General features: G+C 45.3%; 3 protein-coding genes and 1 long non-coding RNA gene across 4 annotated transcripts; 1 reads left to right on the top strand and 3 right to left on the bottom strand.

Annotated features, from left to right (window-relative positions):
• Positions 1-702: 702 nt before the first annotated feature.
• LOC143989910 (uncharacterized) lies at positions 703-200724 on the bottom strand. The gene is given in 13 exon segments (XM_077490184.1): positions 703-1456; positions 1458-2454; positions 43236-44243; positions 93688-94663; positions 97975-98298; positions 100875-101016; positions 101136-101333; positions 101414-101641; positions 101731-101828; positions 168348-168471; positions 168560-168694; positions 168968-169075; positions 200623-200724. Coding segments are annotated over 13 exon segments (4455 nt in total). The 5' UTR covers positions 200710-200724; the 3' UTR covers positions 703-1426.
• LOC143989904 (uncharacterized) lies at positions 52607-55558 on the bottom strand. Its single transcript, XR_013277096.1, has 3 exons — positions 54555-55558; positions 52822-52919; positions 52607-52742 (listed from the first exon to the last, which is right to left on the bottom strand). It is a non-coding gene; the product is annotated as an uncharacterized LOC143989904 (long non-coding RNA).
• LOC143989690 (uncharacterized) lies at positions 114520-126417 on the top strand. Its single transcript, XM_077489959.1, has 8 exons — positions 114520-114566; positions 120572-120700; positions 121378-121512; positions 121601-121724; positions 121841-121938; positions 122028-122252; positions 122350-122491; positions 123590-126417. The coding sequence occupies exons 2-8, from the start codon at positions 120605-120607 to the stop codon at positions 124249-124251; spliced, it is 1482 nt and encodes a 493-aa protein (XP_077346085.1). The 5' UTR covers positions 114520-114566; positions 120572-120604; the 3' UTR covers positions 124252-126417.
• LOC143989750 (uncharacterized) lies at positions 126648-138870 on the bottom strand. The gene has a single exon (XM_077490022.1). The coding sequence runs from the start codon at positions 138841-138843 to the stop codon at positions 137647-137649; it is 1197 nt and encodes a 398-aa protein (XP_077346148.1). The 5' UTR covers positions 138844-138870; the 3' UTR covers positions 126648-137646.
• Positions 200725-213633: the final 12909 nt, after the last annotated feature.

Raw genomic sequence — 213633 nt, 5'->3', positions numbered from 1 at the left:
CCCAACCAAATACCAAACTCACACAGCTACTATTAGACAAATACATTTTCTTCACACTAGAGGGTGCTACATATTCAAAGTATTTTTTTTCTTTTGTGTATGTGTATCATCAATATTGTAATTATGGACTGAAATGTATAAAACTCCTCCTCTCTCTAGTTAAAATGTTTCCATTTAAATGATGCTACCACAAATTAGAAAGCTTACAGACCCTCAAAGGCATTTTATGTTTTCAGGCCAACTAACATAGTTGAATCCATTATAAAAAAAATGATTAATTTATCAAATAAAAGATGAGTTAATATAAGGATGAGGTGTTGTAGGGAATTCAATCTGAGTATGAAGTATTTCTAGTGTCAGAGTGCCACCCTGTGGCTAAGGGAGCCAATGCTTGCATAAACACATAATTGAATAGTAACCTGGTCCACCAAACAGAAAAAAGGTTACACCTTCTGGAGGCTTTTATGAGGGTATTGTCTTCACTGGATAAAAATAGCAAGTCAGGTGAAAAGGGGGGGGATGAGATGCCCATCATCTACAGATAGATACATCGGATCACACCTCATCATCAAGAGGGAGACTCGTCATCTGACACACTTCACTGAAGCCAGGACACACAGCTCCAACATAGCTAGACGCCATTTTGGGAAGGCAACACCACTCATTGGTTGTCAGGCATCCTAAGGCAATCCATTTACAGCATTCCACTCTATTTTTTTATTCAACATACAGGGATATACAATGTAATACTGACATATAATCACACACATAGGTTGGACTTGATGTCTTTTTTCGACCTCACCTACTATGTAACTATTGCTTCTGAGGGTAAATATAACAAATTATTCTCCTGTGATTTTTGTTTAGGACAATTTCAGTAATTCTTAGTAAGTATTTCTCCCATAATAACATAACCACTAGAGTTATGCCCTGTACACACGGTTGGACATTCTGATGACAAAATCTGTTGGATTTTTTCCCGACGGATTTTGGCCCAAACTTGTCTTGCATACACACGGTCGCACAAAGTTTTTGGAAAATCCGATCATCCAGAATGCAGTGACGTAGAACATGTACAACGGGACTATAAAGGGGGCAGTAGCCAATAGCTTTCATCTCGTAATTTATTCTGAGCATGCGTGGCACTTTGTCTTTCGGAAATGTCTACACACGATCGGAATTTAAACGATAGGATTTTGTTTCGGAAAATTTTACATCCTGCTCTCAAACTTTGTGTGTCGGAAATTCCGACGGAAAAAGTCAGATGGAGCCCACACACGATCGGATTTTCCGACAACAAGATCCGATCACACATTTTCCGTCGGAAAGTCAGACATTTCCCACATTCAAGGCACTAATACACCTTGAGGGTTGTGTGGGATCCCTGATGTACAGGAAGACAGGACTTCAGTGAGGAACAATTCCCTCATTCAGGACAGGAATACGGCTTCTCCCCCCGTGTGAGATTTCTGATGTCTGGAAAGATTGGACTTCACTGAAAAACATTTCCCGCACTCAGGACAGGAATACGGCTTCTCCCCTCTGTGAGATCTCTGATGTGCGTTAAGATTGGACTTCACTGAAAAACATTTTCCACACTCAGAACAGGAAAATGGCTTCTCTCTCGTGTGCAATCTCTGATGTGTATCAAGATGTGACTTCACTGAAAAACATTTCCCGCACTCAGGACAGGAATACGGCTTCTCCCCCGTGTGAGATCTCTGATGTGTGTCGAGATTGGACTTACGTGAAAAACTTTTCCCGCACTCAGGACAGCAATATGCCTTTTGACCCGTGTGAGATCTCTGATGTGAGTAAAGATTGGACTTCACTGAAAAACATTTGTTGCACTCAGAACAGATATATGGCTTCTCTCCTGTGTGCAATCTCTGATGTTTATCAAGACTGGACTTTTCTGAAAAGCATTTCCTGCACTCAGGACAGGAATACGGCTTTTCACCCGTGTGAGATCTTTGATGTTTGCAAAGATTGGATTTCTCTGAAAAACATTTCCCACACTCAGGACAAGAATATGGCTTTTCAACAGCATGGGACCTCTGATGTCTGACAAGTTTTGATTTTTCTACAAAACATTTTCCACACTCAGAACAGGAATACGGCTTCTCTCCCATGTGCATTCTCTTGTGATGATAAAGATTGGACATGTCTGAAAATAATTTCCCACACTCAGAACAGGAATATGGCTTTTCCCCCGTGTGAGATCTCTGGTGTATGTAAAGATTAGACTTCCCTAAAAAACATTTCCCACACTCAGGACAGGAATACGGCTTCTTCCCTGTGTGAGACTTCTGATGTTTGTAAAGATTGGACTTCTGTGAAAAACATTTTCCGCACTCAGGACAGGAATACGGCTTCTCTCCAGTGTGAGATCTTTTATGCACATTAAGTTTGGATTTAAAATGGAAACACTTCCCGCACTCAGTACAGGAAAAGCTCTTCTCTGTTGGAAGGACGGCCCCGTCCCTCACAGTCTGAGGTTCCTCAGGATAAGAGGAATACGATGGTCCATCTACACTGTGTGGTGCCGGATGGACATTTGAGGTAGTCGGGTTTTCTCCTGGACTATACTGTGTGATGTCCTCATCTTCTACTTTACAGTCTGGAGACAAAGTGAGACAATCCTCTGAGGTTTTCCTCATCTCCCGTCCATCTACTAAAATAGAAATACAAAGATTATTACTAGACATGAGCTGATTGGTTCCCCTAAACCAGGACTCCGCCCACATCAGGCAGCTTTGTCTCTGAGGATCTTACAATTTCCCCCTCAAGGTAACTAGTAAATGGGTCCTCTGATCTCCTACCAGATCATTTCTTTATTCATGGACCTTAGTCAGAGAGTGAGGAAACAACGAGAACTGTCTTTTATAGGAGTGACAGTGATGAGGGGATTATAGGACGAGTGTCCCCTCCCCCTCTATCACTCATTGCCATCTTCCCAACACATGTCGGAGGGGGGGAGAACAACCAAGATTAAGACTGGACTGATCCTGAAGACCCCATCATTGGGTTATTGACTCCTCCCTCATTATCACTTTCTCTTTAAGGTTCCAAAGTCTGAGGATGTTATCACATGATTATCACCATGGAAAAGTCTGTGCTCCAATCACATCATCAGATATAAAATGTCCAGCTGGTAGGAAATGGGTGTAAAAGAGTCTTATGCAATGTACAAATTATTATATAGGATACAAAGGTTAGGATTGTACGGTTCAAGATGATGTAATGTTCAATATAGAGTATATAATACAGGGGGGCCAAGGGTATTTAATGTACAATATAGAGCAGTGGTCATCAACCCTGTCCTCAGGGCCCACTAACAGGCCAGGTTTTATGTATTACCTTGGTGGAGATGCAGACTAGAATACTGCAATCACTGAGCAGCAAATTATATCACCTGTGATGTATTTCAGTTATCTTGCAAACCTGGCCTGTTGGTGGGCCCTGAGGACAGGGTTGATGACCACTGATATAGAGTATATAGTGCAGGGGTCAGGAGTATGTAATGTAGAATATAAAGTATACAGTGTAAGGGTCAGTACTCATAATATTGATATTCAGTAATCAGTGGAAGATGAAATGATTACATGAGACAAGTTGCAGAGGTCCCACACCGCTGCCTCCCATCTCTTGAGACTGCACTCAGTGACTTGGGTCTGAGACTATACAGACATATCCCTCCACCCGGCACAGCCAGCAGACAACAGAGCAAGTAATCCTGGGGGGATTGTTCTGTCAGACATCTTACTAGACTCCCATTAACGTCTATGGTGAAAATGAACATTTTGCTGCCAGCTGATCCCCTGAATCTCCATAAATCCAGTCTAGATACATAAATTGTGTCTGCAGCACAGAGAAAGAGGATTATCACCCAGCCCCCGCCCTACTCTGGACCAATCAGTGAGCAGTATGGGCGGAGGAATGTATTTAGTGTTAATGACCCACCTGTGCTGATCTCTGTAGGAGTGTCCTCTTCCTTCACATACATCTCTTGTTCTTCAGATTTAACCTCAAATTCTATATCGATTGGATTTCCGTGCTAAATAAAGAAAATGAGAGAGAATATCATCTGTAAAATATAATCGTTATTATTGTGACATCACATAAAAAAATCCACACATTGTCTAAATGAGTCTTTGTTTGATAATCTCCATCCCACCAACCTTGTAACAGTGGGGGATGGTGTGACCTTCCTGTGTGGAATCCCGGGAATACAGAGGACGGGGACATCTCTCTGGTGGGTTCCTGGTATTTGGTGGCTCCATCATATCCTTATGTCCTCCTGGAAACTCCTCCATCACTCCATACTCCTTATCCTCCTCTTTATACTCTTCTTTAACATTCGTATTATTATCCCCGAAGTTTCCACTCTGAATATATAATAAAACATTCATTGTAACAATCATGCTGTGTATAAATCAGAACTACCAATAATTGTCACTCATCTACCTGATGATGGTGGGGGATGGTGTGATCTTCCTGTGTGGAATCCCAGGAATACAGAGGACGGGGACATCTCTCTGGTGGGTTTCTGTAGCTGGATGACTCCACCATTGTGTCCTGGTACAGATCTTTGTGTTCTTTTAGAGACTCCTCCATCACCTCATTCTCCTCTTTTATCTCTTCTTTAACTTCAACTTTAGGATCTCTCAGGTTTTCACTCTGAATATATAATAAAAATGACATCAATGGTAACAATGCAGATAATGTACAGATCCTAATGATACTATCAGTGATTGTTCCTCATCTACCTGATGATGGTGGGGGATGGTGTGATCTTCCTGTGTGGAATCCCGGGAATACAGAGGACGGGGACATCTCTCTGGTGGGTTCCCATTACTGGATCCATCTGTAGGAAACACACACACTGACTGAATACATTGTTTCTATGTGTTTATCAGATGATGGGGGATCTAGGTGGAGCCTCCGTACTGCTCTCTCCTTTACAATAAAGTCTCCTCTTACCCGGTGATGTGAGGGGCGGCTGATTGTCCATCATGATGTCCTTGTAGAGATCCTTGTGTCCTTCTAAATACTCCCACTCCTCCATGGATAAATAGACAGTGACATCCTGACACCTTATAGGAACCTGACACACACAATGATACAGTCACCATCCAGACACATCCCTTGTCTGTTACTGGATAATGTCCCAGAATTCCCAGAATCCTCCTCACCTCTCCTCCATCATCTCTCTGGTGACTTCTAGAATCTTCTTTGTATTTCTCTATTCTATCAGGGAGGGAGGTGGAGGCAATGTGATGGTCATATGATCTCCAGACTTCACAGGAGGAAAACTCTAGATCTGAACACAAACAGTAAAATCAAATGATATTCCCAGAATTCTCCTCACCTCATCATTCAGGTTTCCATTTTATTAAAGCCCCACTTCAGTCTGATGTATAATTTACCCACACAGGACCCCCACACTATGCAGGTTAAAAACATGTTGCTGACATTCTGATGTCATTACATACAGAGAAGGACCAACAGTCCCACTTTGCTAGTGAGGATGCAAAGGGTCCGCCCACATCCTAAGAGTATCAGAAAAAAAAGTAAATTGAGTGACATTTGTAGGAGGAGCTGTGAGGTCAGTGTGATGTCATAGGACATATAGACTCTGGGTGGAGGGACATGGGAGGAGCTGTGAGGTCAGTGTGATGTCATAGGACATATAGACTCAGGATGGAGGGACATTTGGATGGGGAGATTTGAGGGGCCCTCTATATGAGGCTCCTGTACAAACCAAATCATTGTTCCTGGGTGCGTCCTTCCTCTCCTAAACTGAAGAGTGAACTTTGACCTTTACCATACAGAAATGTGTCAGGAATGTGTGAAAGTAAGCTCTCATGTGATCAGGTGACGTGCGGAGGAACGGAGTGTAAATAGCAGACAATTTTCTCCAGAGCTCCTAATGGTGGGGATGGATTTTGCTGAGTTCTGGTGCCAAGTTTCCACCCCCCAGGATCACTGCAGGTGTGGAGAAAAGCTGTGTAAGAGGATATGGAGGAGAGATGAGGAGGAGATCCAGGAATCAGGATAAAGGTCAGGACAAGCAACAGACGAGCGCATCCAAGAGATGAAGCCGGGGTCACTACACAGAAAATCAATCCAAGGAAACAACAGGCAGGACGAGGAATAGCAAGAAGGAGCTCAGAGACCAATGAGAATATTGCTCAGCCAATGGGAGATGATCTCAGCATGACTTACATAATGAAGGAGATGAGGGGGGAGGGGAGGAAGTCACTTATGGTGACCATAGAGACATGGAAATTCAGCTGGTTCAGCAGGGATCGGTCACATTTCCATCCATGTGTGGTCACTGCCGGATAAAAGTCACTCCATCAGCGGCTGCAGCCAAATGCTTCATCACTGATCTGTGTATTCTGAGAGCGGAGGAGCGCCCCCCATTGTCAGAATACAATAGTGCAGCGGGGAGGATTCCCCCATCCCCCTCCAATGTGTGGATGGGGGAATCACTTCTGTTTTTTCCTCTCATCCCGCTGGATGAACGATAAAACTGAACCATGTATGGCCAGATTTGGAAGGAAGTTATATTCATCATCAACTGATCCCCCTGAAGGGGTTAATCTACATATTACCTCCTCTGCCGCCAGATCCAGCAGTGTCTTCTCTCCAATTAATTCCATGTGGAATTTCCTGTCTTTGCATGACATCACTTCCTGTCTGCATTCCATAGAGTCTCCTTGTCTGGGTAGTGAAGATCACCATCTTGTGGCGTTTAGAGGAACTGCAGTCACAAGAAACATCTCATAGTGTGAACACGGCCTTGTGCTGTGTGTGTATGTACTGTATATCCTTATAGATGGGTCATCTCCACTCCCACCAAGGGGGATAGAAATATATTACTGCTCGGGGGGGAGACATTTTGGCCCCTTTGATTTTGCAGTAAAATTGATGTCAGATTTAGTCATGTAGAACATCTGTTATATGGATACAAAGAGCCCCAGCCGAGAGTAAAGGGTGGAAATGGCTCCTGATCCCCAGATTTGGGCAATTATGTCACCAATATAAATAGAATAAAACCCGCGCTATGTGTAACAACTCAAATACCTACAGAAATAACTTATACCGGACTGCTGCTGTAACAAAGGTAAGTGTTCCCTTTATCAACTAGAAGAGCATTATGTGTCACAGCGCTGTCCTATTGTGTGTGCACATAAATCATCACAAATACACTACAATATGTGGAGACATTCATATATAAAGTGCTAGGGGCTCAAATAATATTCTCTGCAGATCTACTGCTTCCACTTTACACCTACTTCACTGATCTTATGGTGTTTATCAATAAATGAAGTAAACTGATCCATGTGCAAATTCATATACAACATAAAGTGCTTTGTGCTCCAGATGCTGTTCCCTGCAGATCCACTGCTTCCACTTTACACCTACTTCTTTAATATTATAATATCTGCTGCTATAATAAATAAACTAAAATCTGTGCAAATTCATGCAAACATACAATATTTTGTGCTCAATATAGTGTTCTCTGCAAGTCTACTGCTTCCACTTTGCATCTACTTCAACAAAATTATTTTGCCCAAAACAAACCCAAAAATCAGTGAAAAGTTGATAAGGTGTAAAGTTCTCGGTGCTCCAAACTGTGGCAGCTGTAGTGTAGCCACGCCTTCTTCCCCCTCTTACACACGTGATGGTGAGGGCGCCCCCTTAGTGATGCTTCCCCACTCACCAGAGCAATATGACTCCCAGCTTTTCATCTACCAGAGTCACCAACATCCTTCACACTCTCCTCACCTCCGATGGCAAAGGAACCGGATCCTCCTCGCTCACTCCTGCAAGTCTGCTGCGCTTTCTGTCATCTCCCTCCTACACTCCTCCTCCTCCGACCGATGATCCAGCAGGAGCTCCACCTCTTCATACACAGAGCTCCGACCTCTTCATACACACTCAGGGCTCCACCTCTTCATACACACTCAGAGCCCTGCCTCTTCATACACACTCAGAGCTCCGCCTCTTCATACGCACTCAGAGCTCCGCCTCTTCATACGCACTCAGAGCTCCGCCTCTTCACACGCACTCAGAGCTCTGCCTCTTCATACACACTCAGAGCTCCGCCTCTTCATACACACTCAGAGCTCCTCCTCTTCATACACACTCAGGGAGGAGAGAAAGGGGAAGGATATACAGTACATACACACAGCACAAGGCCGTGTTAACGCTACAAGATGTTTCGCTGGGCTGCAGTTCCTCTGAGTTCCACAAGGTGGTGATCTAATTTCTCCCCAGACAGGAAGTCTCTATGGAATACAGACAGGAAGTTCCATTTGATAGGACGTAGCAAGAAGACAATGCAGGAACTGGAAGCAGAGGAGGCAAAATGTAGATTAACCCCTTCAGGGGGATTAGTTGAACCCCCTTTCTTGTGCATCATTTTTCAGAAGAGGCTTCCTTCTGGGACGACAGCCATGCAGACCAATTTGATGCATTTTGTGGCGTATGGTCTGAGCACTGACAGGCTTGACCCCCCCACCCTTCAACCTCTGCAGCAATGCTGGCAGAACTCATATATCTATTTCCCAAAGACAACCTCTGGATATGACGCTGAGCACATGCACTCAACTTCTTTGGTCGACCATGGGGAGGCCTGTTCTGAGTGGAACCTGTCCTGTTAAACCGCTGTATGGTCTTGGCCACTGTGCTGCAGCTCAGTTTCAGGGTCTTGGCAATCTTCTTATAGACTAGGCCAGTGATGACGAACCTTGGCACCCCAGATGTTTTGGAACGACATTTCCCATGATGCTACAATGCAGAATGCAATAGCATCATGGGAAATGTAGTTCCAAAACATCTGGGGTGCCAAGGTTCACCATCACTGACCTAGGCCATCTTTATGTAGAGCAACAGTTTTTTTTTTTCAGATCCTCAGAGAGTTATTTGCCATGAGGTGCCATATTGAACTTCTAGTGACCAGTATGAGAGAGTGAGAGCGATAACACCAAATTTAACACACCTGCTCCTCATTCACACCTGAGACCTTGTAACACTAACGAGTCACATGACACACCGGGGAGTAAAAATGGCTAATTGGGCCCAATTTGGACATTTTCACTTAGGGGTGTACTCACTTTTGTTGCCGGCGGGTTAGACATTGATGGCTGTGTGTTGAGTTATTTTGAGGGGGCAGCAAATTTACACTGTTATACAAGCTGTACACTCACTACTTTACATTGTAGACAAGTGTAATTTCTTCAGTGTTGTCACATGAAAAGATAGAAGAAAAGATTTATAAAAATGTGAGGGGTGTACCAGGGGCGGACTGACAACTCATGGGGCCCCCGGGCAACAGGAGATTATGGGGCCACACAGTATACAGAAACACACACACAGTATAAAATCACACAGTATACACATACATGTACACACAGTATACATGTTTATGTTGACTGAGAAGGTACTGGAGAGGTGGGGCAGCTATAATCTCTGGCTTTTTAGACCAAAAGGATGTCGGTAAGGGACATTTCAGAGACAGATGTAAAAAAAAAAACACAGATTTTTGCATACTGTCCCTGGTTTTACTGAGGCTGGAAACCCTGGTGGGGCCCCCTAGTGGCCTGGGGCCCTCGGGCAGTGCCCGAGTGTCCGAATGGTCAGTCTGCCCCTGGGGTGTACTCACTTTTGTGAGATACTGTGTATGAATGTTGCTGGACATCAGGGCTCTCATGTGGGGAAGAAGCACACCCTGATATACACCTCAGATATACTCCATGGCTGATCTCCATCATGTAAGAAACAGTCTCAGGGGTGTGGACTACTTGTCCAAGGGACTAAATCAGGGTCCCAATCTACTTGTCCCTTATTAACGGCGCAGTGTTGTAGTGGTTAGCACTCTTACCTAGCAGTAAGAAGGGTCGCTGGTTCGCATCCCAACCACGACACTACCTGCCTGGAGTTTGCATGTTCTCCCTGAGCCTGACCACGGACCATCCTACCAAATCCGCACCCTGGCCACTTTACCTGTATGCACTCAGCCCCCCCCCCCCCCCTCAATCCTGTACATATGTTATCCCCCCCCTCACACACACACACACCTCTATATATGTCATCCCCCCCCACACACACACCTGTATATATGTCACCCCCCCCCCACACACACACCTGTATATATGTCATCACCCCCACACACACACACCCCCCCACACACACCTGTATATATGTCAGCCCCCCCCCCACACACCTGTATGTATGTCACCCCCCCCACACACACACACACACACACACACACCTGTATATATCAGCCCCTCACATACACACAGTGCTGTGTTTTGGCCTAGGCCGAGCAAGGGACCTCGCACACCCACCAGGGACCCGGGACCCTGTACAACCACCATGGACCTCGCACAGCCACCAGGGACTTCACACAACCACCTAGAGTTGCCACCTCATCCCTTTAAACCCGAACACATATGAATTACATGGGTTCTGAGGCTAATTTCATGCAGATAAGGCACCAAGTGAGTTTAATTACCACCTTAATCAGCCACAGAAACTGTGCAATTAATATGTGTTCGGTTTTAAAGGGATGAGCTGGCAACCCTACAACCACCAGGGACCCTACACAACCACCCAGGACCCCGCGCAGCCACCAGGGACCTCGCACACCCACCAGTGACCCGGGACCCTGCACAACCACCCAGGAACCCGCACAGCCATCAGGGACCTCGCACAGCCACCAGGGACCTCGCACAACCACCAGGGACCCCGCACAACCACCAGGGACCCCGCACAACCACGAGGGACCCCGCACAACCACGAGGGACCCCGCACAACCACCAGGGACCCCACACAACCACCAGGGACCCTGCACAACCACCAGGGACCCTGCACAACCACCAGGGACCCTACACAACCACCCAGGACCCTGCACAGCCACCAGGGACCTCACACAGCCACCAGGGACTTCACACAACCACCTAGAGTTGTCACCTCATCCCTTTAAACCCGAATACATATGAAATACACGGGTTCTGAGGCTAATTTCATGCAGATAAGGCACCAAGTGAGTTTAATTACCACCTTAATCAGCCACAGAAACTGTGCAATTAATATGTGTTCGGTTTTAAAGGGATGAGCTGGCAACCCTAAAACCACCAGGGACCCTATACAACCACTCAGGACCTTGCACAGCCACCAGGGACCTCACACACCCACCAGGGACCCAGGACCCTGCACAACCACCAGGGACCTCGCACAGCCACCAGGGACCCTGCACAGCCACCAAGGACCCCGCACATCCACCTGGGACCCCGCACAGACACCCTGGACCCTACACAACCACTTGGGACCCCGCACAGCTACCAGGGACCCCACACAACCACCCGGGACCCTGCACAACCACCCAGGATCCCGCACAGCCACCAGGGACCTCAAACGGTCACCAGGGACCCCGCGCAACCACCAGGGACCCAACACAACCACCAGGGACCCCGCATAGCCACCAGGGACCCCGCACAGCCACCAGGGACCCCGCTCAGCCACCAGGGGCCCCAAATAGCCATTTGAGAAGGAAGGGGTGGGACAATTTTAGATGGAGGTTAGAACCCCATTGAAGTCTATGGGACTCGAATGTTCGAAATGGAAAGTGCTAATTTTAACGGCTAATATGCAAGATACTGTCCTAAAAAGGGTTTGGGGACCTGACTCCTGCCTCAGGGGACATGGGTCAATGCAAAAAAAAGTTTTAAAAACGGCCGTTTTGGCGGGAGCACTGATTTTAATGACGATTAAAGTGAAAAAAAAAGTGAAATATTCCTTTAAATATGGTGCCTGGGGGGTGTCTGTAGTATGCCTGTGAAGTGCCATGTGTTTCCCGTGTTTAGAACAGTCCCTGCACAAAATGACATTAAACGGAAATAACACCATTTAAAACTGCTTGCGGTTTTAATGTTATATCTGGTTCCTGCAATATGGTTGAAAATCATTCAGAAAAATGGCATGGGTAGCCCTCCGTGCCCATTACCAGCCTATTTGGGTCTTGTACGCATATTAAGGGGAACCCTGTACCCATATTAAAAAAAGGAAATGCGTGTGGCCCCCAGGCCCTATATACTCAGAACAGCAGTATACAGGCGGTGTAAACAAGACAGGGACTGTGTAGGTTTGTTGTGTTAAGTTGAATCTGTTTGTAATTTTCAACTGGTAAATTTTTAAAGTGTAGCTCCAGTCAAAAAAAATATTTCTAAGCTTTTTGGAAAACATAGGGAAGGGTTATCACCCCTGTATAATTTGTTTTGTCGTCCATCTTTTTTCATCTCACTTGCTGCTGTCTCCTTGCGTTTGCAAGTAGGAGATGTTTGTAAGTTGGATGTTTGAAAGTAGGGGCCTGCCCTATATGCTCTGCAGAAATGGTGGAACAAGGTGTTGGTTTTGCCACAACATTGTAAGCCCTCAAAGTGACTCTTGGTGGGCGCTGGAGCGCCCTGCTGTGAACGATTATATCAAGAATTGTAATTACATGCCATTGTTGAACAGTGGTAGAAAAAATGACCTTTGGTGGTTGTGGTGCTGGTGCCACAACACTATAAGTCCTCACCGTTACTCTGGGTGGGCACAGGAAGGGGCCCTCCTGTGAAATATTATATCAAGAATTGTAATTACATGTCCCTGTTAAACAGGGGCAGAAAAATTTGGCCTTAGGCACTGCTGCTGGTGCAACCACACTGCAACCTCTTCCATATACTCTAGTTTTTTTGCTGGAATTAGCCCTGCTGCAAAGCATTGCATCAAAAATTGTACTTAAACGCCCCTGTTAAACAGGGGCAGAAAAATTGGGCCTTAGGCACTGGTGCTGGTGCCACCACACTGCAACCTCTGCCATATACTCTAGTTTTATTGCAGGAATTAGCCCTGCTGCAAAGCATTGCATCAAAAATTGTAATTAAACGCCCCTGTTAAACAGGGGCAGAAAAATTGGGCTGCTGGCATCACCCAGAACCAAAAATGTTCTTCCAACATATCAGCGGAGGAGGAAGAGGATAGACAATCAACATAACAGGACAGTCACTCAGCATCAGCATAGGCAGTCTTGAAGGGATGTGGTATTTAAATAAAAATTATTCGGTTACATCAGCTTCAGGTGCTTGGTAGCTGTGGGTGATCCAAGACTGATTCATCTTGATGAAGGTCAGTCGATCAACTGATTCGGTGGACAGGCGCACCCTGTGATCGGTAACAAAGCCACCAGCAGCACTGAAGGTGCGTTCCGAAAGAACGCTGGATGCAGGACAGGCCAGTAGCTCAATTGCATACTGTGCAAGCTCTGGCCAGTGATCCATCCTCAAGACCCAGTAAGCCAGAGGATTTTCGGTGGGAAAGGTGTCCAAGTCTGACCTTGCCCCTAGGTATTCCTGCACCATGTAAATTAGACGCTGGCGATGGGTGCTGGAACCAATCATACCTTGGGGCTGCGGACTAAAAAATTGTCTGAAAGCATCAGTCAGATGGCCACCTTCTCCACCGCTCCTTCTGACCGATGCCTCAGCAACACGTTGTCCATGACCAGGAGTTTGTAACCTCCCAGTCTCTGGGTACGCGTTGCACAGAGCTTTTTGCAAGGCCTCCCGGAGATGTCTCATCCTCTGCTCCCTCTGCGATGGCAAGATAAGGTAACCTTACCCTTGTACCGTGGATCAAGGAGAGTGGCCAGCCAGTAATGGTCCCTCTCCTTGATCCGAAGAATACGAGGATCCTTCCGCAGGCTTTGCAGGATCAGGGAGGCCATGCAGCGTAGGTTAGCTGAGGCATTCGGTCCGGAGTCCTCTGGGTCACTAAGGACAACATGATCCGCAGCTACCTCCTCCCAGCCACGTACAAGTCCACGTGTTTCTTGGGACTGTAAATCATCCCTATAAGACTGCTGCTGCTGCTGCTGCTGCTGATGCTGAGTGCCAGCCTCCACCTCCATGCTGACACAATCATCCTCCTCCTCCTCTTCCTCCTCCTCATCCTCTTCCTGTGTGATGGGTGGCACAGCAGGAACACTGTCTGGATAAAGTGGGCCTTGAGAGGCAAGGAAGTCCTCCTCTTCCTGCCTCTGTTCTGCCTCAAGTGCCCTGTCCATTATTCCACGCAGCGTATGCTCCAAGAGGTGGACAAGAGGTACAGTGTCACTGATGCATGCACTGTCACTGCTCACCATCCTTGTGGCCTCCTCAAACGGTGACAGGACAGTGCATGCATCCCTGATCATGCCCCACTGGGGTGGTGAGAAAAAACCAAGCTCCCCTGACCCTGTCCTGGTGCCGTAGTCGCACAGGTACTCATTGATGGCCCTCTGCTGCGTGTGCAGCCGCTGCAGCATGGCCAATGTTGAGTTCCATCTGGTGGGCATGTCACATATAAGGCGGTTCTTGGGCAGGTTCAACTCCTTTTGGAGCTCAGCCAGCCGAGCACAGGCATTAAATGATCGGCGGAAATGCACACAGACTTTCCTGGCCTGCTTCAGGACATCATGTAAGCCGGGGTACTGGCCCAAGAACCGCTGCACCACCAGGTTAAGGACGTGAGCTACACAGGGCACATGGGTCAGTTGTCCCTGTCGGAGGGCGGAGAGGAGGTTGGTGCCATTGTCGCAAACCACCATTCCTGGCTTAAGCTGGCGTGGCGTCAACCACCTCTCGGCCTGCCCCTGCAGAGCTGACAAAACATCCGCCCCAGTGTGGCTCCTGTCCCCCAAACAAACCAGCGCAAGCACGGCATGGCATCGTTTTGCCTGCGTACTTGCGTAGCCCCTGGAACGCCTACGGAGCACCGCTGGTTCTGAGGACAGAGCACTGGAAGAGGCCATGGAGGAAGAAGAAGAGGAGGGGGTGGAGGAGAGAGGTGTGTCACAACCAATAGTAGCATTTTGGAGGCGTGGTGGCGGAACAACCTCCAACACTACTGAACCTTGTCCTGCATCCTTCCCAGCAGCCAGAAGAGTGACCCAATGGGCCGTGAAAGACAGGTAACGTCCCTGTCCATGCCTGCTGGACCATGAGTCAGCGGTAATATGCACCTTACCGCTGACTGCCCTGTCCAGCGAGGCAAGGACATTGCCTTCCACATGCCGGTAGAGAGCCGGAATCGCCTTCCGTGAGAAAAAGTGGCGTTTGGGGACCTGCCACTGAGGAACCGCACATTGTACAAACTCACGGAAGGGGGCCGAGTCTACCAACTGAAAAGGCAGCAGTTGAAGTGCTAGCAATTTAGCCAAGCTAGCATTCAACCGCTGGGCATGTGGATGGCTGGGAGTAAACTTCTTCCGCCGGTCCAGCAGCTGGGGCAGGGACATTTGCCTGCTATAATCGGACGTGGGTGTACCACTAGCAGAGTTCCCGGAAGCACTTGGCTGTGACACACCTAATTCTACACCTTCATTCCTCTCAGAGCAGGTTTCAGAGAGGACTGAAGGTCTAGTGGGGTTGGAGATGCCAGCTGATGAGGAGCAAGGAGAGGTCCGCTTTGTTCTTTGGTGTGGGTCTTTGAGGTACGCTTGCCAACGAGCTGCATGGCAGGTCAACATATGTCTGGTCAAGCATGTGGTGCCCAAGCGGCTGATGTTTTGGCCACGTGAGATACGCTTGAGACATGTGTTGCAAATAGCAGCGGTGCGATCTGATGCACTCGTCTCAAAAAAGGCCCACACCAAAGAACTTTTAGAATAACGCGCAGAGGCAGCGCTCTGCACAGGCGGAGCTCTGCGGTGTGATTCAGTCGGTGTGCTGCCCCTAAGCTGGCCCCCGGAGGGCATCCTGCCTCGTTGGACATGTGCCTCCTCCTCCTCCTCCTCCTCTCTCCTTCCAGACACCCACGTGGAGTCAGTGCCCTCATCATCCCCTCCCTCTTCATCGCTGTAGCAAACCTGGCAGTATGCTACAGCTTGTGGAACATGACTGCCAGATTGCTGTCCTTCTTGAGCATCCCCTCTCTCTGCGCTCACGCTACTGCCTTCCTCTAGCTGAGTGTCATCATCAGAGCCCACCAAACACTGGGCATCCTCCTGGAGCATGTACCCAACACTGTGCTCAAAGAGTTCAGGAGACTCCTCAGGAGGACGTGGTGGGTCTAGGGAAGGAGTCACTGATGATGACATTGAGAGGAGGGAAGACGATGCGTTGGCAGCTGCTTTGCTACTACCCTGAGACTGGGTGAGAGAGGATGAGGAGGATGAAGAGGGCTTGGTCATCCACTCTACCAAGTCGTTGGCATGTTGCGGTTCAACATATCCAGCTGCAGAAAAGAAGGACAAGCATGTCCCATGGCCACGTGCTGATGACAATGCACCGCGTCCACGACCAGCACTGTTGTCTCTAGACACAGAGCCTGCTTGCCCTCTTTTATCGGCTCGCGCCTGTCTGCCTCTCCTTGCTGGCCTTCCAGACATGGTAATGGCCTGAAGGGAGTTGGGTAAAACAGTAGTTGGGTAGTTTATATTGTGCTGGAGGCACACAACACCCACTAACTCCTGCAGATGCCTTTTTTATAGAACAGCAGAGATAAAGGGGTATATACAGATGTATACTGTGCTGTGCTAGAGGCACACACAACTTCCAATAACTCCTGCAGATGGCAATTGGGCTCAAATAGAGAACAGCTATGTAGGTGGATTATAGCGGTATGTACTGGGTACAGAGCACGCAGACAGCACGCACTATCTCCTAACACTACTGACTGCAAGCTCTATTATTAAAGATAGATCACTAGCTATATAGGTGAGGTGAATATAGTGGTGTATACTGCGGTCAGGGCACGCAGACAATAATCAGAAAACAGCAGAGATAAATGGGTATATACAGATGTATACTGTGCTGTGCTGGAGGCACACACAACTTCCAATAACTCCTGCAGATGGCAATTGGGCTCAAATAGAGAACAGCTATGCAGGTGGATTATAGCGGTATGTACTGGGTACAGAGCACGCAGACAGCACGCACTATCTCCTAACACTACTGACTGCAAGCTCTATTATTAAAGATAGATCACTAGCTATATAGGTGAGGTGAATATAGTGGTGTATACTGCAGTCAGGGCACAGACAATAACCACTACACAACAGCAAGATAGGAAATCAGCCAAAAACGATCGGTGTGTACTGTGTCAGATGCCAACACACTACACGAGGCCGCCTCAATGGCGGCCTTATATAGTGTGGGCGTGCACTACACAGCCTGAGCTATGATTGGCCACAGGCAGGATGCCTGTGGCCAATCATGGCTCTCCTCGCTGCTGGCGCTGCGATTGGCCAAGCATGCGGGGTCACAGTGCATGCTTGGCCAATCATGAGCCAGCAATGCACTGCGCCATCGCAGTGCATTGTGGGCCGTGCGCGCCACACGAATTTTGACGCGAACGGACCAAGTGTTCGGATTTCGCCGAACGGACGAACAGCCAATGTTCGAGTCGAACGTACGTTCGACTCGAACACGAAGCTCATCCCTACTGATGGACTGTGACAGGTACTCGGGTAGTCTGACGGACTGTGACAGGTAATGAACAGCACGGCTCCCCTCCACCCGCCCCTCCTGCCTTCTTCTGGCCCAGGCGGGCCCCTCAGGCTCCTCGGGCCCCTTACACTTGTGATGGCTGTACCCCCCTGATGGTGGCCCTGCCCCCTTCCTGCCCAGACCAATTTTCAGCTTTCAGCACTCTTACAGTTTGAATGACAATTACTCAGTCATGCAACACTGTACCCATATGAAACTTGCGTCCTTTTTTTCACACAAATAGAGCTTTCTTTTGGTGGTATTTAATCACTAGTGTTTATTTTTATTTTTTGTGCTATAAATAAAGAAAGACCGTACATTTTGTAACATTTATACTGCTATATATCTTTGGTAAAAATAACCCAAATTAGTGTATATTATTTGGACTTTGTGAAATTTATAGAATCTAAAAACTATGGTGCCAATCACTGAAAATTGATCACACCTGATGTACTGAAGACCTATCTAATTTCTTGAGACACTAACAAGTCAGGAAAGTACAAATACCCCCCCAAATGACCCGTTTCAGAGAGTAGGGATTCCAAGGTATTAAGTAAATAGCATGGTGAGTTTTTTTAAGTTGTCATTTTTTCCCACAATCCTTTTCAAAATGAAGATTTTTTTTGTTAGTTTCTTTAGAAAATTGTCATATTATTAGGTTATTTCTCACACACAGCATATGCATACAACAAATTACACCCCAAAATACATTCTGCTACTCTTCCCGAGTATGGTAATACCACATGTGTGAGACTTTTACACAGCCTGACCACATACCGAGGCCCAACATTGAAGTAGTACCTTCAGGCATTCTAGGTGCATAAATTACACATCTCATTTCTCAACCGCCTATTACATTTTTGAAGGCCCTAGAGCATCAGGAAAATGGAATTTCCTATGAAATGACCCAATTTTGGAAAGCAAACACCCCAACGTATAATCTATGAGGCATAATGAGTCTTTTGAATGGTTCATTTTTTTCCAGAAGATTTTCGAAAGGGTGGAAAAAAAAAAGAAAATGCATTTTTTTTTAGACAAAGTTGTCAATTTATAATATATCTCCAACACATAGCATGTATATAGCAAAAATTACACCCCAAAATACATTCTGCTACTACTCCCGAGTATGGCGATACCACATGTGTGATACTTTTACACAGCCTGTTCACATACAGAGGACCAACATTGAAGGTAGTACCTTCAGGCGTTCTAGGAGCATAAATTACACATCTCATTTCATTCCTACCTTTCACACTTTTGAAGGTCCTTGAGCACCAGGACAATTGAATTACCCACAAAATGACCCCATTTTGGAAAGAAAACACCCCAACATATAATCTATGAGGCATGGACTGCAAATAGGTACTCAGGTACTCTGATGGGCTGGTGACAAGTACTCAAGGTACTCTGATGGCCTGGTGACAGGTACTCGTGTACTCTGATGGCCTGGTGACAGGTACTCTGTTACTCTGATGGCCCGGTGTCAGGTACTCGGTTACTCTGGTGGGCTGGTGACAGGTACTCGGGTGGGCTGGTGACAAGTACTGGGTTACTCTGATGGGCTGGTGACAGGTACTCGGGTACTCTGATGGCCTGGTGACAGGTTCTCTGGTACTCTGATGGCCTGGTGACAGGTACTCGGGTACTCTGATGGCCTGGTGACAGGTACTCGTGTACTCTGAGGGCCTGGTGACAGGTACTCGGGTACACTGATGGCCTGGTGACCGGTACTCGGGTACTCAGATGGACTGTGACAGGTACTCGGGTACTCTGATGGACTGTGATAGGTACTCGGGTACTATGATGGACTGTGACAGGTACTCATATGGACTGTGACAGGTACTCGGGTACTCAGATGGACTGTGACAGGTACTTGGGTACTATGATGGACTGCGAAAGGTACTCGGGTACTCTGATGGATTTTGACAGATACTCGGGTACTCTGATGGACTGGGACAGGTACTCAGATGAACTGTGACAGATACTTTCATGGGTGGTAACAGGTCCTCTTTATTGGGGGGGCTATCAGTGTGATTTGTGTACACTGTAAGTTGTAACAAGATGTTACTGCAATCTCCTCCTCACACACGATCGGTGTGTGAGGAGGATAACCCAGGAACATCTCGTTACCACAGTTTATTTACATTTAGTGATCGGCTGTGATATTTTCAGCCAATGGCTGTTTACCACCGTTGGTGACAAGCAGTGTTCCCGGGAACACGCCGCCACTGACGTGCACACGCAGCAAGCTCCCGATCGCGCACATGTGCCGTGCAAAGTGGGGTGGTACCACCTGTGATCGGCCATGATGACTGTGATCATGTGGTAAACAGCCATGCCCAATGGCGGTTCACCCCCCTCGGTGGCACCGAAGGAACAGGGATGCGCGCGCACAATCGCGCGCAATCCCTGTTTAAATGGGAGGTAGTCATATGATGCCCTCCCAGAATGAGAGCTGCTCCGCCTGGACGTCAAATGACAGGCGGCGGGCGGCAGGCGGTTAAATATCGTACCTAGGGGGTGTCGATAGTATGCCTGTAAAGTGGCGCATTTTTCCTGTGTTTAGAACAGTCCCTGCGCAAAATTACATTTCTAAAGGAAAAAAAAGTTATTTAACCACTTCCCTACCCACCCATAGTCATATAACGCCCACAGATGAGGTCTCCCATTATGGGTGGGCGTCATATGACGTCCTCCCATTCCCGGCCGCCTAGGGGCGGCTTTGCTCGGGACCCGGTGCGAGTGCCAGGCGGCAGCGATGTCCGCCGGGCTCCCGCGATTGCCCGGGAACATAGCAGGACCGTGGATCTGTGTATGTAAACACACAGTTCCACGTCCTGTCAGTGGAGAGGAGCCCGATGGTGTAATCCCAGTACAGAGGAACACCGATCGGTCTCCTCCCCTTGTGAGTCCCCTCCCCCCACAGTTGGAATCACTCCCATAGGGAACATATTAACCCCTGCAGCCCCCCTAGTGTTAACCCCTTCCCTGCCAGTCACATTTACACAGTAATCAGTGCAATTTTATAGAACCGATCGCTGTGTAAATGTGAATGGGCCCAAAAATGTGTCAAAAGTGTCCGATATGTCCGTCACAATGTCGCAGTCATGAAAAAAAATGCAGATCGCCACCATTACTAGTAAAAAAAAAAAATGCCATAAATATATCCCCTATTTTGTAGACGCTATAACATTTGCGCAAACCAATCTATATAAGCTTATTGCAAATTTTTTTACCAAAAATATGTAGAAGAATATGTATCGGCCTAAACTGAGGGAAATTTTTTTTTTTTTTTTTATTGGATATTTATCATAGCAAAAAGTAAAAAATATTGTGTTTTTTTCAAAATTGTCGCTTTTCTTTTGTTTACATTGTCCATAGGTTTACATTGTATGAACATTGCATTAGTAGGCAAAAATGTCAGTGCTACATACTCCCCCTACTTTGACTCTTTGGTCCCCAAAGATATTCAAAATCTTAGCTCTATTCTGTATTTTTGCCTCTATGAGGTTGCATAACCCAGACAGAGGAGCTCTCCACCAATTGTCATGTGATGGGGAGCTGTCCTGTGCACTCACAGCTAGCACTACAGTGTCTGGTACAGATGTGTCAAGGGGTGAGATGGGGTTATCCTTCTCCAAATCTGTGGTGAGAAGGTCAGGCTCTCTTGACAACCCTTGAGGGGTGAGAATAACTTCTGTGGAACTCTCATCCAGTACATCACAAGTTGGTCTCTTGAATCTGGAAATGACTTCGTTTCCTCTGATTCACTGACTCAGGCACGGTAGGCTCACTAGCCTTCTCTTTCCGTGGGACTACTTCTACCTCTTTCAGGTCTGTTTCTTCCACTTCTGTTTTGGATACTTCTCCATCCAATGTGGCAAAAAAGACACTCCCGACCCTTCTTCTGGCTTTAAGGGTAGAGAGTCACATCTGGAGGCAGCAGGGGCTAACAGCCACTTCATCAGATCTGTGTTGGTCCCAACGATTAACAAACTTCTTGAGGATCCTGGCAGCCAGGGGCAAACAATGGCCAGGGTTTCAAAATTCTGGGGCTCCCCGGTCCTCCACGGATCACACAACAACTTGACCCACAGATATCAATCACAAGGGTGGTCCACTGCTTGGATACCCTGGATCTCTAGGTCCTCCAGTTGCTTCAAGGGCAGGTATGACAAGTACCTCTTGTAAAAGTCTCTTGTCAGCAGGGCATCTTGGGCACCTGAATCAAGGATGGCTCTGGTGTAGATCCCTTCAACCAGAACAGGCATTATAGGCAGAGGACCTACCAACTGGGTAGGAGGCCTGTTGGAAACACCTGGAATAGTAGGTTTGTGCGACTGGACTTGTGTTTTCTTCAGTTTTTGTCGCTGAGAATGCTGTTTCTGGCGCCGCTTTGGAGGCTGACAGGCACTTCTCACTGAGGCAGTATAAACTGCTGAATTTTCCAATTGTTCTCTTGCAGGTTCAGATCTTCTCCCCATCCTTGGGTCACTTCTCTGGGATCCATGCCTCTCTTCTGCCTCCCTTTGTGGGCTAGGACATACTCGCTGGTAGTGACCTACACCTCTACAGTTTTGGCAGACATCTTGATTCGGGTGCTTCTAGCCAGACAACCCAGTACCTTCTGCCATTAATTGGTCCATCATCTTGGCCATCTGGGCTACTTGCATCTTGAATGCGGCCATCTCAGACGCAAGATCCAATGACCTGGTCATCATCTCCATCATTTTGGACATCTGAGCCTGCAGAACTCCAAAATCTGTGTCGCTATCTGCTGTACTGGCCACTCTGACTCCGACAACAGGTTCAGACTTTTGACTCCTTCCTTTGTCCTCCAGCATGGCCTCTTCCTCTCTCATCAATTTAATGAGCTCAGGGTACTTCATGAATCTGGTATCAGCTGAAATCTGTAGCCGGATCCAAACTGGATCAGAGCGTGAAGCACCTCTCAGTATTTGCTGTATTCTAGCTTGATCCACAGCAGAAGGTAGCACCCCCTTCTTTAATACGATCTGATGCAACATCTTATTCAAGCATCTGAGGTACTCATACAAGCGTTCACCTTGCTGTTGGAGAGTGTGCTCAAATCGGTGAACTAAGTCTGTGGCTGTCTCCAGCATCCCAAACTCCTCCTGCAGGATATTTAGGTATTCTTGAGCTGCGCAATCCTTTTTACTGAACTTCAGATTGTGGATGGCTTTTGCGGCGGGGGCCCCTTAGAATCTCGGTGATCCTCTGCTTCTTGAGGGTCTCTGGGATACTCCATTCAAGGCTTGTGTGGCCTGGTCCAGCCACTCTTCAAAGTTGTCTTCCCCAATAGGTACTGGGTGTTTTCCATAAAAGGTCTGGAGCTTCTGGTACCCACTTCCAGAACACAGTGGAGTATTCCTCTGACACTTTGCCATGAAGTCTCCCATAGCCGTGAAAAATTCTGGCCCAATCATGGCCGAAGGTGTTGTGGATGGGACTTCTTCCTTACCGGTCTTAACTTGACTGCTACTTGTCTGACACCTGTCGGGTGTTTGGATTAGATGAAACTCCGTCTAGTCGGCTGACTGCACACTGGATCCTCGGAAACGGTCAGGAATCCCCTTCTTACATTCCAGTAGCACATGGGTGCATGAGGTCTCATGACGAGGTCTGACATCGATCACCCATATTTTCTTGTCAAATGACAATGTCTACACTACCTGGCTGACTTGCCCATCAGTCCAGGTCTTCCCAGGGAGCTCAATCACTACGCTTGACTCTGGGTTGGCTCCTTCTACTTCGCACCACTGAATCGCAGCGTCGAGGTCCATCCTGGTGCCAAGGAGGTGGGCTTGCTTGCAGAGTGGCAGGATCCCGGACGAGCCCCCACGTGTAGCACTGATCCTCGAAGGAGCTGCTGAATTTGTTTGGGCCTGTACTCTGCTAGTGAACCCCCACTGACTTGGCTCAGTCCCCTTGACACAGCTCTGGTGCAATATTGGTGTGGAGCTAATGGTGACAACTCCACAATATACAATATAATAACAGTATACCTCTGTTTTCACCTGGGTATCCAATGGCTCCACCTGCTGGGGAAAAAGGAACAACACTCCACACCAAAGTACTTAACCAGAAACGTATATTTAATGGAACTTGTATTGAGTAAAGTAAAATGGTAACTACAATATTTGCACTGTCACATAAACATAATGTAACAGCACAGTAGGTATACACAACAGATTATACCTGTACAGTTGTCTTAAATGACCCCTTAGAATGTGGCTCCAATTGGGACTAGTGCTCAGAGGGACTACACCTTACTCTGGGGACCTTCCCACTTCCAGCACACCCCAGTAGCTATAGAAATGCAGGATCAATAATGAATTACAACACAATCCCTAGGGAGCTCCCCCTACTATAATAAACTGCAAGGCCTTGCAATAAAGGATGCAGTCTTTGATCTTCTTTTCTTCTGCTAGCTATAGTTGTTGAAACAATTGTGTTAGAATATTATTCCAAATTCATAATTCGGCACTTATAGGCGTTATAATATATTTATGGCAAGCTTGCAAAACATATTTGGTTTTATGATTAATCATAGTAAATAGTATGTGTGAATGACCTTGATCAAGTGTTCAGTGAAACATATTCTCATCTGAAGCTGAGTTAGTAATACGTTTCTGAATGTAGCCAGTTTGAGCATGACATATATGGTATCTTGGTACAGAATGTCATGAGAAGACAAAAATAGACATGTGTCTACGTAGCTAAAGCAATGATACATTGTGGATTATATCTTGTTAAAATAAGTTTAGAGTAGTCTCAGTCATGGTAATACATATTAGTATATAGTTACTTAATGTAAAGTTGCTAATATGTGTTCATATTATGTAAAATGTATGGTTATGACATTATATGAACAGCACATTATGTCACGTATGGAGTGTTACATGTGAGCTTGTCAATCAAGCTCCATATGACTCTCTGAGTATCTTGTGCCATACAAGGTACTAAGTTTGTGAGGTTATGACGTTCGCATGTAATATTTAAGCCTATGTTTTCAGAGCTCTTGGGAGACACTCACACGGGCACTCACACTCAGACACCCACACATGATACTGACATATTCACACAGAGACTGATGACTTGGGACAGCTGAATTCTGCCAGAAGTCTAAGAACGTAATTTCCTGCTTCTTCTTGAAGGACACTCAAGACAGCAAGACAGCAGCCATTAAAGCACACATGCTTCCATAAGCTCATTACAGCTTGACAACTATTCAATTTTATATATTTTTATCTAAACTGAACTGAACTATTATACTTTTTACATTGTATTTATGATGCCAACTGTGTGACAAATAAACGCACACTTTCTTTTAAGTCAGTTTGACTATCAATGCTATTGATTCGGAAACGCCTCTGAGATATAGAATATTAGACAATATTAATATTCTTCAATTTGGCGAGCCAGACAGTGCCGTCATTTCTCAATTTTTACGGAAATCTCGATCCTTGCTGAGGGGGGAGATATTAGCGCAGTCTTGCGGAGATTCAAGGCTCGAGAATAAAGACGGTTCAGAACCTATCAACCAAGAGGCGTTTGTGTTGCATCAGATGTGGTCAACAGTCCAGTATCAGACGGTTGAAGACAAGAAATTCTTCAAAATACGGTGAGTAAAAGTTATGGAATTTATTGATGATATAGCTAGAGAAAGCAAACTAGAGTTTAAAGATGTGTCTTTTTATCCAAATGACAGTGACTTATGGGCATATATGTACAATGAATGTTTACAAGCCAATTTGCAGATAGAGAAAAATAAATGTACTGTTATGAAAGAGCGTAAAAAGATATCGAACATTTTGAACCTAGTGAGAATATTTAATAAGATGATTATTAATATTTTACCTGCCAAAAATGTGTGTACACTAAAGCAGACAGAAACTAACAATGTACAGAACACAGGAATACATGAAAATGTGTCCCACGATTCTCTTAGTTGTCCAAACTGTGAGATTTTTTGTAATTACATAGAGAATCTTGAAGAACAATTAGAATCTAAAAAAATGAATTTGCTAGAGTTACAAAATGACAGTAGACAGGTTGCTGTAATAACTATAGATGACAAAAAGATTGTATCCAAGTCTAAGCTACCTTCTTATATTCCGGAAAATTCGGATATGGAGAATGTTGATGCTACTAATGAAGTAGAAATGAAACATAAAAACGTATTATGTAGAACTGAAAAACTAAAGTTGCAAATACATGACCAACTTATGAAAGTTTTAAAAGATTTTCCAATGTATGACATTGAGGCAACTGTATTTTCCAATTGGGATTTATTTGAAATGTTTGCGGATCGTTTTAATCTGTCAAATGATCAACGCAATTACATATTTCAGTTGTGGGTTCCTGTTAATTTTGCTAAACGAATTAATTCTACTGTTATTGATGACGAAGGTCAGGAAAAACAAAATGACGCGACAGATAGACTACGACAATTATTGCTATGTGCAACTGGTGAGCAAATACCGACCATAGAAATGTTAGATCTATTACAGACTACTGTAGAAGAAGATCCATTTGGGTTTAAAATAAAATTTTGCAAGGTTTATGAAATGATTTTTGGAGTAGATAATGACAATGACCCAGGTTTAAAAATAGCTTTCATTAAAAAATGTAAATACCTTGACCCAACTTCAATAGCCATAGCACAGGAACGTCAAAATTTAAATGATGTAGTAAGTTTCATTGATAAAATTAGGAGACAATTGAATCAAAGCAATCTCACACACGAGGTAGCTATAATTCAATGTGACAAAAATAGTCAGGCTGCAGACATGTTAGAAACGACAGGTCATAGCAGGAATGACAAGGACAGGTGCAGGCAAGTGAGGCAAGGAGAGCCTATCACGTGTCTTTACTGTCATAGATCTGACCATATGAGAAAACATTGCTGTAAATTTAAGAGAGATTCACAAATAAAAACTAAAGATATGGAGAATGAAAAATCTGCTTTTGTACAACCTGTTTTTTCATGTCAAGATAAAATTTTGACTGAATTGCCTTATGCCACAGAGGTCAAACAGATCAGTAATTTGACTGTTAACAGCAGTTCAGACAATGCTGTCACTGAACAAAAGGGTTTATTGCCATTGCCAAAAATAGAATCACATCGGGATTAAATTTCTCTGCCATTACAATATGTAGCACCAATTATATTGGATGAGAATGGTAGACCATATTTACAATGTTTGCTGAATGGTAAAAATATAAATTGTCTCATTGACAGTGGATCTGAGATTAGCCTTACCAGAGAAAACATATCTGTGAAACCTAATTCTCCTATGTGCAATATAGTGGGTTTTAATAATACAGGTAATTCCACTGCTAGACAGGTATCTAATGTAACATTTGAGGTACCTGGATTAGTGAAAACTAAAATTAACATTTGGGTTTGTCACAAAGCAGAGAATATACTTGGCATTGATGTAATCAATGAACAAAAGTGGGTGATTGATTTGACAAATAAAAGTATTTGGAAAGATCCATCTAGGCCCAAATCAGTGCTTATTGATCTCTCTGTATATAGTAATGTTGGTTCCCTTACCAATATGTCTACAGAACAAAAGTGGCCTGATGTTGATGGTAATTGTGCTTTAAAGGAAGTGGTACAAAGTTTTCCAAGTTTGTGGTCAAAGTTTAAAAATGATATTGGAACTTTGAAAAATACAGAATTGAATATTGAGGGAAAAGATCCAGAACCTCTTAGTCAGTATGAGTTACCACTAGAATCAATTGGTCCACTTTCTGCCATTATTCAAGAGTTTGTACAACTTGGAATTGTAAAGAAAGCTAAATCAGTGGTAAATAACTGTATTTGGCCTATCAAAAATACTGATAATTTATATTCTTTATCAGTTGACTTAAGGACATTGAATAAACACATCACAAATAACCCAGTTCTTCCTGATAAATCTAATATCAAGTTAAATTTGAATGCTGAGGACAAAGTATTCTCTGTACTAGAAATCGCTAATAGCCATTTTTCCATTCCTTTAACGAATAGTTGTCAGTACAAACTTGCATTTACATTCAGAAAAGAGACTTATACGTTCACTCGATTAATACCTGGTCTAGGTATTGGTGATGGTATAGTTCATGAAACTATAGCAAAAATACTTTCAAAATTTTCTAGACCAGACTGCATTTGTCAGCATGTGCATACGATTTTGCTTAGTACTCAGAATATCGATGAACATATTGCTCTTTTGTCTGAGTTGTTTATGATGTTACAAACTGAAGGTTTAAAATTAAACACAACGAAAGTTCAGCTGATGAAAAGTCAAGTGAAATTCCTTCACATGCAAATTAGTCAAGGAAAGAGACAACTGTTGCAAGAAACAGTTAGAGATATCACTGCAATTCCAACTCCAACAACTCATAAGGCATTGCATAAATTTTTGCATAAAATAAATCTTTGCAAAGAGTTTGTATACTGTTTCGCAGAAAAAGTTAATCCACTCTATATTCTTTTGAGAAATAAAGGTAATATAATTGACCAATGGGGTCCAAATGAGAAAAATGCCTTTGAAATGTTGAAAAAAGATTTGCGTAATGCTCCTGCATTAAATATAGTAGAGGTTTGTTCTGAAATATCTTTTGTTTTGAAAACTCATGTATCTGAGAATGCCATCTCAGTAATATTGTCTCGATTACTAAAAGGTAAGGAGAAAATAATTGCCTATTTCTCCAGAGTTTTATCATTTTTGGAAAAGACTTTTGAGCCAGGTGTAAAGCAACTGCTAAGTGTTTACTATGCAATTAAAGCTACAGAGAGCATAGTAAAATCAAACAAAATCATTGTACAGACACCTGACTGCTCACTAAAAGATATTTTTGAGGAAGATAGTTTTAAAGAATGTCGTAAAAGATATCCTCTATGGTTCAGAGCTTTATCAGGCAAACACATTCATTTAGATGTAGAAGGAAGACATCTTCAGAAATGTACACCAGCACATGTTTATACAGCTGTATCTGAGAAGTCTTCATCTCAGGTTTCCAGCATAAGAACAGAGAAGCACATAGAATCAGTACTTGTTACTGAAGAACATTCTAACACTAGAATAAAAGCTTCAACACAGAATACAGTTACGCATATTTTTAATCTTTTCGAAATGAGAACAAAGGCATAGTCCTTTGTTGTCTCTGGGTGATATAACATTTTTGTTTGTGCAAATATGGATTTGTATCATGACTAAAGAGAAATGTTGCATTCTATCATACCTAAACTTCACAGACATATGTTTTATAGTTGAGGTCATTTTAGACAGGATAAGGACAGTACATTGTCATATAGAAGTTATTTTTGAAGGAAATACAAGATAGTATTATTTTACATATAGTTTAATGAATTCACAAAGTTATGTCCTACAATGTTTTAACATTTGTTGAAAAAATAAAGAATAAGTTACAAGAATTGAATGTAAATATTTTATGCATAATTAATGATACTGCATCTCTTTTACAGATATGGCATCTAAAATCAAATAAATATGGAGGATAGCAAGCTCCTATGAAGAGCAAAGAGAATATAAGGAAATTCAAACTTAAAGAAGAGATCCTCTCAGAAAGAATATTGGACAAAAGATTTATACTTCATATTTATGACTGGTTTATCTTATTCAACAAGGTTTTTCTAACCTAACAGAACTTGAAGAAGAAATTTTAAAGACATTTCATGAAGAAAAAATGAATCAGAAGAAACTTTATCTACTATAGATAAACAATTTAGGACTGAAACATTTATCCACATATACATTTTTTTGATAATCCAATTATTCTGATATTAATGTTCATATTAAGTTAGGGTTATCATTATTATTTTTATTTATTTTTCCTTATTCATATATTGAATATTTTTAGGTAACAAAGGTACAAACATTCTAGTTAGTAGAACATCTTTTGTTCATAATTTAGGAAACATATCACTATTAATCGAACTATGGAAAGTTATCACAAGTTTTAGAGTGTAAAGTATATTTCTAAAGAGCTAAAATATTATTTGAGCACAAATATGGAAATATATTATTGCATCATTTATTAATTTTATTATAATTATTATTATTATTATTAACCACTACAGATCCGCGCTATTGCCAAATGACGGCATCAGCGCGGACCTACATTTCCGGGACGTCTATTGACGTCGTCCCGGATACGAGCGGCCTGCGCGCCCCCTGAGGGGCGCGCGCGGCGCGCTCTGTGATCCGCGAGTCCGTGAGACTCGCCTGATCACCGATCCGTGCAAGGGGTCGATCCCGACCCCTTATCACGTGATCAGCTGTCAGCCAATGACAGCTGATCGTGTGATAGAACGGAGCCGGTAATCGGCTATTATTCCTCCTCGCGCTGACAGCGCGAGGAGAGAAAAAAAAAGCCGATCACCGGCGGCCGTGATCGGGACATCAGTCCCGATCACGGCCAGCAATACAGCTGACCACCTGCCCCCTGCCAGTGCCCACCTGCCCACCGCCGTGCCATCCTGAATAAAAGTAAGTGCCCCCATCAGTGCCCCCCATCAGTGCCCATAGTGCCCACAGTGCCACCTACAGTGCCACCCACAATGCCACCCACAGTGCCATCCAGCAGTGCCACCAACAGTGCCATCCACAGTGCCCACAATCTGCCTCAAAGGTGCTGCGACCCAGTGCCACCCATCAGTGCCCAGCAGTGCCGCCCATCAGTGCCCAGCAGTGCCGCCCATCAGTGCCCAGCAGTGCCACCTATCAGAGCCACCTATCAGTGCCACCTATCAGTGCCCATCAGTCCCATCTATCAGTGGTACCTATCAGTGCCCATCCGTGCCACCCATCCGTGCCACTTATCCGTGCCACCCATCCATGCCATCTTATCTGTGCCCATCTTTGCCCATCAGTGCCGCCTTATCTGTGCCCATCGGTGCCGCCTTATCTGTGCCTATTAGTGCCGCCTTAACTATGCCTATCAGTGCCCACCAGTGCAGCCCATCAGTGCCCACCAATGCAGCCCATCAGTGCCCACCAATGCAGCCCATCAGTGCCCACCAATGCAGCCATCAGTGCCGCCTAATCAGCGCACTTCAATGAAGGAGAAAAATGACCCGTTTGCAAAATTTTATAACAAACTATTAAAACATGATTTTTTTTTTTTTTTTTTTTTGCATCTTTTTTTGTTTGTTTAGCAAAAAATAAAACTCCGAGCTGTAACTAAATACCACCAAAAGAAAGCTCTATTTGTGGGAAAAAAATGATAAAAATTTCATTTGGGTACAGTGTTGTATGCCCGCGCAATTGTCATTCAAAGTGCATCAGCGCTGAAAGCTGAAAATTGGTCTGGGACTGAGGGGGGTTTAAGTGCCCAGTAAGCAAGTGGTTAATAATAATAATCATTGATATGAGTCATGATTATGTTATACTTTAAAAAAAAAAAAACGATACAATTATTTTAAGATTTTAAATAGATACATCTTAGAGGAGTTAAAAGCAAAGAGAATATCATTTAGAATGAGAGTTATTTCTAGCTGCTTCAGTTCTGAGGAATATTGTGTCCGATCATTTGATACAAGGATGAGTGAATGTGATATAAATGATGTTATGAATGTATTTGATCAATTTGATATGATTAATCATAATTCAGGGGGGATTGTTAGAATATTATTCCAAATTCATAATTCAGCACTTATAGGCGTTATAATATATTTATGGCAAGCTTGCAAAACATATTTGGTTTTATGATTAATCATAGTAAATAGTATGTGTGAATGACCTTGATCAAGTGTTCAGTGAAACATATTCTCATCTGAAGCTGAGTTAGTAATAAGTTTCTGAATGTAGCCAGTTTGAGTATGACATATATGGTATCTTGGTACAGAATGTCATGAGAAGACAAAAATAGACATGTGTCTACGTAGGTAAAGCAATGATACATTGTGGATTATATCTTGTTAAAATAAGTTTAGAGTAGTCTCAGTCATGTTAATACATATTAGTATATAGTTACTTAATGTAAAGTTGCTAATATGTGTTCATATTATGTAAAATGTATGGTTATGACATTATATGAACAGCACATTATGTCACGTATGGAGTGTTACATGTGAGCTTGTCAATCAAGCTCCATATGACTCTCTGAGTATCTTGTGCCATACATGGTACTAAGTTTGTGAGGTTATGACGTTCGCATGTAATATTTAAGCCTATGTTTTCAGAGCTCTTGGGAGACACTCACATGGGCACTCACACTCAGACACCCACACATGATACTGACATATTCACACAGAGACTGATGACTTGGGACAGCTGAATTCTGCCAGAAGTCTAAGAACGTCATTTCCTGCTTCTTCTTGAAGGACACTCAAGACAGCAAGACAGCAGCCATTAAAGCACACATGCTTCCATAAGCTCATTACAGCTTGACAACTATTCAATTTTATATATTTTTATCTACACTGAACTGAACTATTATACTTTTTACATTGTATTTATGATGCCAACTGTGTGACAAATAAACGCACACTTTCTTTTAAGTCAGTTTGACTATCAATGCTATTGATTCGGAAACGCCTCTGAGATATAGAATATTAGACAATATTAATATTCTTCAAATTGTAATCCAACAGTAATCCCACAGTGGAACAACAAAGGTTAACTTGAGATGAATATTAGAACTGTTCCTGTAGCATGATACACTTGTAATTGCCTCTGGTGTAACACAGTGCTAATAGTATTATGATGAATAGGCTTGAGGCCTGCTTAAACTCAGTCTGTCTATTAGATTCTCCTCCGTGGGACTACAAGTCCCAGCAACACTGTGTTAAAGTCTAGGTGTATGCAAGTGCGTAAGAAACTGTGGGAAACAGCCCTCTCACCAAACTGGGCCTGAAGAATAAGTCAGCTCCACTTCGCTGGTCTCAGTCCATTTGCTGTGGCCCCGCCGTCATGCTGTTCAGCTTCTGTCATGGCGGTCCTGATGATCCGATCGCTCGTGGGAGATCTGCCCGCAGCATTCCTTTGCTGAGAACTTGTCGGTATCCTTGGGTGCGCGTTAACGCGAACGGACGCATGCGGGTGTGCGTTGGTACGAACGGGCGCATGCGGGTGCGCGGGGTCACGAATGGGCGCACGGTTACTCGCGGGGGCACGCAGACTCGCCGTACGACCGCTTTGGCGCCCTAAGGGCTATTTAAGGACTCTGCCTCTGTTCCTCCTTGCTGTCCAGTCTACAGCGTGTCCGGTGATTCTGTTACCTGCTATCTGCTGCCTTGATTCCTGTTACCCGACCTGTTCCTGACTACGTTTGTTTGCTGCCTGCCACCGACCTCTTGCCTGTCTGACTACGTCTCCGTCTCTTCCTGTGTACCGTTGTTGCCCACCTGTTACCGACCCGGCTTGTACCTGACCCTGCTGACTACCATCTGCTGTTCCGGTCTGATCGCCAGTGCCTGCTGCCACCAGCTGACTACTATCTGCTGTTTACGGTCTGATAGCCAGTACCTGCTGCCATCTGCTGACCTCCATCTGCTGTTCCGGTCTGATTGCCAGTGCCCGGCTGCCATCCGCTGACTACCTTCTGCTATCCCGGTCCGACAGCCAGTGCTTGCTGCTACCTGCTGACTGCCACCTGTCGTTCCAGTCTTCTACCTGTGCCTGCAGCTGTCGATCTGGATCTGCCTTACATCAGCCAGGCACTTGTGCCCTCTGAACTCTTGAATCCCTGTTCCCACCTTCAGGGGTTCTCGAGCCAGAGGCTTACGAGAAGCCGCTCCCTGCATTCTGGGCTCTCCTACCAGGTACGTGACAGTACTGGACAGCCATGTCCGAGCCCACGCAGGGAGCCTCCCCTATGGACGAGCTCTGCCGCCATCTTGCTGGCCTTACCCTTACCCAGGCGGTGAAGAACCTGCAGGAAGGACTGGAGGAACAAGTCCAAGCCCTATCTGCTACTACGCCAGCCGTCTCCGGATCCTCTGCCCCACCATCGGTGGTGATGATGCCGCCCGAACCTAGGGTCCCTACTCCAGAACGATTCTCTGGCAACCGGAATAAATTCAGAGCTTTTCGTAAATTCCTGCAAACTCTTTTTTGCCTTGCAACCAAGGACCTTCTCCCTCGAGGCAACCAAAGAAGGATTCGTCATTTCCCTGTTGACAGACGAACCTCAGGCCTGGGCCCACCGCCTCTTGGAACGGAAGGATCCATCTCTGGATACCCTGAACACCTTTTTCCTGGCGATGTCACGGTTATATGAGGACCCTCAGCTTGCTGCTACCGCAGAGGCAGCTTTACACGCTCTACAACAAGGTCATAGGCCTGTGGAGGATTATGTGTCAGAGTTTAGACGCTGGAGTTCCGACACGGACTGGAATAACGCAGCTCTACGATACCAGTTTCGTATGGGCCTTTCAGAGTCTTTGAAAGACGAACTGGCCCGAGTGGGTACCCCCGAGACTCTGGAAGCCCTCATAGACCTTTCTGTTCAAATCGACAGACGCCTAAGAGAACGTCGCCAGGAGCGTTCCTCCACAACCTCTCGCCCCGTCTGGATGATGCCACGCGTGCCAAGCTCCGCCCATTCGGCCCCTTCTGCTCCTGCTACGGCCGCACCAGACTCTTCGGAACCCATGCAGCTGGGCTTACTCCGACCATCTCTGACACCTGAGGAACGCCAACGCCGCCGGGCCAGCAACCTTTGTCTTTACTGCGGAGAACCGGGACATTTTGTTCGCACTTGCCCTGCTAAAATGTGTAAGTGCCTTTTCATCCCTCCTGCTCCCTCACCCGTTTTGTCTAATAACACCTCTCATCTGGCTGTTCCTGTTCTTTTGCAGCTTCCAGGAAGGACTATCCAAACCCACGCAATTATTGATTCCGGGGCTTGTAGTGGCTTTGTGGATTTGTCCTTTGCCCTAAAGAATAACATTCCTCTTCGGCCTAGGGTGAAAGGACTTTCAGTATATCTGGCCGATGGATCGACCCTTAAGTCTGGACCAGTGACTCAGGAGACTTCCCCACTGTTCGCTATCATTGCCGGGACCCACCAGGAGCTTTTGTGCCTAGACGTCATCAAGTCTCCTTTGTTCCCTGTCATACTAGGCATGCCTTGGTTGAGGGCTCACAACCCACGCATCAATTGGACCACAGGAAGAATTGAGTTCCCTTCAGCCTACTGTCTTCAGCATTGTTTTCCGGTTGGCAACAAGGGCTCTTCTTCCCTACTCTGCTTGGAAACAGACGCTGAGATCCGACAAACTGTACCCAAGGACTATCATGACTTTTTGGACGTGTTTAGTAAGAAGGGCGCTGAAACTTTACCTCCTCATAGGCCATACGACTGTCCAATAGAATTGCTTCCTGGGGCAGAGATTCCTTTCGGAAGAATTTTTCCTTTATCTGAGACAGAGTTGGGTACCCTGAGATCCTATCTGGACGAGAATCTGGAGAAGGGATTTATCCGACCTTCCACCTCCCCGGCGGGTGCAGGGATCTTCTTTGTTAAAAAAAAAGACCATTCCCTACGCCCATGTGTGGACTATCGGGCACTTAACAAGATCACTATTAAGAACCGTTACCCCCTGCCATTAGTGCCCGAACTATTTCAGAGACTAGGATCTGCTAAAGTATTCACCAAGTTGGATCTTCGGGGTGCCTACAACCTCGTCCGTATTCGGAGGGGTGACGAATGGAAGACTGCCTTCCACACTCGTTTCGGGCACTTTGAATATTTAGTTATGCCTTTTGGTTTGTGCAATGCCCCTGCCACATTCCAACACTTTGTAAACGATATTTTTAGAGACTACCTTGACCTGTTTGTAATAATCTATCTTGATGATATCCTGATTTTTTCCTCCACTTTAGCTGATCACCGAGAACATGTAAAGAATGTCTTAGCTCGTCTCCGTCTTCACGGTCTGTATGCCAAGCCTGAAAAGTGCGTCTTCGAGCAACAAAGCATCCAGTTCCTCGGTCTAATCATCTCAGTAAAAGGGATTGAGATGGACCCTCAGAAAATTTCTGCTATCCAGGACTGGCCTGCCCCTTCTGACAAAAAGGGGGTCCAACGATTTGTGGGATTCGCTAATTTCTACAGGAAATTCATTAAGGGGTTTTCCTCTATCATTTCCCCCATCACCGGACTGACCAAACAAGGTCAAAGGTTCCAATGGACCTCCAAGGCGCAGGAGGCCTTTAAAACCCTAAAAGACTTGTTTGTATCAGCTTCAGTCCTAAAGCACCCCAACTCAACTCTGCCATATATCTTAGAGGTGGATGCTTCAGAAATAGCGGTCGGGGCGGTGCTTTCCCAGAGACAGGGGCCTAAGTCTCTTCTGCACCCGGTCGCCTTCTTCTCTCGCAAGCTATCTGAGGCGGAAAAGAATTACGACGTTGGTGATCGTGAGCTACTGGCAATTAAGGCGGCACTCGAGGAATGGCGCTATCTTCTTGAGGGCGCCACCCACCCAATCCTGGTTTATACAGACCATAAGAATTTAGAATATCTTAAGTCTGCTAAGAGACTGAAACCACGACAGGCCAGGTGGGCGCTTTTCTTCTCTAGATTTTCGTTCCATATTACCTACTGTCCAGGATCTAAGAACACCAAACCTGACGCCCTGTCTCGCATGTATAGTGAACCAGAAAGTCCTTCGTCTCCAGATACCATCCTCTCCGCAGGGAACTTCCTCTTGCTCCAGGGAGACTTACTGTCTCAAATTAAGCAGGCCTCCATAGGCACTGCCCCTCTACCTGACATTCCACTATTATCCAGAGATGATCTCCTTTGATACAAGGATAAGATCTTTATTCCTCAGGAAGTGCGAATCTTGGTTCTGAGCTCCTGTCACGACCATTTGTTGGCCGGCCATTTTGGGGTACATAAGACCATGGAGTTGCTTCAACGTACGTTCTGGTGGCCACAGATGAAGAAAGATTGCAGGAAATATGTGGAGGCATGTACCACTTGCATTCGGAGCAAAGGCAGTAAGTCGAGAGCCTGGGGTCTGCTGAAGCCGTTACCCGTCCCCGATAGACCATGGAGGATGATCTCCATGGACTTTATCGTCGAGTTACCGCCTTCAGAGGATTATTCTACAATCTTCGTGGTGGTGGATAGGCTCTCCAAAATGGCTCACTTTTTGCCCATGAGGGGCACTCCTTCGGCCACAGAGACTGCCAAGACTTTCATTAGGGAGATTGTGAGGCTCCACGGCATCCCCGCTAATATCACATCGGATAGGGGGGTGCAGTTCACCTCTAGGTTCAGGAGAGCGCTTTGCGGGGCCCTGAAAATTGAACTCTGCTTCTCCTCGGCCTATCATCCCCAGACCAATGGCCAGACTGAAAGGATGAACCAGACGTTGGAGCAGTATCTGCGTTGCTTTTCTTCATTTTCTCAAAATGACTGGGCCTCGCTTCTGCCCTTGGCTGAATTTGCTTACAACAACTCTATTCATTCTGCCACCAAGCAATCCCTGTTTTTTTGCAAATTTCGGCTTTCACCCCCTATTTCTATCAAACAATCTCCCTGAATGTCCGGTACCGGCTGTGCAGGAGAACCTCAACTTCTTCAAGACAAACAATAAGCTTCTGCAAGAGACTTTGATCAAAACACAGGAATACAATAAGGAAGTGTTTGATAGGAAGAGAAGGGGGGAATTGGATCTCAAGGTTGGGGATCAGGTTTGGTTGTCCACCTTGAACCTAAAGCTGGCCTGCCCGTCTAAGAAACTGGGCCCAAAATTTGTGGGTCCCTTTCTGATTGTGAGGAAGTTGAATAGCGTGGCATTCGAACTGAAGCTTCCAGAGTCATTTCGGATCCACCCAGTTTTCCATGTATCTCTACTCAAGCCTGCAGTTCTGGATTCTTTTGCAAACCGAAATGCCAGAACCTGTGATTATCGATGGAGAAATCGAATACGAGGTTGAATCCATTCTAGACTGTAGGAAGAGACGTAACCAGACTCAATTTCTGGTTAAATGGAAGGGATATGGGCCTGAGGAAAATTCCTGGGAACCGGAATCCAACATCCATGCGAGAAGACTAATCCTTGCCTTTAAAAGGTCCCATCCGGGTAAGATGGCACAGTTGGGCATCCGGAGGCTGCCCCTTGGGGGGGGCAATGTCATGGCCGTCCTGGTGATCCGATCGCACATGGGAGATCTGCCCGCAGGATTCCTTTGCTGAGAACTTGTCGGTATCCTTGGGTGCGCGTTAACGCGAACGGACGCATGCGGGTGCGCGTTGGTACGAACGGGCGCACGCGGGTGTGCGATGGTACGAACGGGCGCACGCGGGTGCGCGGGGTCACGAACGGACGCACGGTTACTCGCGGGGGCACGCAGACTTGCCGTACGACCGCTCTGGCGCCCTAAGGGCTATTTAAGGACTCTGTTCCTCCTTGCTGTCCAGTCTACAGCGTGTCCGGTGATTCTGTTACCTGCTATCTGCTGCCTTGATTCCTGTTATCCGACCTGTTCCTGACTACGTTTGTTTGCTGCCTGCCACCGACCTCTTGCCTGTCTGACTACGTCTCCGTCTCTTCCTGTGTACCGTTGTTGCCCGCCTGTTACCGACCCGGCTTGTACCCGACCCTGCTGACTACCATCTGCTGTTCCGGTCTGATCGCCAGTGCCTGCTGCCACCAGCTGACTACTATCTGCTGTTCCGGTCTGATAGCCAGTACCTGCTGCCATCTGCTGACCTCCATCTGTTGTTCCGGTCCGATTGCCAGTGCCCGGCTGCCATCCGCTGACTACCTTCTGCTATCCCGGTCCGACTGCCAGTGCTTGCTGCTACCTGCTGACTGCCACCTGTCGTTCCAGTCTTCTACCTGTGCCTGCAGCTGTCGATCTGGATCTGCCTTACATCAGCCAGGCACTTTTGCCCTCTGAACTCTTGAATCCCTGGACCCACCTTCAGGGGTTCTCGAGCCAGAGGCTTACGAGAAGCCGCTCCCTGCATTCTGGGCTCTCCTACCAGGTACGTGACAGCTTCACAAGGCTCTCAGTTACCTCCATCAGGGTGCCTCTGGATCCTTTCCAATCCTACCACACTGCTGTCCCAGCACGCTGTGGTGTGAAGTCCTCCTCTGGCTTTAGATTGCTGCTCTGCAGGCTGCAGTTCTCTGGAGACCCCCTCACAGGTCATCACAGGAAAGCCATGTGTCCAGAAGAGAAAGAAAATGGCCGCACTGGCCCTTTTATAGCCTACCCAGCATGCAGTTCAGTAGAGGGTGATCATGGGTAGGTCACCTGGCATTCTGGGTAGATAAGGTCAAATAACAAAAGTAAACACAGTCACTTCCTGTTATCTTTCCAACACCATGAAAAGGAAAATAACTAAAGTCAATTTCCAGTTTTGATCACTAGATAGCACCAAATACTAACGAATAACATTGTCCATAGGTTTACATTGTATTCACATTTACATAGGCAAAAATGTCAGTGCTACATAGGCTTGGCTAGACTGGAATGCAGTGGATATATATATGTAGGAGACTGTATATATATATATATATATATATATATATATATATATATATATATTTAATGCACTGCAGATCACTAAATCACTTGCCTGCCTGCCTGCCTGCCTGCCTGAAAGTGTATTTGAAAACGTACACCAGCAATGGCCTGCAGTCAGATATAGGCTTGTCTAGACTGGAATGCAGTGGATATATATATATGTTGGAGACTTTATATATATTTTATGCACTGCAGCTCACTGAATCACCTGCCTCCCTGAAAGTATATTAGAAACCGTACACCAGGAATGGACTGCAGTGAGATCTAGCTAAACTGGATACAGTGTGTGTATATATATATATATATATATATATATATATATATATATATATATATATATTAAATACACTGCAGCTAACTGAATCACCTGCCTGCCTGAAGTAGATTAGAAACAGTACACAAGGAACGAACTTCCTGCTCAATCTAAATGAAATGACGCTCTCTCTCTGTCAACGCCAGCAACACACTACACATGGCCGACGTGCAGGCGGCCTTATATAGTGTGGAGCGTGGATTTAACCCCCTAAGCCATAATTGGCCAAAGGCACCCTGCCAAAGCATGCGGGTCATAGTGCATGCTTGGCCAATCATCAGAGAGCAATGCTCCCGCAGTGCATTATGGGCCATTACGCACCACTTGAATTTGGCACGAATGGCCCATAATGTTTGTTTTTCGACGAACGGGTGAACAGCCAATGTTCGAGTCCAACTCTTGTTCGACCCAAACAGAAAGCTCATCCCTAGCTATTTGGAGAGTGCATTCACAATAGGAGCACAGATAAGATCACCAACACCGTTATCACCTAATTAAGAAGATAACAAAGAGCTTTTCTGCAAATCAATGGACACTTTTTAATGAGCACAAGTCACTTTGTTATTGCACTTTATGTGAAAAACATTATTATTTCTTATTTTTGATGATATATTTATATCTTTCCTCTCCTTTTTATGCTGTTATTAATACTACTAGCATCTGTCATATAAATCAATAGGGCGTCAAACCCCTTCATATTTATCTACTGCAGAAAGATTAGCAGGAGCAGGAACATTTAGAGGTTATAATTATTATATACTTCATCAGCACATACCATTCCTAATCCCAAAGGTATTTACACCTGTAGCACTAACCCCCGAAGGAGCTGCTGATTATTTTTGGGCTTACCATTACCTGCCGCTTCTCCTTGTTGCACGTCTAGGGGATGTCCCGTGGTAGATGACCCAGTAACTTGAGACTGACAATAGATTCACTTGAATGGATTTTATTTGCAAACTTCAACCATTGAACAGTCTTTAACTTGGGATCAGAGGGTTGGGAAGGAATTCAGGCACTCTCAATGTCAAAGTCTATAAACGTTAAGGAACTTGCTTACTTTGACTGCATCCAGAGAATAGCCATTCGCAGGTGGATGAACACTCAGGTTGGACAGTCCCTCTCTCACAAGATCTAGCAACCAACAAGGTGTTTACTCAGGAACAAAGACTTTAACACCGACATTGTTGCAGAACACGTAGGAAACTGAGCTATAGAACACTTGTAGGATACCTGGATCTTTCAGCCTACTTGGCGATATCCACAAGACCGGATTCTCAAGGTTACTTCGGACCTCCCATGCTCTTGTTAAGAAAGCCCCAGTATGTGGTGTTCTTCTAAAGAGTCCTCCACTGGAATGCTCGAAGTTCAATTGGTCTCTTCCGAACCGGAGACGGCACCCATCCACCTCAGAATCCTCCTCTAGTTTGCATGGCTTGGGCTAGCCAGCCCTGAGGCATTAAAGTCGGGTAGAACCGCACCCCAGGCCATAGCCTTTCTGGGTGCAGGTCAGGAGGACCAGGACCATGTAATCAGCACTTCATACTGGACCGGAACTCCAAACCACTGGCTAGCCCGAGGCAAAGAAACTAAAGAAAGGATTCTGAGGTGGTCCAGTGCCGTCTCCGGTTGTGGAGAGGCCCAGCAACTTCGTAGCTATCCGGGGGGGGGACTCTTCAGAAGAGGGCCACGTACGGGTTGGCTTTTTAGCAGGAGCCCAGTGAGGCTGAGGCACCTAAGTGAATCCTATCTCGTGGGTATCGCCAAACCGGCTGAAAGATCCAGGTATTACACAAGTGTTCTACAAGTTCTAGTTTCCTACATGTTCTACAACAACATCTGTGGCAGAGACTTATTCCTACATGTTCTACAACAACGTGGCAGAGACTTGTTCCTGAATTAAGCACCTTGTTGGCTGCTAGGCCTTGTGAGAGAGGGACTATCCAACTTGAGTAAACATCCAGTTGTGAATGGCTATTCTCTGGATTTAGTCAAAGTAAGCAAGTCCTTCATTATTGACTTTGACACTAATGCCATGTACACACGATCGGACTATCCGGCGGACCAGAGTCCGCTGGACAATCTGCCGTGTGTGGTCTCCGGCTGACTTTTTGTTCCCAAAAGTCCAGCAGACTTAGAAAGAAGTTTTGAATCAAAATTGTCCACCGGACTCGGCAGTCTGGCGAACAATCCGCCCATCTGTGCGCTAGTCCGCCAGACTTTTGAAATGAATGGACTTGCCCACACACGGAGAAAAGTCTGTTCATTTTGAACGTGACTCCAGGTAGCCGGGACTAGCAAAGGAAGTCAATTTCGCCGCCTTCATCGGCGAGATTTACACCTCACTGGCCCCTTCACCTGGTATGGACTTAAAGGGGAAGCCCTACGCTGACAAAATGGCGTGGGGGTCCCCCCAAAGTCCATATCAGATCCTTATCTGAGCACGTCGCCTGGCCGGTCAGGAAAGGGGGTGGGGACAAGCGAGTGCCCCCCTCCTGAGCCATACCAGGCCGCGTGCCCTCAACATGGGGGGGTGTTGGGGAAGGGGGGGCCGCAGGGCTTGTCGGGGGCTGCGGACGGGGGCTTATCGGAATCTGGGAGCCCCCTTTAATAAGTATCATACCAACATGGTATCTTTGGTGAACTCTGATCCCCTCCCCTATGAACTCAGGGGTGAACACTTTCTATGGAACGTGAAATGCTATTCTGGGTGCCGGGCAGGCAATTTTTAAAACATTTTTTGTATAATCTTTATTTAGAACAGATTCACGTGTCATAACAAACAACATTTTCTGAATTTCTATAACATCAGTTTAAGGTTAACATGTCAATTCTATATACTTGGCAAAAAAACAGAACACAAAGGAAATACAGAAGATTAAGCGGTTATACATCATACATAGCTCAGATGTTCATCTCTCGGGGTGACTTCTGCCATGTTATCACCAACTAGTATGGATAAACTTCTCAGCAACAGGACCATTTACCAGTCCTAGACTAGTCCATTATTTTATTCTCTATGGTGTCTGCTTTCAGAAAATATATCATATTTTGGGGGTTTTATATAAACTTCAGGCCTAAAATGATTTTTTTAAACATGTGTGCAAAAAACGCAAAACCAGCTCTGGCAGTGAAAAGGTTTAAAGGATAAGTTCATCTTCGGGAAGATGTTGCATGTTCCTGTTTCTGAAGCGGCTCAGCGATCTGAGTCCTCTGTGTGACAGCAGTGTGGGGAGAAGTTCCCTGTACCGGCTGTCCCTTTATGAAAAGAGTGCGGCCGTGCCATTCATTCACAGAGTTCTGTCCTTTGCCGGTTTGTAGTTTTCAATCAACTCCCACACCTCTGCTGAGCTCTCTGGTAGATGAGGAATAAGGAGATTGTCATAAGAGACAAGGAGATCGGCATAAGGGGCAAGGAGATTGGGACTCTAATTTAGTCCCTTGGACAAGTCTTTTTTTTTTTAAATGTCCACATCCCTGGAACTGTTTCTTACATGGTGAAGATCAGCCATGGAGTATATCTGAGGTGTATATCAGGGTGTGCTTCTTCCCCACATGAGAGCTGTGATGTCCAGCAACATTCATATAGAAGACATTTCCCACACTGAAGGCACTAATACACCTCGAGGGTTGTGTGGGGTCCCTGATGTACAGGAAGACAGGACTTCAGTGAGGAAAAATTCCCTCACTCAGGACAGGAAAGTGGCTTCTCCCCCGTGTGAGATCTCTGATGTTTGTTAAGACTGGACTTATCTGAGAAACATTTTCCACACTCAGGGCAGGAATACAGCTTTTCCCCCGTGCAATCTTTGATGTGTGTAAAGATGGTACTTCCGTGAAAAACATTTCCCACACTCAGTACAGGAATACGGTTTCTCCCCTGTGTGAACTCTCTGATGTGCGTAAAGATTGGACTTCACTGAAAAACATTTCCTGCACTCAGGACAGGAAAACGGTTTCTCCCCTGTGTGAGATCTCTGATGTCTGAAAAGAAGGGATTTCCGTGAAAAAGATTTGCCGCACTCAGTACAGGAATACGGCTTCTCCCCCGTGTGCAATCTCTGATGTGTGTAAAGATTGGCCTTCTGTGAAAAACATTTCCCACACTCAGAACAGCAAAACAGCTTTTCCCCTGTATGCAATCTTTGGTGTGTGTAAAGATAAGACTCCCTTGAAAAACATTTCCCACACTCAGGACAGGAATATGGCTTCTCCCCTGTGTGAGATCTCTGATGTCTGCAAAGATGGGACTTCCGTGAAAAACATTTTCCACACTCAGGACAGGAATACGGCTTCTCCCCTGTGTGAGATCTCTGATGTATGTAAAGTTTGGACTTCACTGAAAAACATTTCCCGCACTCAGGACAAGAATATGGCTTCTGCCCTGTGTGAGATCTCTGATGTGTGAAAAGAAGGGACTTCTGTGAAAAACATTTACTACACTCAGGACAGGAATACGGCTTCTCCCCTGTGTGAGATCTCTGATGTCTACAAAGATGGTGCTGCTGTGAAAAACATTTTCTGCACACAGTACATGAATATGGCTTCTCCCCTGTGTGAGATCTCTGATGTTTGTAAAGATTGGCCTTCTGTGAAAAACATTTCCCACACTCAATACAGGAATACGGTTTCTCCCCTGTGTGAGATCTCTGATGTGTGGAAAGATGCGACTTCACTAAAAAACATTTCCCACACTCAGGACAAGAATACGGCTTCTCCCCAGCATGAGATCTCTGATGTGTGGAAAGATTGGACTTCCGTGAAAAACATTTCCCACATTCAGGACAGGAATGTGGCTTCTCACCTGTGTGAGATCTTTTATGCATATTAAGACGGGATTTATAATGGAAACACTTCCCGCACTCAGTACAGGAAAAGCTCTTCTCTGTTGGAAGGACGGCACCGTCCCTCACAGTCTGAGGTTCCTCAGGATAAGAGGAATATGATGGTCCATCTACACTGTGTGGTGCCGGATGGACATTTGAGGTAGTCGGGTTTTCTCCTGGGCTATACTGTGTGATGTCCTCATCTTCTACTTTACAGTCTGGAGACAAAGTGAGACAATCCTCTGAGGTTTTCCTCATCTCCCGTCCATCTACTAAAATAGAAATACAAAGATTATTACTAGACATGAGCTGATTGGTTCCCCTAAACCAGGACTCTGCCCACATTAGGCAGCTTTGTCTCTGAGGATCTTACAATTCCCCCCTCAAGGTAACTAGTAAATGGGTCCTCTGATCTTCTACCAGTTCATTTCTTTATTCATGGACCTTAGTCAGAGAGTGAGGAAACAACGAGAACTGTCTTTTATAGGAGTGACAGTGATGAGGGGATTATAGGACGAGTGTGCCCTCCCCCTCTATCACTCATTGCCATCTTCCCAACACAAGAAGTCCTGCACTTCCTTATTTAGTCCATGATTTAGTCATGAATAACAGCGGGGCTGAGCCCCACCAGAGGTCAGAGAGTGAGGATGGGGGGAGAACAACCAAGATGAAGACTGGACTGATCCTGAAGACCCCCATCATTGGGTTATTGACTCCTCCCTCATTATCACTTTCTGTTTAAGGTTCCAAAGTTTGAGGATGTTATCACATTATTATCAATATGTAAAATTCTGTGCTCCAATCAAATCATCAGAAAATGTCCAGCTGGTAGAAAATGGGTGTAACAAAAGAGAATACATATTATGTGTATATATAGCAGTGGGGGGAGGGGAGAGAGCAGAAGTCAGGACTACATAAATGTACAACATATTGTATAAGATACAACAGATAGGACTATATAGTATCAGAATAATGTAATGTACAACAGAGTATATAGTGCAGGGGTCAGGACTCATAATATTGGTATTCAGTGGAAGCTTACATGAGACAAGTTGCAGAGGTCCCACACCGCTGCCTCCCATCTCCTCAGACTGCACTCAGTGACTTGGGTCTGAGACTATACACACATATCCCTCCACCCGGCACAGCCAGCAAACAGAGCAAGTATCCCTGGGAGAAGAATTGCTCTGTTAGAGATCATGCTAGACCCGGGCAGCAGACCCAAAGCACATGCCCAAGGTGCCTAGTATGGATGAGCCAAACGCCCCCGGTTCGGTTTGCACCAGAACTTTCGAACAGACCGAAAATTCGTACGAACTTTAGAACCCCATTGAAGTCTATGGGACTCGAAGGTTCAAAATAAAAGGTGCTAATTTTAATGGCTAATATGCAAGATATTGTCCTAAAAAGGGTTTGGGGATCCAGCTCCGGCCCCAGGGGACATGGATCAATGGCAACATTTTGTTTTAAAACTGACATTTTTCTGAGAGCACTGATTTTAATGACAATTAAAGTGAAAAAAAATATCGTGCCTGGGGGGTGTCTATAGTATGCCTGTGAAGTGGCACGTGTTTCCCGTGTTTAGAACAGTCCCTGCACAAAATGACATTTAACGGAAAAAAGTAATTTAAAATCTCTTGTGGTTTTAATGTAATGTCTGGTTCCGGCAATACGGATGAAAATCATTGAGAAAAAAAATGGCATGGGTAGCCCCCCCTGCCCATTTGGGTCTTGTATGGATATCAAGGGGAACCCCATACCCAAATTAAAAAAAGGAAAGGCGTGGGGCCCCCAGAGCCTATATACTCAGAACAGCAGTATACAGGCGGTGCAAACAAGACAGGGACTATGTAGATTTGTTGTGTTAAGTAGAATCTGTTTGTAATTTTGAACTGGTACATTTTTAAAGTGTAGCTCCAGTCAAAAAATCTATTTTTAAGCTTTTTGGAAAACATACGGAAGGGTTAACACCCCTGTATAATTTTTTGGGCCGTCCGTCTTTTTTCATCTCACTTCCTGTTGTCGCCTTCTGTTTGCAAGTAGGAGACATTTGTACGTTGGATGTTTGAAAGTAGGGGCCTGCCCTATATGCTCTGCAGAAATGGGGGCCTAAGGTGTTGGTGTTGCCACAACACTGTAAGCCCTCAAAGTGACCCTGCTGTGAACGATTATATCAAGAATTGCAATAACATGCCATTGTTGAACAGTGGTAGAAAAATTGGGTCTTTGGTGGTTGTGGTGCCACAACACTATAAGTCCTCACAGTTACTCTCGGTGGGCGCAGGAACGGGCCCTGCTGTGAAATATTATATCAAGAATTGTAATTACATACCCCTGTTATAGGGGCTGAAAAATTGGGCCTTAGGCACTGGTGCTGGTGCCACGACACTGCAACCTCTCCCAGATACTCTAGTTGGAGTGCAGGAATCAGCCCTGCTGCAAAGCATTGCATCAAAAATTTTAATTACACGCCCCTGTTAAACAGGGGCTGAAAAATTGGGTGTTAGCCACTGGTGGCGTCACCCAGAACCAAAAATGTTCTTCCAAGCTATCAGCAGGATCATTGAGGAGGAAGAGGATAGTCAGTTAACATAACAGGACAGTCACTCAGCATCAACATAGGTAGTCTTGAAGGGATGTGGCATTTAAAAAAAAAAAATTATTCAGTTAGATCAGCTTCAGGTGCTTGGTAGCTGGTGGTGATCCAAGACTGATTCGTCTTTATGAAGGTCAGTCGATCAACCGAGTCGGTAGACAGGTGCACCCTGTGATCGGTTACAAAGCCTCCAGCATACTGTGCAAGCTCTGGCCAGTGATCCATCCTCAAGACCCAGTAAGCCAGAGGATTTTCGGTGGGAAAGGTGTCCAAGTCTGACCTTACCCCTAGGTATTCCTGCACCATTTAACTCAGACGCTGGCGATGGTTGCTGGAACCGATCATACCTTGGGGCTGCGGACTAAAAAATTGTCTGAACGCATCAGTCAGTTGGCCACCTTCTCCACCGCTCCTTCTGACCGAAGCCTCAGCAACACGTTGTCCAGGACCAGGAGTTTGTAACCTCCCAGTCTCTGAAAACGCATTGCACAGACCTTTCTGCAAGGCCTCCCGGAGATGTCTCATCCTCTGCTCCCTCTGCGACGGCAAGATAAGGTCGGCAACCTTACCCTTGTACCGTGGATCAAGGAGAGTGGCCAGCCAGTAATGGTCCTTCTCCTTGATCCGAAGAATACGAGGATCCTTCCACAGGCTTTGCAGGATCGGGGAGGCCATGCAGCATAGGTTAGCTGAGGCATTCGGTCTGGAGTCCTCTGGGTCACTAAGGACAACATGATCCGCAGCCACCTCCTCCCAGCCACGTACAAGTCCAAGGGTTTCTTGGGACTGTAAATCATCCCTAAAAGACTGCTGCTGCTGAGTGCCAGGCTCAACCTCCATGCTGACACAAGCCTCCTCCTCCTGTGTGATGGGTGGCACAGCAGGAACACTGTCTGGATAAAGGGGGCCTTGAGAGGCAAGGAAGTCCCCCTCTTTCTGCTTCTGTTCTGCCTCAAGTGCCCTGTCCATTATTCCATGCAGCGTATGCTCCAACAGGTGGACAAGAGGTACAGTGTCATTGTTGCATGCACTGTCACTGCTCACCATCCTAGTGGCTTCAAATGGTGACAGCACAGTGCATGCATCCCTGATCATGCCTCACTGGCGTGGTGAAAAAAAAAAACAAGCTCCCATGACCTTGTTCTGGTGCCATAGTTGCACAGGTACTCATTGACGGGCTTTTGCTGCATGTGCAGCCACTGCAGCATGGCCAACGTTGAGTTCCACCTGGTGGGCATGTCACATATAAGGTGGTTCTTGGGCAGGGTCAACTCCTTTTGGAGGTCAGCCAGCCGAGCACAGGCATTAAATGATCGGCGGAAATGCATACAGACTTTCCTGGCCTGCCTCAGGACATCCTGTAAGCCCGGGTACCTGCCCAAGAACTGCTGCACCACCAGGTTAAGGACGTGAACCACACAGGGCACATGGGTCAGTTGTCCCTGTCGGAGGGCGGAGAGGAGGTTGGTGCCATTGTCGCAAACCACCATTTCTGGCTTAAGCTGGCGTGGCATCAACCACCTCTCAGTTTGCCCCTGCAGAGCTGACAAAATATCTGCCCCAGTGTGACTCCTGTCCCCCAAACAAACCAGCACAAGCACGGCATGCCATATTTTTGCCTGCGTACTTGCGTAGCCCCTTGAATGCCTACGGAGCACCGCTGGTTCCGAGGACAAAGCCATGGAGGAAGAAGAAGAGGGGGTGGAGGAGAGAGGTGTGTCATAACCAGTAGCAGCATTTTGGAGGTGTGGTGGCGGAACAACCTCCAACATTACTGCACATTGTCCTGCATCCTTCCCAGCTGCCAGAAGAGTGACCCAATGGGCTGTGAAAGATAGGTAACGTCCCTGTCCATGCCTGCTGAACCCTGAGTCAGCAGTAATATGCACCTTACCGCTGACCGCCCTGTCCAGCGAGGCATGGACATTGCCTTCCACATGCCGGTCTGCTTTGTTCTTTGGTGTGGGTCTTTAAGGTATGCTTGCCAACGAGCTGCATGGCAGGTAAACATATGTCTGGTCAAGTATGTGGTGCCCAAGTGGCTGATATTTTGGCCACGCGAGACATGCTTGAGACATATGTTGCAGATAGCAGCGGTGCGATCTGATGAACTCGTCTCAAAAAAGACCCACACCAAAGAACTTTTAGAATAATGCTCTGAGGCAGCGCCCTGCACAGGCGGAGCTCTGCGGTGTGATTCAGTCGGTGTGTTGCCCCTAAGCTGGCCCACGGAGGGCATCCTGCCTCATTGGAGATGTGCCTCCTCCTCCTCTCAGGCACCCATGTGGAGTCAGTGACCTCATCATCCCCTCCCTCTTCATCACTGGAGCAAACCTGGCAGTATGCTGCAGCTGGTGGAACACGACTGCCAGATTGCTGTCCTTCTTGAGCACCCCCTCTCTCTGCGCTCACGCTACTGCCTTCCTCTAGCTCGGTATCATCATCAGAGCCTTCAAAACGCTGGGCATCCTCCTGGAGCATGTACCCAAAACTGTGCTCAAACAGTTCGTGGACTCCTCAGGAGGACATGGTGGGTCTAGGGAAGTGGTGACTGATGACATTGAGACGAGGGAAAAAGGACGCGTTGGCAGCTGCTGTGCTAGTACCATGAGCCTGAGTGAGAGAGGAGAGAGGATGAGGAGGGCTTGGTCATCCACTCTACCAAGTCTTCGGCATGATGCGGTTTAACACGTCCAGCTGCCAAAAACAAGGACAAGCGTGTCCCATGGCCACGTGCTGATGACGATGCACCACGTCCACGATCAGCACTGTTGTCTCTAGACACAAAGCCTGCTTGCCCTCTTTTATTGGCTCGTGACTGTCTGCCTCTCCTTGTTGGCCTTCCAGACATAGTAATGGCCTGCAGGGAGATGGGAAAATAAGCAATTGGGTAGCTTTAGGTGCACACTGAGCAGATGACACAGTACACCGACTGTAATTACTGAAGCTGCCTGTGTTACAGAAACAGAACAACACCAGCAATAAGGGGTATCTTCAGGTGTATACTGTGCTGGAGGCACACAACAGCGCTAGGTTTGCAAGCCCACCACCCACTTTAACTGCTTCAGATACCTGTATTACAGAACCCCAGTAATAAAGGGTAGCTTCAGGTGTATGCTAAATAAAACCATTGTTGGAAGTGATGGACTTTATAGGCATAAACACAAGTTTCTTAAAAATAGTTTATAAAAAAAATGTATTTATAAAAAATATAGTGCAAAACATACACTAATTGCCTCAGAGCACAACGATTACACTGTCCATATGGTCTATTTCAATCACAATTTAAAAGAAAGAACCATACATTTCCATTTTGCTATGACACCTATATAACATAAGCAAAAATAAAAGAAAGTCAAAAATATAAACAGTGTATTATAGATGACTCAGCTCGGAAATGCTCTACATGTTACGCAAAACGCTTCATCAGGAGCTTTTGGCGTTTTTCTAAAAACAAACAAAACATTAAAACAATCAAAATATAAGAAATACATATAACGTATCACAAAAGACATAATCATTCTAGAAAACATGCTCCCCTGAAAAAAATACGACAACCCAGCGGGTCTATTTATGCACAGCCGTCCCGGTAGTGACGTCATTCCGCCTAGCGGAAATTACGTTCACAAACCTGGCCGATTCCAACAGACATTCGTCAAACATCTGGGTACGTCACGTCCGCCGTAGGCATAACGGGTAGACCCGGCGGTGGGCGCATGCGCGGGATAGTGGCAGGGCAATTTCCCCCGGCCAGACACCACACCGCATGCACCAATAGGTTCCCACCGGTACACCACGCCAACGCCCACACGCGCCCGAGAGGACCCAAAAGTCTGCGCACATGTGGAAAACTGGACACCCGGAGAGTGAACTCACTGTGGGCTAGAAAGCGTCGCTTTTTCAGCCAGAAGGCCAGAGATAGACGCTTTGCGGCCGCATGATGCCAACCAAAGCAACGCCAAGACGAAAAAAAAAGGGGGGGGAGGGGGGGAGGGGGAGGAAAGGCAGTATATGGGATACCTGGGAGAAGTTTTTACAATTCATTATACAAATTAATATAATATTAAATAATAAATAATTCTAGAAAAAATTCTAGATTGATTATGTCTTTTGTGATACATGATATGTATTTCTTATACTTTGATTGTTTTAATGTTTTGTTTGTTTGTTTTTAGAAAAACGCCAAAAGCTCCTGATGAAGCGTTTTGTATAACCCGTAAGCCCTTGTACACACGGTCGGACATTCCGATGGACAATGTCCGATAGGACCGTGTTGTCGGATAAAGTGCCATGCATGCTCAGATCAAATTCCTAGACCAAAGCTATTGGCTACTAGCCTGAACGTAGTCCCGTCCTAACGAAATAACGTCATCACGTTAAGTACGATCGGATTTTCTGACAACTTTGTCCGACTGTGTGTATGCAACAGTTTCGGACAAAATCCGTTGGACAAAATCCGACGGATTTGGTTGACGGAATGTCCGACCGTGTGTACAAGGGCTAACATGTAGAGCATTTCCAAGCTGAGTCATCTATAATACACTGTTCATATTTTTGATTTTCTTTTATTTTTGCTTATGTTATATGTGTCAAGGCAAAATGGAAATGTATGGTTCTTTCTTTTAAATTGTGATTTAAATAGACCATATTGACAGTGTAATCGTTGTGCTCTGAGGCAATTAGTGTATGTTTTGCACTATATTTTTTTTATAAATACATTTTGTTATAAACTTTTTTTAAGAAACTTGTGTTTATGCCTATAAAGTCCATCACTTCCAACAATGGTTTTATTTAGCAACTTCAAATATTGGGACGTGGCACATTGTACTATGTATTGTATCCACAGTACCACTCTGTGTTTGATACGCCAATAATTTTTTTTTAAAATAGCTTCAGGTGTATACTGTGCTGGAGGCACACAACACCCACTTTAACAGCGCTAGATTTGCAAGCCACAAAGACTGCCTATCCTGCTCTTACCCTGACCGCCACAACACACTACACAAGGCCGCTGCGCTGGCGGCCTTATATATTGTGGGGCGTGTACTTAACCCCCCTGAACTTTAATGCTTGTGGCCAATTATGGCTCTCCTCACTGCCGGTGCTGTGATTGGCCAAGCATGCGGGGTCATAGTGCATTCTTGGCTTCGCCGAACGGGCGAACAGCCGGTGTTTGAGTCGAACATGCGTTCGACTCGAACACCGAGCTCATCCCTAGTGCCTAGGTAGAGCAACATCTATTATGAAAATCTAAATTTTTTGCTGCCAGATCCAGAATCTCCATAAATCCAGTCTAGATACATAAATTGTGTCGGCAGCACAGAGAAGGAAGATTATCGGAGAGAAATTCAGGAATACAGGACGGGGAACACAGCTCAGGAAAGTGACCAGGGGATTACAGGCTGATATCACCCAGCCCCCGCCCTACTCTGGACCAATCAGTGAGCAGTATGGGTGGAGGAATGGATTTAGTGTTAATGACCCACCTGTGCTGATCTCTGTAGGAGTGTCCTCCTCTATAAATGTCCCCGTTATTCCATCCTCCTCCATAGACTGCTGATCATCCCTCACATACCTCTCTTCTTCTTCTGATTTCACCTCAAATTCTATATCGATTGGATCTCCACTCTAAATCAAGAAAATTAAAGTGAATATCATCCGTAAACTATAAGATTTATTATTGTGATATCACAAAAATCCACACATCATCTCTAGGAGTCCATGTTCTAGATGATCCATCCCACCAACCTTGTAACAGTGGGGGATGGTGTGATCTTTCTGTGTGGAATCCCGGGAATAAAGAGGACGGGGACATCTCTCTGGTGGGTTCCTGGTATTAGGTGGCTCCATCATATCCTTGTGTCCTTCTGATAACTCCTCCATCACTCCATACTCCTCATCCTCCTCTTTATACTCTTCTTTAACATCAATATTATCATCCCCGAGGTTTCCACTCTAAATATATAATAAAACATTCATTGTAAAAAACATGCTGTGTATAAATCAGAACTACCAATAATTGTCAATCATCTACCTGATGATGGTGAGGGATGGTGTGACCTTCCTGTGTGGAATCCCGGGAATACAGAGGACGGGGACATCTCTCTGGTGGGTTCCCATTACTGGATCCATCTGTAGGAAACACACACACTGACTGAATACATTGTTTCTATGTGTTTATCAGATGATGGGGGATCTAGGTGGAGCCTCCGTACTGCTCTCTCCTTTACAATAAAGTCTCCTCTTACCCGGTGATGTGAGGGGCGGCTGATTGTCCATCATGACGTCTTTGTAGAGATCCTTGTGTCCTTCTAAATACTCCCACTCCTCCATGGAGAAATAGACAGTGACATCCTGACACCTTATAGGAACCTGACACACACAATGATACAGTCACCATCCAGACACATCCCTTGTCTGTTACTGGATAATGTCCCAGAATTCCCAGAATCCTCCTCACCTCTCCTCCATCATCTCTCTGGTGACTTCTAGAATCTTCTTTGTATATCTCTATTCTATCAGAGAGGGAGGTGGAGGCAATGTGATGGTCATATGATCTCCAGACTTCACAGGAGGAAAACCTTAGATCTGAACACAAATAGTAAAATCAAATGATATTCCCAGAATCCTCTTCAGCTCCCTATTCAGCCCTACTTCTGAGGTATGATTTGCCCACACACGATCCCCATACTCGGCAGGTTAAAAGCTTGTTGCAGGCATTCTAATGTCATTACATATAATGCAGGACCAACAGTTCCACTTTGCAAGTGAGGATGCCAAGGGTCTGCCCATATCCTAAGAGCATCAGAAAAAAAGCCATATGGTGGGACATTGGGAGGAGGAGCTGTGAGGTCAGTGTAATGTCATAAGACATATAGACTCTGGAGGGAGGGACATTTAGATGGGGAGATTTGAGGAGTCCTCTAAATCTTTGTTCCAGGGTGTGTCCTACCTTCCTAAACTGAAGAGTGAACTTTGACCTTTACCATACAGAAATCTGTCAGGAATGTGTGAAAGTAAGCTCTCATGTGATCAGGTGACGTGCGGAGGAATGGAGTGTAAATAGCAGACAATTTTCTCCAGAGCTCCTAATGGTGGGGGTGGATTTTGCTGGTGCCAAGTTTCCACCCCCCAGGATCACTGCAGGTGTGGAGAAAAGCTGTGTAAGAGGATATGGAGGAGAGATGAGGAGGAGATCCAGGAATCAGGATAAAGGTCAGGACAAGCAACAGACGAGCGCATCCAAGAGATGAAGCCGGGGTCAATACACAGAAAATCAATCCAAGGAAACAACAGGCAGGACAAGGAATAGCAAGAAGGAGCTCAGAGACAAATGAGAATATTGCTCAGCCAATGGGAGATGATCTCAACATGACTTACATAATGAAGGAGATGAGGGGGAGGGGAGGAAGTCACTTATGGTGACCATAGAGACATGGAAATTCAGCGGGTTCAGCAGGGATCGGTCACATTTCCATCCATGTGTGGTCATTGCCGTATAAAAGTCACTCCATCAGCAGCTGCCGCCAATAGCTTCATCACTGATCTGTGTATTCTGAGAGCGGAGGAGCGCCCCCCATTGTCAGAATACAATAGTGCAGCGGGGAAGATTCCCCCATCCCCCTCCAATGTGTGGATGGGGGAACCAGTTCAGTTTTTTCCTCTCAGCCCGCTGGATGAACGATAAAACTGAACGACGTATAGCCAGCTTTGGAAGCAAAATATATTAATCAACTGATCCCTAGAAGGGGTTAATCTATGTATTACCTCCTCCGCTGCCAGTTCCTGCAGTGTCTTCTCGTTACGGCCTTCCAAATGGAACTTCCTGTCTGTAACTGACATCACTTCCTGTCTGTATTCCATAGAGACTTCCTGTCTAGGTAGAGTTGAGATCACCACCTTGTGGAGCTCAGAGGAACTGCAGCCCTGAGAAACATCTCATAGTGTTAACACGGAAATAGATTCGGTGAGTGTATCCTATAATAGTGCCACATCCAAAATCTATGGAAAAGAACTGAATACCCCTAAATTGACTTTTTTTAGGCACTTATATATTGAGACATGTATAAACCAATATATATGAGTAGAAAAGAGTTATATTTATTTAACAAAGTATATTAAAAACATTGCATCCCATCTCCCTCCAATGTGTTCAATTGTTGTGCTCAGATCATTGGCTGAATGAAATAATGGAACCATGTAAAATAGCAAAATATTCTAATCATCAACTAATCCCCGTGAAGGGGTTCATCTGGGTTTCCACACTATATATGTGTGTATCATCATCTGCTGGAGATAAAAGACATCACAGTGACTATGGAGGAAGAGGACGGACATGACGGGGGGTTACTGGGTGTAAATAGAAAATAAGATCTTATTACCTCCTCTGCTGCCACTTCTAGTGTCTCCTTTGTACCTCATGGATCGTTTTTGTCTGCATCTGACATCACTTCCTGTGTGTACCTGACATCTCTTCCTATCTTCCATAGAGACTTCCTCTCTGTATTCCATAGAGACTAGGTAGAAGGTAGAAGTGAGATCACCGCCTTGTGGAGATCAGAGGAACGTCTTGTAGTGTGAACACAGCCTTGTGCTGTGTGTAGCACTAACCCCCGAAGGAGCTGCTGGTTAGATTTGGGCTTACCGTTACCTTCTGTCTTCCTCGTTGCACATCTAAGGGTGTCCCATGGTAGATGGCCCAGTAACTTGAGAGACCAACAACAGATCCACTTGAATGGATTTTTTTTGCAAAACGTAGACAATGAACAGTCTTTTAAATTGGGATCAGAGGGTTGGAAATAAAATTCAGGTACTCTTAGTGTTAAAGTCAAAATGTTGAAGAACTTGCTTACTGTGACTACATCCAGAGAATAGCCATTCGCAACTGGATGATCACTCAAGTTGGACAGTCCCTCTCTCAAGGCCTAACAGCCAACAAGGTGCTTACTCAGGAACAAGTCTCTGCCACAGACGTTGTTGTAGAACACATACAAGATAATGTCTCTGCCACAGACGTTGTTGTAGAACACGTAGGGAAACTTAAGCTTGAAAACACTTGTAGGATACCTGGATCTTTCAACCAACTTGGCAATATCCACAAGACCGGATTCTCTCGGGTACTTCAGCCCTTCCAGGCCCTTACTAAGAAACCAACCCGTACGTGGTCTTCTTCTGAAGAGTCCTCCCCTCGAAAGCTTGAAGTCACTGGGTCTCTGCCAAACTGGAGACGGCACCCAACCACCTCATAATACTTCCTTAGTTTCCTCGCCTCAAAAAAAACGCATAGCGCGTCCTCTTCAGGAGCCGCCGCTACATGTGTGTGTGTTTATGTATTGTATCTCCACTCCCACCAAGTGGGATATAAATATATTACTGCTCGGGGGGAAAAATTTTGGCCCCTTTGATTTTGCAGTAAAATTGGTTGCAGAATTAGTAATGTAGAACATCTGTTATATGGATACAAATGAAGCGCTACCCCCGAAGGAGCCACTTAATGTATGTTTGGTTCTGCACCCTGCCTCTCAAGAACGGTCTCAACCCTTCTGGCACACCTGCTTGGTAATATTAGTGTGGGACCCAGCAATAGAGAGAAAACACAGTAATGATAAACCATGAAGTATATTTACCGAAGCCCTGGGTTCCGTCACTTTACCAGCTGTGGTAGTAAATAGAAACTCACACACAATATCAATGAACCACTCTGATATGTTTACTGAGGCAAAAGAGTAAAGAATCAACACAGTGAAGGATATGAATGAGCACAATATATAAATGACAAAAATATACAGTGGGCACACATATGTACTTGTAACCTGATGACAACCCGAGAGGGTATATGTGAATAGGTGCACAGGGAGATATACATGCATACCGAGCCATACTCTGCATACCCAGCCATACCCATCCATACTCTGCAGACTCAGCCATACTCTGCATACCCATCCATACTCTACATACCCAGCCATATTCTGCATACCCAGCCATACTCTGCATACTCAGCCATACTATGCATATGCATTGTCTTTAAATACTCCTTAAAATAAATGTTATACTGATGTTGGCCAAGAATGTTTGTGTCTAATCTGCTTGCAATGTTATGTGCAAAAGTACTAATTTCTTTTTTTATTGTTTGACTCCACAGTTTCCTTAATGCCACAGGAATAGCAGACTGTGGCTTCCAAATTTTTCCAGGGGTGGGACTTTCCCAACTGCAGAGGGGCAATCGATGGGAAACACATCCACATCGTCCCACCCCCCCCCCCCCCCAACTCGGGGTCTTACTATTATAACTATAAGGGGTTTAATATTATAGTAATTGGTGGTGGTGACTGCGACATACGAGTTTTTGTATGTGGACGTGGGGAAGAATGGCCGGATGTCGGATGGTGGAGTCACTGACTAGACCAAGTTCTATAGACGGCTCCAGAGTAGTGGCTTGGAATTGGTACCTGCGGAAGATAACGTGGCAGGACTCCCATTCGTCTTCGTCACTGATGAAGCATTTGGGCTTGGAGAACACCTAATGTGGCCATTCCCCATGAGAACCTTCACCCTGGACCAGAGGGTTTTTAACTACTGGCTGGCCAGATCCAGAAGAGTAGTGGAGAATGCTTTTGACATAATGGCAAGCCGGTTCCGCCTGTTCCTTACTGCAATCAACATGGCGAAATATTAACGAAACCATATCGTACTTGCATTCTGCATTATGCACAACTTTTTTTTTCTTCAAATAACATTTTATTAGTATGTTTGTATTACAGGAATACATTGCTGACATTTACTTGAAGCTTCGTACATTATATTCTAAAACAGTAGTAGTCACATATCTGGAAATGGTGTAAACACATGTAGCAACCTTTGTAAGGTTTGTAAAGTAGTGAGAGTCTCAAAAATACTCAGGGTAGAGGAGAAGGTAAGGGATAGAAAGAAGGAAGAGGTCATCATAATAGCTTATTTACCCGGTCATGGTGGGTCCTCCCGAAGGTGCCACAGCTCCCACACTTTGTCATGAGCTTCCAGCCTGTCCTGCATCCTGGCCGTCATCTTCTCCATCAACTCCACATCTTTAATTCTGGCGTATAGGGCCTCAGGAGTAGGGGGGAGATGTTTTTTTTCCAGTTTAGGGCGATAAGACAGCGTGCCGCTGTGAGGATGTGGTGTGTTCGTTTTTTGTAAGGTGTGGAAATCTTTAGCTGTAAAACTCCTAATAGGAAAAACTTGGGGGTCATGGGGACCTGTGTCTCTAGAAGACGGGACAGCAACTGCTAGACTGCATTCCAGAAGGGTGTAATTAGTGAGCAACTCCAGTAAATATGGAGGAGAGTGCCTCTATCCCTTTGACATCGCCAGCATCGATCAGAGCTAGTGGGGTATATGATGTGGAGGATGTCTGGAGTCATGTACCAGAAGAGGAGGAATTTATATGTGTTTTCTTTGTATAGTGTGCAGAGGGAGCTTTTTGACGCCTGAGTCCATATCGTCTGCCATTGTTCTATAGGAAGTTCCTCATTGAGGGCTTTCTCCCATTTGATCATATAGGCATGTTTACCTTTGGTTTCTAGTGGGAAGGCGTTTAGTATTTTGTAGGAGAATTGCAGGTCAGGAGATATGGACAGGGCATAGTGGCGTATTTGTAACTATACAACACTATAAAACACTTGGCGAGGCAGGTCAAATTTGGTCTGGAGGTCGGAGTAGCTCAGTAGTTTGCGTGATCTGGGGTCTACAGGAGTTCCATAGTGGAATAGATTCCGTGATGTCCATGGGTAGGACATTTGGTGAGTGAGGCTGTTTGGAATCTAGGGGTTGCAGACAAATGAGGTCAGAAGCAATCTTTCTGAGGACAGCTCATGTGAATGGAATAACTTGCCCCAGAGTCGACGGAGTTCGGACATGGATCCCAGCAAGCTCTCAGGGGGCACCTCTGCATTTACACTCCAAAGTAGGCTATTTGGGTGAGTCCAGGCCAACCAGATTTTTTTGATTTCTGTCCATTTATTATAAGACCACTGGGTGAATCACAAGGCTATTGCACGGAGTTGAGTGGGTTGGTAGTATTTGATGAGGTTGGGGAATGCAAGGCCCCTGTCCGAGCGCGCTGCCATCATTACCGATTGAGGTATTCTATGCCTTTTGTGATTCCAGGTGAATTTGAGTAGTTCAGATTGGAGTTTTCTCAGGTGTTTGTATGGGACAGAAATAGGTAGTGTTTGGAAGAGATAAAGTAGCTTTGGGAGGATTGTCATCTTAACTGAAGCGATCCGGCCTAGAAGGGAGATATGGTGTTTCTTATACTGTAGAAGCAGGTTTCTAATTGAGCGGAAGAAGGGGGGAGTTTTCCTGGTATAAAGTGTTGAATTTTGGGGTGATGTGTATTCCCAGATATTTCAAGGTGGTGGTTTTCCAATGGTAAGAGAAATTGGCCTTCAGGTGTGCAGTTTCCACATGGGAGGTATTGATTGGGAGAGCCTCTGATTTGGATGTATTCATTTTATAACCCGAGAGGGCTCTGTATCTGTCAAGATCTGCATGCAGATTTGGAAGGGAGATTCTGGGCTGCATCAGGGTGAGGATAACGTCGTTAGCAAATAGTGAGATCTTAAACTCCCTACCTCTAACCGGTATTCCCCAGCTAGCTTGGTTACCTCGAATGGAGGCCGCCAAGGTTTCAACACATAACGCAAATAGCATGGGTTATAGTGGGCACCCCTGCCGGGTACCTTTTGTAACGGAGAAGGTGAGGGAGAGAGCAAAGGGGGTCTTGACCTGGGAGGAGGGATTGGAATAGAGGTGTTGGATCGCCTGCAGGAAAGGTCCCCAAAGCCCAGCATGTTGTGGCGTGGCAAACAGGAAGGGCCACCCAAGGTGGTTAAATGCCTGTTCAGCATCCCTGCTAAGTAGCAAGGAAGCCAAATTCTCCCTGTTCTCCACGTCCACCAGATCTATCACCTTCCTAGTGTTTTCACCCGCCTGTCTGAGGGGGACAAAGCCGGCCTGGTCTTGTGGATAAGGGAGGGGAGGACCATATTCAGATGGATTGAAAGCAGTTTTGTAAAAAAATTTAGGTCAGAGTTCAGCAGAACAATGGGCCTGTAGTTGGCACATAGGGTAGGGTCTTTATCTGATTTGGGGATCAGGGTGATAAATTATTGTTGCATATCTGGTGGGATCGGGGAGTCCCGAAGGAAAGCATTGAAGAGTTTGCACATATGGGGGAGTAGGAGGGGGAGGAAAGATTTATAGTATTCATAAGGCAGTCTGTCCAGGCCTGGGGACTTGTGGGATAGTAGAGATTTAATAGTCTGTTATATTTCTTCCTCAGTAATTGGTGTGTTTAGGGTTGTAAAGGTCAGAGGCTTGGAGTTGGGGGACTCCACTCCATTTGAGGTATTGTTGCATGCGCTGGGAGAGGTTGGGGGTTACTGGGAATGTCAGGATTGTTGTAAAGGTCCGTGTAGAATTCTGCAAAGGTATGGGCAATGTCCTTGGGGTGGGAGTTGTCTTGTAGTTTCCTCGCCAGTAAGGAGTAGGCCTTATTGCCTTTGTCATAGTATAATTGTCTTAGTCTGAGGAGAGCTTTTTCTACACGGCCCAGAGCCAAATCGTTCAGGGTCGCTCGTAGGTTTGTAATTTTCTTAAGAAGGGATACAGTAGGGGACAGTTGTAGTTGACATTCTAGAGCTCTAAGCTCCTTCTTAGTTTGGAGCTTTGTGGCTAGAGCATGTTTTTTCATGGGGGAGGATAGTGCCATACATCTGCCTCAGAGGACTGCCTTAAGGGCTTCCCAGAGTGTAGGAAGGGATATGTTGGAGGTATTATTTTCAGCAAAATAACATTTTAGGGTGGAGGTCAACTCCATTTTCGATGGGGGGTGCTGGAGGAGAAATGTATTTAATTTCCAGTTGTAGGGTCTACAGTTAGGGGAGCCTAGATCCAGTGTAAGTAAGATAGGGGCATGGTCGGACCATTAGATCAGGAGAATCCGTGCCTCGCATGTTATCTTAAGCGTGGGATCATTAACAAAGAAGTAATCGATGCGGGAGTGTGTTTGATGGGGGGCTGAGTAAATCGTATACTGCCGGTCCCCTGGGTGGAGAGCCCTCCAGGTATCAAAGAGAGCATATCGTCTAGAGATTTGTCGACACCACCAAAAACCATGTTCAGATTTAAAGAGACAAGTAAATATTTTAGACAGTAATCTATATTGTTTAACATTTGGGGCATATAGGGCATAAAGGGTGATCGTATGTGTTTGCCACAGGCCCTTAAGGATGACAAAGTATCCAAGGGGTTCGCTGTAATATTCTGAGAAAGTAAAAGGGGACCCGTGTTTAACAAGTATGGTGACCCCTGCCCGCTTGTGGGGGCCTGAGGAGTGGTATATTTGGGGAAGTTGTTTAGGGGTGAATGCAAAGGAACCCCCTTTATCAAGGTGTGTCTCTTGGACAAAAATAATGTCCACTCCTGACTGTCTGAACTCCCTCAGCGCCAGATGTCTCTTTCTGTTGGAGTTTAGGCCGTGACTGTTCAGAGATAGGATCTTAGCCATGGTGTCAAGTGAGGGGAAGGTGTTCCGAGAGCCAGGGACCAGGAGCGGGCATACTGCGGGAGGAGATCCAGGCAGATTCCATGAACTTCGTGGTGGGCCACACGATGATGAAGGAGAAGAGAGGAGAGAGAAAAGTGGAAAGAGAAAAAAATAGTTAGTACACAGTGAACATTGAGATACTTAAACAAGTGTTGTCTCATGACCTTGAGAGGCTGTCAGGCCTAGGTCGATATGGATTCCCAAGGATCCTCCCAACCTGAGTCCTAAGGGGCCAGTCAGGTGGATGCAGGGGAAGTTGGTCATATAAAACATAAACTGTAAGACTGCGATAACTGTAATCATTTAACCGGGGGGGTGGGTAAGCATGAGAATTCCTACTCTCTTGGGTCTCAGCAGAGACATGCCCATAAGGTAAACTGGGGGGAAAAACTGGGGCGCAGGGGGGACTAGGTACTCAGTAGTGTCCAGGGCAGAGTCACCAGTCCTGTTGGATAGTAAAATAGTGGATAGTTCAGCCATTTCTGTGTTTGGTGCTCTTGTGGGATGCATTCTTGTTCCGGGGCCTGTTAGATGGAGGGACCGTCTGCCAATTTGTGGGTGGTGGGGGTGGGGTGGCCACAAGATCCCATTCTGGGAGTTGGGGGGGTAGGGATTCCCAGGTCATCACAGAAGGCATGTAGATCCCCCGGGTATCGTAGGGTGGTGGATTTCCCCTGGTGTTTAGCTGTGAGGCTAAAGGGGAATCCCCAGCGGTAGGGGATGTTTTCGTCTTGCAGGGTGCGCAGTAAGGGTTGAAGGAGTCTGCGTTTTTGTAAAGGTGATCCATGAAAGATCCGGGAACAATTGCACTTGGGCATCTTTGAAAGTCACTTTGCATGCTAGGTGAGCTTGCCACATGATCTTCTCTTTCAGGGGGTAGGAACTTATCCTACAAATGATGTCCCTTGGTTTGGAAGTGGCATTCTTAGGAAGTAGGGCTTGATGGGCTCTGTCCATTTCTATGTGTTTGGTGGTGGGTTCACCTAGGAGATTGTTAAACACGTCCTGTAAGGTATTCTGTATGTTTTCAGGGCCTTCATCTTCTGGGATCCATCTCACTTGGATGTTGTTAGTTGTACTGTTGCAGGGTGCGTAGTAAGGGTTGAAGGAGTCTGTGTTTTTGTAAGGGGATCAATGAAAGACCCGGGAACAATTGCACTTGGGCATCTTTGAAAGTCACTTTGCATGTTAGGCGAGTTTGCCGCATGATCTCCTCTTTTAGGCCAGCGATGGTAAAGCAGGATGGAAAATTGGACCTTGAGATAGGAGGTCCTCTCGCAATGGCAGTCGCCAGGGAGCGTTTGCCACTAGATGCACCAGATCTGCGTACCAGGGACGCTGAGGCAAATCTGGGGCAACCAGTATTACTACTGGAATCCCCTCGGCTTCCACTCTGCGAAGCAGACGTGGCAACAATTTCAGTGGAGGAAAGGCGTAGATCATCCAGTACTGATTCCAAGGAGCCACCAGCGCGTCTGACATGTCTGCACACGGATCTCTTGTCCTGGACACAAATCTTGGCACCTTCCAATTGAGACGGGAGGCCAGTAGATCCACATCTGGTGTGCCCCACTTCAGGCACAGCAGCCTGAATATCTCTGGATGCAATGCCCATTCTCCTGGGTCCAGCATCTGTCGACTCAGATAGTCCGCCTGCCAGCTCTCCACTCCCGGGATGTAAATGGCCCACAGGGCCGGGAACGTGTCACTCTGCCCACCAAAGTATGTGAGCGACCTCCCGTGCAGCGGCTGAGCTTCTTGTTCCCCCTTGGTGATTGACGTACGCCACAGCTGTGGCATTGTCTGACTGTATCCTGATCGGACCCCTTTTAAGTCTTATCGACCATGTGTAGAGGCACAGCCTGATCGCTCACAATTTGAGCAAATTGATCGGCAACTTGGATTCTTCCGTCGACCAGAGGCCCTGAGCCGACTGAACCACCATCACTCCACCCCAGCCGGATAGACTGGCACCCGTTGTGATCACCGCCCATTTCAGAGGAAGGAAAGGTTTTCCAGACTGAATCACCGGGGACCTCAACCACCAGATCAGTGAGTCTCTGACTGACTTGCTCACCTGGATCTGTCGATCCAGGGACAACTGAGATTTGTCCCATTTTGTCAGAATCTCCTTCTACAGGACTCTGGTGTGGAACTGGGCATAAGGTACTGGCTCGAAGGAGGCTACCATGAGTCCCAGTACTCGCATGCAAAAGTGGAGTGACCACCACTTGCGGGTCATCAGCAGTTTGTCCGCGGATCTGAGAGTTTGCAATTTGTCTGAAGGGAGACCAACTCTCTTCCCTGGAATCCAACAGCAAGCCTAGGTACTCCAGACGCTGGGTCGGCACAATCACAGACTTTTTGAGGTTCAATAGCCACCCTAATTCTTGCAGGGTCTGCATGGTGATCACCATATCCTCCTCTAATTGAGGAGGAAGATGCTCTCAGGAGGAGATCATCTAGGTATCCCACGATCACGATCCCACGTTGTCGCAGCAACGCCAAAACTGGAGCCAGTACCTTGGTAAAGACTCAGGGGGCTGATGCCAGACCAAAAGGAAGAGCCACAAACTGGTAGTGGGCTTCCTGACTGCAAAATGCAGAAACTTTTGATGCCGAAGGCATATGGGTATGTGCAGGTACGCATCCTGGATGTCTAAGGACGCCAAGGAGTCCCATTGATGGAATGCAACGACTACTGAGCAAACTGATTCTATTCTGAACCTCAGCACTTTCACAAAGTGATTGAGGGCTTTTAGGTCCAAGATCGGACATACCCCTTCCTTCTTAGGAACCACAAACAGATTTGAGTAGAATCCCTGGAAGCGTTCCGAGTCCAGAACCGGTACAATCACCCCGCGATTCAGCAAAACCCCTACCGCCCCCAACAGGGCCTCCCGGCGAACCAGGGATACGGGTATGCTGGAGGGGAAGAATCTGTTTGGCGGCCAAGAGAGAAACTCTATCTTGTAGCCTGTGGAAATCAGATCGCAGACCCATTGGTCGGATAACCGGGAGGACCACTGGGCTGCAAACTCCCGAAGGCGACCCCCACCCGCGACATGGGTGGGGGCAAACCTTCATGCGGTAGCACTTTTATTCGCAGGCCTGTTAGGCTTGCGGTTCCAGGGACGTTTTTGACCATCCGTGGGCGTCCTGTCGGGCTGGGGACGTTTGGTCGAAGCTCCAGGTGGACGAAAAAGCCGTTTGTGAGTGGAAAAAGAGGGCCCTTAGCCTTCCTGGCCAGTGTGAGTAAGGTACTCTTACCACCAGTGGCATTTTAAATAATGTCATCTAATGAGGCTCCAAAGAGCCAGTCGCCAAGGAAGGGAAGATTCGTCAGGGCTTTTTTGGATGCCTGGTCAGCAGACCAGCATTTTAGTCAAAATTAGGTGCCACAGCACCACAGCTGACACTGAGGCCCTGGATAACAGAGGGAGGGTATCCAGGGCCGCGTCACAGATGTACTTAAGGCCTTGCACTAGTTGGTCTGCTAGTTCCACGCAGACAGGGGAAGCCTGTTTCTCTCCCAATTCCTGGTGCAAACGTTTTGCCCACTCAGTCAGTGTCTGCGACACAAGTGCGGATGCCAGTACAGGTCGCACGGCTGACCCCACAACCATAAACAAGGAACGAGCCACTGCCTTGGCCTTCCTGTACGTGGGATCCTTGAATGCAGGAGTACCCTCAACCGGGATCGTGGTTACTTTATTTAACCTGGATACTGGGGGGCCCACGACCGGAGGAGCCAACCATTTCTTGAGAAGGCTTTCCTCAAAGGGGTAACGCACCACTATGTATTTGGGGACTGAAAAGGTCCATTGCGGGTGACCCCATTCCATGTAAATGAACTTGTCAAAATAAGTCAGATAGGGGAACACCTTCGGTGAATGTGCTGGCTTGCGGGACCCAAAAGGGACCGGTACAGCAGCAGAGGGATCCTCTGGCTCCTGAATCTTCAGGGTATCACGCTGTCACGATCTGGAGTCAGGCTCAGAGACCAGTAGCTATAGCAGCAGAGCAGATATTCACACAGGTCACCCTGGCTGACGGCACGGGTTCACCTGAGGTGCGGGGTCTAAGCACTAACCGGTATTCACCAGAGCTCCCAAAGGTGGAGATGGGCTTGGCTGCGTGTTAGTGCCAGGTCGCGGTCCTCAGGATAGCCCTACCAGGAGGTGAGCAAGCCGAGGGTCTGGTAGCAGATATAGGAGGTAGAGATCAAGCAGAAGCGTAGTTGAGAAACAAGCCAAAAGTCGGTAACCAATAGTTGCAGGTTGGCATTCAGCAGAAGCGTAGTCCAGGAGCAAGCCAAATGTCCGTAACGAAAGGTAGCGAGGTTACGGTCGGCAGCAGGAGAGATAGAAGCAAGATATTGGCTGGTAAAGGCACAATATTCTGGCAAGGAGGAAGTGCAGAGACATGGCTTATATCGGGAAGTTCATGGGAGGAGCAAAGGGTTCAAGGTTCAAGGCAAACAAGATTCAAGACAAGATCACTAAAGGAATTGTCCAAGGAGCTGTCCAGCATTCCAGGTGGCTCAGCAAGCAGAGTCACTGCCAGACACACCAGAGGTCCCAGGTTCAAGCCCAGGTCCTAACAGTACTCCCCTCCTCCCAGGACGTCCCCTGGACGTCTTAGGGCCAGGTTTCTGAGGAAACCTCTGGTGGAATTCCCTTGTTAATCTAGGGGCATGAACATTCTCCTCAGGCTCCCAAGAATTTTCTTCTGGCCCATATCCTTCCCATTGAACCAAATATTGCAATTTGTTCCTAGAGATCCTGGAGTCAAGAATTTTTCCCACCACAAATTCTTCTTCACCCTGTACCTCGACAGGTGGGGGAGGAGGATGAATTCTTCCAGAAAAAGTATTTTCATGAAATGGTTTGAGTAGTGATATATGAAACACAGGGTGAATCTTCCTATTGTCAGGAAGTTTTAGGCGAAAAGTGACCGGGTTGATTTGAGCAGAAATATCAAAAGGTCCCATAAACTTTTGACCCAACTTAGCACATGGAACTTGAACTTTTAAATTTTTGGTAGATAACCAAACTTTCTCACCTACTTGAAAAGTGGGAATAGACCTACGATGTCTGTCAGCAGCCTTCTTGTAATATTCCTGCGCCTCCTTCAATGTATCAGTCAATTTCTCCTGGATCTCATGTAATGAAGTTAGTCTGTTGGTAACAGCAGGAATTGAAGTTGAGATGGGGAGATCAGGAATAAAAACTGGATGATACCCGGTGTTTAAGAAAAATGGGCTTTGGGATGTGGAACTATGTTTAGAGTTATTATAAGCAAACTCTGCCGTAGGAAGGTAGTCCACCCAGTCATCCTGAAGATAACTCACGAAGCATCGAAGGTATTGCTCCAGAGTTTGATTGGTCCTCTCGGTCTGACCATTAGACTGCAGATGAAAAGCTGAGGACAGATTAACTGTTACACCCAAAGCTGAGCAAAAACTTCTCCAAAATTTTGAGGTAAACTGTACCCCTCTGTCAGACACCACATCATCAGGAATTCCATGAAGTTTAAAAACTTCTCTAACCATTACCTCAGCAGTATGTTCGGCGGAGGGTACCCCTTTAACTGGAATAAAATGAGCCATCTTAGTGAGACGGTCAATGACTACCAGAATGGTGGTCATCCCTTTTGAAAGAGGAAGGTCAACCACAAAGTCCATAGAAATTGACCCCCATGGTCTTGATGGAACAGGTAGTGGTAGAAGTAACCCCAGAGGAGAAGATCGAGGTGTCTTATTGCGAGCACAGGTTAGACATGAAGCCACATAACTCTTAACATCTTTCTTGTACCCAGGCCACCAAAAGGAACGTGATAATAGTTCTTCTGTTTTAGAAACCCCAAAATGACCAGCAAGCTTAGAGTCATGTACTAACCTGAGGGCTTCTACCCGAACTGATTCAGGTACATAGAGGCAATGCGCTTGAGTCCAAAAACCATTGTTGTACTTGAGGTTAATGTCCTTAGGAGGATTATTAAGAAGTGGGTCATTCTCATACCCCTCCTTGAGAAGATTAAGAAATGTCTTTGAACTCATGGCCCCTAGAAAGTTCTTTTGAGGCAGGATTGTACATTCAGAGGTGCTTTCCTGGAGAGGCCCAGACAACATCCATGATAGGGCATCAGCCTTACCATTCCTTGACCCAGGGCGGTATGAAATAACAAAATTAAACCTGGAAAAGAAAAGGGTCCAACGTGCTTGTCTAGATGACAACCTTTTAGCAGACTGTTAAAAGTTAATGTAGAGAGTAAAATGTAATGTAACTCTACATACTCACTCACAGGGGCGTTTCTTAATGAATAGCAAAGTCTTTGTGTAATATGTGAATCAGTATCCCTTCTCCATATAAGGGTGTGTATAGCGTAGATATGTATTTCTCATCCAAGGCATTTCAAACGTACTTTCAGGAGTAGAAATTGAAGAATCCTTCGTCCGTTCAATAGTTGGTTTATTTTTCAGAAAGACAAGCAAAGACAAGATTGACATCTGGTAACATATGGCATGGTGATGGCTTCAGAAGGAGGATAGGGTCATCTGATCTACATTCTCCAACGTGTAGAATCCTTTCTCTACCCACCGATCCTCCCTTTCTATAACCCTAGTCCATTCTTATACTGTTTCAAGATGTTATGTCAGCATATCCTAATAACACCCACATTTGCATATATACCCAATATGGTTCAGTCTATAGATAAGTAGCATAACTCCACCCATTGTCCTGACTAGTAACTCAAAATATAAATACCTACTCAGCAAATCCACTCCTCCCTATATGATCTGCTGTTGTGTGACCTTCAGAAACCATCACTTAACCACCGAACATATAACTTACATATATTTTCAGAAACTTTTATCTTTTAAGATATTAATTACCTCAAAAACTTCTAACATATTCCCCCTTAATGCACGATATTCAACAAATAATAAGTGCAGTCATCTTAAATAATAAATGTCTCTGATTCTCTTTTTTCCAATACAAACAATACAATAAACATTAATACAATACTCATTAATACATTTTAGTGAGTCAGAATTTGTACATAAACATTTTCAAAAATTCTGAGATGTTTCTATGAAAAATATTTAAATATTTCATTCCATTGAGAAAGTATAAACTATTATATTTAATTTTAATTCATTCTCCATCTAAATCATGTAATACTAAATATTTTCTTCTTTCAACTTTATAAATGTATTTAATTTCTTGTGAAACTCTTATAACTTTAACCATATCATATAAATATTTTATGGATAATCTATGATCTTACTTTAAAAATGATCTTCTTTTCAAGTATATTGTTCCATTATATGACACACTCTCTATGTGTTTTCTTATCTGTGAAACCACTGACCTACTGACCTTTAGTCATAAACTCTGGTCATAAAGAACAACCGGTTACAAAATGACATTCACACAACTTAGATATTACCTAAATCACTCACACTTCATTTATGGCGCCCTTTCATACACATTTTGAATCAATTGCTCCAGATGTACCATAGCTAATCACTGGATCAGATAAACCAGAAGTCATTTTCCGACTAAAAATACTTGTCATAATTTTTTCATCTTTTTTTCATTTCTTCCTTAATCAATTTATAAAATTGTTTCATTCTAACCTTAATACAGATTTGAAACAAAATACATAAAAACTTTCCCATTAGTTGATAGTCATATTTTATATATTCTATCTATCATTCTATTTATTTTTCGATTTATTTATCTATCTATCCATGACCAGCAAGCAACTTTTTCTATTTCTTTTTTTTTTTATATTCCAAAATCATTTAATTCAACAATAACTTTGTTTAGACACATTGAAATCCTTTTCTTCATATACTTCTAATTATACATTTCTGTCTTTCCTATTATCTTATTACTATCATCATTATTCAGATAACTCATAAAAAAATTCTTATGAGAAGCACATCCTAACACCCCCTCACATAATGATCGACCGATCAATATGTCGCTTTTGATGCAAGTTCACCAAAAATTGATAGTCCTTGATAACATAATCAAAAAATAATAATTTTTGAAAAAACAAAAAATAGTAACAAATAGAAATTTAGTTGTGCTTGTTGCATTGTCATGGAAAAATTTTAAAAAACTAAATAAAAATAAAAATAAATAAAATCGTTTTCTTTACATTTAGAAACGAAAGATATATCTATAAAAGAAAATGAAAACAAGTATCAAATTCTTTTAAAAATTATGTTTTCCTAAATAATTTTCATTAATCAATGTAAACCATTTTAGAATGATAATCCTTTCTGTGTTTACCCATTTTATTCTTATTTTTACCAATTTATTTTTATTTTTACCAATTATTTTTATTTTTACCAATACTTTTGAAACAAAAACTATAATCCCAATGTACCTTAAAAATAACAAAATAATCTTCCCAACTGATATCCCAGTTGACATCTCTGTTGACATCCTTGGTACCTTCAGCTCTATAATTCTTAACCATAACTTTTAGCTACTGGAATAAATTACTAAACATACTCATTAGAAGTAGAAATCTCATTCAAGACATCATTTCTATTTAAATTTAGCAAAGGCCTAGCCATGTTTTGTGAACAAACTTCTGAAATACCTATTCTTGTTGTTTGCAAAATTTGCATCCACATTACTTTCTATACAACAGATAATATAAAAAACTAAGTATGCCAATCTTAAAAGACTGTCATTAACTCAAAAAGTTAACACCTTATTCTTGAATCATCTTACCCAATACTATTCATACATTCTACAATACCTGAGTACTTAAGATGATAAGAAACAAAAACTTTACTAAACCTAAAATAGCATACATGTCCTTCACTACCTGTCCTATAAAATTTTAAATCATTAACTAATTCCATGGTTTGAAATCCAACCCCAATGGAATATAACATAAGTTCACAACAACTTCGTTTTTATAAAAAATATTATTTTTTCTAGAATTACCTCAATTAATTTATCAAAAAGAAACATTAACTAAAAAATCAATATCCTTGTAATCCTCCTGTAGCAAATGAAAAACAGAAAATTGTACCATACTTACCGTAATTTTCTTTTCCTGGTGCCTATCCATGGCAGCATACCTGTGACAAGCTCCGCCTTGGCTCCTCCCTCAGGACTAGTGAATATTATAAAAGAAAAGGTTAGTACAGCCCCCGCATTCTCGTTAATATAGAATACCGAGGGTGGGATTGTATGCTGCCATGGATAGGCACCAGGAAAAGAAAATTACGGTAAGTATGGTACAATTTTCTGTTTTCCTGGTGCCTCCATGGCAGCATACCTGTGACAAATAACTAGCTGAGACGGGTGGGATAATGCTTAGAGTTTTATTTAAAGAATTTATTATTTAGAAGAGGCGAAGGCCGAAGTGACTGCCTGTCTGCCAAATTCCACTGAGGAGAGAGCTCCTGGGTCCACCCTGTAATGTTTCAGGAATGTGTGTTGGGACGACCAGGTCGCTGCCCGACAAATAGTTTCGATCGACACATTCGCTCTTGCCACCCAAGAGGCAGAAACCGCTCTTGTGGAGTGCGCCCTGACCGCCGAAGGGGTCTCTAGTCCCTTTGTCCTGTACACCTTGTGGATGAGTTTGACGATCCATGAGGCGATCGTTCTAGCTGATGCCTCCTTTCCTTTGTATTTTCCCCAGGGAATTATGAACAGTCTGATGGAAGCCCGGAATGAAGCTGTGGCTTGCAGATAGCATTTCAGAGTGGAGGCGATGTCTAATTCATGAAGAGCAACAGAGTCCTGTTCAGAAAATGTTGGGAGTGCCCAGGGTTCTGACATGCTCAAGGATGAAGCGACCTTGGGAATGAACCCTCGTACTGTTCTGAGTTCCACTCTATCTGGGTAAAATATAATGTGATCATGATCTGCTCCCAAAGCTTGGAGCTCTGACACCCGTCTGCCGGAGGTTATGGCTATCAGAAAGGCTAATTTTAAAGTTAGATTCCAGAGTGATATTGAGCTCGAAGGGGCAAAGGGTGGATTGGCTAAGGACTCCAGGATGACCGTAAGGTCCCAAGTGGGAAAAGATTGTTTGGTTGGTGGTCTGATCTTCCTGACGGCCTTAAAGAATTGGATTAACAATGGATCCTCCGCCCATCTTCTACTGGTTGCTGCCGAGATCGCTGACACCTGTACCTTCAATGTACCTAATGCAAGCCCTAGGTCCAGGCCTGCCTGCAAGAACTCAAGAATTTGAGATGACGAAGGGGAACCTGGATCACAGTTTCTATCAAGCATGAAAGTCCTGAACTTGTTCCATACTTTATCATATATGTTGTTCGTGGATGGTTTTCTCGCTTTGAGCAGGGTTGCGATCACTTTGTCGGAGCACCCCAGGGATTGGAACCTTTTCCTTTCAGTTGCCAGATGTGAAGGTCCAGCCTGCGGGGATCTGGGTGGGTGTGACATCCTTGCGACAGGAGGAGGGGTACTATTGGAACCTTGACTGGAGGACTGGTGCTCAGATCCATTGCTGTAGGGAACCAAGGCCTTCTTGGCCAGTATGGTAGAACGGCTATCACCGTCGATGTCTCCCTCACGAGTCTTGACAGGAACCTCGGTATGAGGGGCCGTGGAGGAAAAGCGTAGGCCCGATCGCATGCCCAAGGGGCTGATAGGGCATCTGTTGCCTCCGCCTGGGGGTGCGGAAATCTCGAGATAAACCTTGGAAGTTTGGTGTTGGATGCTGTCGCAAAGAGGTCTAGCTCGAGGGGCCCCCACTGGATCATTATCCAGTTGAAGATTTCCGGGTGTAAGGACCACTCGTTGGTGTCTGCGAACCTGCGGGAAAGGCCGTCTGCCCTTGAGTTGAGATGGCCGGGCAGATAGACTGCCCTCAGGTCCTTCAGATTCCTTTCGGCCCAGAGGAATATGGGCTCCACCTCGTTCAGGAGAGATCTGCTGCGCGTTCCCCCTTGACGGTGCACATAAGATACCGCTGCCCTGTTGTCCATCCTGAGAAGAACTGGTTTGCCCGAAATCTCGAACTCCAGAGCTAGCAGTGCAAGATAGGCCGCTCTGAGCTCCAGGACATTGGACACCATGCCGGCTGCATTGAAGGACCATCTTCCTTGTACGGAGGTCTTGTTGGAATGTGCTCCCCAACCAGCTGCGCTGGCATCGGTAGTAATTATGATCCAGTCGACATGCCCTAGCGGGCGAGACTTCAGAAGCGACTGTCTCTTCATCCACCAATGTAGACTCCTGAGCATCCGGGTCGTCAGGTGTATGGGTTGGGATAGATATCGTTTGTTCCACATTCTTAAGAACTCCAGCTGAAAATGTCTCAAATGCCAGTGGGCCCAGGGGACCATAGGGATGCATGATGACATCCGACCTATCAGGCTCAAACAATTTGAGGCTGTCAGGTAGGATCTGGAGCTCACCTTCTTCATCTGTTGGACAATGGAAGATACCTTCTGAGGTGGGAGAGACACCGATCCGTTCATTGTATTGAACAGGGCTCCCAGATAGACCATCTCTTGAGTCGGAGAGAGAAGACTTTTCTCGTAGTTTATCTTCCATCCAAAATCCACTAGTGTTGTTAACAGGATATTTCTGTGTTCTAATAACTGGGTTGGGTCCTTCGCCAGGAGAAGAAGGTCGTCCAGATAGTGATACACCCGGAGCCCCAATTCTCTCAGAGGTGCTATGATGGCGATCAGGGTTTTTGTAAAGACTCTGGGTGACGTGCAGAGGCCAAATGGAAGGCTCCGAAATTGGAGATGTACTTGCCCCACCGCGAATCTCAGGTATTTCTGGAACGTCGGGAGTATGGGTATGTGTAAGTAAGCGTCTTGCAGGTCTATTGACAACATCCAATCCCCTGGTTGGACTACGTGAATAATCGTCTGAAGAGACTCCATCTTGAAATTTTCCAGAAAGATATAGCGATTTAGCCTCTTTAGGTCTATCACGGGTCTCCACCCTCCGTTTCTTTTGGGGACTAGAAACAGGGTGGAATAGAAACCTAAAAATCTCTCGGATGGAGGCACTGGAACTACTGCTCGTTGTTCCTGTAGGGAAAGAAGAAATTGCTTCAGAGCTTCCGCCTTTTGAGGAGATCTTGATACCCTTGTCGGAGAAAAAAAGTCTTTGGGGGGTTTGTTTAGGAAGGACCAAAAATGACCGTGTTTGACTGTTGCAACAACCCAAGGATCCCTGCATTTTTGTTCCCAGATCTTTGAGAACTGTTTCAACCTGGCCCCCACAGGGATCACTTGGGCTGGCCTGGCGTCAAAAGGATTTCGATGGATCCTGTGGGGTAGGTACTGGCCTCTGCCTCCTGGACTTGAGAAATGTAGACTGTGTGCTTTTCCAGTTTTGCCTGAAGCCTTTCCCTTGTCTGGATTGTCGGTAGTCCCTATTTTTGGAAAATTGGAACCTTGGTGCAGATGATCTGAAACGTCTGGAGCGCCTGTCTTGAGGAAGTAGGCCTGACTTTCCGCCAGTGACCCGAGAGATGGCTTTGTCAAGTTTTTCCCCGAACAAGGCTTTACCGTCAAAGGGTATCTTGCACCAATTTTGCTTCGAGGCAACGTCCGCTGCCCATGGTTTTAGCCACAGTGCCCTTTTGGCCATTACCGTGTGAAGCATTGCCCTTGCGGAGCAACGAATCGAATCGATCGCGGCCTCCCCAATGAAGTCGGCTGATAGCTTCAGCTCATCCAATGCCCTGATTATATCTTCTTTAGGGACATCTTGTTGGATTGCTGACTCTATATTATCTGTCCAGACGCGTAATGCGTTGGACACTGATGTCAGAGCTATTGCAGGTTTACAAGCATATCCTGCCATCTGATAGGCCTTCTTAAGGTCGAGGTCCATCCTCCTGTCCAGAGGGTCCTTGAAGGAGGTTGAATCATCTAGGGGCAAAGTGACATTCTTGGCCAGCCTTACCACTGCGGCATCAACCACCGGAGGGCCGTCCAGCATTTTGGAATCTGCCTCGGAGAAAGGGTATAATTTTCCCAATCGATTGATGGAAAGTCTTTTGTCTGTCCTCCCCCATTCTTCCTCGATCACTTCCCTGATTTCCTCCATAAGAGGGAAGAAGGAGATCTGGCGCTTAAGGAAGGGGAAGTATGATTTGGACTTCCTGACCTCCGTGTTGGAATCCTCCCAACCGATTGCTTGTTTAACAGCCTGCACATAGGGCTGGACCATGGCGAAGGGAAAGCCAGAGGCATCTGTGTCATCTGAAGAATCCTCTGAAATGGCCATTTCGTCCTGATGCTTAGAGGAGGAGGGAGGGAACGGACGACCACTTCCACTCGTGGATGGAACGGGAATGGAGGCCTCGGCCATCTGTTCCTGAGGAGGGGATGCCGGTTGTTGCGTTGACCTTGTGGCGACCAATTCCGCAAGGGAGTCTTTTACTGCCTTTTTAAGGAGATCTGCCACCTGTAGGCCCTCAGACTCTCTGTCTGCTGCATAGTCTCTAAGGCAATCACGACAAATTAGTTTGTCCGGAAGTGGGGTGCCTCCGCAGGCCTGACATTTATTAGGTCTAGGTCTCGGGGAGCGCGAATGATGGCGCCTCTTGGCTGAAGCTTTCCTGCCACTTCTGTAATGCCCATGTCTGGGCGACCTGTCCCTGCTGTGACAGGAATCATCATCGTCATCTTCATATCGCCTTGAGGTCTTCTTAGACGTCTTCTGGCGTACAGGACTGAAATACAAAAAGTATCGTCCTTAGTGCACTCTTTTTTTTTTATTTATTTTTTTAAAACTTACCTGGGCGTAGGTCCTTACCTTGGGAGTAGAGTAGGATCTTGAGCGGGCGGCGAAAGGCTCATGTTAGGCGGCTAAGCAGAGGTAACGGCTAGGAAAGAGTCAGAGGAAAAGGCGTCAACCGGTCGTGCGCTGATTCACGGAAAAAAAGGGAATTTGCCTACATAAGTAACGACTTCCCCCCACTGTTACTGTGTGCTGTGTGTTTTTTTTTTTTTTAAAACATCCAAAAAAAATTTTTTTTTTATATATATTTTTTTTTTTTTTAGGAGGCTCCGATGAAAAGAGAAATGTTTTAAATAATTTAATAAATTAATAAATCAATTAATAAATTGATACACTTTTAACGAACAAGTTGTTCCATCAGAGCTATACATATATATATTCGCATGCTCACAAGTATAAGAAAACAAATGCATTAAGACATGCCTTACCTTAACAGGGGTGGGTATAGCCTGGAACTCTAGAGTGTAATTCCCTTGTTGACCACAGGCATTTCACTTGTGCTGCTGGGGAAATAAATAGGAGGAGGGGAAGTGATGTCACGCTTGAGCTCCCCCCCTGACACTCTGAGGGCAAAAAGAACCATTCGCCCTCAGTAAAAATGGCCGTCGAATCCTCCGACGCTACCGCGCATGCGCCGAACGTCGAGACTGGCCGTCGAAACATACGACCCGCCGGCGCATGCGCAGACGACGGCGGGAACGCTGATCTATTATAAAATGACACAGACTCGCCGCGCGCGGCCCCTAGTGAGTCTGAGAATAACAAACGCACGTGGGAAGGGAAGGGGGGGCCTCCTAAAACTATGTGGACCAGGGGAACAGAGCGCAAAAGAGAGAGAGAGAAAGGACAGATGAGACAGGAGGGGAACAACAAGTCTCAGGGACAGAGCAAAGCTGCCACCTCTGCTGCCATAGACTGGAGCCTGAATGCCCATACTGCAGGTAAAGCTCTTACTTAAGAGACAAACTGCTTGTCCCAAAAGATCCTACAGAAGGGACTTCCAACCTTATTAGCGCGTTTAGCTGCCCAAGAGAAGGAACTGCGTCCGGGAGAGGCTTGAACCCGGACGGACGCTGCCGAATGCAGAAGGTAAGGACGCCGACCAGGATTCACTGCCATGAGGTATGAGGAAAAAAAGGAGAATGCGGGGGCTGTACTAACCTTTTCTTTTATAATATTCACTAGTCCTGAGGGAGGAGCCAAGGCGGAGCTTGTCACAGGTATGCTGCCATGGAGGCACCAGGAAAAACGAATATAAATCAATCTATATAGATTTGCCAAATCCCTCAATACTTTGTAGTATCAGGTTAGGCCTTTTTCACTTTAGATAATTCTATAAACAAATAAAATTATTTTCAGAAGTTTGATGACAAAGTGTTCTAAAATGAGTAGTTCAGAATTTTTTCATAAGCTTAAACAAAAATCAATCAATCAGTCAGGTACCGTACCTGGATATGCAAAAATAAATATTTTCATTTAAAAATAACTCTATCCATTATTATTGTAAACCACTTATTTTTACAATAAATGTTATCTCCTTTATCAGTCTGTACTGATTCTAACTAAGACAACATTTCATAGTCCCCCTCTTTATCCTGTGACTAATATTAAATCTTGTAAAAGAATAATCTTGCCAGATTACTGTTTTTTCTCTACACTGACAATTTATTTTAATTTTGTAAAAGAACATTAATTTAGGTTGGGCTTTCCTAAATATTCTGTTTCTGAAAGAAATTTGATCATGTTGACATTTCTTTTCAGAACCCAGCATTCTCCTCATACAGTATGATTGAATGAACCACACCTGCTCTGTCACTGACCAACACATGGCAGTCTTAAATTCAGCTTTCAATGCGTCCACTAAAAGTTGAAAAAGTGACATTCTCATGATTAATTTACACAACTGTGGCTCTATCCCTCACACTACAACTGATCTTTTTATCATTCAATTGCCATTAGACAAAGTTGTGTGTATTGACACCTCCTGTTTTCCTTGAAATAACACCTTTAGTGTAACATAAGATGTTTTTCAAAACAAATGGTGCTAAACCCACAATGTCTCAGATCTGTAGCATTGGACAATGCACCCCTAACACATTTATTTATAAATACCAATGAAATTGTCTCATCATCTACATACACTTAAATGTAAAATGACTGAGAGAGATTTCTATATTTACCAAAAATACTAAATTTATAAGGGCTTTCTTCAGATCTTCAAATGTTTGTATACAAGTTATCTTTTGTTATTAAAAATATATTTGCCCTACAGTAAGCCTATATAATTCATTAAAATTTACTCAGACAGATATTTTGTCTGCAAAAATCTCAATGAACTCTCGAAAAAAGTTATTAACCACTTCAGTTCCGGACCAATAAACACCTTAAGGACCAGAGGTCTTTTTGCAATTTCGCACTGCGCTGCTTTAACTGGTAATTGCGCGGTCATGCAATATTGCACCCAAACGAAATTTGCGTCCTTTTCTTCCCACAAATAGAGCTTTCTTTTGGTGGTATTTGATTGCCTCTGCGATTTTTTTTTTTGCGATATAAATGAAAAAAGAGCGAAAATTTTGAAAAAAAAAGATATTTTCTTCTTTTTGTTATAAGAAAAATCGAATAAACTAAATTTTAGTCATACATTGAGGGCAAAATTTATTCAGCCACATGTCTTTAGTAAAAAAAATGTCAATAAGCGTATATTTTTTGGTTTGCGCAAAAGTTATAGCGTCTACAAACTAGAGTACATTTTCTGGAATTTACACAGCTTTTAATTTATGACTGCCGATCTCATTTCTTGAGGTGCTAAAATGGCAGGGCAGTACAAATCCCCCCCAAATGACCCCATTTTGGAAAGTAGACACCCCAAGGAAATTGCTGATGGGTATGTTGAGCCCATTGAATATTTATTTTTTTTGTCCTAAGGGATTGAATAATGACAAAAAAAAAAAAAAAAATTTTTTTACAAAAAGTTGTCACTAAATGATATATTGCTCACACATGCCATGGTTATATGTGAAATGACACCCCAAAATACATTCTGCTGCTTCTCCCGAGTACGGGGATACCACATGTGTGGGACTTTTTGGGAGTCTAGTCGCGCACGGCACCCCGAAAACCAATCACCACCTTCAGGATTTCTAAGGGTGCAAATTTTTGATTTAACTCCTCACTACCTATCACAGTTTCGAAGGCCATAAAATGCCAAAATAGCACAAAACCCCCCCAAATGACCCCATTTTGGAAAGTAGACACCCCAAGCTATTTACTGAGAGGCATGTTGAGTCCATGGAATATTTTATATTTTGCCAAAAGTTGCGGGAATATTACAAACTTTTTTTTTTTTGCACAAAGTTGTCACTAAATGATATATTGCTCACACATGCTATGGGCAGAAGTCAAATTACACCCCAAAATAAATTCTGCTGCTTCTCCCGAGTACGGGGATACCACATGTGGGGGACTTTTTGGGAGCCTAGTTAACTAGCTACCTAGCGACACTAGCGACACTGATGCAGCGTTCAGAAAAATTATCGCTTAGTGACACTGGCAAAAGGGGGTGAAAGGGTTAACTAGCGGAAATCAGGGGGTTAAAACCATTATTGGGTAGTATATCGGGGTACCTAGCGCTATAAAAACCTGGCGGTGAACCTAAAAAAATAACTAGCTACCTAGCGACTGTAGCGACACTAATGCAGCGATCAGAAAAACGATCGGGGGGGGTTTGTGTGCCTGTGTGTACCTACATGTCAGTGTAGTGTTCGTGCAGACTTACTTTTACTCTTCTCCTCGTAGTCCGGTCAAAAAGACCGCCCCGAGGAGAATGACATCACTTCCTCCTTCCTGTGTAAACAATACACAGGGGAGGAAGCTTCTCATTGGCCAGGAGCGATCCAGAGGGGGTGGCCGAAAACGAACGGCCATCCCCTCATCACGGAGCGCTCCTGGACCGAATCGGACCGCCGTAACCAGCGGGAGGGGGTCCGATGGGACCCCCCACCCGCTGGAAGGCAATCACGTAGATGTACGTGATTATGCCTGCCTGTGCCATTGTGCTGACATACAATGGCAATACGGCGGTCCTCAAGTGGTTAAGGCCTAAAAAATCTTATTTTTCAAAAACAATTACTTTTAGTAAGTAATGATACCTTTTAAATATATATTTTCCTCATCAGTGAACCCTCTTCCAAGTATCTGGAAAATTTAACACAAAAATATATTGTGCTTTGATCCTTTAAAGTGAAAAATGTCATGGCATGTCTGACCAGTCTGTAACTTGATCTGCATCTCTCTGTTGGTAATACACTCCTCACATGTCACATACTCTTCAGAGAATGATCTGTTACTGACAGTCTTGGCTACCATGCTTTGTACACCCTACACTGTACAATTCGGTAACAATCTTGTTTCTCGTTTTTAAAATGTTTAACCTTTTTAACACTTTTTAAACATATTTTGTTTGTACATCTACGAAAAATCATGTACACTATGTTATATGACTTTCCTGATTAAAATAATGACAAAAAATTGTTTAAAAGACAATCTCGTGAAACTCACAGATTGGATCCTTCCCATGACCTGCGATTGACCATTTCTCAGAGAAAACTCCTCCCACAACAAAAGTCCTTACTTTTACCAGAAATACTCATTTACAAAAACTTTTAACAATAGTTATTTTTACAATTTTTTTAGATTGAACAAAAACTTTCATATTTTAATATTTTCTCTGGGTAATCTTAAATAAATTAGAACAATTTACTACTTTTAATTTAATAACTAAATCCAAGTTTGTAAAAATTGCTCAATCCTTAACTTATTATATCCTTCAACCAAATCTTTAGAATTTTTGTAAAACACTAAACATCATGTTTTTTTCATTACCTCAATTTCATACAGTTCTTTCCACAATCTTAATCAATAATTTTTCTCTGAAAACTTTGTTCAAGGCTTAATACATAAAAATATACATGCAGCATTAAACTTAATTTTCTTCTTAATGAACTTCTTTACACTCTGGGATAAATTAATTAATTACCTTACTACTGCATGTATTCCTATATTCCATACATATGAAATATATCAATTTCCCGATCATAATGAGACTTACTTCTGAGCCTAGAGATGTTAACCATTGCCATATTACCCTTTTATATAAACACACTCACCCCTTGTTAGTATGATAGTCCTGTGTGTACTTAAAATAAAACAAGAGATTAATAATGTCCCTTTAACTTTGTTTTTCGTTGCTTTATCTTCCTTTTTCTTCTTTTGTAGCTCTTTGCCTTGTTTCTTGAATTCTTGAATTGTGTGCTGTAATGTGCTGTAGTGTATTGCCTGTTGATCTATTCTTTGCCTTTGTGCTTGGACCTTCCATCTTCAAACATCAAAATCCGACTTCCATATTAGCTCACCCAAAGTGTACATTCGCTTCTGTACCTACAATGGTGACTTTTTCAAATAACGTGAAGTCTTTGTTCCTATTTCAACACTTTTCTCTTCTTGGGTAACAACCCAATATTTTCTTATGTGAGACTCTCTCACCTTCTTAGGAACTAACCTTGGCAGATATCTTCACGAACGTAACTAAATTACGTCTTCACAAAGTCCTGGATTTTCCAAAAATAACTTGAAGTATACCGTCCAACTGGCCTTGTCAATCAACTTCGTAGGCTGTATCTTTTTTTTTTTTTTTCATCTGTGTACAGAGAGGTGAGAAAACAATGAGAAAAAAAACCTCAACCTCCACTGTTTTCTCTGGACCGTAGTACGCATCTGACGCAAACGCCTCCCTGCTCGCCAATGTTAAAAGTGAATGTAGAGAGTAAAATGTAATGTAACTCTACATACTCACTCACAGGGGCGTTTCTTAATGAATAGCAAAGTCTTTGTGTAATATGTGAATCAGTATCCCTTCTCCATATAAGGGTGTGTATAGCGTAGATATGTATTTCTCATCCAAGGCATTTCAAACGTACTTTCAGGAGTAGAAATTGAAGAATCCTTCGTCCGTTCAATAGTTGGTTTATTTTTCAGAAAGACAAGCAAAGACAAGATTGACATCTGGTAACATATGGCATGGTGATGGCTTCAGAAGGAGGATAGGGTCATCTGATCTACATTCTCCAACGTGTAGAATCCTTTCTCTACCCACCGATCCTCCCTTTCTATAACCCTAGTCCATTCTTATACTGTTTCAAGATGTTATGTCAGCATATCCTAATAACACCCACATTTGCATATATACCCAATATGATTCAGTCTATAGATAAGTAGCATAACTCCACCCATTGTCCTGACTAGTAACTCAAAATATAAATACCTACTCAGCAAATCCACTCCTCCCTATATGATCTGCTGTTGTGTGACCTTCAGAAACCATCACTTAACCACCGAACATATAACTTACATATATTTTCAGAAACTTTTATCTTTTAAGATATTAATTACCTCAAAAACTTCTAACACAGACCTAATAAATTCTAAATTTTTATGATCGGTGAGAACGGTTACAGGGTGCTTAGCCCCTTCCAGCAGATGCCTCCACTCAGAAAATGCTTCCTTAATTGCCAGCAGCTCCTTGTTTCCAATGTCATAATTCATCTCGGCTGAAGACATCAGTCGAGAGAAATAAGCACAAGGATGAAGCTGTATTTTTCTCCCATTCGCTGAGAAAGGATAGCTCCCACAGCAGAATTAGAAGCATCAACTTCTACGATGAAAGGTAGTTCTGGATCTGGATGTACCAGTATTGGTGCAGAAGTGAAGAGAGTTTTCAGTTTACTAATGGCAGCCTGTGCCTCAGGTGACCACAAAAAGGGCACCCCTTTCTTTGTCAACTGTGTGATCGGAGCAATTACCCTAGAGAAATTCCTTATAAATCTTCTGTAAAAGTTGGCAAACCCAACAAATCGCTGTATCTCTTTAACATTCTTAGGGGCGGGCCAATCCACCACAGCTTTGATCTTATCGGGATCCATGCTTACCCCTTCAGAAGAGATTATGTATCCCAAGAACTGGATCTGAGTTTGTTCAAACTCGCATTTCTCTAATTTTATGTAAAGTTGATTTCGCCTTAATCTCTCGAAAACAATACAGACATGCTTGCGGTGTTCTTCCAAAGTATCAGAGAAAATGAGAATGTCATCCAAATATGCTATTACAAACTGATCAAGCAAATCTCGAAAAGCATCATTAATAAAATGTTGAAAAGTTGCAGGAGCATTGCAAAGCCCAAAGGGCATGACCAAAGACTTCAAAATGTCCATATCTGGTTCTGAAAGCAGTTTTCCATTCATCACCGGAACAAATGCGGACAAGGTTGTATGCCCCCCGTAAATCTAATTTGGTAAAGAGCTTGGCAGAGCGGAGTCTCTCAAGCATTTCTGGAATCAGTGGGAGTGGATAGCGATTCTTAATTGTGATCTTATTTAAATCTCTGTAGTCAATACACGGACGCAGGGTGGAGTCCTTTTTCGTCACGAAGAATAAGGCTGCGCCAGCAGGAGAGGTTGAGTGTCTGATAAAACCCTTCTCAAGATTCTCATTAATCCACTCCCTGAGCACTTTCAGTTCAGGTTCTGATAAAGAATAAAGGCGACCAAATGGTATTTCTGCCCCTGGAAGCAATTCAATGGGACAATCATAAGAGCGATGAGGAGGCAGCTGATCTGCGTTCTTTTTATCACAAACGTCCCGAAACTCAAGATATTGTGGAGGTAGCTTGTCGTATGACTGGATAGTTGCCAAAACTGCTTGTAAATCTTGGGTTGGTGGAGGGCTTATTTGATAAGATTCTTTGCAATGTTTCTTGCAATGGTCAGATGTAAAGCTTAAAGAACGTGTCTCCCAGTTGATGGAGGGATTATGGATAGAGAACCAAGGAATGCCCAGGATAATAGGGAACTTGGGTGATGTAATCAGCTCAAAGCTGATAGTCTCCTGATGGTCAGTTTCAATTAGGAGTTTAAGTGGGATTGTCTCGTGGGTAACAGGGCCTGAAGTCAAAGGTGAGCCATCCACAGTTTCCATATCAATTGGGGCAAGTTTATTTCTCATTTGAATGTTATTACTTTGGGCAAATTCGATGTCAATGAAGTTTCCCCCAGCCCCTGAGTCCAGCATAGCAGAGCAAGGTATTTCATTGTTTTCAACAATAAGCTTTATAGGGATGACAAAATGAGTTGATAAAGAATTAACTTTATTTGCTTCCTGAATCAAAGGAGAGATGGACTGAGAAATTTAGTTTATTTGTTCAGATACTGTAACATCCATTGCTGCAATTGTTCTTTTAAATTTATTGGGACAATTAACTGCGTAATGTCCAGAGTCTCCACAATAAAGACATAAGTTTTCTGAACGTCGTCTTTCTTTCTCCCGAATAGTAATAGATCTTTTAATAGCATCCACCTGCATAGGTTCAGGAGTGTCAGAATCAGGAAAAACTCTTGGACCCTTAGGAGGATACTGAGTAGTAGAAAAACGCATGCCACCATTACTGCCTAGGATTCCCAGTCTCTCCTTTCTCCTTTCAGTAAGTCTCTGATCAATTCGAATACATAATTTAATAAAAGCTTCAAGGTCATCAGGACTTTCTACTTTGGCAAGCTCATCTTTTACTTGTTCGGAGAGTCCTTGACGGAACTGACTCTTTTGTGCTGCTGGATTCCAATTGGTATCTGAGATCCAACGTCGGAATTCAGTTGTGTACTCTGCAACAGAGCGTCTTCCCTGCCGTAAATTGTGCAATTTTGCCTCAGCAGTAGCACAGCGGTTAGGATCATCGAAAACTTGGTTCATCTCAGTCACAAAAGAATCAAAATTATCCAGGATGACATCATCTTTCTCCACATAAGGGGAGGCCCAGGCTAAGGCTTCCTCAGTCAGGAGGTTGATAATAAACAGCACCTTTTTCCTGTCAGAAGTGAATGCAGCAGGTTGCATCTGAAAGTATATACGACATTGATTAAGGAATCCTCTATAATAGCGGCGGTCTCCGCTAAACTTGAGTGGTAGGGGCATTCGTGCATTAGTTTCTATGGCAGCAGTATCTCGGGCATGAAAATCCCGCAATTGTTTGTGTAGATCAAGGATTTCCTCTTGTAGACCTTTCACTTCAATTTGTAACTCAGAAAAATTTTCCTGGTAGTCAACACCAAATGCCTGTAACTCAGCGATTTGAACCCTGAGAGGAGCCACGGCAGCTGCTACAACGGCCTCCATGTTTTTGGCCAGAATATTCTGTCACGATCTGGAGTCAGGCTCAGAGACCAGTAGCTATAGCAGCAGAGCAGATATTCACACAGGTCACCCTGGCTGATGGCACGGGTTCACCTGAGGTGCGGGGTCTAAGCACTAACCAGTATTCACCAGAGCTCCCAAAGGTGGAGATGGGCTTGGCTGCGTGTTAGTGCCAGGTCGCGGTCCTCAGGATAGCCCTACCAGGAGGTGAGCAAGCCGGGGGTCTGGTAGCAGATATAGCAGGTAGAGATCAAGCAGAAGCGTAGTTGAGAAACAAGCCAAAAGTCGGTAACCAATAGTTGCAGGTTGGGATTCAGCAGAAGCGTAGTCCAGGAGCAAGCCAAATGTCGGTAACGAAAGGTAGCGAGGATACGGTCGGCAGCAGGAGAGATAGAAGCAAGATATTGACTGGTAAAGGCACAATATTCTGGCAAGGAGGAAGTGCAGAGACATGGCTTATATCGGGAAGTTCATGGGAGGAGCAAAGGGTTCAAGGTTCAAGGCAAACAAGATTCAAGACAAGATCACTAAAGGAATTGTCCAAGGAGCTGTCCAAGGAGCTGTCCAAGGAGCTGTCCAGCATTCCAGGTTCAGCAAGCAGAGTCACTGCCAGACACACCAGAGGTCCCAGGTTCAAGCCCAGGTCCTAACACACGCACAGCTGTGATAATTGCTCCAACAAGCACTTTGTCACGCCCGGACGGGGACTCATCCTCACTGTCCGAACGGTCCTGGTTAGCGTCGTCTGACAAGACATAGCAGGGGTCACCAGCCTCAGCAGGACCTGAGTCTGCGTCAGAGCTCTCCCCAGAGGACTGGGGGGGCAAGGGACGCTTTTTAGCACCTTTCTTCCCACACACCGCCTCCATCTTGGCAACGAACAAATTGAGGACTGCCGTCAGGGTGTCCATGGGAACTGCACAGTCCGGAGGTGACCCGGTTGCAATTGCCTGGAAACACCAGTTTCTGAAGCCATGCTGACCCTACCCTGTCTGCCACCAAAAGGGAACTTAGGACAGTGACAGTCCCACCCTCCTTGCTGCCACTGACTGAGGGGTTCTAACCCACCGAACTCACGTCCCTGAGGAGTTCCGCGCTGTTCACAGCAGTGCCTGAAGACCCCTAGTGCTCCCAGGTGCAGAGGAAACCAAAACTGTGCCGGTGGCAGTCCGTTAGAACGATCGTTAAAACAATCTGAAAAACTTGCTCAGACTACATAGAATGGCCACGCAGTGTCCAGTGAAGACAAAACAGGAAGCTGAGAGCACATGTAGCTGCTGCTGGAGTACACTGAAATGTGCTCAGGCTTCTAGAAATTGGCCGCCAGTGTCCTGTTTAGGAGAGCACTGAGAAAATGGCCGCTTGAAGCCCAGAAGACATGCTGCCCTCGCCCACACCTAAAATCCCTGCCAGCCAGCTTCAATGAGGGACAGAGACAGAAATGTGGCAGAGACACAGCGCTGTACCGAAAACACAGCCAGACCCTCACAGGCACCTCCTGGGAGCTTAATACACAGGATCCAGGCACCACCAGCCAACCCCCTATCCCAGGTGAGAGCCCTCAGAGACACACACACACACCGCTCAGTATCATGCAGCAGCCCCTCCGTGAGGGGGGAGGGAAGATAGGGACAGGGGAGAGAAGAGAGGGAGGTGAGGGACCCCCAAATCGACCTCCCAGGGAATGCCTAGCTGCTCAACCCCGCCGGGGCAGGAAGAGCTGTACTTACCAGTCCTGAAGAGCTGGGAGACATTCCACTGTAGATCTACACCTGATCGGTACAGGGTAGCTACTGGCCTTGGCATACTGTGACGCAGAAGTGTGAAGAAAATGTGAGCAAGGGGACTATTACGGTGCACATTAAATAAATAAACCACGTAGGGGAAAAAACAATTATATAAAAGAAGTATAGTTCAATTTATTTCAATATAAAAACATTACAAGATACAACATATCGAGAACTCATGGGGAAGGTGAGGTATTTTGAGGTATTTCGACTAGTTTCGCTTCTCTGCTTCTTCAGGAATTACCTATATCTATAAATACATATATTAATTACTCTTAGGTCAATAAAAACTATGTAAGGTGAACATAAATAGCAAACAAATAAGTGAAAAGGGGAGACAAGTTTACAATACAGAATCTTACCCAAATGCCCTTGCCCCAGAAAAGCTCAAACCAACCGGGGGAAGCTTCCCCCGGCAACTGGGAGGGGTATTAACCCCGGCACAAGCCAATATCTATATGGAAACATATATATTCAATTCACTAGTTTAAAGAAGAGGGGGTACCCTAAAGCAATTTGAGGTAGTGGTTGTGTGGATTCCATGCGTTTAACCGCCAATGACCAGGTGTGGGAAGAAAAGAAATGGTGGGTTTGTGAAAGAAAATTGTGCCCAGTGACAAATCTACCAAAAAAAAAAAAGTAAAAATCCCAGTGGTGCCTTTTTATATAATGGGGGGGGGGGAGGGAAAGGAAGGGGGAGGGGAGGAAAAAGGGGGAGGGGACAGAGGGGTGAAAAAGAGGAAAAGAAGTATAACATATGTCAAAAATGACAGAGAAGGAGAAGGAAAAAAGAAAGGGGATAAGAAAATGTGCCACAAAAATTTTTTTACACAACAAAATATAAGGTGAGAATAAATTATTGAAAACAAAACGTGAATAAAAAGTAAACTAATTGTCATGAATGTGGACACCTGAAAAAAACATAAAGTACCGTATATACTCGAGTATAGGCCGACCCGAATATAAGCCGAGGCCCCCAATTTACCCCCAAAAAAACTGGCAAACTTATTGACTCGTGTATAAGCCGAGGGTGAGACATGCCTGTCCATCCCTGTGTGTGTGTCCGTCCCTGTGTGTCCGTCCATCCCTGTGTGTCCGTCCATCCCTGTGTGTGTGTGTGTCCATCCATCCATCCATCCCTGTGTGTGTGTGTGTCCATCCATCCATCCATCCCTGTGTGTGTGTGTGTCCATCCATCCATCCATCCCTGTGTGTGTGTGTCTCCATCCATCCATCCATCCCTGTGTGTGTGTGTCTCCATCCATCCATCCATCCCTGTGTGTGTGTGTCTCCATCCATCCATCCCTGTGTGTGTGTGTCTGTGTGTGTGTGTGTGTGTGTGTGTGTGTGTCTCCATCCATCCATCCCTGTGTGTGTGTGTCCGTGTGTGTGTGTGTGTGTGTGTGTGTGTGTGTGTGTGTGTGTGTGTGTGTCCAGCCTACCTGTGTCCCGAGCCTCCGTCCCGTGCCTTGCCTCCTTGCCTCCGTCCCGTGCCGTGCCTTGCCTCCTTGCCTCCGTCCCGTGCCGTGCCTTGCCTCCTTGCCTCCGTCCCGTGTCGTGCCTTGCCTCCGTCCCGTCCCGTGCCGTGCCTTGCCTTGCCTCCGTCCCGTGCCTTGCCAGGATCGCCGCTCTTCGTCGGCGCCTCGGCGGCCATTCTAAAATTCAAAAGCCGCGCCTCCGCCTTCGCCTGTGATAGGCGGAACACTGAATTTCCCAGCAGCCTGTGTTCCGCCTATCACGGACATCGTCTCATCCTCGTACTACGGACGAGGATGAGACGATGTCCGTGATAGGCGGAACACAGGCTGCTGGGAAATTCAGTGTTCCGCCTATCACAGGCGGAGGCGCGGCTTTCGAATTGTAGTATGTCCGCCGTCTGTCTGCTCGATACGCTGATCGAGCAGTCAGACGGCGATGACTCGAGTATAAGCCGAGGGGGGCACTTTCAGCCTCAAAAAAGAGGCTGAAAATCTCGGCTTATACTCGAGTATATACGGTAAGTTAGTGAATGGACTGAATAAATGGGAATGGTGTGTTGGTTAAAACGTACGTGAGTGGTAATAAGAAAACAGCGAACCAGTAAACCACAGGACCCAACAAGGTAGCACTACAAAGACCCATAAAAAGTGATCAATGTGAAGTGAATGTGATAAGTGAAGACAGCAGGGACCCCGATGTGTCTATAATCATAGTTACCTATATAATGTTACAGATCAATTATTTTGAGATCCAGGGAAGCAAACGGGGCTGGCCAACATAAGGTGGATGGAAAATACAGCCTCACACATGCGATCGGTGTGTGGGGCAAATGAACTCCAGTATGGAGCTGCACTTAAAAATGGGGAACATCTATATAAAAGTAATAATAAATGGATACTATTAGGAACGACCAATAAAAAGTATGTATGATAGAAAGTCCCAGTGGTGCCTGGTATTCAAATCACTCACTTACCGATCGCTTTGGTACTCGACATATCCCTTGGATTGGGTAGGCATGCAGGAGTAGCGGTAAACACCACTGGTTTATACCCCTCAACCCCGCTAATTGACCTCTGCGCCGTGTCGCCGGCGCATGACGTTACGGGGTCAGGGACTCAACAGTGTGTGCGCATTGGCGTTCCCCGCACACCCCCCACCGCTACGCCTAAACAACGGCCGTGAATGATGTCATCGTGCGCAGATCGAGCAGCGCCTGGCCTGGGCGACGCACACGCAGAGACACCGCACGTACATCTGCGCTCGCAACCCTATGGTTTGACAGTGTCAACCAGGGTGCGTGCAAGGGGAAGGGACGGTACGGCTATCACACATAGTGAGCCACCGGCCCTAACCCCCAGTCGCCGGGAAAAAGCACACCAAGTTCCAAGCCAATCGGGGAGAGGGCCAGAAAGGGCAGGAGTCTGTTAACAAGAAGCAGTTAATAATGTATGAGCACAAATAAACATATAATGAAAAAATATAATATATACAAAAACAGGGACCAGTACATGTCCCTACAGTAGAAATGTATATGTAATGATGCTAATATAAATGGTACAGTCCATGTTCAATAAGCAGTGGCAGTCCAATAAACAATGTATAAGAATATACCGGACCAAGATGTTTATTTGGCATGGAAAAAGAGAGATGAGGAAAAAAAAACCCCAGGGGGTGGGACCAACCAATTTATAAAAACAACTTGAAGGAGTTTGTTTCATTGAGGCCAGGGGGCACAAGAGCATTATGTTTTTCAATCCAAAGTACTTCTTTTTGTAGTAAAATCTTGTCTCTGTTGTCTCCCCTGGCATCAATGGGCACCACCTCTAGTACCATCAATTTCACCGCCTCCAAGTCAAATTGATGGTGAAGACCTATATGTTGGCCAATAGTAGTTAATTTACCATTTGTAGAATGATATATGTGGTCGCCCACTCTCTGCCTGAGCTCCCGAATAGTTTTGCCTATATAGAAGGCACCACACCGGCAGAGCATTAAGTATACTACGCCTGTGGTCCCGCAATTTGCTGAAAAGTACGGTGAATACGTTTCTCCATTGGGGAGACTAATAGTAGTCCCAAAATAAATCCAAGGGCAAAGAGAACATTGACCACAGGGGAACGTGCCCCTGTGGGTAGATAGATAAACCGGTTCCACGCGGTAGTGACTGCTGGTCAAGTGATCTCTCAGTGACCTGGCTCTCCGGAGGACAATTTCAGGTGTCTCCCGGACATATTGAGTCAGGATATGATGATCTGTAAGTAGGTGCCAATGTTTGGTCAATACGTCTCTCAAGGTGGCATGATGGGCCGAGTATTGTGTAATGATTTTAATTGTTTCCGTCTTCGACCTCTTTTGGTTAGGATATAGAAGGGACTTTCTTGTACGGTTCATGGCTTTGTTGAAGGCCTTTCGTAATTTGTTTTAGAGTATCCCCTTGCTAGTAGTTGCTGCTGGAGAGCTGCTGCCTGGATAAAAAAGTTGCCATCCCGTGCACAGTTGCGATGGAGTCGCAAATACTGTGCATAGGGAATGCTTTGTACAAGAGGTTTGGGATGGGCACTAGAGGCATGCAACAATGTGTTACCTGCTGTGGATTTTAGATATAGGTTTGTGTCCAGGGAGCCGTCCGGATTTTTGTGGATAAGTACATCCAGAAAGGGGATCTCTCTCTGGTTCGAGGTTACTGTAAAATGTAGATTCAAATAGTTATGATTGATGTCTTCAACAAAGTCATTTAGCTGAATGGTAGAGCCTGTCCAAACTATAAATAGGTCATCTATAAACCTGAACCAGCATAGAATGTGGTCAGTATAGGATTGAAATTGATCACTGGAGAAGACATATAGTTCCCAGGCTCCAAGATAGAGGTTCGCATACGAGGGGGCACAGGATGTGCCCATGGCAACACCCTGTATTTGTAAATAATATCGATCTTCGAACAGAAAAAAGTTTTGAGTAAGGATAAACTTCAATAGTTCAAGAATAAATTCATTGATTCGCCATGACGTGTCTTCCTGCTCCATTAAAAACATTCTGGTCACCCCGACCCCTCTCTCGTGGGGGATGCTCGAATAAAGCGATTCAACATCTATAGCCATGAGAAGGGAGTCGGGAGGAACCAGAACGTCCTCAATATGCCTAAGGAGGTCCGAAGTGTCGCGAATGTGTGAAGGTAGACTGGATACGTGTGGTAACAAAAAGCTATCTACGAATTTGCTTGCATTGTCTGTAAGACCAATGCCCGAGACAATGGGCCTCCCTGGTGGTTTTGTTAGATTTTTATGTGTTTTAGGTAGAGTGTAAAATGTTGGAGTGAAGGAAGTGAAGGGTCTCTCTATCGATTAAGTCATGCCAATAAGATTGAGTACATAGTTTCTGGAATTCATTGATAAAACTTGTTACATTGGTGGGAAAAATCTGTTGATACTATGTGGTTTTTTAATATGTCATAACACATATCACGATATTGAGGGTGTGACATCACTACAATGTTACCACCCTTGTCCGGCGGTTTAATGATTATGTCTTTACGTTTCTGTAGGTTTTTCAAAGCTCGTTGTTGGTTGATAGTTAGATTAGATGTATGTTCATGCCAATTTGTGTTTTTAAGATCTCTAATACATTGATGAAGGAACGCCCATTAAATCTGGGAATTTTTGGGATTTAAGTTTAAATTTACGAGAGACAGCGGCCTCCGTGACCACGGGCGCAGTAGCGCCCAAAGACATGGAGGACCCCGCAATCTCAAGATTTTCTATGGGCTCCTCCGTGGCCCCCTCATCATAAAGGAGGAGGAGGTCCCGAAGAGCTCGAAATTCCTCCATAGTGAAGTGTTTAGTTCGATCAACTAACTCACGTTCTAGATTGTTTTTTTGGTGTCTAACATCAAATATATATTTAAAGGTCAAATTTCTCGCAAAAAGATACAAGTCCTTGATAGTTTCGGTAACAAGGACAGGTTTGAGTGGGCAAAAGCCCAGCCCAAGTTGTAAAACCTGTGACTCATCAGGTGAAAGGGGACATTGTGCCAAATTAATAATATTTAATTTGGTTGACTTGATGTGCTGGGAAGGGGGGTGGGAAGGGGTTGTTTGCGAACAAATGTGTCTAATTTTGTTTGTTGTTTCTTGGGGTCTGGTGAGGTTAAGTCTAAAAAATCTATATCTAATAGGTTTTTTTTACATGGCTGGAAATAGATCCAAGAACCTTAGGAATAGCATTATGTAATGTGGAAGTGCTAGGTGTAACAACTGGTTGAGTGGGTGGGGGAGATGGGTCTGCTGTACCATGTGCTGTTTTGTGTTTCATAGAGGTCTTTTTGACTTTGCTGGGAGCTACTGGGGATGTACCTCCGCTATAACGGTTACGTTTTCGTGAGGATTTGGAAGAATCCATGGAGCGTGGATCCACCGAATACGACATAGATCATAGCGAGGAATCAGATTCTGCATAATGGGGTGTCACATTCCATATACAATTGGGATGAGGGTGCATATTGTAAGGTTATATCCATGATTTATTATTTTGTGAGGCCATTTTCTATTTTTACAATACTGTGATCCAGACATCAGTAGCCCGGTCATATGTACGCCCCGGAGCATAAAAGCTCACCGACCACCTCTGGAGCTAAGGTATGTTGTGGCCTACCGAGCCGTAGCTGCGACCTGCACACGCTTGATGGCTGGACTGGGAAGGCTACAAGGATAAGGGTATCCAGCCTGTCACCCAGCCGGCTGTTGATAGTAGATCACAGGATCAATCATCTTGCGCAAAAACCCAAGCTTCTGCGCAAAAAAGCACAGACAGATGGGCCTGCAGAGTTCCTAGGTCCTTCTCCTTTGCTAGGCAAGAAAAAACTGATGCTGCTTTGCAAGGTGGAGGATTGTAGCCTGAGGGACAGCCCCCCTTGGCAGAACTAAGAGTTCTGAGTGTTGTGTTACAACTTTGCCTAGTATTCTCCTAGTGATAAGGCTAACAACCCATTTGTTACAGAGAGGAGCTGTGTCGGTCGGTGAATATAACAGAAAAGATAAAAATGTCATATGGGTACAGTGTTACATGAGCGCTCAATTGTCATTCAAAGTGTGAGAGTGCTGAAAGATGAAAATTGGCCTGGGGTAGGAAGGGGGTGAAAGTGTCCAGTATTGAAGTGTTTAAACATGTGGGAAAAAACACAAATCCAGCTCTAGCAGTGAAAGGGTTAAAGGAACTCACAGAGTTCTTTCCTTTGTCGATGTCGGCTTGTAGTTTTCAATGATCTCCCACACCTCTGCTGAGCTCTCTGGTAGATGAGGAGCAAGATTGTCATAAGGGATAGGCAGATTGGGACCCCGATTTAGCCCCTTGGATCAGTTGTTTTTTCAAAAAATGTCCACACCCCTGGAACTGTTTCTTGCATGATGAAGATCAGCCATGGAGTATATCTGAGGTGTATATCAGGGTGTGCTTCTTCCCCACATGAGAGCTGTGATGTCCAGCAACATTCATATAGAAGACATTTCCCACACTCAAGACACTAATACACCTCAAGGGTTGTGTGGGATCCCTGATGTACAGGAAGACAGGACTTCAGTGAGGAACAATTCCCTCAATCAGGACAGGAATACGTCTTCTCCCCCGTGTGAGATCTCTGATGTCTGTAAAGATGGGACTTCTGTGAAAAACATTTCCCACACTCAGGACAGGAATACGGCTTCTCCCCCGTGTGAGATCTCTGATGTGTGAAAAGATGGGACTTCTGTGAAAAACATTTTCTGCACTCAGGACAGGAATACGGCTTCTCCCCTGTGTGAGATCTCTGATGTGTGTAAAGATTGAACTTCTGTAAAAAACATTTTCCACACACAGGACAGTAATACATCTTCCCATCCGTGTGAGATCTTTGATGTGTGTAAAGATCGGACTTCTGTGAAAAACATTTCCTACAGTCAGGACAGGAATGCGGCTTCTCCCCAGTATGAGATCTCTGATGTGTGTCAAGATTGGACTTCACTGAAAAACATTTCCCGCACTCAGGACAGGAATACGGCTTCTCCCCCGTGTGAGATCTCTGATGTGTGTCAAGGTGGGACTTCACTGAAAAACATTTCCCACACTCAGGACAGGAATACGGCTTCTCGCCCGTGTGAGATCTCTGATGTCTGCAAAGACTGGACTTCACTGAAAAACACTTCCCGCACTCAGGACAGGAATGCGGCTTCTCCCCCGTGTGAGATCTCTGATGTATGTAAAGACTGGACTTTACTGAAAAACATTTCACGCACACAGGACAGGAATACGGCTTCTCCCCCGTGTGAGATCTCTGATGTGTGAAAAGATGGGACTTCTCTGAAAAACATTTCCCACACTCAGGACAGGAATATGGCTTCTCCCCCGTGTGAGACCTCTGATGCGTGAAAAGATGGGACTTCACTGAAAAACATTTCCCGCACTCAGGACAGGAATACGGCTTCTGCCCTGTGTGAGATCTCCGATGTGTGGAAAGACTGGCCTTCTGTGAAAAACATTTCCTGCACTCAGGACAGGAATACGGCTTCTCCCCCGTGTGAGATTTCTGATGTGTGTAAAGATGAGACTTCCGTGAAAAACATTTTCCACACTCAGGACAGGAATATGGCTTTTCCCCCGTGTGAGATCTCTGATGTATGACAAGGTCTGATTTTTGTATAAAACATTTCCCACACTCAGGACAGGAATATGGCTTCTCCCCTGTGTGAGATCTTTTATGCACATTAAGACCAGATTTAAAACGGAAACACTTCCTGCACTCAGTACAGGAAAAGCTCTTCTCTGTTGGAAGGACGGCCCCGTCCCTCACAGTCTGAGGTTCCTCAGGATAAGAGGAATACGATGGTCCATCTACACTGTGTGGTGCCGGATGGACATTTGAGGTAGTCGGGTTTTCTCCTGGACTATACTGTGTGATGTCCTCATCTTCTACTTTGCAGTCTGGAGACAAAGTGAGACAATCCTCTGAGGTTTTCCTCATCTCCCGTCCATCTACTAAAATAGAAATACAAAGATTATTACTAGACATGAGCTGATTGGTTCCCCTAAACCAGGACTCCGCCCACATCAGGCAGCTTTGTCTCTGAGGATCTTACAATTCCCCCCTCAAGGTAACTAGTAAATTGGTCCTCTGTAGGGTGGCAACTAATGATTATTTTCATAACTGATTAGTTGGCCGATTATTGTTTTGATTAATCGACTAATTGCATAAAAACCTTAGAAAAAGGTTGGTGTATAATTGAATTAATATTCTTGAATATCTATATACAGCGGTAAATATAAATCTCCAGATATATAGTTGGATATTTAATCCACTCTGAGAATAACAGACAGATAGATGTATTATTAGAGGAAGAATCTGCTACATATCAGAATCAGAGATCAACAGTGGCGGAATTATAGGGGTCAATGCGATCGCCATGGCGACCAGGCCCCTTGCTGCAGGGGGCCCTTGAGGGCCCCCTGTTCTCTTTGTTAGGAGGGGCGGCTGAGAGGAGCTCCCCAATCATCAGCCGATTCCGAACTGTAATTGGCACTGTGCGGGAGCTGCTCACATTAAGCTAAAGTGAAAGCACAGCGTGTGCTCTTTGTCTCCCCCTACAGTGCAGTACCCGGCAGGAAGAGCCAAGGTAAATGTCTGTCATTTTTTGATCAGACTATCTACTGTATGTGTGTGTGCATGCATGTATGTGTGTGTGCATGCATGTGTGTGTGTGCATGCATGTGTGTGTATGCATATGTGTTTGTGCATGCATACCCTGTTTCCCCTAAAGTAAGACATCCTCCAAAAGTAAGACCTCCCACCAGGTTTCCCTCTCGCAGAAATATAAGGCATCCCCTGATAATAAGGCATCCCCCGATAATAAGACATCCCCCATAATAAGACATCCCCCGATAAAAAGGCCCCTTAAGCTACCATAAGGCATCTGACTCTTCTGGACCATAGCGGTGGGCGCTGCCACGCAGCTCACTGATTGGCCGCAGCTCAGCCGGAACTGTTCAGGCAGGTAGGTGCGAGGTCTCTTTAAATCAGTGAGCTGCGACTGGTTCTCTGAATGACGAGTGACGTCACCCATCATCAGAGAGCCCATCCTGCCGCCAGCACAAGCTGTCACCTTCTGCCCGCCTGGCTGACTCACAATTAGACAGTGAGTCGTGCTGAGCAGGAGTCGGGCACATTGTGTGGAATCTGGCCTCCACAGACACACAGGGGTGACTGAGGTGTGGGGGGGGGGGTGTCTGGTAAAAGGTGGGGGATGTCTGGTGAAGATGGGGGGGGGGAGACTAAATAATCCACTGGCACATAGGTGGGTGGAGGGAGACTGACTTAAAATGACACAGGGTGGATTTGAGGGGGGGGGGGGATCAAAATGGCACAGGAGGATCAGAAGGGGGCAGAATCAATAAATGTGTACCCTATTCATCTTCATGGAAAAATAAGACATCCCCTGAAAATAAGACCTAGCACATCTTTGGGAGCAAAAATTAATATAAGACACTGTCTTATTTTCGGGGAAACAGGGTATGTGTGTATGTGTGTGTGCATGCATATGTGTGTGTGAATGCATGTGTGTATGTGTGTGCATGCATATGTGTGTGCATGTATGTGTGTGTGAATGCATATGTGTGTATGTATGTGTGTGCATGCATATGTGTGTATGCGTGTGTGCAGGTATGTGCGTATGTGTGTGCGTATGCATATGTGTGTGTGCGCATGTATATGAGTGGGTGTGCATGTATGTATGCATATGTATGTGAGTATGTATGTATGTATGTATGTGAGTGTGCATGTATGTGCATGTGTTTATCAGTGGCGGTGCGTCCATAAGGGCACACAGGCGCCGTCCCTCTCTCCAGCCACCCCCTCTATGACCAATGGATAGATTCATGTATATCCATGGCCACTGCTGCCACCCCCATATTTAGGTGTCCGGCCCCTTTTCGGGTGCCGGATGCCTGAATTACCGCAGCGGGGGGTGTTTTTGAAGCACCCGATTAGAGCCATAGGTTCTAATAGGCTTCAGAATAGGTGGACTGTGAGCGTCACTCTAACTCTAACAGGTGAGTTAGAGAAGCAAATTAATATTCACTTTCCTAACACTGAACCACCTCTCCACCAATCAGGTGTGCAGGTCTGTTACCCATCACCTGATGGTTTGAAACGATAGGCACAGCTATTGGACGCCTATCATGAGGAGAGGATGGGAGATGAGGACGGCAGGAGATGCATGGAGGACCCTGCTCGTGGCCGTCACCCGCTGCCCCACTGAGACAGGGTAAGTGCCGGGCAGATGGTGAGCGGGCCAGGGGGGGGGGGGATTCACAGTGGCAGCATTCAATGGCACAGTTGCAGCATTTGATGGCACACTGGCAGCATTTAATGGGCACACTGGCAGCATTTGATGGTCACAGTGGTGGCATTTGATGGATGAGTTTGATGGGCACAGTGTCAGAATTTGATGGGCACAGTGGCGGCATTTGATGGACACAGTGGCAGAATTTGATGGACACAGTGGCAACATTTGATGGCACAATGGCAAAATTTCATGGGCACAGTGGCTACAATTGATGGGCACAATGGCTACAATTTATGTTTTTTATCTGAATTTTTCAGTTAGCTTGTGCCCCCCTAAAAAAATGTTGATCACCAGCTGCCACTGGTTTATATGTGCGTGCATATGTGCATTTATATATACGTGCGTGTGTATTTTTTTTATATATGTGTGTGTATGTATATATATATATATATATATATATATATATATATATATATATAGTATATGTGTGTGTATTATGTGTGTGTGTTTTTATATATATGTGTGTGTGTGTGTGTGTGTGTGTGTGTGTGTGTGTGTGTGTGTGTGTGTGTGTGTGTGTGTGTGTGTGTGTGTGTGTGTGTTTACATGTATTTATGCACATTTTATGTATGTACTTTTAATCCTGACCCCCTATGTGTAGAATCAGAACCGATTTTTTATTTAATTTTTGCTTGTTCATAGTACCAGCAAAATAAATGCTGTTCCTCTGAAAAGCGATCCATGCTCAGATCGCTCTTCAGAGGCATTTGACAGCTGGTAAAGAGGCAATATGTTGTCTACTGACCACCTGTTTTAACCCCTTAAATGCATCATGCAATGCACACAGTTGCGGGGTGGTTGCAGTGCAGCCCCATTCACCTAGGGATGTACTTCAAGGGTGCCCTGACTGGAAAAAGATTGAGAAACACCGACATAGAGGAACCCATCTCTCCATTTTCCTCCAGCAGCTTAACACATTAAGATGGGATTTAAAACGGAAACACTTACCGCACTCAGGACAGGAATGCGGCTTCTCCCCTGTGTGAGATCTTATGTGTTCATTAAGATGGCATTTATAACGGAAACACTTCCCGCACTCAGTACAGGAAAGCCTCTTCTCTGTTGGAAAGACGGCACCGTCCCTCACAGTCTGAGGTTCCTCAGGATAAGAGGAATACGATGGTCCATCTACACTGTGTGGTGCCGGATGGACATTTGAGGTAGCCGGTTTTTCTCCTGGACTATACTGTGTGATGTCCTCATCTTCTACTTTACAGTCTGGAGACAAAGTGAGACAATCCTCTGAGGTTTTCCTCATCTCCCGTCCATCTACTAAAATAGAAATACAAAGATTAGTACTAGACATGAGCTGATTGGTTCCCCTAAACCAGGACTCTGCCCACATCAGGCAGCTTTGTCTCTGAGGATCTTACAATTCCCACCTCATGGTAACTAGTAAATGGGTCCTCTGTAGGGCGGCAACTAACGATTGTTTTCATAATTGATTAGTTGGCTGATTATTGTTTCAATTAATCGACTAATTGGATAAAAACCTCAAAGAAAGGCTGGTGTATAATTGAGTTAATATTCTTGAATATCTATATACAGTGGTAAATATAAATATCCAGATATATAGTTGGATATTTAATCCCCTCTGAGAAGAACAGATAGATGTATTATTAGAGGGAAAATCTGCTACATATTAGAATCAGAGATCAATATTATTAAATTGTAAAAAAAGAGGTAAAACGCTGTTTTGCAGATGATCAGACAGGAGTGTAATATAATATGACAGATGACAGACTCCTTTTTCATAGACAGGTAGGTGGGTACAAGCTCCCTGCACCTGATGTCACTTATGCTGGCTGTACACAATCTCATATTTCTTTCAAAAAACATCCACTTTTCCGACCATTAGTGGGTCAAATCGGCGTTCATTTTCCACCACAGTGACGGGAAAATTCAAAGGCGCAAAACAGAAAACGTTCCTCCATCGAACAAATTTTCAAATAGATTATGTGGTTTGTGGTCAGAAGCTACATTCATTTTAAAATTGAATGTTAAAAGAAAGTGGAATTTTCGAACTACACTCGTCCATTCATCGAATGTACAAAATATTTTAATACAAATATTTGTGGGAATATTCTTGTTCAAAAATCGATCCGTGTATGGCCAGTATAGGACATTTAGTAGCAGCAGCATGATTTTTTTAATCATTGGTTATGATGGGGTTAAAGAAATATTAATTTATAGTACAAAAACAGCAGATATTCACTACTAGGGATTCCCTTAAAGCCATTGTAAATGTTGGATTTCTTTTTTTTTAAAACAAACTTGTCATACTTACCTGCTCTGTGTAATGGTTTTGCACAGAGCAAATATATAGGAAGCTGCAAAGTATAGTATAGCGTTCCCCTACAGGAAGCCACAAAGTATAGTATAGCGTTCCTCTATAGGAAGATAAAAAAACTTCTGCCTTTAGAATCACTTGCTTCCTTCTCTTGCCCAGGACTAGATGTCCCATGAGGCATTGCTCCTCACACATTCAAGTTCTCAGGCATTTACTGGCATGTATGGATGGTGTACAGAGCTGTATTTTCTGATATGTAAATGCATTCAGTATGGAGGCTAATTAAGCGACTGACCAATTCATCGATTATGAAAATATTTGACTATTTTCATAATCTATTATAATTAATAAGTTGTTTCAGCCCTATATCGCTGAATCTCCTACCAGTTCATTTCTTTAATCACGGACCTTAGTCAGAGTGAGGAAACGAGAACTGTCTTTTATAGGAGTGACAGTGATGAGAGGATTATAGGATGAGTGTACCCACCCCCTCTATCACTCATTGCCATCTTCCCAACACAAGAAGTACTGCACTTCCTTATTTAGTCCATGATTTAGTCACAAATAACAGCGGGGCTGAGCCCCACCAGAGGTCAGAGAGTGAGGATGGGGGGAGAACAACCAAGATGAAGACTGGACTGATCCTGAAGACCACCATCATTGGGTTATTGACTCCTCCCTCATTATCACTTTCTGTTTAAGGTTCCAAAGTTTGAGGATGTTATCACATTATTATCAACATGTAAAAGTCTGTGCTCCAATCACATCATCAGATATAAAATGTCCAATTGGTAGGAAATTGGTGCAAAAGAGGTAAGGCCTATGCAATGTACAGCTTATTATGTAGGATACAACAGCTAAGATTTTATAGTGTATAAAAATGTGTTATAATATTTTATATGTGCCTTTCAAGTCCATTTTTTCCTATTTAAGATTTTATAGTATCAGAATGATGTAATGTACAACATAGAGTATATAGTGCAGGGGTCAGGATTATGTAATGTACAATATAAATTAAACAGTGTAAGGGTCAGGACTCATAATATTGGTATTCAGTAATCAGTGGAAGATGAAATGTTTACATGAGACAAGTTGCAGAGGTCCCACACCGCTGCCTCCCATCTCCTGAGACTGCACTCAGTGACTTGGGTCTGAGACTATACAAACATATCCCTCCACCCGGCACAGCCAGCAGACAACAGAGCAAGTTACCCTGGGAGAATTGTTCTGTCAGAGATCTTGTCATACCCAGGTATTGGGCAGATGACCCAAACCACATTCCCCAGGTGCCTAGATCTAGTAACATCTATGGTGAAAATCCAAATTTTTCTGCCAGCTGAACCCCAGAATCTCCATAAATCCAGTCTAGATACATAAATTGTGTCGGCAGCACAGAAAAGGAAGATTATCCGAGAGAAATCCAGGAATACAGGACGGGGAACACAGCTCAGGAAAGTGACCAGGGCATTACAGGCTGATATCACCCAGTCCCCGCCCTACTCTGGACCAATCAGTTGGCAGTATGGGTGGAGGAATGTATTTAGTGTTAATGACCCACCTGTGCTGATCTCTGTAGGAGTGTCCTCCTCTATAAATGTCTCCGTTATTCTATCCTCCTCCATAGACTGCTGATCATCCCTCACATGCCTCTCTTCTTCTTCTGCTTTAACCTCAAATTCTATATCGATTGGATCTCCACTCTAAATGACGAGAATGAGAGAGAATATCATCTGTAAGATATAAGCTTTAATATTGTGACATCTCATATAAAATCCACATATTGTCTCCATGAGTGTTTTATAAGCTTCATCCCACCAACCTTGTAACAGTGAGGGATGGTGTGATCTTCCGGTGTGGAATCCCAGGAATACAGAGGTTTAGGACATCTCTCTGGTGGGTTCCTGGTATTTGGTGGCTCCATCTTATCCTTGTGTCCTTCTAAAAACTCCTCCATCACTCCATCCTCCTCTTTATACTCTTCTTTAACATCAATATTATCACCCCTGAGGTTTCCACTCTGAATATATAATAAAACATTCATTGTAACAATCATGCTGTGTATAAATTTAGAACTACCAATAATTGTCAATCATCTACCTGATGATGGTGAGGGATGGTGTGACCTTCCTGTGTGGAATCCCGGGAATACAGAGGACTGAGGCATCTCTCTGGTGGGATTCTGTAGCTGGATGACTCCACTATGGTGTCCTGGTACAGATCTTTGTGCACTTTTAGAAACTCTGACTCCTCCATCATCCCATCCTCATCATCCTCCTCTTGTATCTCTTCTTTAACTTCAACTTTAGAATCTCTCAGGTTTCCACTCTGAATATATAATAAAAATGACATCAATGGTAACAATGCAGATAGTGTACAGATCCTAATGATACTATCAGTGATTGTTCCTCATCTACCTGATGATGGTGGGGGATGGTGTGATCTTCCTGTGTGGAATCCCGGGAATACAGAGAATGGGGACCTCTCTCTGGTGGGTTCCCATTACTGGATCCATCTGTAGGAAACACACACACTGACTGAATACATTGTTTCTATGTGTTTATCAAATGATGGGGGATCTAGGTGGACCCTCCGTACTGCTCTCTGCTTTACAATTAAGTCTCCTCTTACCCCATGATGTGAGGGGCAGCTGATTGTCCATCATGACGTCCTTGTAGAGATCTTTGTGTCCTTCTACATACTCCCACTCCTCCATGGAGAAATAGACAGTGACACATTATAGGAACCTGACACACGCAATGATACAATCACCATCCAGACACATCCCTTGTCTGTTACTGGATAATGTCCCAGCATTCCCAGCACCACTCACCTCTCCTCCATCATCTCTCTGGTGACTTCTAGAATCTTCTTTGTATTTCTCTATTCTATCAGGGGGGGGGGGGGTGGAGGCAATGTGACGGTCATAGCAAAATTAAATGATATTCCCAGAATCCTCCTCACCTCTCCATTTAGGTCTCCATTTTATTAAAGCCTCACCACCGTCTGAGACATAATTTCCCTACGCAGGACCCCCACACTATGCAGGATAAAAACATATTGCAGGAAATCTAATGTCATTATATACAATGCAGGACCAACAGTCCCAGTTTGTTAGTGAGAATTTAAAGGGTCCGCCCACATCCTAAGAGCATCATAAAAAAAAAGCAGATGGAAGGACATTGGGAGGAGGAGCTGTGCGGTCAGTGTGATGTCATAGGACATATAGACTCTGGATGATGGGACATTTGGATGGGGAGATTTGAGGATTCCTTTATATGAGGCTCTTTTATTAAAAGCAAATCATTGTTCATTGTGTCCTACCTCTCCTAAACTGAAGAGTGAACTTTGACCTTTACCATACAGAAATCTGTCAGGAATCCGTGAAAGTAAGCTCTCATGTGATCAGGTGACGTGCGGAAGAACGGAGCGTAAATAACAGACAATTTTCTCCAGAGCTCCTAATGGTGGGGATGGATTTTGCTGAGTGCTGGTGCCAAGTTTCCACCCCCCAGGGTCACTGCAGGTGTGGAAAAAAGCTGTGTAAGAGGATATGGACTAGAGATGAGGAGGAGATCCAGGAATCAGGATAAAGGTCAGGACTAGGGATGAGCCGAACACCCCCCCCCCCCCCGGTTCAGTTAGCACCATAACCTGCGAACGGACTGAAAGTTCATGCAAACTTTAGAACCCTGTTAAAGTCTATAGGATTTGAACGTTCCAAATCAAAAGTGCTAATTTTAAAGGCTAATATGCAAGTTATTGTCCTAAAAAGGGTTTGGGGACCCAGCTCCTGCCCCAGGGGACATGTATCAATGCAAAAAAAGTTTTAAAAACTGTGTTTTTTTCAGGAGCAGTTATTTTTATGATGCTTCAAGTGAATTAAAAAAATTCCTTTAAATATCGTGCCTGGGGGGTGTCTATGGTATGCCTGTAAAGTGGCGCATGTTTCCCGTGTTTAGAACAGTCCCTGCACAAAATTTTATTTCTAAAGGAAAAAAAGTAATTTTAAACTGCTTGCGGCTTTAAAGTAATGCCTGGTCCCGGCAATATGGATGAAAATCATTGAGAAAAATGGCATGGGTACCCCCCCAGTCCATTACCAGGCCCTTTGGATCTTGTATGGATATTAAGGGGAACCTTGCACCCAAATTAAAAAAAGGAAAGGCGTGGGGCCCCCAGGTCCTATATACTTTGAACAGCAGTATACAGGCGGTGCAAACAAGACAGGGACTGTAGGTTTGTTGTTAAGTAGAATCTGTTTGTAATTTTGAACTGATACATTTTTAACCACATGCCAACCGGGCCATAGCCAAAAGATGGCTACAGCACGGTCGGCTTATTCTGGGTGGACATCCATGGGACGTCCTCACAGGATCTTGCTCACGCTAAACGGCAGCTGATAGCGGCCGTTTACTACGTGATCGCTCAGTCAAATGACGGAGCAATCACTTGTAAACAAACCGGCGTCACAGCATGATACCAGTTCCTCCCTCCCCTCTCTGTACTGATCGGTACAGGGAGAGGGGGAGAGATGGCATCAGCAGTGTGGGCTGGATATGTAGTGCCCACAGAGCTGCTCAGTGACAATACTCTGCCCATACTCTGCAACATTGTGCAATACTCTGCCAATACTCTATATTTTAACAGAAACAAAGAATTTGTATTTATTTTTTTTACCAAATTTTCTGTCTTTTTTGATTTATAGCGCAAAAAAACCCAGCGGTGATTAAATACCACCAAAAGTAAGCTCTATTTGTGTGAAAAAAAAGGACACACATTTCATATGGATACAGTGTTGCATGACTGAGTGATTGTCATTCAAAAAATGAGAGCACCGAAAGCAGAAAATTGGTCTGGTTAGGAAGGGGTTTAAGTGCCCAGTGGTCAAGTGGTTAAAGTGTAGCTCCAGCCAATAAATCTATTTTTAATCTTTTTGGAAAACATAGGGAAGGTTTATTACCCCTGTAACATTTTTTGTTGCAGTCTGTGCACCTCTTCAGAAGATTTCACCTCACTTTCTGTCCCAGTGACAATTTTTTTTTGAAAATTTGGGGTTTTTAGTGAAACAAGGCTTGCTGATAAAGCATCAGTGGAGAGGAGACACGTTTTTTCCCATATTAACTCTAATGCCCTGTACACACGGTTGGACTTTCCAACGGAAAAGGTCCGATCGTATTATGTTGTCGGAAAATCCGATTGTGTGTAGGCTCTAGTGGACTTTTTCCGTCGGAAATCCCGACAGAAAGATTTTCCGACAACAAAATCCAATTGGACCTTTTCCGATTGTTTGTAGTAGAGAATTCCAACGGATAAAGTGGCACGCATGCTCAGATTAAATTACGAGACCAAAGCAATTGGATACTAGCCTTTACGCAGTCCCGTCGTACGCAAAGAATGTCACCTTGTTCCAAAAGATTGGATTTTCCGACAACTTTGTCCAACCGTGTGTATGCAACACAAGTTTCGGAAAAAATCAGACGGATTTTGTGGTCGGAATGTCTGACCGTGTGTACAGGGCATTAGAGGAGAGAATTTTTCTTCCATGGGGTAGATTTCATCTCACTTCCTGTTGTCTCCTTCCGTTTGCAAGTAGGAGTCATTTGTAAGTTTGAAAGTAGGGGCCTGCCCTATATGCTCTGCAGAAATTTGGGCCTTAGGTGTTGGTGTTGCCACAACACTGTAAGCCCTCACAGTTACAATTGGTGGGCGCTGGAACGCCCTGCTGTGAACTATTATATCAAGAATTGTAATTACATGCCATTGTTGAACAGTGGTAGAAAAATTGGGCCTTTGCTGGTGGTGGTGGTGTTGCCACAACACTGTAAGTTCTCACGGTTACTATTGGTGGGCACAGGAATGGGCACTGCTGTGAAATATTATATCAAGAATTGTAATTACATGCACCTGTTGAACAGGGGCAGACAAATTGGGCCTTAGGCACTGGTGGCACAACACTGTAATCCCTCACAGATACTCTAGTTGGAACGCAGGAATGAGCCCTGCTGCAAAGTATTGCATCAAAAATTGTAATTACATGCCTCTGTTAAACAGGGGCATAAAAATTGGGCCTTAGCCACTGGTGGCGATGCCCAGAACCAAAAATGTTCTTCCAAGCTATCAGCAAGATCATTGAGGAAGAGGATAGTCACTCAGCATAACAGGGTAGTCACTCAGCATCAGCATAGGCAGTCTTGAAGGGATCTGACATTTCAAAAAAATTCGGTTACATCAGCATCAGGTGCTTGGTAGCTGTGGGTGATCCAAGACTGATTCATTTTTATGAAGGTCAGTCGATCGACCGAGTCGGTCAACAGGCGCACCCTGTGATTGGTTACAAAGCCTCCAGCAGCACTGAAGGTGTGTTCCGAAAGAACGCTGGATGCAGGACAGGCCAGTAGCTCAATTGCATACTGTGCAAGCTCTGGCCAGTGATCCATTCTCAAAACTCAGTAACCCAGAGGATTTTCGGTGGGAAAGGTGTTCAAGTCTGATCTTGCCCCTAGGTATTCCTGCACCATGTAAATCAGATGCTGGCGATGGTTGCTGGAACCGATCATACCTTGGCGCTGCGGACTAAAAAATTGTCTGAACGCATTGCTTCTCCACCGCTCCTTTTGTGACTGACTGATGCCTCAGCAACACTTTGTCCAGGACCAGGAATTTGTAACCTCCCAGGCTCTGGAAACGCGTTGCAAAAACTTTCTGCAAGGCCTCCCAAAGATGTTTTATCCTCTTCTCCCTCTGTGACGGCAAGATAAGGTCCGCAAACTTAACCTTCCAATGTGGATCAAGGAAGGTTGCCAGCCAGTAATGATCCCTCTCCTTGATACCACGAATACGAGGATCCTTCCGCAGGCTTTGCAGGATCAGGGAGGCCATGCAGCGTAGGTTAGCTGAGGCATTCGGTCCGGAGACCTCTAGGTCACTGAGGACGACATGATCCGCAGCCATCTCCTCCTAGCCAATCATCAGCCAGCAATGTACTGCAATGCTGCAGTGAATTATGGGCCGTGACGTGCCACTCGAATTTGGCACAAACAGCCTATAATGTTCACAATTCGACGAACAGCCAAACAGGCGATGTTTGACTCGAATCTCATCCCTAGTCATGACAAGCAACAGACGAGCTCATCCAAGAGACGAAGCCGGGGTCACTACACAGAAAATCAATCCAAGGAAACAACAGGCAGGACGAGGAATAGCAAGAAGGAGCTCAGAGACAAATCCCTGAAGGGGTTAATCTACATATTACCTCCTCTGCCACCAGTTCCTGCAGTGTCTTCTCTCTACGTCCTTCCAAATGGAATGTCTGCCAGTACCCGACATCACTTCCTGTCTGTATTCCATAGAGACTTCCTGTCTGGGTAGAGGTGAGATCACCACCTTGTGGAGCTCAGAGGAACTGCAGCCCAGAGAAACATCTCGTAATGTGAACACGACCTTGTGCTGTGTGTATGTACTGTATATCCTTCCCCTTTCTCTCCTCCCTGAGTGTGTATGAAGAGGTGGAGCCCTGATTGTGTATAAAGAGGCGGAGCCCTGAGCGTGTATAACAAGGCGGAGGTCTGAGTGTGTATGAGGATGTGGAGCTCTGAGTGTGTAGAAAGAGGCGAAGACCTGAGTGTGTATGAAGAGGCGGAGCCCTGAGTGTGTATGAAGAGGCGGAGTCCTGAGTGTGTACGAAGAGGCGGAGCCCTGAGTGTGTACGAAGAGGCGGAGCCCTGAGTGTGCATGAAGAGGCAGAGGCCATGAGTGTGCAAGAAGAGGCGGAGCTCTGGGTGTATGAAGAGCCGGAGCTCTGAGCGTGTGTGAAGAGGCGGAGCTCTGAGTGTGTATGAAGAGGCAGAGCTCTGAGTGTGTATGAGGAAGAACTCTGAGTGGGTATGAGGAGGCAGAGCCCTGAGTGTGTATGAAGAGGCGGAGCCCTGATTGTGTATGAAGAGGCAGAGCCCTGAGCGTGTATGAAGAGGCGGAGCTCTGAGTGTGTATGAGGATGCGTAGCTCTGAGAGTGTAGAAAGAGGCAGAGCCCTGAGTGTGTATGAAGAGGCGGAGCCCTGAGTGTGTATGAAGAGGCAGAGCCCTGAGTGTGTATGAAGAGGCAGAGCCCTGAGTGTGCATGAAGAAGCAGAGGCCTGAGTGTGCATGAAGGGGCAGAGCTCTGGGTGTATGAAGAGCCGGAGCTCTGAGCGTGTGTAAAGAGGCAGAGCTCTGAGTGTGTATGAAGAGGCAGAGCTCTGAGCGTGTGTAAAAATGAGGAGCTTTCAGCGTGTGTGAAGAGGCGGAGCTCTAAACGTGTGTGAAGAGGCGGAGCTCTGAGCGTGTATAAAGAGGCGGAGCTCCGAGTGTGTATGAAGATGTGGAGCTCCTGCTGGAACAGCGGTCGGAGGAGGAGTCTAGGAAGGAGACTGACAGAAAGCACAGGAGACTTGCAGGAGTGAGCGAGGAGGATCGGGTTCCTTTGCCATCGGAGATGAGGAGAGTGTGAAGGATGTTGGTGACTCTGGTAGATGAAAAGCTGGGAGTCATATTGCTCTGGTGAGTGGGGAAGCACCACTAAGGGGGCGCCCTCACTATCACGTGTGTAAGAGGTGGAAGAAGGCGTGGCTACACTACAGCTGCCACAGTTTGGAGCACCGAGAACTTTACACCTTATCAACTTTTAGTAAAATAAGTTAATTGAAGTAGATGCAAAGTGGAAGCAGTGGCAGTGGCGGAATTATCAGGGTCGCAACAGTCGCAGTTGCGACTGGGCCCTGGAATTCCATCACTGTGGGGGGGCCCCGGCGTGGTTGCTATCCACAGGGCTGTGAGTGGAGAGCGTGTCTCATGTAAACAGCAGCACAGAGACACCGGGACTTGGGAGTGTTCTCCGCGGGCATTCAGGTGTGAAGCGAACAAGCTCACATTTCCCGCGGAGAACACAGGAGAGAGGAGAGGAGAGGAGGGGAGGGGGGCCGAAGGGGGAGCAGGATCAGCTGTGTGCTTTGCGAGAGCGGGCGAAACTTCACTCCCAAGTCCCGGTGTCTCTGTGCTGCTGTTTACATGAGACACGCTCTCCACTCACAGCCATGCTGACCCCTCTCCAGTGTGTGTGTGTAGACTCAGGAAGATCCCGCCATCCATCAACATCATAGAGCTGCTGATCGCTGCCTCCCCCCAGGTGGGGGGGGGGGGTACAGAGATCTGCTGGGGGCCAAGGTGCACAGCAGAGTCCAGGTACAGAGAAACCTCTTTAAGGGGGGTGACTGTCTAGGGACCCTAAAGTAAGGGGGGGTATCTGGGGATCCTGATGTCCAGTACCACCGCCACCCCTCCTCCAGTACCACCACCCCCGTGCCACCCACCTCCAGGACCACCACCCCCGTGCCACCCACCTCCAGTACCACCGCCACCCCCTCTCCAGTACCACCACCATGCCACCCACCTCCAGTACCACCGCCACCCCTCTCCAGGACCACCATGCCTCTCTAGTACCACCACCCACCTCCAGAACCACCATGCCGCTCCAGTACCATTGCCACCCACCTCCAGTACCACCGCCACCCCTCTCCAGTACCGCCACCCCTCTCCAGGACCACCATGCCTCTCCAGTACCACCACCCACCTCCAGAACCACCATGCCGCTCCAGTACCATCGCCACCCACCTCCAGTACCACCGCCACCCCTCTCCAGGACCACCATGCCTCTCTAGTACCACCACCCACCTCCAGAACCACCATGCCGCTCCAGTACCACCGCCACCCCTCTCCAGTACCGCCACCCCTCTCCAGGACCACCATGCCTCTCCAGTACCACCACCCACCTCCAGAACCACCATGCCGCTCCAGTACCATCGCCACCCACCTCCAGTACCACCGCCACCCCTCTCCAGTACCGCCACCCCTCTCCAGGACCGCCACCCCTCTCCAGTACCACCACCCCCCCTTCAGTACCACCACTGCCACCCACCTCCAGTCCCACCGCCACCCACCTCCAGTACCACCGCCACCCCTCTCCAGGACCACCATCCCCCTCCAGTACCACCACCACCCCTCTCCGGGACCACTATTCCCTCCAGTACCACTACCACCCACCTCCAGTACCACCACCACCCCTCTCCAGGACCACCATCCCCCTCCAGTACCACCACCGCCACCCACCTCCAGTACCACCACCCCTCTCCACGGCCACCACTGCACTGGTGACACAAGTTCCACTCGGGACACAGGCTGCACAGAAATGTTTTACTTTGTTGTACAGTGGAAAAAAAATATAGTATCAAAATCATGCTTTTCGGGGGGGGCCCTTCCTGATTTCTTGCACCGGGGCCCTGAGGTTTCTAGTTACGCCTCTGAGCAGTGGACTTATATATTGAGCACAAAATATTGTATGATTACATGAATTTGTACAGGGTTTTAGTTTATTTAATATAGCAGCAAATATTATGATATTAAAGAAGTAGATCAAAAGTGGAAGCAATGGATCGCAGGGAACAGCATCGTGAGCACAAAGCACTTTATGTTGTATATGAATTTGCACATGGATCAGTTTACTTAATTTATTGATAAACACCATAAGATCAATGAAGTAGGTGTAAAGTGGAAGCAGTAGATCTGCAGATAATATTATTTGAGCCCCTAGCACTTTATATATGAATGTCTCCACTAGAGATGGCCTTGGGGTTTACCCGGCGGTCGGTTCACGGCGAACTTTGTGTCAGGTCACCTGGAGGCGAGGTGACAGGTGCACACCGTAGGGATCCGGAGTGCACCGCAAGGTTGTGGACCCTACGGCTGACTGCTGCAGACGGGGGGCAGATCCCACTGGGGATAGAGCGTGAGATTCCCTGGGGCGCGCAGTCTAAGAGCCAGCAGGTGTTCACCAGAGCCTCCAGTGGTGAGGATGGACTTGGCTGCAACTGGCTCCAGGTCGCGACCCCCAGGGTCCCCCAGCTCACACCCACAGTAGGCAAAGAAGGATAGGGATGGTGAGGGACAAAGCCAAGGTCGGGGCCACAAGCAGACAAGGATAGTCGGGTACACACCAAAAGGTCAGGGTCACAGGCAAGCAGGGATAGTCAAGACACGCCAAAGTCGGTAACGGAAACCAGTAGAAGAGCACGCGGCAGGAAACAGGAAGCTGATACACAATGGATACACAATGGTTGATCAGCACTGAGGCCTGCAGTGCACAGGTTAATATAGGGCTCCCTGATAGGGCTTGGGGTGGAGCCATGCTTAGAGGAGAGGTTATAAAAAACCCCAGGTGGAAGTGGCTGGATTCTTAGTCTGAAGACATGGGGGAAGGTAAGCAAACACAGGAAGATCACTGCATAACCATGACACTTTGCTCGTTCGCAATTCGTCAAACCAGCGGACTTCTGGCGTTGGACATATTCGTTTACATTATGAAGAACTTTGACCCATGACACATCCATCATGGGGTACAGGACAGCCAATTGAGACATTTCAGCACATGGACATACCCCCTACTTTTTAAGGACTGGTAAAGGTGTACAGTATATAGGGTTGTAATACACTTTTATAATATACTTTCTTTCAAATATAGAAAGCATATTATAGTGCACTGCATGCAGTGCTGACTGATTCTGCAGCTGTCGTTTCTCAGTGTAGGGACAGTTTGGTTTTGGAGCAGGGACAGTCTGCAATTCACTAGCTACTAGGTCCACAAAGGTCCTTTTAAGGACTGGTATAGGTGTACAGTATATAGGGTTGTAATACACGTATAATATACTTTCTTTCAAATATAGAAAGCATATTATAGTGCACTGCATGCAGTGCTGCTGACCGATTCTGCAGCTGTCGTTTCTCAGTGTAGGGACAGTTTGGTGTTTGGAGCAGGGACAGTCTGCAATTCACTAGCTACTAGCTATCTACTATTAGGTCCACAAAGGTCCTTTTAAGGACTGGTATAGGTGTACTATTTGGTGTGCAGTATATAGTGGTATATACTTGCACATATAGAAAGCATAGTATAGTGCATTTCCACTGTGCAGCATTGTGACTGCTGAGCGGTTCTGCAGCAATACTACAAAGAGCGACAAACGCAATAAAAAAAAAGTATTATAACTGGTGTGATAGACCAGTGCCCCCCAAAAACGACAGATTGAAGCGGGTGTTATATACCTTCTTCCACATTCATACTGCACTTCTCTAGAGACCTTTGTCACAGGGTCATTTAAAAAATGACAGGCAGAGGAATGAGAGGCAGGCCCTTCCGCAATGGTGGTAGGGGTGGGGCAGGAGCAACAGGCTTGAGCCAAAGTGGGAAATTGCAGAAGTGCTCTCTATCACGGAGCTGCTGTCAGTGCTCTCTATCTCGGTGCTGGTGTCAGTGCTCTCTATCACGGTGCTGGTGTGGTGTCAGTGCTCTCTGTCTCGGTGCTGGTGTCAGTGCTCTCTATCTCGGTGCTGGTGTCAGTGCTCAGTCTCTATCACGGTGCTGGTGTCAGTGCTCTCTATCTCGGTGCTGGTGTCAGTGCTCTCTATCACGGTGCTGGTGTCAGTGCTCTCTATCACGGTGCTGGTGTCGGTGCTCAGTCTTTATCGAGGTGCTGGTTTCAGACAGTGAGGGAGATAGCAGTGGAGAAGCCAATCAGCAGGCAGTGCCAGCACCATGGCTGAGGATCAGCACTGGACTGGCACCTCCGGACCACCGCAGTGGAGCCCTGCATAGGTGGGGGTAAGGGCCGGGCAGAGGGAGGGGCTCAAGCACAGGTTGGCACACTGGGACACTGGCACAGTGCTCTGACTGTGGCACTGATCATCTCCTGCACCCCCTTTATAGCCTACCCTGACCTTGCCACTCCTCCATGGCCTTCATGCGCTCCTGAATTGTCAATATTTCACAGATAAAAAAAGAATGCTTGTCGTTGTCGATCCCAGATTCACTTAATACTTCTGGTATGTCAGTGTCCATGTTGTGGGACTATGTGTGCGCAGCTAGTAAGTATTTTGTGGCTGAAAATATGACCTGGAGGTTTTTAAGGTTTGCCTGCCATTAAATTGAATGGGGTCCGCCGCGAACCTTGCGGTTCGCAAACTTTTGGGCACGTTCGCGGATCGCATTCGCAAAATGTCCCGTCGGAAGTTCATCACTAGTCTCCACATATTTTAGTGTATTTGTGATGATTTATGTGCACACACAATAGCACAGCGCTGTGACACATATTGCTCTTCTAGTTGATAAAGGGAATACTTACCTTTGTTACAGCAGCAGTCCGGTATAAGTTATTTCTGTAGGTATTTGAGTTGTTACACATGGCACGGGTTTTATTCTATTTATATTGGGGACATAATTGCCCAAATCTGGGGATCAGGAGCCATTTCCACCCTTTACTCTCGGCTGGGGCTCTTTGTATCCATATAACAGATGTTCTACATGACTAAATTTGACATCAATTTTACTGCAAAAAAAAAAGGGGGGCCAAAATGTCTCCCCCCCGAGCAGTAATATATTTCTATCCCCCTTGGTGGGAGTGGAGATGACCCATCTATAAGGATATACAGTACTGTAGCGGATGGACAAAGTGTCATTCATGTGTAAATTTAGTTTTTGATTCAGAACAGTAGGGGTTCTGAGGGTTAATTATGTAGGTTGACTTTGACATCAGTCTGGCCAGGTTGTGTTAGAAGTTCTGCTTGGTCATGTGTACAGTGAGGTGCACATGACAGGCCAGAACCAGGCCTGGTTGGACGTTTTGGGTATCAGCTTCCTTCGGAACCAATCAGTGGGTGTGCCGGGCTGGGGAGGGGTACTTAAGATGTTAAAGTCACGTGTTGAGGAGTAGTTTGTAAGGCCCGAGCAGTCTGTTCTTGTTTCCTGGACCGGAGTAGCCCCGTGACGGGTCCCGGGGTGTTCGACATCTCGCAACCTGCTTCTGTTGGTTAGACCCGCCAGGTCTGGAGTAAGGATCCGTCTGTTCCCGAGTCTCGGAACCGGCTGGTCCGAGGCGCAGTAACTGAGGGAGGATTCAAGGTGTCTGGGTGTGCTCTCTGCTTGGAGTGGCACCGCAGCTCTTGAAAGTGACCGGGGGGGGGAGACTCTTTGGAGGAGGGCCAACAGGCTGGCATCCTGAGAAGTGCCTAGTTACTGAGTTGAGAAGGACATTGACGAATCCACGATTTTTCCAGTACTATCATGGAGACAGAGAACATTTCAGGCACAGAGGAATAAGGTTCCTGTTCACTTTCAGTTACAACTTATTCAAGGTCAGAGATTTTACAAGTTCTGAATCAAAGTGCTGACTGCCATAATCTCTGGCTAGAGATTTGTTCAGCCTTGAAGTGCCGAGCTGTGAGTGGCTACTCTCTGGGCGGTACTAGAGACTTTGTTATGTCTGCAGTTCAAGGTTCCTGATTTCTTCACCCTTGCCCTCTGTTCCTATACGAGACTGCGTTGTTGGATGTTACCCCTGCAAAATAAAACCTTTCAAAAGGACTTTATTGGTGTCAGCGTCCAAGTTGTTGAGTATCAACCCTGGGAACCCCCAGACGTGGAAGAACAAGCCAAGCGGAGGTAACCGGTAAGCCCAATAAGTTAAAGAGGAAGTAAACCCTGCTGGATTTACTTCCTCTTTGATTCCCTGCAAAGGTAAAGCATAATGTACTACTATGCATCGCATAGTAGTCCATTATGTGTCACTTACCTGACACAGGAGCCAGCGAAGTCACCGCTGTCCCCTGTAGTCCGGAGCCTCCATTTTCTCGGTGGGTCTCGCTGCTCAGCCGCTGTCATTTGGCGAAGCCGCGGTGGCGTCACTCCCACGCATGCGCACGGGAGCCGCCACTCGCGGCATATCGCCGTTGACAGCGGCGTGCTCAGTGCACCTGCGCACCGCTGTCTACGGCGCATGCGCCGTAGACAGCGGTGCCTGTCTTTCAGCAAATATCTCCTAAACCGTGTAGGTTTAGGAGATATTTCTTGGACCTACATGTAAGCCTTAATCTAGGCTTACCTGTAGGTCAAAGTTGGTTGTAAGGGTTTACAACCACTTTAAGGCTGCCCTACAAATGGTTATGGCCGCTACACTATATACACACACAGCACAAGGCCGGGTTCACACTATGAGATGTTTCTCGGAGCTGCAGTTCCTTTGAGCTCCACAAGGTGGTGATCTCACCTCTACCCAGACAGGAAGTCTCTATGGAATGAATGAAGTGATGTCGGATACAGATAGGAAGTTGTGGGTGAGAGGTGAGTCGGGAGGAAGTAGAGAGAAGACGTTGTTGGAAGATGCAGCAGAGGAGGTAATAAGATCATATTTTCTATTTACACCCAGTAACCCCCCGTCATGTCCGTCCTCTTCCTCCATAGTCACTGTGATGTCTTTTATCTCCAGCAGATGATGATACACACATATATAGTGTGGAAATTTAGAATATCCCCGTATATTACTAGAACTGACCCCCGAAGGAGCTGCTGGTTCTATTTAGACTTACCGTTACCTCACCTGCTTGCTTCTCCGTCTTGGGGTTCCCGTGGTAGATGGCCCAAAAAATGTGGAAACTGACACTGAATCCTCTTTTGGGTTATTTATTTAGAGCAAAACAAAGTCTCTTAATAAAGGGTAGAAGGTTAGGAGTGAGTTCAGGCACTTAGATTGCAAAAATGGAAGTCTTTAGAGAAAATCCAGAGAATAAAAACTGTTTCCCAACTGGATTTAACAACCCCCCGGATAGACCTCCTCTCACTAGGCCTAGCAGCCGGTGGGATGCTCGACAAAGTCTCTGCCACAGACTCGTGAGATACACTTGAGCGTTACTGAGGGACGTAGATACATTTAAAGAACTGACATACGGTACCAGGTTCTCTCAGCCGATCCGGCGATACCGTATGAGTGTTGATCCAGGTTGCATCCTTCAACTAACCCTCCAGGCTCCTTCAGAGAAGCCAGCCTTGCGCATGGTCTTCTCCCGAAGAGTCCTCCCCTGGGGTTCTTCAGTTGCTGGGCCTCTCCCTTCAGATGAGACGGCACCAGACCACCCTTGGATCAGTAGGCCCCAAAATCCAGTCGGGCCTGTCCCTGCAGTTGCGTTGCCTCGGCCAGCTGGCCCCCGAGACTCAGGATGCATGGTTCCACGCCCCAGGCCAGGAGGGCCATGGGGCTGGGTCTGGAGGACCACCAGAACCGAACAGACAGAAAATAATTGCTCCTCGGCAACGTGGCACCGGTACCTTTAAATACCACCCCCAGAATGCACAGCAGGAAAACACTCCCACTGACTGGTTCCGAGAGAATAGAGGCATTCAATGCACCCAGCGAGACTGCGTTTCTGTTCTTGTCGGCGGTGACAGCAATACCTGCAGTCAAGGAGAACCCAGTGCAACCCAGCTGGATTGGTACTGAGACCAGAAATTTGGAGAAATAATCCCGAAACCCAACTGTGGCTTCAGGCAAATTAACCTTTCAAAAACCATAGCGCCTGCTCGTCAGGAGCCAGCTCTACATTACAATGAGGGAATTTCTGGTCTGTACCTGGAGGGAGTTATTGATGTCAGTAAATGTTGGTTCCAGACATTGTATGTGGGGGGAATGAAATGATAATAAAGGTCGGGATTAGGGAAGATTTCTGTAAGATTTTACACAGGAATGATCAGCGATCCCTCCAGAGACACTGTGATGAGTCTGACCACCACACCAGTTATTGTGTCCCCCTGATCACCTCCACGCCAGTTATTGTGTCCCCCTGATCACCTCCACGCCAGTTATTGTGTCCCCCTGATCACCTCCACGCCAGTTATTGTGTCCCCCTGATCACCTCCACGCCAGTTATTTTGTCCCCCTGATCACCTCCACGCCAGTTATTGTGTCCCTCTGATCACCTCCAGGCATGTTATTGTGTCCCCCTGATCACCTCCACGCCAGTTATTGTGTCCCCCTGATCACCTCCACGCCAGTTATTGTGTCCCCCTGATCACCTCCACGCCAGTTATTGTGTCCCCCTGATCACCTCCACGCCAGTTATCGTGTCCCCGATCACGCCAGTTATTGTGTCCCCCTGATCACCTCCAGGCCAGTTATCGTGTCCCCCGGTCACCTCCACGCCAGTTATCGTGTCCCCCGGTCACCTCCACGCCAGTTATCGTGTCCACCGGTCACCTCCACGCCAGTTATCGTGTCCCCCGATCACCTCCACGCCAGTTATCGTGTCCCCCGATCACCTCCACGCCAGTTATCGTGTCCCCCGATCACCTCCACGCCAGTTATCGTGTCCCCCGATCACCTCCACGCCAGTTATCGTGTCCCCCGATCACCTCCACGCCAGTTATCGTGTCCCCCGATCACCTCCACGCCAGTTATCGTGTCCCCTGATCACCTCCACGCCAGTTATCGTGTCCCCCGATCACCTCCACGCCAGTTTATAGGCTTGCTTGACTTATAGGAACTGGGACTGCTATAGGTGATGCTATACTAAGCTATATTCGCTGATCACTCATACAGAGGTGACCGTTACTTTACATTGGCCTTTACACAATTGGTTGATTTGTGTGATGCACAAGATACAATGGACTCCATTCACTAAAGCATATGAAATGCGGTATTTAGGTGATCGGACACCTTTTTCCCAAATACCGCATGCGATGCTGAAAATATCAATTCACTTTTTCTTTATGCTGTATTTATGTTAAAAGGCAAAAGCGCTTGGTAAATGCCACATAAAACGGCATTAAAGTCAATTCACAGAAGTAAATAAATGAATGTGGTAATTAAGATATTTTTGATTCATACTTACCTAGGTGGATGCTGCATTTGACCCCCACCTCCTCTTCACTGTGAACTGAGCCACCAAACATCACAGATGGCTTGGTTCTCTCACCTCGCCGAGTGGAGAGCTGCTGTCTTTCAGTCAGAAGCTCTCCTGCTCTGTTCCTCCACGCTCATTGGAGCGCTGAGCTGTGGAGGGGCGGGGAGCGGTCATCTCAGCGGCTTGCTGAGAGTGCCATCAGTTAACGGGGTTGTAAAGACAATTTTATTTTTTTTAAATAACGAACATGTTATACTTAACTCCACTGTGCAGCTCATTTTGCACAGAGTGGCCCCGAACCTGGTCTTCTGGGGTCCCTCGGTGGCTGTCTCAGCTCCTCCCCGCAAGAACTAACCACCTTCATGGGAGCTCTCTCGCATGGTGGTTAGTTCTTGTGGGCATGTTTCTGTGATACAGCCGGTGGCTGTAGCTGCTCACAGTATCACTCTGGCCTGCCCCCCCGGAGTACTGAGTCATTCGATGTGATTGATGGCAGCGCCAGCCAATGGCTGCGCTGCTTTCAATCCATCCACCCTAGCCAAACAACGGCCATCTGAGTGGCGAAGAGAACATCGGGGGCGAGTGCAGCAGGTGAACAGGCTCAGGTAAGTAAACCGGGGGGGGGGGGGGGGGGGCGGTATTGTCGGCAGTTTTTTCCCCTTGATGCATAGGATGCATTAAGGTTAAAAAAAACGCGAACCTTTACATCCCCTTTAAGGCAGCTGGTGGATCCAGACTTCGGAAGTCGGGATGACGTGCTGCTTGGACTGATCTTGGTGACGTCAGCGGACAGCAGACTTCAGACCGCTCTCCGCTGTAAATGGGGTCACAGGAATGCAAAACGAATTGCACTCCTGTGACCTGTAGGAGAAGGCCAGCCAAACAAACTCAGGCTGGACTTCTCCTTTAAGTAATGATCCAAGCATGGGATATTTAAAGAATGTGTTTAATTTAACTGGATGTTAAGAAACCAGCAGGTGCTGGCATCCTTAACAACCACTAAACAACATGGTTGTTAAAGAGCAGGTGTCCGTCACGTCCTTAACAACTCATAACTGTCATGGTAATTGTAGTAGGAGCAGTCAGCTGCCGTGTCCTTAACAACCATGAGTCATCTGCAGAATGGAAACAAATGAATTGCTGGCATTTAAAAATTAAGAAAAATAACAGCATGGGGTCCCCCCAATCAATACCAGGCCCTTCAGTCTGATATAAATTTTAACGGGAACCCCACGCTTATTTTATTTTTTTTAAAGTGGCGTGTGTTCCCCGCAAAATCCATACCAGACCCTTATCCAAGCATGCAACTTGGCAGACCAGGGAAAGGGGAGGTGAGTGCCCCCCCCAGAGAATATCAGGCCACATGCCCTCAACATGTGGGGTGCTTTGGGGCAGGGTGTCTCCCCCCCCAAAGCACCTTGTCTCTATGTTGATGAGAACAAGAGCCTCTTCCCCACAACCCTGGCCAGGTGGTTGTGTAGATCTGTTGGTGGGGTGCTTATTGGAAACTGGAAGCCTCCTTTAACAAGGGGGCCCTCAGATCCCACCCCCCATGTGAAGGAGTATGGGGTAAATAGTACTCCTACTTATTCATCAAAAAAGTGGTAAAAGTCAGTAAAAACAGTTTTTGACAACTCCTTTATTCAACCCCCCAAAAATAAATGTTCCCAGAAGTGGATCCAACATCAATCACAGTGGACATCCCGCTGAACAAAAAAATAACCTGACCCATGCTGACGCTTGGCTCCTACCGAATGACAGCTCATTATGCTCTGACCCCTTATGCCATCCATGTCATCCACCCAACATTCCACGGTCAATGAGGTCCTAGTAAGGATTGGGGACCCCATGCTGTTTTTTTTTTTTTTTTTAATGCTGACAATTGTCTTGTTTTCAGTCTACTGTCAGCGGGGAATCCCGCTGACAGCAGATGACTTATGATTGTCAAGAACATGGCAGCCGCACAGTCCTTAACAACCATGACAGTTACTGGTTGGTAAGGATGCCAGCGGCTGCTCACTCCTTAACAACCAGCTCTTTACTGCTTGTTAAGGACACTGGCTATAACCAGCATAAAAGGACCGCAAGATTTAACTACTAAAATACTGCATCACTTAATAAAATAGCTCATGCAGTATTTTAGTAGCATTTTTAAGTGAATTGAAAAAAGTTATTTATTTTACCGCAGTTCTTAAAGTGGTCAATACTGCCTAGTGAATTGAGCCCAATGTTTGGTATATAATCAGTTCAGACAGTGAAAAAGTCCCACACATGTGGTATCACCATACTCAGAAGGAGTAGCAGAATGTGTTTTGGGGTGTAATTCTAAGTATGTCCATACTGTGTGTGAGAAATATCTTATTAAACTGACATCTTTATTTAAAAATATATATAATTTTAATTTTCTGGTGTTTACTCTCCAAAATCATTTTGGGTCATTTTGTGGGGGTTTCTAATTTCCTGGTACTCCAGGGCCTCCAAAAATGTGATTGGTAGTTAGGAAATTAGATGTGTAATTTTATGTACCTAGAACTCCTGAAGGTGCTCCTTGGATTTGTGTTGGCAGGCTGAGAAAAAGTCTCACACGTGTGGTATACACATAAAAGGTAGCAGAATGTGTTTTGGGTGTACTTCTATGTATATCCATGCTGTGTGTTATAAATATCTTATTATTTAACAACTTTGTGTAAGAAAAAAAAATGTATTTTCTTTCCTGCATTTTCCAAAACCCTGTGGCCAAAAATAAAAATTTCAAAAAACTCCCTATGCCTTTCAGAAAATATCTGGGAGTATTTACTGTCCAAAATTGGGTCATTTTGTTGGTGTTTCCACTGACATGGTGCCCAAGGGCCTCCAAAAATGTGATGGGTAGTCAGGAAATTAGATGTGCAATTTATGCTCCTTGAAAGCCCAAAGGTGTTCCTTGGATTTTGGGTCCCTCTACTTTCCAAAAAGGGGGTCATTGTGGGGAATATTTGTACCGTCCTGGCATTTTAGGGCCTCAAGAAATTAGATAGTAAGTACATCAGGATTAATATGTTTTCAGATATATCCCATGGTTTGTAGATTCTACAACTTTCCTACAGACTAAATAATACTGATTTGGGCTATTTTCACCAAAGAAATACATCAGAATGCAGTGTGCCTTAAATTTACGAAGACAATTATTTCTTTGCAAAAATTTATGACAGAAATGTTTTTCTTTGCAAAATGTTGATATTTTTTAATTTATATACAAAAAAATAAAAACCTAGTGGGGAATAAATACAGCCAAAAGAGAGCTTTGTCTAAAAATAAATACATTTAATTTGTGTACAGTGTTGTTTGAATGAGTAATTTGTCATTCAAGGTCTGAGAGCGCTGAAAATTGGCCTGGGCAGGAAGAGGGTAAAAGTGCCCAGTTTGAGGTGTACACCAACCCTCCTATTAACCCCCCCCCCCACATCAACATCTTATTATTGTGTGAGCAATACCATCCAAATAATTCTTACTTTCATTTCCCAAAGTTATCCGTCTACAAGGAGACCTGTATAGATCAAATGACGGCACCAATGAGGATGGAGGAGGACCGGAGTCACGTGACTGAGAAGATACTAAACCTCACCCTGGAGATTATCTACCTGCTGACCGGAGAGGTGAGGAGGATTCTGGGAGGTCACATGACATCCCTCTTATCTCTATTAATAAAACACAGACCTGACTGGAGAGGTGAGGAGGATTCTGGGAGGTCACATGACATCGCTCTTATCTCTATTAATAAAACACAGACCTGACCGGAGAGGTGAGGAGGACCATCTCCTGTACCAAGTCTGCAGTCTCTGACCATCTTCTTTACCACTTTTGCAGTCTGCGACCATCTCCTGTACCAGATCTGCAGTCTCTGACCATCTCCTGTATAAAAATATTTTTTAAAAACAGTAGTTTCGATATCGGTCATTTTCGGTATCGGTTTCGGCCTAGTGTATTTTTCATTTTCAGTATCGGTTTAGGCACCGAAAAAAACATTCGGTGCACCCCTAAATAAAACACAGACCTGACCGGAGAGGTGAGGTAAATTCTGGGAGGTCACATGACATCATTCTTATCTCTATTAATAAAACAGACCTGACCGGAGAGGTGAGGTAAATTCTGGGAGGTCACATGACATCATTCTTATCTCTATTAATAAAACAGACCTGACCGGAGAGGTGAGGAGGATTCTGGGAGGTCACATGACATCACTCTTATCTCTATTAATAAAACAGACCTGACCGGAGAGGTGAGGAGGATTCTGGGATTCTAACATGATATTCCTATTGGTTCCCCAATACAGAGATTTCCACTTGTGAAGTCAGGTGATCATATGACCATCACAGTGCCTCCATGTGACTCCCTAAAACCTGAGAGACACAACATGGAGAAGATTCTAGAAGTCACCCAGAAGATGATGGAGCTGCTGACAGGAGAGGTGAGGAGGATTCTGGGAATTCTGGGACATTATCCAGTAACAGACAAGGGATGTGTCTGGATGGTGACTGTATCATTGTGTGTGTCAGGTTCCTATAAGGTGTCAGGATGTCACTGTCTATTTCTCCATGGAGGAGTGGGAGTATTTAGAAGGACACAAGGATCTCTACAAGGATGTCATGATGGACAATCAGCCGCCCCTCACATCACCGGGTAAGAGGAGACTTTATTGTAAAGGAGAGAGCAGTACGGAGGCTCCACCTAGATCCCCCATCATCTGATAAACACATAGAAACAATGTATTCAGTCAGTGTGTGTGTTTCCTACAGATGGATCCAGTAATGGGAACCCACCAGAGAGATGTCCCCGTCCTCTGTATTCCCGGGATTCCACACAGAAAGATCACACCATCCCCCACCATCATCAGGTAGATGAGAAACAATCACTGATAGTAGCATTAGGATCTGTACATTATCTGCATTGTTACCATTGATGTCATTTTTATTATATATTCAGAGTGGAAACCTGAGAGATTCGAAAGTTGAGGTTAAAGAAGAGATAAAAGAGGAGGATGATGAAGATTGGGTGATGGAGTCGGAGTCTCTAAAAGGACACAAAGATCTGTACCAGGACACCATGGTGGAGTCATCCAGCTACAGAAATCCAACACAGATATGTCCCCATCCTCTGTATTTCCGGGGTTCCAAACAGGAAGATCACACCATCCCTCACTGTTATAAGGTTGGTGGAACAAAGCAGAAAATTACTAGACTTGTGTGGATTTTTTATGTATGCTTATAGTTTACAGATGTTATTTTCTCTCATTTTCTTGATTTAGAGTGGAGATCCAATCGATATAGAATTTGAGGTGAAATCAGAAGAAGAAGAGAGGTATGTGAGGGATGATCAGCAGTCTATGGAGGAGGATGGAATAACGAGGACATTTATAGAGGAGGACACTCCTACAGAGATCAGCACAGGTGGGTCATTAACACTAAATACATTCCTCCACCCATACTGCTCACTGATTGGTCCAGAGTAGGGCGGGGGCTGGGTGATATCAGCCTGTAATCCCCTGGTCACTTTCCTGAGCTGTGTTCCCCGTCCTGTATTCCTGTATTTCTCATGCAACTTGTCTCATGTAAACATTTAACCGCGGGTCCCGTGGACTCGGTTTGCCAGGTGCCCACGATCGTGTCACGCAGAGGAAGTACGGGGAGATGCCTTTGTAAACAAAGCATTTCCCCCCATTCTGCCTAGTGACAGGACAGTGATCACAGCTCTCTCTCATCGAGAGCTGTGATCACTGTCCTGTGTGTTTGAAGTTTAGCCCCCTAACAGTTACAATCACTCTCTAGGACACACTTAACCTCTTCATTGCCCCTAGTGGTTAACCTCATCACTGGCAATGTAATTTACACAGTAATCGATGCATTTTTATAGCACTGATCGCTGTATAAATGTCAATGGTCCCAAAATAGTGTCAAAAATGTCCGAAACTGAGGGAAAAAAAAATGATTTTTTTTATATATATATTTTTGGGGATATTTATTACAGCAAAAAGTAAAAAATGTGTTTTTTCAAAATTGTCACTATTCTTTTGTTTATAGTGCAAAAAATGTTTTGGGCACAACATCGCACAACCGTGCAATTGTCAGTTAAAGCAACGCAGTGCCGAATCGCAAAAAGTGCTCTGGTCAGGAAGGGGGTAAAATCCTCTGGGGCTGAAGTGGTTGAACTTCCACTGAATACCAATATTATGAGCCCTGACCCTTTACATTGTATAATTTACATTGTACAATACTGACCCCTGCACTATATACTCTATGTTGTACATTACATCATTCTGATACTATATAGTCCTATCTGTTGTATCTTATACAATATGTTGTACATTACATAGTCCTGACTTCTGCTCTCTCCCCTCCCCCCACTGCTATATATACACATAATATGTATTCTCTTTTGTTACACCCATTTCCTACCAGCTGGACATTTTTATATCCGATGATCTGAGTGGAGCACAGCAGGAACCAATCAGCTCATGTCTAGTAATAATCTTTGTATTTCTATTTTAGTAGATGGACGGGAGATGAGGAAAACCTCAGAGGATTGTCTCACTTTGTCTCCAGACTGTAAAGTAGAAGATGAGGACATCACACAGTATAGTCCAGGAGAAAACCCGACTACCTCAAATGTCCATCCGGCACCACACAGTGTAGATGGACCATCGTATTCCTCTTATCCTGAGGAACCTCAGACTGTGAGGTATGGTGCCGTCCTTCCAACAGATAAGAGGTTTTCCTGTACTGAGTGCGGGAAGGGTTTCCATTCTAAATCCAAACTTATTGTGCATAAAAGATCTCACACAGGGGAGAAGCCGTTTTCCTGTCCTGAGTGCAGGAAATGTTTTTCACAGAAGTCACATCTTTCCACACATCAGAGATCTCACACAGGGGAGAAGCCGTATTCTTGTCCTGAGTGCGGGAAATGTTTTTCAGGAAAGTCCGATCTTTACAGACATCAGAAATCTCACAAGGGGGAGAAGCCGTATTCCTGTCCTGAGTGCAGGAAATGTTTTTCAATGAAGTCCAGTCTTTACAGACATCAGAGGAGATCTCACACAGGGGAGAAGCCGTATTACTGTCCTGAGTGTGGAAAAAGTTTTTCAGTGAAGTCCAGTCTACACACACATCAGAGATGTCACACGGGGGAGAAGCCACTTTCCTGTCCCGAATGAGGGAATTTTTTTTCTCACTGTAGTCCTGCCTTGCTGTACATCAGGGGTCCCACACAACCCTTGAGGTGTATTAGTGACTTGAGTGTGGGAAATGTCTTCTATATGAATGTTGCTGGACATCACAGCTCTCATGTGGGGAAGAAGCACACCCTGATATACTCCTCAGATATACTCCATGGCTGATCATCATCATGTAAGAAACAGTTGATAAGGAGATCAGAGATCACCAAAGACATGGATGAAGTGTTTTACCCTGTTGGCCATTGATAGCAGTATTAATTTTCATTGGCTGAGTACATTGTGTGGTGCAAGATTTCACAAACATGTCAATTAATGAATGTGAGTAGCATTCACCCGAGACAAGTTTTTATCATATTTTATTTGATATAACCATTGACTCCTTCTAGAGGTCATAATGTTGCATTGTGCTATTTTTACATATGGACTTAGAGTTCTATTTAAAATAAATGATTTGATTGTATGCTACTACTATTTGCCCAGTTGTGAGGAATGTTGGCTGTATATATTTCATATAATGATTTTCTATGATCATCAGCTCCGTTTTAATGTCCATAATGTGGTATTTCACATTTTTTACTGATGGAGATTCATCAGGAAATTTACCCCATTATGGTAAATATATGGAGCTGACGATCATAGAAAATGCCTGTGTTAATCTGCGGGCAGATTTTCTAACCTGTAAACAAAAACTTGTTGTGATGACAATGTGAACTGGGCACCCCAAAAACTGTAAGAAGAACCAGGGCAGCCATGTTGTTTAGAATTTAGAGGTATGTGTATATCCTTTTCATTTGCACCTTACTGCAAAGGCTGGGCATAAATTGGGATGGCTGTCACCTACCGACACAGCTTTTCGGCACAATTTGGTGCTGTCCATTGTGTCCCTGTGTCTTTGAGGAGGAATGGGCACCCTCCAGACAAACCTTAATCTAGCCACTGCTATATGTGCTCCAACCTGGAGACTCTCCAAACTATAGAGTTAGGAGCGCAGTATACAGAGGAGCCTTGGCGTGGAAGCTTACACATATGTTAGCAACTAGAACATCTGTTTTTAGTGTGAATTTTTAGACAGGACAATTTTTTGTGTTTTGCCGGCTGGCTGGTAAGTATGCTGGGAAATGTTTATGTTGTCTGTGATGTAGAATAGGAGACACTTAACAGCAGTGATCTGCTTTCCATAATCCCGGCAAGGCATCTTCTGCAATTCAGAAATTTATAGCTGCATTCGAAAACATCCATATCAGTCCATTTATAGGACACAGAAGAACCTCTTATCCAAATCAACCAACCACATAACAAACCATGGCAGACCCTTTGATTTAGTCCTCATAAACCTCACACCTAACACAATACACATCCCAGTCTGACTCTAATAGTCACCATAAACCATTCAAGTCCAGGCTTTAGCAATTAGAACAGCAAGCAGATATCCATCCTTGCTAATAGTATCAGACTCATTGCCTGTCATAAATATTTCAGCAGGTAGAAAAGCCGAATACACATTTCTGGCTGGCTATTATGGGATATTACTGCCCACAAAGTCACAATGTAAGTATATTTCATAACTCCTGAGATGATACCAGTACAGCAAGATTAAGGACACCTTTACCTGTCTCTATTAATTAGTAGCATTTTAAGCCTGAACACCTCTATATTAGACGGTACATGGGACACATTAAATCTCCTTGCTTAAATAGGTATCTGACACCCATCATATTTGTATTCATTCACATGGTAATTTCCTGCTGGACAATAATATACCAGTATGTCACCTGTAGTTATTAATACCTGTAGAAAACTGTATCTGAGGACATATTAGCTACATGGTCATAAACACTGTGACTTTCCATTGGCCACGCCTCAGACCTTCTCATTGGTCAGGTCATAACTGTCCTTACCCCCCCTGAGGAACCAGGAACCTTAGCTCTCCATTGCCAATAAACAAGTGCATCAGCCAAGATTTCTGTGAATCCATCTTATGCTCATTGACAGGACTTTGCCAAACGCAAAGAAGCAGGACTTTTAAGTATTTTCACTCTTAAACCCTTTATGTTTTCTGTTGCATTTTTATCTTTTTCTCTTTCTGTAAAAATGTTGTTTGCACCATTTTACCTGCTTTTCTTATTAAACAATATTATACACTAAGTCAGATCTTAAATAACCCCTGTCTCTTTGAAGAGCGGTACTATATAGTAAATCTCTGGCATATTCCGGTCTGTGGTGTTATGTGTTTGTCAGGGAATGCCTGAAAGATTAATTAATTTGAGTAATTTTACACCAATGCAGAATTATTTAAAAATAACACAGTCGCCCCAGTTTGGAGTTGAATAAAAACTTATGTTTGAAAAAAAAAAAAATAACACAGGAGGTCGATGTGAATGTGGACTGGACTGTTGACAATAAATTAACATTTATTCAATAAGATACGTTCACACCATAAATAGTTTGATTAATAGGCAGACATAGACACTACAATTTTACATAAAAATTACAAAATTGTCTATAACAAAAGATGATATATGCATATATCTATGTATAGAATTAAACTCAATAATTAAATTCTCCCTGTAGACAGAATAACAGATATAATCAATTATCAGACAATAGTCTGCATTTTACAGAATCCAACAGTTATTCCCCTGCAGAAGAAATAAGGGACAAACTACTCAAAATGGTACATCACTATGGCCTACAACAGAAAAATAATACAAAAAAAAAAAAAATTGGATGGTTATGTTATCAGGGGAGAGCAATTAGGTTACCAAAAGAAAAATAGCAATAGGCTTATTAATCTAAGCAAACAAATAAACAGAGTATGTTATAGTTACCCCTTTTCAAAATGGCTGTTGGCCTAAAATGGTCGCTACCAGAATTTTCTAAAATGGCCACCAATTACAGGTTGTAGTTGCCTTTCCAAAATGGTGTCTTGCTATGTGGGAGCTGTGTCCTGGCATCACTGAGTCAGATGATGCTTGCCTGATCTTCAGTGGTTATGTGATGATGGCTGTATATTCCAACATGATAACGAACCCAAACACACCTACAAGATGACCACTGCCTTGCTAAAGAAGCTGAGGGTAAATGTGATGGACTGGCCAAGCATGTCTCCAGACCTAAACCCTATTGAGCATCTGTGAGGCTTCCTCAAATGGAAGGTGGAGGAGCGCAAGGTCTCTAACATCCACCAGCTCTGTGATGTCATCATGGAGGAGTGGAAGAGGACTCCAGTGGCAACCTGTGAAGCTCTGGAGAACTCCATGCCCAAGAGGGTTAAGGCAGTGCTGGAAAATAATGGTGGCCACACAAAATATTGACACTTTGGGCCCAATTTGGACATTTTCACTTAGGGGTGTACTCACTTTTGTTGCCAGCGGTTTAGACATTAATGGCTGTATGTTGAGTTATTTTGAGGGGACAGCAAATTTACAATGTTATACAAGCTGTACACTCACTACTTTACATTGTAGACAAGTGTCATTTCTTCAGTGTTGTCACATGAAAAGGTAGAAGAAAAGATTATAATTATAGGCTTACCTGTAGCAAAACGTGTGTTGTAAGGGTTTACAACCACTTTAAGCACGAGAACCTAGCAGACAATCAGAGAGGAGAGACGCTACGTGTTGACAGGGAGGGGGGAGGACAAAGGAGAATAGGAGAGCTTCATGTGATGCAGACACGCACAGACTACGATCTCTCGGCTCAGCCGACATGGTAATCGTGGTCAGAACTCAGGGGGAGGAGTCAGGACATGGCATTATCAAACAGATATTGTAGGAGATGCAGAGGGATAATTTAAGAAGCAAAAGCCCCATGCTGCTATTTGCACATTAGATGGACAGGAGCTGCATTGTTTTTTTTTGGGGGGGGGTTAACAAACACTTTAAGACATGTAAGGGACAAACAAGCATTCCATAGAGCAACCTGCAGATTGTGTGTAATAAATATTGTGCATCTACTTGCGTACAAGGATAAATCACATGGCCTAATGTACATGGTGGAGCCGAGGGGAAAACAGTAAATCTCTGCTTTTATGTTTCTTTCTTTTCCTGTGTCACTTTGGAATAGTGGTGTCACCCTTTGAACTTAGGGCTGGTTCACATCACAGAGATGCAGTGTAGACGATGTGACACCAGTCCTGCCGACGGGGGGGTACCATGAGGCTTCCTGTAGGGGCCCCAGCACACAGGGGGACTCAGAGCGGGAGGGGGGGGGAAGACAAGGGAGAGAGAGGCGCCAGGTAGCCGCTGGTGCGTTAATTTTTAATAAATTAAATGTTTAAAAATAATCCACTCACACACGTCGAGTGGTAGGCATGTCAGTCTGTGAAGTCCACTGCCAGGATTCTCCCGATCCATTTGGTTGAATCGATTTTTGCTGGTGGAGGGTGAGAGTAAAGATTAGTGCTGTGCGTTTTTTTTTTTTTTTTGCAGGAGAGGGGGTTGGGTTTTTGATGAAAGGGTAACATGGGGCAGAGTATTGCGATTTTGTGCTTTTCTTAGCCCTACACTGTGCGTTACATACCCCTGTCTCCTGCGCTCTTTTTGCTTTGTTCTCATGACTCCTAATATGCATCACACACTCCTGTCCCCTGCGCGCGGTTACTCACAGACTATTCACGTCTAAGCATTTGAATTGCAGTGGGAACTGCTGCGATTCTGCCCATGATTTCAGAATAGGCACAAATCGCAGGACGTGCTCACAATCCCTTTACTTTCAATGGCACCACAATCGTGGAGCGAAACTTCTTTTGAGCGTCAGGCATCCCGCGATTCTGTTTGCGTGATTTTGCCACGATTTATCGGGGCGGCAAAATTGTGCTGCAGTTGGGGTGCCATGTGGGAGTGGCTTTGTCTGCTGGACCTGCCAGCTGTGGGCCGGACAAAAGACACAAGCGGGCCAGATGTGGGCTGGGGTTTGGAGACCCCTGGTCTACATAATTAAGTTAGGTTATAAGAGTAGAAAAATTGACATTTGTCAGTAACAATAGCAAGAAAAGGGTCGGCAGATGCTCTATATCCCACGCTGTCCCTCCTCCATATACTCTGTCCCACGTTCCAGTGCAGGAAAAATGCAGCATGTTCTACTTTTTTTTTCTGGAACTGACCACACTGGTGTGAACTATGCCATTGGAAACCATACAACCGACTTTCCATGCGTTTTTGATGCAGAATAAAAACACACTGGGCTGAATTTTTATATCATTATTATACAGGATTTATATAGCGCCAACGGTTTGTGCAGCGCTTTATAACATGAGGACAGACAGTACAATTACAATACAATTCAATGCAGGAGGAATCAGAGGGCCCTGATCATTAGAGCTTACAATCTAAGAGGGAGGGTCAAGTGATACAAAAAGGGTAATAACTGTGGGGGGACGGGCTGATGGAGAAAATAAAAGTACAGCTTTTAGGCGGGGGCAGGATAGGCTTCTCTGAAGAGAAAGGTTTTCAGGGATTGTCTTGAAGTGGATAGATTAGGGGACAGTCGGACAGATTGGGATAGGGAATTCCAAAGGATGGGAGAGGCTCAGGAGAAGTCCTGGAGGCGAGTATGGGAGGAGGTGACTGCATGCGGTTTGATCTGGCCCTTAGGGGTTGGTTCACACCACAAAAAACACTACAGATACATTCCAGTTATGTTCCTTCATGCACATTTTTAACGTGTTCCAGCGCACTTTTAATTCATTTCCTGGATGCATTCCAGATGCTTTTTTTTATTCTTTTTTTTACTGTACTAGGCTCTGGTGCATTTTTTAATTGTTTTACCATGTTCCAGTACAGTCCAGTGCAGGAAAAATGACGCAGGCTCTATTTTTTTTTTCTAGCGACATCGTGGGGCCCCCGCAGACGTTAAAAAAAAAAACTTTTGTGAGGGTGGAACGCTGCTTTAAGATGCACTACAGCAGCTGCAGGGAGCTAAAAATAAATAAATAAACTAAATGCACACACAAAGGAGACAGGCTAGGCAAATTGAGTAGGGGAGGGGAGATTTCTGTTACGGAAAGAGTGATGTGATTAAAGCCCAGCGAGAAGACCCCCGGACGGCGACGATGATGGAGAAAGCCGGGCTACTCCGCTAGCAAAAGAGCAGAAGATAGCTAAGGAGCCCGGCGAGAAGACGTCCGAAGTCGGAAGAAGACCCCCGGAGCTGCCTAATAAACTACTTTAAAAACCTGTGTTGTGTGTTTTTTTATTGACACTTTTTCCCCCAGGTGAATGGGTAGGGGTACGGTGTACCCCATACTCATTCACATAGGGTGGGGGGGCCGAGATCTGGGGGCCCCCTTATTAAAGGGAGCTCCTGGATTCCGATAAGCCCCCTGCCCGCAGACCCCGACAACCAACGGCCAGGGTTGTCGGGAAGAGGCCCTTGCCCTCATCAACATGGGGATAAGGTGCTTTAGGGTTGGGGGGGGCGCTCGCTCGTCCCCACCCCCTTTCCTGACCGGCCGGGCTGCATGCTCGGATAAGGGTCTGGTATGGACTTTGGTGGGACCCTCACTCCGTTTTTCGGTGTAGGGGTTACCCTTAAAACCTATACCAGGCGACAGGGCTCGCAAGGTGTCAATCTCTCTGATGGAGGTGGCGAGATTGACTTCCTTCTCTAGTCCCGTTGTACCTGAAGTCACGTTCAAAATTAATGGACTTTAGTCCGTGTATGGGCAAGTCCGTTCATTTGGAAAGTCTGGCGGACCAGCATACAGACGAGCGGATTGTCCACCGGAAAGCCGACTCAAGTTTTCTTTCAAAGTCCGCCGGACCTTTGGGAAGAAAAAGTCAGCTGGAGCCCACACACGGTCGATGTGTACGGGGCATTAGAGACATCTTATACCCCACCTACACCAGCCACAGCTTTTTTCATGGAAAACACACAAGACTCAGATGTCATGGTTGGGATTTGAACCCATGACTCTAGTGCTGGCTTGGTGGAAGTGCTAACCTAAGCCACTGTGCTGCCCATAGTATTAAAATATATAGCAGTGCCATGATTTAAGAATTAAGATATGTAATTATAAGTGGACATTCTAATAAAATTCGAATTAGACATGAACATTTTTTGTCATATACTAGAGGTATAACTATCATTTTTATATTTAACATTAGAAAAATGTGCGCATTACTCTGCAACATTTATTAAAAAATGGATTAGTTTGCAGAACATGTAAAAAAAAAAAACAGACAAAAAACAGGAAAGAAAATTAATTTCCTGACACATCATGGCAGCATGCACATTGGGTTGCGACTCCGCCTCCACAACCTGATAGGACTGGTTAGCTATAAGTTCTGAAGAAGAGTCCACCGCTGTATTCTTTTTTTCCTCACCTGTTTGGACCGACTGGTTAAAGCCTGGAGCCCCTTACAGCTTCAACCCAGCTAGGTTCAGCCTCTCCTAGCTGGATGCCCTGACTGTACAGTCAGAGCATCCACAATGAGCTTTATGCAGGGATCCCCACTCTGATGGTCTCAGGGGTATGTTACTATATTGTGTACATTACAAGCCTTAAACTAATTGCAGTGGTCTCCACCTCTTACCTTTTTGTGATGTCTGCTTCCCTATTTACATTCTCTGTCCGCTTTCAGTTTTCTTTCTGCCTTTGTTTTTTTTTCCGCCCCTTGGCACACTGGGGTGCTGTAGTTCCTTAGCTTCCTTTGCCCTTCCCAGCATGATGGCTGGATCAGCTTCACGGCGCGACCGGAAGCGACACAGGCGGTTTCCTCTCTCGCCAGTCACCAAGATGGCGCCGGGTGCCGCAAATTACTTTGCCGTCAGTTCTGCCGCAGCAGCGGTTTATTTAAAAACTGCATTCTATTCTCCAGGCAGCCTCTCTGAGGGTAAAAACATACCCACCGCCCCAGTTTTGCTCCCACCATTGCTGTCTTGCTGCCACTAGTACTGACTTCTGACACCAGGTAAGGCTTGATCCTCTCTCCTCCTTCTAGCTCCTGGCTACCTATCCTCTGCATCTCTGTTTAAACGAATCTCCTTCACAGGTGCACTGTATCTTTTGCTCATGGAGGCCACTGCTTCAGCAGACCATCCACAGACTGTAAGGTAAGGGGGCGTACGTTGAGTAAGTAGTAAAGAGGAGAAAAGAGAGCCATGCCACTAATATCATCTCATCCTGATAGTTCTGGCAGGTCGTCAAGGTCATCGCACTCTAAATGCAAAGAGCATTCACCTTCAAGACACTCTCATTCCCGGAGAAGCCAGTCAAGATCCTCCTCCCATCACCACAGAGATTCGGCATCATCCCACCAACCTCGAGATGGCCACCATACCCATCCTGCGGCTAATGCCTGCTGGGTCCTGGGCAAAAGCTCTGCCTAGTAAATTAGTATGCAAAACCTGCTTTGACGAGGCAACCCGTGATAAAGAGATGGATGCAAGGGAAGTGTCTAACATAATTAGAGTCAGTAAAGGAATCTTTTCTGCAGGTGGCAACATCCGAACTGATTAGACAAACATCGGCTACTTCTTATGTTCCTCAAGATCAAGAGGACTCACCAGAGGAGGATAAAACTCCAATGCCCACCTCATTTGATTTCACATTAATAGATCCTTTCGCAAAATCGGTGAAAGAGGTGATCGGTTGGGAAGAAGAGAATGAAGCCCCATGCAAACTAAGGAAATACTTTCCTAACCTAAAAAAGGTATTCCAAAACTTTCTCATTTATTGAAGAACTTGAGGAGTTAATAAAGCATGCATGGCAAAAGCCGGATAAAAAAATCAGGTCTGAACAATCGGCAAGCCAAGCTTTATCCATTAAGTGAACCAACTATAAACCCTCTCATCTTGGCTCCAGTGGTGGATTCCTCATTAAAGCGGGAGTCCGCCGGGACTCCGCGTTTTTTTTTTTTTTTTAAAAGCCAGCAGCTACAAATACTGCAGCTGCTGACTTTTAAAATAGTGACACTTACCTGTCCAGCGCGCCCGCGATGTCGGCACCCGAAGCCGATCTGTAGATCGTTTCTCGGGTGCTGCCGCCATCTTGGGTATGGGAATCAGGAAATGGAGCCTTTCGGCTTCATTTCCCTGTTCCCTACTGCGCATGCGCGAGCCGCGCTGCGCAATAAGGACGGTCCCCGCTGCCTCTGGGATCTGTGTGTTTTCCCAGCAGGCAGCGGGGCACTTGCGGAAAGGGGCTTAATCTACGCCCCTTTCCGCAGAGAGCTATCCCGGAAGTGGGTGCAGTTACCTGGATTATCCAGGTAACTGCACCCCCCTCCCCCCTGAAAGGTGCCAATTGTGGCGCCGGAGGGGGGGAGGATTCCGATGAGCGGAAGGTCCATTTTAGGGTGGACCTCTGCTTTAATGCGCCTGCTGCGACATGTAACTCTGCCGATTGAGGATCTTGTGACCTTCAGGGAAGTAATGGATCGAAAAATAGACCTTGACCTTAAAAAGGCCTACACAGCGGCAGGAGGTGCCTGCAGGCCAGCAATCAATCTGGCAGCAGTTGGCAGAGCTATCACTAGTGTTGGACATCCAGCATTGAAAAATTGTTGCTGGAAGCAGCGGTCCAAGAAAAAAATCATATCTGTCCTGCAGGAACTCAGCCTAGCAACGGGAACAGAGGGGCGCAGGTTTTTATTCTCCATTTTTTCTTGTAACAAAGAAGACTGGAGACTTGGGGCCGGTGCTAAATTTAAAAAGCCTCAACAAAATTTTAATTGAATCCTTCAAAATGGAGAGCTTCCAATCCATATTACTATCAGTGGGTACAAAAGATTGGATGCTGTCGGACGATTTGTCCGACGTCCATCTGCACACAAAACCTTCCAGAAAAACCTACGCTTTGCAATATGTCACCAGCACTTTTAGTTCCAGAGTCTCCCGTTGAGGATATCGACGGCCCCCAGAACTTTTACAAAAGTCTTACTCTTGGTAATAGCGCATCTGAGGGAAAAAGGACTGAGAGTCCATCACTATCTCAAACGACATTCTCCTCCTGGCCGACAGTCAACAAACCCTACTTCAACATCGAACAATACTGATCTCCACACTACAATAGTTCGGGTGGATAATAAACTGGAAGAAGAGTAGCCTGATGCCAGCACAAAAAATGGTTTTCTTGGGTGCCTGGACACCAGCTCCAACATGGTTGGACTTCCCCAAGAGACGATAGGTCCGTTGGTACAAAAAATAAAGAATCTGTTGGTGGCAGAGTACCTACCTGCCAGAACATGTCTAAGAATCTTGGGCTCAATGTCTTCCACCTTCCTGATGGTCCAGTGGTCCCAGTGGCATTTAAGGACCTTCCAGAATTCATTCCTAAGACAGTGGAATGGGTCATCAATGAGCCAACAGATAGTTATCAACCAGGCGGTGAAACAATCCACGTGGTGGTGGACACGAGTCAGCAACCTAAGACGCTGTTGTCCCATAGTCCCCCCACAACCAGAAATAATCAGGACAGATGCCAGCCTTCAGGGGTGGGGGAGCCCATTATCAAGAGCAAGGGGCACAGGGACATTAGTCCTTTCGCCCACAGGGCATAGTCTCAAACATATTGGAGCTCAGGGCAGGCTCCATTAACGCTCGGACCGTCACTCACAGGGAAGAGCGTTCTCTTACGCATGGACAATACTGTGGCTGTGAACTACGTTCACAGACAAGGAGGCACCAGGAGCAACACGCTCATCAAAGAAGTTCGTCCTATACTCGAATGGGCTCAAGTTCACCTGGCGGACTTGAAAGCAATATATGTTCGGGCAGTACAGAACCAAATCGCGGACGATTTGAGCAGAATATTCATATCGAACAATGAATGGTCCCTCAGTCCTCAAGCCTTTGCTCTCCTCACTCGAGATGGGGTACTCCCGATATAGACCTGGTGGCAACTCCAGAGAACAAGTGTTCCTAATTCCTAGCGAGAGCTGCCTATCCAATGTTGGCAGGGATTCACTGTCTTCACTAGCCATGGAACTTTCACCTAGGATATATATTTCCTCTGATTCCCCTAATAGCCAGATTTCTGGCCAGGCTGAGGAACTCGACATCCACAGTCATAGCAGTGTTGCCATTCTGGTCGAGGAGGCCATGGTTCACAGAGGACCCATTACCGCTCCCAGTGACCCCCGAATTTGCTCTTGAAAGGCTGATTCTTACACCCAGCACCAGAAAGATTGCACCTAATGGCCTGGAAGTTGAGAGGGAAAGGTTACTAGATCAAGGGTGTTCACTCAGGGTAGTGACCGCATTGCAACAGGCCAGGAAAAGGACAATGAATAGCACATATAACAGAATTGGGAGAGATACACCGCATTTGCACAGCAACAGTCCTGGGACCCACTCTCCCCTTCAGTCCCTCAAGTTCTAGAGTTCTTGCAACTAGGCCTGGGGAAAGGACTAGGTTCGAGCACTCTAATGCCCTGTACACACGGTCGGACATTCCGATGACAAAATCTGTCTGATTTTTTTCCGACAGATTTTAGCCCAGACTTGACTTGCATACACACGGTCGCACAAAGTTTTAGGAAAATCTGATCGTTCAGAACGAGGTGACGTAAACCACATGTGACGGGACTATAAAGAGGGCAGTAGCTAATAGCTTTCATCTTGTAATTTATTCTGAGCATGCGTGGCACTTTGTCCGTCGGAATTGTCTACACACGATCGGAATATAAATGATCGGATTTTGTTGTCCAGCTGTCAAACTTTGTGTGTCAGAAATTCAGATGGAACAAGTCAGATGAAGCCCACACACCATCAGATTTTCCTACAACACGTTCCGATCGCACATTTTCCGCCGTGTGTACAGGGCATTAAATTTTAAGTCTCTGCCCTGTCTGCCATGATGGGAATCAGATGGGCTCTAAATCCCCTCATAATTCAATTCCAGAAAGCATGCCTGAAAATAAGGCCACCCAGGAAGCCAACTTTCCAGACATGGGACTTATCAGTTGTCCTAGAAGCTCTTGCAAGAGAACTCTTCTTTCCTTTGGAATCAATATCCTTGTGGGATCTAACATTCAAGTTAACCTTTCTGGTTGCAATAACATCTGCTAAAAGAGTTTCAGAATTGCAAGCTTTGTTAATAAAAGAGCCTCATCTAGTTTTCTATCCAGATAGAGTCGTCCTCAGAGCCTCGGAACAATTTATACCTAAGGTAGCAGTTACCTTCCACTTTAACTCTGAAATCAATCTACCAGTTTTCCTTACTAGTGAGGGGGAGCCATACCCTTTGGACGTAAAATCCATTATATCTTCATACTTGGAAGCTACTAGACCGTTCAGGAAGACAGAAAACCTTCTAGTTATCTTGCATGGTGCAAAAAGAGGTCAGGCAGCCTCTTCAAGAACATTAGCATTTTGGCTAATTAAAACCATCAAAAGAGCATACCTATACAGCTGCTCCCAATATCCGATGGGCTGAAGGCCCACTCGACTAGAGCAGTGGCGACCTCCTGGGCAGCGTACTGTGGAGTGTCCTCAGAAACTATTTGTAGGGCAGAAACTTGGTCTTCTAGATCCACATTCACGTCACACTACAGAATAGATCGGGGCTCAATTAACTACGGTTGAGTTTGGGAGATCAATTATTCAAACGAATTCTTCCATATCCCGTACTTAAATAAATAAAATCTTTTGAAAGCACCCACCCATGTAGCGAGTTATTTCCCAGTGAGTGTGCTGCCATGATGTGTCAGGAAAACTGAAAATTGTATACACTCCTTTCTGTAATTTTCCTTTCCTGATGCATTCCATGGCAGAGCAAACAAGACACCCACCCTTCTAAGGTGATAGTTACTGAGAATACAGCGTAAGGGGTTCCAGGCTTTAACCAGTCGGTCCAAACAGGTGAGGAAAAAAAGGAGAATATAGCGGTGGACTCCTCTTCAGAACTTATAGCTTTACCAGTCCTATCAGGTTACGGAGGCGGAGTCACAACCCAATGTGTGTGCTGCCATGGGATGCGTCAGGAAAGGAAAATGACGGAAAGGTGAGTATATAATTTTCCATTATCTTTACTATCAACCACATTTGCCAATTGTTTCTTTTTACACACAAACGGGATCTTGAGTAAATCCTGCAGTCCTTCACCCTCCAGGGACCATGTTTAGCATTTTCTATTACGGAAAAGTGACGATCCTGACTTGTCATTTACTAATAGGTGATCACCTAATTTACGGTGCTTCTCCGTTCTTCACATTAAAGTCTTAGTTGTTGCAATTAGGTGTTTAACATCTACTGCGTCTCCTAATTTTTAATAGATGAACCCCTATGTAACTATATCCAAGGTGTAGATTAGGTTGTGCTTCTTCCACACTTGAGAGACATTTGACGCACTCAAGGCACTAATACACCTCGAGGGTTGTGTGGGATCCCTGATGTACAGGAAGACAGGACTTCAGTGAGGAACAATTCCCTCACTCAGGACAGGAATACGGCTTCTTCCCTGTGTGAGATTTCCGATGTGTGTAAAGATTGGACTTCTGTGAAAAACATTTGCCGCACTCAGGACAGGAATACGGCTTCTCCCCTGTATGAGATCTCTGATGTATGTAAAGATTGGACTTCCGTGAAAAGCGTTTCCCACACTCAGGACAGGGATGCGGCTTTTCACCTGAGTGTAATCTCTGATGGGTATGAAGACTGGACTTCCTTGAAAAAAATGCCCCACACTCAGAACAGGAAAGTGGCTTGTCTTCTGTGTGAGATCTCTGATGTGTGTAAAGGCGGGACATCTCTGAAAAAGATTTTCCGCATTTGGGACAGGAATATGGCTTTTCACACATATGAAATCTCTGATGTCTGGAAAGATTGGATTTATCTGAAAAACATTTCTTGCATTTAGGACAGGAATACGGCTTCTCCCCTGTGTGGGACCTCTGATGTGTGACAAGTTTTGCTTTTAATACAAAACATTTCCCGCACTCGGGACAGGAATAAGGCTTCTCACCTGTGTGCAGTCTTTGATGTGTGTGATAAAGGGACTTGTGTGAAAAACATTTCCCGCACTCAGAACAGAAGTACGGTTTTTCTCCCGTGTGAAGCCTTTGATGTCTGACCAGATATGATTTTTGTATAAAACATTTCCCGCACTCGGAACAGGAGTACGGTTTCTCACCTGTGTGCAATCTTTGATGTGTGTGATAAACTGACTTGTGTGAAAAACATTTCCCGCACTCAGAACAGAGGTACGGTTTTTCCCCTGTGTGAAGCCTTTGATGTCTGACCAGATGTGATTTTTGTATAAAAGTTTTCCCACACTCAGCACAGGAATGCGGCTTCTCCCCTGTGTGAGTTCTTTTATGCCTATTAAGTTTGGATTTAGAATGGAAATACTTCCCGCACTCAGTACAGGAAAGCCTCTTCTCTGGTGGAAGGACGGCCCCGTCCCGCACAGTCTGAGGTTCCTCAGGATAAGAGGAATACGATGGTCCATCTACACTGTGTGGTGCCGGATGGACATTTGAGGTAGTCGGGTTTTCTCCTGGACTATACTGTGTGATGTCCTCATCTTCTACTTTACAGTCTGGAGACAAAGTGAGACAATCCTCTGAGGTTTTCCTCATCTCCCGTCCATCTACTAAAATAGAAATACAAAGATTATTACTAGACATGAGCTGATTGGTTCCCCTAAACCAGGACTCCGAACACCTACTATCCACCTTATACAAATTCCAACATTCACTGATCCGTGATCAACTCCCGTCTTATACCAGGAGGTGGACCACAGACCTGGGAAGGGAGCTTTCATTGGTTGACTGGCAAAAGTCACTCCACTTCACGCATAAGTCCTCCATCACCTGTTATACACAGGAGAAGAACTTCAAACTCCTATCCAGATGGTACAGGGACCCCCGATCACTCCACAGAATCTCTCCCTCCACTCCCGCTTCCTGCTGGAGATGTGGGGATGCAGATGGAAGCTATCTCCACATATGGTGGGAGTGCGGGGCCATACAACCCCTTTGGTCACAGGTTTTCGCCATATACAGCAGCCTTTACGACCGACCTACGACACCCACACCAGAGATAGCCTTGCTGTCTATGCTTCCGGGTTCCATACCCTCACAAAAACGCACACCCTACCTTTTTCCTATCGGCTACCAGACAACTTATACCCCTCTTCTGGAAAACCACTACCACCCCTCCTTTATCTTCCTGGGTTTCTTTTTTTTTTATAAATTCTTTATTTTTTCATCTTTTCTTTCCATAGATTTCACATTACATTTCGTTTTACATCTACAACTTCTTTAACAGCTATAACAGTCTTATAATATTTCAATCCATACCTCAATTCCACGTCATCCTCCCCCCTCCCTCACCCTTCCCTCCCAGAAAAATAAATAAATAAATATACAAACAAAAAAAAAAAAAAAAGTTTGAATTTTCACTATAATCCCCCCCCTCACTCCCCCCCCCCCCCCCCCCCCCCCACCACCACCCGCCTGCTCTATCATATTTCGAAATGTTTCACATCATACTTTCTCTATAATTTAGATATGGAGCCCAGATCTTCTGATATTTCTCGTCTTGATCTCTCATTGTCATTGTTAAATTTTCCATTTGTTGGATTTCTGCAATTCTCTGAAACCACTGTGCTCTAGCTGGAGGGTTGCTTTTTTTCCACAGAACCGGGATACATGCTGCTATCAATAAATGTCTCAGCAAAGAATTTTTGAATCTTTCTATTGCCATTGGGATGTCCAGCAGCAGAAAAGTTGCCGGTTTATCTCCCAGGTCAATTCCTGTAATCCTTACAATAGTATCGGCTACCATCTCCCAGAACACTCTAATTTTTGGACATTCCCAAAATATATGTAATAATGTTCCTTCTGCTCCATGACATCTCCAACATGTCTCTGATATCTGGGGGTAAATTTGATGTAACACTTTTGGTGTTCTATACCACCTAGTAAGGATCTTGTATCCCCCTTCTTGATATCTGCTTGCCATCGAGGCCTTTTGATTAAACAACAGCATCTTATCCTTTTGTTCTGGGGAAAACGTAGTCCCTAAATCTCTTTCCCAAGCCTGTAAAAAGGGCAAATCTTGTGAAGTCTCCTGTTCTATTAACATACTATAAAAATAAGACATCAGATGTCTCAGTTCCTCTCCTTTCAAACAGATCTCTTCAAACTCAGTCAATGCCCTTATTTCTACGTATACCTTTGATTTAGATCTAATAAAGGCTTCTAATTGCCTCATTCTGAAAGGGTCTAATCCTAATGTCATTCCTTTTTCAATATCTTTTTTAGTCATTAACCGGTTGCCTACCGAGAAATGACAAATTCTACTCATACCTCTATCTTGTATTGTTTTAAACTTTGGATCTGTCATTCCCGGTAGAAATGCTGGGGTACCAAGGATAGGAAGGAGCGGACTGGGAATTCTTGAAATAGATGTTTTCCTGAATACTCTTTTAGTTATTCGTAATGTCTCCCCTAGTATTGGATGTTTTCTCAATCCCATTGGTATTTCTGTATCTGGAATCCACACTAATCCTTCCAATGGGATATCTGTCGCTGCTTGTTCTGTCTGTATCCACGGTTTTTCGTTTTTAAGCCTACACCATTCCACTACTCTAGTTAAGTGTGAGGCCTCCTGGTATTTTATTGGATCTGGAAGTCCTATCCCTCCTTTTCCTTTGGGGAGTACTAAAATATCTCGACGTACTCTTGCTGGTTTCCCAGCCCAGATGAACTTCATAAATCTTGATCTAAGATCCTTAAACAAACTTGAAGGGATCTTAATTGGTATAGTTTGAATTATGTATAACAGTCTGGGCATCACATTCATCTTAATAATATTGGTTCTCCCGAACCATGTAAAAATCTCTTTGTCCCATTTTTGAAGATCACTTTTGATCTGTCTTTCCAGTGGGATATAGTTAAGTTCGAACAGTTAATTTAGATTTTTTGACATTTTTGTTCCTAAGTAACTTATATATGAATTCGTCCATCTAAAATCAAATTGCGTGGACACTGCTTGCAACTGAGGCGAATCCATCTCTACTCCCATTGCCTCCGATTTTCCATAGTTTATTCTAAAGTTGGATATTTTCCCATATTCTCGTAGCTCCATTAGTAAAGATGGGAGAGATGTAATTGGGGACGTTACAAAAAAGATCAAATCATCTGCATAAGCTGCCAACTTCTGATCTTCATTTTTTATTTTTACCCCCCTGATATCCACATTGGCACGTATTTTCCTTAAAAAAGGTTCTATTGTCAAAATGAATATCAGGGGTGAGAGGGGACATCCCTGGCGTGTTCCATTTAAAATGGAGAATGGCTCTGATAATCTGTCATTCACTTTCACCCTAGCACTTGGTTTTGAATATAAGTTTAGGATCCATCTCAGCATCCCCTCCCCCAGGCCTATATGTTGTAGTACTGCTTTTAAGAATATCCAATCCACCCGATCAAACGCTTTTTCTGCATCCGCAGATACTATCACCATTGACTTATGCAATTTTTGTACCAGGTAAATTGTGTTCACCACTCGTTGCGTATTTTCTCTTCCTTCTCTCCCTGGGACGAATCCCACTTGATCTGGGTGTATTAGTTCCGGTATCAAATTTATCAATCTCATGGCTAATATTTTTGTGAACAATTTAAGGTCCACATTCAACAACGAAATAGGTCGGTAGCTGGGACACTGAGAGGGATCCTTTCCTTCTTTCGGTATTACTGTTATATGCGCCAGTAACGTTTCTGTTGGAATTTGCTTCCCTTCCCGTATTGAATTATAGGCTTCCACGAATCTCGGAGCCAATTTCTCCGCGAACATTCTATAATATGACAAAGTAAATCCATCTGGACCTGGTGATTTACCTAATTTCAATATTTTTAATGCTTTTGCAACTTCCTCTAGAGTGATTGGTACATCTATTTCTCTGGCCATTTCCTCTGTTATTTTTGGCATTTCTGTCCTTTCAATATATTCTCTAGCGATCTCTCCTTTTTTTAACTCCTCTGCCAACATAGACTTCTTTTCCAACTGATATAGCTTCTCATAGTATTCTTTGAATACCTGAGCAATTTTCTCCGATGTATTAACCATTTCATCTCTCTGTGTCTTAATTTGTGTAATTGAATTCCTAGTTGTGCTTTCTCTGAGGGCGTTTGCCAACAGTCTCCCTGGTTTATTCCCAAATTCATAGAATCTCAGTTTCCCTCGAGTTAGCTTTGCTTTCGCTTTATCTATTAATTGGAGATTTAATTTTTCACGCAGACCCTCTAATTTCTGTTCTACTAATTGTGCTTGTGATTTTTTATGTACTGTTTCTAGTTCCCTAATCTCTTTAAGCAAGTTATCAATCGTTTCATTCATTCTGCGTTTTCTATGTGCTCCCATGGATATAAATATTCCTCTCATGACACATTTATGTGCTTCCCATATACAAAAAGGTGTTGTTTCTCCTACTTTATTTGTTGCAAAAAAAACATCCAGTTCTTGTTCTAATTTAACCTTATATTCACTATCCTTTAGTAATGTTTCATTTAACTTCCATTGCCATTCCCTTGGTTCAGCTTCCCCTAATTCAATCACACAACTCGTCGGGGCGTGGTCTGATAGTGTAAATAGGCCAATTGAGGCTTCCACTAGGGATGTAATCACATTCTGGGAGATTAAAATATAGTCAATTCTAGAGTAAGATTTATATTTTGCCGAGAAAAAAGTATAATCTCTGCTCTGTGTGTGAACAGCCCTCCAGCTGTCGATCAGCTGCAGTTCTTGCATCATTCTCTTTACTTTCCTTAATTTGACATAAGATAGATGAGACGAGCCTTTTGATGTGTCTTTTATTGGATCCAAAGCCATATTTAGGTCGCCTCCTAACACTAGTATTCCCTCTTTATGTTGTTGAATAATCTGTAAATAGATTTCTAGAGAGGTTACTTGGTTTTCATTTGGCAGATATATATTTACCAATGTCACTTTTTGGCAGCCCAATGTACCTTTTACTATCAGGAGGCGACCTTCCTCATCCATGTATACCCCTTGTTCCTTCCATGGTGTCTGTCTTGCTATTAAAATAGATACCCCACAGGATTTCGAGTTCTGTGAGGTGCTATGATATACCCAGGGGAAATAGTGACCTTTACTCCAAGGGATCCTATCCTTTTTAAAATGAGTTTCCTGTAAGAAAACTATTTGAGATTTAAATCTTTTCAACTCCATTATTAATCGTGTACGTTTCTCTGGGGTGTTTAGTCCCTTAACATTGTATGATGTGAAACTTATTTTAGTCATTTTTATTGTCAGTTCGGGGGGGGGGGGGAGGGAAAAAGAGAGGAGACGAAAAATAAATAAATATATAAAAATAAAACCCAATCCACGCCCCAAAACAACCCCTTCTTTCAGATAAATGAGAGACAGATACTATATCCGGAGCTGTCCCCCAAGAAAAAAAAAAAAAAAAAAAAAAAAACCCAACGCCTCCGACTTTTCCTCCACCTGGAGGAGAGGCGTTTAATATGGGGGTGTTAGTGAGCAAAAGAGGAGCAAGTGAACCGCGCCCACAACCAGCGTTCTCCACACTAACAATAATTATTTTTCTACCACATTCATCTTTTTCTTGTTAACATAGACATGATGTTTATCATTATCTTTACTTAATCCTTTACTTTTCACATATTATCTCTATTCTTCCCCTTTATTTCTTTTCCCTTTCTCTTTCTCTTTCCCATCTTCTCTCCCTTCTCTCCCTCCTCCCCCTCATCATTTCTACTGCTACCCCTCTCTTCTTTTCCTTAAGTAAATTACTCTCCCCTCAACCCCCCCCCCCCCCCCCCCCGCTATCAACAGGAAAGGGAGGGCAGGAGGGTAGGATGTGCGGGGGACACAAAAAAACAAAAAACAAAACACAATCTCCCCCTCCCCTCCCCTTCCCCCTCCAAAACCGAGTAAACCTTCACCCCCCCCTCTCTATTCACTCTACTTCCCCATCCCACCTCTCCCCCCTAAGGGAGTCCTATTAAATCAATCCACATTTTGTGTCATTTGTGTCATATCCATGCAATCAAAAAAAAAAATAAAAAAAAAAATATATATATATATATATATATATAAACCATAAGGATACTTATAATTTCCTTTCCCATCCCCTCCCCCTACCACATCCCCTATCTTAAATCCAAAACCGTGTATATCAGAGTGCACACATTATCTCACACTTCCATTTTACCATCCCACCCTCCTCCCAATCCCTTTAACCTACCATACCCACTTCTCCATTTGTAAGAAGTCCTATTAGATCACTCTACTAAAAAAAAAAAAAAAACAGGAGAAAAAAAAAAACAAAAAAAAACAAAACACAATCTCCCCCTCCCCTCCCCCATCCCCTCCCCTTCACCCTCCAAAACCGAATAAACCTTCACCCCCCTCTCTATTCACTCTACTTCCCCATCCTACTTCTCCCCTCCAAGGGAGTCCTATTAAATCAATCCACATTTTGTGTCATTTGTGTCATATCCGTGCAATCACAAAAAAAAAAAAAAAATATATACATATATATATATATACACATACATATATGTATACATACACATATATATACATACATAAACCACAAAAATACTTATAGTTTCCTTTCCCATCCCCTCCCCCTACCACATCCCTTAACATAAATCCAAAACCGTGTATATCAGAGTGCACACATTATCTCACGCTTCCATTTTACCATCCCACCCTCCTCCCAGTCCCTTTAACCTACCATACCCACTTCTCCATTTGTAAAAAATCCTATTAGATCACTCTACTTTTTATATGTGTATCATACAAAAAAAAAAAATAAATAAATAAATAAATAAATAAATAAATAAATAAATAACTAAAAAAAAAAAAAAAAAAAAAAAATTATATAATATACTCTATTATCGCCCTTCATCTACGTTTCATATTCCTTATTCGTGCAAAAAAAATAAAAAAATACACATTGCCTCTTTCCACCACACAGCAATACATGCCACCATCTACCCCTCTGAGACGCAGGGAGGGAGGAGAAAAAAAAAAAAGAAATAAAAAATACAAAAAAATAAACACACAAATCCCAGAGATAATATTTCTCGGGGAGAAAAAATAAATAAATAAATAAATAGAAAAATAAAGAAAGGGGGAGTCCCAAAAGCAAAAAGTTAATTGGGGGAGGAGGTCCTTTGCCTCTTAATACAGGGTCTATCTTTTCTTCTACTTCTTCTACTTCAGCTTCACTTTGGTGATCCACAGCTTGGTCCCTCTGATTGGTCCCTCCTTTCTACCATTCTGTTCTTCCTTTTATTCGGGAAATCTTTCTCTTCTCCTATTATCAAGGGGTCTTTCCAGTTAGGTATCTCAATCATCTCTGATCCCAGAAATTGAAACAAATCGGGTAACTGCTTATGGTCGTATAGAGAAAACATTAGTCCTTCTTTTTTAATTATCAATGAAATTGGGTACCCCCATCGATATGTTGCCCCCTTAAGTAGCACATGATCTAATAATGGCTTCAACACTCGGCGTCTGTCTCTCGTCTGTCGGCAAAGATCTGAATAGATTTGTATCTCATGTTTATCAAACTCGACTGGGCTCTTTCTCCAAGCCGCTCTTATTATCTCCTCTTTCGTTTTATAAAAGTGTACTCTGCAGAGAACGTCCCTGGGAGCTTTCATGGCTATTTTCTGAGACACCGGAATCCTATGCACACGATCAAGCTCAATCTGCGTATCAGGGGGATTACCCAGCAGTTCATTAAAAATATTCAGTAATACTCCTCTTAGCTCTGTAGCTGACACCGTTTCTGTAATACCTTTTATCCGCAGATTATTCCTTCTGCTTTTATTCTCAAATTCCTCCAAATGTAGCTGCATAGTAGTCATTCTCTGCGATTGCTCTATACATTTTTTCTCTAGTTCTTCCATCCGTATTTCTACTTTATTTTGGGATAATTCACAGTTATGCAATTTATAGTCTATTGCCTCTATTTTCTTCCGTACCTCACCCACTTCCTCCTTTAATGGACCCAGCAGATTACACATTAATGCCTGTATATCATCCTTTGTGGGTAGGGCTTGAATCAACTGTCTAAGCCCCTGTTCCCCTCCTCCCATCTCTTTTAAATCTGTGCTTGTTACTGGTGCCTGATATATCTGCCGGTCTGTTTCTGACATTTTCTGGACTGAGGCAGGGATATTATCTGAAAGTGGATACAAGACTGACCTTTCACTTTCGTTTTGATCCAGCCGTCCTCCTCTTATGCACTTCTCCGTCTGTGCAGGGATATCTTTAGCCTTCGCTATCTCCTCTGTGTCCCAGCTCTGCATAGGGTTAATGCCAGTATACAAAACAGTCTTTGAAGAGAGGAATGCAGTATCACATGCCGGGGTTTGCGAGGATTTAATGATCTTAGCTGTGTCAGCTGTCACGCCACTCTCCTCTCTTCCCCCGCTCTTCACCGTCCTAGTCTTTAGCTTTTCCTCCTCCTCCACCGCTGTACCCCCTCCGCTCTTCACCAGATACCTCGTGATATATGAGCGGACAGGAGCATTCAGCTGCTTTGTCTTCCGCCCACGGCCCGGCATGAACAGAGAGTCTCTCCGGTCCGCTGCTGTGTAATACACGCTGTCTGTAAGCACGGTCACCGCTCACACGAGCCTCCTCACTCCTCCATGCTCAGCACACACCCCCCGGGGTTTCAGTGGTCAATGACATCATGCGAATTGAAGAGATGATAGCTTTTGATAACGATACATTTGACAAATTCACAACTCTTTGGCTGGTCTGAATTGATTATTCTACCTCAGATGCTTTAAAAAGCCTTGTTATCACCCCCAGGCTAAACTGGTTCATCAGGCAGCTTTGTCTCTGAGGATCTTACAATTCCCCCCTCAAGGTAACTAGTAAATGGGTCCTCTGAATCTCCTACCAGGATGTTATCGCATTATTAGCACCATGTAAAAGTCTGTGCTCCAATCAAATTATCAGTTGCAAAATATCCAGCTGGTAGGAAATGGGTGTAACATAAGAGAATACATGTTAGAAGGCTGGCTGTAGGCCAGCCTGTATTTGTGGGAGGAGTCGGAGACTATATAACCCTCCTCCTCTGTCAGGGCCAGGGTTGGGGTTTTCTAGGTGGAGGCACTGGCAGCCGGCATTCATGGGGGGGAGGGAGGAGGAGGCCGGTCAATCTATCCTCCACTACGCTCCTCTCTTCGTCCCTGCCGGCTTCCAGGGGGGGGTGGTCCCGCTCGGCGTTTTCTTCCGGCATGGGAGGAGGGGAGAGTGTGTTCGGCTACCCCCAGCGCCTCTCTCTCCCCATGTGTATCGCTCCGTCAGCCTGTCCTCCGTTTCTCCTGGTGTGGGGGAGAGGGGGGTGATCGGCCAGCTCCTCTCTCACTCATGGGCATTGTGCTGTCCGCCCACGTTCTCCTGTCTCTGCTTCTTTCTCTCCCCGCCCACCCTCTCCACAGGTACAGGGTTCCTCGTGGCTTTTCTCCCATTGGGGGAGAGGTGGGTCGGCTGGCTCCGGCTGCTCCCTCCCAATTTGTGCCTTTTGCTCCGCCCGCCGATTCTCCTGGGGAGAGGAGGTAGCCGGCCGCCGCCGGCTCCCCTTCTCCCCTCGCAGGTACGGAGCGCCCGCTGTTTCTCCTCGTGGGGGGGGGGGGGAGATGATTGGCCGCGCCCCCTCCCCCTCCCATATGCAGTACACCCGCCGATTCTCTTGCGGGAGGAGGGGGGGTAGTCGGCTGCCGCCGCCCGCCCCCCCCCCACATATGCAGTACACCCGCCGATTCTCCTTGCGGGGGGAGGGGGGGGTAGTCGGCTGCCGCCGCCCCCCCCCCCACATATGCAGTACACCCGCCGATTCTCCTTGCGGGGGAGGGGGGGTAGTCGGCTGCCGCCGCCCCCGCCCCCCCCCCCCCCCCACATATGCAGTGCACTCGCCGATTCTCCTGGCGAGGGGGGGGAGGTAATCGGCCGCCGCCGGCTTGTGCCCCCCCGTCCCCTCGCATGGGCATTTTCGTTCCAAATACTCCTTGCTTTATAAAAAAGCTGCAGCTTTTTCTTATCTTTGTGGAGACTGTAGCAGAATGAAAACCATAGGCATCCTACACACAGTGTACAGTATCTGGGGATACGTGTGACACTAAGGCACACAAGCTGCATTATGTTTTCATTGATGCTGCTTTAGTCATTGCTTTTCTGTCATAGCGTGCTGCCAGCGTTTTCCTCCATAGCGTTCTGCCAGCTTATTTCTGTCATAGCGTTCTGCCAGCGTGTTTCTGTCATAGCGTTCTGCCAGCGTTTTTCTGTCATAGCGTTCTGCCAGCGTTTTTCTGTCATAGCGTTCTGCCTGCGTATTTCTGTCATAGCGTTCTGCTTGCGATGTTCTGCCTGCGTTTTTTCTGTCATAGCGTTCTGCTTGCGATGTTCTGCCTGCGTTTTTTCTGTCACAGCGTTCTGCCTGCGATTTTCTGTCACAGCGTTCTGCCTGCGATTTTCTGTCACAGCGTTCTGCCTGCGATTTTCTGTCACAGCGTTCTGCCTGCGATTTTCTGTCACAGCGTTCTGCCTGCGATTTTCTGTCACAGCGCTCTGCCTGCGATTTCTGTCACAGCGTTGGGCCCAGCATTTTCTGTCATAACGTTCGACCCAGCATTTCTGTCATAGCGTTCGGCTCAGCATTTCTGTCAGAGCGTTCGGCCCAGCATTTTCTGTCGCAGCGTTCTGCCCAGCATTTTCTGTCACAGCGTTCTGCCCAGCATTTTCTGTCGCAGCGTTCTGCCCAGCATTTTCTGTCGCAGCGTTCTGCCCAGCATTTTCTGTCGCAGCGTTCTGCCCAGCATTTTCTGTCGCAGCGTTCTGCCCAGTATTTTCTGTCGCAGCGTTCTGCCCAGCATTTTCTGTCGCAGCGTTCTGCCCAGCATTTTCTGTCACAACATTCGGCCTAGCATTTTCTGTCACAGCGTTCTGCCCAGCATTTTCTGTCACAACATTCGGCCCAGCTTTTTCTGTCACGGCATCCTATCTAGCTTTCCTGTCATAGCGTTCTGTCCAGCATTTCTGTCACAGCGTTCTGTCCAGGTTTCGGTCATAGCATTCGGTCCAGTTTTCTGTCACAGCGTTCTGTTCAGCATTTTCTGTCATAGCGTTCTGCCCAGCATTTTCTGTCATAGCGTTCTGTCCAGCATTTCTGTCACAGCGTTCTGTCCAGCATTTCTGTCATAGCATTCGGTCCAGTTTTCTGTCACAGCGTTCTGTTCAGCATTTTCTGTCATAGCGTTCTGCCCAGCATTTTCTGTCATAGCGTTCTGTCCAGCATTTCTGTCACAGCGTTCGGTCCAGCATTTCTGTCACAGCATTCGGTCCAGCATTTCTGTCACAGCGTTCGGTCCAGCATTTTTGTCACAGCGTTCGGTCCAGCATTTTTGTCACAGCGTTCGGTCCTGCATTTCTGTCACAGCGTTCGGTCCTGCATTTCTGTCACAGCGTTCGGTCCTGCATTTCTGTCACAGTGTTCGGTCCTGCATTTCTGTCACAGCGTTCAGTCCAGCATTTCTGTTTTAGCATTCGATCTGGCTTTCCTGTCATAGCGTTCTGTCCAGGTTTTGGTTATAGCATTTAGTCCAGTTTTCTGTCACAGCGTTCTGTTCAGCATCTTCTGTCATTACGTTCGGCTCAGCATTTTCTGTCATTACGTTCGGCCCAGCATTTTGTCATTACGTTCGGCCCAGCATTTTCTGTCATACGTTCGGCCCAGCATTTTCTGTCATACGTTCGGCCCAGCATTTTCTGTCATACGTTCGGCCCAGCATTTTCTGTCATACGTTCGGCCCAGCATTTTCTGTCATACGTTCGGCCCAGCATTTTCTGTCATAATGTTCGGCCCAGCATTTTCTGTCATAATGTTCGGCCCAGCAATTCTGTCATAGCGATTGGTCCAGCATTCTCGGTCATAGCATTCTTTCTAGCTTTCCTGTCATAGCGTTCTGTCCAGGTTCGGTCACAGCATTTAGTCCAGTATTTCCGTCATAGCGTTCGGTCCAGTATTTCCGTCATAGCGTTCGGTCCAGTATTTCCGTCATAAGCGCTCTGTCCAGCATGGCGGTCATAGTGGTTTGCCCCTGGGTTCCTGTCATATCATTCTGCCCGGCATGTCTGTCATAGTGTTCCGCCCCAGGTTATCTGTCAGTGTTCTGCCCCTGGAGTTCTGTCATAGCGTCCTGCCAGCATGTCTGTCATAGCGTTCTGCCCCGGGATTTCAGTCATTGTTCTACCTAGGTTAACTTTTAGCATTTCTGTCATGGCATTGTCGTGACATTTTTCTCAGTATTTCTGTCAGAGTGTTTCTGTTCAGTGGTTCTGTCATGGTGTTTCAACCTCTGTGTTTGGCTTCAGAGTTCGCAGAAGGGCGTTCACTTATGACATATTCTGGTTAGGTTTGTCTGCATTCATTGTCATGTCTTATCGTATCTGTGTTCATGTTTGTACCGGGGTCAGTTAGCTAGGGCTCGCACATCGGGATCTGTCACGTCTACAGATCCATACGGGCTGAGGTTTCGTTATTAATGATTGTTGACCACAATCTTCTCGCCTGTATACCATACGTCATACGATGCATGTTCATTCACCACACCTGTACGTCTACCCACCACGGTCTGTGGGTACTCTAGGCCTGAGTTTCTGTTAATTACCTGTCTCTGCGCTGCAGGTTACTCGGGTTAACTCACTATTTCTCAACTCACACACACGGGGGGGGGTTCATCATTAGGTTCATTCATGTGCTGTGGTCTTGACTTTCCTGCCATGTTCTCATTCTTAGGTAGGCAGAGGGGCGTTGTTGTTGTTCTCATGTCTGGTTGTCTGTCTTTCCTTCTAGTTACGTTTTCAGGTTGGGCCGTCTTGGCATCCATACCAATATCAACCATGCCTGCACTCACGTACAGATGTCTTTTCGCCACTGGGCGCACCCTCAGGTTGGAAGCAGACAACAATTTTCTTTAGTGGACATCCTGTTGCATAGAGGCCCTGGTTACCGCCCTGGGATTCATACTCTCAGGGTGTGTCCAAGCCACGGTCCTTAGGTGGTAGGTTGGGCGACGTCATCACCATTCTGGATTCCACTCTCCGCTCCGATCTCTTGTCTAGGAGGTTGCCTGGAGTACTGCTCAGGGACGTCGGTCCAGTCATCTTTGCTCCTCCCCGGTTTGTTCCAGGTGGGGAGGGGGGTGCTTTAGTCACTTTGGGCATGGCTGGTTCATGCTATGGGACTTATTCCCCTGGGTTGGAGTCTGTTTCTCCTTCCTCGGTTCAGGATTCGGTCTCGGTTGGGAGGTCTCGGGCAGTAGCATGACCTGCTCACATCCGGTGGGACCAGTTTGTCTTGGTGTCGCCATGTTGATGATGCTTGCCATGGCATCTACTCCATCACATCCATCAGGCAGCCAGGTTTCCTCTCCTATCACTGGTATTTTTGCCACTCACCCTCTCACATCCTCTTACCAGGTATGGGAAGGGGTGTTTTCACGGTGCTTCTTCTGGTGTGTGTTGTAGGGGTTCTTCGGGTCAGCCCTTGCTCTCTTTTCCCCACGTATCCTCTCATTCATAGCAGTTCATTCTCATGTCCGGGTCACCTTGGGCATCAGGCTCATCCTATCCTTCACGGGACGTTCAATTGGGTTTGCGTAGCTTGCAGGCTCTAAGGAGGTTCCTTCTCATCTCCAGGTCTGGAGTCGATGGGTTCTACTCTCACAGCGGATACTTACCGGTTACTGACGGTTGGCGTTTGGGCATACGTCATTTTAGGGATGGGATCTCTACCTTCCCTCTCCCACCTAAACTGGTGTCTTTTTGCCCTCTTTTCAGGCATACTGACCATCCAGGCCATGGCACACCTCAGGCCTTGTTTCTTAAACAATATTGCATTTCCCACTTGAAGACTCCGATTACAAGTTAGAAGGCTGGCTGTAGGCCAGCCTGTATTTGTGGGAGGAGTCGGAGACTATATAACCCTCCTCCTCTGTCAGGGCCAGGGTTGGGGTTTTCTAGGTGCCCACCCACCCGTTTCCCCCAGGTTATTCACTCATACTCATAGTATTTTTCTTATTCTTACATTCAGGGTATGCCCTCTTTTCAGGCATACTGACCATCCAGGCCATGGCACACCTCAGGCCTTGTTTCTTAAACAATATTGCATTTCCCACTTGAAGACTCCGATTACAAATTATGTGTATATATAGCAGTGGGGGGAGGGGAGAGAGCAGAAGTCAGGACTATGTAATGTATAACATATTGTATAAGATACAACAGATAGGACTATATAGTATCAGAATTGTGTAAAATACGACAGCGTATATAGTGCAGGGGTCAGGAGTTTGTAATGTACAATATATGGTGAGCAAAGATAAACGAAGGAGGTAAGACCCTCACACCAGCTTCTGTGTATATTCAAACACACCACCATGGTCACACACCTCTGACGATGGCCCATAGGCTGAAATGCATCAGGCGATGGGACGCTAGAACGCTACAACTGCGGTTCTTTTGAAAAGGTATCTCTTATGCCCCATACATACTATCAGTTTTTCTGCTGAGTTTTTCCTTCAGGTTTACCAAAACCATGTAGTGCAAGGGCCTGCCTGATTGCATACACATTGAAACTCCTAAAGGTTTGACCTCATATTATATGGTTTTGGTAAATCTGAAGGAAAAACTCCTTGTGTGTATGGGCTATTATGCTCGATTTTACCAGTTGTTTGCGAGTACCCCTTTTTTAATTAAATTTGAGGTCATTCTCGTACGGGCTTCACAATGCGCCTCTTTATTTCCTTCTTGGGGTGCATTCATCTGATTGTGACTGGGGGTGATGCCACATTCGTTAACTGGTGGTGGAGGCTGCAGAGGATCCTCAACCCCGAGAGCTCCTGTGCTGATTACACTGTGTGAGAGTGGATGACGCTATGAGTTGGAGATATTTGATGTGCCATATACCCATAGGCCTGCTTTATCTGGCTTTCTGGTAAGAAGAATAGATGTGAGCACGGTGGTGTGTTTGAATATACACTGAAGCTGGTGTGAGGGTCTTATCTCCTTCGTTTATCTTTGCTCACCATTTCTTTTGGACTTCATTTACTTTCCACTTTTAGTGCTGCATATGGACTTTTTAGCTCAACTACACCACCCAGCCTGATTAATCTGCGAGTCTGGAAGTTCATGTTAGATGGCTACACCTCAGCTGCCTGCTCTGTATTTAGCATTACACTTACCATTGGATGACAGGTCCATCTAGCAGTGTGGTGTTTGCAGGGGCGGACTGACCATTCGGTCACTCGGTCGCCGACCGAGGGCCCCGGAGTCAGGGGGGCCCCATGCTCAGTCTGCCCTTGGATGTGCCCACAGCTTATTATGAAGGATTGGGGAAGTTTATGCACCGTGGAGGTAGTGAGCGATGTCATCCCTGCCTGCAGTTAGTGAGGCTATATGAAAGGACTGGGGTGCTGGCCGATTACAGAGCGATCATGAAGCAATGAGAAGGACAGAAGTAACAGGCGCTCCGGCCACCTCTCCTCCTGGGGAATTCAGCAGAGGGGCCGGGCCACAGTGTACATCCATGCCGCGGGGGAAAGCCAGCGAGAGAGGTGGAGGCTGCAGAGTGAGGACACAGAGGAATCATCATGTCGGGGACAGTCAGCTGACCTGCCTTGTGTGCAGCAGCAGGTCAGTGTGTAATCACAGCATGTCTCTGCTCACCAACCAGGCTCACTGTGTGTTCTTCCCCAATGCCCATCTACCAGGTGCTATTCCCTGGTACACTGATAGCTGTACACTGAGTGTCCCTCAGTGTACAGATATATCAGTATTGTATATAAGGAATAGCTCTCGGTATACAGATATCAGTGTATAGATGTCAGTTATATATAGAGAATAGCACTTAGTGATATTTCCTTACGTGTTACACTGACATCTAAACACTGAGTGCTTTCCCTAACACTGATATCTGTATACTGAGAGCTATTCCTTATATACAACACTGATATATCTGTACACTTCAGCGGAAAGAACGATCAGTGAGAAGAATGTTCCTTACATTGGTGGTCATGGTGGTCAGTAAGAAGAATGCTCCTTACATTGGTGATCAGTGAGAAGAATGTTCCTTACATTGGTGATCAGTGGGAAGAATGTTCCTTACATTGGTGATCAGTGGGAAGAATGTTCCTTACATTGGTGATCAGTGAGAAGAATGTTCCTTACATTGGTGATCAGTGGGAAGAATGTTCCTTACATTGGTGATCAGTGAGAAGAATGTTCCTTACATTGGTGATCAGTGAGAAGAATGTCCCTTACATTGGTGGTCAGCAGAAAGAATGTTCCTTACACTGGTGATCAGTGAGAAGAATGTTCCTTACATTGGTGATCAGTGAGAAGAATGTTCCTTACATTGGTGATCAATGAGAAGAATGTTCCTTACATTGGTGATCAGTGAGAAGAATGTTCCCTACATTGGTGATCAGTGAGAAGAATGTTCCTTACATTGGTGATCAGTGAGAAGAATGTTCCTTACATTGGTGATCAGTGAGAAGAATGTTCCTTACATTGGTGATCGGTGGGAAGAATGTTCCTTACATTGGTGATCAGTGAGAAGAATGTTCCCTACATTGGTGATCAGTGGGAAGAATGTTCCTTACATTGGTGATCAGTGGGAAGAATGTTCCTTACATTGGTGATCAGTGAGAAGAATGTTCCTTACATTGGTGATCAGTGAGAAGAATGTCCCTTACATTGGTGATCAGTGGGAAGAATTTTCCTTACATTGGTGATCAGTGGGAAGAATGTCCCTTACATTGGTGATCAGTGAGAAGAATGTTCCTTACATTGGTAATCAGTGGGAAGAATGTTCCTTACATTGGTGATCAGTGGGAAGAATGTTCCTTACATTGGTGATCAGTGGGAAGGAGGAGGAGGACACACCCAAAGAGCTCTCTGTGAGAACCACCCATTTTTCAAGCCTGGGCCTTGCCTGCTAGCTTGGCCCAGGAATAATGCCTGATCCTGGGGGAGGCCCTGAGATGGATCCCCCTGATGACACGGGGCCCAGTGAGGAGGAGGTGGAGGATCTGTCTGTGGGTCCGGGCCCTGGTATGGATGCCAGCGTTTTCAGCCTTAAGGTTGTTAATCGCTTTAGGGCGATTGGGAGAGCGGAGGAGAAACTTAAAGTTTTGAGAGTGGAGCTTAAAAACTTCAAAGCCAAATACTTCCAGGCCTGGAGTAAGAATCGCACCGCCATGAAGCCTGAGCTACAGGAATTAGAGGAAAAAGTAAAGCAGCAAACTTTATTGTTGGGAAAACTAAAAGAAAAAAGTGGAGCATTTAAAGAAAAGTTTGAAAACGAGAGAAGGTTTGTCAGCCAGTCCTCATCGTGTTCAGTGGATCAGCCTCAGCATATGGATGACCCGGGTCCATCTGCCTCTGCTCCTCTCCCCCCATGTAAGGCCTTGGAGTCGCCGGCGGCAACCAGCCAGGGGGTTGAGAGTGAGAATGGCACCCTGACCTTCATCCAGAGGATGGAATCCCCCCTGAGAGGAGACAAGCTTGTAATGTCTGATAATCCATCAGAGGTCCCGGAGGATGTTCAGAAGAATCAGCCAGGGAATGAGGATGAACCTGCACCAAATCCCCTGAACATGGATGTTGCTGCACCCGCATGTGCTGAGACCTGTAGTTCCACTACCACATTTGCTGCATGTGTTTCACACACTGTGGCTGACACCTGCAATGTGATTGCTTCACCTGAGCCTCTCTGTGTTCCAGCAGAGCTGATTGATTCTGGTGGGGGAGGGGGTCAGAATACTGCACCATGTGCAGTGGAAGCCATGGATGTGTCAGTCCAGCCTGCACTGTCCTCTGCAGAAAGTCCTGTCCTGATGGAAGAGAACAGGCCAGATGAAGATTCCACCAGCACAGCAGTGGGAACTGACACTGCTGGGAAGACTGCAGGACATGTGAATATACCAGCAAGTATTAACAATGACAGTCATGATAAAACAATGAATGTGGTGGGTGGTGGAGGTGATGGTGAAGGGGTTAATACTGCTGGGAAAAACAAAAATGACATTTCTCTCTCTGCTCAGAGGAAAGACTCATCGATTGTACAGACCAAATCTGTACAATCGATATCTGCTAAAGATGTCTCAGACAGTTCAAAACACACAAATATCTCTTCTGCTGGGAGGAATATGGGGAGTTATGCATCTGTTGTGGGGAGTCGCACCAAGGAGGGTGGGGGGAATACTGTAAATATTGGTGGTCACAATATAGGGGGGTTTGGTGGTGGGTATAGGAGGAGGAATGTGGTTCAGTTCAAGTGGGAGGGGGAGGGGACCCCACCAGTGAGGGGGAGGGTGGCAGAGTTGATTTTGGAAATGGGGTTTAAAGCTGTGGATATTTTTGCTTTGATTTGCCCAGTGGGGAGTTATGAATTTGATTTGTCTTTTGTAAAACCTGAGGGGTTGGATTTATTTTGGGAGCGACATAGGAGGTGCCAGGGCCTTTCGCAGTGGAGTGGTTTGGTGCCAAAGGTGATTTCCAGGCAGCCCCTGATAAAATCGGTGACCATCCTGGTGCGTAACGAATCCATACCAGAGGCTGATTTGATAGTATGGCTACGCCGATATGGTGAGGTCCTCACTCCACTGCGGAAGGTCCTGGATGAGCATGGGATATGGACAGGGGCCTGGACGGTGTCACTAAAACTGGGGGTGCTGGGCAATGTAGTCCAACATCTGCCCTGCTCAGCTTTTCTGGGAAGAGATCGGCTGACTATTTTCTACCAGGGACAGCCCAAAGTCTGCAATAAATGTGGTGAAAAGGGCCATTTTGCCTCTACCTGCACCCGTAAAAAGTGTTCGCTATGCCAGGGTCTGGACCACTTGGCGAAAGATTGTACCCAAATTCGGTGCAATCTGTGCCAACAGCTTGGCCATCCTTACAGTAAGTGTCCAGAGGCTTTACATAACCTGCAAGGATTGGAGGCTGAGCTGCAGAGGCTGGATAAGGAGGATCAGGCCGCTGTAACTGTTGTTGTCCCTCCTGTGTCAGTTCCATCTGTTTCCCCTGGTAATGTTGTCCCTGAGTCTGTCCCTCCTGTGTCTGTTCCATCTGTTTCAGGTTCTGTTCCCCCTGGTAATGTTGTCCCTGAGTCTGTCCCTCCTGTGTCAGTTCCTTCTGTTTCAGATTCTGTTCCCTCTAGTGATGTGGTCCCTAAGTCTGTCCCCCATGTGGTTGTCCCTATTCCTGCTGTACGTAGGTCCTCCAGACTAGCGGAGGCTGCTGGGGGGGCAGGTTTAGCGGATCTTCCTTCTCAGCCTCCAGTCCCTGTCCCTCGGCAGCGCAAACGTGGTCAGGGGAATGTGGGGGTGCTGGATGGGGGTGGGGCGGATGGAAGGGTGTCCATATCCCATGTCTCACCCTCTGTTGAGGGGGATTCAGATGATGAGGGGTGGGAGACGTTTAGGAGGAAGAAAAAGAAGAAGAGGAAGACAAATAAAGTAGTTATTTCTTCCTCAGAGTCGGACCCAGGAGGGGTTCCTCCTGGTAACCCTTTTTCAGTTTTGTCAGGTGATGGGATGTCTGATATATCTTTTTCTTTATCATCCATGGATGAGGGGGAGTCATGTAGTTTGAAGAGAGCTGTTTCTGGTGATGAGAGTGTGGCAAAGGTTAAGAAACGACTACCCCAATCACCCTGATGGCAGTTCCCACTCCGATAAAGGTGGCGACCATTAATGTCGCCAGCATGAAATCTGCAAGAGCTCGTGATATTGCCTTATTTTTGCTCAGCGAGTTTGATGCCGAGATTTTATTTTTGCAAGAGACCTGGCTCAATACTTTGGCCGATGTCCATCTAGCAAAAAGGGAGTGGAGATGCGGTCCCTCCTTTTGGTCTCTTGCGGCTGAGCCCTGCAGCGGAGTTGCGGTCCTTTTTAAAACCGATATGGTAACGTGCCGGCGGGTAATTGAGGTAGAGATTGGGAGATGCATGGTCTTGGACGTCTCTGTTAGGGGGCAGGACTTGCGTCTGATTAATATCTATGGACCGCAGTCAAGATGGGGCAGGAAATGCCTCCTCACAGAGATCAAGCCCTTCCTTTTTACGTCCCAGCAGGTTGTCTTTGGAGGTGATTTTAACACCATAATTAGGCCTGAAGACAGGAGAGGCTCCATAGACAGGCTGGCGTACGATAGCGTTTTTCTTAGAGATATGGTGAGACAAGCAGGCCTGGTAGATGTGCATATTAAGCACTGCCCTGGCAGCACGGGATTCACATTTCAGAGAGGGAATAGTCAGAGTAGGATAGATAGGTTTTTTTTAAAGGAGAACTCTGCTTTCTCGGCTCCTGAGTTGAGGGCGGTGGAGTTCTCTGACCACTGTATGCTGTCTGTGACTCTGAATGCCTCGGACACTCCACCCAGGGGAAGGGGTACCTGGAAACTGAATTCGGCTCTCCTGGAAGATGTAGAGGTAAGACAATCCTTTGAGGATTTTTTCCAGGCACAGGTTTCTATTCTGGACTTTTGCAGCACTAAGTCAGAGTGGTGGGAGCTTGTGAAACAAAGGGCGATTGGACTTTTCAAGGCCATAAGTAAGAAGAAGCAGCTTGGTATGTACATTGCCTACCAGCATTTGCGGAGGAAGCTTGATCGTCTTGTCTCGTATAGAGGAGATCCAGGGGAGATCTCTGAGGTGAAGTTTCTTCTTAGAAAGTGTCAATACGACCGGCATGCCTCCTTGGTTCTGGAGAGGGATTATGGAAAATATCACTCGCCTGATCCTTACCAGAACTGTAAGCAAGGCATAGCAGTTAAGACGGTCATAGGCCTGAGGGATAGTACGGGTTCCCTGGTGAAGTCCAGATCAGGGATCCTGGAGATCTTCAGATCATATTATGCAGACCTTCTGGGAAGAAAGGACCTTTGTCGGGACAAGATGGAAAGCTTTCTGGATTCTACTCCAGGATTGGGAAATGGTACATTGCCTTTGATGGATTTGACAGAACCAATTTCAGTGGATGAGGTAGTTCATGCTATAGAGAAGCTGGCTACCCAAAAATCGCCTGGGCCAGATGGGTTGACAGCTGAATTCTACAAGTGTTTTAAGTCCATTCTGGCTCCCTTTTTAGCGGAGGTTTATAACAGCTGTCTAGAAGAGGGTTCGCTCCCTCCCTCCATGAGGCAATCCGCTGTGATTCTTCTGTCAAAAGGTAAAGACCCCTCAATGATTGAGAACTGGCGCCCCATCAGTCTTCTCAATGTTGATAGAAAGATCTTGGCGAAGATTCTTTTTTGGCGCTTGTCGTCAGTGGCAGGCGATTTGTTGTCCAGTCATCAGCACTGCTCGGTCCAAGGTAGAAGTACCTTTTCAGCGGTTTTAGCTGTCCGGGAGGCTTTGGAACGATGCAGGGCTGCTGGATGGAGAAAGTACTTGCTGGCATTGGATCAGGCGAAGGCTTTTGATAGAGTCAATCACGAGTACCTGTATTTGCTACTTGGTAGATACGGCCTGCAGGGGAGGTTTATAGATTGGCTGAAGACATTATATAAAGGGGCTGAGAGCTTCCCACTGGTTAATGGTTGGGTTGGACGGCCTTTTGAGGTTGGCTCTGGTGTGCGCCAGGGATGTCCTCTGAGCCCCCTGTTATATGTATTCGCAATCGACCCCTTCATAAGAAGGCTAGAGAGTGGATCTTTGTGCGGGGTGCCTTTGGGCATTGCTGGTGTGCCACCTTTGAAGGTCGTGGCCTATGCCGATGATGTGTCTGTTATTGTCTCTGGAACGGAGGAGGCGCAGGAGGTGGTCTCTATGATAGAGCAGTACACGGAGGCTTCTGGTTCTAAAGTCAACCATGAAAAGAGTGAAGTTTTCTGGATGGGTGAGGAAGGTGAAAGCTTCGAACTTCCGGATGCCTTCCCAGAGCCCCAGCAGGAAATTAAAGTGTTGGGCATCAAATTTGGTCCTGGTGACTATGGTCATCGAAATTGGGAAAGCAGGTTGGTGTGTGCCAATGCCAAAGTAGCAAGTTGGAAGAAATGGAAGCTTTCTTTGAGGGAGAGGGTTGACTTGATCAAAACGTACCTGGTCCCAATTTTTTTATATGTCAGCTTTGTCTGTATCTTGCCAGTATCTCTCTATGCAAGGGTGTACAGCTGCTTTTTCCAACTGTTATGGGGAAGTAGGCTGAACCTGATCAAACGCAATGTAACTTACCTGTCTAGGCGGGAGGGTGGCCTAGGAATGGTCAACCCAATAGTTTTCTTTTCTCTGCTGTTTTTAAAGTACAATTTTGGTAACATGCTAGCAGAGAACCCGCTGGGATGGGTGGGTATTTTTCAATCTTGTTTTAGGCCTTTTCTGCGATCCTGGGAAGATGGCGGGCCAGTGAAAAGTCTGAGAGTCCGACATGGCAAGCTCCCGGCTTATGTTGCCCCGTGTCTGAAAATACTTCGGCAGTGGCAGGTGACAGTGGAGGATATCAAGTCCCTCCCCAGGAAGCTTCTGGAGAAGAGGATTTTGGGCTCTGCTTTCAGTGTGTCACTGGCCTTAAGGGATTGCCCAGGCTCTGTAATGAGGGAAGGGTTGCGTTTAATCAATTTAGAAAGAATCCCCTTGAAGTTTAGGGATCAAGCCTGGCTCGCCTTCCATGGAAGGCTCTATGTGAGAGGGAACTTGAAGCATCGCCCTGTGGATGATCGGGATTGTCCTAGAGCGGAGTGTGTTGGTAAAGTGGAGTCTATGGACCACTTTTTGCTCCAGTGTCCCTTTAACATAGAGGTGTATAAAAGGGTGGGGAGGGCTCTAGGCATCCCCTTTTTCTATCGCATGAGTTATGCGGAGTGGGTGTATGGGGCATTCCCGACTCACTGGGATTTTGATTTGGATACACTGTTTTTAGTTAGTATAGTTGTCCGTTACTTCACATGGAATGCACGGTGCCAGATTACCCTGCGGAAGAAAGTCCTCTCTGTTGAGGTGGTGGTGCACGATATTCTGGGTGAGGTTGGGAAAATTCGGGGTCTTGAGAAGGGCAGGGAGCCTCGGGCAGTCTGGATAAGGGCGTGGAGGAATATCAGACCTGCCTTTGGTGAACTGCCCATCTCTGGGTGAGGAGCTCTTTTCTTTTTCTGGTTCTTTCACTCCCTTAGCTTTTTTTGGTTAGTATCTTCTTTTTGAAGAAGGGCTGCATGCATAATGGGTACAGGTTTGTTTCTTAACCTCACAAGTTTGATGTCTGGTGTAATGGTGTGAGTCGTAATAGGATTTATGTTATTGCTGTAAAGTATTTTTTTGGTTTGAGAGCAGATTTGCTATATTTATTTTAATTTATGTAAATGTGTATATATTTATGTATATTTATATATTGTGATTTTATGATTATTGATTGCAAGACTTTTAATAAAGAAAAATTGGGAAGAATGTCCCTTACATTGGTGATCAGTGAGAAGAATGTTCCTTACATTGGTAATCAGTGGGAAGAATGTTCCTTACATTGGTGGTCAGCAGAAAGAATGTTCCTTACACTGGTGATCAGTGAGAAGAATGTTCCTTACATTGGTGATCAGTGAGAAGAATGTTCCTTACATTGGTGATCAATGAGAAGAATGTTCCTTACATTGGTGATCAGTGGGAAGAATTTTCCTTACATTGGTGATCAGTGGGAAGAATGTCCCTTACATTGGTGATCAGTGAGAAGAATGTTCCTTACATTGGTAATCAGTGGGAAGAATGTTCCTTACATTGGTGATCAGTGGGAAGAATGTCCCTTACATTGGTGATCAGTGAGAAGAATGTTCCTTACATTGGTGATCAGTGGGAAGAATGTTCCTTACATTGGTGATCAGTGAGAAGAATGTTCCTTACATTGGTAATCAGTAGGAAGAATGTTCCTTACATTGTTGATCAGTGGGAAGAATGTCCCTTACATTGGTGATCAGTGAGAAGAATGTTCCTTACATTGGTGATCAGTGGGAAGAATGCTCCTTACATTGGTGATCAGTGGGAAGAATGTTCCTTACATTGGTGATCAGTGAGAAGAATGTTCCCTACATTGGTGATCAGTGAGAAGAATGTTCCTTACATTGGTGATCAGTGGGAAGAATGTTCCTTACATTGGTGATCAGTGAGAAGAATGTTCCTTACATTGGTGATCAGTGAGAAGAATGTCCCTTACATTGGTGGTCAGCAGAAAGAATGTTCCTTACACTGGTGATCAGTGAGAAGAATGTTGCTTACATTGGTGATCAGTGAGAAGAATGTTCCTTACATTGGTGATCAATGAGAAGAATGTTCCTTACATTGGTGATCAGTGAGAAGAATGTTCCTTACATTGGTGATCAGTGGGAAGAATTTTCCTTACATTGGTGATCAGTGGGAAGAATGTCCCTTACATTGGTGATCAGTGAGAAGAATGTTCCTTACATTGGTAATCAGTGGGAAGAATGTTCCTTACATTGGTGATCAGTGGGAAGAATGTCCCTTACATTGGTGATCAGTGAGAAGAATGTTCCTTACATTGGTGATCAGTGAGAAGAATGTTCCTTACATTGGTGATCAGTGGGAAGAATGTTCCTTACATTGGTGATCAGTGAGAAGAATGTTCCTTACATTGGTGATCAGTGGGAAGAATGTTCCTTACATTGGTGATCAGTGAGAAGAATGTTCCTTACATTGGTGATCAGTGGGAAGAATGTTCCTTACATTGGTGATCAGTGAGAAGAATGTTCCTTACATTGGTGATCAGTGAGAAGAATGTTCCTTACATTGGTGATCAGTGGGAAGAATGTTCCTTACATTGGTGATCAGTGAGAAGAATGTTCCTTACATTGGTGATCAGTGGGAAGAATGTTCCTTACATTGGTGATCAGTGAGAAGAATGTTCCCTACATTGGTGATCAGTGAGAAGAATGTTCCTTACATTGGTGATCAGTGGGAAGAATGTTCCTTACATTGGTGATCAGTGAGAAGAATGTTCCTTACATTGGTGATCAGTGAGAAGAATGTCCCTTACATTGGTGGTCAGCAGAAAGAATGTTCCTTACACTGGTGATCAGTGAGAAGAATGTTGCTTACATTGGTGATCAGTGAGAAGAATGTTCCTTACATTGGTGATCAATGAGAAGAATGTTCCTTACATTGGTGATCAATGAGAAGAATGTTCCTTACATTGGTGATCAGTGGGAAGAATTTTCCTTACATTGGTGATCAGTGGGAAGAATGTCCCTTACATTGGTGATCAGTGAGAAGAATGTTCCTTACATTGGTAATCAGTGGGAAGAATGTTCCTTACATTGGTGATCAGTGGGAAGAATGTCCCTTACATTGGTGATCAGTGAGAAGAATGTTCCTTACATTGGGGGTCAGTGGGAAGAATGTTCCTTACATTGGTGATCAGTGGGAAGAATGTTCCTTACATTGGTGATCAGTGAGAAGAATGTTCCTTACATTGGTGATCAGTGAGAAGAATGTTCCTTACATTGGTGATCAGTGGGAAGAATGTTCCTTACATTGGTGATCAGTGAGAAGAATGTTCCTTACATTGGTGATCAGTGAGAAGAATGTTCCCTACATTGGTGATCAGTGAGAAGAATGTTCCTTACATTGGTGATCAGTGAGAAGAATGTTCCTTACATTGGTGATCAGTGGGAAGAATGTTCCTTACATTGGTGATCAGTGAGAAGAATGTTCCCTACATTGGTGATCAGTGAGAAGAATGTTCCTTACATTGGTGATCAGTGAGAAGAATGTTCCTTACATTGGTGATCAGTGAGAAGAATGTTCCTTACATTGGTGATCAATGAGAAGAATGTTCCTTACATTGGTGATCAGTGGGAAGAATTTTCCTTACATTGGTGATCAGTGGGAAGAATGTTCCTTACATTGGTGATCAGTGGGAAGAATGTCCCTTACATTGGTGATCAGTGAGAAGAATGTTCCTTACATTGGTAATCAGTGGGAAGAATGTTCCTTACATTGGTGATCAGTGAGAAGAATGTTCCTTACATTGGTGATCAATGAGAAGAATGTTCCTTACATTGGTGATCAGTGGGAAGAATTTTCCTTACATTGGTGATCAATGAGAAGAATGTTCCTTACATTGGTGATCAGTGGGAAGAATTTTCCTTACATTGGTGATCAGTGGGAAGAATGTTCCTTACATTGGTGATCAGTGGGAAGAATGTCCCTTACATTGGTGATCAGTGAGAAGAATGTTCCTTACATTGGTGATCAGTGAGAAGAATGTTCCTTACATTGGTAATCAGTGGGAAGAATGTTCCTTACATTGGTGATCAGTGGGAAGAATGTCCCTTACATTGGTGATCAGTGAGAAGAATGTTCCTTATATTGGTGATCAGTGGGAAGAATGCTCCTTACATTGGTGATCAGTGAGAAGAATGCTCCTTACATTGGTGATCAGTGAGAAGAATGTTCCTTACATTGGTGATCAGTGGGAAGAATGTTCCTTACATTGGTGATCAGTGAGAAGAATGTTCCTTACATTGGTGATCAGTGAGAAGAATTTTCCTTACATTGGTGATCAGTGAGAAGAATGTTCCTTACATTGGTGATCAGTGAGAAGAATGCTCCTTACATTGGTGATCAGTGAGAAGAATGTTCCTTACATTGGTGATCAGTGAGAAGAATGTTCCTTACATTGGTGATCAGTGGGAAGAATGTTCCTTACATTGGTGATCAGTGGGAAGAATGCTCCTTACATTGGTGATCAGTGAGAAGAATGCTCCTTACATTGGTGATCAGTGAGAAGAATGTTCCTTACATTGGTGATCAGTGAGAAGAATGTTCCTTACATTGGTGATCAGTGGGAAGAATGTTCCTTACATTGGTGATCAGTGGGAAGAATGTTCCTTACATTGGTGATCAGTGAGAAGAATGTTCCTTACATTGGTGATCAGTGAGAAGAATGTCCCTTACATTGGTGATCAGTGGGAAGAATGTTCCTTACATTGGTGATCAGTGAAAATGATATAAAGTAAAAAAAATTATAAAAAAAAAAAATGTAAAGCACACCCATGACCCCCGCACACACTCTATATGAAAAGCTTTATGTCGGATGAGCACATGTATGTAAATATGTGACTATAGACAAAAAAGATGGACTCAGGAGCATGCCGTAAGGTCCCCCCCCCCCCGGGCGATCGCTTCTTGTAGGGGGTTATCTGATGCAGGGAGGAGCCGTGAGGGCCACCGCCGGACCCCAGAAGACAAGAATCAGGGCCACTCTGTGCAAAACGAACTGCACAGTGGAGGTAAATATATGTTTGTTATTTTTTTTTTTTAAAAGAGTCTTTACAAACACAAACTTATGTAGTGTGGGCAGTGCAATATGATTGTGGGGATTTGTGTGGGTGTGGCTTGAGTGTGGGTGGGAACACATGGGCGGGGACAGGGGGGCCCCAGGATCTCCTATTGCCCGGGGGCCCCATGAGTTGTCAGTCCGCCCCTGGGTGTTTGCCCTCACTGGTGTAATTACATGGATCTATCTGAGGCTACCTGGTCCTATTTTGATGTCCCCCTCGGCTCTGCAGACTGAATCACAGAGCCCTCTATCTTAGGTCCAAGACATCAATGTGACGGCACAATTTCTTGTCTTTATGATCCTTGGCTTGTCCATGTGAAGGCAGGGTATATGGCCTGAATACCCTTATATCATGGGTGCCCAATCTGTGGCCCTCCAGCTGTTGCAGGACTACACGTCCCATGAGGCATTGCAAGTTGCTGACAGCTATAAGCATGACTCCCAAAAGCAGGCGCATGATGGGACTTGTAGTTCAGCAACAGCTGGAGGTTGAGCACCCATGCTTTATATATACCATATGAGTATCCCCGAAGAAGATTGCCAACCCTCATTTTCAAAACACCTCCGGAGTCTAATTCCATTATTATGTTTTGGTTGAGGTCTGGGTAGTCATACTGTTGAACTGCTATTACACAAATGTTCCCAACCCACATTCTTTTATAATCTAGTTTTTAATCTGTGTGTAATAAAATTGATATTGTTTTTGGAATGTATTTTGTGTTATGTTCCCAAAATAGTCATTACTCCATTGGAGGGTATTTTGTTTTATGACCAGGATGATGGCATTCTCACAAGTTTCCACCATTTACATTTATAATATAAATTATACAGTGTAAGGGTCAGGACTCATAATATTGGTATTCAACAAACAGTGGTGACCTAAATGTTTACTGAAGACAAGTTGCAGAGGTCCCACACCACTGCCTCTCATTAGAGATGGCTTTGCGGTTCGCCCGGCGGTCGGTTCGCGGTGAATTTTGCTCATTCGCGATTCGTCAAAACCAGCGGACTTCTGGCACTGTTCGCATGGCGGACATATGCGTTTACATTGTGAAGAACTTTGACCCATGATGACACATCCATCATGGGGTACAGGACAGCCAATTGAGACATTTGAGCACATGGACAATTGGACATTCCCCCTACCTTATAAATAGACCTGATCTGGCGGCCATTTTACATTCTGTCTTTTGTCAGTGTAGGGACAGGACGCTGTGTGGAGCAGAGACAGACAGTTTAATCACTAGCTATTACTATTTTGTCCACAAAAGTCCTTTTAAGGACTGGTATAGGTGTACAGTATAGGGTTCTGGTGCACTGCTGCTGACTGCTGTGCTGCTGATTGCTGAGTGAGTGCACTACTGACCGATTCTGCAGCTGTCTTTTGTCAGTGTAGGGACAGGACGCTGTGTGGAGCAGGGACAGTCAGTTTAATCACTAGCTCTTACTATTAGGTCCACAAACGTCCTTTTAAGGACTGGTATAGGTGTACAGTATATAGGGTTGTACACGTATAATATACTTTCTTTCAAATATACAAAGTATATTATGGAGCACTGCTGACTGCTGACCGATTCTGCAGCTGTCTTTTATTAGTGTAGGGACTGAGGGACAGTTTGGTGTTTGGAGCAGGGACAGTCTGCAAATCACTAGCTACTAGGTCCACAAAGGTCCTTTTAAGGACTGGTATAGGTGTACAGTATATAGGGTTGTACACGTATAATATTCTTTCTTTCAAAGATACAAAGTATATTCTGTATACTCTCTATCACTGTGCTGGTGTGGTGTCAGTGCTCTCTCTCGGTGCTGGTGTGGTGTCAGTGCTCTCTCGGTGCTTGTGTCAGTGCTCTCTCTCTCTATCTTGGTGCTGGTGTCAGTGCTCTCTATCTCTGTGCTGGTGTGGTCTCAGTGCTCTCTATCACGGTGCTGGTGTCAGTGCTCTCTATCTCGGTGCTGGTGTCAGTGCTCTCTATCTCGGTGCTGGTGTCAGTGTTCTCTATCTCGGTGCTGGTGTCAGTGCTCTCTATCTCGGTGCTGGTATCAGTGCTCTCTATCACTGTACTGGTGTTAGTGCTCAGTCTCTATCGTGGTGCTGGTATCAGTGTTCTATCTCAGTGCTGGTGTCAGTGAGGGAGATAGCAGCGGAGAAGCCAATCAGCAGGCAGTGCCAGCACCATGGCTGAGGATCAGCACTGGACTGGCACCTCCGGACCACCGCAGTGGAGCCCTGCATAGGTGGGGGTAAGGGCCGGGCAGAGGGAGGGGCTCAAGCACAGGTTGGCACACTGGGACACTGGCACAGGATTGCGCTGTCCTGACTGTAGCACTGATCATCTCCTGCACCCCCTTCATAGCCTGGCCTGACCTTGCCTCTCCTCCATGGCCTTCATGCGCTCCTGAATTGTCAAAATTTCACAGATAAAAAAAGAATGCTTGTCGTTGTCGATCCCAGATTCACTTAATACTTTTGTTATGTCAGTGTCCATGTTGTGGGACTATGTGTGCACAGCTAGTAAGTTTTTAGTGGCTGAAAATATGACCTGGAGGTTTTTAAGGTTCGCCTGCCATTAAAGTCAATGGGGTTCGCCGCGAACTTTGCGGTTCGCAAACTTTTGGCCGTGTCGCGGTTCGCGAAACGTCCCGTCGGAAGTATATCCATCACTACCTCCCATCTCCTGAGACTGAATACATTGTTCTATGTGTTTATCAGATGATGGGGGATCTAGGCGGAGCCTCCGTACTGCTCTCTCCTTTACAATAAAGTCTCCTCTTACCCGGTGATGTGAGGGGCGGCTGATTGTCCATCATGACGTCCTTGTAGAGATCCTTGTGTCCTTCTAAATACTCCCACTCCTCCATGGAGAAATAGACAGTGACATCCTGACACCTTATAGGAACCTGACACACACAATGATACCGTCACCATCCAGACACATCCCTTGTCTGTTACTGGATAATGTCCCAGAATTCCCAGAATCCTCCTCACCTCTCCTGTCAGCAGCTCCATCATCTTCTTGGTGACTTCTAGAATCTTCTCCATGTTGTGTCTCTCAGGTTTTAGGGAGTCACATGGAGGCACTGTGATGGTCATATGATCACCTGACTTCACAAGAGGAAATCTCTGTATTGAGGAACCAATAGGAATATCATGTTAGAATCCCAGAATCCTCCTCACCTCTCCGGTCAGGTCTGTGTTTTATTAATAGAGATAAGAGTGATGTCATGTGACCTCCCAGAATCCTCCTCACCTCTCCGGTCAGGTCTGTGTTTTATTAATAGAGATAAGAGTGATGTCATGTGACCTCCCAGAATCCTCCCCACCTCTCCGGTCAGGTCTGTGTTTTATTAATAGAGATAAGAGTGATGTCATGTGACCTCCCAGAATCCTCCTCACCTCTCTGGTCAGCAGGTAGATGATCTCCAGGGTGAGGTTTAGTATCCTCTCAGTCATGTGACTCCGGTCCTCCTCCATCATCATTGATGAGGTCATATGCGGGTTTCTCTGTAGACAGATAGTGGAGAATGCACTGCTTAGCCTCTGATCAGCTAATTGGTAAGAGACAATAATGTGAAGGAACAGATAACCCCGCCCCCTCACTATGAAAGGTTTCGATCCCAGCAGCCATATTGTCAGTGTGTAGGAAGAGATAACATTTTATACTTGGCTATAGCGTTCTATAGATTACAATGGTGGGCTACATATTCTTCTGAATCCCTCACCTCCCCCTGCCCATCCCCCATACTCACAGCATTGTCCTCACACCTCAACTTGTTGTGCCCTCCCCTCGTTTGTAGTTTTATTTTGTGACTTATGGGGGGATTTTTTTCATGATTGCTTGTTTGGAAAAAAATATACAGCAGGCTTTTGTTTTGGGGTTCGCCTTTTATGGTTCATATTTCTTATTTTTTTACGTTCTTTTTTCTAGGACCTCTTATAAAATTTGGGGTTCCCCACATACACTTGGAGTTAGAATGATGTTGGAGGGTCACTTTGTGTGCAGCATGTCCTCACTTTGATGTGCGGTAAACAGTGTGCAGCAAAAACTCCACACATCCCCTTCCCCCATCACCATAGTATACATAAAGGCAGGGCTTTCCATAAACCTCCATAGAAATACTAGAAGACAGGCAGGTCTGATATATGAGGAAGAGTTGGGCTTTCCATGAACCTCCATAGAAATACTAGAAGACAGGCAGGCCTGATATATGAGGAAGAGTTGGGCTTTCCATGAACCTCCATAGAAATACTAGAAGACGGGCAGGCCTGATATACGAGGAAGAGTTGGGCTTTCCATAAACCTCCATAGAAATACTAGAAGATGGGCAGGCCTGATATACGAGGAAGAGTTGGGCTTTCCATAAACCTCTATAAAATACTAGAAGACAGGCAGGCCTGATATACGAGGAAGAGTTGCTGTGTGGGGGAGGGGGGGAGTAGAAGGTGAGAGGGTGTGACAGGACAAAGCGGGGGTGGGGCTGCACGCACTAGAGGCGGGGACAGTATCACACTATACCTGTGACAATGGCACTCCCAGCCTCTCCCTGCACAGAGATTTTCCAGCTCGCAGGACCATAGCCATTTGTTGTTTGCTTGAAACCACTTAACCATTCGAATACTGACCAGTGTGTCTCCCGGGTTGGCAATTCTTTGGCGTTTTTGCTGCACACAAACTGGCTAGAGGTAATCAGTCACATTGTATGTGGCCATAACAGACTGTTGCTACATCAAGAGGTGGCATTTAGCCACCTCTTGATGTAGCAACAGTTTGTTATGGCTACAAGCAACCTCTGTTTTTCTTGATGTAACAACAGTCTGTTTATCCACAAGCAACCTCCTGAGTGATTGTAAACTCCATTGATACAACAGTGATGGGGGGGTATGGGGCAATAAGTGTTGTGTGTACACAGATGTCTATGCAGAACAGCAAAAAAGGTCATAAGATTCCAAATGGAACATTCTGGATGACTTCCCGCTGATCTCGCAGCACCTGCACCTCTGAAGACACTGAAATAAATCAACAGGCCCCATGTTGGTCCGATAATTTGGACTGCAGTGTGGCTGATAGAATAGGTGATTAAGTGGGGGAATGCAATATTATTCCCTTGCCTTTTCCAATTTTCCTTTTTTTGTTTACCATCTATATACTCTAAAGAATATCTGGTTGGACGGGATTCAGATTGTCTCCTGCGTCAGGATGTCTCTTCTGCATTTATTTTAAAATTGTTTTGGATGCTAAAATGTACTTATCTAGTGATTAAGATATATGGTGTTACCTGAAAAAAAAACCCTGATGAAGAAGAATACGACTCATCTCTGAAACGTCGCTGGGTTTGGGTTACTCCATTACACCTATCCATGATTTTTTGTGTATTATTATGCATCCTTTTTTTTTAAATCAAATAGGTTTTTATTGAATATAAAAATGTTACATGCCATACAAAATCAAAGAGTGTAAAAATACAATAAGGCTGAGACTTCGGTCAAACATGTTCCAATAGTCTACTAGGGACAATTATACAGTAGATTAATTCAGTACTAATGGCATTATTGCACAAATGACATATCCTCATTTAAAACATAAAGAGAAAAGAAAAGAAAGAAAGAACAATCCTTCAGAACACATAACACCCAGGGATCATAAGGTCAGAGCCATTCCCCGATTTCCAGATACTTAATGCTATGTAGCAGGGCGTAGCCCCTTTCGCTGCCACACCTATGGGCAATCAATGGGTAAAATTTCTCCAGGGCATGGGGCCAGAGACATGTGATCTATCCCTGTAACAATCTGTATTTGATCAGTTGATGAGGTGCCAGCCCCGGAACATCCAGCCAATTGTGCCACATTGTGTAGAATTTGTGTGGTGCATTCCTGTGCTGGTAGGTCAACTTTTCTCTAATTAGCATATTGTTCACCTGAGAAATCCATTGTTGCCTAGTGGGGACGATGGGCGTAATCTACAGCTGTGCTATAAGTTTTCTAGCAACGTAGAGTAAACAGATTATCGCTGTGTGAGCGGCCGAGGTTAGTAACTCCTCATCCAGGGCGCCCAACAGACAAACCGCAGGGTTTTTTGGAATGGCAACTGAAAATACCAGAGAAATGGTCTCGAGGATCCCGTGCCAATAGCGTACCAGTTTCGTGCACCTCCAGAACATATACAGGAGGTCACCATGGTCCCTCATGCACTTAGGGCATAAGGGTGTATCACGGACACCCCAGCTATGCAGTTTGGCCGGCGTTCTGTAGACCCTATGCAATAAATAGAGGTGTGACAGTTTTTGGGAGGCCGAAACCAAGGGGGCGGAGGCCAGACAAAGATTCCATGTCTCCTCATCCATCGGTCCCAGATCCGCCTCCCATTTCCGCCGACACGGTAGACCTGCCGAGTCTTGAAGTGCATTAAGAATAATGTCATACCCTCTAGAGATCATACCTTTTTTTTCTCTCTCCATTAGGATCCCTTGCACAATGGCATGGTCAGTCAGTCGAAGTGGCATAAGTCGAGATTGCAACTGTAGCGCATGACGCAGTTGTAGATATTTGAAAAAGTCGTTACGTGGTATACCAAATTCCGCCTGCATTTCCATAAAGGACTTTAGCACCTGTCCACTGTACAATTGTGGAAGGTACCGAATACCTCTCTCTCTCTCTCCAGGTGCTAAAGCCTCTAAGTTTGAAAAGTTCGCTATAATTAGCATTCCCCCAGATAGGAGTGACCGCTAAAAAAACACGTACCTGCAGTAACAACTTAACATGCGACCAAAGGGTATTCAACAAGGTGATGGTTGGGGAGCCCCTGTCCATGTGTGTGTATCCTGCCTCCAGATTAGACATTGCTATGTCTGTATCGTTAAAGGTGCCTAGTATTCTATGTATTGGGTCCAGGGGATCATCCAACCCCCAGCCACCCAGTTGTTGTAGCTGGGAAGCTAGAAAGTATGTTCTAGCATGTGGTACTGCCAGACCCCCTTCCTCCTTTTTATATTGTAGAGTATGTAGGCTAAGTCTGGCAGTCTTTTTGCGCCATATTCGTTCCCTAAATTGAGAGTCTATCTTGTCAAACCAGCATTTAGGAATCCATATCGGGGAGTTATGGCAGATACAGAGTAATTGCGGAGCCCACACCATTTTTATAAGGTTATCCCTCCCCACTACAGATAGCGGTAATTTGCACCAGGCTCTACATTTCTCTCTGAATTTAACTAGTAAAGGCAAAAGGTTGAGAGTGGCATAGTGTGTGACCTCCGGAGACACCTGCACCCCCAGATACCTAAAGGATGTCACTGTTTGAATCATGGCCGCACACGCAGGGAGAGGTACTGTCAGTGGGGAGAAGGGCAGCAGCACCGACTTATCCCAATTTATTGAGAAGCCGGATAATGTTCCAAACAGTTTAATCAGGTTCATGGTCGCTGTCAAGAAGCCCTGGGTGTCACCCAAGTATATCAGGGTATCATCCGCATACAATGACACCACATCTGTGCCTGTGTGTCTTCTAAAACCCGATAATCTCATTGTCAGTTCTCAATCTAGCCGCAAGTGGTTCCAGTGCCAAGGCAAACAGCAGGGGTGACAAAGGACACCCCTGCCTTGTGCCCCTAAACAGCGAAAATGATTCGGACAGTTCTGCATTGACCCGGATGCAGGCCGTCGGCTGGGCGTACAGTAGTTTAACCCATCTAATGAATATATTGCCTAGGCCCATTCTCTCCAAGACCCTCCACAGGTTAGGCTACTCAACACTGTCGAAGGCCTTAGCAGCGTCCAGCGAGAGGATGGCCTGATTACCTGGATTTTCCACTGGGATTTGTATATTTAGAAACAGACGTCTAATGTTTTGGGGGGTAGATCGAGTGGGTATAAAACCTGACTGATCTCTATGGATCAGTTTTTGTATAACCTGGGACAGTCTCGTTGCTAATACTCTCGCAAGCAGTTTAACATCTGTCGTGAGTAGGGAGATGGGTCTATATGAATCAGGAGATGATGCTACTTTGCCCGGTTTCAGAATTGCTATTATAACTGCTTCATTCATGGAGTCTGGTAGTGATCCGATTTCTAAAGCGTTAGTAAATACTTTTAGTAGTGTGGGCAATAATATGGCAGCGTATCGCTTGTAGACCTCGGATGGAAGCCCGTCTGCCCCGGGGGCTCTGCTATTGGGGGTTTGTTCTAATCCCAGTGCTAGTTCTTCCTCCGTTATCGGAGCATCCAACATTGCCCCATCCGAGGCAGACAAGCAAGGAAGTTCACAGTTATCAAGGAAGTTTGCTATATCATTGTCGCTAGGTTGTACCTTAGAGGAGTATAAGTCAGCATAGAATGACCTAAAAATTTGTAATATCGCGGATGTGTCCATATGGACTATCCCCTGTGTGTCGCACAAGGAAGAAACCATAGGGGCGGATCCCTGGGCCCGTGTCAACAGGGCCAGCACATGTCCGGTGGACTCTCCCTCCTCAAAGTGCGTTTGTTGCAAGAAAAACCTCTTATTTTCTGCTAGTTGAAGTGCAAGTTGGCTAGACGTGGATTGTGCCCCCAACCAGGCCTTTTTGATGTCCTCCGAGGGGTTGGCAATATAGGCGGCCTCCGACTCTCTAAGTACCCTGTATACCTCCCGTTCCCATGCTTTGGTATTTGTTTTTATACCATTAATAACAGTAATAAACTGCCCCCTTAGAAAGGCCTTAGCCGTATCCCAGACCGTTCCCATCGGGGCTGAGCCTAAATTATCTTGCAGAAAAAATTTAAGACTGTCTCCTATGGGATCGGGTGATGGAAAGAGTGCAAGCCAGAAAGGATTAAGCTTCCACCCCCTAGGTTTAATGCTATTGGGTAATGTAATCTCAATCCATAGAGAGGAATGGTCAGAAACTTGCCTATCCTCATACCCAGAGCCTGCTACCAGTGGGAGAAAGGTGGAATTCCTCAGCCCCAGGTCAATCCGAGATAGGCTCCCAAAAGCTGTGCAGCAGCATGAGTACTGCCTGGTTTGGGGGTGGGTTCTCTTCCACACATCCGTCAGTCCAAGTTCAGTAAGTAGTGCCGCGAAGGGAGTGTCTCCACCCGGCCGGGAAGGTACAGTGGGGGGGAACAGGTATCTTATCCCATTTGTAGTTTAAATAGTTATTAAAGTCCACCATTGCCAACAGGGGTACATCAGGGAACTGCGCCATAAACCCAGCGAGGAACCTGAGAACTTCAGCTGAGTACGGGGGTGGGATGTATATACTGGCAATAATGCATGTCGCATGGGCTACTTTACACAGTAAAAAAACGTACCTCCCACCTGGGTCAATAACTTGTTGGGAGCAAGAAAAGTGTGCATCCTGACAAATCAGAACGCTCACTCCCCTGGCGTATGCAGAGTATGTAGAGTGGAATTGGGTAGTATAGACTCTAGGACTAAAGCTAGGCACGGTGTCAGGAGCATAATGGGTCTCCTGCAGACACACAATTCCAGCCTTCATATCCCTAAGGTGTCCTAATACTGCCAGTCTTTTCACCGGATTGTTCCATGAGATGAACCTAATAGTAGCCACCATTTGTAAACATTACAGTTAAGTACATAAACAGTATGGGTGCCAACACAAGTAGACTAAGGCAGGCAAGCGTAATTAAATTTAACTCAGCAGTCATAGGCGACCTGTTTACAGCGATACCTGAGGCTCCCATATATAGTCCATGAGCAGTGGATCCTCCAGGAAGTCGCAGAGGTAGTTTCGGATGCTCGAGCAGGTAGTAAGCGTCCTGTGCGGTTCTGAAGGAAAAAGAAAGCAAAAAGAAGAAGAAAAAAAACAACCAAAAAATATAAAACCGTAGAGGTGTCATTCACGGAGCCAACAGGGCTCTCAACCAGTAAGGTTAAAGTAGAAATAGCACCCAACAGAAACTCTGGGGGGGGGGAGGCCATAGAAATTGCTTCTAGCTGACAGATAGGGTTTCACATGTGCAGGTGACATGGAGCACTAGTGGACCGGTATCTGATATAGAGTCCTTTTCCCTCTGCCGGGCCTGTGTAAATCCGATTTCAGTTAACTTGTCTGGGTCAAGTTTCATTTTTATAGTGGTGGTCGTTGTTGTCTTGCAGCTTTGAGTGTGTTGTCCTCTCAGTTCAGCCACTGCGCTGCAGGACGGTCAAAGAAGTGCGTCGAGCCCAGGGCAGTGACACGGAGTCGGGCTGGGTATAGCATGCCGTATTGCACATTTAGATCTCGGAGTCTCCGTTTGACGTCATTAAAGGTTGCTCTCCTTTTTTGCAGCTCTGCTGAAAAGTCCGGAAACAGTGAGATTCTGGAATTATCAATCTCCATTTTACCAGGCAGGCCCCTTGCTTTAGATAGAATCGTGTCTCTGTCCCTGTAATTAAGTAGTTTAAACAGAAAGGGTCTGGGGTGGTTACCCGGGGGCAAAGGACGAGAAGGCACCCTGTGAGTATGTTCCACAGCAAAAAGTGGCGAGAGGGATTCTCTGCCAAATGTACAGATTAGCCAGTTTTTTATAGAGTAAACCGGGTTTTTACCCTCAGCGCGTTCCAGGATTCCCAAAGCACGTATATTGTTGCGCCTCATGCGATTTTCCATTTCATCAAGTCGCACAGCAGGCTGTTAAGTAAGGTGACAATTATATTTTAGATCACTTTGCATGGGAGCCATGTCATCCTCCACCGTACTCAGCCTGCCTTCTGGAGCAGATGTCCTCTCTCTAAGTTTTTGCATATCATGGCGAACAAAAGTTATTTCAGCTTTAACTCCTTTTATCTCTTCAGAGAGAGCAGTGATGGACTGATTGCATGATGTTACAGCAGTAAATATGTCTCTTAATGTGGGCTCTACTTCAGCTGCATTAGGGATGATGATCTGTGTCCCAGGCATATTATCTTTAGGAGTACTCACTGTGTTCCATGCCGCCGACAATCCATCCTCATCCTCCAAGGGGACTGTGTCATCTGGCTCCAGAGAGCTTCCAGGGGTGCCTCTGGATATGGTCTGGCCAGCAAGGGCATCTTTATACGTTTTCCCCCCATACAGGAGCTTCTGTGCAGCCTCCTTATACTGATCTTTGGCTGCACGCCTTGCGCCGGAGCCATCTTGGCCTGGGGGGTCTGTCTGTGATCTGCCTCCGGTTTGCCATTTAGACATGGCAACGGTTCGTTCGGCGGGCACAGCAACGGTCCGAGGGTCTCCCTGTGGTCGGTAAAGCAGGATGGCCCCAAAAGCAGCTGTGCAGATGTGACGGACTGGGGTTTATATGGTCACAAAACAGACACCCCAAAGCAAAGTACATATTCATTTTTTTTATATTTCTAAACATATCCCTTCTATTCTATTAATAACCAGTAGATGGCAGAGAAGGTACACAAACAGAGTCTTATATAAGGCCACACACCATGTGACTGGAAATTAAACTACTTCCAGCCATAAAGTCAGTGGTCATATCTCATGCTGTTTGTGTGATTCTTTGCAGGTATGTACTCTAAATTGTTCCTAATCTGTATTAACCTGTGATAGAAAGATTCCTAAACATCTTGAGTAGATGCAGAAAAAGTCTCAGCAGATTTTATGCTATAGTTTTGCTGTAATTAGAAGTATAGAACAGCATGTGTGAGAAACAAGGGAAAAGTGCATAAGAACATGAAAATACTGCATTAGTCAGAACAAATGTCTATGATAAACACTAAACCTTTCTAAATAGGTATATTTAAACCTGATTTATTGAAAATTGCATAGATTTATAGAAGCACATGTTTTCTGTTATTTAATATAGAAAAAAACCTATTGTATGTAAAGCTTATGTATTGCATCATACAGACATGCAATGTGCACCATCTAGTGGTTAAAAAAGAGTACTACCATGAAAATATTTGTATTAAAGCAATGCATTGCCAGTATGATTATTGCACACTTAAAGTGTACCAGAGAGATAAAGATAATTATCTATAACACTGAATAACAGGGATATATATATTATAAAATATAGTAATGTTCATTGTTATAACTACGTTTTAAAATACTTTAGTTAAAATCGGTATTATATATATTGTTAATAGTTATAAACATGTGACTATAAAAATGTAAAAGATGTATTGTTATGTAAAATTAAACTACTTCCAGCCATAAAGTCAGTGGTCATATCTCATGTTGTTTGTGTGATTCTTTGCAGTCCACGCCAAGCTGATCACCTTATCTCATCGCGTCTACAATCATCGGCTCTCTTAATTCACATTTTGAGGCCGGTAACATTTTGGGGGCTCGTGTGCCGGGATTCGTTGTGTTACCAGTGAGAGGGAAGCGCGAGACAAGCGTGAGCCTGCTACAGAGCTACAAGGAGAGTCGTGAGAGTCGTCTGCCTCGTGAGTGCAAGTCTTCAGATTGCAACAGAGATGGCATCTCCTCATCGTGCGCTGATGTGGGATATCCGGAAACAAATTCATCTGCTTAATGAAGAACAGCTGCATAGCCTTGCTATTACGCTGGGAGATGAAAGAGAAGTGGACGTTCCATCAGTGACTGGTACCAACGAAATGGAACTTGTTGAATTTATTAAAGACTACTTGAGAAGTGATCAGCTGGAAAAGTTGGAAGATCAAGGTATGTCTTACCTACTCATTATCCAAGACAAGATCGATGAACTAAAACTTAACAAGGAAAGTACACCAACTGTGGACATTGCAACCGCTGCAAAAAAAATAAGTAGTGGGACTGCAAGGACTGAACAGGTATCGGAGGTGGTGAGATTAACTGATGTTGTTGCTTTATTGCCACGTAGAGAATTTAAAATGCATGGTGGTGTAATTTCAGATCATGGTTCGGACATGAGTTACAGTAGCGTGTGCAGACAAATTGACGAGGGTCTAACAGAAAAATTCCCTGAATCTGAAATTATACGCACAGTGTTGAGAATAATCAAACCTGGTAATTTTAAAGATATGTTGACTGACAAAGATGATCTTACTGTTGCTGAATTGAAAAGGTTTTTGAAGTCACATATGAGAGAACGAAGTGGTAATGAGTTATTTCAGGACCTTAGCAATGCTGCCCAGCAAGAAAGAGAAACAGCACAACAATTTGTTTACAGGCTAGTGGGGTTAAAACAAAAAGTTCTGTCTACATCACAACATGATAGGCAAGAGTTTAACTATGACAAAAAACTGGTGCAAGGCATATTCCTTCATACACTGTATCAGGGACTAAATGAGAAAAATTCTAATGTTAGACGAGATATCAAGCCTTATGTGTCTGATTTGACAGTAACGGATGACTTTATCATAGAGCAAGTCACCAGATCAGTTGATGAGTAAACAGAAAGGCAGAGACGCTTAAACAGTGCACCTAAACATAAACCTATTACTGTTCATTCATCACAGACACCAGGTAATAGTGAAAAAGACACCTTCCAAAAGGGAGTTGAGGGAGATGCTAGAGCAAATCACACTGCATTATTGGAACTAACAACACAGGTCTCTGCTCTCACAAAGAACCTGGAAAAGATGATGAAGCTAACTCCTCTTGTTGGAAACCAAATGACTAAGCCACTAACCAATGTTCAAGTTCCAGATACAACTCACTGCAAGCCCAGGTGTGATGATTGCATTAAACGAGAGAGTCAGAACTGCTACCATTGTTTCTACTGTGGTTGGACAGGACACAGAGCGGTTGATTGCTTGAAGAAAAGAAGGCAGTCGGGAAACGACAGACGGTCACTGGGAAAGGGACAACCAGTGACCACCTCAAATGATCTGTCCCATGCTAAGGTAAACAGGGTATCCACCCACCGGTCAACTAGAACACTCTCAAAAGAGAATGGATTCTCCAAACAACACGTAGCACAATTAATTGGAGGAAAATGCCTACTGTCATGTCGGATGAATGGTGTACCGGTTGACATGTTGATGAATACAGGAGCTCAGGTCAGCATTGTCGGGAAGGCATGGTTAGAAAAGTTTCTACCCAGCGTCTCCATTAGGCACATACAAGATTTACTTTGTGGTGACAACTTATCCATTACAGCTGCATATGGTTCTCTCATTCCATTCATCGGATGGATTGAAGTCTGCCTGGAATTCGAAAGTAGTGGACATGGAAACTTAGCCATTTATGTGCCAATGCTGGTGAGTGACTGCTGTAATGACAATCCAATTCTTGGGTTTAATGTTATCGAAGAATTGATCAGAGAAAACCGTGACCGACCAAACAGCACCCAAAACCTGACTATCTTGCTGAGTGAAGCTATGAAAGTAAGACAGAGTGTAGCGAATAACATTGTCAATGCTGTCAGTCAAGCAACTGACCCAGGAGAAATATTCGATAGTCGTATGGTCAAAGTGGGGAAGAAGGGACTCCAGATTAAAGGAGGCGAGCTCTGTGAAGTCAAATGCAGAATTAGAGCGTGGCCGAAAGGAGGAATCATGCCATTTGAACCACTTCCCGAATATCCAGTCGAGGAAGGACTTGAACTATTTCCTTCAGTGGTAGATGTGCCAAATGGGTTCTCTAAACTGGTGAAGATACCTATACTGAACCGTGCTCAACATGACATCTACCTTCCACCCAGAACAGTATTGGGTACCATTTCTCCAGCAGCTGAGATTCTACCATTGTCTCTAAACAAAGACGATGGAAAGGGAATGGACCAGAAGAAAAGGGTGTTTCATGTAAACCAGTTGAATCAAGTGGACACTGGAAATCAGCTACCCACTAACAAATCTGTTAAGTGGCACCCACCTGTCAATTTGGAAGATCTCTCAGAAGAAGAACAGGAGATAGCGAGACAAATGTTATATGAGGAATCAGATGTCTTTGCTCGAGATGAGGGAGACATAGGATGCATCCCTAACCTGAAACTGAGGATAAATCTGAAAGATGAAACTCCTGTCCAGAAACGCTACAATTCGATACCGAAACCCTTATACAAAGAAGTGAAAGAATATATCCAAAACCTTCTTGACCGAGGTTGGGTAACAAAATCTTCTTCCGCATACTCATCACCAGTTGTTTGTGTTCGAAAGAAGGACAGTAGCCTACGACTATGTGTTGACTTTAGGGAGTTAAACCGAAAGACTATCCCAGATAGACATCCACTACCCAGAATACAAGATCTTCTGGATAGCTTAGGAGGATTTACGTGGTTCTCAATCCTGGACCAGGGTAGTGCGTATCATCAAGGCTTTGTGCATGAAGACTCCAGACATCTGACGGCTTTCAGCACCCCCTGGGGACTCCTGGAGTGGAACCGTATTCCATTTGGATTAACGAATGCCCCAGCAGCTTTTCAGAGATGCATGGAGAATGTATTAGAGGGCATCAGAGACAAATGTTGTTCTCCATACTTGGATGACGTACTTTGCTACTCCAAAACTTTTCAGGAGCATGTCAATGATATTAGGCAAGTGCTTAGTCGAATGCGTGAGCATGGTATCAAACTTAGTCCGAAGAAGTGTGAACTCTTTAAACGACAGATTCGATACCTTGGACGAATGGTGTCAGAAGAAGGCATAAAAATTGACCCAAAAGATCTTGAAGCGGTATTACATTTGAAAAAGAAAGAACCAAAAACTGTGGGAGGAGTCAGATCTTTGTTAGGATTCCTGAGCTACTACAGGTCCTTCATTCAAGATTTCTCTCGACTTGCTAAACCACTGTATGAACTTTTGCAGAACACTGAGAAAGGATCTGCTACATCCATCCCCAAAAACAATCGGAGGGAATCTACAAAGAAAAACGGGAACAAAGCACAAGTGCCATCTAAAACACTGATTCAATGGACACCCAAACATCAAGCTGTAGTATCCAGACTGGTGGACATGCTAACCAATCCACCAATTCTAGCATACCCTGATTTTGATTTACCCTTCGTCTTACACACTGATGCTTCCAATGAAGGCCTAGGTGCTGTACTATACCAACGACAAGGAGAAAAACTTCGTGTTATTGGGTTTGGCTCCAGAACATTGACTCCAGCAGAGCGCAATTACCATCTTCACTCTGGTAAACTTGAGTTTTTAGCTCTCAAGTGGGCAGTCTGTGACAAATTCAGAGATTACTTGTACTACGCTCCAACATTCACCGTTTACACAGACAACAACCCATTGACATATGTATTGAGTACTGCCAGACTGAATGCTGTGGGTCATCGCTGGGTTGGCGAGTTGGCTGATTTCCACTTCGATATCAAGTACAGGCCAGGTAAACAGAATGCAGACGCAGATACACTGTCACGATTTCCAGTGGAACTCACGAAGAATCTGAGTGAGTACACAGAGCTTGTACCATCTGAGGTTGTGTCAGCTATGTGGCAAGGGAGCAAAGCTGTTGACGAAGAAGAGGCATTATGGGTGGCTTCATTGACTCTTCACTCAGAAAGTGATGTGGCCGAAGAATTGCTGAAAGGACAGACAATCTGCCCAATGACTCAGGAGAATATCAGAGCATTACAACAAGACGATACCAACATTAGAGAAGTGGTCTGGCTTAAGGAGAACGACTGGATTCCAAACCACAAAGAAAAGGAGAGTATGACCAGCAAAACAAGACGTTTGATACATGAATGAACACAAGAATCCTCTACCGACACTCTGGAACCCGAAAACAGCTAGTTCTACCAGAAAAGTTAAAACCATTGGTCTTAAGAAATCTTCATGATGACATGGGTCACATTGGTACTGACAAGGTAACCCACCTAGCACGTGAACGATTTTACTGGCCATTTATGCAAAAAGACATTGATGAATATGTGCTGAAGAAGTGCAGCTGCATCAAACAAAAGCGTCCAAATATCACCGAAAGAGCACCTATGGGTTCGATTACTACCAGTTCACCTTTGGAGTTAGTATCCATTGATTATCTTCACTTGGAGAAAAGCAAAGGAGGATATGAGTATATACTTGTAATAGTTGACCATTTCACACGCTTTGCACAAGCGTATCCAACTAAGAACAAATCTGGAAAAACGGCGGCAGAAAAGATCTTTCAAGATTTCATACCACGTTTTGGCTATCCAGAGAAACTCCACCATGACCAAGGAAGAGAATTTGAAAACAACTTATTTCAGACATTGCAACGATTGGCAGGGATCTCTCATTCAAGAACTACTCCATACCATCCACAGGGTAACCCAGTGGAGAGATTGAACCGTACTTTGTTACAGATGCTTCGCACCTTAGAGGAAGAGAAAAAGTCAGATTGGAAAGAACATCTTCCACATATGGTTCATGCATATAATTGCACCAGGCATGAAGCCACAGGATACTCGCCATTCTTTCTATTGTATGGAAGATCTCCTCGTTTGCCAATTGACCTAATGCTCAACCTAAATTTGGAAAAGGAATCAGAAAGTCAACCAACATTTACTCAGAAATGGGCATCTAGAATGCAAGAAGCTTACAAAATCGCATCTGAGAATAGCAAAAAATCATCTGCTAAAGGGAAGAAGTACTATGACAAAAAGATAAAAGGAACACCTCTTCAACCGGGTGATCGGGTCTTAGTACGAAATCTCTCTGAAAGAGGAGGACCTGGTAAACTTCGTTCATACTGGGAAGAATCAGTACACAAAGTGGTAGAAAGAATCAAAGATGGGCCTGTGTACAAAATTCAGCCTGAAAGTGGTAAAAAGACTATTCGAGTACTGCACAGAAATCTTTTACTACCAGTAAATGACCTACCAATTGAAGGACACATTCCACGAGTACCGATGAAACAAAGACAATCAAGTAACAGAAAGGATGCCAGAATGGATGTGGACCAGGAGGAGGAATGTTCAGATGAAGAAAGATGGTATTATCCTTATATACCAGAGACTACAGAAAGTCATGATTGTGTTGTGTCTCAACCAAACTCTCAAAACGTACAGAAAATCCCATTAAGAGTTTCTGCTGAAGAGTTCTATCCTACAACTACCACACCCAATCTTGAACAAGAACAAAATGATGGAACAGTAGTTGGCGACCAAATCTGGGCTACAGACATGGTGGGACTAGACACTGCAGAATTACCCTCATTAAGTCAAGACTTACCTGTGAACCAAGATATGCAAATGGAAAATGATGTTGATGGAGAAGACTCAACTCCTGTCAGAAGATCTACCAGACAAGCTAAGCCTAAAGAGATCTTTACATATGACACACTAGGTCAGCCAAGATACATACCAAGTCAGATTCACACCATACAAACTCCTACAATGCTAGCTACTCCCATGACATGCCAGGTAGTTAAAGTAGCTCCTTGGTGGCAACAAGTACCTATTTGGGTTACTTAAATCACTAAATAGTGTTCAGATACCAATTGAGTTTAATGTCGGGAGCCATTAACTGAAGGAGGGGAGAGTGTGACGGACTGGGGTTTATATGGTCACAAAACAGACACCCCAAAGCAAAGTACATATTCATTTTTTTTTATATTTCTAAACATATCCCTTCTATTCTATTAATAACCAGTAGATGGCAGAGAAGGTACACAAACAGAGTCTATATAAGGCCACACACCATGTGACTGGAAATTAAACTACTTCCAGCCATAAAGTCAGTGGTCATATCTCATGCTGTTTGTGTGATTCTTTGCAGGTATGTACTCTAAATTGTTCCTAATCTGTATTAACCTGTGATAGAAAGATTCCTAAACATCTTGAGCAGATGCAGAAAAAGTCTCAGCAGATTTTATGCTATAGTTTTGCTGTAATTAGAAGTTTAGAACAGCATGTGTGAGAAACAAGGGAAAAGTGCATAAGAACATGAAAATACTGCATTAGTCAGAACAAATGTCTATGATAAACACTAAACCTTTCTAAATAGGTATATTTAAACCTGATTTATTGAAAATTGCATAGATTTATAGAAGCACATGTTTTCTGTTATTTAATATAGAAAAAAACCTATTGTATGTAAAGCTTATGTATTGCATCATACAGACATGCAATGTGCACCATCTAGTGGTTAAAAAAGAGTACTACCATGAAAATATTTGTATTAAAGCAATGCATTGCCAGTATGATTATTGCACACTTAAAGTGTACCAGAGAGATAAAGATAATTATCTATAACACTGAATAACAGGGATATATATATTATAAAATATAGTAATGTTCATTGTTATAACTACGTTTTAAAATACTTTAGTTAAAATCGGTATTATATATATTGTTAATAGTTATAAACATGTGACTATAAAAATGTAAAAGATGTATTGTTATGTAAAATTAAACTACTTCCAGCCATAAAGTCAGTGGTCATATCTCATGCTGTTTGTGTGATTCTTTGCAGTCCACGCCAAGCTGATCACCTTATCTCATCGTGTCTACAATCATCGGCTCTCTTAATTCACATTTTGAGGCCGGTAACACAGACAAGCCTGGAAGGATGGTATCACAGATGGCCGGCGGAGCTCCAGGCACACACGTCCTCCTACATCAGCCGCTAAGCCACGCCCCCCTTGTTATGCATCCTTGATTATTTATATGTTTCTGTGATATTGTAACTATGTATTTTTTTTGTATAATACATTTTTTATATATATTTTCCTACGTATGTGAATATGGTAGTACCTATAAAGTCCCACTTCTAGGGGGTTTCTCAATTTTTCTATCCTTCTGGGGATGTGGTACACCTTTATAGCAGATTTATTTCAGATAGCTCTGTTTCATTATAGGCTGAAACACGTCAACTGAGCAACAATCGGAGTGCAGATAATTTTTTATACATTATATGCAAGTTACTGGCAATAAAAAGATATGGGGGGCCCAGGTACTGGCCCTGAGGAACATGTATCAATGAGAAAAAAGTTTTAAAACCTATAATTTTTTAAAGGAGCAGTGATTTTAATGATGACTAAAGTGAAACAATAAAAATGAAAATTTCCTTTAAATATTGTGCCTGGGGGTCCCCTTATGCCCCGTACACACGAGAGGGATTAAGTCTGACAGACCTCCAAAGGAGTTCCGCCGGAATTCCGCTGGAGTTCCGACGGAGTTCTGGCGGACTTTTCGACCGAACGGACTTGGCCACACACCATCACACCAAACTCCGACGGAGTCGAACGTGATGACGTACGACGGGATTCGACGTAGGAAGTTCATAGACAGTAGCCAATAGCTGCCCTAGCGTCGGTTTTAGTCCGTCGGAGTAGCACACACACGAGCGAATTTTTCGAAGGGGACCGGGTCCGGCGGAGTTCCGTCGGGAAAATTTAAAGCATGCTTCATTTCTAAAGTCCGTCAGACTTTAGCTTCGCTAAAGTCCGTTGCAGCCCACACACGATCGGATAGTCCGCCGGACTCAGTCCGTCGGAGTTTGGATGTCGAAAAGTCCGCTCGTGTGTACGGGGCTTTAGTCTGCCTGTAAAGTGGTGCATCTGTACCGTGTATAGAACCTGCTGCAGCAATACTGGCATTTTTAAAGAAAGAAAAATGGCATTTTAATTGATTTTTTCCTGCACGCTTTCTTGAAAAATACAAAACATTGCTGACAATAGGAAAATGTGAAAAAGAATTAACGGTGTGGGTCTCCCCAATCCATACCAGGTCCTTTGGGTCGAATATGGATTTTATGGGGAACCAAAAAAAAAAAACGGCATGGGGTCTCCCCAAAATTTATACCAGACTACTTATGCCCTGTACACACGGTCGGATTTTCCAACAGAAAATATGCGATCGGATCATGTTGTCGGAAAATCAGACCGTGTGTGGGCTCCATCTGACTTTTTCCGTCAGATTTTCCAACGCACAAAATTTGAGAGCAGGATCTAAAATTTTCCAACAACAATATCCGATCGCATAAATTCTGATCGTGTGTAGACAATTCCGACGGACAAAGTGCCACCAATGCTCAGAATAAACTAAGAGACAAAAGTTATTGGCTACTGGCCCGTTTATAGTCTCCGACATACGTGTTTGACGTCACCTTGTTCAGAACGGACGGATTTTCTGACAACTTTGTGCGACCGTGTTTATGCAACACAAGTTTCGGCCAAAATCTGTCGGAAAAAATCCGACGGATTTTGTGGTCGGAATGTCCAACCGTGTGTACAGGGCATTATCCTAGTATGCAACCTGGCAGGCCAGGAAAGGAGGGGCCTGTTGAAAGCCAGGTGAGGAGATGGGGTGGCGTCCGCACACCTATTCCGTTTCTAGGATCCTGCTGTTCTTACTGCGAGGAGTGGACCAGAAACTGGCCTTAAGCACCATTAAGGGACAGATATCAGCCTTGGCTGTCTTTTTCCAACGACCCCTGACGTCTCACTCATTGGTGAGCACTTTTGTGCAAGGGGTTCGATATGTAGTCCCTCCGATGCAACCACCTCTACCTCCGTGGGATCTGAACCTGGTGCTATCGGCGCTTTAGAAGCCGCCGTTTGAGAACATCAGGTAAAATTCCCTTGTTGACTCTTTCTCAGAAAGTGGTCTTTCTAGTGGCTATTACATCTGCCAGGAGGGTTTCTGTGTTGGCGGCCTTGTCTTGCAAGTCGCCCTACCTAGTTTTACACAAGGATAAGGTGGTGGTGCTGCGTCCGCAACCTTCCTTTCTTTCAAAGGTGGTTTCAGCCTCCCATCTCAATGAGGACATTGTGTTACCATCTCTGTGTCCTAAGCTGACACACCCTAAGGAGGTGGCCCTCCATTCCCTGGATGTGGTCAGGGCCCTAAGGGTATATCTGTCTGCCATGGCTCCCTTACGGAATTCAGACTCTGTTAGTTTCGGTGGCTGGTCCGAAAAAAATTCTGCCGGACTCGTCGACCACCATTTCCCAGTGGATCAGACAGATCGTGGTCCAGGCTTACGCCTTGAAGGGGCAGGAGCCCCCTTTTCTGTTACAGCCCATTTCACCAGGGCAATTGGGACCTCCTGGGCTTTCCAACATCAAGTGTCTGTCTCCCAGGTGTGTAAGGTGGCGACTTGGTCGTCCGTTCACACTTTCACAAAGTTCTACAAAGTTGATGTAAGCGCATCTTCTGATGATTGCTTTGGCCACAAATTTTTGCAGGCGGCCATGTAATCGTTGCAATTTACACTCTTTCTTCTTGTTAGAGAAAGTTACATTTTGGTTGTCAATGCATTCTGATGCATACGTTGACCGCAAGTTCTGATGCGGTCGATTCAGATGGCGACTCCTCCGTTGAGGAGCGCCTCTGGCTGTAGGTGAAGTTATGTTAGCTGTTTCCACCCCTGGTTCTGACACTGCTTGGGGACGTCCCTACGGTTAAGATTTAATGGAGCTGTGTCCATCAATGAATGAAAGAGAAAATAGGATTTTTGTACTCACCGTAAAATCCTTTTCTCTGAAGTTCATTGACGGACACAGCACCCACTCCCTATCATTTTACATTATACTGCTTGTTGATGTACTGAGCTGCAGGAAGCAGGCTGAGGGGTTATAGCCAGAGGGACCGCCCCCTGGGCGGAACTGTACAGTTCTGTTGTTTTCACATGTATTACATGTCCTGCCTAGTCCTCTCCTGAAGGTGGTGTAATAACCCTACGGTCAAGATTTAATGGAGCTGTGTCCATCAATGAAAGAAAAAGAAAATGTGTCAACAGTGTCCGATCTGTCCGTCGCAATACCTCTAAAAATCGCAGATCATCTCCATTACTATTAAAAAAATAATAAAAATGCCATAAATCTTTCCCATAGTTTGTAGATGCTATAACTTTTGCGCAGACCAATCTATATACGCCGAATGCAAATTTTTTAACCAAAAATATGTAGAATATATATTGGCCTAAACCGATGAAGAAATTTGGAAAAGGGGGGAAGGAAATAGGACTATATATGAATCATGCAGCCAAGGAGATAACATGACAGAGTGTGTCTGGTAGGTAGTAAATGATGAGTAAAAACCACATATGTTACATAGTAGCACAATGTATAAATAGTAGATAAAGGACATACAATTTATTCCATACAAATAACATGATAATGGCATAGCAAGGTAACATATATGTTCATATCGTAAACAAAAGGTAAAGACCAAACTCATTGACGTGTGTCTCCATGATATAGAAATAATCAAATCTTGATTAGATTGGTACTCTCCAGTAAGCCAAGCATATGTAGTAATTATATGACAATGGTCTTAACCTGCTCTTAATCTTTTGCTGGCGGGAATTTGGCCAGCAAAAGCGCTCATCTGTCTTTTGCTGGCCGAATTTCCGATCGTGTGTATGCAGCATAACACTCTACACTGAGAGTCACAGTAACGCTACACTCACTAGTAGCAAACTGAGCCCCCTACTCTATCCATCTCCACTCCACAACACTGTAAAAGCTTCTTGTAGGAAGGAACCTTCTATAGTGTGGGGTGGGACTATGAACACTGAGCCATGATTGTACATGATTGCGCCCAGTGCATTGTGGGGTACTAAGCGGGTGAACACCCAGCAGAGCATCTCGTAAATTCAGGTGTTCACCAAACACGTGATGTTCGGGCTGGATCCAAACTGCTTGTCCAACACTACTCATTCCAAAGTAAGGCCTTCCGGTAGACAGTCTCACAACAACAGGGAACTTCAGACCAGGATGGGAACAACTCACATGAGAACTAAAGGCACTTTCTGTACGTAGTCTGTGAGTGGTCAGCTCATGCATCTGGGATAAGAAGCTTCCTCCTAAAACTTGCAGCCTGGACAGTCCGGACAGCATGCTGGATGACAGCTGGGATGAGGACGTGGAAACCAACAAGATCCTGGTCTGAGGTTTGCGGTTGTGATGAGACTGTCCACTGGTAGCCCTTACTATGTGATGAGCCTGATTTTACCTGTCACAGTGTGAGTTGTCATTTGTCCTTTCGTCACAATAAATATGTTTACACACTACACTCAGACTGCACCCTGCTGTTCTTATTAATTCCCCTGGTAACCTGTAACACACACACAATAGTTTCCACTTTGTGTTCTAACAGCGACACGAACCGCTCACAGTATCTGCTGTAACCATTCTGACAAAACTTCTGTAATACACGCTACCACGCCAGACAGGAATATGGCAGAAGGTAAATCTTGTAGCACTCTTGAAAGAGACAGAAATTCTTTAAGTTCTAATTTAGTGCATTAGAGATAAAGCTTAACAATTAATTACCAAAAGCTGATCCCAAAATTTACAGATGAAGATTTTACACAAAATATACAATAATAACAGCAAATCAAATGGGATTAAGAATGGAAGAGTACTTAGCCAGGTTCCCGGTCTTTGGTGTTAGCAGAGCCCAATTCCAATGTAAAATAAAGTATCTCCCTTCATTGCCAGCAAAACCATTTTCTAAACTATTCATGCCTTATGGAAGTTAATACTCCCAATTATCAAAGTAAAACTTTATTACGGCTTAATTAAAAATCTTTGAGGCTTTACAGATTCTGGGCCAAAAGGTGTTTATTTCACCTGAGCTGTTACCAGTGGCAGCTGGTGCTCAAATTTTTTTGGGGGCGCAAACAAACTGAAAAAATACTGAAACCCCCCCATCAAATGCAGCCTCACTGTGCCCATCATATTCAGCCACTTGCAGCCACTTGTGCCCATCACATGGAGCCACTTGTGCCCATCAAACACAGCCACTGTACCCATCATATGCAGCCACTTGTGCCCATCAAATGCACTCACTGTGCCTGTCATATGCAGCCACTTGTGCCCGTCATATGCAGCCATTGTGCCCACCGACCCCCTCACTCGCAGGGCTCATTGCTCTGGCACCACCCCCCACGTGTGCGGTTATGACATGACACCCCAACCCCTGCGTGCAGCTGACAGCACCCCCAACCCACGTGCATGGCTCTGGCAGAGGGGACTTAACGACCTCTGCTCCAGCGTGTCTCCTCCGCTCCTCTTCCTAAGCGCCAGGCATCCAATAGGGTGGCCTGGCGCTTTGGCCAATCAGGAAACAGGTCTGATGCCCCGCCTCCTGATTGGCGTGGAGGAAGGTTAGTGTGAAAATAGCGAAAATTAACTTGCAGGGCAGGTGGGTGTTGTGAAATATGGGGTGGGGAAGAGGGCATGGACACAAAGATTTAAATCTGATTGTTTGTTGCACACTTATGAACGTTAGCAAAATAAAAGGTGCCCCTGGGTGTTCTCACTCAGTTTTGGGGTTCATTGGATCTCATTGCTGTCACAATATCTGCTGTGATTGTACAACCCCCTTTCCTATGGCTTTCAGATGTATTGGTACTTCCACTGATTACATCACACTTAAAGTGGTTGTAAACCCTTACAACACACTTTGACCTACAGGTAAGCCTAGATTAAGGCTTACCTGTAGGTCCAAGAAATATCTCCTAAACCTATACGGTTTAGGAGATATTTACTAAAAGACCGTGACAGCTGTCTACGGCGCATGCGCACTGAGCGCGGCACCATCAACGGCGAATATGCCGCGCGTGGCGGCTCCCGTGCGCATGTGCGGGAGTGACGTCATCGCTGCTCCGGCGAATCACAGCGCTGGAGCAGCGAGACCCATGGAGACCCACCAAGAAGATGGACGCTTGGAACTACAGGGGACAGCGGTGACTTCGCTGGCTCCTGTGTCAGGTAAGTGACACATAATGGGCTACTATGCGATGCATAGTAGTCCATTACCTTTGCAGGGAATGAAAGAGGAAGTAAACTCATCAGGGTTTACTTCCTCTTTAAACTCTCCTGATGGAAACGTGTTGCTGATAAAACTACCTGAAAGTATGTTTCTTTTTTTTAAAACTGAAATTAATCAGGTCGTGGGGGGGGATCTGTGCTAGAGAGGGGTTTGGGAAGAGTATGGGGGAAGTCATTTTTCATTTTAAATTGACCTGTGGGATATGCACTCATGAACCATGCACGCTGTATGTAATGTACTCCTGGACCCTGCATCCTCTGCATAATGCACTCCTGCACCCTGTGCGTAACACACTTCTGAACCCTGCGCATAATGCACTCCTGAACCCTGTGCTACTGTGTAACACACTCTTGAACCATGCAACCTGTGCATACACACGATGAGATTATCGGACGAATGATCGTCCGTTTTTTATTGCATGCTAATCTCAGATCGAATCTGAGGAGTTTACTAAAGTCACGAAAATTCCCGCACGACAGAAAAAAAATTCGGAAGTGATGTCATGTGTTGTAATGCATTTGTATTGCATTTTCGAACGATAGCTGTACTGATTAACCACTTTCAGACCGGACCATTTTGCTGGTCAAAGGCCAGACCACTTTTTGCGATTCGGCACTGCGTCGCTTTAACTGACAATCGCACAGTCGTGCGACGTGGTTCCCAAACAAAATTGACGTCCTTTTTTTCCCACAAATGGAGCTTTCTTTTTGTGGTATTTGATCACCCCTGCGGTTTTTATTTTTTGCGCTAAAAACAAAAATAGAGCGACAATTTTGAAAAAAACGCATTATTTTTTACTTTTTGTTATAATAAATATCCCCAAAAATATATAAAAAAACATTTTTTTCCCTCAGCTTAGGCCGATACGTATTCTTCTACATATTTTTGGTAAAAAAAAAAATCGCAATAAGCGATTATTGATTGGTTTGAGCAAAAGTTATAGCGTTTACAAAATAGGGATAGTTTTATAGCATTTTTATTAATAATTATTTTATTTACTAGTAATGGCGGCAATCGGCGATTTTTATTGTGACTGCGACATTGTGGGGGACCCATCGAACATTTTTGGGACCATTGTCATTTATACAGTAATCACTGCTATATAAATGCAGTGATTCCTGTGTAAATGACACTGGCATTAAAAGGGTTAACCAGTGGGTGGCAGTGTAGGGGTTAAGTGTTCCTAGGGGCGTGTTACTAACTGTGGGGAGGGTTTGGCTTTCATTTAGTGAACACTGATCTCTGCTCCAATCACATGGAGCAGAGATCAGCGTCACTAGTTGCTAGGCAGAATGGAGAAATGCTGTTTACACGGCATTTCCTCCATTCAGCCGTCCCGTGAGACAATCACGGGGATGCCCGCAGCGATCGAGTCTGCGGGTCCCGCGACCGGACTCACGGGGGTCCCGACCAGCGCGGGAGCGCGCCGCCGGCAGCGCGCTCCCGATGGCAGGGCGGCATTGAAGATTGGACGTACATGTACGCCAATATGCCTGCCCGTGCCATTCTGTCGACGTACATCGTCGTGCGCTGGTCGGGAAGTGGTTAAACAAAAATCGTATGATCTGGCATCTTACAAAAAAAATTTCCGTGCATGTCAGATAGAATAATATCGGATGAACTGTCCTAATCGGCTCTCGGAAGCTCTGTACTAACGATCCGATTATCGTACGATCGATTCGAAAGCGGTATTTTCCGTGCGATTTTCTGATCGTGTGTACGGGGCATAATGCACTCCTGAACCTTGTGCTACTGTGTAACACACGCTTGAAGCATGCAGCCTGTGCATAATGCACTCCTGAACCCTGTGCTACTGTGTAACACACTCTTGAACCATGCAACCTGTGCAAAATGCACTCCTGAACCCTGCAGTGTAACACACTCCTGAACCATGCAACTTGTGCATAATGCACTCCTGAACTCTGCAGTGTAACACACTCCTGAACCATGCAACCTGTGCATAATGCACTCCTGAACTCTGCCTCCCTGTGCATAGTACAATACTGAACCCTGCACATGTCCCCCTGTGCGAAACTCCTGAAACCTTCACCCTCCGTGTAACACACTCCTGAACCCTGCGTGTAACTAATTCCTGAACCCTGTGGTTAATCTCAGTCCTCCTCTTATGTCGCGTACACACGATCGTAATTTTGGTCGGGAAAAAGCTCTGATGGTTTTTCCGACGGGATTTCGCTCAAGCTGTCTTGCATGCACATGGTCCCACAAAAGTTCTCTGAACTTTCAACCGTCAAGGACGCAGTGACGTACAACACTACGACGAGCCCAGAAAACTAAGTTCAATGCTTCCGGGCATGCGTCGGATTGTTTCCAAGCATGCGTAGGAATTTTGCATGTCGGAATTTATACAGACGATCTGAATTTCCGATCGGAACTTTTTCTGACCGAGAAATTGAGAACCTGCTCTCAATCTTTTGCTTGCCGAAATTCCGCCAGAAAAGGTCCGATGGAGCATACACACGGTCGCATTTTCCGACCAAATGCTCTCATCAGCCTTTTGCTGGCCGAATTTCCGATCGTGTGTACGGGGCATTATAGTGAGAAGGGGTTATCCCCCCATTATTGATTGATCTCAGTCCCCCTCTTATAGTGAGGAGGGGTTATTCATCCCCCCATTATTGGCTGATCTCAATAACCCTCTTATAGTAAGGAAGGTTTGTCCCCCCCCCCTCCCCCCCATTGTTGGTTGATCTCAGTCTCCCTCTTATAGTAAGGGAGGGTTATGCACTTCCCCTAATTATTGACTGATCTCAGCCCCCCTCTTATAGTAAGGGAGGGTTATGCACTTCCCCTAATTATTGGCTGATCTCAGCCCCCCTCTTATAGTAAGGGAGGGTTATGCACTTCCCCTAATTATTGGCTGATCTCAGTCCCCTCTTACAGGGAAGAAGGGTTATCAAGCTCCCCCATTATTGGCTGCTATGAGTCAGCTGACCAGGAACAAACACTGTGCAGGACGTTATGGGTGAGTACCAAAATAATCAACCACAATTGCAACCAAAATTAAAATCCTGGAAATTCAGTAGAACACAAATCCCATGCCATGTTACCAGAGACTGCTACGGAGAGAATTAGAGCTGAGCCGTTAGTTCTGTCTGAATTGGCCAAATATGGCGACCATACTCATTAACAGGGGGGTGGTATCTGAGGGTCATTTTATATTAGATGGACTTTTCAAACTCTGATAACCCCTCTGCCTGCAGGCCCAACCAATCACAGAGAAGGGCAGTGGGGGAAGAGGCATCAACCCCTACTGCTTTGCCTGTAGGGGTCTGACTGGCAAGGTACTTCCCAAGTTGAAGCCATGAGGCCTGGTATGGTTCAGGAGGTGAGGGGGCACACGCTCATGTCAGGCTGTATACTTGGATTAGGGGCCTGCTATGGATTTTTAGGAGTCCTTCAGCCCTTTTTTCGCATGCAATACCCCACTAAAATTCATACTAGTCTCAAAGGGTCTGGAATGTATATGCGGGGACTCAACTTTTCTTCTATTCATGCCATACCAAGTGCTACAGCAACATTACCAAGGATTCCCACACATCCCAAAGGTCCTACAAAATAAAAAGCATACTTTTGCAGGGGGGGGGGGGGGGTTGTGTGCCATGAATGGTGATTTTAAAACCCTTTTCCTTTGTAAATGTCAATAAAGCTGCAGCACTATCTGTAAATCACAGACATATGCCCTTCACAGGCAGGATTAGGACACTGCCCCCCCCCCCCCCAGGGTTAGGACACCCCACTAGGATTATGACATAGTTACATAGTAGGTGAGGTTGAAAAAAGACACAAGTTCAACCTATGCGTGTGATTATATGTCAGTATTACATTGTATATCCCTGTATGTTGTTCAGGTGTTTATCTAATAGTTTCTTGAAACTATCAATGCCCCCCGCTGAGACCACTGCCATCCTTGCCACTCTTACAGTAAGGAACCCTCTACGGAGTTTAAGGTTAAACCTCTTTTCTTCTAATTTTTCGTCTAATTTTAATGAGTGGCCACGTGTCTTGTTAAACTTCCTTTTGCGAAAAAGTTTTATCCCTATTGTGGGGTCACCAGTACGGTATTTGTATATTGAAATCATATCCCCCGTCAAGCGTCTCTTCTCCAGAGAGAATACGTTCAGTGCTCGCAACCTTTCCTCATAACTAATATCCTCCAGACCCTTTATTAGCTTTGTTGCCCTTCTTTGTACTCACTTCATTTCCAGTACATCCTTCTTGAGGACCGGTGCCCAGAACTGGACAGCAAACTCCAGGCGCGGCTGGACCAGAGTCTTGTACAGCGGGAGAATTATCATTTTATCTCTGGAGTTGATCCCCTTTATAATGCCAATATTCTGTTTGCTGTGTTAGCAGCAGCTTGGCATTGCTGAGCCCATCATCTACTAGGACCCCCAGGTCCTTTTCCATCCTAGATTCCCCCAGAGGTTCTCCCCCCAGTATATAGAATGCATTCATATTTTTGCCACCCAAATGCATAATTTTACATTTTTCTACTTTGAACCTCATTTTCCATGTAGTTGCCCAACCCATTAATTTGTTCGGATCTTTTTGCAAGTTTTCCACATCCTGTGGAGAAATTATTGCCCTGCTTAGCTTAGTATGGTATGCAAATACAGAGATTGAACTGTTTACCCCATCCTCCAAGTCATTTATGAATAAATTAAATAGGATTGGTCAGAACAGAACCCTGGGGGACCCCACTACCCACCCCTGACCATTCCGAGTACTCCCTATTTATCACCACCCTCTGAACTCGCCCTTGTAGCCAGTTTTCAATCCATGTACTCACCCTATGGTCCATGTCAAGGCCTTCCTTTATCTAGATACACCATGTCTACGGGCCTTCCTTTATCTAGATACACCACGTCTACGGGCCTTCCTTTATCTAGACACACCATGTCTACGGGCCTTCCTTTATCTAGATACACCAAGTCTACGAGCCTTCCTTTACCTAGATACACCACGTCTACGGGCCTTCCTTTATCTAGCTAGAAGCTCACCTCCTCATAGAAGGTTAATAGATTGGTTTGGCAAGAACGATTCTTCATGAATCCATGCTGATTACTGCTAATGACACCGTTCTCATTCCTAAAATCTTGTATATAGTCCCTTATCATCCCCTCCAAGAGTTTACATTACTATTGATGTTAGGCTAACTGGTCTGTAATTCCCAGGGATGTATTTTGGGCCCTTTTTAAATATTGGTGCTACATTGGCTTTTCTTCAATCAGCTGGTACCTTTCCAGTCACTAGACTGTCAGTAAAAATTAGGAACAATGGTCTGGCAATTACTTGACTGAGCTCCCTAAGTACCCTTGGGTGTAAGCCATCTGGTCTGGGTGATTTATTAATGTTAAGTTTCCAAAGTCCAATTTTAATTCTGTCCTCTGTTAAACATAGAGGTGCTTCCTGTGATGTGTCATGAAGATAAACACTGCAGGTTTGGTTACTGAAGCCCCCCCGATTCCCTCATGAAGACTGAGGAGAATAAATTCAATACCTTCGCCATCTCCCCATCCTTTGTAACCAGATGTCTTTCCTCATTCTTTATGGGGCCAATATGGTCTGTCCTCCTTTTTTACTGTTTACATGCTTAAAGAATTTCTTGGGATTTGTTTTGCTCTCCTCCACTATGTATCTTTCATGTTCTATCTTAGCCGTCCTTATTGCACCCTTACATTTCTTGTTGCATTCTTTATAAAGTCTGGATGCTGATCCCTCAACCATTTATTTTTTGAAGGCCTTCTCCTTTGCTTTTAAATGCATTTTTACATTGGAGTTAAGCCATCCAGGATTTTGTTTGCTGTTTTAAATTTGTTACCCAATGGGATGCATTTGCTAATGCCCTTATTTAATATGCTCTTAAAGCAAACCCATCTCTCCTCTGCGTTCTTTGTTCCTAAGATTTTATCTCAATTTATGCCTTCTAGTAAGGTTTGTAGTTTAGGGAAGTTGGCTCTTTTGAAATTCAGTGTCTTTGTATTCCCCTTATGTTTCTTATTTGTGTGATTTATACTGAAGCCAATTGACCTGTGATCGCTGTTTCCTAGATTGCCCCATCTTTCCACATCTGTGATCAGGTCTGTATTGTTGGTAATCAGTAGATCCAGCAACGCTTTATTTCTAGTTGGTGCATCTACCATCTGACACATAAAATTGTCCTGCAAGACATTTAGGAACTGGCGAGCCCTAGATGAATCTCATTGCCCAGTCTATGTCTGGATAATTAAAATCCCCCATTATGATAACACTTCCCATCCTTGCTGCTAATCCAAATTGTTATAGCAGATCAGTCTCCCCTTCCTCCCTCAGGTTAGGGTGGCCTATAGCGTACTACCAGTATTATTTTCCCCTTAGCTTCATACCTTTGGAGCTCTACCCATAAGGATTCCACCTCCTCCCTAGCTCCCTTAGTGATGTCATCTGTCACATTCACTTGTACATTATTCTTGATATATAGGTATACCCCTCCCCCTTTTTTACCCTCTCTATCCTTGCGATAAAGTGTATACCCTTGAATGTTTGTCAGCCAATCATGAGAGCTGTTGAACCAGATCTCTGAAATTCCCACAAAATCCAAATCCTCCTCGTACAATAGTATCTCTAGTTCACCCATCTTGTCCGCCAGGCTCCTGGCATTGGTGAACATGCCATGTGGTGTAGACCAGTCGCATATTATCCTCTTATTGGGTGTTCCGAGATTGCAACTAGGACTTGCTACTATACTTACCTTGGGTTTATGTGCTTTGGTCAACCTACCACTAATGCACCCAATACTACCCTCTGGAATATGTTCCGTGCTTACTATCCCTACCTCTGCACTCCCCCCCCCCCCCCCCCTCATCGCCTAGTTTAAAAACCCCTCTAACTTTTCGGCCATCTTCATTCCCAGCTGATCTGCACCATCCTCATTTAGGTGCAGTCCGTCCCTTCTATAGTACCGGTTATCGACTGAGAAGTTGGCCCAGTCCTCCAGGAACCCAAACCCCTCCTTACCACACCAGCTCTTCAGCCACTTGTTTACTTCCCTAATCTCCCTTTCTGGTGTGGCTCAATGTACCGGTAGTATTCCTGAGAATACTACCTTGGAGGCCATTTTCCTCAATTTAGCTCCTAAGTCCCTAAAATCGTTTTTTAGGACACTCCATCTACCTCTGACTTTGTCACTGGTGCCAACGTGCACCATGACAGCTTTGTCTTCCCCAGCCCCTCCCAGCAATCTGTCCACCAGATCCATGATGTGCTGAACACAAGCGCCCGGCAGACAACATACTGTTTGACGCTTCTGGTCTTTGTTACAGATTGGCCTCTCTGTCCGTTTAAGAATTGAGTCCCCTACCAACAGAATCTGTCTTTCCTTTCCCTTCACTCCCCCCCCACTCTCACTGGAGGAGTTCTTCCCCTGGCAGCTAGGTGAGTCCCTCAGCTCCAGCAGTGCTGGTCCTTGACTGGGATCACCAATGTCACTCAATGGAACGTACTTATTGGGATGCTCCAGCCCTGGATCGGCCTCCCTGGCACTTGCCCCTCTACCCTTCCTGATTGTCACCCATCTACTCTTTGCTAGTGCCTGCACCTCTTTGTCTCCACCCACCTCAGTGCTGGCCCCTGCCATGTACGTTCCTGGCTCTCCTTTAGTATGGAGGGACTTTTCAGTGCTGACAGTTGCTTCCCCAGATTCAGAACCTGGGATTCCAGGGAAACAATACGCTTACATTTTGCACAGCAGTATTCACCCTCGATCGGATGATCAAGGCACGCATACATGCCGCAAGATGTACAACAAGTTGCCTCTCCACACCCGCCGGGCATCGTACCTATTAAATTTAATGAGGATTCGGGATTATACCCTGTCCAACTAGCTTCCGGACACTAAAACTCAAGACAATACACAGGTACTCAATAAGACAATACACAGATACTCGCAGACCTACATGCACTCGCAGATCACTCACAGACCGACGTGCACTCGCACACCGCTCGCAGACCTACGTGCAGTCAGACCTACGTGCACTCGCAGACCGCTCGCAGACCTACATGCACTCGCAGACCGCTCACAGACCTACGTGCACTCGCAGACCGCTCACAGACCTATGTGCACTCGCAGACCTACATGCACTTGCACGACATACCCCCAGGGTTAGGACACTCCTCGTTATTAGGACACCCCCTAGGATTAGGACACCCCTCATTATTAGGACACCCCCCTAGGATTAGGACACCCACCCAGGGTTAAGACACCCCTCGTTATTAGGACATCCACCAAGGATTAGGATACCCACCCGGGATTAGGAGACCCCTCATTATTAGGACCCCCTAGGATTAGGACACCACCCAGGGTTAGGACACCCCTCATTTTTAGGACACCCCTCTAAGATTGGGACACCCACGGTTAGGACACCCCTTGTTATTAGGACACCCACCCTGGATTAGAACACCCACCCAGGGTTAGGACACCCCTCATTAGTAGGACACTTCCCTAGGATTAGGACACCCCCCAGGGTTAGGACACCCCACAGACATGTTATTTGAAGGAATTGGACATTTTTGTTGTTTAACGATAAAGCGAAAAGTGGAACTTCCGCTCATATGATTCCTCCCCCCCCCCCTCCGGTGCCACAATTGGCATCTTTCGGGGGGGCTGCAGATACCTGTATAATACAGGTATCTGCACCTACTTCCGGGAATAGACTCCCGCGGGAGTCACGCCCCTTCCCGCAACCCCCGCTGTCTCCTGGGAAACACACAGGTCCCAGGAGATAGCGGGGATCACTTACGACACGCAGCGTGACTCGCGCATGCGCACTAGGGAACCGGGAAGTGAAGCCGCAAAGCTTCACTTCCTGATTTCCTCAATGAAAATGGGAGCGGCAGCAGCCGAGAGCCGAGCGATTGCTCGGCTTCGGCTGCCGACATCGCTGGACCCTGGGACAGGTGAGTGTCCATTTATTAAAAGTCAGCAGCTGCAGTATTTGTAGCTGCTGGCTTTTAATAATTTTGTTTTAGGCGGACTCCCTCTTTAAGTATTTAAAAAATCACTGTTCCAGGCTGAATTGAATTTCTAAGAATTTATTTTCCTCATGTTCCCCGGGGCAGTGCTCCCCTCCCATGTTATTGTTTGGCACCCCTTGACTATTACCCCAAAAAAAAAAAAATATATATATATATATATATATATATATATATTTAAGTTGACAGATTGACCTCCTATTGATTTCATTGGGGTTTGGGTTCAATATCAGAAGTTTACAGCACAACACTTGCCTGGAACCCGGGGCAGTTCATCTCACCCCACAATGAGGAGAATGTTCTGCCCCTGAAGGGGTTATTCTAAATTTCCACACTATATATGTGTGTATCATCATCTGCTGGAGATAAAAGACATCACAGTGACTATGGAGGAAGAGGACGGACATGACGGGGGTTTACTGGGTGTAAATAGAAAATAAGATCTTATTACCTCCTCTGCTATCACTTCCAACAATGTCTCCTCTCTACTTCCTCCCGACTCACCTCTCACCCGGAACTTCCTGTCTGTACCTGACATCACTTCCTGTCTGTACCCCCTTGTGGAGCTCAGAGGAACTGCAGCCCCGAGAACATGGCCTTGTCGTTTTTGCCAAGTGTTCCTGGATGATGAAGTACATTCCCGGGAATATCTCACTGACACCAACAATGGGGCTTTTTTTTTTATCTCACTGACACCAACAATGGAAAACGTATTTTATCTCACTGACACCAACAATGGGGCTTATTTTATATCACTGAAACCAACAATGGGGTTTATTTTATCTCACTGACACCAACAATGGAAAACTTATTTTTGCTCACTGACACCAAGAATGTAACTTATTTTATCTCACTGACACCAACATCCAACAATGGAACTTATTTGATCTCACTGACACCAATGATGGGACTTACTTTATCTTATGGCACCAATGATGGGACTTATTTTATTCCACCGACACCAACAATGGGGCTTATTTGATCTCAATTCGTTTATTTTAGTGACACCAACAATATGGCTTATTTTATCCCACTGGCACCATCGATAGGACTGTATTTTCTTACTTTATTATTTCACTGACACTGATAGGGAAAATCCCAGAACTTAGGGGTTTCCAATAACATGTTGACTGCTGAACCACATTCAGAAAGATGTATTTAATATTCAAGCCTACAGTTTTAGCCATAGGCAGGGGAGCAAGCGTATACAGTACACATGGTGAAGTAATTGCTCTCTGAGACTGGGAGCCTAAAAACATTTATACATTCTAAAGAGGGTGGGGTACCTTGTGAGCCTCTTTGTAGGCCTAATCAATTTGTTGGTTATTTACATTGATAAACAGATGGTCACTTCGCACCTAGACATCACTTCCAGGTTCTCTGGGAAAATGCCTTTTCATAGCTGGAGGTGTGAATGGCACTTGGACACAACCAAGACAGTTATCCTGGATATTTGCAACAAATACCTCTGCTTAATCAGAATACATGTTTTTGATAATCAATCATAACTAAATGTTTGATAAATAAATGGTGATTCCATTTACCCGCTCAACACCAACTATGGTCCTAATTTTATCTCACTTACGTCAACAGTGAGGCTTATTTTATCTCAGTGACACCAACAGTTGGAATCATTTTAGCCCACTGGCACCAACGATAGGACTTATATTATTTCACTGACACCAACTATGGTTCTTATTTTTTTCTCACTTACATCAACAGTGGGGCTTATATTATCCCGCTGACACCAACAATGGATGTTATTTTATCCCACTGACACTAACGGGACTTACTTTATCTCACTGACACCATAGTTGGGGCTTATTTTATACCACTGAAACCAAAGAAGGCACTTATTGTATCATATTGACACCAACCATTTTTTTTTTATCAAACTGACACCAATGTTGAATGTCATGGAAATCATGCCCATGGTGATTTGCTAACTGGAGTGAGATTCTTGATTTGTGGAGGAGGAATGAGGGGAGAGCTTTCTCTGGGAGGATAAAACCAGCTATGATACAGTTCTCACAGCCTGCAATACTGCTGACCACCACTGGAGGGAGACTCTCCCACATTTATCTGGCTGGACACACACAGGCAGATACAAATCTTTCATACAATCTGGAGGTGTGTGGAACAGACAAGTAATCCCCCACACGCTTCAGAGGATCCCCCAAGCGCATGGGCGTCCGCAGGTAGGGGGGCAAGGGGGGTCAAGTGCCCCCCCCCCCAGAATCAAGGATCGGATCTTAAATTCAGCACAGTTGCATCGCTATCTGGGTGTAGCCCGCACCCCAGTGCCACCCGCCAGTGGGGTGACACCATCAAGGAGCTGTCAAGCCCCCCATCAGTGTAGTGTGACTTCGGGTCTTTCCCCTGCTTAGTCCAGCAGAGAACTTGGCGCTGTGCCAGGAAAAAGGCGAGTTGCGGGCTGTCAGAGGTTTCCCCCGCTTGCCCCGCTGTCATAGAGAAGAGACGGTGGCTCTCATCAGGTTCCCCCAGCTTCCTGCCCACTCTGTTCCTTCCCTATTGGCCACAACTGGGAACCAATTAAAGGAGACTAGGAGAGGAGAGCATCATGGGACATGTAGTCCTAAAGATTGCCGGCCCCATTTTCCGCAGAGAGGAGGCTACAGCTCGATCAAGAGAGAGATTGAGAGCCTGCAGCCTGGAAAAAAGCTAAGGGAGAGAGTGCTACAGGACAAAGAATGAGGAGTGTGCTGCCCAGCACCACCAGAGAGAGAGAGAGAGAGAGAGAGACTGAGCCACTACCAGGGTACAGACATGCTACACTATTAACCAGAGTCGCCCCGGGGAACCCAGAGTGAGCGATCGTCCAGCCGGAGGGATCACTGCTGTAGTTTCGCTGGGTCTGGTAAGAGGGGCTGTTGGCCATTATCCATTATTTATCCTAGGGACTGTACTACGTCTGCAGTCTCTGACCATGATAATGACATTATCGAAAAGGGCGGTGCATGGGTGACCCTAAAATGATGCCCCCCCTGAAAAAAGTTCTGCGGATGCCCATGCCCAAGCGATCCTTCTATCTAGAATCCTTGTGTGATAACTTCTTCCACTGCCCCCCCACCCCCGCACAAATGATTTAGGGCAGATTGGCTGAAGTGTGTGATGTGAGTGGTGTGCCGGGCAGTGTTACACACACACATACAAATTCCTGTCTGCCAGATACAATCACTTCCACACACTGACAATAATCTGCATTAGGGAGGAGCTCCGTGTCTGAACAGAAGATTGGATGAACACTGGCTCCTCCCACATTCTTCTGAACATCCAACGTTTACGCCATTTGGTGCAGACAAATGTGACGGCTTTTGGCTGTCACTGGTTTCTAGGGAAGCAATGGCTGGCTACAACAGCTGTGTCCTTAGCAACCATGACTTCACCCCGCCCATTCACTTACATGGCCACGTAGGCAAATGGGTGGGGCATAGATCATGACATCTGAATATGACCATATTTGGGCAATGATGTCACCATTATCCCCGCCCCTTCCTTTATATAACTGATGACAGCTCAGGACGCTATCAGTTAGCGAGTGTTACCACTGAGTGTCTTTATTGTTTTATTTCTTTTTTTTTGGTGAATGAGTAGGTGCGTTATGTACCCCAAACTCATTCACGTTCTCATTCATGGTGGAGCCTGTGGAACCCCTAATATTAAAGAGGGGTTCCAGATTCTGATAAGCCCCCCTGACCCCACAACCACCAGGCCAGGGTTGTGGTCATGAGGCCCTTTTCCTCATTAACATGGGGACAAGGTGCTTTTCCATGGAAAGAGTCCCTCCTGACAAGCCCCCCCATGTAGAGGACATATGGCCTGGTATGGTTCAGGAGAAGGGGTGGAGCCACATGTTTGTCCCTCCCTCTTTCCTGGTCAGCCAGGTTGCGTGCTTGGATTAAGGTTCTGGTATGAATTTTCTGGGGGGGCACACACTTTTTCTCTTTCGGTTCGTTGACGGACACAGCTCCATTAATATCTTGACCTTAGGGTTATTACGCCACCTTCAGGAAAAGACTAGGCAGAACATGCAATACATGTGAAAAACAGAACTTTATCGTTCCGTCCAGGGGGCAGTCCCTCTGGTAATAACCCCTCAGCCTGCTTCCTGCAGCTCAGTTTTTTTCTGCCTAGTGAAGGAGAAGGACCTAGGCTTCCTGCAGGACATTGGACCTGGGATTGTTTGCTGGATTTTTGCCTTTTGCGCAAGATTTTAAGATCCTGTGATCTGCTATCAACAGCCAGCTGGGTGGCAGGCTGGATAATATAGATCCTTGTAGTCTCCCCAGCCTGGCCATTGAGTGTGTGCAGACCCTCTGTGGGGGATGCTGCATGGCTGGGCTGCTGAGCGGTCTGTGTACCTGAGCCAGGGGTCCTCCGGGGGGGGGGCTCTAATACTGGATTGGGGGCTGCGCTGGTTGTCTGTGTCCCTGGGCTGTCTGTGGTCTCTGCACGTGCTGCCACCATATCGCTGTCTGCCGCCATTATCTCTGTTCATTCTCTGTGTACAGTTACTTGTCGGCCATTTTCTCTCTGTGGAAAGCATGGTCGTGGCCATTTTCCCAATGTTCGGCGGCCATTTTCCCTGTGATTGTCCCTTATACAGGGCGGCCATTCTGTTGTAGCCTCAACATGGTTTTTATCCTCAGCGCTGGTCAGAACAGCACTTTTTTTTGCTCTGGACACCTGGGAGCTGACACTGGACACAGGCACCTATAACAGCATGGTGCAGCACTCGGTCGGGGTGGTGAGTCCTGTGGTGGGGGCCCCTCAGTCTGCAGCAGCTAGAAGGGTGGGATTGAGCATCTGTCCTAAGTCCCCAAGGGTGGCAGACAGGGTGGGTCAGCATGACTTCAGAAACGGGTGTATTTTCCCCAGAACTCCCTGCAATTGCAACCAGCTCGTCTGCAAACAGTGCAGTGCCTTTGGACGCTTTGTCAGCGGTCTTTGACTCATTCGTTGCCAGGCTGGAGGCGGTGTACGGGCACAAAGGTGGTAAAAAAATGGCCCCTGTCCCCTCTTCCTCCGGGGAGAGTTCTGATGTGTCAGAGGACACTGACCAGGACTGATCGGACAGTGAGGATGAGTCCCTGTTCGGGTTTGCTTAAGACAAAGAGCTAGTTGGAGCACTTATCACAGCTGTGCATGATACCCTGACAATTCAGGATACAGCAGGATCCTCTGCTGAACTAGTGGTCCCTTTTGGGTCCCGTAAGCCAGCCCGTACACCTAAGGTGTTTCCATATCTGACTTATTTCGATAAGTTCATATTCAAGGAATGGGGAAGCCCGCAACGGACCTTCTCGTCCCAAAAAGAATGGCGGTGTGTTACTCCTTTGAGGAGAGCCTTCTTAAAAAATGGTTGGCTCCTCCGGTCGTGGACCCCCCAGTATCCAGGTTAAATAAAGTAACCATGATCCTGGTAGAGGGGACTCCTGCATTTAAGGACCCTACCAACAGGAAGGCCGAGGCTGTGGTCCGTTCCTTGTTTACGGTAGTGGGGTCAGCGATACGACCAGTACTGGTCACAGCATTAGTGTCGCAGACACTTACTGAGTGGGCAAAACTTTTGCACTACGAGTTGGAGAAGCCGCAGGCCTCTCCTGTCTGCGTGGAACTGGCAGACCAGTTAGTGCACAGCCTTAAGTATGTCTGTGACGCGGCCCTGGATACACTTCCCTTGCTCTCCAGGCCATCAGTGTCAGCAGTGGTGCTGCGGCGCCTGATTTGGCTGAAATTCTGGTCTGCAGACAAGGCATCTAAGAAAGCCTTGACAGATCTACCCTTCCTTGGTGAACGGCTATTTGGAGCCTCGTTGGATGACATTATTAAGAATGTCACAGGTGGGAACTTTGCTCCCACAGGCCAGGAAGAGTAAGGAAGCACGCCGCAGGCAAGGGCCCTAATTTTCCGCTTAAAAGAGGCTTTCTCGTTCGCCCAGGACTTCAGCAAAATGCTTCCAGTCTGATAGGGTGACTACTGAGTAGACATGTGCAGAGTAAAATATTTCGTTTCGGAATTTCGTTTTCGTCTGAAAACTTAATTTATTTAGTTCGTTTTTATTTATTTCATTTTTCGTTCAAAAATTGCATTCGTCCGAAAATCCACATGAATCACGGTCGAATCTGTCTTTGAAGGCTTATGGTGTCTGTCGAATGTATAAAGAAGATTCGACGGAGCTAGTATATAGCATACTTTAGAACCCTATTAAAGTCTATGGGACTCCAACGTTCAAAATCTAAAGTGCTCATTTTAAAGGCTAATTTGCAAGTTACTGTCCTAAAAAGTGTTTGGGGACCTGGGTCCTGCCCCAGGGGACATGGATCAATGCAAAAAAAAGTTTTAAAAACGGCCGTTTTTTCGGGAGCAGTGATTTTAATAATGATTAAAGTGAAACAATAAAAGTGTAATATTCCTTTAAATTTCGTAGGGGGGGGTTGTCTATAGTATGCCTGTGAAGGGGCGCATGTTTCCCGTGCTTAGAATTGTCCCTGCACAAAGTGTCATTTATGCAGGAAAAAAAGTCCTTTAAAATCACTCGCAGCTATTATGAATTGTCGGCTCCGTAATACAGAGAACACTCATTGAAAGTCATTGATAAAAAAATAAATAAATAAATAAAAAAAAAAGCGTGGGGGTCCCCCAAATTCAATTACCAGGCCCTTCAGGTCTGGTATGGATATTAAGGGGAACCCTGCCTCAAATTTAAGAAAAAATTTGACGTGGGGTTCCCCCTAAATATCCATAACCAGACCCTTCAGGTCTGGTATGGATATTAAGGGGAACCCCGCGTCAAATTAAAAAAAAAAATTGACGTGGGGTTCCCCCTAAAAATCCATACCAGACCCTTTATCCGAGCACGCAACCTGGCAGGCCGCAGGAAAAGAGGGGGGGACGAGAGAGCGGCCCCCCCTCCCTCCTGAACCGTACCAGGCCACATGCCCTCAACATTGGGAGGATGCTTTGGGGGTCTGTGACCCCTCAAAGCACCTTGTCCCCATGTTGATGAGGACAAGGGCCTCATCCCCACAACCCTGGCCGGTGGTTGTGGAGGTCTGCGGGCGGGGGGCTTATCAGAATCTGGAAGCCCCCTTTAACAAGGGGACCCCCAGATCCCGGCCCCCCCCCCTGTTTGAAATGGTAAGGGGGTACAAAAGTACCCCTACCATTTCACAAAGAAAGTGTAAAAAATGTTTAAATAAAACAAACACACTTTTGAAAAATTCCTTTATTAAAAATAAAAAAATAAAAAAAAGATTCCAGCGGCGGTAATCCACTCTTGCTATCCATCGACGGACGGTCATATCTCCAGCGATGTCTAATATCATCCAGCGCAGCGCAGCATCCTTCTTCTGTCTCCGTGGAGGAGACACTACAGACATTCCGGCGGCTGACGTTTGTTATATACGGAGGGCGGGGCCACCCGTCACCTGACCCCGCCCCCCTCTGACGCAAGGGGAAACCCGGGGTTCCCCGTGACGTAGGGGTGACCCTGCCCCCCTCTGATGTAACGGAAACCTGCCTGTGTTACATCAGAGGGGTGCGGGTCACCCCTACGTCACGGGGAACCCCGGGTTTCCCCTTGCGTCAGAGGGGGGCGGGGTCAGGTGACGGGTGGCCCCGCCCTCCGTATATAACAAACGTCAGCCGCCGGAATGCCTGTAGTGTCTCCTCCACGGAGACAGAAGAAGGATGCTGCGCTGCGCTGGATGATATTAGACATCGCTGGAGATATGACCGTCCGTCGATGGATAGCAAGAGTGGATTACCGCCGCTGGAATCTTTTTTTTATTTTTTTATTTTTAATAAAGGAATTTTTCAAAAGTGTGTTTGTTTTATTTAAACATTTTTTACACTTTCTTTGTGAAATGGTAGGGGTACTTTTGTACCCCCTTACCATTTCAAACAGGGGGGGGGCCGGGATCTGGGGGTCCCCTTGTTAAAGGGGGCTTCCAGATTCTGATAAGCCCCCCGCCCGCAGACCTCCACAACCACCGGCCAGGGTTGTGGGGATGAGGCCCTTGTCTTCATCAACATGGGGACAAGGTGCTTTGAGGGGTCACAGACCCCCAAAGCATCCTCCCAATGTTGAGGGCATGTGGCCTGGTACGGTTCAGGAGGGAGGGGGGGCCGCTCTCTCGTCCCCCCCTCTTTTCCTGCGGCCTGCCAGGTTGCGTGCTCGGATAAAGGGTCTGGTATGGATTTTTAGGGGGAACCCCACGTCAATTTTTTTTTAAATTTGACGCGGGGTTCCCCTTAATATCCATACCAGACCTGAAGGGTCTGGTTATGGATATTTAGGGGGAACCCCACGTCAAATTTTTTCTTAAATTTGAGGCAGGGTTCCCCTTAATATCCATACCAGACCTGAAGGGCCTGGTAATTGAATTTGGGGGACCCCCACGCTTTTTTTTATTTATTTATTTATTTATTTTTTTATCAATGACTTTCAATGAGTGTTCTCTGTATTACGGAGCCGACAATTCATAATAGCTGCGAGTGATTTTAAAGGACTTTTTTTCCTGCATAAATGACACTTTGTGCAGGGACAATTCTAAGCACGGGAAACATGCGCCCCTTCACAGGCATACTATAGACAACCCCCCCCTACGAAATTTAAAGGAATATTACACTTTTATTGTTTCACTTTAATCATTATTAAAATCACTGCTCCCGAAAAAACGGCCGTTTTTAAAACTTTTTTTTGCATTGATACATGTCCCCTGGGGCAGGACCCGGGTCCCCAAACACTTTTTAGGACAGTAACTTGCAGAATCTTTTCTCTCTGTCAAATCTTTTTTCTCTGTCGAATATTTTCTCTATATAATCTTGGACTAATAGAGGTAAGGTTAGGCACATTCGAACACAGGTTCTATAGACACGTTGTCAGAGTCACGTCGAATCTCCTATTCTATATCAAACTGTTGTAACAATGAAAACGAAAATAAAGCATTTATTTATGTCGGATCTTTCGTTTTTCGGATTTTGTGCTTTCGTTATCGTTTGGCAAAACGAAAACGAAAATAGCTGAAATTCGGACGAAAATGCATTCGGACGAAAACGAATGCACATGTCTACTACTGAGGGACAGAAGCGTCCCTGGACTCATAAGCCTAGCAAGCCAGCAAGGAAGAGTGCTACCGCATGAAGGTTTGCCCCCGCCCGTCACCTGGGTGGGGGGGGTCGCCTTCGGGAGTTTGCAGCCCGGTGGGCCTCTTGGCTGTCTGACCAATGGGTCTGCAAACTGATTTCATCAGGCTAAAAGATAGAATTCCTCTCTCGGCCACCAAACAGATTCTACCCCTCCAGCATACCCTTACTCCCGACTCGCCGGGAGGCCTTGTTTGGGGCAGTAAGGGACCTGTTAAGCCGTGGGGTGATAGTGCCTGTTCTGGAAATGGAAAGTTTTCTACTCCAATCTGTTTGTAGTCCCCAAAAAGGAAGGGGTACGTCCAATCTTGGACCCGAAAGCCCTCAATTGCTTTGTAAAAGTACAGAGGTTCAGAATGGAATCAGTTCGCTCAGTAGTCGCTGCACTCCATCAGGGGGACTCCCTGGCATATTTGGACACTCAGGACGCATACTTCCATATACCCATTTGCCTCAGGCATCAGAGGTTTCTGCGATTTGCAGTAGGGGGGAGACCACTACCAGTTTGTGGCTCTCCCCTTTGACTTGGCTTCAGCCCCCCGAGTCTTTACCAAGTTATTGGCTCCAATTTTGGCATTGTTGCGACAACGCGGGATAGAAATTGTGGGTTACCTAGATGATCTCCTCCTGAGAGCAGCTTCCGTCTCAGAATTAAAGGAGGATGTGGTTATCACCATGTAAACCCTGCAGGAATTTGGGTGGGTGTTGAACCTCAAAAAGTCGATGCTTGTGCCAACTCAGCGCCTGGAGTACCTAGGCTTACTGCCGGACTCCGTGGAAGCGAGAGTATTTCTCCCTTCAGACAAACTGCAGACTCTCAGAGCTGCAGTAAAGCTGTGAATGAACCGCAGGTGGTCATCGCTGCGCTTCTGCATGCGAGTCCTGGGTCTCCTTTGAGGCAGTACCGTACGCCCAATTTCACACCAGTCTTGCAGAAGGGGATTTTGACAAAATGGGACAAATCTCCATTATCCCTGGATTGACAGATTCAGGTGAGCCAGTTAGTCAGGGATCCCTGCTCTGGTGGCTGAGATCTCTGGCACTTCGGTCCGCAAAGTCGTTCCTACCTCTGCATTGGACAGTGATTACAATGGACGCCAGCCTGACTGGCTGGGGTGGAGTACCGGGAGTACAGTCGACCCAGGGCCTCTGGTGGAGGGAGGAATCCAAGTTGGCGATCAATGTGCTCGAGCTCCGAGCGATTAGGCTCTGCCTCTCCACATGGTCGATGAGACTAAGAGGGCATCCGATCAGGATCCAGTCAGACAACGCCACAGCGGTGGCATATGTCAACCATCAAGGAGGAACAAGAAGCTCGGCTGCAGCACAGGAGGTCGCTCACATCCTTCAGTGGACAGAGTGGCATGTACCGGCCCTGTTGGCCATATACATCCCGGGAGTAGAAAGCTGGCAGGTGGACTAAGTCGCCAGATGCTGGACCAAGGAGAGTGGTCGTTGCATCCGTAGGTGTTCAGGCTTCTGTGCCTGCGGTGGGGCACACCAGATGTGGACCTCCTGGCCTCTCGGCTCAATCGGAAGGTGCCGAGGTTCATATCCAGGACAAGAGATCCAGGCACTTTGGTGGCTCCATGGGATCAGTACCGACTGATCTACGCTAAAACTGTTACCATGTCTGCTCCGCAGAGTGGAGGCCCAGGGATTTCCAGTGATACTGATTGCCCCAGATTGGCCTCGGCATCCTTGGTACACCGACCTAGTACGCCTGGTGGCAGACACCAATGCAAGAAGACCTTCTGTCTCAAGGTCAGATTCTCCCTCCTGCTTTACCGTCGCTGGTTTTAACGGCATGGCTGTTGAAAGCCAGGTGCTAAGGAACCGAGGCCTGTCTGACTCGGTGAGTTCAACTATGTTGAGGGCATGAAAATTTTCTAAGAAGATATACCATCATACGTGGAAGGCTTATATCTCCATGTGTGAGGAGATGGGGTGGCGTCCGTGCACCTATTCCGTTTCCAGGATCCTGCTGTTTCTACAGCGAGGAGTAGACCAGAAACTGGCTTTAAGCACCATCATGGGACAGATATCAGCCTAGGCTGTTTTTTTCCAATGACCCCTGGCGTCTAACTCTCTAGCGAATACAAGGGGTCCGGCATGTAGTCCCTCCGGTGCGTCCACCCTTGCCCCTGTGGGATCTGAAACTGGTGCTATCGGCGTTTCAGAAACTGCTGTTTGAGAACATCAGGGAAATCCCTTTGTTAACACTCTCTCAGAAGGTGGTCTTCCTAGTGGCCATTACATGGACCAGGAGGGTTTGGAGCTGGTGGCCTTGTCTTGCAAGTCACCCTATCTTGTTATCCACGATGATAAGGTTGTGTTGCGCCCGCACCCTTCTTTTCTACCTAAGGTGGTTTCGGCTTTTCACCTCAATGAAGACATTATGTTACCATCTCTGTGTCCTAAACCGACACATCCTAAGGAGATGGCCCTCCATTCCCTGGACGTGTTTCAGGGCCCTCTGAGGGTATATCAGTCTGCCACGGCTCCCTTCCGGAAGTCAGACTCTCTGTTCGTTTCGGTAGCTGGTCTGAAAAAAGTTATGTTTTGCGGTTCCCACCCCTCATCATGACACTGCTTGGGAACGTCCCTACGGTCAAGATTAATGGAGCTGTGTCCGTCAATGAACGAAAGAGAAAATAGGATTTTTGTACTCACCGTAAAATCCTTTTCTCTGAAGTTCATTGACGGACACAGCACCCACCCCTCCTATTGGTTTACGTTATACTGCTTTTTGACGTACTGAGCTGCAGGAAGCAGGCTGAGGGGTTATTACCAGAGGGACCGTCCCCTGGGCCGACCTGTAAAGTTCTGTTGTTTTTCACATGTATTGCAAGTTCTGCCTAGTCCTCTCCTGAAGGTGGCATAATAACCCTACTGTTAAGATTAATGGAGCTGTGTCCGTCAATGAACTTCAGAGAAAAGGATTTTACGGTGAGTACAAAAATCCTATTTTTTGTGTGAGGTCCCCCATAATATCCCTCTTATACTCAGAGGGTCTGGTATGCATTTGAGGGGCTCTATAATTTTTTTCATTCTTGCTGTAGGTTGGGCTACAGAAAAAGTGGCAAAGAAAAATGAATCTGAATTGCCAGAATATTGCTGGCTTCTTTTTTTATATATATAGCACACAAACCCTCCAAAGAACCTCGGGGGGGGGGGGGTCTGTGTGCTGTTTTGGCAATTTTAAGTGTATGAGTATGATCTCAGGTATTAGTATGAAGTAATGTCTGATGAAGGAAGCTAAGGGTCTACTTATAGAAAATTCATGGGATGAATGTGACAAACACTCATCCAGCCATGACAAATTCTGGCCATAATGTAACACAGTGATTTCCTATGATGGTCAGCTCCATCTAGTGACCATAATGGGGTATTTTTCCTGACTAGGGATGAGCCGAACACCCCCCAGTTTGGTTTGCAGTAGAACATGCGAACAGGCCATAAATGTGTTAGAACACGCAAACACAGTTAAAATCTATGGGACACGAACATGAATAATCAAAAGTGCTAATTGTAAAGGCTTATATGCAAGTTATTGTCATAAAAAGTGTTTGAGGACCCGGGTCACACCCCAGGGGGTATGTATCAATGCAAAAAAAAGTTTTAAAAAAGGACGTTTATTCAGGAGCAGTGATTTTAATAATGCTTAAAGTGAAACAATAAAAGTGAAATATTCCTTTAAATTTCGTACCTGGGGCCGGTCTATAGTATGCATGTAAAGTGGCACATGTTTCCCGTGTTTACAATAGTCCCTGCACAAAATGAAATTTCTAAAGCAAAAAAAGTAATTTAAAACTACTCTCGACTATAATGAATTGTAGGTCTGACAATACACATAAAAGTCATTGAAAAAAACAGAATGGGATTCCCCCACAGTCCATTATGAGACCCTTTGGGTCTGGTATGAATATTAAGGGGAACCCCAAACCAAAATTAAAAAAAAAATTGCGTAGGGCCCCCCCAAATTCCATACCAGGCCCTTCAGGTCTGGTATGGATTTAAAGTGGAACCACACACCAAATTAATTTTTTTTTAAATGGTGTGGGGGTCCCCTCAAAAATCCATTCCAGACCCTTATCTGAGCACACAACCTGGCAGGCCACAGGAAAAGAGGGGGGAAAGAGAGCGCCCCACCTTGAACCGTACCAGGCCACATGCCCTCAACCTTGTCCCCATGTTGATGGGGACAAGGGTCTCATCCCCACAACCCTTTCCCACTGGTTGTGGGGGTCTGTGGGTGGGGGACTTTTGGCACAGGGTTTTTTTAAATGTT

The sequence above is a fragment of the Lithobates pipiens genome, unplaced genomic scaffold (genome assembly GCF_037356315.1).
Source record: "Lithobates pipiens isolate NorthernLeopardFrog02 unplaced genomic scaffold, aLitPip1_a1.2 Scaffold_18, whole genome shotgun sequence".
Classification (NCBI taxonomy): Eukaryota; Metazoa; Chordata; class Amphibia; order Anura; family Ranidae; genus Lithobates; species Lithobates pipiens.
The sequence above is the reverse complement of the archived record's forward strand: the minus strand, read 5'-3'. Positions and strand labels throughout refer to the sequence as shown.

Excerpts from the sequence above, each read along its gene's own strand:
- LOC143989690 (XM_077489959.1), top strand. The coding sequence starts at position 120,605 with ATGACGGCACCAATGAGGATGGAGGAGGACCGGAGTCACGTGACTGAG. Across the intron at positions 121,725-121,840 it reads GCCGCCCCTCACATCACCGG|ATGGATCCAGTAATGGGAAC; the intron begins GTAAGAGGAGAC and ends TGTTTCCTACAG. Across the intron at positions 122,253-122,349 it reads CCATCCCTCACTGTTATAAG|AGTGGAGATCCAATCGATAT; the intron begins GTTGGTGGAACA and ends TTCTTGATTTAG.
- LOC143989750 (XM_077490022.1), bottom strand. The coding sequence starts at position 138,843 with ATGTCTAGTAATAATCTTTGTATTTCTATTTTAGTAGATGGACGGGAG.